Here is a 288,358-nt window from a genome sequence, read left to right on the forward strand (position 1 = left end):
GCTCCTTTGAATTCCTCAAGTAGTTTTCCGCAATCAGCATAATGACCGCAACCCGAAAACTGAGCCAGAATGCTCTCACCCTCCCTCTCACGGTACAGACATGAGAGATTCTTCTGCAGCGGCCAGCGTGTTTCCAAGCACAATATTTGCCGGACGGATACTTCCAAACGTGCTGGGAATTTTCGACAGACCATCATGACACGATGCCTTGCATATTATATGTCGTTGTAAACAGCTATACATCTCGATGAAACCGTTACTTAAGTCTCAGAAAGAAGATTTCTTTCTGCTAATTACCTCTTTGTAACTGTTTCCTGTGCGCTGTCAAATTACGTATGGATTTTAATTTTTGTATCGTAGTCATCTGTAGACAATGAGATTGTTTTTTAATATGTCTATTTTTGTATCGTAGTCATCTGTAGACAATGACATTGTTTTTTAATATGTCTATTTTTTCAGTGAGTGTGTGAGTGATTCGACAGTCTTAATTCTAAAACAGACTGAAAGTCCTTCTAGAGGCATGCAATCATTATGAACACAATTACAAATTGAAAGAATTTAAAGAGGCTGTGTTATGTTTAAAAAGAGTAGCTGGTTTTTTCTGAGTTTGCTAATTAACTGTCATGACGCGTTTCGACTTTAATCCATCATCTGATGACCATTTTAGATACAGATACATGAGACTTGGATGTAGAAGTCAAATAGTCTCAATAATGATGAGTAGAATAACAGGAAGCACCATTAGTTGCACAGTTCGAACCTAACTGGAAATATCGTACAAGCAATGAATGGCCAGCGCCACCGTGTGTGCCTGGGATACCACTTAAGGGAACAGAATGATCATTTAGCTTCCATTGAAAATTGTTCATTAGTATTGCACACTGACAATTAGGGTGATAATTCGGATATGCTCGAAAAAGTGGTAATTTACGTCAATAAAAGGTCGAACCCAAACATTTTGATTAACAAGCAGACGACAAGTAACCGTAACTAGGTTTTTAGCCTTTTCGACGAAATGTCCTTCAGTCGAAATAAAATAAAATAATATCCCATTCCTGTGTATCACGTTATCTGAGCTAATGACGACCTTTCATTTATGAAATTTAAACTTCATCTAATGGTACACCTATTTTGCACTAGGTCGAGTGGGTGATGATCGGTGAGTCTTTGTTCTGTTGTGACTGAAATTGTAAATTCATTTGTGAAATTTTAACTCTCTCTAATGTTGCACGTATTCGCACTTGGTCGGATGAGCAACGGCCAAGAACGTTTCTTTAAAATAAAAATGAAAATCCATTTTTGTGGTAAGTTACATAGCCAATTTTCACTGTGACAGATTTCAGATGATCATTTCTTGACAATTTTATGTATGTATACAAACAAAAAGTCTTGTAAAGATTTTATGAAATATGTCACTTGAATTTTTATAAGTGAGATAGGACTTTTGCCCGCCGGTGGGCAAACAAGTTTTCGATGTTTTAAATACTGACACTCACTTTAGGCAGTTTTGCCTTAAGCATTTAAATGTAATGCTTGCACTGGCCGCGAATCTGTGCGGCGCTCTTTAAAAGAGCACCGCTCCCGTCACACACGGTGGTGCTGGCAATTGCTTGTACGGTGTTTCAGCAGTTACGTTTACTGTGTTTCCAAAACCAGGCACGATCCACTAACGCGACGAAAAAGGGAAATATTCTGTTAACGTGCGTGTTTCCAGGAAATGTTACCCAGTTGTGTTGTATACCACTATCAGTGATGACACCAACGTTTCGCCCACAGTTATATGGCCTCGAAAGTTTTCTGGTTACCCCGTTGTTTCTCTAGCTTCTCTCGCTTCCACTTGCACGACACCCTCTCTTGCTAAACGTTTACAGAACGCTTCGGTTACTTCGGTATTCTATGTTGTCTTACTGTATAAGTTTCACTGGTCTTGTTTAAAGCCGCATCTTTATACTCCGTTTCTTGTCTCACTCACTGTGACTTGCTTAGTTTGTTCACCGATGTTTTAAAAAAAAGCCTTTTAAATATTTAAGCATGGGCATAATAACAAAGGACTTACAGCAGATTCTCTCAAAGCCCCGTAAACTTCTTGTGTGTACACTTTTTTTCTTCTTGTCTTTACGGGAAAAATACGCTTTACTTAAATAGTAACTAATGATTTGGGAAAAAACAGGAAATCGTGCAGGATTTACGTTCTACGTGGTGTTGTGCTGATAGTGTTGATATATCAACGAAGATGACATCACAGCCGCTGATATTTTATGCAGGGAATTCCTGTCGTCATTTGCGTTGTGAAATCTGACAGTATCGCCGGCATTCGCTGTATCAGATAATAATGCACTTAGAAGGAAGACTTTTTCACGTTAAGAAGTAGCCTTTTTAGAAAGCGCTTCAAGTTCCAAAAACTGTTTCGATAATTCGAAATGTGAGAATAAATTTCACCTCATTGTCTTTTGTTTAGTTATTTAGTTCAAATAGGTTGTGGAGAACTCGCTATATAAACATTGTAAGTGGGAACCGATAACATATCCTGGTATGCAGTTGTGTAAGCATTTCAGTTTGTTACACGATGTTTTTATGACTCAGAGTACTGGTAGATAAGCGGAATGAGTTATGTGTCTACATGGCCGACAATTTATCTCCTCGTAGCCACGACCAGAAATCCTAAAAATACTCGTACGTGTGGATTTAGCCTTTTGTTATCAAACAGTTCTGTCATGCGATTGTTTCTCAGAGATTCCTGATAACTATATAAGGATAAAACAAATCTGTTGCCTAAATTTATTACTTATAGAAATGTAATTTTTAATACTGGGATGCTATAAATGAATAATCCTTTTCAAAGTTCTATAGTTTCCAATATCTTTATAAATATCATACAATGGAAACTTCAGGCTGGAATATCAGCAATGTAAGGAAAAGACAATTGCTACCTGCCGTAAAAGTGACCCGTTAAGTTGCAGGCAGGCACAGTTAAAAGACACTTACACATTAGCTTTCAGCCACAGCCTTCGTCAGAAAAAGAAAGAGGAACATGTATACATTCATTCACACAAGCAGTGTGTGTATGTGTTTCTTCTTCCGACGAAGACTGTGGAAGAAAGCTAATGTATAAGTGTCTTTTAATTCTGCCTGCCTGCAACTTAACATGCAGGTAGCAATCTAGCTTTTCCTTAGATTGTACATGTACGTACAAACGTGACTGATGGAAGAATGGATCCGTAAACTCACCGAATTTGCGTTTTGTCTACCAATTGGCGTTTCGAGTACAGAGCCTCGACGAAATGGCCACAAAGGACGACAAGAGTTCTTGTGTGATGTTTATCTGTTACAACAGTGCGGCGAGCATTCAGATGGAACTCTGGGAAAAGAACAGTCATGTAAACGGGGCATTGTGTGTCGCTTTCGTCAATTCGAGGACACATGTTTGTCTCCGCAATTGTGCCAGATGCTACCGTGGAGAGGGTGACGGAAAGTTTGGTACCCAGTCCAAAAAAAATCAGTAATCCTCTCGTGTCGGGAACAGGAATACTGCAGGAAACTGTGCGGAAGCTTTTGCGACGGCGGTTAAATTTCAAACCGTAGCGTCTGCACCTCGTGCAACGATTATAGCCTTCAATTTTAGATCACAGTGCAGGAAGCATTTGAGGATGAACATTTCGCCTCCAGGCTAATATTCAGCGCCGAAACAACCGTCAATTTACCTGGAAATAACAGAGTGTGGGCCACTGAAAATTCTCGTGGAATTGTGGCGCGCGAATGAGATTTGACGAAGCTTAATGTTTTCTGTTCAGTGTCACAGACAAAGCTGTGTGGGTGGCTCTTCTTGTGTGAGAAGACTGCGACGGGTAGCCCTTACCTTGATATATTGCAGCCATCTTCCAAAAAGACGGGGCACCCCCTCATTGGCGCCCCGATGTTGGTCGATACGAATTTCCGCGTCGCTGGCGAAGAGGACTGTTCCCTTGGTCCCCTCCCCCAGGTCGCTTGACCTTATACCTCGTGGCTCTTGCCTCTGGAGCGGCCAGTAAGGACCGTGTTTACATATTTAGACTTGCAGGAGCACTAGAACAGCTCAGAGAACGCATCTATGCTGCTACGATTACCACTGACAGGATGTTGCTACTTAAGTTACGAAACGAACCTGACTACCGCTTGGACGTGTGACCAGAAGGGCACTCGCAAAACAACTGTAGAGGGCAAAATACAAAGTTGGTGAGCTTACGGTTATGGTCGGGCATCAGTCATATTTGTACACGTAATACTTTGGAAAATACAGAGCTGCGAAAACGAATGAATAGTTTATAGTAGCCCAGTTATAGCTTGTGTAAAGTTTTTTTTTAATTTCACGACAATCTCTACGGTTACAGCAACGCATCTTACAGTCACAAACAACTTGTTGAAGTCCGCGGAAGAGGATTTGTCGACTGGCCATATTCTTTATACAGAAGCTACTTGTGCACAAAAATGTCTGCTCACAGTGGGTAGCTGCATGCAGTGAAACAATCAGATGATTTTCTTTCCCGTCGTGATTTGCGGAAGAATCTGTCGTAACAAATACTAACGTGCAGATATTTTGTTTGAAACGGAAAAGCGTAAAGATCATATAGACCATCGCGCGGTGTATGAACTGTAATTAGATGACTGAAAAACTGTAAGGCAGCCGACAAAACAGATTTATCCCCTCTGGAATGTTTGCCGGTAGCGACAAATCCTCTTCCGCGGACTTCAACAAGTTCGTGGTACGCCAGAAAGAATGTACAGGTAGCTCCGATCATTTACACATTACACGTAGATAGCTGCCCCTGGAAGGTTATCGAGCCATATGCAACTGGATGCTGAGTTTCTACTGGAAGCGCTCGTAAGTTCCCTCAGATTGTAGTTACGTTTGTGGAAAACTGATTTTTACAGTCGTTAGTAACAAAGACTACTCGAATCGACGGCAGTGTTGATTGAAGACATAATGAAAAGTTACAATATATATGTAACTGGTTCCCGAAAATGAAAGGATTATGCAGTAGTTCTAGAATTATAAAAGCAGTTATATTAAGAAATTATTTCGAAAATTTCTTATGAAAAGAAAACATGTAACTCGTATTAAAACCTTTTTAAACTAATAAATGGTAAGTAATTTGTCGCAAATTTTGCTCTATTACTTCACTTGCCGATTAATATTTCGAAAATGAATTTTATTTAACTGTGAATTTCTTTCTGAAAACGTAGCAGACGGCACAGGGTCGTATTTTATAATTGACGGGAGATATTATGAAGGACCGTGGTTCTGCAACCACAAGCGACACAGCTTTGAAATCGTCGTGTAGGTCACAGCAGTCGTATATCTGCTATAAGGACAGAATACCTGTGGGCTCTGACTTGAGGAATGAAGACAGCAACTGTGAGCCTGTGTGATGTAAGACTGTAGGCCGTTTTATGTCTGCTAACCAGGCAGGTCTGGAGCTCGCGAATGCAGTACGAGCAGCGTTGGTCGTTTGCAGTAAAGGAAAATCCGGTGTGTCTGCCGCTACACCCGTCATACGAAGACTGACATATGTCGATCTTAGTACACTAACTAACGATATGACTGTGACTTTTGTATAGGATATACTGTTGTTCACTCGTGTGTGACACGAGTAGTGGTATTCTCAACAACGTAACATTGTAGGCATCGAGTACACGACAGCTGAGCGTGAAGGAGAGGCGCTGACAAAAGTAGTTGTTCTCCTTGCGCTGCAAAAGGGACAAGAGAAAGCGGCGAGTAGCACGCCAACAATTAGACGGCGAAACGTGAAGCTGTCGGGCGAGTACGGCGGTAACAGAGAAATACTACAGGGCGCGTCGGTAGACTGGGCAATGCCGTGCAGTCAGCGAGATTCGGGCAGCTGCCGGGTGTAGACCAACAGCACGGCTGGGGGTGTGCGGGAGAGCGGTGGCGCAACTGGAACACACGTTTCATTTGTCCCGGGATCACTCTCATATTCTGTTTCTGATGGCCGAGTATTTGCAAACTAGCGATCAAAACAGTCCAGAGACTGCAGAGAAAGAGCAGATTGACCGAGCTGTCTGACAACCACGGGAACGGTGAATGTATCGTAGCAATAGCACGCGATGACCACGCGTGTGATTGAACTTTTTGGGTGGACAGCCAGTCTCACCAAAGACATTCTTCCCGTACTCGTACAGCCGTTTTTCAGAGCGGGCGATTGGTGGCCAATTGAGAGTAGAGGTGTCACGGTGTAAAGAACAGAGCGCAGAATCGGACAGAAGCGCGATTACGTGGGGGAAATTTGGGTTGTGCTACGTCAGCCTTCTCGGCTAGCATCAGTGGTTTTGGTGACGTCGTAGACAGGGCTGTATAGGGCCCGAGACAGTGGGAAACAGACTACCCGAATAACAGTAAAACCGACGATAAAATTTGTCAAATTAAAAGAATCTGATGCTGCAAACGAGATGTCTCGTCGCGTGTTTAAGATTCTGAACCGACGTCAGGCATCACCGTCGTGCCAAAGTAGCACTCTACACGAAGTCGTTTCCACGGCGGGATCTCGTTACTTGAATCAAAGCAGACACTTCACCGAGCGAGAAAACGAAGGATGGCGGTGGATGGAAGAGCATCTTTTCGGGGAAAAGAATACCGCGTGCGATCGTACGTCCGGTCGTAGCCTCGCTCTCCAGGGTTGGGACCGGTGTCTGGCTGTCACGTACAGAGGAGTGCAGGGACCCTGGGAGCAGAGGCAGAGGACGACGGCGGCGACCGCGGCGGCCCGTCGGGCGACGGCAGGTGCGAGACGCGAGCTGCGCCGGCCGGCCATCAGCTGCCCGGCGGCTGCGCCGTGGGCCCGGGCCCGGGGTCGACGCCGGCGCCCAGGAGGCGCTGCTGGCGCAGCTGGAAGTCGCGGATGGCGGCGAAGACCTCGTCCTCGGCGGCGCGCAGGTCGCGCTTCATGTCCTCGGAGAAGGGGTCGAAAGCGTCGGCGGCGGCGCGCCGGCGGCGCCGGTAGATGCCCTCGCGGCGCACCACGGTACAGGCGAGCTGCTGCGCCGAGACGGCGGCGTCGGCGCGCAGGAAGCGCAGCAGGCGCAGCAGGTGGGCGCGCAGCGCGGGGGCGTCGGCCGCCGCCAGAGCCTCGTAGCGCGCCACCAGCAGCTCGCCCGGGAAGTTGCGCAGCCAGTCCAGGTTCAGCGCCCGCCACTTGGCCACCATCGACCGCACGAACGACTCCCAGTCTGGACACAAAGCGGTGAGGGTCAATGGTGTGCAGTCGGGCGAACGAAATAGCTGCAGCGGACAAGAGAACGAGTTACGAAATTTTACTTATTGTGCGTATACAGTAAATTCGTAGGTGATTTGGGGTATACAGGGTGCGAAATACAGGGCACGAGTTGCCGACCCTGACTGCACCAGTTGATCTTAACACCGCTGGGAACACAATCGTACTGACCCAACAATCACCACCCAACCACAATAGAAACAGACTTTTTGTTGTGATCTTCAGTCCTGAGACTGGTTTGATGCAGCTCTCCATGCTACTCTATCCTGTGCAAGTTTCTTCATCTCCCAGTACCTACTGTAACCTACATCCTTCTGAATCTGCTTGGTGTATTCATCTCTTGGTCTCCCTATACGATTTTTACCCTCCACGCTGCCCTCCAATACTAAATTGGTAATCCGTTGATTCCTCAGAACATGTCCTACCAACCGATCCCTTCTTCTAGTCAAGTTGTGCCACAAACTTCTCTTCTCCCCAATCCTACTCAATACCTCCTCATTTGTTATGTGATCTACCCATCTAATCTTCAGCATTCTTCTGTAGCACCACATTTCGAAAGCTTCTATTCTCTTCTTGTCCAAACTATTTATCGTCCATGTTTCACTTCCATACATGGCTACACTCCATACAAATACTTTCAGAAACGACTTCCTGACACTTAAATCTATACTCGATGTTAACAAATTTCTCTTCTTCAGAAACGCTTTCCTTGCCATTGCCAGTCTACATTTTATATCTTCTCTACTTCGACCATCATCAGTTATTTTGCTCCCGAAATAGCAAAACTCCTTTACTAATTTAAGTATCTCATTTCCTAATCTAATTCCCTCAGCATCACCCGACTTAATTCCACTACATTCCATTATCCTCGTTTTGCTTTTGTCGATGTTCATCTTATACCCTCCTTTCAAGACACTGTCCATTCCGTTCAACTGCTCTTCCAAGTCCTTTGCTGTCTCTGACAGAATTACAATGTCTCGACAAACCTCAAAGTTTTTATTAATTCTCCATCGATTTTAATACCTACTCCGAATTTTTCTGTTGTTTTCTTTACTGCTTGCTCAATATACAGATTGAATAACATCGGGGAGAGGCTACAAACCTGTCTCACTCCCTTCCCAGCCGCTGCTTCCCTTTCATACCCCCCGACTCTAATAACTGCCATCTGGTTTCTGTACAATTTGCAAATAGCGTTTCGCTCCCTGTATTTTACCCCTGTCACCTTCAGAATTTGAAAGAGAGTATTCCACTCAACATTGTCAAAAGCTTTCTCTAAGTCTACAAATGCTAGAAACGTAGGTTTGCCTTTCCTTAATCTTTCTTCTAAGATACGTCGTAGGGTCAATATTGCCTCACGTGTTCCAATACTTCTACGGAATCCAAACTGATCTTCCCCGAGGTCGGCTTCTACTAGTTTTTCCATTCGTCTGTAAAGAATTCGCATTAGTATTTTGCAGCCGTGACTTGTTAAACTGATAGTTCGGTAATTTTCACATCTGTCAACACCTGCTTTCTTTGGGATTGGAATTATTATATTCTTCTTGAAGTCTGAGGGTATTTCGCCTGTTTCATACATCTTGCTCACCAGATGGTAGAGTTTTGTCAGGACTGGCTCTCCCAAGGCCGTCAGTAGTTCTAATGGAATGTTGTCTATTCCTGGGGCCTTGTTTCGACTCAGGTCTTTCAGTGCTCTGTCAAACTCTTCACGCAGTATCGTATATCCCACTTCATCTTCATCCACATCCTCTTTCACTTCCATAATATTGTCCTCAAGTACATCGCCCTTGTATAGACCCTCTATATACTCCTTCCACCTTTCTGCTTTCCCTTCTTTGCTTAGAACTGGGTTTCCGTCTGAGCCCTTTATATTTATACAAGTGGTTCTCTTTTCCCCAAAGGTCTCTTTAATTTTCCTGTAGGCAGTATCTATCTTACCCCTGGTGAGACAAGCCTCTACATCCTTACATTTGTCCTCTAGCCATCCCTGCTTAGCCAGGCTTAATAATACTAAACCCCAGCCACAGCCTATACAGCAAAATGACCACTGAGGGAAACTTCCATATGCAGAAGGCAGTAGCAGAAGGAACATAGGTCTTAAACGAATACACTGCACTCTGCAAGGGCATACTATTTGACACATTAAAGGAACTTTACTAATAAAAACAGCACAAACAGAGAAAGTCTACACACACACACACACACACGCACGCACGGAACACACACACACACACACACACTCACACACACACACACACACACACACACACACACACACACACACACACACACGAAAACTAGATACACTAAAATCTGCAAAGACGCACCATTTACATATAAAAGACAACACACACAGCTAAGAAGCACACAGAAAACACACACACACACACACACACACACACACACACACACACAAAGATAAAATGCAAATAAAATTCAAATTTGCCGCCGAACCCTCTGGTGAACAAATGAACACTAACTGGACTGGGACACATAACAAACGACAATCGCACTGTGTTCTGGCGTAGTGAAAAGTGTTTTTCTACGTTATTTGTGGAAAATACTTGCTATAGTTACGTATGCATTACAGCATCTCAGCATGATGCGGAGAATGGAAGTGCTTGCCACACGAAAACGTAAGTAAATACGAAAATAGGCGCGAAAACATCACGAAATACTAAATTACATTCTAGAAGATAGGTTAACACCCAGCAAAAAATTTTTCTCATCAACATCGTTTGGTTGCAGATGGCAAGCTACCTGAAATAATTAACACAAAAGTGATCCAGAAAATTCATGCTCACCAAATGTAAAGGTATTTACAAAAAGAAACGATCTGTTGTTTGAACTAAAAATGCACATAATTTTATAATCATTTAACAAAAATGTTCACATTACAGACTAAATAAAAACGAAAACCCAATGATGGTGGCACAGTGGTGCCTAAACATGTTTGGGTACTGAGAAAAGCGGTGTTTTGCGTAACTGGCGGACCTCATATCCAAAAATTTTAACTGAAAACACGCCCAACACAAGGAGCTTCAAATCAAAAAGATGGGTACTGAGCTCGATTGACAGATGTCGACGGGTACGTCATTACGCGCTGCTGCGACTCTGTGCCGACTGTCGGTGTTGCAGCCAGTCTCCCACCTCAGCCCGCCAACGCCTGACCCGACGTTTCCAGACATTAGAGAAAACTACTGCCCAGGGCAACAGGCGGGCACTCTCCGTATCGGTCTCGCCTCGTCGTGTTCCGTGGTAAAGCGACGGAGATCTCGAACGTACGTCACAGCCCCCAGCCTTAACACGTCAGAAGCGTAACGGCTGCGGTCCATGCTAGAGGTTACGCTAACCTCAGGTAACCAGTGACGTCGCGTCAGGGGCTGGTCCCTTATGACGATGACGAAAGCAGTCCTTGTACTATGTAATTAATACGTGTTCTGTATCCTTGAAAGTAACATAAAATTAATATGTCAGCATTGTTTTAAGGAGGTATACAATGTATAAATGTATAATATTGCATATACACGAAATCAATCTAAGGACTAGGACATGTGATAAATTATCTTGAAGCAGAAAGAAGAACTTTGCTGTGGTATACAATACAGAGCCAAGTAGTAAGAACTGATGTAATTATTGGAAGAATGTCCTACACTCCTGGAAATGGAAAAAAGAACACATTGACACCGGTGTGTCAGACCCACCATACTTGCTCCGGACACTGCGAGAGGGCTGTACAAGCAATGATCACACGCACGGCACACCGGACACACCAGGAACCGCGGTGTTGGCTGTCGAATGGCGCTAGCTGCGCAGCATTTGTGCACCGCCGCCGTCAGTGTCAGCCAGTTTGCCGTGGCATACGGAGCTCCATCGCAGTCTTTAACACTGGTAGCATGCCGCGACAGCGTGGACGTGAACCGTATGTGCAGTTGACGGACTTTGAGCGAGGGCGTATAGTGGGCATGCGGGAGGCCGGGTGGACGTACCGCCGAATTGCTCAACACGTGGGGCGTGAGGTCTCCACAGTACATCGATGTTGTCGCCAGTGGTCGGCGGAAGGTGCACACGCCCGTCGACCTGGGACCGGACCGCAGCGACGCACGGATGCACGTCAAGACCGTAGGATCCTACGCAGTGCCGTAGGGGACCGCACCGCCACTTCCCAGCAAATTAGGGACACTGTTGCTCCTGGGGTATCGGCGAGGACCATTCGCAACCGTCTCCATGAAGCTGGGCTACGGTCCCGCACACCGTTAGGCCGTCTTCCGCTCACGCCCCAACATCGTGCAGCCCGCCTCCAGTGGTGTCGCGACAGGCGTGAATGGAGGGACGAATGGAGACGTGTCGTCTTCAGCGATGAGAGTCGCTTCTGCCTTGGTGCCAATGATGGTCGTATGCGTGTTTGGCGCCGTGCAGGTGAGCGCCACAATCAGGACTGCATACGACCGAGGCACACAGGGCCAACACCCGGCATCATGGTGTGGGGAGCGATCTCCTACACTGGCCGTACACCACTGGTGATCGTCGAGGGGACACTGAATAATGCACGGTACATCCAAACCGTCATCGAACCCATCGTTCTACCATTCCTAGACCGGCAAGGGGACTAGCTGTTCCAACAGGACAATGCACGTCCGCATGTATCCCGTGCCACCCAACGTGCTCTAGAAGGTGTAAGTCAACTACCTTGGCCAGCAAGATCTCCGGATCTGTCCCCCATTGAGCATGTTTGGGACTGGATGAAGCGTCGTCTCACGCGGTCTGCACGTCCAGCACGAACGCTGGTCCAACTGAGGCGCCAGGTGGAAATGGCATGGCAAGCCGTTCCACAGGACTACATCCAGCATCTCTACGATCGTCTCCATGGGAGAATAGCAGCCTGCATTGCTGCGAAAGGTGGATATACACTGTACTAGTGCCGACATTGTGCATGCTCTGTTGCCTGTGTCTATGTGCCTGTGGTTCTGTCAGTGTGATCATGTGATGTATCTGACCCCAGGAATGTGTCAATAAAGTTTCCCCTTCCTGGGACAATGAATTCACGGTGTTCTTATTTCAGTTTCCAGGAGTGTATATGTGTCCATCAGCAGATACCACCAATGTAAATTCTTTACTAAATGTGTATGTCAACAATATGCTAAAAACATAATAATAGAGCGCAGCACATTTTCAGGGCAGACACATAGTACTATATAAACTTTCCTGCACATCGCATGAACACATGAGTACGATACGCTCACACCTTTCGAGCTATCGTACCTTCTACGGGGAAAGGAAACCCGTTACTTTCTATATTCCTCTACATAACTCTGGATCTCTAACTCTCTCTTTTCCATAACCACTAGATTTCTACCTCGAAATTTCAATCCTCACTTTATATGTAATGAATTTTTGTCTTTACTCTTCTTTGCACAACTCCTATCCATCTATCCTTATATATCTTCCTTCTCCTTCAAAATTTATATTTTTTTTTATTTTTAAAGTAACATCGATTTTAATTGAATATGTTCTTTTTTCTTGTTTTCATACATTTGTTTAAAGTTTATTAACTTCGTAATACTTTTGTAAACTAACACTAAACCACGTATGCAGCATGTGATAAAGAAAATTTGGTCCGCCTCCTCGTGGCTAGCGACGGGAAACGGTGCAGTCACTCGCAAACAAAATATTTGTGAGTGGCTGCAACGGCTAAGAGACCATGACTTGCTGCATATATACTGAATTCAGTAACCTAACAACCCACCTTAGTTGTCAAGGCGATGGGTTTCACATGTGTTTAAATGAAAAAAAAAATGGAGTCCGGCAACGTTCGTTATCCTCGGAGCCTCCAAACGCGGGCACATCCACCGTGACTCTGTAGGGACTCGAGTAAAATGACGAACATTGTCACCGGTTATTAAAGTCAGAACTTAATTTTTTCGCCGTTATAACTTAAACCTTATCACCACCCCTTGCATACTGGCAGCTGGTGGCTAAAGGCACTGCTCTCCTGTGCATAATTCTTCTGACTCTCGCATTCTGACGCCTGTATGTAGAGATCGGTAGTAGATCGTAGGATCACGTTTCGGTGCGAAAATTAACTGACGACAGCCAGTGATGACACGAAAATAGTTCAGACTCCTGTCAGGATATGCAAGGATCAGGATTTCAATAAATTCCGTAAATTCAAATGGCTCTGAGCACTATGGGACTCAACTGCTGTGGTCATCAGTCCCCTAGAACTTAGAACTACTTAAACCTAACTAACCTAAGGACATCACACACACATCCGTGCCCGAGGCAGGATTCGAACCTGCGACCGTAGCAGCAGCGCGGCTCCGGACTGGAGCGCCTAGAACCGCACGGCCACCGCGGCCGGCTCCGTAAATTCCACCAGGCGCTTGTTCGAATGGTTCTTTAAAAGACCGCAGCTGATTTGCTGCATGTACGTTGCGCGTGGCAGTGGGGGGTAAGACTTCTGGTACCGCTCTCTTTACTCTGCCCCAGTTTCCCCCTCCCTCCATCATCCATTTGCAAATGGTCCGCGACGTGACGCCTGTCAATAACAATTCGTACTTCTGTGAGACTTCTTGGAACCTGTACTCTTTGAATTGCAACGGTAAACCTCTCCGTGATGGACAGCTCCTCACCTCTTTTAAACATCTCTCGAGATTTTAACTACGACATGTGAGTACATTTACCAATCAGCTGTACACGCCAAGAAAACGCTGATGGTTACTGCACAAACAGCTCTATCTGTGACCTTGAAACACGACCCAAACTGGACATACATTTACAAACAGAGACTAGATGTACATAAAACTCAAAACATGATTTTTTTACCTAACAATAAAACTACAATAAATTGCGGAAGGATATTACAGAGTTCACAGAAACGAACTTATTTAGAAGGACAAGTTACAAAGTACCTGTTAAGTAGGAGGAGGAGGAGGTTAGTGTTTAACGTCCCGTCGACAACGAGGTCATTACAGACGGAGCAACAGCTCGGATAATGGAATGATGGGAAATGAAATAAGCCGCGCCTTTTGGAAGAAACCATCCCGACATCTGCCTGAAGCTATTTAGAGAAATCACGGGAAACCTAAATCAAGATGGCCGGAAACGGGATTGAACCGTCGTCCTCCCGAATGCGAATCCAGTGTGCTAGCCACTGTGTCACGCCACTCGGCACTTGTTACGTGACACATTCCAACCACTTAAGATTTACTTAGATAACACACAATATTTTTTGCTGAAAAACGTGAAAAGTAAGTGATAATAAAGATAATATTAGTAACATTTCATACAACAGACTAATATTATGTAGTTTTTTCTGCAAAACCTTACCCCAAAAGCTATGTAATGTGCAGTATTGTCCGCGGCTCAGGGTCTTGTGGTTAGCAGCGCCACCCATACATCTCAGTCTCCCGGGTGAGATTCCTGGCCGAGCCCAACATTTTCTTCGCTCGGTGACTAGCTGCCTGTTTTCTCCACCGACACCGTCATTTCCTTTACTGACACCTGACCCTCTGTCACAGCCCAACATCTCACTCACTCTGAAGGGATGCAGACACTGTTTTCCAGGTCACTAAGGCTAAGTTCAGGAGCACAAACTGGAAACCATACATCGTCGCCGTGCTCCTGGTGTACGCCGATACTGTGTGTAATATTACAATATTAAATAATGCGGGTATAATTTGTGTTGTGTGTGTGTGTGTGTGTGTGTGTGTGTGTGTGTGTGTGTGTGTGTGTGTGTGTGTGTGTGTGTAGTGACTGGAAGCGAGAAAAGAATTAAGAATGTAGCACTAGCCTTTTACTTTATTAAATAACTTCTTTCCAAAACAGTATGATACAATACGGATGAACCGAACGATGTGGTACTGTTTTAAACACACTGGCCTTGTATTCGGGAGCGTGGAGGCTCCAGTTTTCATTCACCCACCCTGATTTAGGTTTTACGTCGTTCCCCTAATTTACTACAGGCAAATCCAGGGATGTTTCCTTTTATGACGTCACGAATGAAACCACAAAGCTTCGACTGCTTCTACTTCTACTACTAGGATCAGCCACTACAGTTTGACATGAGAGTTTCAGTTACAAGAGGCACCCCTCTTTGCCTCCCCCCCCCCCCCTCCTACCCCAAGCGTTGCCTTCATTCTTACATTGTCAGCCGTCCCAGACTGACCAGCAGTACTCAAGAATCGGTCGAAAGAGTGTTTTGCAAGCCACTCTTTTCGCGAATGAACTACATTTTGCTGAGGACTTTTGCAATGAAAGTCAACCTGGCATCTGTTATTCTTACATAAAGATTTACAAGGTGGCGCACGAAATGTGTTACCATTTTGTTTTTGAATATAAACTTTATTGTCAATACAATCTGAAAGGAACATATACTACAATGAAGAGCCGTCCATGGAGATTTGTTCTAACTCAGCACATGCTCAATATGTCCACCATTTCGTTTCCTAACTACCTTCAAACGAACACTGAAGTTAGTGATTACCCTACGGCACATGTCTTCCGTAATTTCACTGCAAGCTTGAAGAATAAGTCTTCTGAGCTCCATTAAATCACGTGGACGTTTCGGGGAAATTTTTCCTTTAGGTACCCCCAAAGAAAAAAGTCACATGGACTGAGGTCTGGACTACTGGGGGGCCAATTTTGTCCGTCATTGAAGCGACCTGGAAACCTGAGTGAAATGATCCGCATGTCGAAATGCTCGTGTAAAAACTCCAACACAGTGTTTGCAGTATGTGGTCTTGCTCCAGCTTGCATGAACCACAGCGTGTTGAAGGGCAAGGCAATAGCAAGAAGCTGTGGAATGAAGCTATTGCGAAGCATGCTCAAACAACGCTCGCTGTTCACAGTTTCTTCAAAGAAAGGGTCCAATAAGTCCGTGACTGGAAATTGCTGCCCACGGTGTAATCCTCGGAGCATAATGTTGTCGTTCATGAAGCACTTGTGGGTTTTCAGTGGCGCAAAAGTGTACACTTTGTTTGTTAACCACACCGTCTAAATGAAAATGCGCCTCGTCTGAAAACCAAACGTTGTTGAGAGTTTCTTCCCTATCCTCCGCCCACTGAGCAAACAGTAGTCTCTGCTGCTTGTATTCTTCAGTGAGCTTCTGTCCACAGGTCATCTTGTATGGGTACATATGTAGGTCACTTTTAAGAATGCGTTTAACGGAGTGTCTGGATATTCCCAAAAAAAAAAAAAAAAATATGTGTGTGAAATCTTATGGGGCTTAAGTGCTAAGGTCGTCAGTCCCTAAGCTTACACACTACTTAACCTAAATTAACCTAAGGACAAACACACACACCCATGTCCGACGGAGAACTCGAACCTCCACTGGGACCGGATATTCCCAGTTGCACTGCTACCTTTCTACGTGATTTCCCGGGACTTCTCTGTACAGCAACTCGTATCGCTTCAATATTCTCCGGCGAACAAACAGGCTTAGGCCGAGGTCGTTTCGCTTGCAATACTGTTCCTTCCCGTACAAATTTATCGTACAACCTGTGAATGGTCTTCTTGCAAGGGACCCATCGTGTGTTAAGCTGTCGTCGAAAACGCCTCTGAGTCACAACAAGGCTTTTCGCTTCATGAAAAAGTAACACAATTGCCGATCGTTGCTGTGTCGTCAGTCTGCCATTGTCAGCCATTGCTGCTTACTAGTCTCCTAGCGGCAGTATCGTGAATTACACGTCATTTCGTAACTCATTTGTTTTTGCAAGCTCTGCTGGTACCGCTGTAGAGATCCCAGCGGGATAGCTAATGTGCGTCGTAAATTGTGAAAGAAACAATTGGTAACACATTTCGTGTGCCACCCTGTGTATGATTATTCCATATTTGTCCCACAGGGCGGACTCTCATGGATTTCTTCACTGAGGTGACAAAACTCGAGGGACAGCGATATACCCATACACAAATGGTGGTAGTATCGCGTACACAAGATAGAAAATGGCAGCGCATTGACGAACCTGTCATTCGTAGTCAGGTGATTCACGTGAAAAGATTTCTACTTGATTGCGGCTGCACGACTGGTGTTAACAGACACTTAACGCGGAATGGTAGTTCCACCCAGAGGAATGGGACACTCCATTTCGGAAATCGTTAGGGAATTCAATATTCCGCGATCCACAGTACCAAGAGTGTGCCGAGAAAACCAAATTTTGGGCATTACCTCTCACTACTGACAACTCAGTGGCCAGCGGCCTTCGCTTAACGACGGAGAGCAGCGGCGTTTGCGTAGAGTTGTCAGTGCTAACAGACAAGCAACACTGTGAAAAACCGCAGAAATCAATGTGGGATGTATGAGCAACGTATCCGTTAGGACAGAGCGGCGAAATTTGGCGTCAATGGGTTACAGAAGCAGACGACCGATGCAGGTGCCTTTGCTGACAGCACGACATTGCCTGCAGCGCATCTCCTGCGCTCGCAACCATATCGGTTGGATGCTAGACGACTGGAAAACCGTGGTCCGGTCAGATGAGTCCCAGTTCCAGTTGGTACGAGGTAATGGTAGAGTTCGCGTGTGGTGCAAAAGCCACGGAGCCGTGACCGAAGCTATCAACAAGGCCCTGTGCAAGCTTGTGGTGACTCAGCAACGGTGTGGACTGACTTCACGTGGAATGGACCGGGGCCTCTCGATGTTCGGTTCCTTGGAGACCATTTGCAACCATTCATGGGCTTCATGTTCCCAAACAACGATGGAATTTTTATGGGTGACAACGTGCCATCTCACGAGGCCACAACTGTCCGGGATTAATTTGAAAGCCGGCCGCTGTAACCGAGCGGTTATAGGCGCTTCGTCCGGAACCGCGCTGCTGCTACGGTCGCAGGTTCGAATCCTGCCTCGGGCATGGATGTGTGTGTTCTGTCCTTAGGTTAGTTAGGTTTAAGTAGTTCTAAGTCTAGGGGACTGGTGACCTCAGATGTTAAGTCCAATAGTGCTTAGAGCCATTTGAACTATATTTATTAGTTTGAAGAACATTCTAGACAGTTAGAGCGAATAATTTGGCTACCCAGATCACCCGACGCGGATGAAATTTATGGGACATAATCGAGAGGTCAGTTAGTGCACAAAACATTGCACTGGGAACACTTTCGCAATTATAGACGGCTATAGAGGCAGCATGGGTCAGTATTTCTCCAGGAGACTTCCAACGACTTGTTGAGTCGATGCCTCTTCGAGTCGCTGCACTACACCGTACAGCACGATGTTAGGAGGTATCCCACGACTTTTGACTACTCAGTGTACGATTTTTATTGTTTTTAGCGATTTTCGGCCAGCACTGTAAGCGAGATTCTTCTGGCTTTGCACAGTTCGTATCCGCAAGAGCATCATCTTCACCGCACACTCTCAATAAGGCTGGAAGTTACCACACACGATAATTTTCTGTACGTGGTGAAGAGTAGAGCCCTCATATCACTTCTTCGGCATAACCCAAGGCTATTTTTACATCCTTCGCTTCGCTTCCTTAAGAAGGACGTGTGGATTTTTATGTAGTAAGGACTTCAGAATCCCTAGAATAGCATTTTGTCCATTGAGCGACAGTGCAGGGCTGCATCTAATGCCTTCCGAAAGTCAAAGGAGATGGCATCGACGAGGAAAGCGTCATCTAAGTGCTTCGGCCTCGTCGAGAAACAGAGCACGCCGAATCTTACGAGATCATTGTTGATCGGAATCTACGTTAATTCATATAAAACTGCCTTTTTTTCGCAAAAGCACCCTAATATGTGAGAATATATGACGTTCCATGGAGAAGAAATAAAAACTTTGAGGTTCGCCGATGACATTGTAATTCTGTCAGAGACAGCAAAGGACTTGGAAAAGCAGTTGAACGGAATGGATAGTGTCTTGAAAGGAGGATATAAGATGAACATCAACAAAAGCAAAACGAGGATAATGGAATGTAGTCGAATTAAGTCGGATGATGCTGAGGGTATTAGATTAGGAAATGAGACACTTAAAGTAGTAAAGGAGTTTTCCCATTTGGGGAGCAAAATAGCTGATGATGGTCGAAGTAGAGAGGATATAAAATGTAGACTGGCAATGGGAAACAAAGCGTTTCTGAAGAAGAGAAATTTGTTAACATCGAGAATAGATTTAAGTGTCAGGAAGTCGTTTCTGAAAGCATTTGTATGGAGTGTAGCCATGTATGGAAGTGAAACATGGACGATAAATAGTTTAGACAAGAAGAGAATAGAAACTTTCGAAATGTGGTGCTACAGAAGAATGCTGAAGATTAGATGGGTAGATCACATAACTAATAAGGAGGTGTTGAATAGAATTGGCAAAACTTGACTAGAAGAAGGGATCGGTTGGTAAGACATGTTCTGAGGCATCAAGGGATCACCAATTTAGTATTGGAGGGCAGCGTGGAGGGTAAAAATCGTAGAGGAAGACCAAGAGATGAATACACCAAGCAGATTCAGAAGGATGTAGGTTGCAGTAGGTACTGGGAGATGAAGACGCTTGCACAGGATAGAGTAGCATGGAGAGCTGCATCAAACCAGTCTCAGGACTGAAGACCACAACAACAACAACAACAACAACAACATATGACGTTCCATAATTGTACAAGATATTGGAGCCAGTGATATAACCCTATAGCTATGTGCATCTGTTAGACTACCCATCCTGAAAATTGTAATGACCTGCGACTTTTGCCAGATGCTCGGAAGTCCACAATGCACCAGCGACTTGCAGCAAACTTCTGCTTGAGGGAGAACGATTCCTTTCGCGTAGCTTTTACAGAATGCCACAGACATTTGGTGAGATCCAGTTGGGTTCCACCTGTCGAGCGAGTGTAGTCGCTTTGCTACTCCGCGATGAGGCAGGTTGGTGTCTGCCGGCACGGCGGCAGCGTTTGTGCAGTGGGCGTGACAGAGCAGACTGGCCGAAGCAGTGGCAGCGCCGGGACAAGAGGACGTAGGGGTCGTCGGTTCGGATCCCCCCTCCTGTCATCTAGGGTCAGCTCCCTAGTTGCTTCCCTGAACCAGTTAAGGCATATGTCGGGACGGTTCCTTTCAAAAGGATAATTCCTCACACATCGTTCCCCATTACCAGTTCGTCCCCGGTGACCTGGATATAGACGGTAATCTTCCTGCCTCCTTCCTTCCTTGTAGTGACCGCGCATGCGCGGGACAATGCTGACCTCGGCGCTGCCCTGCATTGTAACACGGTGCCGCCTGTGTGCAGACCCCCGGAGAATCTCGGGCCACGGTCGACTTTCATGGCGGCCGGTCGCAGCCGCCTTTCACCAAAGCTGGACTCGAATGCTGTTGACCTTTTGGTTTGGCTTATATGCGTAGCCTCGTATTTCCATATATTCAAGGCAGTCCGCCTTAATCATTAAGGTAACTTGTGACAATGCAACCATCAAGGCGTTTCGAGATGTGCCCCACTAGTTTGCACACCCACGCCCATACCTTCTTAAACTCCCCATACGGGCGTTAAACCAAACAGTGCGATAGCCTGCTACACATCCCTAACTTCTGCCGCTTGCTTTCTAGCTTGTGTGTAGCACACTGGCGATGTGCTCTGATCTCCCTCCTCTCATCTCTTGTCAAACAGAACTAGCTCTTTATTCTCACGAAGTGATGAGTGCTACCGACATAGCATCTCAAATTAATTTCATATTTCTAGATTTCCAAACGGCTTTCGATACCGGTCTTCACAAGAGGCTTCATATAACAATGCGTGCCTATGGAATATTGTCTCTGTGGTGTGACTGCATTCGGGATTTCCCGTCAGAAAGATTACATTTCGCAGCGACTGACGGCGAGTCATTGAGTAAAACACAAGTGATATTTGTCGTTCCCACAGGGAGTTGTTGGAGGCCCTCTGCTGTTTGTAATCTAGTGCTGAAAGGAATCCGTTGAAATTCAGTTACACGATAAATCACCCTGTTCTCATACTCTTATGACCAGGGCATATTCCAGAAGAATAATGCAAAACCCACACTACAGACGTCTATTGGAATGCTCACCAGGGCCGGCCGGGGTGGCCGAGCGGTTCTAGGCGCTACAGTCGCAGGTTCGAATCCTGCCTCGGGCATGGAAGTGTGTGATGTCCTTAGGTTAGTTAGGGTTAAGTAGTTCTAAGTTCTAGGGGACTGATGACCTCAGAAGTTAAGTCCCATAATGCTCAGAGCCATTTGAACCATTTGAACTGCTCGCCAGTCTGCTGATCTGTCACTAACGGAACACGTCCGGGGTGCGACGAGAAGACGAATGCCACCTCCAGACAGCAGTCTTCATGAAGCGCGTGTAAGATTCTCCAACGTGCTGTTCGGAGGATGTTCCGTGCCATAACTAATACAAGACTTTAATTACATCTGTGAGGAGCCACACTCATACTGATGTTAGTAACGGTCATCTGTTCCGAATGCAATAAAAGTTTAAAAATTCAACACCAGATATTTGGTGAATATCTCGACAACTTTGATAAGTATGGGACTCATGTTTCATTTTGTAACACTTTTCTGTTTCCGTCAGGGTGCACAGTGTCCATAAAATTCTGCTATCATTTCAAAAAATCATTACTTGCAAACTATTAGAGACAGAGCATCGTGGTTTCTTGTAAAGTGCACAACAGCTTACAAACTTTCCTGTTTTCCTGTTGGGCTAGTACACACATCAAAAAGGTTTTGCATCACCTCGGTTCCGATAGTTCCGGAAACTGTACAGGAAATTGGAATAGATACCAACATTTATATCATTTCCGCCCTTTTTATTGCTAGGCCTTATGAAAAACACACACTGCATGTTGTAATACCATATACCAAGACCTTCACAGGTGGTGGTCCAGATTGCTGTACACACCGGTACCTCTAATACCCAGTAGCACGTCCTCTTGCACTGATGCATGCCTGTATTTGTCGTGACATACTATCCGCAAGTTCATCAAGGCACTGTTGGTCCAGATTGTCCCACTCCTAAACGGCGATTCGGCGTAGATCCTCAGAGTGGTTGGTGGGTCAGGTCGTCCATAAACAGGCCTTTTCAATCTATCCCAGGCATGTTCGATAGAGTTCATGTCTGGAGAACATGCTGGGCACTCTAGGCGAGCGATGTCGTTATCCTGAAGGAAGTCATTCACAAGATGTGCGCGATAGGGGCGCGAATTGTCGTCCATGAAGACGAATGCCTCGCCAATATGCTGCCGATATGGTTGCACTATAGGTCGGAGGATGGCATTCACGTACCGTACAGCCGTTACGGCGCCTTCCATGACCACCAGCGGCGTACGTCGGCCCCACATAATGCTACCCAAAACCAGCAGGGAACTCCCACCTTGCTGCACTCACTGGACAGTGTGTCTAAGGCGTTCCACATGACCATGTTACCCCCAATCACGTCTCCGGCGCTTGTCTGGTTGAATGCATGTGCGACACTCATCGGTCAAGACAACGTGATGCCAATCCTGAGCAGTACATTCGGCATGTTATTGGACCCATCTGTATTGCGCTGCATGGTGTCATGGTTGCAAATATGGACTTCGCCATGGACGTCGGGAGTGAAGTTGCGCTCCATGCAGCCTATTGCGCTCAGTTTGAGTCGTAACACGACGTCCTGTGGCTGCACGAAAAGCATTATTCAACATGGTGGCGTTGCTGTCAGGCTTGCTCCTAGTCATAATCCGTAGGTAGCGGTCATCCACTGCAGTAGTTGCGCTTGGGCGGTCAGAGCGAGGCATGTCATCGACAGTTCCTGTGCCTCTGAATCTCCTCCATGCCCCAACAACATCGCTTTGGTTCACTCCGAGAGGCCTGGACTCTTCCCTTGTTGAGAGCCCTACCTGGCACAAAGTAACAATGCGGACACGATCAAACCACCGCGGTATTGACCGTCTAGGCATGATTGAACTACACACAACACGAGCCGTGTACCTCCTTCCTGGTGGAATGACTGGAAGTGATCGGCTGTCGAACCATCTCCGTCTAATATGCGCTGCTCATGCATGGTTGTTTACATCTTTGGGCGGGTTTAGTGACAACTCTGATCAGTCAAAGGGACTGTGTCTGTGAGACAATATCCACAGTCAACGTCTATCTTGAGGAGTTCTGGGAAGCGGGGGGATGCAAAACTTTTTTTGATGTGTGCATTTCAATGAGTCCCCCGCTCGTGACCCCTAGAACATAAAGGCTTTATTCGAGTTCTGCCCGCAGCATACAGGTAACGATACCCAGGAGTTTCAGTGTTAAGATTGAAAGAAATGCCTCTGGCAGATGGGAATATTACAGTCCTAATGGTTATCTGACGAAGCATTTGCAACAAAGTGCCAGAGTTGGAAACGCTCATGAAAACCAGTGAAGCTCACTTAATACTAGCCACAGAAAGCTGGTTGAAACCTGAAATTGATAGCAGTGAGATTTTTGGTCAAACTGTAACTGTATATTGTTAGGATAGGCTAATGGGAAAAGGAGGTGGTGTATTTGTCGCAGCAGACAAAAAACTCAAACCCACCGAAATAGAAATTGAAGCTGCATGTGAAATTGTTTGGGCAAGACTCAATATCAGAGGTGGGCATAAAATTACAATGGGATCGTTCTATTGCCCACTAGACTCCTCAGGTAATCAAAAACTTTAGACAAAATCTTAGTTCCCTTGTACGTATGTTCCCCAATCATAGAGTAATCATCGGTGGAGACTAGCTGGTTAAAAAACTTCAGAAAGTGAAGAATCACATCAGTGGAGAGTTTTATCATCCAACGATTAATTGGGAAAATTACAGTTTTGTTTGCGGTGTGCGTGATAAAGCATCCTATGAAATTTTACTAAATGGCTTCTCTGAGAACTACCTAGAACACATAGTTCGGAACCCCGCTCATAATGGAAATATCATCTAATAACAACAAACAGACCTGACCTCTTTGAGAATGTAGACATTGAAACGGGTATCAGCGACCACGGCAAAAACGATTGCCAATGTACAGATGGCAACTAAAACAAGCAGAAAGATGTATACGTTCAGTAAACTAGATGAAAAAATCAGTAGCGTCATATCTCAATGATGAACTTAAAACTTTCAGCACATTGCAGGAGCGTGTAGAAGATTTCTGGCTCAAATTCAAAAGAGTAGTTGACTATTCGCTGGATAGATACGCAGCCTGTAGAATAGTTCATGATGGGAAGGAACCTCCAGAGTACGCAATCACTGTGAAGAAACTTCTAAAGAAACAGAGACTACTTATCTTGATGGACAGTCACTGTCAGATGCAGAGGTAAATTCTGGTGTGCCCCACGGAAGTGTGCTGGAACTCTTTCTGTTCATGTTGTACATTAATCACCTTTCGGACAATATTAACAGTAACTTCAGATTTTTTGCAGACGATGCAGTTATCTGTAATGAAGTAATGTCTGAAAGCAACTGCATAAATGTTCAGTCAGATCTTGATAAGATTTGAAAGTGTTCCATAGATTGACAACTCGCTTTAAATGTTCAGAAATGCAACATTGTGCATTTCACAAGACCAAAAAGCGTAGTGTTCTATGACTATAACATCAATGAGTCACTGTTGAAATCGACCAACCCATACAAATACCCGCGTGTAGCACTTCGTAGGGATATGAAATGTAACAGTTACATAGGCTCTGTTGTGGGTAATGCAGGTGGTAGACTTTTGGCTCACTGGTAGAATACTGGGGAAGTGGAATCGGTGTACGAAGGAGAATGCTCACAAATCACTCGTGCGATTCGTTCTAGAATATTGCTCACGTATGCGGGATCCATACTAAATAGGCCTAAGGGGGCTGTTGAACGTATACAGAGAAGGGCGACACGAATGGTCATGTTACATTGATGATGAAGAGACTAAATTGGCAGACCCTTGAAGTTAGGTGTAAATTATCCCAAAAAATCTAGTAACAAACTTTCAAGAACCGGTTTTAAATGATGAGTCTACGAATATACTACAACACGCTATGTATCACTCACATAGGAACCGTGAGGACAAGTTTAGAATAATTACAGCGTGCACAGAGGAACTCAAACAATCATTTTTCCAGCTCTACATACGTGAATGAAACGGGAAGAAACCCTAATAACTGGTACAATGAATGGGACGCACCCTCTGCCATGCACTTTGCTGTGGTTTTGCAGAGTATGGATGTAGATGTACCGTTCCAACTGCTTCATCGATTCCTGCATGAAGGGCAGCAGTGTCGCTGAGTAGTGTTGTGTAACGTCGGAAGAGCGCAGAGGCGATGCGGTGCGACCACCACGACTCATCCGCCTCTCAGGAAATGTGTGATTCGGCGCATCCCACACGTAGAAACTCCAATGTGGCGGGGGGTGCACTATCGTGCGGCAGCTATTCGATCTGCGGTGGCAGAGCATATCCAGGTAAACATTTTCCGTAATAGTCCTCTCTACGAAGAAAAATGGTCCTGTCACCCTGCCCTTCCATAAAGGCGTCGGTAATTCCGCTGTAGCATTGTTACAGATCTGGATTCTGGGTACCAGATGACATATTGTGCCTTCTCGTAGAGATGCACAAGGGAAAAAAACTCGGACAGCTTCTAAGCGTTTCACAATGATCCAGGATACTCTATCGATACGGCTTTTTCAAGCGATAGCGGGACTTTATGGACACCCTGTATAATATGACTGAAACAGTTAATTATTGTTGTTATTGTTATTATTGTATTCCGGGCCACGTAGCTACTAGCGAGCTTTCCCCTTACAGTCATTTCCGTGCTGCCTGACACCGGTGCTACGGGTGTTCCTGGGTGCACTTCACTCCAGTTTCCGGACCCACGTGGTAAGAGAGATTAAGATGTTCTGAAAGACATCTTGTACTGATCTCTAGCGTAAATTCCCTATGGTCAATTTACAGTTGCTCAACGTCTTTCCTAACTAGTTTTGTGCACTTTGCGTAAGTCGTTTTCCCTTAAAGTGTGCCCCCAGTCGTCCATCCTTGCTATAGGACTGCAACAGATTAGCGTCCTGTTTCTTATACCTGTTATAATGCACTCTTAATTTTGGTGCAGTTTCTTTAATGTGTCTGATTCTCTGCACCTCCTTCTTCTTTGTTACGGTTGAGGACTTTTCTCAGAATCTTGCTGTCCTTTAGTCGTAGTTTCTTGAGTTGTAACTTTCTGACCACGATCAGTTATTCTGAGATACAGAGCACTAAAATTCTCAGTCCGGTGTTGGAGTGTCGGAGTTCTAGGCTGACGGAAAGGGATTTAGACTTGTAAATGTTCTTACAGAGGCGGCAGGCTGTCTCCAGTTTGGTGCACCTGTTGCTCGTGGCGAGACCCCCCATGCTATAAGAGACGCAGTCTGCTCTTCCAGTCGGCTCGCTGGAGCAAGACTAGGTGTGGAACGTGATCGGCCGGCCGAAGTGGCCGTGCGGTTAAAGGCGCTGCAGTCTGGAACCGCAAGACCGCTGCGGTCGCAGGTTCGAATCCTGCCTCGGGCATGGATGTTTGTGATGTCCTTAGGTTAGTTAGGTTTAACTAGTTCTAAGTTCTAGGGGACTAATGACCTCAGCAGTTGAGTCCCATAGTGCTCAGAGCCATTTGAACCATTTGAACGTGATCGTATTTCTTTGTTGCATAGTTCGCTTCTCTCTTCGCCATCACGTCGGCAACTTCATTCCTCTCACGCCGATAATGGTCACCTTACTATGGCGATTGTGCCACATGTTGTGCCATGTTGTATACTACGTAGTTGTAGATTATGTTGACTACATGGCTCTTCGTCAGAATTATTGCAGAAATGCAAGTCTAGCAGTATAGTAACCGTGTCGTCAGCTGTCGTATTTAAGTGCTTTAGACATCCTCTTCGGTAGCTCTGAATCGTCTGGTTGCATTATAGTACGCAGAAAAAAAAATGGTTCAAATGGCTCTGAGCACTATGGGACTTAACGTCTGAGGTCATCAGTCCCCTAGAACTTAGAACTACTTAAACCTAATTAACCTAAGGGCATCACACACATCCATGCCCGAGGCAGAATTCGAACCTGCGGCCGTAGCGGCTGCGCGGTTCGAGACTGAAGCGCCTAGAACCGCTCGGCCACGCCGGCCGGCAGTACGCAGCAGCGACGCCTTCAGTTGTACGCGACATACCTGCATAGAGGCGCCGTATATTTTCCCACTCTATAGAACACATTCCATCAACAATTTCGTATTTGTGTTAGAATCCGCACCAGGCGCATGTCCGCGTGAGGCTAGAGGAGTCCGGAGCAACCAATACGTTTGTGGACCTCTGGTATTGATTTACTACACTAACTTTCACGAGAGCAACTATTCATGCCTTCATAGTCGACGGACTCGTGACGATCTGCTACAAATCTACTGGAGGTGACTGTATATGTTACTGCGCGCATCATCGTGGCAGCGTTCGGCGCTTAACGGCAACATAGCAGAGGATGACCTACACTTGCTGAAAGAGGTTGTTGCTACTCTATCCTGTGCAAGCTTCTTCATCTCCCAGTACCTACTGCAACCTAAATCCTTCTGAATCTGCTTAGTGTATTCATCTCTTGGTCTTCCTCTAAGATTTTTACCCTCCACGCTGCCCTCCAGTACTAAATTGGTGATTCCTTGATGCCTCAGAATATGCCCTCCAACCGATCCCTTCTTCTGGTCAAGTTGTGCCACACACGTCTCTTCTCCCCAATTCTATTCAATACCGCCTCATCAGTTGTGTGATCTACCCACCTAATCTTCAGCATTCTTCTGTAGCACCACATCTCGAAAGCTTCTATTCTCTTCTTGTCCAAACTATTTATCGTCCAAGTTTCACTTCCATACATGGCTACACTCCATACGAAAACTTTCAGAAACGACTTCCTGACACTTAAATCTATACTCGACGTTAACAATTTACTCTTCAGAAACGCTTTCCTTGCCATTGCCAGTCTATATTTTATACCCTCCCTACTTCGACCATCTTAAATTTTTTTTGCTCCCCAAATAGAAAAACTCATTTAGTACTTTAAGCATCTCATTTCGTAATCTAACTCCTGCAGCATCACCCGATTTAATTCGACCTGAAAGAGTTAGCAGGAGATTAAAGACATCTAATAATAAGGGCAATGCCACGAAAGTTACAGCTGAGCACATTACGTGTCTGGAGAACAGGGTGTGACTGGAACTAGCTGTCGCTAACTGTGTAAACAAAGATTCGTGGTTAAACGGTTTGCTAGAAAACCTGTGGTGCAATAAAACCCTGCGTTGCAGGGTCGCCTCGACTGATACACAGACTGTTTCAGGTTGACATTTCAAACACTTGGGGACAGGTTTCTTAGGCCAAAACAAGAAAAGAAATGTCCAATAAACATGGGCTCTAAAATGGATACGTTACGAGGTATGAGCACTTGTTCAGTAGAAGAGACGTGTTTCACAGTAGCGAAGATGAACAAGTGTTGATAGCTCATAAGGTATGCATTTTATACCCGAACTTTACTGGACATTTTTTGCTGTTTTGATGTAAGGAACTTCTAACCAAATAATAAATATGTTATTCTGAAACACCCGATACGAGTAATGTATTATGTGAGAACTTAATTTTCAAAATAAAGTTTCAACACAGAATAACATTTTTTTTCGTGAAACTTGGAAAGGCCACCAGGCAGGCCTGGACTACGCAGTCAGCCATCACGTATGCAGTCAGCGAGTGTCTGATGGTCTCTGTCCGAAGCGCCCAAGTCCAGCCGCAGCGGACAAGACAGGCGCTGGACTCACATATTGACCAAGCATCGGAACTGAGGAAGCACGGTTCAGGCACGAAACAGATCGCTTGTAACACCCTCGCCTGTCCCATCTCTGAGTAATGTACGAGGGCGTGCTGGAAAGTAATACCTCCGAATTTTGTATGTGAAGACTCTTAAACCGTTTTAAATGAAACAAACTTTATCAACATTCCACTTCCATACTTTTCACGCCTACATATATATTTCTCAGCGTAGTCACCATGGCGACGAAAATATTTCTGCGAACGAGAGACCAGCTTGTTGATGCCATCACTGTAGAATGTTTGACTTTCTTGACCGAGCCACATCCTCACCTCTGTCTACACTGTTTCATAAAAAAAAAATGGTTCAGATGGCTCTGAGCACTATGGGACTTAACTACTGAGGTCATCAGTCACCTAGAACTTAGAACTACTTAAACCTGACTAACCTAAGGACATCACACACATCCATGCCCGAGGCAGGATTCGAACCTGCGACCGTAGCGGTCACGCGGTTCCAAACTGCAGCGCTTAGAATCGCACGGCCACACCGACCGGCTGTTTCATCAAGTGAAGTCCTCGAAGGTGTTCTTTAGGTTCTGGAGCAGATGAAAATCGGATGGGGCGAAGTCGGGACTGTACGGAGGACAATCACTACCTGAATAATTTCTTTTATCTCATCATACATTTCATCAATTTCTTCATCATCTGCAGAGCTAGTGGCATATGAACTTGTACTACTGTAGTAGGTATGGGCTTCGTGTCTATCTTGGTCACAATAATGCGTTCACTACGCTGTTTGTAGTAGCTTATCCGTGCTCCTATTTTTTTTATTCATTATTGAACCTACTCCTGCATTACCCCTATTTGATTTTGTATTTATAACCCTGTATTCACCTGACCAAAAGTCTTGTTCGTCTTGCCACCGAACTTCACTAATTCCCACTATATATAAGTTTAACCTATCCATTTCCCTCTTTAAATTTTCTAACCTACCTGCCCGATTAAGGAATCTGACATTCCACGCTGGTGCCTTAGATTATGAGTATGCGTATGTTTAAAGAAAGTGTTTCATACAGTCTTCGCTGCTGCGTGAACACAAGCAGTCAGCACTGCAACGCAATATCGCGGATTTTTCAGCTGAAGTAACCAAAACAGCTTCATTTTAATAATTCGTTTACATCGTTTAAAATAGTTGTGAGGCACAATTACAGTTAAATAGACACTGTCTCACATCTTGTTTTCGTCGTAGGGCACCACCACCCCAAGGAAATATCGTAATTTGGGAGAACAAAATGTGAAAGCTAATGTAAAATGTATCTTGATGTGAACAAACCGTCTGATGATGAACCTGTCGGTTTGAAACCGCTAACGGCGCTGTTTAAATAAACAAACAGCATTATAAAAAGTTTCTGGTTGCTGTTGTTTTCTCTGTAAAGGTCAGCCTGTATTCCGTACGCAGACACGGACTCAGAATGTCGGTTTTCGACGAAACGACGTTGACGATTCCGTATTCCCACCTCAGTCGTGCGATCCCGACCAACGCGCGCAGCAGCGTCGCGCTACGGTGAACCGCATTCTGGACAGGGCGCGATTCGCTCGATGTCGCACACCGACGCACGCTGCTAGGCATTCCTTAGGCATAACGCGGTCTCCTCACGAACAAACGACATTTTCAGTGATATTTTCATATAAGTATATTGTAGATGGCGTTACTCCTATGTACATCGTGCGGTCACCCTGAAACGCTTCCCATTTGCATATCCGTTGGTGACGTACACTTCGTGTCAGTTTGATGTACGTTGCACGGTGTCTCAACGGTGTAACAGTTTCAGTGGCCATCAGTTCATTAATGCAGAACAACGAGCATAGTAGAATACGGAAATATTACATAAACTGTAGCTCGTGTAGCAAAGCAAGTAAAAATGTATGGTCTAAACTTCTTAACACGCTGTTAAGACCAGTGTTTTCGAGAAACAGTTACGCCGGCACTGCACACGGTAAGTTACGTTTGCCTGTGTGAAGGGCTGTTAGAGAGGCGCGGCGAGCCCAGCCGCCCTGGACGCGACCGTCTTGCGCGACATCCGGTGCTGGGACTGACTGCACGCAGAGCCGGTGCAGGCGCCCCCGTGTGGCCGATGGAGGGCCGCCGTCTGGCCAAAGCCTTCTAGACGCAAGGCCTACCACAGCGGCCATATTGGCACGTGACGTCACAAACTGTTGGCTGCCTTATCTTCAGTCGGCAGTCCTGTTGGCGTGTATGTTGTGTAGAAAGTGTGTGACACGTGAAAGTGATATGTATTTCATACAGTACTCGCCTACAGTTGTTCGAAGTATGGGATACAAGTGCTGCGTTCCCTTTTGCCAGGTAAATTATAAATCCCAAAAAGGCATTAAAGTGCACATGTTTCGATTTCCCAAATGTGTGAAGTTGAGAAATCACTGGATTGCAACTATTCCCGGACAGGAATTTGTGTCTACGCATCATTTGCCAATTGTTTTTAAAAGCAGTTATGTGTCATGTACCAGTATCATTTGATTCTTAATTCTGGACCATTGCTGCGAGGTTACTACGAAGGTGGCTGTGAAATGTCTCTCACATTTGCAACTACTGTCACACAGAATAGTTATATTAATCAGAGTTGCTCGAAAATGTTTAGTGTTCCTCATCAGTCCTACCAGATTATTGACGATCCAGTACTTTTATTTGCAAGAGCTGCAGAATGATTTTGTTCAGTTTTACATATACAGCTATTCGGAAATAATTTCAATTTGAGTAAACTACCTTCGAAAATTGCTTTAATGAATCGTATGTTCGAGAGATTAAGCAGTACATAAAGTAGAATTACGAGGTAAGTGCATTATGATTAAATTAACAGCACTCTGTGACACGAATTTCAATCAAGGATATAGGAGAAACCATCTTTTCATGTTTAAAGTTTTAAAGTTCTGGAGAAACAGGGAAATAAAATATTTCTTTTGGTTTTTTGATTTATTAAACATTAAGTCAGGAGGTGCTCCATTTCGTCGAATGATTTGAGTTTCGTGTGAGGTCAGCAAATTTTGAAGTGGAGACAAAAATTTACGAAAATAGCCAGGGAAACAAATTGTTAAATTCTGTAGGAGTTCCAGCTGCTTTATTTAAAACCGAAAACGTCTGCTTGTTGTTCCATAATGCCGATTTTTTACTGCAAGAAAACGTAGTTCCTGAGGTAAAAGATAGAATTTAAAATTACAGTTTGTATTCAAGCCTAGATACGCGCATTCACGGCAAATCGTCAAAATAATTTTATATATATAAATAAAATAGGGCAGTTTTGTTAAGTTACTTTACGCAATGATATAAATTTCCATACTTTCATTACAAGGCCATGTAGAAGAGGAAAGCACGAGAATACCTATGCAGTCTCAGCTCCAAAACTCGTAAAGTTCGTATAGCTGCAGAGTGCTTAACAGAAGCGTTCCGATACAGACCGAGCCCTCAGTATGTGACGTCACAAGTGTGCGCGCAGGCCTGTAGACTAGGTGGTGTTGGTCTGGCGTCATTTCTGGCCGGGCCTGGCGTAACACGCCGAGGTGGTGCGGCAGGCGTGGCAGAATGCGGGCGAGGCGCCGCAGCCCGGCGCGCGCAATTCCAACCAGCTGCCACTGCCGCCTGCTGCACCGCCATCGGGGTTTACGCGGGTGTACCACAGTGCGCTCTGAGACGCTACACAAGCGGACGAGAAGTTCAGACGAGAACAGCCTTCCCCCTCTGCCTTTGACTGTAACCACACCAGGCACCATGCGGCCAAAATTTCCCCTACGTCCCAAAAGACCCAATAGGAGTGACATCAAGTTCTGTACTGTGTCAGCCTCTGTCGCTGACGATATGTGAACACACGATGTGGCAACACTATAGATAGAGACCTCTCGTAATAAGCAAGATAGTATCTGCATCCGCATGCCCCTGAAATCACGTAGGTCTTATCTGTAGTCGCAGATACTAGAGTTATGTATCAGTATTCACAAAACTACTGACAGATTGCCTGTTGAGTTTTGTCTCGGGTTCTTCGGCCGACGTCTGTTTGATAATTTTCCTGACGTTTCGCCAGCAACAATGGCTGGCATTGTCAAAGCTTCACCCTCCATTGATGGTGGTGGACTGGAGTCCCCCTATCAACCGGCAGATTGTATGTACCTGGCGCGCCAACGTCCGAGGGTTTTTCGGTGGTCATTTCCGGTGCGGTTCTCCTCTTGCTACCTGCAACGGTCGTACTCTCAGCACGGGAATCCGAGATCCGATGCGGTGGCGAATTTCACTATACGGTCGGTCTCACACAGTGCGTCCTCCGCCACTGCCGATTTCTCTGCCTGCCCGAACCTGCAATGCCATTTATGTTCGCTTATCCCGGTGTTGATTGATCATCCAGTGATTCCAACATCCCGTGTACGTGGTATTCGGTATGTTCCCGACATTGCAAGTTGGTCCCTTTTTTTCCTTTGCCGACCTGAGACACTCTTTGATCTCCTTTGTCAGTTTATAAACAGTCTTTAGGCCGTATCTGCGCAATATACGGCCCATTCTTTCCGTCACTCTGGGAATGTATGACAGAAATGCCGTACCCGCATTCCTTTTTCCGACGTCACACCGCGCCGAGTCTTTCACTCTATGACACTTCTTATATAACTGGTGGAATACTCATTGCTCCTCAGAACTCTTTCTGAGTGTTGAATCTCGCGTCTGAGGGGCTGCGGCTAACGTATTCGTCTTGCTCACATTAAGAGCGTGTTAATTATGCTTTTTTTCTGGATAGGGTAATGATTTGATAGTTTGTGCAGGTATCGTTTCGGGTGTGTCGGTTTCCGATACACGCTGTGTCCCACGGTTTTATCATACCTCTTGACCATTGCATCTAGAAAGGATAGCTGTTACTCTTTTTCTACCTCCATGATAAATTTAATGTTGCCTTGGAGACTGCCCAGGTGTCTCAGAAGTCACCGAGCTGTTCTTCAACATGGCTCCATAGAAGGAAAGTGTGGTCTCACCGCCAGACACCACACTTGCTAGGTGCTAGCCTTTAAATCGGCCGCGGTCCGTTAGTATACGACGGACCCGTGTGTCGCCACTATCAGTGATTGCAGACCGAGCGCCGCCACACGGCAGGTCTAGTCTAGAGAGACTCCCTAGCACTCGCCCCAGTTGTACAGCCGACTGTGCTAGCGATGGTTCACTGCCTACATACGCTCTCATTTGCAGAGACGATAGTTTAGCGTAGCCTTCAGCTACGTCATTTGCTACGACCGAGCAAGGCGCCATATTCAGTAATTAGAATGAATTCTGAACAGATAATATTGTGACTCATGTACCGTCAAGAGCGACGTTCATTATTAATGGATTAAAGTTAAGTATCAAACTAATTACGTCCGCTTTCTGAATTCTAATTCCTTGTCATGTTCCAGACCTCACGTCAGTATAGTTCTTCCCTCCTCACGCCAGCCTGCGTGAGCTAAAACGCATGCATTTCGGCCTCCAGTTGTAACACGGTGTTGGCTCTTCTGCCAACACAACAGAAAGTATCCCCTACGTATCTGTACCACATCTTAGGTTCACAAGGTGCTACATCCTGTGCCTGTGCTCCGACATTTTCCACGAAGAAGTTGGGCACCACTACACTAAGTGAACTACCGATGACGACGCCTTCCAGTTGTTCGTAGAAGTTGCGATTCCACATGGAATAGCCCTTGGTGAGGCATGCATGAAAGAGTGTGGTGACGTCTTGCGGATAAATCAAACCGATAAACTCCAGAGAATCAACGAGTGGCAGTTTGGTAAACAAACAAACGACATGAAAGCTGACCAGGATGTCGTTTGGTCCAAGTTTCAATTTCTTCAGCTTCTCAATGAAATGTCCTGAGTCATTTGTGTATGTGTCAGTCTTTTCCACTTGAGGCTAGAGCAGAGAGGCCATATGTTTCGCCATTCTATACGTCGGTGAGCCAAGAACGCTGTCAATCGGTCTTAGAGGAACGTTATTCTTCTGGATCTTTGGTAATCCACATACGCGATGTGGTAGGGCACCTGTGTTGCGCAGGTTCCACTGTATGTTCGCCGAGGGAGAAGACGCCTCGATTAACCAACTCGCACTCGTGTCGTCTGCTGCGTCGGATCTACGCTTAGTTTATGGCCTGAAGACTATTTATAAACCGACAAAGAAGATCAAGTGTCAGGAAGTAGTTTCTGAAAGTATTTGTATGGAGTGTAGCCATGTATGGAAGTGAAACATGGACGATAACTAGTATGGACAAGAAGAGAATAGAAGCTTTCGAAATGTGGTGCTACAGAAGAATGCTGAAGATAAGGTGGGTAGATCACGTAACTAATGAGGAGGTATTGAATAGGATTGGGGAGAAGAGAAGTTTGTGGCACAACTTGACAAGAAGAAGAGACCGGTTGGTAGGACATGTTCTGAGGCATCAAGGGATCACAAATTTAGCATTGGAGGGCAGCGTGGAGGGTAAAAATCGTAGAGGGAGACCAAGAGATGAATACACTAAGCAGATTCAGAAGGATGTAGGTTGCAGTAGGTACTGGGAGATGAAGAAGCTTGCACAGGATAGAGTAGCATGGAGAGCTGCATCAAACCAGTCTCAGGACAACAACAAAGAAGATCAAAGAGTGTCTCAGAGCGGCAGACGAGAAAAAAGACCGATTTGCACCGTCAGGAAGATACAGAATACCATGTACATCTGGAATAGCCGATGTTGGAATGACTAGACGAGAAATTAAACACCAGGATCGCCGAACATAAGGGGCATTGCAGGTTGGGGCAGGTGGAGAAACCGGCCATGGCGAAGCAAGCGCTGTGACACCGACCACGTAGGAAAATTCGCCGACACCGAAGTTCTTGCTGTAGGGAAAAACTATCACACCCGCTTGCTCAGAGAAGTCACAGAAACACACAAACATGAGAATAGCTGCAACACGAAAGAAGGAAGCCTCAATGTGAACGGATCCCCAGTTACCGTGCTGCAGCGAACGACCGTTGCAGGTAGCAAGAGGGAAACCGCAGCGCAAATGATCACGGAAAAGCCTTTGGACGTTGGCGCGTCAGGTACACATAGTCTGCGGCTGCGAGCTTGACTCCAGTCCACCACCAGCACCACCAGTGAAGCTTTGACAATGTCAGCTAATCGCCCGAAGAACCCGAGACAGAAGCCAACAGGCAATTTGCCAACAAGTGGCCACGGAAGCCTTAACAGTTTTGAGCTGCGAACTGGATGGCAGAGGGTGCTTCACATCGTAACAGCTATGAGGCTTCCTTCCTTTCAATTAGCGTATGGAGCGCGAGATGAATGCATCTGTGCACACTCCAGTGTGTTCGCGGTCGCTAGGGAGCCTGACGTGGGAGCTTCACGTATGTTTCCCTACACCGTGCACTTAATACTGGCTTCCGAGACTTTGTAAGCATCCTTCCTTGGGATTGGATTCGCTGTTTTCAGCATCTCACAGCTGCCTTGTCAGGGCTCAAACAAACCTATGACTACTCCTGCGGGTCTTCTTTGTAAATATTCATCACTACCAGCTAGGTCTATGTGGTAGGCGTCCCACACATTTCTGTCAATATATAGGTCGCACGACTGTTTGGTAAGCAGACTGCTTTGTTTGACTGCCTTAATACCAAAACTCAACTACTACTTCAAGTGTCTCGTATCCCATTCTAATTCCCTCAGCATCACCTGATTTAATTCGACTACATTCCATAACCCTTTTTTATCTTCATCTTATACACTCCTGTCAAGACACTGTGCAGTCCGTTCAATTGCTCTTACAGGTCCTTAGTCAGCTCTCACAGAATTAGAATGTTATCGGCACACCTTAAAGTTCAATTCCCATTTCCTGGATTTTATTTACCGCTTCGCCAAAGAATTTTCCCAACATTCTCCCAGTGAAGCGAAATCCCGCCACTTCTGCAGCTATACGTAATCCAGTCATCAGTGAGTGTCTTCAAGTGGATATGACGCACCGGGGGACACTGGAGGACTCCCTTCCTAGCCAAAATACGGAGGATAACAAAGCTAGGGGCACGCTAGCGTGCTGTGTCCTGGAGGTGACGAAGATTGTGTACGCTGTGCTTACGTTGCAACAGCCTTTGTTTTTGCAGATTATGACAGTGATCGTGACGAAGTGATAAACACAAAATGTATCGTAGCGGGAGAATACAGATCGAGGCGTGTCCTGGGACGGGACGCGAGGGGACCAGGGCGACGCGAGTGACGGATGGGCGAGTGGGCAGCAGATCGATCTCTGGCCCTGCGCCGCCCTGACAAGGGCCGACCGACAACCTGTGGCCGCCCAGGGGGGTCAATATTGACGGCGCGGCGCGGCGCCCGACGGCGCACACGTCGCGTCACTCACGTGTCGCCTAATGACATGTATCGCCGCCTAGGGAGTGACGTCACACATTTTCTGGCAGACGCCTCGAGTACCGCCGCCGGGTCCAAAAGGCAACGTCGCCGGTTCGAGATCGCGCCCCATCAGTGAGTATGGGGATAAAAAAAGGTGTTGTAGTTACTGTGTTTCAGTGTTCTTCCATACATGCACTGCACTACAAAACGTAGCGTGATTAAAAATGGTACTCATATCCAAATGTAAATCGAAGCATATACACTACAGGCCAATAAAATTGCTACACCAAGAAGAAATGCAGATGATACACGGGTATTCATTGGACAAATATATTATACTAGAACTGACATGTGATCACATTTTCACGCAATTTGGGTGCATAGATCCTGAGAAATCAGTACCCAGAACAACCACCTCTGGCCGTAATAACGGCCTTGATACGCCTGGGCATTGAGTCAAACAGAGCTTGGATGGCGTGTACAGGTACAGCTGCCCATGCAGCTTTAACACGATACCACAGTTCATCGAGAGTAGTGACTGGCGTATTGTGACGAACCAGTTGCTCGGCCACCACTGACCAGACGTTTTCAATTGGTGAGAGATCTGGAGAATGTGCTGGCCAGGGCAGCAGTCGAAACAGAAAGACCCGTACAGGACCTGCAACATGCGGTCGTGCATTATCCTGCTGAAATGTAGGGTTTCGCAGGGATCGAATGAAGGGTAGAGCCACGGGTCGTAACACATCTGAAATGTAACGTTCACTGTTCAAACTGCCGTCAATGCGAACAAGAGGTGACCGAGACGTGTAACCAGTGGCACACCATACCATCACGCCGGGTGATACGCCAGTATGGCGATGACGAATACACGCTTCCAATGTGCGTTCACCGCGATGTCGCCAAACACAGATGCGACCATCATGATGCTGTAAACAGAACCTGCATTCATCCGAAAAAATTATGTTTTACCATTAGTGCACCCAGGTTCGTCGTTGAGTACACCATCGCAGGCGCTACTATCTGTGATGCAGCGTCAAGGGTAACCGTAGCCATGGTCTCCGAGCTGATAGTCCATGCTGCTGCAAACGTCGGCGAACTGTTCGTACAGATGGTTGTTGTCTTACAAACGCCCCCATCTGTTGATTTAGGGATCGAGAAGTGGCTGCACGATCCGTTACAGCCATGCGGATAAGATGCCTGCCATCTCGACTGCTAGTGATACGAGGCCGTTGGGATCCAGCACGGCCTTCCGTATTACCCTCCTGAACCCACCGATTCCATATTCTGCTAGCAGTCATTGGATCTCGACCAACGCGAGCAGCAATCTCCCGATACGATAAACCGCAATCGCGGTAGGCTACAATCCGACCTTTATCAAATTCGGAAACGTGATGGTACGCATTTCTCCTCCTTACACGAGGCATCACAACAACGTTTCACCAGGCAACTCCGGCAACTGCTGTTTGTGTATGAGAAATCGGTTGGAAACATTCCTCATGTCAGCACGTTGTAGGTGTCGCCACCGGCTCCAATCTTGTGTGAATGCTCTGAAAAGGTAATCATTTGCATATGACAGCATCTTCTTCCTGACGGTTACATTTCGCGTCTGTAGCACGTCATCTTCGTGGTGTAGCAATTTTAATGGCCAGTAGTGTATCTATAATATGAGCAGAAGTTTTTATAAATATTCAAGCCATCTACAACATGTCCGAAACCAGACCGTGACTACAACAGTCCAATTATATGAAAACGAAACCGTAGCAGACAAGGGAGGGAATTGTGGTTGTAGGTCATCCCCAGTTTTATTCATTGGCGAAGCGGTAAATAAAATCAAGAAAAAATTTGGAATGGGAATTGAACGTAAAGGTGTGCCGATAACATTCTAATTCTGTGATAGATGACTAAGGACCTGTAAAAGCTCTTGAACGGACTGGACAATGTCTTGAAAGGAGTATATAAGATGAACATAAAAAAGGGTTATGGAATGTAGTCGAATTAAATCAGGCGATGCTGAAGGAATTAGATTGGGAAACGAGACACTTGAAGTAGTAGATGAGTTTTGCTATTAGGGCATTAATACAACTAATGATGGCCGAAGTAGAGAAGATAAAACACGCTTCTGAGAAAGAGAAATTTCCTAACGTCAAACTTGCATTTATGTGTTAAGGCGTCTTTTCTGGAGGTATTTGCCTGCAGGGGAGTCTCGCAGGAAAGCGAAACGTGGACGATAAACAGTTCAGAGAAGAAGAGAATATCTTTTGAAATGAGGTACTACAGAAGAATGCTCAGCATTAGGTCGCTAGTTCGAATAACTACACTGATTGACAGTTGTTCAGGAACAACTGACACTTGCCAAACAACAACCGACTATTGGTACGGAGGACCCGACCAACGTCAGTGAAAGCGAATGTAGAGGGTGAGACGTGGCAACTGCAACGAAATCTGTGCACGACAGCTCCGTGTGCATTCAGCAGTTCATGCAGCACTGCCGCCCGCTGTGGCCGAGCGGGTCTAGGCGCGTCAATCCGGAACCACGTGGCTGCTACCGTCGCAGGTTCGAATCCTGCTTAGGGCATGGAATTGTGTGCTGTCCTTACGTTAGTCAGGTTTAAGTAGTTCTAAGTCTAGGGGACTGATGACCTCTGATGTTACGTCCCACAGCGCGTAGAGCCATTTGAACCATTTTGAACCACGCAGCACGGTGTTTGACGAAGGTTGTTCTGGAACCGAGTAGTGCGACAGTCCGTGTGGTATGGCAACATATCTGCGACACATCATCTGAGCGCTCACGGCCGTGGACGAGGAATTGGACGCCTCGAAGTCCGTCAAAGTGTTGCAATTGTAGCCAGACACAGTAATGGGTGTGTCCGAAAGTGTCATCTCACAATTAAAAAAGGCCGCTGAAGCTGCAAATGCTATGCGAAAACATGTCTGTGGTACTAGATGGACCACCTCACCGCAAGAGTATCGATACGTAGCCCTTGTGGCGAAAAGGAACATACACCTCCCTCCTAGGTAGATCGCTGCATACCTTGTACAGGTACACGTGTCTCTGCCAGAAACATTTCGTGGCGACCGAATCATGTTGGTTTCTATGCTCGGAAGCCTCTTAAAAGCGTCCCACTTCAACCACGCCATCGTCGAGAAAAAGTTCGTTGGTGTAGGGAGCGTGTTGGTTGGGGTCATCAACAGTGGTTCGGCCGGCCGGGGTGGCCGAGCGGTTCTAGGCGCTACAGTCTGGAACCGCGCGACCGTTGCGGTCGTAGGTTCGAATCCTGCCTCGGGCATGGTTGTGTGTAATGTCCTTAGGTTAGTTAGGTTTAAGTAGTTCTAAGTTCTAGGGGACTGATGACCTCAGCAGTTCAGTCCCGTAGTGCTCAGAGCCATTTGAACCATCAGCAGTGGTTCAGACTGATGTTCCTGACGAATCCCTCTTCACAGTTACAAGTGTTTCTGACCACTAGTTAGTGTGGAGAGAGAGAAAGAAAGAGAGGGGGTAACACGCTACACAGCACAGAATGTTCACGAACATCATCGATGTGACCTAGGCGTTATGGTGTGGGCAGGCATTACGCGCAGTGGCCGAACACCGCTGCATATCTTTGCGCAAGGTGCCTTTACAGCACAGCGATATTGCAGGGAGATTATTCTGCATCATGTCCGTCTGTTTAGCGGTCCACTATGTACCTGTTTTGTGTCTATGGACAACAGTGCCCGCCCACACAGGACCGCTGAGGTATCGGACACACTGGAAAGTGAAGATATTGAACGTATGGAACGGTCTGCACACTCCCCGGACTTAAACGCTGTACAGCAGGCCTGGAATGCTCTTGGCAGATGTGTTCCTCAACGGATGCTCCCTTCGTGAACCGTGCAGGAGCTGAAAACTGCCTTGAGAGAGGAGGGAGACCACGCCTCCCAAGGACCTCTGAACAGTTGCCACCACGAATAGCAGGTGCAAAATGTGCGTTAGTGCCCGAGGAGGGCATGTTCCTTACTGAGAGTCCAATATCGACCTTCTAGTTTGAGTCTGACCTGAGTGAAACTTGAACCTTTCTTCTGTATGTTATCCTGCTTTCCGACGAAGTGAAATCTGTACCATTTTTCGGTACAGATACACCTCTCCACATGTATTATATATGTACTGTGTTTCATGTCGTCTATCATTGCCTGTAGTTATTGCTGTCCAACAATGTCTCTGCTCCCTACCAATAGTCAAGCACTGTATGAGGTGGTGCTGAATCGAACTGGGAAGAAAAGAAATTTGTGGCACAACTTCACTAAAAGAAAGGATCGATTGATAGGACACATTCTGATGCACCAAGGGACCTTCGCAGTTCACTGTGGGAGGGAAGTGTGGGGAGTAGAAATTGTACACGGGGGTCAAGGGCTGCCACAGTATGCAGCTTCAAACGGCTATGGCTCGTAGCATAGTAGTCCAGAGGAGTAGAGGATTGCACAGGATAAACCAGCGTGCACATCTGGATTAAACCATTCATGGGACTAAAGCTCATTAGAGGGAAAACAAGAACGACAACAACAGGGTGAACAAAAAGAACATCGACAGTTACTGCGAATGTTTTATGCGGCGGCAAATTTTTATTTTTTAAGAGTGAAATTATATCTAGAAGTGCTGGTTTCGGCGCAGTGGAGCATCGAATATGAGAAAAGTAGCGTCATACCTTGTCTGGAATATGTCTGGCATTATAATCAGTTAAATGCAACCCATTATCTCTCAAAGCTGAGTTAATACACAAGTTGTGCCTAATAAATAGCGTTTTCGGGGATTTCCGTACTGGATCTAACCTTTGACGATGATGAGTTCACATACTTAGCATTCCGCAGACACACGAGGCAGCATGCCTCAGTCGAGATGACGCAGCCAACAAACGTGTACTGACACGGCAGAGGAGCCTGGGGAGAGGGATCGACATTCTACATCAGCACTGAGCGCGGCATGAAGCGCATGATGAGTAGTACTGCTCTGAACTCGCTCCATCTATACACTGGAAATATCTGACCCAGCACCGGAGAAAAAGCGCCGGGAAAATTAGGAGAAACAGCCTGGGCCTGACCCAAAGTTCTCATTCCAAAACTACGAGGTTGACGAGTGGATCTTGAATGGGGTACTTTAAGATGAGGAAAAAAAATTGGTGGGAATAGTATTTTGCTCACTGACACAATCTACATGAACCATACTGCGGCAAGTTAAGCTCACACTGACTGTTCAAAGCGATTAACGTATGCCTCAGTAGGTAGGCCACTGTGACACATAAAACGTTGCCACACACTTTCACAATTCAGGCAGCAGCCAATTGCTCTTCAATCCCCACTGTGATCTCATACACCAACCATTTCAAGTAACCCCGTAAGAGAAAGTATCCAGCCACCTTGACCATGGGACAGGACCCACTCCAGTGAAAATAGTGTTTGTTTTTCAGGCATCCACAGATATTACTACCAAAATGACGTAGTATATCGTCATGGTGAAACCACATCCTCAGGTAAACAATGTTACACGACCATTTCAACCAAATCGTCCCATAACTTGTGTAAAACCCGTAAGTGATAATCAAATTAAATGGAAATAAATTAATTCCCACTAGACAACTAAATATGAATTACTAGTGATTATTAACACATAACTAAGTGAATTTTGATTTCTTACATTAAACTGTATGTGTAGGTAAACGACGACCGAAGTGGCCGTGCGATTCTAGGCGCTGCAGTCTGGAACCGCGAGGCCGCTACGGTCGCAGGTTCGAATCCTGCCTCGGGCATGGATGTGTGTAATGTCCTTAGGTTAGTTAGGTTTAACTAGTTCTAAGTTCTAGGGGACTAATGACCTCAGAAGTTGAGTCCCATAGTGCTCAGAACCATTTGAACCACTTGAGCCATTTTTGTAGGTAAACGAAAGGGCACTGTGAAAGCAAGGTGAACATCACTGAGGCCGAACTACATGGTGTAGTCCATAAAACGGCAGCGCTATTCACAGAACCGCGCTTCCCCATGACTGAAGGGAAACGTGAGGCACGTGAAATCGACCGGAGCGATGTTTTCTTGAGTGGGAAGAAGAAACAAGCCACACGGGCAGAGTTGCAGAGTTTGGCGCCGTACGACTGCTGCCAGGCGAGTCAGCGTACATCTCAGGAATCTACACTTGACAGGAAAAAATGTGGGCCACTGCTGAATGCAACCAACATACCGTAGCTGTGTCGCAGGTCCTCTAAACTCCGAAACCCTGTGGGGTAAAGTCGTTTCACTGTACACAATGGTTACCACAGGTGACCACTAAAGGACACTGCCCTTTGTGGCAGTCAGTCCAGATGTAAATTAATGCTGCGATACAACCAGTACTAGAAAACACGTTATTAGGGTTGAGGCAGTCCCTAACGCTTGTAAATTTCACTTCATTACAATAAGTAACACTGTAGAAGTTTTATTACACCAATTACATGACATGACGAGTTGTTGTCCATGATCTGAATTTTAACGCACTGTTTGAGCAGGATGAAACTTGTCGAGAAGGCCTGCATTCGCATACATACACGTGTTTTTGATTGCCTCTACAAGTTTTTGTTCAAGTGGCACACGGCACATTACGACGGTTATCGTGAATATGACGTAGGGAAAATGCAACTACTGAACCAACAAATTAACTCTCCTCACGGTATGGGGCAGCCGCCTCACGTATCCTTTAAGGAAAAATCGTACTCGACGGTGGTTTCGTCGAAAAAGCCAACTACGACATAAGATTGCTTCACGGTTCTCTTAGGTTCCCAGGAGTGAATTTGTTGTTGAAAACGCTCCTGACTGGAGTGACAGAAGTCTCGTGTCATCCATTCTGTACAATCCTCCGACCGTCTCTGAATTTTTCCATCAGCGATAGAATTATGCGCTTGACGGCTGCTCTTCAAATGGGTCTGAGCACTATGGGACTTAACATCTGAGGTCATCAGTCCCCTAGACCTTAGAACTACTTAAACCTAACTAGCATGAGGACATCACACACACGCATGGCCGAGGCAGGATTCGACCGTAGCGGTCGCGCGGTTCCAAACTGAAGCGCCTAGAACCGCTCTGCCGCTTCGGCCGGCACGGCTGCCCTCCTTCAAACTGTAATGGCGGTGTTCTCCACACTTCGGTCAACACTAACCTAACCTCGCAATAAATGTCACCATATGGCAATGCTTCAGGGCAGCAAATACGCTTATGTCCACTAAGTTTGTTTACTTGCTGCCACAAAATTTAAACAGAATAATAACTATACAGAATAATAATTATACAGAATAATAATTATACAGAATAATTATACAGAATAATTTCGATGCTAGAAGTACCAGATAGTTATTGGATGTTGTATAATTAAGATCTGCGTGGAACACAACAGAGGCAATAAAGTCATGAGAAATTCAATTGACTCTTTTATTAGAACATGTTACGCGTTTCGGAATTACAGCCATCTTCAGACATCACAAACTTCAACTCCTTCTTAACCAACTAGGTGTACAATATACGCTCTGCTTCAAAACTGCTGGTGTCGCAGTTATGGTCGTGTGTTATTGGACACTTTCTTTGAGTTGCCAAGGCTGTACGCCTGGTTGGTTAGGAAGGAGTTGAAATTTGTGATGTCTGAAGATGTGTGTAATACCGAAACGCGTAACATGTTCTAATAAAAGAGTCAATTGAACATCTCATGACTTTATTGCGATTCTACAGCACTGGTTGCCAATTATTAACATAAAAATGATCGCAGGCCTCAGACGGGATTTTATGTCCTGTATATCTCAACAGAGGGCTGATGGAAGACTTCAGAGGTTGCTGCCGGGTGGAGCTGCCTCAGTCAGCTAGTTGAAATGGTGAGAATACATGTAATTGCAAGCGAGGTTAGTGAGCAGCTTAGGCCATGTTGTAATTGTTTCATTCTGGTTAACACATTTTTGTTTTGTGTGAGGATACGTACACAATGAGCCAACGTAGAGCATTACATTCAGTTTGCGAACGTGCCCGGTTTGTTGTTTTAGAAAAGCGAGGTCCGGCAATGGTCCACCCGGCTCCTGCCTCCAAAACCCTTAATTAACACTGTTCGATCTTAGGTCCTCCGATCGTGATCCATACGTGCCCTACAGTACCGTCTGGTAATGTTTCAGCGCTCTCAGCCAGGTCCCGTAACCTATTCAACTGAACACGCCTAGTGCCTGCCTGGCTAACATTGGGGCGTCCATTGGTTCAAATGGCTCTGAGCACTATGCGACTTAACATCTGAGGTCATCAGTCCCCTAGAACTTAGAACTACTTAAACCTAACTAACATAAGGACATCACACACGTCCATACACGAGGCAGGATTCGAACCTGAGGTCGTAGCGGTCGCGCGGTTCCAGACTGAAGCGCCTAGAACCGCTCGGCCACACCGGGCACACTGTATGCATGGTTTCCTCTTAGAGGGTGGTACTGTTCCTCATACGTCATGCCCTAGCGCTGTCTCCAGCCATAGTAGTTGATAATGTTGTCTCCGATTCACTTCTCTTGCTGACTCTCCTTGTAGTGGGTGTGATACAGAGTTGCACACAATGGTTTCGTATTCAAATCGAGCGCTTGCCGACATGGGGTTTACTTACGGAACGGCGAGTGTCAACGGGCGACGGACAGCAAGGTTGTATCGGGAGGCCTGTCCCCGCCGACAACAACCACAACATTCAATGTTTGCGACAATGTTTCCTCGTTTGTCTGAGACAGGGTCGTTCCAGAACGCAGGAAATCAAGAACGACCTACCAGAAATTTTCGGACACCAGACCTGGAGGAAAATGTGATAATACTGCGGAAGGCTACCGCCGTGTCAGTGCCAGGTAGTTGGGCCGCCACTGAAGATGACCGTGCGGTACATTCTCCACGGCAGTTGTTACTACCATTATCACTTACAGCGTGTGCAGGGCTTACTGGCGACAGACTTTCCACATCGGGGGCCGTTTTGTCACCGGTTTCTTCACCAAGCAACCACGATTCCGAGATCCGTGCCATCCATCTTATTCACATATGAGACCACCTTCATGCGGACTGGAATCTTCAACTTTCATATTAGTCCCTGTGGGATGGTATGCAGAACCCCCATGGTATGGTGACAGCGAGTCATCAGCATCTGTGCAGCCGGAATGTGTGGGGTTGAATAATTGGCGATCGTATATTGGGAACAGTCTTCCTCCAATGTCACCAGACAGGCCGGAACTATCATCATTCCCCTGCTGGAACAAGTGCCGCTAATTATTCGAAGGGTTATGTGACTGAAACTTCCTGGCATATTAAAACTGTGTGTCCGACCGAGACTCGAACTCGGGACCTTTGCCTTTCGCGGGCAAGTGCTCTACCAACTGAGCTACCCAAGCACGACTCACGCCCGGTCCTTACAGCTTCACTTCTGCCGGTATCTCGTCTCCTACCTTCCAAACTTTACAGAAGCGCACACTCCGCTGAAGAGTGAAAATCTCATTCTGTAAACATCCCCCAGGCTGTGGCTAAGCCATGTCTCCGCAATATCCTTTCTTTCAGAAGTGCTAGCTCTGCAAGGTTCGCAGGAGAGCTTCTGTAAAGTTTGGAAGGTAGGAAACGAGATACTGGCAGAAGTGAAGCTGTGAGGACCGGGCGTGTGTCTTGCTTCGGTAGGTCAGATGGTAGAGCACTTGCCCGCCAAAGGCAAATGTCCCGAGTTCGAGTCTCGGTCGGGCACACAGTTTTAATCTGCCACGAAGTTTCACATCAGCGCACGCTCCGCTGCAGAGTGAAAATCTCATTCTGGTTATGTGACTGCCACATGGCGGTGCTCCAGCCCACTTCGCCGTTAACGTCCTGGTCGATGGATCGGACGAGGGGATCCAGTTGCATGGCCTGCTCCTTCACCGGATCTCAACCCGTGCGATTTCTGGTATGGAGGCATCACAAAAGTATGGTATATGCAGAGCCCATTCCAGATGTGGAGACACTGGAGCAGCCTGTACATGCTGACTTTGATACCGTTCGGATGCAGTCTGGCCGATGTGAACGTGCGAGACAGAAGATGTACGCATACGTTGAGGCACAAGGAAACAAACACATGCTGTAACTATTGTAACTATGGCTGCGTGGTACAGCGCGTATTACACAGCAGTCTCTGTAACAGTGTGTCATTGAGTAAATGGCCTGTAGGATGGAAAGCATGTATTTCCGGACGTAAGTTAATTAGACATTTTTTGTTCCGTATCCTCTCATCGATCAATCCCTACAGTTTGTAGACGGCGGAAAAGATCACCCTGTAGAATTTTAGCCTAATAATTATAGCCCAAAACAAGACAAATGACGTCATCTCCAAATTTTATACAGACTGTGGAGGCCAGTCGCAGGAGACTGTTAAGAACAAATTGTGGGGTAGCGCCAGCGATGATCGTTAGAGAGCGTCTCCCTGCGTCATAGCGTGGCCAGCCGTAGCCCACACGACAACACTAAATCTGGTGTTTGACGAGGTAACACTGAACAGTTCGGCGCACTTCCGCAACATCGCCCAAGCCATTCTCTTTCTGTTCTTTGAGTATCAGGGAAAAGTCATCTTCCAGGAATATGACACGCTCTTACATTCGCAAAAAAGGCACAGACACATTTTCAGGGAGGGCTGTCGGTTAGTTGGTTCAGAACAACGCTTTGAAGCAAACAGTGGGAGAAACTGTCATTTTCCACATGCCCCTCCAGAAATGCCGTTGCAGTTACTTTTGCGTTCGTCATCGTAGTGGGCACTTGCTGTCACCTCTTTTTTGAAGTCCTTGTTGCTGGCACTTCCTAGCTGCAATTATATACGCCCTGACAGTGGCTGAGTCCTATCATGAATTTTGCCAGTACCGGCAGTGTCTTGTAAAAACATTTCTATAAACTTTTACCGCTTTTCATTAGAGCATTGTATCGGCATATGCATAACACGAGTGTTAAAAACAAACCTGAAAAATAATGAAGTGCGAGTATTTGCATGCTTGGTGAGTTATAACCACCTGTTTCCCTATCGTTTATTAAATTCAGATTGCCTTTATATGTTTTGCAAAACAATACATTGTGTGTGAATGCGATGTCCGTAAAAACATTTGAAACGAATGGAATCAGGTCATTGTAAATCACGGCACATTTAATTTTTTTTTAATCTAGTTCGGCAGTATTCCACACCAACATCGCTTCTAACTGCAGCGCCACACATCTGCAGGAAGGTTTGTCAGTATCAGATAATTGGTGAATCGTTTTAAAACCTTGCGGTAGGAAATTCAACAGCCGGACGTAGAAAACTCGTGTAAAGGACGTATAAAAACATGCAGCTGTTATTAACACCATTTCCGTGAACACAAGACTACCGATCAGTGTTTATCTATTGGTGTACTTATCCGCTTTTCATAAAAATTTACTCAAAAATTAACTGAATATATGTATGAATAGTGCAGTTTTCAGTAAACCGTGCGTTCCGGGAACTAAGCCAGTAGCCGAAAGTCAAATGGCTTTGTGAAATACTGAACGGCGTCATTATAGGAAGTGTATTCCCTCGATACACTTTTAACATTTTTCAAATGGTTCAAATGGCTCTGAGTACTATGCGACTTAACATCTGAGGTCATCAATCCCCTAGAACTTAGAACTAATTTAACCTAACCAACCTAAGGACAACACACACATCCATGCCCGAGGCAGGATTCGAACCTGCGACCGTAGCGGTGGCGCGGTTCCAGACTGAAGCGCCTAGAACCGCTCTGCCATTGCGGCCGGCTTCCACACTGAGGTTGGTGCCATTCTGCGATACGACGGATGTCCGGAACGACAGTGAGAAACTGCCGAACAGACGGGGTGTGGGCCAAGTCTCGCACGCTGCACGCACACAGACGTACCTCAACCCACAACACACGGCCGCACGGACTTTACTGTGTCAGCCGTGCTGTTGCAGTTCTCATGCCGTGCGTTTGCTGCTCGTTTCTGTCGGCATTGTTATCGGAATGGCACTGATCGCTTTTCCCATTTTCTACAATAATGCAATAGAAACCAATGCAAATTGTACATTTAAAAATTACTTATTGAAGAAGGTTTATTTAAAAACCAAAAATGTTAGCAGTGCTGCTACGACTAATTGATGTTTAAGTTTATTATTCCCTCATTACTAAAAACAAAAAGCACCTTTATAACGCAGACCAAAAAATACCGAAACATACCGGTTATTCAGAACTAGAATAACGGAATTGGTTTTAACGGGTCGGTTTTTCCATCCCCAGAGTGCGGCATCGCTGCTGCTGTAGGTGGACAGTTGCGTGTACTAAATTCCGCTTCTCGTACATCCGCAAATCGCGGACAAATTCAGTCAAGTATTCACCACACTGTACTCTATACACACAATAATTAAAGTCTAGTCACCCGCTATCCTTCCTGATGTTTCAGTTGTAATGGCTCTCAGTCCAGTTCACATCGGCGATTATTGAAATTGCGGTACACGAAGATTAACGGCCAAACGCCTCTGCGTCGGTTCGACTCCGAAAGCCGACACCAAACCTTCGTGGGTTTTCCTGGACTGTGACGAGTGTTTCTGTGACGAGAGCTGTTTCCAGCGTTGCTCTGGCTGATTATCGAAATGAAAGGAAGGGCCAGCCAGTGGGAAATTCGAAGGCAGCAACCAGCCCTTTCCTCTGCAGGAGCAGCAAAGTGTTGCCGCCGCCAGCTCCTCCACACGACAAGCGGCTTGTCGTGCAAGACTACAGGTGGTACCCGTGGAAGGCAGCGTAGGACTGAGCGACGCGGCGGTGTGCATACCTCTCCTGTACTCTGCACAGTACTGCTGCTCTCGTTGTCACTGTTAACTGTGGCGGTCCACGGCAGCGAGGCAGCTTCCCCACGCTAGTCCAGCCTCTGCCGCCTCTCTATTTCCGCACGACTACCGCAACCTCTACCCACTCCGACCTGCTTACTGAACTGCAGCCTTCGTCTCTTTATGCAATTTTTACCACTCTCCCTAACACTACGGCATGTGTCCCCCATTATTAAACCAACTACTCCTCGATGTGTCTCAACAACCGGTCCCTTCTCTTCTTTAGATCAGGTAGTGTTCAAATGTTGAAATATGTGTGAAATCTTAAAGGACTTAACTGCTAAGGTCATCAGTCCCTAAGCTTACACACTACTTAACCTAAACTATCCTAAGGGCAAACACACACACCCATGCCCTAGAGAGGACTCGAACCTCCGTCGGGACCAGCCGCAAAGGATCAGGTAGTGCCATAGAGTCAGTACTCCTTCGTTGGTTACCTGATCTAGCCACATAACGTTCGGCATTCTTCTGCTGCAGAGCATTTCAAAAACTGCTTTACTCTTCTTGTCTATACTCTTAACAGTGCACTTTTAGACTTCCGGTGAGGACTACATTACAGACAGCGTCACGGGAGGATTTGTAACAGTAAAATTTATGACAGATGCTAACAAATTTCTCTTTTTCACAATCATTTTCCTTCCTCTGTCCAGTCTCCATTTGATACCGTCTCTACTTGGGCCATCGGCAATTTCTTTTTGACCGTAAACCAAAACTCATCGACTACTTTTTATGTGGCCTTTCCTAATTTAGTTCCCTCAACATCACCTGATATAATTCGACTTCATTCCGTCACCCTTGTTTCACTTTTGTTCGTATTCATCTTTTATTCTATTGAACTGGGGACCTAGAAACGACAGAGAGGCTTCGTCCCCGCCCTAGGCCTCAGTCGTCCATTCACCCCACCGCCGCGACCCCACACCGAACCCAGGGTTATTTTGCGGTTCGGACCGCAGTGGACTCTCACGGAACGTCTCACACCAGACGAGTGTAACCCCTATGTTTGCGTCGTAGTGTAATTATGGTGTAGGCGTACGTGGAGAAAGTGTTTGCGCAACAACCGCCGACATAGTGTAACTGAGGCGGAATAAGGGGAACCAGCCCGCAATCTGCCGAGGCAGATGGAAAACCGCCTAAAAACCATCCACATACTGGCCGGCACGCCGGACCTCGACCTCGTTCCAGGGACCGGCACGCCTTCCCGCCCGGGGAGCATTGCGTTAGACCGCACGGCTAGCCGGGAGGGCGGCATTCATCCTACAAAGTCTCTGTGAAAACCCGCTCCATTGCATTCAAGTTATTTTCCAGCTCCTTTGCTATGTCTGTCAAAATTATAAAGTCATCAGCAAACGTGTAGGTGTTTATTCCTGATCTCTGACCTTCAATTCTCTTACCAAATTTGTGCTCGGTTTTTCCTTCCGGACTGCACAATATACAGATAGAGTAAGATCGAGAGTAATCTACAAACGTCTCTCACTCCCTTTTCACGTACTTCATGTACTTCTACTCTTATAACTGTCGTCTGCAGTCTTGTTTGTGTGCAAGTTGTAATGTACAAATAAGTCGTAAAGCCAGTATTGTTCCGCGTGTTCCTACACTTGTCTGCAATAAAATCTTTTGAAATGCGGTGCTACAAAAGAATTTTGAAGATTAGATGGTTAGATCGAATAAGTCAATAACCTGATTTCCACTGGACACAAAAGATTTCATCTCCCACCGCATCTCATCAAATTATACCACAATAGTATACTCACGTCAATAGTGGGATACGGCTCGGAAGTCTGGTGGCTGCCATGACAGTGACAGGAGTCCAGAGGAACATGTTAGTGAGATCAGTGCGGGCGTACAGGACAACCCTGTCAGTCATAATGGGGCTCTGTCCCCTCGACATCAAAATTCGGGAACAGACCGCATGGTACTGGGCCAAGAAGGGGAACATAGAGAAAACAGAGGAGAGTTTAGGCAGCAGGGCTGGGAACAGGGTTGAGATCAGATTAAGACGACACCAGTTATGGCAAGAATCCTGGGAAGCTAAAGAAACCGTACGTAGAACTTTTGATCTTCTTCCGGATATTAGGGAACGGATGGGAATGACATACTTCGAACCAACCCGGGGACTATTCCACTTTCTCACTGGTCATGGACCCTACCCGAAATATTTATGTCGATTCGGGGAAAAGGCTACAACCGCGTGTGACTGTGGTGTTCCGGAGGGTACTCCTGACCATGTCGTTTACGAGTGCCCCTTTTCAATGGCGTAGGTTCAATGTTACGTGACCAACTGCCACACCACGACACATACAGCTTACTTAGTCAACACGACAACTTTCAGACCATCAACAAATTGGCAAACGTGGTATCGCAAAAAGTTTTAAAGGAATATCTGAGTGACTTGAATTAGAAAGAATATGAGAAATATTTAAACACGTATAGAGTCTGGTATCCTATTCCCATACCGCCTGAGCGCGGACAGGCCGACTTCTACAGTCTGGAAATCCGCCGCGTTCGGGACTTAGAGGGAGTTGGGTGCAACATTACCGATCATGGACAATGCACCGAACTTGACTTTAGGATAGTTTTAGTTGTAGGACTTAGATTTAGGTACTATTTCTAGGAACCTGCAGCGACTAACATCTTGGCCTGCCCAGTGTGAGGGACACGCTGATTGGGTTTATCTCAATGAGCAAGGCTCTATGACCCACACGTATGTAACACTGTAGGCATTAGTAACTAGTTAATAGATAGCTTAATTAAGTAATTCACATACAATCAAAATCAACGAACTCTGTCCATAGCAATTATCCTATAGCTCACTTTACTAACCAGTTACTTAAATATAACTTAGGATTTAGCTGCGATTGTAACCATTGTATCATCATCTGGACCCACTTATCATATAAGGTAGTGGGTTAAAATTGTATAATTATTAAGATTTGGAAATAAACATTTTTTTTAAAAAAAAAGAAAGTGTTGAGGGCGGTAGGAATGTAAATGGGAATACCGTTTGCTGAGGAGTCGAAGAATTGTCGATTTTGTAACGCAGGGAAGAGCGTGCTTGGACGGGGCAGGGAGCGTGGGGTTCGAACTGCAGACAGACAGCGAGGCTGCCACACAATGAGCGGGTTGAAGTAAAGGTAAGTTGGAGGAGGGATGCGGCCAGCACGGGGTAGCCTAGCGTGAACAGTGCATCAGGTGAGTCTTCGGACTGAAGACCAAAACAAGTGCAAGGAAAGGTATGTGGCGTAAGGAAAAACCGTAGTTTAGTGGAACAAAAGAGCCCAAGATGGCGGTAATTCCTTGCTGCAAAATGTTCTTCCTCGTGTTCGTCTGGTATTGGACCGAGCAAAGTGGAGCAACGGACAGCACGCTGGGCGCGCATTCGGCAGGACGAGGGTTCAAACCCGCATGTGGCCAACCAGATTTTAGCTTTCCGTGATTTCCCTAAAGCACTCCAGGCGAACGCCGGAATGGTTACTTTGAAAGGGCAGGGCCGACTTCCGTCCCCGTCCTTCACACAGTCAGAGCGCGTGCTCCGCCTCTGATGGCCTCGATGACCACGGAAAATTGAACCCTAATCTTCCTTCCTTCCTCCTGTTATTCGAGCAACGTAGACTGTACCGGCAACTCTTTTTTTTTTCTATTCGGAACACCCATCGTAAAATTTTCATTTCTTCCTCTCGTATTGGCTTCATTAAAATGTAAGAACAAAGAGATCAGGTTCCACGGCCGAGTGCTCTAGAAACATAATCTTTTGTCATTAAATGCTAGCGTAATACATACTTCGCAGTCGTATCGGGAGCCACTGGGAATAATATGGAATTGCGGAGGATGGCCAGGGGAGCAGCGAAACGCGTAAAATTGAGCTGCCTCGACGCACTCGGACCGCAGGCGGGGAGGAGGGGAGACGGAACTGCAGTGCGAGGCCCCCACACCACCAGAGGGGTTCGGCCTCCACGAGCCGCGCTCTGCGCTGCGCTGCGGTGCGGTGTGGTGCCGACCTACAGATCGTGGCCAACTGCCGTGGATGGCAACTCACTTGCCTTCGTTCTCCGTGGCACATAATGTCCCTCCAGGAATAGCAGATTTTTAAAATACCATAAACTTGGTGTGTATACCTAAAACAAAGGTGCAGCGATTTATTTATTTCGCTAGTCAATATTATAAAAACACGCAGCGATTTATATCGGTAGTAAATGCTATAAAAACAACGTGCTGCGATTTACTTAGATCGCTAGTAAATACAATATCATTATAACAGACAAATCTAAGGAAAATAAAATACATCATCTGTTCTTGATCCGGTTTTCATACTCTCTCTTCTCTTGTTGTTTTCCACATTGAACATGTTTCTCATATTGGAAAACTTTATCCGGCATTACTTTCGGTTCTGTAACTGCGGCCGAACACTTTTCACTTTCTGGAACACTCTACTTAGAGCTTGCGACCTGGAATGTTTATTATGATAGTTCTTGCATTTCACATTACACAAGCACTGCTCTTCCTTGAACGCGTCTATCAACACACACAATTCATCGCGTGTCCAGGCAGGCGTATTTCTCCTTCTAAAGTTCTCATAGTGCTGAGTGGAGAGACGACATGGCTGTGACGTAGGTGGCGTTCTTCCGTCTCATTGGTCAACGTTCAAACGCAAGTTGAGAATATCTGACATGCTAAACGTTGCTCTGAACGTTCGGAAAGACTACCCAGGGTGCTTTTCCCACGCTGTGACGTCACAAACTCGGCACGCCCAACGATCAACGTTTGAGAGCACGGACCGTGTGCCGACGGCTTAAGCCGTCGGCACACGGACCGTGCATCCGAACGTTGAGCGTTGAGCGTGCCGAGTTTCTGACGTCACAGCGTGGAACAGCACGTTCGGGAGTCTTTCTGAACGTGCAGAGCAATGTCTGCCGTGTCAGATATTCTGAGCGTGCGTCTGAGCGTTGACCAATGAGAAGACACAACGGCATCTACGTCACACGGACGGCATCTCCCTTCAGTACAGAGTTGTCAGGCGCCATATTGGCATTCATTTCAAGCCCATATGTATATATGCCGTTTCTGAGCACCAGCAAATTGAGAATCATTGGAAAACCCGTTGTTAGTTGTGTGATTCGTACCAATAAAATAATGAAAAACATCATATTCGTGGCAAAAGAATTATTATAACTTGCGTATTACGAGAACAGGCTATTTGAAGACAGCGACACACTGAAGATCCACCCAAAATGCATTGTCCGTGGTATAATATGTTATAATTGAATTCCAATTCCTAACATAATTATGAACGATTAACGTTTATAGGAAGGGGTAACACAATACGATTAAATATAAAAAACGGGTTGTTGGTTTAGCTGCCGGCACGGTAGCTCAGCGTGTTCGGTCAGAGAGCTGTTTGGCGTCTGTAATAAAAAAAACTGAGTCCGAGGATCAACAAACGAACTTGACTGGGTGTCATGTGACATCGGCAACAACCAAACACAACGATCAAAAACGAACAAAATGCAAAAAAAAAAAAAAAAATGAGCGTAATGAGTAGCGTCTCTGAACAAATATGAGTTTTTGTTGGGGGCGGTGGTTCTCGTCTTGACCCTTCCAAATTTTTCTTTCCTAACATTCGCGTTTTATTAGGTTCTGATACTTTATTACTAGTTTAATAGAAGAATATCCTATAATATTTGATGTTATGGAAATATAAGCTCACATTTGTTTGAGGGTTGACTTTCTTGCTTTGGCTTAATCTACAGGACAGCTTGCGCTACTTGTATAAAGGTATTTTGCTCCTTTTTCTTTTACGCTTCGTAATTCACATGTTGCAAAGATTCTGCTACTGGGTAGGAACAGTGACCAAGTAAGGCTGACCTTGGTATTTTACTAAAATGTGGGAATGATGAAATGCGTAGAAATATTCCAAATTTGTACCGCACTGTTTGTAATGGAACTTTTATAAGTCTGTGTCCTTATTGATTGGACATGGTACTTTCGTTTTCGTGGACGATGGAGGATACTTGCGTTTTAATACAGCTAACGTGGGAATTTTACGCGCGCCCGTTGAGTAAACAGTGTGATTTACGAACTAGAAACATCCCACAACTGCCGCTGGAGCGCGTTGCGATCGCGTGGACCACGTTGGGACCCACGTACCGTATGCGCAAGTCGCATCGTTCCTGAGCGTTCTCCAGCGCGTTGAACTTGGCACGCTCAGCGTTAACGTTCGACAGCACGGTCCGTGTGCCGACGGCTTTAGTGAGGGCCACGTGCCCTTAGCGCTAGGATTTCACCCGGAACAAGTCCCGCCCATTCACCCCCCTCCATGCCTATCCGTAGTGTAAGGCCCTCCCCTAAACAGCCGCCAGTTCCGCGAACTGGAAGCTACAGCGAAGTTGCTATCGTCTCAGTCCAACACACGTTAGACTGCGATGAAATTCAGTAATGATAAGAAATTGAAGTTTTTCTGGATAGTAATATAGTATGAATGTGTATTAATAAAGAAATAAAAATATTTATAGAGAATTGAAAGCATCGCCAGCAAGAGAAAACAAAAAAATAACGTGATGTTATTTAAGGGCAATAATGACAAATTTTCATTAACTAACTCACTTATTATAATACGTTCATTTGAGGGATACAACAGAGCAAACATACGATGCGAAAACAATGGTCTTCAATCTGTTATGTTGGTAGTAAAACCACGGAAGCAGTCGAATAACTCTACTGTCTAAAATCAACATTATACAGATATAAGTCAAAGTCGTTTTGTTTATGTAGGCCCTCATAGTAGCTCACGAACATTAAAGAATATAAGAATACCGTAAAGTAGATATGCTTAATGAAAGCAGTAAGATATTTGCTTAAATGTCATATTTCGTTAGTATTTGTATGGGTAATGGGTGAATTTTAACTTGTAAATTCTTTCAATGCCATCCCTGCGCATTGTAAACAAGGTTATAAAGAATTATGGCTGTTTCTGTGTGATTAGTGCCCTATATGCAGTTGAAAACGTTTCAGGAAAATAATCTATCGTTATTCTCTGCCCTGTCTGTTTTCAACCAATAGATTTATTAATTTCGTAAATGTCATTCAAACCATTTTTACAAATAATAATGATGATGATATGTTTGTTTGTCACGGAGTAGCTATGGAGGAAATACATGCTGCAGTGTTTCACATATGTAAAACGTCCTTCATGCGGTGCAAAGTAATTTTGATGCCCTTTGGAAGTATAGTGAACATTGGTGCTTGTTTCACATATATTGTCTGAGTTCTGAAACTGAAGTGTCAAGCATACTGTGGTTCCACTTTCTCCAAGCAATTTATTCTTTTAGGGTAGGGTTTTCCAGTTTTAGTTTTGGGTGCTTTTTTTCGCATAGAAGCATGTTTGTTCATAGGCTGTTCATGTGAATACTGAGTTCTCGTATTTAAAGAATTCATTGCTAACTTGTTTTCTCTTATGTTTGCTGTGGAAGTAGCTGGCACAGCTGAGACCATGCCTTCTAACTATCTGGCAAAATTTAACACCTAAAAAGATATTAATTTAACATTCACTCCAAAAAGTCTGAACATTATGTCTGTTTGCATAATCTATTGTAAATCTATTTCACACGCAATACACGATGAAACACTTTTAACAAGCAAAACACTTCACACGCGAAATATGTTAAATAAATCGGCTAAAAGAACAATGCTCTACCGCAACGTGCAGCCGAACGCGGAAACCACATGGGTCAACTGAAACGATGCCCAGTCCACGAACAAAGACTGGGAAAACCGGGGGTGAACCGGTGGCCGGTGGGGGTGAGTGCCGGGGGTGAACCGGTGGCCGGTGGGGGTGAGTGGGCGGGACTTGTTCCGGGTGAAATCCTAGCGCTAACGATTCCTGTGAGGGCCCGCCTGCCGGCAGATGGCAGCACGGCAGCAGCCGCCGCGCCGCCCCCTGCACGCTTCGAGAAGCAGCGGTCGCTAGCTATCCACATCAGCTAAAGTGCGCGTCATTTATGACGGCGGCAGAGTTTAAGTTCGTTCTGCGCATCTGACGTCACAAAACACAGTCAGCCAATGAACAGAGAACGACGTTGCCAGAGCTCGACTGCAGTGCAGAGCACAGACGAATGTCTTCAGTTTTAGAAACGTTCAGTCATAAATAGAGTAATTGAACAAAAGGAATGTCTTGCTAGCGGACTTTCTTTTATAAAAAGTTTGGAAAAAGCTTTCTTTATACCAATTGCTTCATATTCTATTAATTAATTAAACCAAACAAGTAATAAGCCTCCTAATTCAGACGATAGCAAGGAAAGGTGTTTGTATCATTCTCACTAACCACTTTTTCGCAATAAAGAACAGCCGTAATTGTTTATTTCCTATTGTACTTCGACGAAACGTAATTCATAGTCATACCAACAATGTTTGACGGTATTTTGTGTGATATTTTAAAGTCCTCCATGATGTCTATTAAAAGATGAGCTGCATTAGGGTTGGGTTGTTTGGGGGAAGAGACCAAACAGCGAGGTCATCTGTCTCATCGGATTAGGGAAGGACGGGGAAGCAAGTCGGCGGTGCCCTTTCAGAGGAACCATCCTGGCATTTGCCTGGAGCGATTTAGGGAAATCAGGGAAAACCTAAATCAGAATGGCCAGACGCGGGATCGAACCGTCGTCCTCCCGAATGCGAGTCCAGTGTGCTAACCACTGCGCCACCTCGCTCGGTGAGCTGCATTAGCGTAATGGTTAAAGTCATTGGCTGTTGAGCGAAAGATTCTGAGTTCAAACCTTGTTCAGGGCCTAATATTTTCTTTATTTAAAAACGATATCGAAGTGCCTTGCTTCATGAATTTTATTCGTTTGACTGTAATTTTTTGAAATTTCTAGTGGCAACTAAAATCGACCATACGGAAAGTATACACCGTGGACTTTTTACCTCTGCAAACTCTTCAAAATTTCGTGCAATGGTTTACTACATCTAATGCTGGACAATAACTGCGTTGAACATTGAAACAAAATTAGTTCATTTATGGGGGGAAACTATCAGTCAAGAAGATGTGTAAAAATCAAATTTTTGGGCCGAATAGTTTTTGTGAAATCGAATGATGAAGTGTGTGAAAGCAGTCGAAACACCTTGTGTCTGCACAGGCGAGCAGTGCAGTGATAAAATCGCGCACAGCGCGCAATGCGAGGAGCACGTCTCTGCAGCGGCGAAAGGGTTAATGCGGCCGTGGTGGCTTTACTTCATAAACTGCGCGCTCCCCCCTAAACGTAAGTTTGCGAACTATACTGTACTATGGCGCTGCTTCTCTTGGCGCGTGCAACTGTCAACGCAGCAATCTCCCGCGTCTGGGCGGGCATGCGCGAGCCGCCCAGATAAATGAATTGAACTATAGTAACAGTAGCCACACTTCAGACCGGAAGGACCAGGACCTCCGCTGTACTCGTTGTTTTATTGACACATACGGCCTTGCCCAGACTGCACTGAACGACGCCGTGTCGTGAACAGAGCCTCGCCGCTACACGCAAGCTGGCCGGTGCCGTCACGGCCCAGCCTGGAGGCCGCGTCGCGCCCGTCTACGTCGTGTTGCTGCGTTCCTGCCGGAGAGTGACAACGAGCACAGCGGTAGAAGCGGGGCGGCGGTCGTACGCTTTCAACGACGTTCTGCCACGTTCGGTGTCTCCGAAAGAAAGCAGAGCTATGGATAACGGTAATACACTGCCCGTATGGGACACAGGAGGCTAACGTGAGGCTATTACTTCAGCAACCAGAGATAACGTGACGGTGCGACATAATGACTGTCATTGCAGCCCAAATGCACAGAGTAGCTGCGACTAACGCCATTTGCGTTCCGTCTGTGAGCGTAGATCGTGCAGCAGGTTTCTCGTTCAGAAATCCGTCGTTCACGTTACGTCCCGTGACGTGTGGCGACACGTGTCGGTATTCCGCACCAACCGGGTCCTACTCTGCTGACAAGGGCAGTGTCAGGGTTGGGAAATGAAGTTCGGAGTGGGACGGCGCGTGTTTGCAGCGCTACCCCATAGAGTTACAATACCCCAGCCATATGGCCAGATGGCCAGCCATTCACGAGTAAAACGCTCCGAAACTGTCAGTCCTACAATATACAGGGTGTTACAGAAAGGTACGGGCAAACTTTCAGGAAACATTCCTCACACACAAAGAAAGAAAATACGTTATGTGGACATGTCTCTGGAAACGCTTACTTTCCATGTTAGAGCTCATTTTATTACTTCTCTCCAAATCACATTTATCATGGAACGGAAACACACAGAAACAGAACGTACCAGCGTGATTTCAAACACTGTGTTACAGCAAATGTTCAAAATCTCCTCCGTTAGCGAGGATACATGCATCCACCCTCCGTCGCATGGAATACCTGATGCGCTGATGCAGCCCTGGAGAATGGCGTATTGTATCACAGCCGTCCACAATACGATCACGAAGAGTCTCTACATTTGGTACCAGGGTTACGTAGACAAGAGCTTTCAAATGCCACCATAAATGAAAGTCAAGAGGGTTGAGGTCAGGAGAGCGTGGAGCCCATGGAATTGGCCCGCCTCTACCAATCCATTGGTCACCGAATCTGTTATTGAGAAGCGTACGAACACTTCGACTGAAATGTGCAGGAGCTCCATCGTGCATGGACCACATGTTGTGTCATACTTGTAAAGGCACATGTTCTAGCAGCACAGGTAGAGTATCCCGTATGAAATCGTGATAACGTGCTCCATTGAGCGTAGGTGGAAGAACATGGAAAATGATCTCTAACATGGAAATTAAGCGTTTCCGGACACATGTCCAGATAACATCTTTTCTTTCTTTGTGTGTGAGGAATGTTTCCTGAAAGTTTGGCCGTACCTTTTTGTAACAGCCTGTATAATACCCATGCGTCCGCTCACTGAACCGAATGGCGCGGTGGCCGATGCAATATTCGTGCTTCGTATTTTCAAAGTATCTATTTGCTTTTCCTTATTACAAAATACAATGACGTTCAAATTGAAAACTTTTCTTCTTTCAACATTTTCAACTTTTCGAAACAAATTATTTCCTTCAAATATTCGTTCGTATCGTATATTGAAAACTGTGTGCATGGGAGAACAATATTCATATTGTGAAGACTATGATTAATGATAGGTTCATTCGCTGGATTCCGAAATAACACAAGATCCACAATGATATTTGTCATAATAACATTCGAAACAAAAGACGTTTAAACAATTTGGGCGCCGGCCGCAGTGGCCGTGCGGTTCTAGGCGCTACAGTCTGGAACCGCGCGACCGCTACGGTCGCAGGTTCGAATCCTCCCTTGGGCATGGATGTGTGTAACGTCCTTATGTTAGTTAGGTTTAATTAGTTCAAAGTTCTAGGCGACTGATGACCTCAGAAGTTAAGTCGCATAGTGCTCAGAGCCATTTGAACCATTTTTTTGAATAATTTGGGCATCGAATAAATGAAGATTTTTTTACACGATCAGCGAGTTTTGAAGATATTTGTAGAAAAGCAGACCTCGTTAACATTTGTAAAGATGTGTCTTTCTGCGGTTAGTTTCGACGCGAAGCATGCCTATTAAATCATATTGTGAAAAACAGGAGATGATAACTGATGGTGAACGATCGAGTGAATTTTAATACAACCTTCTCGTGAATTAATCTCTCCTTCCTGTTCAATTAACGTGGCGCAATTTTGCAGGCATTTAATGAAATTTTTCACCTGGTTGTAAAAATAAACATCACAGGGCTCCACTAGTGGTGTACACTTCGGTGGAATAACTTTGAGGGTACATGTGGGACATTGTGCGTCATCCTGGAAAACCTCGTCGTACAGTTGTGGTTGCGTTTGCCCTTCCCAGGAGTCGACGATGAAGAGAAACCTTTTGTTCCCAACATAGGGCTTCAAAGATGTTTTACGAAACTCGTAGTACGTGTTTGTAGTGAGACTGCAGTTCGTCGTTCCGCCACACTGCCTCTCGCTTTGGTGTGGCCGCCAAATACCAAGTATTTGTCACGCCAGTGTGAAATCTACGGGTTCAGCAGGGCCACACTCAGAGTCATGCAGTATCCCAGAAGCCCCAGGCGGCTAACTTCCGACACGACACAGATATCGTTTTTTCAGCCAATTTCACACGACAGACTTTCCCGTCAAAATCGATTACTTGAAGTGCGTGCTCATTTCGTGCCGTCGTGTAAATCAGCAACCGACCAGAACGCGGTCTCTCTACGACGTCAGTGATCTATGGACTATGCCAGGCGTCAAGTTCTTAATTTCCGACTATGCTGCAGGTTGCGCATGCCCGCAGACTGGGCACTATGTCAGCGTCTACTAATATCGAAGTTGTAACCTCTTCTGGTCCAATTGGCTTCTATTACAGAAATCGATTTTGTGCTTTAGTGCCTTCCTAATCTGTATTATGCTGTTTGCTTTGTTTCGGTGCCACGCTGAAATGTTACACGAGTTCGTGGTATTTTTAATACTAGTGTTGTCCTACAAGAAACACGAAATACGTGAAAGCAAAACGTATTTATCATGCATAAATAAGAACGGAAATAGATGGAAGTCTTTTAATGAAAATTATTTCAAAAGCGAAAAACACAGAATTGTTGGACGAGAAAAAATTTTCGTTGTTCTTCTAATATTTTTCGGATGTGCAGCCGGATCCCGTGGACATTCTGCCACAATATTTCGGTCCTGAGACGTCCGGCCATCTTCAGGAGAGTAGAGCCGCGCTGGTTGGCCCCACGGTCTGAGGCGTCTTGTCACAGTCCGGGCGGCTCCCCCCGTCGGAGGTTCGAGTCCTCCATCGGGCGTGTGTGTGTGTGTGTTGTCCTTAGCGTAAGTTAGTTTAAGTTAGATTAAGTAGTGTGTAAGCCTAGGGAGCGATGCCCTCAGTAGTTTGGTCCATAAGACCTTACCACAGATTTCCAAAAAATTTCCAGGAGAGTAGACAACTACTGAAGAGCGCAGGTGCATCTGAAGATCGCATGACGTCTCTGGGCCGAAATATCGTGGCAGAATGTCCACGGCATCCCCCTACGCATCCGAAAATTGTTAGAAGAAGAAATGCGCCGGAAAATTTCAGAAGTTACAACTTTCGTTATTGTGTCTTGGCAGGAAAAAGATACAATGGATAAAGGGAAAAATGGTTCAAATGGCTCTGAGCACTGTGGGACTTAACATCGGGGTCATCAGTCCCCTAGAGCTTAGAACTACTTAAACCTAACTAACCTAAGGACGTCATCCATGCCTGAGGTAGGATTCGAACCTGCGACCGTAGCAGTAACGCGCTTCCGTACTAGAACCGCTCGGCCACTGCGGCCGGCGATAAAGGGAAAAGGGCAGTATTTACTGCGTTCTACATATTGCTTGGTGTATTTGCAACAATATATTAGCTCAAGCAAATAAATGTACACGTTTGCAAATGTTTGGATGATGGTTTTCCCATTCTTTCATTTCTCAGGACTGTGAACTTCCACTATGATTTCTGCTTCTTTCATTAATGAACACTAACTCCCATTGGTTGTTTCTACATTTTGGTCCTGTATTTATATTTTACCATAAAAACGACAGCCCTCCGTAACCTCACTTCCAAGTTTCAGATGCCAAACTGAAGAGCAGGTAGCTCTCAGAAGACCGGCACTTGAGGCGGCGACGTGTAAACGGAAACGACCACTCAGGGCAGACGAGACTCAGTACGGGAATGGAACACCAGGGGCCCTGCAGTAGACGCGCTGGTCTCGAGTAACCATCTGAGACGAGGAAGCCGGTCGTGTAGCAGGGCCTTCCGGCCGTGGTGCTCATTGGCACAGCCACGTCACGTGACCTGGGTGAGAAACTGGGGTTGATTGCACCGCGACAAGTGTCAGAGTAGTTATTTATTTACTGTAGTCCACTTTGACCAGCAAATGCACCAGTAGGTGTCGCATATACAGGGTGAGGCAGTGAAACGGCACGATTTTGTAAAACCACCAAAGATTTATTTACAAGTAAAATCATAATAGTTGAACATGGATCTCAAGTACAAGAGTGGAAATTAAAGATTTAACTTAAAAACAATCATTTTTTAAATATGGTGTCAGTGAGGTGTCGTCCTTGGTTTTGCACACATTGTCTAAGCCTGAGATGAAATTGTCCCATGACGTTTCGTAGCATCTGTACTGGAATGTTGTTAATTTCCTGTCGAATTCGCTCCTTCAGGTCTTCTTTTGTTCTTGGTGGATTTTCCTGGAAGACTTTGCACTTGAGGTAGCCCCAAAGAAAAAAGTCTGGTGCCGTCAGATCTGGTGAACGGGCAGGCCAGGGGAAATCGCCATTCCTGCTGATTAGACGTCGTGGAAATGCAAGTCTGAGCAATTCCATTGAGACATTAGCAGTATGGCTTGTTGCACCATCTTGCTGGAAGAGTGTTTCAGCATCTGGATCATGTCGATCAATTCCAGGCAGACCAAAAATGGTCAACATGTCAGCATAACGTCCAGAGTTTACCGTCACTGTGTTGCCATCTTCATCTTCAAAAAAATAGGGCCCCACGATTCCACGAGATGACATTGCGCACCAGACTGTTACTTTTTCAGAATGGAGAGGTTTTTCATGAAGTTCGTGTGGGTTATCTGAGGACCAATATCTGAAGTTTTGCTTATTTACGTACCCACTAAGATGAAAGTGGGCTTCATCACTCATCCATAAGTTATGCACTCTTTCTTCATTTCGTTCAATAACGTTAAGCATTGACTGGCAAAAGCGTATACGGTTATTGTAGTCATTAGGTTTAAGGGCTTGCACTACCTGAATTTTGTATGGATGATAGTGAAGGTCACTCTTCAAAATCCGTCTTACTGATCGATTGCTGAGACCAAGTTCTGCGCTGTGCCGTCTCGCGGATTTTCGCGGACTTCGTCCCAACGCTTCGCGCACACGATTAATGTTCTCGGGTGTCCGGATTGTTTTTGTGCTGCCGCCTCTTTTCTTTGTTGTGCTAGCAGTAGCTGCAAAGGTTTTAACCCAAAGGAGAATGGCTTTCCTTGATGGCACGGGAGCCCGTGGCGGCAGGTTGAATTCACGACGAAAGGCGCGTTGAGCACCAACCACACTATCCGCGTTTTTGTAATATGCCTTTACGGCATATGCACGTTGCGCACTCGACCAACGCTCCACGGCTACTGAAACTTCCACCACTCTAGACGCCCAAGGTCACTTCCCCCACTCTCGCAACCCCCCTCCGCGCCCGACAACCACTATCGAAATCGTGCCGTTTCACTGCCTCACCCTGTATTTATGGGAATATATTACTTTTTCTTTTATTCTGTTCTGAGTGTTGAACTACGCTCACGATGCCTATGGTCCTATTTTTCGTTACCTTTATTTGTTTCTGGCAACGGCGTTGCCGCAGTGGATAGACGTAGTTAAGCGCTGTCGGGCGTGGCCGGCACTTGGATGGGTGACCATCTTGGCCGCCATGCGCTGTTGCCATTTTTCGGGGTGCACTCAGCTTCGCGATGTCAATTGAGGAGCTACTCGACCGAATAGTAGCGGCTCCGGTCAAAGAAAACCATCGTAACGACCGGGAGAGCGGTGTGCTGACCACACGACCCTCGTATCCGCATCCTCAGCTGAGAATGACTCGGCGGTCGGATGATCCCGGTGGGCCACTTGTGGCCTGATGACGGAGTGCTGTGCTTTATTTGTTTGTACTAGCGTCGTTCTAACATGGAGACGGCTACAGGCAAACAGTGCGTCCGCCGTCGCCTCGGCAACACAGAGGGAGTTAGGCTGCGGGACAGCCAGCCACACAGCCACACAGCCACACGGCCGCAGCACTGGACACGTCGTCTCGCCGGCCCTGCGTGGGCATCGCGCAGCCAGAACTGCACGCACAGCACCTGCCGCGAACGCACGGCCCGGCTGCCGCTGGGCACACGGCGAGCTCACCTCTAGTGGTCCGTACAGCCGGTAAGGTCGGCAGCAGCCGCTAGATTTCGGACCTGTTATCCCCGGTGGCTTTGGCCCTTCTGTAGATCTCTCAACAAACCGGTGCAAGACGCGCTGTGCGCACCTGCCTAAATACAGAGGGCGTTCCAGTACCTCACTCCTCAGCATGTCCTCTCATTGAAACATCCGCTCACACTCTCACACGCTACCGCTCACCAGCCTCCACGACTGATGAACTCTGGCACAGAGCTGAATCACCCTGGACTCCAGTCTCGCACCACTTCCACTTGATGTCCAGTCGGGTCAGCGCCAAACGTAGAAACTCTGTGTATTAAATTTCCCGTCATGTCTTTTCTTAGAGCACCTACAAATTTAATTATACAGCGTGTTACAAAAAAGTACGGCTAAACTTTCAGGAAACATTCCTCACACACAAAGAAAGAAAATACGTTATGTGGACATGTGTCTGGAACGCTTACTTTCCATGTTAGAGCTCATTTTATTACTTCTCTTCAAATCACATTAATCATGGAATGGAAACGCACAGCAACAGAATGTACCAGCATGACTTCAAACACTTTGTTACAGGAAATGTTCAAAATGTCCTCCGTTAGCGAGGATACATGCATCCACCCTCCGTCCCATGGAATCCATGATGCGCTGATGCAGCCCTGGAGAATGGCGTATTGTATCACAGCCGTCCACAATACGAGCACGAAGAGTCTCTACATTTGGTACCGGGGTTGCGTAGACAAGAGCTTTCAAATGCCCCCACAAATGAAAGTCAACAGGGTTGAGGTCAGGAGAGCGTGGAGGCCATGGAATTGGTCCGCCTCTACCAATCCGTCGGTCACCGAATCTGTTGTTGAGAAGCGTACGAACACTTTGAGTGAAATGTGCAGGAGCTCCATCGCGCATGAACCACATGTTGTGTCGTACTTGTAAAGGCACATGTTGTAGCAGCACAGGTAGAGTATCCCGTATGAAATCATGATAACGTGCTCCATTGAGCGTAGGTGGATGAAAATGGGGCCCAATCAAGAAGTGCTTGATGCTAGTACTGTAGAGCAATGAGTTGCATGTCAACACAAGCACCGAAGTCAACATTACCTTCCTTCAACTGGGCCAACTGGCGGTGACTCGAGGAAGTACAGTACATACTGACGAAACTAAAATGAGCTCTAACATGGAAATTAAGCGTTTCCGGACACATGTCCACATAACATCTTTGCTTTATTTGTGTGTGAGGAATGTTTCCTGAAAGTTTGGCCGTACCTTTTTGTAACACCCTGTATACTATTGCTACTATACTATACACGCACAAAAGCACAATTTCGTTGTTTGCTATCCTCCCCCCGAGTAGGAAATTTAACGTCCGGCTTTTCAGATAGCGTACAAATTTTTAGATTTCCAGAAGGCTTTCGACACCGTTCCTCACAAGCGTCTTCTAATCAAACTGCATTCCTACGGAGTATCGCTTCAGTTGTGCGACTGGATTCGTGATTTCCTGTCAGAAAGGTCACAGTTCGTACGTAGTAATAGATGGAAAGTTATCCAGTAAAACAGAAGTAATATCCGGCGTTCCCCAAGGAAGTGTTATACGCTCTCTATTCTTCCTGATCTATATTAACGACATAGGAGACAATCTGAGTAGCCGTCTTAGATTGTTTGCAGATGATGCTGTCATTTGCCGTCTTGTAAAGTCATCAGATGATCAAAACGACTTGCAAAATAATTTAGATAAGATATCTGTATGGTGCGAAAAGTGGCAATTGACCCTGAGTAAAGAAAAGTGCGAAGTTATTCACAGGAGTACTAAAAGAAATCAGCTAAATTTCGATTACGCGATAAGCCACACAAATCAACTAAACACTTAGGGATTACAATTACAAATAACCTGAATTGGAATGATCACATAGATAATATTGTGGGTAGAGCAAACCAAAGACTGCGATTCATTGGCAGAACGGTTAGAAGGTGCAACACTGCTTACACTTCGCTTGTCCGCCCTGTTCTGGAGTATTGCTGTGCGGTGTGGGATCCGCATCAGGTGGGACTGATGGATGACACTGAAAAAGTTTAAAGAAGGGCAGCTCCTTTTGTACTATCGCGAAATAGGGGAGATAGTGCCACAGACGTGATACGTCAATTGGAGTGGCAACCATTAAAACAACGGCGTTTTCCGTTGCGACGGTATCTTTTCATGAAATTTCAATCACCAGTTTTCTCCTCCGACTGCGAAAACATCCTGTTGGCACCCACCTACATAGGGAGAAATGACCATCACGATAAAATAAGAGAAATCAGAGCTCGCACAGAAAAATTTAAGTGCTCGTTTTTCCCGCGTGCCGTTCGAGAGGCACTTTATTCTGAATAGCAGAGTAATCACGTAGATGTAGATGTAGATGTAACAATAAAATTGCGTCCAACTGGTTATGTTTAGCAACTGTAGCCATAAGGGAAACTACGTCGGGGTATATCGGACGAATAAAAACGGAGAACGGAGGAAGATCAGGTTTTAACGTTCCGTCGACACCGAGGTCCATAGTTACGAAACACGGACTCGGATTGTTTTGGGAATGTGGAAGAAAATAGGCCGTGCCCTTTCGCAGGATCGGTCCTGGGATTCGCCTGAAGCGATTTAGGGAAATCACGGAAAAGCGGAATGTGGATGGCCGGACGCGGATTTGAGCCGTCTTGGAACGATCAGTCCAGTGTGCAAACCTCTGCGTTACGTCCCTCCGTAGGACGAATATCTGATGAACTTGGTCTCTCTGCGGTGTCAGTAACATAGCGTGTGCTCGAAGAGAAAGCTGTCCGGCACCCTCCTAGGTAAGCCCTTCTGAGAACCCTTTTGACCACACGAGGTCACCACGTCGAGGCACCTGTGTAGGGACGTGAGAGCAGACCTGCACTCTGGCTGTGAGAGGGTGATGCGGTTTGTGTGGACCGCCCTGAAGATGATGGTCTGACATACTCCGATCAGGTTACAATCTTCGCGTTCTCCAGTACACCCTTTTTTACACAAAACATATATACAATACAGCGATGTAGACATGCAGATTTTTCATCCGAGGATAAAGGAAGACATCACCGACTTGCATATAACGACAATACGGGGTGGTGGGACGGGGAAGAGGGTGTGAGGCAAAGTTTCACAGCCGACAGGTGCGGCAACTGTGAGTGTGTCTTGTGCAATGCACAACGGGCTGGAGCGTTGTGGTGGAGGAAAGAACCCGATTCTTCATCGTAACAGCCTCCTATAAAGCCGTCAGGAGACTTCGATAGTGTGCTGCTGTGGCTGTGTGTAATTTGGTAGGACCACACCATGGTAGTCCCACAGTATACCCCGTATCACCTTTACCGATGATGGTTTGGTCTTCACCTTCCTTGCCGGTGTTGAAATCCACGTTTTTCGACTTCACGCATTGCCGCTTTTGTCTTGGTGGCCATAAAGATACATCCAGTACTCGTCCAAGGCGATAAGGCAGAGGGAAAAGCCTCCTTCACTCGCCTGAGACAGTTGAAACTTTTTTACTGCTGCCTCCGTACGGTGGGCCTTTGGAACCTGTGCGAGCAGTCGCGGAATGCAGAGGGCAGCGACCTTCGTCTTGTTGAAAATGTGGTGCAGGCTGCTGAAAGACTTTCACCCCTCTCGCTGTCGCACACGTTGTGAGACGCCAGTGTTTCAGCATCGGGGCCTCAGCTTACCTTCTGCTCTCCGTTTCTCCACTGAGACGTCGCCTACCATTTCGTCGTTCGTCGTTCAGGTTTCCGCAACCGCACCACAGGCGCGTGCGCCAGCTGACCACCCGACCACCTCGCTGGCGTACACTCACTCCCAGCAGCTCAGCGAGGATTCGTGAAGCGCGAATCACTGCAACAGTCTCCGCTTTACCAGTCGGCTGCGCCATTTTGTTTTCGCCGCTGTAGTGGGCTGCTCTGGCAGTGCGGCGAGCTTATTTCAATATCTGCCAGGATTGCAGACGTCTAACTACAAATAAACAAAACTTCGTTTCGTACAGGTGATAATTACCCGTGAGAAAGTTTTAGACAGAATAAGTGACATAGTTGGAGAGGTGTTTCTATATAACGTGTGGGCGATTTAGGAAAGGGTGGAAATCACTTCTCGCGCTGTCGACGTACTGTGGATGAGACTCGGGGTCTACAGTTTCACGTGAGAAACAGTACAGCGATCCAAGCAGAGGTTAGAAGGTGGGGGAGGCTCTCAGCCGAGAGAACAGGAAGACGATTGCATCTGGCGCGAAAGGTTAGGCAGGTATATACGACGTTTTTTAGAACAGAAAACAGGATTCGTTTTACGTATTACTTCATAGAGGCAATCTGCGTCTTATGAAGACACATTCAAATTATTTTTCTTTCACCCATATAAGGTGCATCATTTTATAGGCCTTCTTCAGTGAGCTTCTTTATTAGTCTGAATACTATTTGCTATAGAAATTTGCTCTGTGGCAAGTGCGAGGTAAAGGGAACAACATGAAAGACTCCAAGGTACACACTGATTGGCTGTTTCGCTATAATGACTGCTAAAATAGTGGTTCTAGTGGGGAGATGTAAATGTGTGTGTGTGTGTGTGTGTGTGTGTGTGTGTGTGTGTGTGTGTGTGTGTGTGTGGTGCTTTATACGTTTTCTTGGTTCTAATGGCTCTGAACACTATGGGACTTAACATCTGTGGTCATCAGTCCCCTAGAACTTAGAACTACTTAAACCTAACTAACCTAAGGACATCACACACATCCATGCCCGAGGCAGGATTCGAACCTGCGACCGTAGCAGTCGCGCGATTCTGGACTGAGCGCCTAGAACCGCGACACCATCGCGGCCGGCTACGTTTACTTGTTGACGTTTTTTGAAGGAAATGGCGTTGCTTAAGAAGGAGCCAAGTGCGTTCTGTATTGCAGTACAGCAATCTTTAAGTATTTTGATAAATGTTACAGGCAGTTTTAATTGGTATTTTCTTTGCCACAAAGAACCAATCACAGGCGGGTTTCCGCGATAGATGTGTAGTGTCGCGGAATAGTAAGGAGTTGGAAACGTGGAATGTTGTCAAAGTTTCGTTGCCTATGCCGAGAGCCAGAGGCAGTACGTTAGCCAAGATGTAGGAGGATTGCACATATATCGGAATCTGTCGTCACGCAGGGGCAATGGCCTGGTTACACACAGCATACGAGAGAGAACTGCTTAGCAGGCGGGTTTGTGTTGGACGGAGACTTTCGTAGAGTGCAAGACAGAGGTATAGCGTCAGCTGTACTGCATTTCATAACTTCGCGTAAGTCTGTCGTAACAACACGTAACTCTGTCGCAAGAACACCTAAGGGGCGAGTACGACAGATGAATCAGCGGTATAAGTGGAACAAATGCGTTCGTTACAAACGAGCATGACGTCAGGACATCGCTCGTGCTTCCTTTAAATACGCCAGCTTTGATAGGCACTCGCAGTTAGACTTGCAGTTAGATGTGTACTGGGTCGCTCGGTGATCGACATGTTAATCTTTATTAAGGAGATGTTGCAGTAAGGGCGGCCCATCCAGCAGCAGACGTGAGGGGACAGTACCAGCTCTGGTCCTCTCTGCTGCCGCTGTCAATCATCAACCCAGGATTAGCAGACACCGCGGCAGACTCGCTCGCCGCCAATGCTGACCACATCGGTGAGCCGTCGTCGAGATCGTGCGGGGCCTAGGCCATGTGCATCCGCCGTCACAACCGGGTGAGCCGACGACGCTGGAGGACTGCAGCCCGTTCCGCCCGTCCACCGCGGACGAGCCACCAGGAGGAGCAGGGAAGAAGACGGGGTGGGACAGAGTACACTCCGCACTACGAGAACACTTTTCGTGCCGACAGTGCCGGGACTCCAACCCAGAGCCTCCTACGTGCAGCAGCCTGCTATCCGCCGCTGAGCCGGCCGGCCAACCGGGCGCCGCCAGCCACGCGTGGCCAAAGTAAGGGCATTCCACCGCTACGTCACAGCACGCGGCGCTGCGCTAGCAAGACTGGTGTGGCCCGGAGCTGGTGTCATCGCTCCGAGTCAGCGAGGACTCGGGGAAGGTCGTTGATATCACCCAGCTCAGGCAGCCTGTGTTATGCGGGCCACATTGTACTCGCCAGGATTAAAGGTGTCATGAATTAATAATGTTTCTTTGGCGTTTCTGACGCGTCCACAGTCATTTCCTAGCAACCTGTCAACTGGAGAGGTCACCGCTCGGCCGTCCAGTCCGCCGTAGGCGACCGGGACTACCGGGGCGCCTACAGATGGTACACACAGAACAAGATGGCACCTCTGTGATATATACTGATTGACTGTTTTGTTTTACAAGGTGGTACAATACTGGGCTGTGATTAGAGAAGAGCAGAGGGAGGGGGGGGAGAGGGGGAGGCTGCGAGGCGAAGAGGAGGAGGCGAGGGAGGAGAGGGGTGAGGCGTGATGATGACGCGATAAAGATGTCACTTCGAGGTCACTGACTTGCCCCCGCGCGAAGGAACCTCGATGGAATGGGTGAAGGTCATTATTACGTAATGCGTTCAAGGAGAGTCGTCCAGGGGAACGGCTGATCAGACGCGCTGTCTGTCACACGTGCCTGTGGGCACAGCATTACGCTACGTGGAACATCCAGCGGCACTTTCGAGGGACCAGCGGCAGTAATAGAAGGCGCCATCACAGCTGTGGGCTGCGTAGCCCAGGATGACCGCCCGCACACAAGCCTAGGACCGTGGGACAGGGACTGTGCAACATGAGAGTGGACCTGTGTTGATGTCTTGTCCACCAGACTGGGCTTATCTGAAGGAACAGAACTCACAGTATCGTGCGCCGGCTCCTCCCCGACATACCACTGGCCCCCAATTCGTGGGAATTCCGCCACCTGTGCGTAAACACCTGGCGTGAGAGCCTGCCGAGGAGTTGTCGAATCCCTGCTGCACACAACCACTGCAAAGGTGGACCGGCGCGCAGTTAAGCACGAGGACGTAATCTTTCGGCTCGTCGGTGTATGTTGAAGCGACAAAGGTCAACTGTCCCTGGACGATGAAATACAAAACCGACCGTGCCAGATTTTTTTCATTTGCTTAGCGAGCACAGACATTGTCCGCAGAGGCCCAGAAGCCGTCGGGAATTAAAACTGTAGAGCAACCACAAGCCGTACGTAACTTTATTTTATTTTGACGTGTTTCGCTCGACTAACGCGAGCATCTTCAGAAACGGCTTAGCCGAGGCATCAGACGTTACAAGTATCGGCCTGTGTGTTGCGCCGCCGTCACACATCTTCAGTCGCGGGAACATGTCACTAGACTCACTTCCAACGTTCAAATATTTAAAAATTAGCTTCTGGAGGGACGTAAAACTGAACGTGCTCATGTGCAACAGTTAGACCACAAAGCAGCCACGCCTCATACGTTGTAACCCACGTTTCATATCAACGACAGCCTGAAACAGCTCGACACTGGCAGTCAGCGGTATTTGGTCGTATGGGTAGAGGACCACATAACCTATTCCGTCCAAATTTGCAGAGGGGCGCTGGAGGAGCGGGCAGGGGCATGACTTGTTTTCTGCGATGGCTCCGCAGTCTTCGTACACGAACATTATAAAGGTTAGGGGATGGGAGAGGGGAGGCCGCGTGGTTTCCACAGGAACCATCACAGCATCTGCGTTAAACAGTGCAGGAAATCCGACATGTCGATGGCGGGACGGAGGCTCGGACTGTCGCCCAGACTCACCCCCTCACCCCCCTGGCTCAGCCGCCCCGCCCCCGCCCCGGCAAGCTACTGTCCGCTGCTGGCTGCGCAACAGCACGTCCAGAGCCGGCTGTCCGCATCGTCTGCCTCAGAGAGAGAGTGCACCAGCGCCACGCCCCCGTAGTTGCCTTGCATGTAGGCGTCTCCTCCCCCCCCTCCCTCTCTCCCTCCTCCGTTCTAGTTGCCCATCGCTACACATACACAGATCTATTTCTGTGGATAACTCACACTCTGCCCTTAACGAAGCTCCCTGTGTCCTTGGTCAGAGCAAAAGGCAGGTTAATAACGCGTACACGTGGCTAAAATACCTTTGCTATGCTGCGAGTCACATGACATCACATCAGGGGATTTCTGATCCGGAAGCACGAGCGAACAAAAGTTCAGATGACGTCATTACGTGCAACAGGTGAATCTCGTCAGGAGGAGCTTCCACGTCCGCTGGTCAGGCATCTGCGTCGGGAGGTGGGGAGACGTGCCCGCACGCAGCACACTAATCCCTGCAGTGGGGGCGGCAACGTTAACGGGTCGCCGTCAGCAAGCGCACGTGTAGCCAGTCGGTGCACGGCACACCGAGCAGGGGTGTGAAATCCTACCCCGTCTCGGCCTCAACTACTGAGCAGAACGAGTTGTGATTACGTAGACAGACAGACCCACAGGATTATTGTTACTGTTACGGCGTATAGCCTGTGTCACACCCTCGGAAGAGTTTTCTTTTTTTCGATTACACTGATTATTCTGACGTCGGTACTTGCTGTCTGCTACACAGCTAGGCGTTCCCGCCGTACGCCGCGAGGAATTTGCTGCCAGTCTCAGCCCACAAATCGAGCCAGTAAAGGCGCCGCTCCTGCTGCAGACTCTCACGGAGTCCAGGACGACGCCACCGGCAGAGCGGATGACGTCTCGAGCCGTCGACGTGAAACCAGCCAATATTGGTCACCTGCGCACGTCGCGACACTTTCTACAGTGCATTCACGGTTGTTTTATTCGTGTTCATTGACAGTGGCACACGAGTAGCCACATAATGCAGTCTGCCTTACGCGAATTTCAGTAATTTTATTCAAACCAGTTCTCTGATATACACATTAACTTCTACGTCGTTGCAAGGGGACGTATGTTGTTGTATGTTGGTAACTCTATAGTCACACCAGTCGGTAGTCAGTAGTTTTTGTTCTCATGTTGCGTAAATTATTATCGGTTACAGCAACTGAAACGAACTCATTTACTTTCATCCTATCTGGAGTGAGAGAATACAGATTGTTTTACGCCATTATTGGTGACTTTAAAGTGTGTGACCCACATGGTCGTAAAGGACAACCATACAATGCCGACGGCCTTGCCACCGTGGTGACACCGATTCCCTTCAGATCACTCAAGTTAAGCGCTGTTGCGCTGCCCTAGCACGTGGATGGGTGACCGTCCGGGTCTGCCGACCGCTGTTGGTAAGCGCGGTGCACTCAGCCCTTGTGAGGCCAACTCAGGAGCTGCTTGGCCGACAAGTAGTCGCACAGGTCACGAAAACTTACAACATCCGCGAGAGCGGTGTGCTGACCACATGCGCCTCCGTATCCGCACCCACTTACGCCTCTTATCTGAGGTCGGTACCATTTCGCCACCAGAGGTATATACAGGGTGTTTCAAAAATGACCGGTATATTTGAAACGGCAATAAAAACTAAACGAGCAGCGATAGAAATACACCGTTTGTTGCAATATACTTGGGACAACAGTACATTTTCAGGCGGACAAACTTTCTAAATTACAGTAGTTACAATTTTCAACAACAGATGGCGCTGCAAGTGATGTGAAAGATATAGAAGACAACGCAGTCTGTGGGTGCGCCATTCTGTACGTCGTCTTTCTGCTGTAAGCGTGTGCTGTTCACAACGTGCAAGTGTGCTGTGGACAACATGGTTTATTCCTTAGAACAGAGGATTTTTCTGGTGTTGGAATTCCACCGCCTAGAACACAGTGTTGTTGCAACAAGACGAAGTTTTCAATGGAGGTTTAATGTAACCAAAGGACCGAAAAGCGATACAATAAAGGATCTGTTTGAAAAATTTCAACGGACTGGGAACGTGACGGATGAACGTGCTGGAAAGGTAGGGCGACCGCGTACGGCAACCACAGAGGGCAACCCGCAGCTAGTGCAGCAGGTGATCCAACAGCGGCCTCGGGTTTCCGTTCGCCGTCTTGCAGCTGCAGTCCAAATGACGCCAACGTCCACGTATCATCTCATGCGCCAGAGTTTACACCTCTATCCATACAAAATTCAAACGCGGCAACCCCTCAGCGCCGCTACCATTGCTGCACGAGAGACATTCGCTAACGATATAGTGCACAGGATTGATGACGGCGATGTGCATGTGGGCAGCATTTGGTTTACTGACGAAGCTTATTTTTACCTGGACGGCTTCGTCAATAAAGAGAACTGGCGCATATGGGGAACCGAAAAGCCCCATGTTGCAGTCCCATCGTCCCTGCATCCTCAAAAAGTACTGGTCTGGGCCGCCATTTCTTCCAAAGGAATCATTGGCCCATTTTTCAGATCCGAAACGATTACTGCATCACGCTATCTGGACATTCTTCGTGAATTTGTGGCGGTACAAACTGCCTTGGACGACACTGCGAACACCTCGTGGTTTATGCAAGATGGTGCCCGGCCACATCGCACGGCCGACGTCTTTAATTTCCTGAATGAATATTTCGATGATCGTGTGATTGCTTTGGGCTATCCGAAACATACAGGAGGCGGCGTGGATTGGCCTCCCTATTCGCCAGACATGAACCCCTGTGACTTCTTTCTGTGGGGACACTTGAAAGACCAGGTGTACCGCCAGAATCCAGAAACAATTGAACAGCTGAAGCAGTACATCTCATCTGCATGTGAAGCCATTCCGCCAGACACGTTGTCAAAGGTTTCGGGTAATTTCATTCAGAGACTACGCCATATTATTGCTACGCATGGTGGATATGTGGAAAATACCGTACTATAGAGTTTCCCAGACCGCAGCGCCATCTGTTGTTGAAAATTGTGACTACTGTAATTTCGAAAGTTTGTCTGCCTGAAAATGTACTGTTGTCCCAAGCATATTGCAACACACGGTGTATTTCTATCGCTGCTCGTTTAGTTTTTATTGCCGTTTCAAATATACCGGTGATTTTTGAAACACCCTGTACTTTACAAATACAACTGAAGGATTATCAAATTACAGCATTCTACCAGCACCCGGTATAAACTGCCAATATTCGAGTAAGCATTTCTTGCAGTTTTGGACATGGCTGTCTTTCAGCAACCGTATATAAGTTTTCACAGAGAAATAACAGTTCCAACCGGTTGCAAATAATTATTTAATGCATTGACCTACGTTTCGGCAACGCTAAGGATCTCTTCATCACAATTAAATTTTTGAAAACCGTAAATTTACAATAGGAGAAGGCAATAGTCAAAGTTTGGAGCAGACATGGTCAAGTCAAATCAGTGTGATGCTTTTTCTTGCAAGGTATGCGTATCAAAAGCTGGAACGTTTTTAATTTTTAATTTTTGAATTGAGCACGTCTCAAACTTTGACTGTTGCCTTCTCGCAATGTAATTTTACGACTTTTAATAATTTAATTCTGGTGAAGACATCCTTAGTGTTTCGAAACCTAGGTCAGTGTATTAAATAATTATTTGCAACCTTTTGCTTGTGTAATTTGTCCGGATAAAAGTTCTTTAGCTTGTTTTTCATATACCCCAGGCAAAGAACAAAGGTTTGTACAAACATGGACAGGGACCAACGCCACAATGTCGCAATTGGACGATGGAGTTTGTTAGGGAGGGTGGGTGCTTCGAATGGACTGACGGCTACTCCGACAGTTGAGTACGGGCTCTATCCCCTGATTCACCTGGTCTGCCTCGCGTTTGACATCGTATGAGCTACATAACGAGCTAGGCACTGTAAACATCTCACCTAGGAAATAATATGGGAGCCTTTGTGTGGTGTGCGTACTGTAAGACCTTCAGTACACACACCATCAGATTATTTGACTAGTCGCTCTAACGAAGTAGGCGAGTGTCAGCAATATGTCTCGTGGTCTTATCCTGGAGTGTTTATCTTCTGCCGTTAGGTCAGACGATAGAAATGCCACTTGCACGCTTAGAGTATCTGATTGACGGTGACCAACTTTAAACAGAACTTGACTAATTTTCACACACATTTATTAAAATAATAACAAGAATAAAAATTACTTAACTTGGTTCTGGATGCTATTTACAATTGACAATCTGAAGTTCCTTTGGTATTGGTATGTTAACCTTATTCTCACATATATCTCTGATACTTGACAAAAGTGTCTATGCACAGGAAAGTGGCTATGTGCAGGAATCTGGTAATCTTATTAGGCACAGTCTGAAACTTGACTATAGACTGCTACAGACTGGTGCAGACAAATGCAGACTCACTAATCGGAGGTCTGTACACTCGTTATAATACCTCGCGCGTTCAGGTACCACTGCGCGAGTGTGATCCGCGAGGAGAAAAGGTTCTAAGTTAGCACCAATCTCATTGGCTGTGTTACATGTTAATACGCGGATCGGCGGAAGCAGAATTTGGTCCGTCTCTATGGCAGCGCCATGTTGTAGTGCGGAGACGGACGAGCGCTGCGCCTGCGCTGTTGTGCTTGGCGGGGCGCGCTCTAGTGGGAAAGTTGTGTACGCGCTGACTACGCGGAACTATGTACACAACACTTTGTACTAACGAAAACTGTCGTGCATTCCCACCCTATAGTACTGACGCATGCCACCCAGCTGATGCGAACGAGCACATATCGGTCTATCACTGACAGAGATGGCGGGCAATGTCCAGTTTTATCCCAGACTGCAAAAGACGCGTGATCGTTTCTCCGCTTCTTGCCGCAGTCTGACAACGGAAGCGATGACAGTGGCCTCTCTGGTGTCCGAACACCTGCCGAATTGACTGTAGTAACGCCATCGTGCGTAAACGGCACGTGCCGAGACCAGATGTAGCCGAAGGTCGAAGCTGACTGGTAGAAGGAGAAGGACTTGGTTCAAATGGCTCTGAGCACTATCGGACTTAACAGCTGAGGTCATCAGTCCCCTAGAATTTACAAGTACTTAAACCTAACTAGCCTAAGGACATCACACACATCCATGCCCGAGGCACCATTCGAACCTGCAACCGTAGCGGTCGCGCGGTTCCAGACTGTAGCGCCTAGAACCGCACGGCCACAGCGGCCGGCAAGGAGAAGGACTTCCAGGTGGATTACGGTCAGAAACCGTAAGAGCACGCTAAAAAAAAAGTCAGATGGACCAATGTGTACATGGACCAGTGCGTACAGAAAGCTGCATCATCAAAAGGTACTCCGAACGAAATGCGTGCGACAAACACTCAGGGTAGAGCGGGCGGTCTTCTGAAAAGACGGCTTTACGACTCGAAAGGCCTCGAAACGAGTAGCCCGGCGTGGTGATCTTAGGCAGGTTATTGCCGAGCAGTGGGCGTTTTAGCATTCTGGGAGCTCGAGTCGAATCAAGTGCCTGTGGCCTACTGTGACACGCGACGGGACTCCATGTCGAATCCTGACCTCGGCCCCCTCGTTGTCCCCAGTGGTTGGGTTACAGGGCAGCAGTATGTCAGTACACTGGGCGACGCTTTCCACTCAACGCTTCAGTCTATGTTCATTGTGTACCGAGGCGATAAAAGCCGCATTGACGCCTAGAATTGTGCTGAACTGGTGTAACGAAAACGATGATCAAGTGAAACACCTTGTGTGAACCCTTCAGTACTCTTTATCTGCTGAATCATTGTGAACGCCGTCGGAGGACGAGCTGCAAAGTCACTTTCCGAACAAGCTGTATTTTTGCACGAGGAGTGGTTATGTGGTGGTGGTGGTGGTGGTTAGTGTTTAACGTCCCGTCGACAACGAGGTCATTAGAGACGGAGCGCAAGCTCGGGTTAGGGAAGGATTGGGAAGGAAATCGGCCGTACCCTTTCAAAGGAACCATCCCGGCATTTGCCTGAAACGATTTAGGGAAATCACGGAAAACCTAAATCAGGATGGGCGGAGACGGAATGGAACCGTCGTCCTCCCGAATGCGAGTCCAGTGTGCTAACCACTGCGGAGTGGTTATGTACTCATCCCACCTAGAGCCTACTAATAAAGGTTTTGTACCGTTTCACGTGTGTTCAAAAAAATGGCTCTGAGCACTATGGGACTTAACATCTATGGTCATCAGTCCCCTAGAACTTAGAACTAATTAAACCTAACCAACCTAACGACAGCACCTAGTCATCACGAAGCAGAGAAAATCCCTGACCCCGCCGGGAATCGACACGTGTGTTCATAGTATACTGCTGGGCAGTAAATGTGCAACAGAATTACTGCGTAAGGTACAAATGTCAGATTGGGGTGAAATATACAACACGTTTCTATATGCAGACGGTTACTATTTCAAGGCAATCCCACAAGGTAGGCAAGAGTAAAGATTACGCTGCGAGTTCCTCATTCAGAAATCAAGTTTGAATGTTTGTTTTTTCTGAGACAATGGTATTACACCTCAGGTAACAATGAAAAACGAGTACCAGCATGTGTCGGTATGTGACAGCGCAGCGGTTCAGCGTCCCGCGACGTTGCTGCTCGCGTTGGCCGGGATCGCAAGACTGCGCTCGAGTGCGGAATCGATAGATTCTGAAGATGCATACTCAACGCCGGGCAGGATCTTAACAGTCCCCAGTAATTTCCTCCCAGGAAGGTACACATTTCGTTCGCTCGACCGTGCACGGTATTAGAGACACGTTTCGTATTTCGGGTCGAGAGAACGGCTTGTAGCCTTAAGGCAAATGTCCCGACAGGAACAGGGCGACGGCGTCTGGAACAGCACCGGATGTCGGCAGGGCGATAGATTGGGGGGGGGGGGGGGGCGCTCTGGAGAGAACGAATGTTGCAAGACTGCGTCCGTCGTAGTCATACAGGCTCAGCACCCAGTGTGATGGCGTGGTGTGCCATTTGGTACAGCACAACCTCTTCTTCGGATAGTCGGTAAGTTTGACACTGGGCCCTACCTTTCTGAGGGCGATAGCAGTGCCCTATCTTCGAGATCTCCTCATTTCATGTTTCAACAAGATAGTGTAAAACCAGTGGTTGCGCGTGCTGTCCTGTCCTACTCTCTTGCACTGGAAACATCTGGTGAGGGGTTGGTATGCCACCACACGCCGGCTGCTAGGTCTGGTGATCTCTGGCGCACAGCAGAAACAGCACGGTATGAAGTGCCCCTGTCTGTCAGCGGAGCTGAGTGTTCGACACTCTATTTACAATTTGTGCAGAAACCAGATGGCAGTTATAAGAGTCGAGGGGCATGAAAGGGAAGCAGTGGTTGCGAAGGGAGTGAGACAGGGTTGTAGCCTCTCCACGATTTTATTCAATCTGTACGTTGAGCAAGCAGTAAAGGAAACAAAACAAAAATTCGGAGTAGGTATTAAAATCCATGGAGAAGAAATAAAAACTTCGAGGTTTGCCGATGACATTGTAATTCTGTCAGAGACGGCAAAGGACTTGGAAGAGCAGTTGAATGGAATGGACAGTGTCTTGAAAGGAGGGTATAAGATGAACATCAACAAAAGCGAAACGAGGATAATGGAATGTAGTCGAATCAAGTCGGGTGATGCTGAGGGAATCGGATTAGGAAATGAGACACTTAAAGTAGTAAAGGAGTTTTGCTATTTGGGGAGCAAAATAACTGATGATGGTCGATGTAGAGAGGATATAAAATGTAGACTGGCAATGACAAGGAAAGCGTTTCTGAAGAAGAGAAATTTGTTAACATCGAGTATAGATTTAAGTGTCAGGTAGTCGTTTGTGAAAGTATTTGTATGGAGTGTAGCCATGTATGGAAGTGAAACGCGGACGATAAATAGCTTAGACAAGAAGAGAATAGAAGCTTTCGAAATGTGGTGCCACAGAAGTATGCTGAAGATTAGGTGGGTAGATCACATAACTAATAAGGAGGTATTGAATAGAATTGGGGAGAAGAGGAGTTTGTGGCACAACTCGACTAGAAGAAGGGATCGGTTGGCAGGACATGTTCTGAGGCATCAAGGGATCACAAATTTAGCATTGGAGGGCAGCGTGGAGGGCAAAAATCGCATAAGGAGACCAGGAGATGAATACACTAAGCAGATTCAGAAGGATGTAGGTTGCAGTAGGTACTGGGAGATGAAGAAGCTTGCACAGGATAGGGTTGCATGGAGAGCTGCATCAAACCAGTCTCAGGACTGAAGACCACAACAACAACAATACTACTCGCTCAGCAAGTGTTACTGCGTCACTTGGGCGCCGCGCGGCGGTGCGGCAGATTGTAGCGGCGTACTCACACTTGCCCCTGTTGCGGTGGTAGCGGTCCGGCGAGGCGAAGCCGACGTGTCCGCCGCTCTGGCGGTTGAACTCTGCGAGGATGGCGGGCGCGGGCGCGCGCACCAGCAGCACGGCGCGGCTGAAGGGCGCGCGCGCCTCGGCGCCGCTCTCGTGCGTCTTCACCACCAGCACCGACCCGTTGCACACCGACTCCGCCGGGAAGCCGTTCTTCAGCAGCCCGAAGTCCTTGTACACCGAGCCCGTATACACGCCTGCAACACGCCGGCGCAAACGTCTAGGCGGCGCAGAGCCGAGGGGGCAGGGGACGAGAGACCACAACACAGAGACTGCCCGATGCAGGACTCCGACTATCCGTTACTGGGTACTTTGCGACAGCACTGCGTCACCACTGCACCGTACAGGCAGCCGTCCTCGGCTCGACGTCCGCGAGGCGGTCGACAACTGGGTGCTCGAGCCCGCCCCACTCTGGGAGGGTGTCTCACATGACGTCATCCAGTGTACGACGAGGCCTCCTGCGATGAATCCTAAGGAAATGCAATCCGGAAACAATGAAAGTAGGTTACAGTACGCTCGTTCGCCCACTGCTTGAATATTGCTCAGCAGTGTGGGATCCATAGCAGATAGGATTGATAGAACAGATTGAGAAGATCCAATGGAGAGCAGCGCGCTTCGTTACAGGATCATTTAGTAATTGCGAAAGCGTTACGGAGATGATAGATAAACTCCAATGGAAGACTCTGCAGGAGAGACGCTCAGTAGCTCGGTACGGGCTTTTGTTGAAGTTTCGAGAACATACCTTCATCGAGGAGTCAAGCAGTATATTGCTCCCTTCTACGTATATCTCGCGAAGAGACCATGAGGATAAAATCAGAGAGATTAGAGCCCACGCAGAGCCATGCCGACAATCTTTCTTTCCATGAACAATACGAGACTGGAATACAAGGGAGAACCGATAGAGGTACTCAAGGTACCCTCCGCCACACACCATCAGGTGGCTTGTAGGGTATGGATGTAGATGTAGATGACACTCTGCAGGTTTCACCTGCCTCCTGTGTACGCTCAGTCGGTCCCGAGCGTCAGCAACAACGTCGTCATCTATAAGACGCCGACACTCGCGTGATCGGGTACCCGTATAACGCTGTTTGGGACCGTCTTCGATCCACTGGCTGCAAGACGTTTCGCAGTTACGGCAGCTATCTTCATAAACGTGCGAATGTGAGCCTGTGACAAACTAATTCCTCACGAGATCGCAAGTTCAGTCTTTCGTAAGACTGATTTGAAAGTGTTGTGTTAGTAATTATGACAGGAAAAATATTAGTTGCTAATGACTCACCATGTGCATCAGGAGGGCGACAGAAAATGAGTGGCCGGGAGGTGCAGAGATCAATCTTTACTTCACAAAATGGATATTCAAGTAATGTTCCAAACAAACAATTAACTTGCACCGTAAACATCGAATGAAAAATGGCGAGCCAGAGTGACCACAAAGGTTCACGGCATCAAGATCGAAGGCGAACTCGTCGGGAGTTACAAACCGAGCAAGACGTTCAGGTAGCTATCCACTCTTCAACAATGCAAATTTCCGCTCCTGGTAACTAAGTGATTAGCGCGACGGAATGTCATACTTAACGGCCCGGGTTCGATTCCCGGCTGGGTGGGAAATTTTCTCCGCTCAGGGACTGGGTGTTGTATTGTCCTAATCATCATTATGTCATCCCCATCGACGCGCAAGTCGCCGAAGCGGCGTCAACTCGAAAGCCTTGCACCAGGTCAACGGTCTACCCGACGAGGCCCTAACCACACGGCATTTCCAACAATTCAAATGAAATCATATTGATGTAACGGAGTGATGAGAACTAACAGGATGTGATGGAATGCAACCGAATGCGAAACATTCTGTCGTGGACCTTACCGTGAAACTGGCTATCTTTTAAGGTGTAGTTTCAGATAAAGCGATAATATGTTTTATAGGCACGTAAAAAATTAACCAACCAGAGGCTAAATTCGTTCAGTGGTTCCAAATGGTATGGCTGCGATATCACGCACTCTTCACGAGGGATTGTTTGCTCTAAATGGGTATGATTTTTATACACAGACCATGACCCAAGAAAAAGGCAAGTTATTTTGACCAGCTATTGGCCAAAAGCGGTGCTCATACCGTAGTTGTAGTTCCCTTACGCCCATTTTCCCAGCCTTTCTTGCTGCGACGTAAATATCCCCTACTACCCTTGCAAGATCACGCCTCCACGGAAGAATCGCAGGGGGGGCAAAGCACCCCGTAACTTCTCGCTGCACAATAACTTTTCAGTCAATTTACGATGCAGATTAACGGTTGACATAATTGTGTACGAATGCGTTACGGCATTGTTGTTAGTTGATCTTGATGCAACTCTCTTGGTACCTCTAATTTCCAGGGTTTCTTTGATATGTATTTTCCCTTCAAATCCTGATTGGTCGGAGTTGCAAACAAATACCTTACTGAACGGTGGAATAAGTTTGTTTACCTCTGCTACAAATTTTTGGGGCCGATTCCCCACTTTGCTGTGCATCGCCAACTTGACGCATTGTTTGAAAACTGCGTTAGCTTAGGTCTTCGAATTCTGTAGCACTGTTTGAAGATATGCAACCATCCACTGCTTACCTTGAAATCACTGTAATCTACGTCTCGCGCAATTTGATATGTCTAACATGGTAGGTGACAATCATGCACGTATCGTCATCATTGTAGTGCTGATGTACACTCTTTGACATAAAACTTGACCGGCGGCCGGCCGCTTCAGAGGCTAAGTCCGCGCCGATCGCGACATGGGACAAAAAAACTGGCCAACTCGCTAATTCTCTAAGTCCGGTTATCTGCACAATCTGGCAACACTGTAGACTGCGGCACTTCCTGGAGGAAAACTTGTCCCATGATAGAGAAACTCTAGTCTGATTACGCCTGTGGTCTAGCGGTAGCGTGCGTTGTTTCTGTTCATAATGTCAGTGGATCGAGAGCAGCTGGCATAAAATATTTTTATAGCCTCTTCTGTCTGAATGCTGAAGACGTGAATGTAATGGTAGCGCAGATTCAATCTATTTCGGTTTGTGACACACCGATATCAAAATTTTATCCAGTAACGATTTTGCGGCAGATTTCCTGCAGACTGTCCTCCTCTGGACGCCGTATGCGGCAAAGCTCCGGGATCCATTTGCTGGCTACTGGCAGCGGCCGTGGCGACAGCAGCGGCGCTGCACTCCCCCGTTCTTTATCGAAAGCGCCTGCTACCGCTCATCGCTTTTGATGATTTAAAACGCTTTATTATTAAATGTTGCTCCACAGAAAATTTCTACAATTTCCATTCACGCTCAAAAGCAACGGAGACAGACGCCCTGATTAGTAGGCGGGTATTATATTACATTAATCGGCAAGAGCTGAGTATGGCCCGAAATTAATTTTATAGACTGGGACGAAATTAAACCACCTCACTACATTCGATGAATTTATAAATGCTTCATACCTCGTTTCTTTTCCTTTCAAACTCAATTATTTGTGCAACTTTTGGTCAATGTTTGGATGTTTTCGTCAAGCCAGAGTGAGCGTCTGTGGTGTAAAGTGTATTACAGTTCTTGTTTCATTCCTTATGGTAAGTCTATGCGATAAACTGTGTGAATACCTTGCAATGCATGCTCTGTAGCAGCGCAGGAACACTGCACATTTGGAGTTCCATGTATGGGTTCATGAAGTATTTATTGTTGATCGGGAGTGATAGTTAAGGTCATCAGATTTAAACCAGAAAAATTTGTCGTTTTGAAGGTTTCAGAGAACGGAAAGGAATTGCTAACGCCGGTGTTAGAAAACGTCTACAGTTAAATGCTATTGCAAAAATTTAGAAGAAGGGAACTACATTAATGAACATGTGCACTTCATAAACAACCTTCTGACATGTTAGCCTATATGACGAACAAAGCTCAAATTTATATCGTTGACAGTCGGTTTGAATCTTTTCAGGGTCTATTTTACAGTGAAGCACCTTGGAATTCGCAAAGCAGAAATCCATGATATTAACTTAATTTACTAAGTCGAAATCGGACGAAGATTGTTTAAAGGCATACTTCACATTTCGCATAAGAAATTTTTACTAGCAGTTTGCAACTCCATTAATTAAAATGGAAAATAAAAGGTTGTACTCAGCGGCTTCTACCGTGATTCGAACTGCTATGTCTTATAGTACAAGCACTGCAACGCACAAGGGAACCTCTGAGCTAACGACACACTGGCGGCCAGAGGCGGAATATAGTCACTGCGATGTTGCCTGAGCCTCAAAACGCAACCTTAAACACACGAACAGAGGAGGTGGAGATTACTGTTTTAACGTCCCGTCGACAACGATGTCATTAGAGACGGAGCACAAGCTCGGATTAGGGAAGGATGGGGAAGGAAATCGGCCGTGCCCTTCCTAAGGAACCATCCCGACATTTGCCTGAAGCGATTTAGGGAAATCATTGAAAACCTAAACCAGGATGGCCGGGCGCGGGATTGCACCGTCGTCCTCCCGAATGCACACACAAACAGGTGTTACTTATGTGAAGAACGCCATTCTTGGAGTCCAGAAATTAAATATACTTTCTAATCGTGTCATCTTGCAGTGGATTATATCGTACGAGTCTTCGATGTGGAAAACGAATGTCAAGTGAATTTAGCGGGGTAACGCCGACCTACACCCGGGAGTAAATGCACTATCAGAGTGTTGACAAATACTTGCTACGACGCTGCCATTTCTAGGCTCTCTGACGAGGCAGCTCTTCAGCGAAATGCTTGCCGTGATTCTCCGATACGGTTCTTCAGAGTGGGGACGCGCGCGCACGTTTGGTTTTTATGCGGCGTTCTCCCCTGATGGTTTCTGACGTCGCCTTCTGGGCTATGTATACATATGAGACATTCAATTATCATTAATCCAGAATGATACAAGTTTCAGCTTCCGGCGTGGAAGAAGGCTGTTGACGCCGACATTATATCATTTCAACGTAGGGAAAGCAAAACGGATCATTCAATGTTTCTCATTCAACATAAAGCATGTGAGATAATTTTCCGTAACGTTCATAATCATCTAAAAATACAAAAGAAGTAAAAATACACCGGAAGCTTATTCGAATTGAATATAACGCTTTGCACCTCGATGTCGAATTTGTCCACTTGCAATCTTTTGCAGCATACACATAGAATGTCATGATTACCACGAGAATGAAGAAATATGTTGGTAAGGATGGAAGCAAGAAGAGACGCAGTCAACAAATATTCTATTCCTCATGGCATTCATTTCATTTGACACGTAAGAAGAGGTAAAGCGGGAATTTACTTTCGTTAACACGAAAGATATGCCGCACAAATTGATAACGAGGAAGTCTGCGTCTTCATACGTTTCCTCCTTGAAATCTGTATGCTCTATTATATACTAAGTAGCCCGATCATTGTTTCAGTAATGTTACCCTCTTGTTTGACCCCGTAACGATGAACAGATTCCAAATGCATGTCTCCCTTCCTGAGTTGTTTTTTGTGTTTTATTGCTTGGAATTCCTGAAGCAGACCACTGTGCCTTCCCCCCTCGTGGGTTAGGTCTCAAAACTAAACCGCTTTGTATCCAATGGCATAATTTATTCAGACAGCATCAGCATAAGACTATCAAACAAAGCCTTCCATTTACAGTTGCAGCACTCTAACCAGCACTGACCAAAGTGTAATCCACGGTCATGGTCCTAAATTACCAGCTGTCTGCTACTGTGGCAAAGTCCGTACTACACTGTCGATTCCGCAGCACCATTTTATCTGGTAACACTGTGTAGTTGCAAAGTTGTGCTACCAGGTCTGTCCTCACACTGTCAACTTTATGTATCTCACTTCTCCTGTAGCGTAGATCACGAGGAGCCGAAGTAAATGAGTGTATTCTGCATGACGTAACATTCAGTATTCCCTTCTTTCATAGCCACTCTTCATGTGCATCGATACCAAATAGGAATGCGAAAACTCTTGCGAGTGAGAGAATGACAATAACAATCGTAACAAGAACAAGCAAATAATGAATGATGTTTATTCCAACGCAGAACGAGAATGGCTTTAAATATAAAAATCTGTATCTATATCTATATCCATATCTACTGATCTTTGACTTGGCACAATGCAAATATATTCTTAGCATTTAGTTACTGAATTTAGTTCTGGATGTTTGCAGAGAAAAGGAAAAGTCGGTGCTTCTCGCTAGTGTAATATAATGTGAACCAGCAACTACCCTTTCCTTAGAACACGACTCAAGCAGGTCCTCAAGTAGGTAGCAAGGCACTGCTACATTCTGTTCCCTGACATTGCTCTGATGACGGTTAATGCAGATAGTTCCGATTATGAAATACAAAACGTATTGCAGGTTAGTTCCTAGGATAGTAACATTAAATTTGTGTTGTAGACGGCACATGAACGTGACGACTATCCATATTACTCATCAATATAAAAAGACAATATTTAGGGAATTTAGCAGGATTACTCAAAATGAATTCTGAAATTGGGTGACTGACTGCACAGGTGCTAAACGTCGTCAAGAGTATACGATGTCCTAATCGCATTAGGAATATGAAGATCGTCTTCGACAGCTCGCAACTTTCACATTGCTATCTCCACTCTACTCCAGACAGTCCTCGGTGGAGTTGCACGACGTTGCCGATGTTATGGAAGGCCTTCAAACGACAACAGACCACATATTGAAAAATACAAGCGAATTCTCTTGCAGCGTAAGCTTATTGTAACTAATCTAAAAATTATTGGAGAGGAAAATTGTCCTATTCAAAAAAAGTAAAATGTTACACACTGTTGACGTCAAACGGACATTATCTATGTCCTGTCTTGTGTCCTACTCATCTATAATATCAAGTGTACTATGAAAATGATTATATATGATGGATGATAGGGTAATGCATTGATACCAGATGGTGGGGGCCGGCCGGTGTGGCCGTGCGGTTCTAGGCGCTTCAGTCTGGAACCGCGTGACCGCTACGGTCGCAGGTTCGAATCCTGCCTCGGGCATGGATGTGAGTGATGTCCTTAGGTTAGTTAGGTTTAAGTAGTTCTAAGTTCTAGGGGACTGATGACCTTAGAAGTTAAGTCCCATAGTGCTCAGAGCCATTTGAACCATTTGAACTATTTAAGACAAAATGACATTAAAAATTAAAGTTATTCACGAGCAGCTAGTTGAGAATATGTATGAACATTAAATGACACGACGAACTGAAATAATATGACGAAGAGTTCAGCGCTCACTGGGAATAGAGCCCCACACATATTGTTGTTAACTACACACAAAGAGACGTCAGCTACCGAATTTTTCTCCACCAGCTGCTCAGAATAGCATCTTGAACTTACAGTCATCTCGCAAATAGTTCTTTGTCTCACTGGGAGTTAAAAACGTCAGATATCGTTAGTGTTGACAACGAATGAAAATACATTAAAAATCAAAATTATTATCCACCAGCTGATAGGTGTTCTCATGATAGAGCTTGATAATACATAATTAAATCTTTAGTGCCCGGCCAGGATTCGATCCCATTCACGCGTAATATGTGAAGGTGTTGAGGAATCTGCAGTTTTGAACAAACAACAAATTGTAGCCGAGCTGTATTGCCACGAAGGGATCAAATTCCGCGTTAAGGGCGGTCTGAGTTGCATTCCCAGTTTAGAACCAATTTTATCGACATACAGAAGCTCAAATAAAAGATGGAATAAGTGTCCTGTGACCATACATAGCGTTTGTGTCGTCACTTGAAATAAATAACTAGTATAAGAAAGGTTACTGGTGATAGAGTTTCTACATGTCGCCACTCCAGACTTTATTGTGGTTCAACCTACCGCCTACTTGGTAAAGAAGGAATATCATCTTTAATGTGAATTTTCAGACCACGCAGCCATTATATCTCCTCACTTGGTGTAGCCAGGAGAGAATGGAATCTGTCTCTCCCTATCTAAAATCATTGACGGAAGTGGGAATCGAACCCAGACCATAGGTATAACAACCTACCATCCGTCCAACAGACCACGAAATCCTCTTCTCTGCGAGTCATTTTTCTATCGTAACGCAGTTGCGCCACACTGGATGAGAATTCTGACACACAGGCTCCCTGTAGTAATTTGCAGCATGTTCAGTTAATTCATTTACTTGGTTGACCGAATCACCATGAACTAGCTGCCTCGGCTACCCAGTGCATACATTCGACTATTTTGTAATCACAGAAATAAAATCACGTAACTGCCACCTACACACAACTGCCAACAGTGTAGGATGCAGAAGTTTAAATAGGAAGTGTTCCTTTCCACTTGAGCTATTCTATTGCGCTATCTGTTACTAGAAAACGTCGTTCAGTCCAAAAGAAAAGCTGTAACTGTTTGTCTCTCAGAAATCAAGACCTGGCCATATGCATAATCTCACAGTGCTGTGGAATCCAAAAGTTCTGGAGGAATAGTTACCGAGCTCTGGAGCTGCTGTAGCTACGTGTCAGCTTGTAGCATAGATAAGATGTCGCGAGTTCGAATACATTCAGTGCTACATTTTTTAAAACGCAATTCTGATCTCTGCTGAAGGTATCAATCTAATGGAACTTTGAACATAATTCCCTTCACTTCTCAACCCAAAGTAGTCGCATGTGGAAAAAGGGCTAACTACTGTGACATTTTGTTCTATTCAGGTTTAATAGACAGCAGGCAGCAGATGCATCTCGAAGATGTGCAGAGAGAGCGCATCGTGCCATAATATGTCAGAAAAGTATTTTCTATATTAGCCGTCGTGTGGTAGTGATATTTTATTCTTCTTCAAACTTTGTTTGACAGCTTTAACTCAGAACAAGTTTTCTACATGCATGTAATCAATAAACTGCATGTGCATTGTCAGACTGTCATAGGTAACATCTGAGAATTCGCATATATCGTTGATGATTAATTTCTCTCTCATGTTTACTATTGTTGTAACAACACTAAAGGAGACCTTACGAAAATTGTGCACTGTATTATAAGAAATGAAATAAAACTAACCATGGTAACCTTACGACGAAAGTATCTGTAAACAAGCATGCCTCTATCGACACGAATTAGTAAAATACTACTCACTTAGATTTTGATTGGGTCTGTGTTTAATTGGTATGCTGTGTCATACTCAAGAGGTATGCAAATGTGGCATTTCATAAATATAGTTACGTATTCCTAGAAACCCAAAATTCGCTTGTCAGCAGCGGAAAGAGGCCTTACCTGTTGTGCAGCATTGTAAGTTTTTCAACATTGCACTATGAGCTGAAAGCATTTTCTTGCGATTTCCTTATTGATGTTTGATCTGACTGCTTGTAGCTCTTTCACAGAAGGGATAAAAACGTTACAGTCAGTGAGACTGGAACTGCGAACCGTAACAGACGCTTTTTCACAGCTCAGCACGTTACCACAGAGCTGGCGAGGAGGTATGGGTCTTAGCTTCCTATTACGAGGGCAATAGTAACTAGAACTCGTAAACCGCTATTTGAATGTCGAGATTAGTTGCGGTTTCCACCTGCAACGACTTTCCTGGGCTGGAAACCGTAAATTTTCAATCTTTTGTTACCCTGCAAGCGATAATAACTCGGATTATTCAATGGAAATGACAGGTAAAATCAAGTGAACTTTGAGGCTTAATTCCGTGCACACCAGGAAGTAACTCGTCGATCACAGAGTTGCCAAACATACGTTGCCTTGTTGCCAAATCTCAGTTACAGTACCAGCAGGAAGAAGACGAACCGATGTGATCCTATAGCGGTCTGGGAAGTGACCATAGCTGGTGTCTCCAAGTCACGGCTGCTACGGCCTGGAATACGTAATGCGTCTGATTCGCTTTCTGTAACTAGGTTTAGGGACTGGAGCGTAGTTACTAATAATACTCAGAACTGACTGCAAACTGAGCATCATAAATCAGTAACTCTCATTGTTGTTTTTATATTTCTTTCGTAAGTGTACTCAAAACTAAGAAAGTCATTCACAGGCGTTTTCGTGCCTCGCCGATAGTCGAGCACAACATACAAATAAAAATAAAAAAGAATGTGTGTGTGTGTGTGTTTGTGAGAGAGAGAGAGAGAGAGAGAAATAAAAAGCAATGAGAGAGAGTGTAAAAAATTGTTGTAAAGAAATTGAATCATGGTATTTAAAGAAATCTTTCATTAAAATGACACGTTCCATATCATTACGAAATGTCGTATTCATGATCTATGGAACAAGAGTTAATCTAATGTAATCTAATCTAATCTAATCACATCATATTGATGATTAGCCATGAAGAGTCATGAATTACCGAAATTTTGGCCAGTACCAGTAACCAAATCTAAACTTGAAAATAAAAGACGACAATTTTTGTAATAAACCGTGACTCCTATCAAGACCCTTTCGTCCCTGTTATCGAACCACGAAAGATGTCTGATATACCTCCATTCTGAAGTAACAAAGTGTGCATGCATTTAAAGATGAAGTGCCTGATGTGAAGTTCTGTGACGGAGATACGAACCCAACACGTAATCCGATTGTTAACTAAGAAAAATCAAATGTTACGTATCGGTTTTTCTTACGAGCCGCTAGGTGTCTCAATCTAAAATAAGGATACAAACTTTTGTGACTAAGCGACAATCGAACTGCACACCTACCGTGCATCCACGAATATAGCTTAAGTTTCAGTTGCTTACTCATGAACAGTAAGATGTGTGCGTGTTTGACCAGAAATAACGACACCTGTTGCCATTGTTGGAAACACATGAACAGACATTGAAATTGCGCGTTAATTTTCACTAGGAGGTGGGTGTGCACTTGATAAAGTTAGAAATGAAATTATGAATATTTTCGTACTGGATCAGGTTTCAGACCCACATACTTACCTTTGGAGGAGACCTAGAGAAGATTGCAGTCTTGGGAAAAGGAACGAAATGACTGAACTATACTGTTCCGAGAGATTCAGATCCTCGAAAGAGGAGATACGAATTCGAATCACAGTCCAGCACCAAATTTTTAAACGTCTCTAGTTCAATCAAGTACAAGTAAAATAAGAGCCCTATCCCTTTAAATGGCTATCGGTTCATCAAATAAAATAAAATTTTCTAATGTAAGTAAGCTTACTGGCGACTGTATTTCTGTGTACCATGACTTCCGCTGTGTCATTTCCCAACGTAAACCGGCTCTGCCCAGTTGGTAATGAAGGAACGTGATGTTTAATGCGGATTCTGGATTATAACGTCTTTCTCTTGAGGTTACCAGAGGTAAAATAAATCTGTTTGTGCCTCTTAAAAGTAAATGCCTGAACCCACGCATTGCACCTGTGATAGCTCGTTCCACCATACCATTGTGGCCACATTACCCAGCCCCAAAAGTGTGCTGTAACGGATGATGTGCTTAGCTTACAAAATTAGTCACGGTGGAAAAAATGCGAGTCTATTAAATGGTCGAGTAGAAGCAAGCTTCTGACGCAGAGATTATGCTATTCTCATGTCATCAGGATGTAAAGACTCTTCTAGGCATCATAGGCTGGATGTGAAGCCATTTTGATTTTTCACAAATTCAGCAAATTTCTTAGTTCGAGAAAATCCACTGGGAAGTGTGAAGTTGCCGGATAATTCGATTATTACTGTTATTATTACTATCATTTTATTCAAACCGCTGCTGGAACACGACCGTAGTCTTCAGGTAAAACGCGAGAGCAGCTAATATGACGTCTGGCGACCGAAAGCACATATCGACAAAATATTTATCGCCCCTTTCCTCTCGGTGCTGAAGCTATGAGTGTAATTCAAGCGAATCTACAATATCATATTAGCTGGTCTCGCGTTTTACCTCAAGACTACGGTCGTAGTCAAGAGTAATGTACTAAGACTGGAGTCAAGACTTCCTCTGGGAAGTGCCGCAGTCTACATGTTGCTAGATCGAGCATATTGCCAGACATAGAATTCTGAGAGGAGCACGACTGTATTGTCCACCTTACGTGAACGACTCGGCGGTCAATTTTTTGGTCTGAGACTGTATCTACAACACATATTGCACGCTGAAGACCCAGAAGAATTAAAAAAAAAAGTAGTTTATGAGAGCAACGTTAACCATAGCGTTCGAAGTATTCATAGTATTGTATACGTGTGTGTAAACGCCTTCCAATGACCACTCAAGAAAGACAAGGATACACAGTCTAGCTCCAATATTATAAATGTGCCTCAGTTTGTGGATGAACTCAGACTTAGGTTGATAGTAATTGTGAAAATTTAGCAGCACTGTACCCATTGGTGTTAAACTCGTTTTCAACCAATGATTCCCACAGCTACAAGGATACTACTTGTGATACCTCTTAGACAAAATACTTAAGCAGTGTTATCAGACGAAAAGATCAACCTGACACAAACTGTGGGAAGTTTGTTTTACAACCTTCGTACCTGGATATTCAGCTTTTTCCTATTTGAGATATCTGTGATTGTTGCTGCTTAAGACGATTTAAGCAGAAACTAAATTCCCTCAGCTTCGACAATGTTTAAAGAAATCGTCTTATTGGCACTAAATCGTGGTTTGTGAATTGTTTACCGGCCGTGCTCTGCCGTATTTTGCCGGTTGGAAGGCAAAAGCTTACTGACAAATTTCACACAGAAATTACTGTTACAGTGTACTTATGGAGCCAAATGAGTGAATTGCGTATTTTCCGGTGAGAAAGAGCACTGGCAAACAGTCTTCACTACATTAGGTTATTTAAACTGGTGTCACTCTGAGCTAGAATTTATGGTCAGCGACTAAGTGTAAGGTCAACGTTTCGGATGCGAGTTTTGCGACTGTGAAATACTTTCCTACATTATAGAAGCGAATATTAAATTTGAACTAATATTGCGAAAATTTTGTACTTGGGCAGCTTAGAATGAAAATACTTCTGTTTATTTCAAAGGGAAACAATAGATTTTCTAAAACACTGTCTGTCATACACAACTTGAAACAGGTCATGTCGACCAAATCATGTGGAAGAACTAACAGCAACGTATATCGGAAGCCAGTAAGATCTCTTGCTTTTTGGTTTGTCAGTACTCGATAGCCATTTCTAGGCGAAAGTAAGTGAAGAAAGGCAGTGCGTTTTTGTTACCAAGTAACGTCTTCGTCAGTTACTTTAGTTTTAAAGTAATCTACGAGTAATTGCTGGTGTTTGATATTAACATGAAAAGGATTCCGTAGACAGGGAAAGAACCTGTTCATGGGAAACTACATCTATAGTGACCAAAAGGCATTAAATGATGTTCAAGCACTTGTGTTACAGCAGTGGTATGAATAAAATTATATTAATAATAACAGTAATAATCGAATTATCCGGCAACTTCACACTTCCCAGTGGATTTTCTCGAACTAAGAAATTTGCTGAATTTGTGAAAAATCAAAATGGCTTCACATCCAGCCTATGATGCCTAGAAGAGTCTTTACATCCTGATGACATGAGAATAGCATAATCTCTGCGTCAGAAGCTTGCTTCTACTCGACCATTTAATAGACTCGCATTTTTTCCACCGTGACTAATTTTGTAAGCTAAGCACATCATCCGTTACAGCACACTCTTGGGGCTGGGTAATGTGGCCACAATGGTATGGTGGAACGAGCTATCACAGGTGCAATGCGTGGGTTCAGGCATTTACTTTTAAGAGGCACAAACAGATTTATTTTACCTCTGGTAACCTCAAGAGAAAGACGTTATAATCCAGAATCCGCATTAAACATCACGTTCCTTCATTACCAACTGGGCAGAGCCGGTTTACGTTGGGAAATGACACAGCGGAAGTCATGGTACACAGAAATACAGTCGCCAGTAAGCTTACTTACATTAGAAAATTTTATTTTATTTGATGAACCGATAGCCGTTTAAAGGGACAGGGCTCTTATTTTACTTGTACTTGATTGAACTAGAGACGTTTAAAAATTTGGTGCTGGACTGTGATTCGAATTCGTATCTCCTCTTTCGAGGATCTGAATCTCTCGACACAGTATAGTTCAGTCATTTCGTTCCTTTTCCCAAGACTGCAATCTTCTCTAGGTCTCCTCCAAAGGTAAGTATGTGGGTCTGAAACCTGATCCAGTACAAAAATATTCATAATTTCATTTCTAGCTTTATCAAGTGCACACCCACCTGCTAGTGAAAATTAAGGCGCAATTTCAATGTCTGTTCACGTGTTTCCAACAATGGCAACAGGTGTCGTTATTTCTGGTCAAACACGCACACATCTTACTGTTCATGAGTAAGCAACTGAAACTTAAGCTATATTCGTGGATGCACGGTAGGTGTGCAGTTCGATTGTCGCTTAGTCACAAAAGTTTGTATCCTTATTTTAGATTGAGACACCTAGCGGCTCGTAAGAAAAACCGATACGTAACATTTGATTTTTCTTAGTTAACAATCGGATTACGTGTTGGGTTCGTATCTCCGTCACAGAACTTCACATCAGGCACTTCATCTTTAAATGCATGCACACTTTGTTACTTCAGAATGGAGGTATATCAGACATCTTTCGTGGTTCGATAACAGGGACGAAAGGGTCTTGATAGGAGTCACGGTTTATTACAAAAATTGTCGTCTTTTATTTTCAAGTTTACATTTGGTTACTGGTATTGGCCAAAATTTCGGTAATTCATGACTCTTCATGGCTAATCATCAATATGATGTGATTAGATTAGATTAGATTAGATTACATTAGATTACCTCTTGTTCAATAGATCACGAATACGACATTTCGTAATGATGTGGAACGTGTCATTTTAATGAAAAAGTTCTTTAAATACCATGATTCAATTTCTTTACAACAATTTTTTACACTCTCTCTCATTGCTTTTTATTTCTCTCTCTCTCTCTCTCTCTCACAAACACACACACACACACATTCTTTTTTATTTTTATTTGTATGTTGTGCTCGACTATCGGCGAGGCACGAAAACGCCTGTGAATGACTTTCTTAGTTTTGAGTACACTTACGAAAGAAATATAAAAACAACAATGAGAGTTACTGATTTATGATGCTCAGTTTGCAGTCAGTTCTGAGTATTATTAGTAACTACGCTCCAGTCCCTAAACCTAGTTACAGAAAGCGAATCAGACGCATTACGTATTCCAGGCCGTAGCAGCCGTGACTTGGAGACACCAGCTATGGTCACTTCCCAGACCGCTATAGGATCACATCGGTTCGTCTTCTTCCTGCTGGTACTGTAACTGAGATTTGGCAACAAGGCAACGTATGTTTGGCAACTCTGCGATCGACGAGTTACTTCCTGGTGTGCACGGAATTAAGCCTCAAAGTTCACTTGATTTTACCTGTCATTTCCATTGAATAATCCGAGTTATTATCGCTTGCAGGGTAACAAAAGATTGAAAATTTACGGTTTCCAGCCCAGGAGAGTCGTTGCAGGTGGAAACCGCAACTAATCTCGACATTCAAATAGCGGTTTACGAGTTCTAGTTACTATTGCCCTCGTAATAGGAAGCTAAGACCCATACCTCCTCGCCAGCTCTGTGGTAACGTGCTGAGCTGTGAAAAAGCGTCTGTTACGGTTCGCAGTTCCAGTCTCACTGACTGTAACGTTTTTATCCCTTCTGTGAAAGAGCTACAAGCAGTCAGATCAAACATCAATAAGGAAATCGCAAGAAAATGCTTTCAGCTCATAGTGCAATGTTGAAAAACTTACAATGCTGCACAACAGGTAAGGCCTCTTTCCGCTGCTGACAAGCGAATTTTGGGTTTCTAGGAATACGTAACTATATTTATGAAATGCCACATTTGCATACCTCTTGAGTATGACACAGCATACCAATTAAACACAGACCCAATCAAAATCTAAGTGAGTAGTATTTTACTAATTCGTGTCGATAGAGGCATGCTTGTTTACAGATACTTTCGTCGTAAGGTTACCATGGTTAGTTTTATTTCATTTCTTATAATACAGTGCACAATTTTCGTAAGGTCTCCTTTAGTGTTGTTACAACAATAGTAAACATGAGAGAGAAATTAATCATCAACGATATATGCGAATTCTCAGATGTTACCTATGACAGTCTGACAATGCACATGCAGTTTATTGATTACATGCATGTAGAAAACTTGTTCTGAGTTAAAGCTGTCAAACAAAGTTTGAAGAAGAATAAAATATCACTACCACACGACGGCTAATATAGAAAATACTTTTCTGACATATTATGGCACGATGCGCTCTCCCTGCACATCTTCGAGATGCATCTGCTGCCTGCTGTCTATTAAACCTGAATAGAACAAAATGTCACAGTAGTTAGCCCTTTTTCCACATGCGACTACTTTGGGTTGAGAAGTGAAGGGAATTATGTTCAAAGTTCCATTAGATTGATACCTTCAGCAGAGATCAGAATTGCGTTTTAAAAAATGTAGCACTGAATGTATTCGAACTCGCGACATCTTATCTATGCTACAAGCTGACACGTAGCTACAGCAGCTCCAGAGCTCGGTAACTATTCCTCCAGAACTTTTGGATTCCACAGCACTGTGAGATTATGCATATGGCCAGGTCTTGACTTCTGAGAGACAAACAGTTACAGCTTTTCTTTTGGACTGAACGACGTTTTCTAGTAACAGATAGCGCAATAGAATAGCTCAAGTGGAAAGGAACACTTCCTATTTAAACTTCTGCATCCTACACTGTTGGCAGTTGTGTGTAGGTGGCAGTTACGTGATTTTATTTCTGTGATTACAAAATAGTCGAATGTATGCACTGGGTAGCCGAGGCAGCTAGTTCATGGTGATTCGGTCAACCAAGTAAATGAATTAACTGAACATGCTGCAAATTACTACAGGAAGCCTGTGTGTCAGAATTCTCATCCAGTGTGGCGCAACTGCGTTACGATAGAAAAATGACTCGCAGAGAAGAGGATTTCGTGGTCTGTTGGACGGATGGTAGGTTGTTATACCTATGGTCTGGGTTCGATTCCCACTTCCGTCAATGATTTTAGATAGGGAGAGACAGATTCCATTCTCTCCTGGCTACACCAAGTGAGGAGATATAATGGCTGCGTGGTCTGAAAATTCACATTAAAGATGATATTCCTTCTTTACCAAGTAGGCGGTAGGTTGAACCACAATAAAGTCTGGAGTGGCGACATGTAGAAACTCTATCACCAGTAACCTTTCTTATACTAGTTATTTATTTCAAGTGACGACACAAACGCTATGTATGGTCACAGGACACTTATTCCATCTTTTATTTGAGCTTCTGTATGTCGATAAAATTGGTTCTAAACTGGGAATGCAACTCAGACCGCCCTTAACGCGGAATTTGATCCCTTCGTGGCAATACAGCTCGGCTACAATTTGTTGTTTGTTCAAAACTGCAGATTCCTCAACACCTTCACATATTACGCGTGAATGGGATCGAATCCTGGCCGGGCACTAAAGATTTAATTATGTATTATCAAGCTCTATCATGAGAACACCTATCTGCTGGTGGATAATAATTTTGATTTTTAATGTATTTTCATTCGTTGTCAACACTAACGATATCTGACGTTTTTAACTCCCAGTGAGACAAAGAACTATTTGCGAGATGACTGTAAGTTCAAGATGCTATTCTGAGCAGCTGGTGGAGAAAAATTCGGTAGCTGACGTCTCTTTGTGTGTAGTTAACAACAATATGTGTGGGGCTCTATTCCCAGTGAGCGCTGAACTCTTCGTCATATTATTTCAGTTCGTCGTGTCATTTAATGTTCATACATATTCTCAACTAGCTGCTCGTGAATAACTTTAATTTTTAATGTCATTTTGTCTTAAATAGTTCAAATGGTTCAAATGGCTCTGAGCACTATGGGACTTAACTTCTAAGGTCATCAGTCCCCTAGAACTTAGAACTACTTAAACCTAACTAACCTAAGGACATCACTCACATCCATGCCCGAGGCAGGATTCGAACCTGCGACCGTAGCGGTCACGCGGTTCCAGACTGAAGCGCCTAGAACCGCACGGCCACACCGGCCGGCCCCCACCATCTGGTATCAATGCATTACCCTATCATCCATCATATATAATCATTTTCATAGTACACTTGATATTATAGATGAGTAGGACACAAGACAGGACATAGATAATGTCCGTTTGACGTCAACAGTGTGTAACATTTTACTTTTTTTGAATAGGACAATTTTCCTCTCCAATAATTTTTAGATTAGTTACAATAAGCTTACGCTGCAAGAGAATTCGCTTGTATTTTTCAATATGTGGTCTGTTGTCGTTTGAAGGCCTTCCATAACATCGGCAACGTCGTGCAACTCCACCGAGGGCTGTCTGGAGTAGGGTGGAGATAGCAATGTGAAAGTTGCGAGCTGTCGAAGACGATCTTCATATTCCTAATGCGATTAGGACATCGTATACTCTTGACGACGTTTAGCACCTGTGCAGTCAGTCACCCAATTTCAGAATTCATTTTGAGTAATCCTGCTAAATTCCCTAAATATTGTCTTTTTATATTGATGAGTAATATGGATAGTCGTCACGTTCATGTGCCGTCTACAACACAAATTTAATGTTACTATCCTAGGAACTAACCTGCAATACGTTTTGTATTTCATAATCGGAACTATCTGCATTAACCGTCATCAGAGCAATGTCAGGGAACAGAATGCAACAGTGCCTTGCTACCTACTTGAGGACCTGCTTGAGTCGTGTTCTAAGGAAAGGGTAGTTGCTGGTTCACATTATATTACACTAGCGAGAAGTACCGACTTTTCCTTTTCTCTGCAAACATCCAGAACTAAATTCAGTAACTAAATGCTAAGAATATATTTGCATTGTGCCAAGTCAAAGATCAGTAGATATGGATATAGATATAGATACAGATTTTTATATTTAAAGCCATTCTCGTTCTGCGTTGGAATAAACATCATTCATTATTTGCTTGTTCTTGTTACGATTGTTATTGTCATTCTCTCACTCGCAAGAGTTTTCGCATTCCTATTTGGTATCGATGCACATGAAGAGTGGCTATGAAAGAAGGGAATACTGAATGTTACGTCATGCAGAATACACTCATTTACTTCGGCTCCTCGTGATCTACGCTACAGGAGAAGTGAGATACATAAAGTTGACAGTGTGAGGACAGACCTGGTAGCACAACTGTGCAACTACACAGTGTTACCAGATAAAATGGTGCTGCGGAATCGACAGTGTAGTACGGACTTTGCCACAGTAGCAGACAGCTGGTAATTTAGGACCATGACCGTGGATTACACTTTGGTCAGTGCTGGTTAGAGTGCTGCAACTGTAAATGGAAGGCTTTGTTTGATAGTCTTATGCTGATGCTGTCTGAATAAATTATGCCATTGGATACAAAGCGGTTTAGTTTTGAGACCTAACCCACGAGGGGGGAAGGCACAGTGGTCTGCTTCAGGAATTCCAAGCAATAAAACACAAAAAACAACTCAGGAAGGGAGACATGCATTTGGAATCTGTTCATCGTTACGGGGTCAAACAAGAGGGTAACATTACTGAAACAATGATCGGGCTACTTAGTATATAATAGAGCACACAGATTTCAAGGAGGAAACGTATGAAGACGCAGACTTCCTCGTTATCCATATGTGCGGCATATCTTTCGTGTTAACGAAAGTAAATTCCCGCTTTACCTCTTCTTACGTGTCAAATGAAATGAATGCCATGAGGAATAGAATATTTGTTGACTGCGTCTCTTCTTGCTTCCATCCTTACCAACATATTTCTTCATTCTCGTGGTAATCATGACATTCTATGTGTATGCTGCAAAAGATTGCAAGTGGACAAATTCGACATCGAGGTGCAAAGCGTTATATTCAATTCGAATAAGCTTCCGGTGTATTTTTACTTCTTTTGTATTTTTAGATGATTATGAACGTTACGGAAAATTATCTCACATGCTTTATGTTGAATGAGAAACATTGAATGATCCGTTTTGCTTTCCCTACGTTGAAATGATATAATGTCGGCGTCAACAGCCTTCTTCCACGCCGGAAGCTGAAACTTGTATCATTCTGGATTAATGATAATTGAATGTCTCATATGTATACATAGCCCAGAAGGCGACGTCAGAAACCATCAGGGGAGAACGCCGCATAAAAACCAAACGTGCGCGCGCGTCTCCACTCTGAAGAACCGTATCGGAGAATCACGGCAAGCATTTCGCTGAAGAGCTGCCTCGTCAGAGAGCCTAGAAATGGCAGCGTCGTAGCAAGTATTTGTCAACACTCTGATAGTGCATTTACTCCCGGGTGTAGGTCGGCGTTACCTCGCTAAATTCACTTGACATTCGTTTTCCACATCGAAGACTCGTACGATATAATCCACTGCAAGATGACACAATTAGAAAGTATATTTAATTTCTGGACTCCAAGAACGGCGTTCTTCACATAAGTAACACCTGTTTGTGTGTGCATTCGGGAGGACGACGGTGCAATCCCGCGCCCGGCCATCCTGGTTTAGGTTTTCAATGATTTCCCTAAATCGCTTCAGGCAAATGTCGGGATGGTTCCTTAGGAAGGGCACGGCCGATTTCCTTCCCCATCCTTCCCTAATCCGAGCTTGTGCTCCGTCTCTAATGACATCGTTGTCGACGGGACGTTAAAACAGTAATCTCCACCTCCTCTGTTCGTGTGTTTAAGGTTGCGTTTTGAGGCTCAGGCAACATCGCAGTGACTATATTCCGCCTCTGGCCGCCAGTGTGTCGTTAGCTCAGAGGTTCCCTTGTGCGTTGCAGTGCTTGTACTATAAGACATAGCAGTTCGAATCACGGTAGAAGCCGCTGAGTACAACTTTTTATTTTCCATTTTAATTAATGGAGTTGCAAACTGCTAGTAAAAATTTCTTATGCGAAATCTGAAGAATGCCTTTAAACAATCTTCGTCCGATTTCGACTTAGTAAATTAAGTTAATATCATGGATTTCTGCTTTGCGAATTCCAAGGTGCTTCACTGTAAAATAGACCCTGAAAAGATTCAAACCGACTGTCAACGATATAAATTTGAGCTTTGTTCGTCATATAGGTCTAACATGTCAGAAGGTTGTTTATGAAGTGCACATGTTCATTAATGTAGTTCCCTTCTTCTAAATTTTTGCAATAGCGTTTAACTGTAGACGTTTTCTAACACCGGCGTTAGCAATTCCTTTCCGTTCTCTGAAACCTTCAAAACGACAAATTTTTCTGGTTTAAATCTGATGACCTTAACTATCACTCCCGATCAACAATAAATACTTCATGAACCCATACATGGAACTCCAAATGTGCAGTGTTCCTGCACTGCTACAGAGCATGCATTGCAAGGTATTCACACAGTTTATCGCATAGACTTACCATAAGGAATGAAACAAGAACTGTAATACGCTTTACACCACAGACGCTCACTCTGGCTTGACGAAAACATCCAAACATTGACCAAAAGTTGCACAAATAATTGAGTTTGAAAGGAAAAGAAACGAGGTATGAAGTATTAATAAATTCATCGAATGTAGTGAGGTGGTTTAATTTCGTCCCAGTCTATAAAATTAATTTCGAGCCATACTCAGCTCTTGCCGATTAATGTAATATAATACCCGCCTACTAATCAGGGCGTCTGTCTCCGTTGCTTTTGAGCGTGAATGGAAATTGTAGAAATTTTCTGTGGAGCAACATTTAATAATAAAGCGTTTTAAATCATCAAAAGCGATGAGCGGTAGCAGGCGCTTTCGATAAAGAACGGGGGAGTGCAGCGCCGCTGCTGTCGCCACGGCCGCTGCCAGTAGCCAGCAAATGGATCCCGGAGCTTTGCCGCATACGGCGTCCAGAGGAGGACAGTCTGCAGGAAATCTGCCGCAAAATCGTTACTGGATAAAATTTTGATATCGGTGTGTCACAAACCGAAATAGATTGAATCTGCGCTACCATTACATTCACGTCTTCAGCATTCAGACAGAAGAGGCTATAAAAATATTTTATGCCAGCTGCTCTCGATCCACTGACATTATGAACAGAAACAACGCACGCTACCGCTAGACCACAGGCGTAATCAGACTAGAGTTTCTCTATCATGGGACAAGTTTTCCTCCAGGAAGTGCCGCAGTCTACAGTGTTGCCAGATTGTGCAGATAACCGGACTTAGAGAATTAGCGAGTTGGCCAGTTTTTTTGTCCCATGTCGCGATCGGCGCGGACTTAGCCTCTGAAGCGGCCGGCCGCCGGTCAAGTTTTATGTCAAAGAGTGTACATTGCCCGCACAGCCGAGCGCACACATTCCACTGTCTCACCGTGCACAAACGCTAACATTTCATCTGCCACTTCTTTCCCTCTGCGAAATTCCTTGGGATCGTTTCTGACGAAATCTCAACTTCGGCAGCTGTTTATCGTTGCCATTGCTCTGCTTTGTGTCAACACCATTAGCACTGTAAGCCTGGTGTGAGTCATTCGTCGACTAAGCAGCTCAACTACGCCACGTAGCCTCAGGATGTGCTCACCACTGGATATCTCCACTCGCGCCCTTGGTTGCCATTAGCAGCCAATGTTGTGGTTGCATGGCGGACGACATGTGGGGCGCCGAATGCCGTAAACATCAACGGCATTTAGCGAGCTCGCATTCAAGGGGTTCGTTGTCATTGACGGTGGAGACGTTCGGCCCTTTGTCGTCGATTGGGGACACGTGTCCCCTTCGTTCGAGGGTTTTTCACATGGCGAGTCTGGTACGAGACTAGCTTTGATACTCATATGAACCTTGTAATGGTACTTGAATTACGTAACCATTGCGGCACCTCACCTCAACCTCTCGATACCAGCAATATTCTACTGTGTTTCTGTAAAATAATTAACATATTTCTGTGACAACATTCAGATTTGATATCATTAATGTAGAGGTACTTTGATACATCGATATGTTTATATTGCAATGATATTATTCTTATGTGTATTCTTTCTTTTGTCACTATGATCTTTGACGTACTTGTAAGTCTGATTTTTGGTCGCGTAAGCAGTTGTTAGAGAGTCAAGTCTTGGTCGTCATGTTGAAAGGACGCAAATTGTAGTCAGTTTATGAAATGTGAACTTTAACAGTGAGGAAGATATTTTCAAGTATATTTTATATTGTGAAGTGATGTTGCAACAACAGTAATAAAAAAGAAGTGTAACTTAAATTCGGAGTGCTGATTACTTTTTTACATCACCATTGTCCTAACTTGCAAAAGTTTAATCTTCAAGAATGGTTTATGAAACACATCTATAAAACTTCTGAACATCGCAGAATAACACCTAGGCCTCTTTGCATCCGAGTTAGGAATCATCACTACCTAGATTTTCGACGATTGACCCATGAGTTCACAACGAGACCAGCGTGGGAAATACGAAAAGATGAGTACCTAGTTTGCCGGCCGGTGTGGCCGTGCGGTTAAAGGCGCTTCAGTCTGGAACCGCGTGACCGCTACGGTCGCAGGTTCTAAACCTGCCTCGGGCATGGATGTGTGTGATGTCCTTAGGTTAGTTAGGTTTAAGTAGTTCAAAGTTCTAGGGGACTTATGACCACAGATGTTGAGTCCCATAGTGCTCAGAGCCATTTGAACCATTTTTTGAGTACCTAGTTTATCCATTATTTCATGAAATGACTTTATTAACTGTGCTCTAATGACACCTGCCACATAATATAACTTTGTTGTTGCCCGAAAATGCAATATTTAGCAGCGTGAGCAACACTACAATCATAATTAATTTTTGACCTTTGTTGTGGTAGGGTTGTTAGAACTTCCACTTAACTGTTCTTTCTGTTTTTTTTTATTTATGTGTTGTTCACATACCCTCAGACTGCACTGCAGCCTTTGAGGAAAACAATAATACATTTAAAACAAACTGTGATGCAGCTGTGATAGGAGAGCAACTAATATGCGGGGAAGATAGTGTATTGTGGAGGGTAGGAGACTGTATCACGATGGTAGAGTTGCAGTTATGCGGGGAAGGGAGTGTCTGCAGCCGTTATTTGGAGTGGAAGAGGTAGGGTGGGTAGAACTCTGGAATGATTTGTAGGCCTCGGCAGTCGACATTGCGCAGTGCGTGAAGGTGGCTGCCCTGCGCTCACCTGTGGCCTGCTGCAGCAGGTAACGAAGCCAGGTGTTGCCGCTGCCGGGGAACGACACGAGCGCCACGACGGGCCCCGGGGGGCTGAGGAAGTGCAGGGGGCGGCACCAGTGGAGGCGGCTGCGCGCCCGCCGCCCCGCGCCGCCCACGCCGCCGCCCCCGGCCTGCCCCCTGGCGGCCGCCCCCACTCCCGCCGGCATCTCGATGCTGCCCAGGTGCCGCCCGCCGACGCCTCCTCGCAGGCTGTGTGCGAAGCCCTGCAAAAGACGGCGCGGCTACATGTCGAGCACGGCGTCTGCCGGGGGCGTCGCAGTTGCGTGCGTGCAGTTCACTAGGCGGTACTGCCAGCAGCGCATCCTCCAAACACACACTTGCAATTATGATAGACATCTCATGTGCCTTCGACGACCTCTGGTGGCCGGCCTTGTTCAAGAGGCTCAGACACTTGCAGATACCGAAGTCTCTGTATAATAGTTTCATGGACTATTGCAGAGACAGAACGGTCGTTTGGCAAATGGACATCCAGAAAGTGGCTAAACAAATTACAAAAGGCTGTCCACAAGGGTCGATCTGCGGCCCCATCTTTTGGGACATAGTTATAGAATCGCTGCTTACAGTTACTAGAGGAGCACATCTTGACAGATGGAGTTGTCGCTTATGCTGATGATCTACTCGTCGTAGTTTCAGCAAACAACCGTCCCCAGCTAGAAGAAAGAGCCAATGGAACACTTCGGACAATAACCCAATGGTACGCAGATAATAAATGAAAGATAGCAGGAAACAAAACAACTTATACATTGCTAAAGGGTATCCTGCGCAGGAACCCAATAGTCAAAATCGGGGACACAAACATAAAAAGATTAGCTGTCACACGCGATCTAGGAATATACATTGATGAACGATTGAACTTCCACGAACACATGCGAATATGCACAAACAAAGCAGAAAAGATACTACACAAACTGGCTAGGCTAAATTCGGAACAATTCAGACTACCCCTGTCAGTGACACGAACATACCATTGCGCTCTCTTCGAGTCAGTACTATGCTTTGCTGCCAGTACGTGGGCCCACAGGTTAAATCTCTCAACCAACAGAACCATTGTACGTCGAGGACAAAGAAGTGTTCTACTTCGACTAACAGGGGCATTCAACACAACATCAAATGACGCACTATGTGTCGTCATGGGAATCTTCCCCATAGATATCACCATCAGGTACCGCGCAGCAATGTACTGGCTTAGGATGGGGAGAATAGACCAGGTTCGGCAGATAACTGGTGTACCGATTGAGACAACACGCCAACTCAGAGCATGGCGAGTGGATACTTGGCAGAGCGAATGGGCCAACAGCGATAAGGGCCGCCGTGTGTACAACTTCTTCCCTGCATTCCGGGAAAGACTGAAACTAAAACATATCGACCCCAGCCGCGGTATGGTACATTTCATCACAGGACATGGCCCTTATCCCACGCACCTGTACCGCGTGAGTCTGCAGCAGACTGATAGATGCACATGCGGGGAAGAAGGTTCCCCTGAACATACTGTCTTCTTCTGCGGACAACGCACGAACACAAGACACACAGTACACATAAATCGCCTGAACACACAGAACGAACTACACGCCATAATACGCGACCCGGAAAGGTGGACTGAACTCAACAAACTAACTGACGAAATCTCGAAGATCCAACAAATAGAATACGTGCGCAACAGACCCTACCGAAGGCAAGTCGGTCCAAACAGACATCACGATGCCCAGGGGGACACAGATATGATTAGCACCACGAGTGATGAAGAAGAAACAGATACAGACCAGGGCACCAACACAGATATTGAAGCGTCCAGCGCGGATGATCCACAGTGTCAACCAAGTCCACTTCAAAGAACAGTCTGGAACAGCCGACAAGAGGTGCACATGTCACACACAATCCTAAAAACAGATTCCACCTTATATGTAAATAGTTAACAGCACCCCCATGTCTAATAAGAGCTTAAAGCTAGGTACATCTTCAAGGGACCTACGCCTCCTGGTAAGAGGCGGCACACGGCCTGGATGGAAGGTGGTTCCTCTCTTTTGAGCCCAACCCGACGGATACCTATGGTGGATCGGGGAAAACCACCGTTCAGGTCGTGTTGTCGGCGAGGCCGGGAGGTGCTTGCGCCTGATATACTCTACTAGGAGCCTTGTAGGCTCAACACAAACCGTTAGCGTCATTACCTTTGTTACTATTACCACAAGAACCCTTTCATTAGCGACTTTGGGCCAAGCACAAAATCAGTTACCTCTCTATTGTATATCGTAAATAGTTTAGCACGCTGGACATGGAGGTCTTAGTTTCTAGCTTTAACGTACCCTAATCTCTTCTGGTTAAGTTAGTTTTTAGGATGGTAGATGGTAAAGGCATGGTGAGCGACGGCCAGCGTCTTGAGGGTCATTCCAAGACCCGGGCCGCCGCCCACAACCAGGTGACGGGCAATATTAAACCTATCTCTTCTCTATTCAATTCTCTTCCTTCCTTTTTTCTAAATATTTAATTTAGTTTTGTTTATTAATATCTCACTTGATTTTGTATTAGTTATAAGTTTTTCTAATGCTGCACAAAAAAGATATCAAATGGACGTAAACAAATAGAGCCCGCCTCCACGTGGCGGGACACGGGCAACGGTGTGGGTGGGGACGGGAGCCGGTGTGGTGTCACTCTCAGTCACTCCAGACCCCGGACCCAGTCACAGCGGCTAAGTGGCAACATAGACCCGCCATAAGAGATTAGACGGTGGGTCATAGAAAATAAGCAGCTGGTGAAAAAAAAGTACCGTCACCGCACGTAGTGCTGTACCAGCTAGTGGATCTTCCGTCGAGCGAAAATTCCTACGCGGTACAGCGACATACTTACGGACTTCAGACAGTAACTCACACGTGTCGCCCCACGCTATGACCACTGCGCAACAAGAGGTCCGCATTGCCAAAGGAGACAACATCTTCTGGGTTTCCCGCGGACACAGTTCCGCTGCGGTTCGGATAACAGGGGCGTCACGGAGTGAGAAAGGAACGGCCCGGCAACTGGAGGCGTAAACGTACTCCAGACGTAAAGCAGGCGGTACAGTACGAATGTTGGGGGCGAAACGCCTGGAATGGACACAGATTCTGGCAGTACATGAGCAAATGCCAATGCCGCCTGCAGCTGTAGTTGAATGGCGCCAACAATCTGGACAAGTCCACACAGACGCGGGTGGTGTTAATCGGCCACACAGCAGCTCTCGAGCGACTCCGTGACCAGGAGCTCGATTCCTGTCGTCGAGGAACTGAACGACTGGTAGAACGCACCAGCCGTTGCTCACGGAGACTCGGTGACTATTTTGAAAAATACTGTAATGTATCTGCATTACTTTGAAGTGTAGCGCGGCAATAAGAAAAAAAGTTACTTGGCCTGCCGTAATAACGTGTACCTTCCTCTTTGAAGTCCCCTCGTATGTGCCAAATACCGTAACTAAAGCAGGAAACACCTTTACTGACTTTACAGTATGCTGTAGTATACAGAGAAGTTGCAGCATTAGAAAATTTGTGGCGAAATGCAGGAAGATCTGCAGCGGATAGGCACTTGGTGCATGGAGTAGCAACTGACCCTTAACATAGACAAATGTAATGTATTGCGAATACATAGAAAGAAGGATCCTTTATTGTATGATTATATGATAGCGGAACAAACACTGGTAGCAGTTACTTCTGTAAAATATCTGGGAGTATGCGTACGGAACGATTTGAAGTGGAATGATCATATAAAATTAATTATTGGTAAGGCGGGTGCCAGATTGAGATTCATTGGGAGAGTCCTTAGAAAATGTAGTCCATCAACAAAGGAGGTGGCTTACAAAACACTCGTTCAACCTATACTTGAGTATTGCTCACTAGTGTGGGATCCGCACCAGGTCGGGTTGACAGAAGAGATGGAGAAGATCCAAAGAAGAGCGGCGCGTTTCGTCACCGGGTTATTTGGTAACCGTGATAGCGTTACGGAGATGTTTAATAAACTCAGGTGGCCGACTCTGCAAGAGAGGCGCTCTGCATCGCGGTGTAGCTTGCTGTCCAGGTTTCGAGAGGGTGCGTTTCTGGATGAGGTGTCGAATATATTGCTTCCCCCTACTTATACCTCCCGAGCAGATCACGAATGTAAAATTAGAGAGATTCGAGCGCGCACGGAGGCTTTCAGACAGTCGTTCTTCCCGCGAACCATACGCGACTGGAACAGGAAAGGGAGGTAATGACAGTGGCAGGTAAAGTGCCCTCCGCCACGCACCGTTGGGTGGCTTGCGGAGTATAAATGTAGGTGTAGATGTACCTCTTACGAAGACCAAAGTAAAATTGCTGTTACTGCCTCCGCTACCGTTGCTTGACGCCTACAGAGCCGATATGCCAAGCGAAGAATGGAGTAAGCTGATGCAAAATTCAACGGTGTTGTTTCGGGTTGTAGTTTCCATTTTTCTGCATTTTTCTGCACAATATTTTGACGACTGAGCCAGCTGTCTCCAACAGATGGAGAGAGTTTTGCTGTTACACGTACTCACTGCCAGAACTACAACCACACTGTTGGAGAATCGGAACGAACGACACGGGAGATCACCCGAAACGACGCCATTAATCTTCCATCACGGAAGAAAACCTGAGAGATCATCGGAGAAAAGTTGATGGTTGAAGTTGTCACTGAATGGCTGTAATACTGCAGTATTACAAGGCAGTTGTTTGTAGAATTCATGTACCACCACACTTGATTTCGCTGATGACACGTCTACACAACAATCGCCTTGCACCTGTGAAGACACGTGCTGGAACTATGACTTGCCCAAAGGCATCAGACAGTGTTGTATCCGATCCCCCCAACTGTACGACATCTATACCAAACATTTCATTAGAAAATCTTTCGATGGTTGGACGTAAGGTGTCGCAAACGGTGGAATAAATACCGACAACGTCGACACCAGCAGTGAAGATGAACTAGCTGGGTTGCTAAAAAACCTAAAGAACGTTACTGCATTACACATCAATCTCAGCAAGTCCAAACTCGTGACAACTGATCGAAGAGCACAGGTACAACTCACAGGTACTACTCACAGGTGGATTAAAGGAAGTGAATGTTTGCACTCTTTTATCTATCCCGGTTCAGCCGTCTGCGACTCGGGAGTTTGTGGAGACGAGATATGAACACGGCGACTAGTTATTTAGCAGCTCACCTAGGTCTCACGGGGCAGAGTGGTAACGAACTGCCCAGAGATCGGGCTTCTTTGCGAAATGTGGACCCTCAAGGCCAGCGACAAGCAGCGTATTGACCTATTTGAGGTTTGGTCCTCGCGGAGGGTGTTCCGCATAAAATGGCACGAAAGAAGAACTAACGTGTTACTTACAGAGCAACTCAGTATCTCATTCCTTCTTGCGTCAACTAAAAATTTCTACACTTCCTTGTCCGTGTTGTGAATAGAGAATGAGAAAATCTAGAAAAAATAATCGTGGAGGCAAAGATCGAGTGGATGAGGCCGAGGGGGAAATCAGTGAGCAGGTGGATGGATCAAACAATCGAGAAGATCTCCAGTCTGTCTCTTCAGCACGCCCTAAGAAACGTTGGTAACAGCCGAGGATGGAGACGCTTGCTTCGTGCGGGTCACAACACTCAGCAGTGTGTAACGATGTTTATGACACTCCGTTTACGTTAAGTACGTTTATATTGTGTGTCTCAGGGGGTAAGGGTTAAAGTGCCAGGCTGCAAATCCACAGGTCTCCGGTTTGATCCCTGGCCATTCCTAGGAGTTTTATCTGTCACTTACTTCCCGCGCCCGGGTTCCCGGGTTCGATTCCCGGCGGGGTTAGGGATTTTTCTCTGCCTTGTGATGACTGGGTGTTGTGTGATGTCCTTAGCCTAGTTAGGTTTATGTAGTTCTAACTTCTAGGGGACTGATGACCATAGATGTTAAGTCCCATAGTGCTCAGAGGCATTTGAACCATTTTATATGTCACTTAACATGTCTTTCATCTGTGACAAAGTTCGTTGCTGCGAAAAATGCGGAGCTGATTTGTACTTCCGCTTATAACTGGCTGAGTAAGTCAGTTCAAATTTCGGAGGGAAAAAACGACAAAGGAGTTATGCAAATTGGTCACAAATTTATATTCATACATGTAGTGGCGGAAAATTGAAAATTGTAAGCTTTTGCGCCGATAGATGAATGCATGACGCTGCAGCGCAGTTTCACTGTGTACGCGGAAAGGATAGTAAACATGTTGATACCAGGGCATAGAGTCCTTGTGAATTTGATTTCTTTTGCTCAGCTGAACAGTAATTATGCCTCGCAGACAGGCACGTGAACAATATACAGGGTGAGTCACCTAACGTTACCGCTGGATATATTTCGTAAACCACATCAATTACTGACGAACCGATTCCACAGACCGAACGTGAGGAGAGGAGCTAGTGTAAAAATTGTTTAATACAAACCATACAAAAATGCACGGAAGTATGTTTTTTAACACAAACCTACGTTTTTTTAATGGAACCACGTTAGTTTTGTTAGCACATCTGAACATATAAACAAATACGTAATCAGTGCCGTTTGTTGCACTGTAAAATGTTAATTACATCCGGAGATATTGTAACCTAAAGTTGACGCTTGAAACCTCCGACGTTCAGTTGCGTGTTGTAACAAACACGGGCCACGGTCGGCGAGCAGCATCTGCAGAGACATGTTTACGATGACGACCGTGTTTACGAGTGTGGCTGTAGTGCACTGTTGTGGTTTGGTCTAGCTGTCGCAGTGTCCGCATGTAGCGCTTGCTGCTATTGTTATTCTGCATTCGTCTCCGCACGCAGACCAACTGTAGTACACCGTGTTACCAAACGTCTGTGATAGCGTAGTGTTGTAGGAACTGTGGCCATGGTGTATTCGAAGTCTGAAAAGGCGGAGATGATACTCATCTATGGCGAGTGTCGACGAAATGCAGCTGAAGCCTGCAGGGTGTATGCAGAACGGTACCCGGACAGAGAGCATCCAACGTGCCGCACATTGCAAAACATCTACCGCCAACTGTATGCAACAGGTATGATCGTACCACGGAAACGGGTCCGTAACAGGCCCGTCACAGGAGAAGCGGGTGCAGTTGGTGTGTTAGCTGCTGTTGCCACGAACCCACACATGAGTACACGGAACACTGCGAGAGCCGGTGGACTGAGTCAAAGTAGTGTCATGCGCATACTGCATCGTCACCGCTTTCACCCGTTTCATGTGTCGCTACATCAGCAATTACATGGTGATGACTTTAATCATCGAGTGCAGTTCTGTCAATGGGCATTAACAGAGAATGCGTTGCAGTTCTACCTGTTTACCGATGAATCGGGTTTCACAAACCACGGGGCAGTGAATCTACGGAACATGCATTACTGGTCCGTGTACAATCCTCGCTGGCTCAGACAGGTAGAGCGACAGCGACCGTGGACTGTAAATGTATGGTGCGGAATCATTGGCGACCACCTCATTGGTCCTCACTTCATTGCAGGGGCCCAAACAACTGCAACATACATCGCGTTTCTACAGAATGATCTGCCAACGTTGCTCGAAAATGTTCCACTGGAAACGCGTCGACGTATGTGGTAACAGCATGATGGTGCACCTGCACATTCCGCAATTAACACTAGGCTGATCAAATGGTTCAAATGGCTCTGAGCACTATGGGACTCAACTTCTAAGGTCATTAGTCCCCTAGAACTTAGAACTAGTTAAACCTAACTAACCTAAGGACATCACACACATCCATGCCCGAGGCAGGATTCGAACCTGCGACCGTAGCGGTCTCGCGGTTTCAGACTGCAGCGCCTAGAACCGCACGGCCACTTCGGCCGGCACTAGGCTGATCCTTGACAGGATGTTCGACGGGAGTTTCATAGGAGGTGGAGGACGCATAAATTGGCCAGCCCGTTCTCCTGATCTTACACCTCTGGAATTCTTTCTGTGGGGTACGCTAAAGGGGAATGTGTACCGTGATGTGCCTACAACCCCAGAGGATATGAAACAACGTATTGTGGCAGCCTGCGGCGACATTACACCAGATGTACTGCGGCGTGTACGACATTCATTACGCCAGAGATTTCAATTGTGGGCAGCAAATGATGGCCACCACATTGAACATCTATTGGCCTGACATGTCGGAACACACTATTCCACTCCGTAATTGAAAACGGAAACTACGTGTGTACGTGTACCTCACATGTGTACATGTGCGTCAGTGAAAAAGACCAATAAAAAGGTGTTAGCATGTTGACATAATGTGCTGTTCCAGTCTCTTCTGTACCTAAGGTCCATCACCGTTCCCTTTGGATCCCTACGTAATTCGGTGCTCTCCGATACACACGATCGAACAGCGGAGGAGTGGTACTCAAGCGTCAACTTTAGGTTACAATGCAACAAACGGCACTGATTACGTATTTGTTTATATGTTCACATGTGCTAACAAAACTAACGTGGTTCCATTTAAAAAAACGTAGGTTTGTGTTAAAAAACATACTTGCGTGCATTTTTTTATGGTGTGTATTAAACAATTACACTAGTCCCTCTCCTCACGTTCGGTCTGTGGAATCGATTCTTCAGTATTTTATGCGGTTTACGAAATATATCCAGCGGTAACGTTAGGTGACTCACCCTGTATACAGACGTCAGCATTTAAGGGGGGTGTAGCTGCGCTCAAAGAAGCCGGATGGAGTAGTCGGAGAATCGCTCGACATATGAATAGGAGCGACGCCGCTATCCAACGATGGCGGCAGGAACGGGAGAGTCGAGGCGGAACACAGCGTCAAGAAGGAAGCGACGGACCCAGAGAGGCGGCAGAAGCTGAGGACCGGGCAGTGGTCAGAGACGCGGTCGGAGCCCCGTACTCACCACTGTCATCGATCCGACGGCCAACTGGTGCTTCAGTGGCCCACAGGGAGGGCGCTGAGATCGCGGCGCCCGTTGTGCTTGCTACCACTCACCTCTGCACGCCAACTTGCCAGTGCTCAGTGGTGTGGGCCAGCTTCGGCCTGGAATCTCAGTGAATCACGGAGAACTCAGTCAAGAGCCTTATCCTAGTCACAACATATTCTCAGTGGGCATACCTGCAATTTACTAATTGCAGTATGTCACTTTTCAACGTAAATGTAGCTACGAAGGTCTACAGACAAAAACGAATTGCTAGGAAGGGCACAAACTTTTTATAAATTCAGTTATGCTTAATCACTTTAAATTATTCTCTGGTTTACTTCCAGCTTGCGCCCGTAGTTATACGTTAATTTTGATGTTCGTGTACAACAGAATTTATAGATGCTTAATAAACACAGTAGCAAAGAGCACAAACCTGTTACATTGCTATAGATATTATTCAGTAAAGTGAACTGATGCTTCATTTGCCACGGACTGTAAGTAAAGATTATAATGAAACTGACTTAAAATGTTTCTAGAAATCTAAAAATCTCAAAGGAAGTGGTAGTTATATTCATTGCCCTGATTTTGTTGAAATGGTCCACATACACAGTCAGCCCATTCCTTTATTTGATTAATAAACAATGATTTTGTTTGTGTTGTTAATTATTAACAACCATTTCTGCTCAGTTATTACTTCCATTATACTTTCATACAGATAGGAAAAATTCTGCCTTTAACAATTGAATTTATTTGCGTATACCAAACATTTATTCATGCTAAGAATCTTCAGTATTGTATAATAAGAAGAAAATTATTTAATTATACATGTTTTAATGTGAGAGTTACACTGCTTCTTGACAGCTCATTTGAGTCTAGCTATTTCTATTTACAAATACACACATCAAAAAAAGTTTTGCATCACGTCGATTCCGAGAGTTCCGGAACCTGTACAGAAAATTGCAATACAGATAAACATAAACATCATTTCCGCCCTTTTTATTGCTCATGAAAACTACACATTGCATGCTGTACCAGCATACAGCGAGACCTTCAGAGGTGGTTGTCCAGAATGCTGTACACACCGGTACCTCTAATACCCAGTAGCACGTCCTCTTGCACTGATGCATGTCTGTAGTCGTCGTGGCATCCACAAATTCATGAACCCACTGATTGTCCCACTTCTCAGCGGCGCTTCAGAGTAGTTGCTGGGTCACGTCGTCCATAAACAGCCCTTTTGAACATATCCCAGGCATTTTCGATAGGGTTCATGTCTGCAGAACATGCTGCCCACTCTCGTCGAGCGATGTCGTTATCTTCAAGGAAGTCATTGAGAAGATGTGCACGATTGGGGCGGGAATTATCGTCTATGAAGACGAATGCCTCACTGCTGACATGGTTGCACTGTCGGTCGGAGGATGGCATTCACGTAGCGTACAGCCGTTACGGCGCCTTTCATGACCACCAGCGGCGTACGTCGGCCGCACATAATGCCATCCCAAAACAGCAGGGAACCTCCACCTTGCTGCAATCGCTGGACAGTGTGTCTAAGGCGTTCAGCCTGACCGGGTTGCCACGTCTCCAATGATTGTCTGGTTGAAGACATATGCGACACTTCTCGGTGAAGAATCCTGAGCGGCCTATTCGGCATGTTATTGGACCCATCTGTACCGCGCTGCATGGTGTCGTGGTTGCAAAGATGGACCACGCCATGGACGTCGGCAGTGAAGTTGCGCATCATGCAGCCTATTGTGCACAGTTTGAGTCGTAACACGACATCCTGTGGCTGCACGAAAACCATCATTCAACATGGTGGCGTTGCTGTCAGGCTTCCTCCGACCATAATCCGTAGGTAGCGGTCATCCACTGCAGTAGTAGTCCTTGGGCGGCCTGAGCGGGGCATGTCATTGACAGTTCCTGTCTCTCTGTATCTCCTCCATGTCCGTACAAGATCGCTTTGGTTCACTCCGAGACGCCCGGACACTTCCGTTGTTGAGAGCCCTTCCTGGCGCAAAGTAATAATGAGGATGCGATCGAACCGCAGTTTTGACCGTCTCCGAATGGTTGAACTACAGGGACTGCAACTGCTGTGTTCGGATGCAGGCTGAGTTGGCATCCCTTCGCTCCCAGCTTCAGGCAGTGTTGGCTTCGGTCACACAGCTTGAGGCTGTTGCCAATGGGCATCACTGTGGGGGTCGGGATGGGGGTTTGTCGGGGACGGCCAGCTCGTCCCACGCATCCCCTGATCGGACTACGACTGTGGTTGCCCGGGATACTGCCCGCATTGAGGCTGATCCCTCACCTGTGGTAGAGTGGGAGGTCGTTTCAAGGTGTGGCAGGGGGCGAAAGACATTCCGGAGGGCTGAACGGAAAGCCTCTCCAGTTTGTCTGACGAACCGGTTTCAGGCTCTGTCTCAGGCTGATACTGATCTTCGGCCTGACATGGCTGCTTGTCCTGTTCCAGAGGTTGCCCCTCAGTCTGCAAGATCCGGGCAGTCGCAGAGGGTGGGCTTACTGGTAGTTGGGAGCTCCAACGTCAGGCGCGTAATGGGGCCCCTTAGGGAAATGGCAGCAAGAGAGGGGAAGAAAACCAATGTGCACTCCGTGTGCATACCGGGGGGAGTCATTCCAGATGTGGAAAGGGTCCTTCCGGATGCCATGAAGGGTACAGGGTGCACCCATCTGCAGGTGGTCGCTCATGTCGGCACCAATGATGTGTGTCGCTATGGATCGGAGGAAATCCTCACTGGCTTCCGGCGGCTATCTGATTTGGTGAAGACTGCCAGTCTCGCTAGCGGGATGAAAGCAGAGCTCACCATCTGCAGCATCGTCGACAGGACTGACTGCGGACCTTTGGTACAGAGCCGAGTGGAGGGTCTGAATCAGAGGCTGAGACGGTTCTGCGACCGTGTGGGCTGCAGATTCCTCGACTTGCGCCATAGGGTGGTGGGGTTTCGGGTTCCGCTGGATAGGTCAGGAGTCCACTACACGCAACAAGCGGCTACACGGGTAGCAGGGGTTGTGTGGCGTGGGCTGGGCGGTTTTTTAGGTTAGATGGCCTTGGGCAAGTACAGAAAGGGCAACAGCCTCAACGGGTGTGGGGCAAAGTCAGGACATGCGGGGACCAAGCAGCAATCGGTATTGTAATTGTCAACTGTCGAAGCTGCATTGGTAAAGTACCGGAACTTCAAGCGCTGATAGAAAGCACCGAAGCTGAAATCGTTATAGGTACAGAAAGCTGGCTTAAGCCAGAGATAAATTCTGCCGAAATTTTTACAAAGGTACAGACGGTGTTTAGAAAGGATAGATTGCATGCAACCGGTGGTGGAGTGTTCATCGCTGTTAGTAGTAGTTTATCCTGTAGTGAAGTAGAAGTGGATAGTTCCTGTGAATTATTATGGGTGGAGGTTACACTAAACAACCGAACTAGGTTAATAATTGGCTCCTTTTACCGACCTCCCGACTCAGCAGCATTAGTGGCAGAACAACTGAGAGAAAATTTGGAATACATTTCACATAAATTTTCTCAGCATGTTATAGTCTTAGGTGGAGATTTCAATTTACCAGATATAGACTGGGACACTCAGATGTTTAGGACGGGTGGTAGGGACAGAGCATCGAGTGACATTATACTGAGTGCACTATCCGAAAATTACCTCGAGCAATTAAACAGAGAACCGACTCGTGGAGATAACATATTGGACCTACTGATAACAAACAGACCCGAACTTTTCGAATCTGTATGTACAGAGCAGGGAATCAGTGATCATAAGGCCGTTGCAGCATCCCTGAATATGGAAGTTAATAGGAATATAAAAAAAGGGAGGAAGGTTTATCTGTTTAGCAAGAGTAATAGAAGGCAGATTTCAGACTACCTAACAGATCAAAACGAAAATTTCTGTTCCGACACTGACAATGTTGAGTGTTTATGGAAAAAGTTCAAGGCAATCGTAAAATGCGTTTTAGACAGGTACGTGCCGAGTAAAACTGTGAGGGACGGGAAGAACCCACCGTGGTACAACAACAAAGTTAGGAAACTACTGCGAAAGCAAAGAGAGCTCCACTCCAAGTTTAAACGCAGCCAAAACCTCTCAGACAAACAGAAGCTAAACGATGTCAAAGTTAGCGTAAGGAGGGCTATGCGTGAAGCGTTCATTGAATTCGAAAGTAAAATTCTATGTACCGACTTGACAGAAAATCCTAGGAAGTTCTGGTCTTACGTTAAATCAGTAAGTGGCTCGAAACAGCATATCCAGACACTACGGGATGATGATGGCATTGAAACAGAGGATGACTCGCGTAAAGCTGAAATACTAAACACCTTTTTCCAAAGCTGTTTCACAGAGGAAGACCGCACTGCAGTTCCTTCTCTAAATCCTCGCACAAACGAAAAAATGGCTGACATCGAAATAAGTGTCCAAGGAATAGAAAAGCAACTGGAATCACTCAATAGAGGAAAGTCCACTGGACCTGACGGGATACCAATTCGATTCTACACAGAGTACGCGAAAGAACTTGCCCCCCTTCTAACAGCCGTGTACCGCAAGTCTCTAGAGGAACGGAGGGTTCCAAATGATTGGAAAAGAGCACAGATAGTCCCAGTCTTCAAGAAGGGTCGTCGAGCAGATGCGCAAAACTATAGACCTATATCTCTTACGTCGATCTCTTGTAGAATTTTAGAACATGTTTTTTGCTCGCGTATCATGTCATTTCTGGAAACCCAGAATCTACTATGTAGGAATCAACATGGATTCCGGAAACAGCGATCGTGTGAGACCCAACTCGCCTTATTTGTTCATGAGACCCAGAAAATATTAGATACAGGCTCCCAGGTAGATGCTATTTTTCTTGACTTCCGGAAGGCGTTCGATACAGTTCCGCACTGTCGCTTGATAAACAAAGTAAGAGCCTACGGAATATCAGACCAGCTGTGTGGCTGGATTGAAGAGTTTTTAGCAAACAGAACACAGCATGTTGTTATCAATGGAGAGACGTCTACAGACGTTAAAGTAACCTCTGGCGTGCCACAGGGGAGTGTTATGGGACCATTGCTTTTCACAATATATATAAATGACTTAGTAGATAGTGTCGGAAGTTCCATGCGGCTTTTCGCGGATGATGCTGTAGTATACAGAGAAGTTGCTGCATTAGAAAATTGTAGCGAAATACAGGAAGATCTGCAGCGGATAGGCACTTGGTGCAGGGAGTGGCAACTGACTCTTAACACAGACAAATGTAATGTATTGCGAATACATAGAAAGAAGGATCCTTTATTGTATGATTATATGATAGCGGAACAAACACTGGTAGCAGTTACTTCTGTAAAATATCTGGGAGTATGCGTACGGAACGATTTGAAGTGGAATGATCATATAAAACTAATTGTTGGTAAGGCGGGTACCAGGTTGAGATTCATTGGGAGAGTGCTTAGAAAATGTAGTCCATCAACAAAGGAGGTGGCTTACAAAACACTCGTTCGACCTATACTTGAGTATTGCTCATCAGTGTGGGATCCGTACCAGGTCGGGTTGACGGAGGAGATAGAGAAGATCCAAAGAAGAGCGGCGCGTTTCGTCACTGGGTTATTTGGTAACCGTGATAGCGTTACGGAGATGTTTAATAAACTCAAGTGGCAGACTCTGCAAGAGAGGCGCTCTGCATCGCGGTGTAGCTTGCTCGCCAGGTTTCGAGAGGGTGCGTTTCTGGATGAGGTATCGAATATATTGCTTCCCCCTACTTATACTTCCCGAGGAGATCACGAATGTAAAATTAGAGAGATTAGAGCGCGCACGGAGGCTTTCAGACAGTCGTTCTTCCCGCGAACCATACGCGACTGGAACAGGAAAGGGAGGTAATGACAGTGGCACGTAAAGTGCCCTCCGCCACACACCGTTGGGTGGCTTGCGGAGTATCAATGTAGATGTAGATGTAGAACTTCCTTCCTGGTGGAATGACTGGAACTGGGCGGCTGTTGGACCCTCTCCGTCTAATAGGCGCTCCTCATTCATGGTTGCTTACACCTTTGGGCGGGTTTAGTGTCATCTGTGAACAGTCAAAAGGACTATGTCTGTGATACGATATCGACAGTCAACGTCTGTCTTCAGGAGTTCTGGGAACCGGGGTGATGCAAAACTTTTTTTGCGTGTTTATATGGTTGTGATAGGTACTTTCATTTTGTGTCCTGATCATATATACATTTGTTCTACATGTTTACACGTGCTAAATGCGGCCGGCCGAAGTGGCCGAGCGGTTCTACGCACTTCAGTCTGGAACCGCGCGACCGCTACGGTCCCAGGTTCGAATCCTGCCTCGGGCATGGATGTGTGTGATGTCCTTAGGTTAGTTAGGTTTAAGTAGTTCTAAGTTCTAGGGGACTGATGACCATAGATGTTAAGTCCCATAGTGCTCAGATCCATTGTGAACCATTTGCGTCCGCAGCCCGTGGTCGTGCGGCAGCGTTCTCGCTTCCCACGCCCGGGTTCCCGGGTTCGATTCCCGGCGGGGTCAGTGATTTTCTCTGCCTCGTGACGACTGGGTGTTGTGTGATGTCCTTAGGTTAGTTAGGTTTAAGCAGTTCTAAGTTCTAGGGGACTGATGACCATAGATGTTAAGTCCCATAGTGCTCAGAGCCATTTGAACCATTTTTTTTAACCATTTGCTAAATGCAGATAGTACAGGTTTCTTGCAGTTGGTATGTCACATTTAAACATTGCTTTGCACATAACCTGTAGTACAGCACACTGTACATGTTCTTTGTCAGACGTTTTAGGGCTGAGTGAGGGATCGTGGGGTCTGTAGAGGGTGAGAGTGGAGTGAGGTGTTGGGGTCCAGATGCAGGGAGGGTGACTGGTGGGGCACTGGCTGTGTGTGTCTTTTTCTATGGTAAACTGTGAATTAGTTTAAATATTGTTCTTCTACTACCGCTCTTTTATCGATTGAGCATATTTTTCATTTTTATTTATGTATAGTGTTCTTCCTGTAGTGAGGCGATTCTCTTTCTTTTCTTTTGATATAAGACTGACGTAACTATTTTGCTCCAAGTGCGTGGCGATTTTTTTTTTTTTATTAAACGTTCAGCGTTTATGGAGTTGGTACATTCACATTTCAGTGGACTTCTATGTTCTTTGTACCTGCCGTTAAACATTTCTTGCAGTGATGCCAATATATTTAGCGTTGGTGATAGTAAAAGTTAACTTATATATAACTCAACTGAGGTTCTTATATTCCTCTTCTGTCAAAGTATTTTTGTTTCTTTTGTATTGTGATATTTGTTTTGTGCTGTGTGGATTTAGTACAAAGAGAAAGACAAATGGATGAATGATCACAGCATAAAATGAGTGTAAGTAAAAAACACAAGTGACCTGCTTAGAGACCTCATATCCAAATTTGTATACTTAAATATTTTTCTGTGTGTTATAGACCACTGAAGATGACTAGCATGAACAGGCGAAACATATTTGGCACATACAATTAAAATATTCAGTTGCAAAATAAGCACTGCGTCGTTTCTTTGTGATAAAGCATATTTTAATGAGAATGTTGTTCATTATAGAGATTAGCTCTACTGTTTTCTTGAATCTTTTCTGTCTGTCTTTTTGTGAAGTAGAAAAATTACAGCATCCTTAAGTTCCTCCTGTATTACTTGTCCTGCACCCTGAATAAATACTATAGAATGCAGCATGTCATTCTTAATGGAGAGAAGTCTTCCGAAGACTTCAGGTGTGGTGCAGGGGAGTGTAGTAGGGCCGTTGCTGTTCACAATATACATAAATGACCTTGTGGATGACATCAGAAGTTCACTGAGGCTTTTAGCGGATGATGGTGTGGTGTATAGAGAGGTTGTAACAATGGAAAATTGTACTGAAATGCAGGAGGATCTGCAGCGAATTGACGCATGGTGCAGGGAATGGCAATTGAATCTCAATGTAGACAAATGTAATGTGCTGCGAATACATAGAAAGATACATCCCTTATCATTTAGCTACAAAATAGCAGGTCAGCAACTGGAAGCAGTTAATTGCATAAATTATCTGGGAGTAGGCATTAGGAGTGATTTAAAATGGAATGATCGTATAAAGTTGATTGCTGGTAAAGCAAATGCCAGACTGAGATTCATTGGAAGAATCCTAAGAAAATGCAATCCGAAAACAAAGGAAGTAGGTCACAGTACAATTGTTCGCCCACTGCTTGAATACTGCTCAGTAGTGTGGGATCCGTACCAGATAGGGTTGATAGAAGAGATAGAGAAGATCCAATGGAGAGCAGCGCGCTTCGTTACAGGATCATTTAGTAATCGCGAAAGCGTTACGGAGATGATAGATATACTCCAGTGGAAGACTCTGCAGGAGAGACGCTCAGTAGCTCGGTACGGGCTTTTGTTGAAGTTTCGAGAACATACCTTCACCGAAGAGTCCAGCAGTATATTACTCCCTCCTACGTATATCTCGCGAAGAGACCACGAGGATAAAATCAGAGAGGTTAGAGCCCACACAGAGGCATACCGACAATCCTTCTTTCCACGAACAATACGAGACTGGAATAGAAGGGAGAACCGATAGAGGTACTCAAGGTAGCCTCCGCCACACACCGTCAGGTGGCTTGCGGAGTATGGATGTAGATGTAGTAACACCTTCATTTGTTTAGACATTTGTGTAGTTACAAAACAGCATGTCGTGTAGTGAATATCTTACGTGCAATCTATGGACAACACACTCCTGTACGTTGGGCGAGTAGTTTACCGAATGTAAGACTGTTGCCGCTTAGGGATTAAGATCGTCGTTTTAGAGCTTCTTGAGGGCAGCAACTACTTCGGCATTCGCCTGGAGTGATTCAGGGAATCCAGTAACAATGCAGAACAGAGAGCTCGCCCTCGGAGTTGCTGATAGTCTGAGAGTCTGAGATCCTACACCACGCAGAGTAATGGCGGCGGCGTATACTCACGTTGGAGTAGTAGTGGGGGTCGATGGAGACGGAGGAGAGCAGCAGCACGCCGGCCAGGTAGACGCAGACGAGCGACAGCACGGCGCACAGCCGGCCGCGCCGCAGGCGCAGCTTCTGCAGGGGGCCGCCGCCGCCGTCGCCGCCCCCGCCGCCTCCTCCGCCGCCGCCGCCGCCGCAGGTGCTGCCATACCGGCCGAGCGCCTGCGGGGAGGAGGAGCCAATTAGCAGGCTGCGACACTCACTTGTTACTCACAGACGCGACGGAGGATCTCGCTGGAAAATTAGAGGGTTTACCAATATTCGGCGCGACAATTATAACGAAAATGTTTTTAGGTTTGTTTATAAATAAATCTTGTGCTAGTAGTCACGATTTTTTCTTTATTTCACTTTTCGCACGACGCGTTTTGGGAAATGATTCCCATTTTCAACAGCGGTATTTTTTTTTATTAAGCTATTTCTATTGATGTTATCAACGTATGAGAGTCTGCTTTATTTCGTTGACTTTTACTGCAATATATAAGAAACGCGCGATTTTTTAGTTGGGTATCGATTCTTTTGGTGAAGTTAGTGGCGAAATTTAGAAGAATTTGTACTTACAGTTTTCTAATTGCCACTAGCTTCACCAAAAGAATCGATACTCGACTAAAAATTGCGAGTTTCTAATATATTGCACTAAAAGTCAACGAAATGAAGCAGACCCTCACACATTGGCAACATCAATAGAATGATGACTAACAAACCCTCAGCTGCCGACAGGTTTTGTTGATGTACATCGATGTGGACAGCTGAAAATGTGTGCCCCGACCGGAACTGGAAACCGGGATCTCCTGTTTACATGGCAGACGCTCTATCCATCTGAGCCACCGAGGACACAGATGAATAGCGCGACTGCAGGGACTTATCCCTTGCACGCTTCCCGTGAGACCCACATTCCCAACTGTCCACAATTCTACATATGTAATGTACCTTATAGACATTTGCCCATCCAAGGTACATTACATATGTAGAATTGTGGACAGTTGGGAATGTGGGTCTCACGGGAAGCGTGCAAGGGATAAGTCCCTGCAGTCGCACTATTCATCTGTGTCCTCGGTGGCTCATATGCAGTTTGACTGATACATCTCTCTAAAGGTATCTCCAAAACGTGTGATTTTTAGTACAGTTTATTTTGCTAAAGCCATGAAAAACGTGACGTCTGTAGCTGAAAATGTTGTAGTTCTTCATGTTATTTAGTAGCTGATTATGGAAAGTAAAGGAAATGCAGCGTGTAAATATTTTTAGACAACCTTGGCACCATTGTTCCAATCGGTAAATGTCAAAATCTTTCTCGAAACTTCGATTTGTAGCGCCAGTGGAACATAACCTGAACTATCCATAAGAACAAAAGTAACAAAAACCTATATTAGCCATTCAGTAACGTCAATTATATTTTTTTGCCAGTGTAGTACATGATGCATTTTCTTGTTCTAAATGGCGCTAGGTGAGGTGAAGTATTCATGAAAGTACATCTAAAAAGGTTTCTCGACATCAATAATATAGCGTGAAACAGGCCTAAAACCAAAATGCCAATACGTTTACTTACCTGGTAAATATTATAGACAGTTTAGAGATGGAAATAACATTGTAACATTTGAGGGCGCCTTGTGCCTTATACCAAATGGAGTTCAAATATCGAACATTAGTCGTCACGAAGTTCTGTGACTGGGAGCTGTGAATATGTGTGTGTGCGCGCTGGCTCAGAAGCTGCCTGTCTGGTTAGTCGCGGCACGGCGGTCTGCCTTTGCACAGTGGAGGGGACAGTCGCTGGACACGATGACGTCATCCCGCCGCCACTGCCTCAGCCGCCGCCAAGGCCGGGACTAACCGACGCTTCAGGTTCGAATTTTGGCCAAAATCCCCATTGCAATCCTACTCACAACAATTAGACGTTATGTTTTATGTAAATTGACGGTGGGAGGGGAAGAAATGAAAGGAAAGGGAAGAAGCTATTCGTGTCAGTGGCGTGAGAACTTGATGTGGAATCAGCAACGACGGGGGAAAACGTGTGCCGGACTGAGATTCGAAACCGGGATCTGCTGCTCACTAGGCAGCTGCGTTTACCTCTGCGCCATCCGGACACACACTGTTTATCACAGCTGCACAGACTGTCTCAGCCGACCCACACCCCCGCCTAGCGCCTGGCGCCATCTATAAACAGTCCCCGTCCGTGTCCTCCGTTGGGACTCTCACAGGATGTCGAATGTGATTGCGCCTCCGCACTGAAGATGGTAGAGTCATTCCCCATCGAATTGAATCAGTTATACGAATTCGTGGTACCTCTTATTTCAGACATATCCGAAAAAACAGACACCACGCATTCATATAATCAAACATTGGGCGGCACTTCCTTTTCACAACACTCCTCGCACATTGTCTTTTAGTACATATTTATTCATACGCAATCTTTTAAAAATCCAGGTTTTCGTTGTATACAGGATGTTACAAAAAGGTACGGCCAAACTTTCACGAAACATTCCTCACACACAAAGAAAGAAAATATGTTATGTGGACATGTGTCCGGAAACGCTTACTTTCCATGTTAGAGCTCATTTTATTACTTCTCTTCAAATCACATTAATCATGGTATGGAAACACACAGCAACAGAACGTACCAGCGTGACTTCAAACACTTTGTTACAGGAAATGTTCAAAATGTCCTCCGTTAGCGAGGATACATGCATCCACCCTCCGTCGCATGGAATCCCTGATGCGCTGATGCAGCCCTGGAGAATGGCGTATTGTATCACAGCCGCCCACAAAACGAGCACGAAGAGTCTCTACATTTGGTACCGGGGTTGCGTAGACAAGAGATTTCAAATGACCCCATAAATGAAAGTCAAGAGGGTTGAGGTCAGGAGAGCGTGGAGGCCATGGAATTGGTCCGCCTCTACCAATCCATCGGTCACCGAAGCTGTTGTTGAGAAGCGTACGAACACTTCGACTGAAATGTGCAGGAGCTCCATCGTGCATGAACCACATGTTGTGTCGTACTTGTAAAGGCACATGTTCTAGCAGCACAGGTAGAGTATCCCGTATGAAATCATGATAACGTGCTCCATTGAGCGTAGGTGGAAGAAACTAAAATGAGCTCTAACATGAGAATTAAGCGTTTCCGGACACATGTCCACATAACATCTTTTCTTTCTTTGTGTGGGAGGAATGTTTCCTGAAAGTTTGGCCGTACATTTTTGTAACACCCTGTATAAAACACTGATGGCCTTAATTCGGATTGTTCATTTTTTCCCCTAAAGACGTAATGTCGACCCATTTGCACACGATGGTTCGTCTATTCTGGCGCCACGTGAAATCGAAACACCACAGGCACAACAAATTTTCTCCTGAGTTTCCTTCATCGCTCTGAAGTACGCTTAAGTGTGACGAAAACCGCGAGTATTAGTATTTCCTTTTACTGTTCATGTTATCGCAGAAACTTTGCATAGCATCACATTCATCCATATCGTGAATGTAATACTTACTGTGAGCTCTTACGCTTCTTTTTCTTTCAGGCAAATACTACTCCGCCACTCTGCTCTCCTTCGTGTTCCTCCTTACGTAATTTACTCACCAAAGAATGACTCAACTCTTCCTTTCACTATCACGTTGCGTATGTAGCCTTCCCTGACGGCGCCATCAGTCCCCTCTCCTCCTTGTTGTTGTTGTTGTGGTCTTCAGTCCTGAGACTGGTTTGATGCAGCTCTCCATGCTACTCTATCCTGTGCAAGCTTCTTCATCTCCCAGTACCTACAGCAGCCTACATCCTTCTGAATCTGCTTAGTGTATTTATATCTTGGTCTCCCTCTACGATTTTTACCCTCCACAGTGCCCTCCAATGCTAAATTTGTAATTCCTTGATGCCTCAAAACATGTCCTACCAACCGATCCCTTCTTCTACTCAAGTTGTGCCACAAGCTTCTCTTCTCCCCAATCCTATTCAATACTTCCTCATTAGTTATGTGATCTACCCATCTAATTTTCAGCATTCTTCTGTAGCACCACATTTCGAAAGCTTCTATTCTCTTCTTGTCCAAACTATTTATCGTCCATGTTTCACTTCCATACATGGCTACATTCCATACAAATACTTTCAGAAACGACTTCCTGACACTTAAATCTATACTTGATGTTAACAAATTTCTCTTCTTCAGAAACTCTTTCCTTGCAATTACCAGTCTACATTTTATATCCTCTGAACTTCTACCATCATCAGTTATTTTGCTCCCCAAATAGCAAAACTCCTTTACTACTTTAAGTGCCTCATTTCCTAATCTAATTCCCTCAGCATCACCCGACTTAATTAGACTACATTCCATTATCCTTGTTTTGCTTTTGTTGATGTTCATCTTATATCCTCCTTTCAAGACACTGTCCATTCCATTCAACTGCTCTTCCAAGTCCTTTGCTGTCTCTGACAGGATTACAATGTCATCGGCGAACCTCAAAGTTTTTATTTCTTCTCCATGAATTTTAATACCTACTCCGAATTTTTCTTTTGTTTCCTTTACTGCTTGCTCAATATACAGATTGAACATCATCGGGGAGAGGCTACAACCCTGTCTTACTCCCTTCCCAACCACTGCTTCCCTTTCATGTCCCTCGACTCTTATAACTGCCATCTGGTTTCTGTACAAATTGTAAATAGCCTTTCGCTCCCTGTATTTTACCCCTGCCACCTTTAGAATTTGAAAGAGAGTATTCCAGTCAACATTGTCAAAAGCTTTCTCTAAGTCTACAAATGCTAGAAACGTAGGTTTGCCTTTCCTTAATCTTTCTTCTAAGATAAGTCGTAAGGTCAGTATTGCCTCACGTGTTCCAGTGTTTCTACGGAATCCAAACTGATCTTCCCCGAGGTTGGCTTCTACTAGTTTTTCCATTCGTCTGTAAAGAATTCGTGTTAGTATTTTGCAGCTGTGACTTATTAAGCTGATAGTTCGGTAATTTTCACATCTGTCAACACCTGCTTTCTTTGGGATTGGAATTATTATATTCTTCTTGAAGTCTGAGGGTATTTCGCCTGTTTCATACATCTTGCTCACCAGATGGTAGGGTTTTGTCATGACTGGCTCTCCCAAGGCCGTCAGTATTTCCAATGGAATATTGTCTACTCCGGGGGCCTTGTTTCGACTCAGGTCTTTCAGTGCTCTCCTCCGTATCGCCAGTAGAAGTGACGACGTCAACAGTAAGGTGTCCGTGCGCCTACTGAGCCGCGAGGTACGTACAGTGCGCACACCACTCTGGTCTGCCACTCCGTTCTCCCTGCTGCGTGACTGAGTCAGCAGCTCTGCGTCCGTGTCTAATGTGTGTGTGTGTGTGTGTGTGTGTGTCACAATGGGATAGAGCTATGATAGGCATTCTTGTGAATTTGGCTGAGGTTGAGGGAGTGACTGGCCACTCGTGTACATGTGTACACCGTAGGTCACCTTAAGGGGGGTAGGAGCAGGAGAGACACCACACCACATTTTAAATTCCGCTGTGTATACTTTTACAAATAAATTCAGCATGACCAGGAAGGATTCAGGATTCACACCCATAGAGTGGAAGTTCAAAATCATAACAAAATACTTTTTTTACATGTGAAATTTCATAATTTTTTCACTTACTATTGGCTGCATTTGTTGATATAGGTACACTTTTCTTCATAAGTAAGAGAGATTCTGCGATGTATTTTGCACTGCTTGTTAAGCACAAACTCCTTAATGCAAAACTCTAGAATGTTCCAAATCTATTACAATCTGTGGTAAAAGTTGAGATAAATAATTATAAAATTTGAATTTCTTCTAAACATGAAGTTTAAAATGTAACAGCTCATTCATTTTTCCATAAATTAAATAAGTTCTAGAGTTTCATGCACCTGTAAGTATGGTTTGTATGCTGTGCAAAATTCATAGAAGAATCTCTCGTACTTATGAAGAAAAGTGTACCGATGTTAACAAATGCAACCAATAGTAAGTGAAAAAATTATCTAATTTCGCTTGTAAAAAAAAACTACTGTTTGAGAAGTGTCTAACGTACAAATATGAAAATATAAAACTGACGCCACTTTCCTTGAACACCAAATATAAACTAGAAACCGTACAATTCTTCGCCTGACTTAATTAACACCCAAGGCAAAGACTGAAGTCCGAAACACTGTTGCGAGAAAGAACTGAGTATTAACGCAATCACGAACATAAAGTGACAACTTCTCACGGACTAAGACTTCCTTTGTATCGAATACTTGTGTATTAGAGTTCATGCAACGATATTTTGTGAGTTACAATAAATAACAGTTCTTGAACTGGGAATGAATTATTTGTCTGGCAACTACAGAAGGCCACGCTGCCGTAGTCCGCAGCGGTGACGCCATGTCAACAGTGGTACGCAACACGTCACAGGAGGTCCAGCACAGAGCTCTGACTGCGAGAGAACTGTTAGTGGGCCGCTCTATGCTGTTCTATCATCGACGCCACTGAACTGTTTAAAAAAGCATCAGTTTTTCTTCACTACTGACAGTTGAACGCTACGGGACCTGACCTCTTACTTGAAAACAGTTCAGAACCCATATTGAAGTGTACGGCTTGACTACTTATGATGAAATGCGAACAGTAGATAGCTTTCTTGGAACAATATAAGTTTGGTCCCGATTTTTATCAGTGATGCACACACTAATTCTCAGTTCGCTTCACTTCGGTGATACCAGTAGTAAGGGTAGAGTCAGAAAATTGAGTTGTCCCCTTGTGACCGTCAGTGAACTGCATAAATCAGTCGTGGATGTGTATCCTCCAAGCTGTCCCTCGACCTAAATGTAAATCTTTGCGCGTAAATAAACGAAAGAGTTATTTTTCGATTGGCGATGCATAACTAGAAGCAATAACAACCGCGGATTATTGAAGACTATATGTCAAGACTGACTGAAAGCGGAAGAGTAAAGCGGAACAGTCATATGACTATAGCTGTAGGGAAGGCACAAACCGAGCTGAGTATCACTGCAAGAATCTGAATAAATGCACTTCATCAAACAGAGAAGTGGCTTGCAAAAAACATTGTTTGACCATTCGTTAAGTACATATTAGCCGTCAGTCTCTGACCCTTGGTCAGTACGGTTGTAGCTGAGAGAGAGAAGATGCAAAGAAGAGTGGTGTATTTCATTAGGGGTTTGTTTATTACCAGTGACGTCATAATGGAGATGGCCGTCTAATGTCAGTGGCTGACGTTGAAAGTAAGTCCTAGTGAAGCACTTAGCCGTTTACTGTTGGAATTACGAACTTGCAGCTTGCCGGCTTCCTGCCACATATGAGAGCGAAATGACCGTCACGGGAAAATCACAGATATTACGGCTAATACGAGGGCTTTCGGACTTCAGTCTTTGCCTTGGTTGTTAATTAAGTCTGGCGAAGAATTGTACGGTTTCTACTTTATATTTGGTGTTCAAGGAAAGTGACGTCACTTTTATATTTTCATTGAATGTCTCATCAACAAAGGAGGTGGCTTACAAAACACTCGTTCGACCTATACTTGAGTATTGCTCATCAATGTGGGATCCGTACCAGGTCGGGTTGACGGAGGAGATAGAGAAGATCCAAAGAAGAGCGGCGCGTTTCGTCACCGGGTTATTTGGTAACCGTGATAGCGTTACGGAGATGTTTAATAAACTCAAGTGGCAGACTCTGCAAGAGAGGCGCTCTGCATCGCGGTGTAGCTTGCTCGCCAGGTTGCGAGAGGGTGCGATGAGGTATCGAATATATTGCTTCCCCCTACTTATACCTCCCGAGGAGATCACGAATGTAAAATTAGAGAGATTAGAGCGCGCACGGAGGCTTTCAGACAGTCGTTCTTCCCGCGAACCATACGCGACTGGAACAGGAAAGGGAGGTAATGACAGTGGCACGTAAAGTGCCCTCCGCCACACACCGTTGGGTGGCTTGCGGAGTATCAATGTAGATGTAGATGTAGATGTAGATTCCATATTTGTACGTTACACACTTTTCAAACAGTAGTTTTCGATAGGCGAAATATTACGGCAGGCATGTTCTGAGTTTCTGATAACATTATTGTGACAGTAAGGGTTCTTAGTTAAGCTAATGAGGGATTCGAGTGTTGGCTGCGCTACTGAGAGGATGTAAATGGCTTGCGGAAGACTGTCGATGTAAGAGGTCGCTGCATTACTTGTTTGGGCGTCATTGTCATGTGTTTCAAAAGAATAAAAAATGATTCAAATGGATCTGAGCACTGTAGGGCTTAACATCTGAGGTCATCAGTCCCCTAGAACTTAGAACTACTTAAACCTAACTAACCGAAGGACATCACACACATCCATGCCCGAGGCAGGATTCGAACCTACGACCGTAGCGGTCGCGCGGTTCCAGACTATAGCGCCTAGAATCGCTCGGCCACTCCGGCCGGCTGTGTTTCAAAGACAGAAAGTTTTATTGAAATTTTTCATTATTTTTTTGGGTGATTTAGTTCATTGTTCAGACGAGGATAAGTAAATTACATGACTTGCACTCAGATGTTATAGATTTTTACCACTCCTTTACAATTTCTAGTAATAAATTTAATGGCAGAGAAATATTTCTTACACAATATAATTTTTGTAATGACGACTGCTATGGTCAGACAGTGACTTTCAGTGTTTTAAAGATCAGTCATTGTAAATCATTCAAAATGTCAAATTCCACCATCGTCTGCGCACGAAAGAATTTCAGTTTCTGATCACGTGTGTCGCAACGTTGCACGGAGCGAAAAACAACTGCACAGAGTAAAAGGAAAGCATGATCTGTTTAGGATAGCTGCGCGTCCCGTTGCCCAAGTCTCTCCCTCCTGTTTAGCTACCAGGCTGCTGCTGAGCTGTACATCTTAGGTCAATCATTTCGAGCAGTACCGAGTTTACGTTGCCACACGAAAGGCAGATGAAAAAGTTTTAGGGCCGGTTACATTACAATCAAGAGAATAAGATCATTTACAGGTAGCCTTGTTTCTCAAACTTCATTATCAGGGTCAGTGTTGGTAAAATTTATTTCAGATTCCATTTGATATCTAGGCAGTTTCTCACGGTGCAGCGTTACATTTGCCTCTGTGTTATTCAGAATTGGACTTTTATTCAGTCAGACTGTGTACGTAAATTGTCATGGCATTTTCGCAGAAACATTTTGAGTATTTATTCTTTCAAAACTTTCTCAGTAATTTTATGGAGCATTTTTTGCCGTTAGCTTTGTGTGTTGGAATTGCAAGTCACGTATTGTGACGTCACAGAGTGTAGCACTGTTCACTTTACTGCACGTCACTGTTTCACGGGATAGCTTGTTTAGTTTAGAGTTCCGGTTTTTTAATTACTTTGGCTAAGTTAGTAAGGAATACAGTTATATACGAGGGCAGTTCAATAAGTAATGCAACACATTTTTTTTCTCGGCCAATTTTGGTTGAAAAAACCGGAAATTTCTTGTGGAATATTTTCAAACATTCCCGCTTCGTCTCGTATAGTTTCATTGACTTCCGACAGGTGGCAGCGCTGTACGGAGCTGTTAAAATGGCGTCTGTAACGGATGTGCGTTGCAAACAACGGGCAGTGGTCGAGTTTCTTTTGGCGGAAAACCAGGGCATCTCAGATATTCATAGGCGCTTGCAGAATGTCTACTGTGATCTGGCAGTGGACAAAAGCACGGTAAGTCGTTGGGCAAAGCGTGTGTCATCATCGCCGCAAGGTCAAGCAAGACTGTCTGATCTCCCGCGTGAGGGCCGGCCGTGCACAGCTATGACTCCTGCAATGGCGGAGCGTGCGAACACACTCGTTCGAGATGATCGACGGATCACCATCAAACAACTCAGTGCTCAACTTGACATCTCTGTTGGTAGTGCTGTCACAATTGTTCACCAGTTGGGATATTCAAAGGTTTGTTCCCGCTGGGTCCCTCGTTGTCTAACCGAACACCATCTGTGCGGAATTGCTTGCTCGTCATGTGGCTGAGGGTGACAATTTCTTGTCAAAGATTGTTACAGGCGATGAAACATGGGTTCATCACTTTGAACCTGAAACAAAACGGCAATCAATGGAGTGGCGTCACACTCAATCCCCTACCGAGAAAAAGTTTAAAGCCATACCCTCAGCCGGTAAAGTCATGGTTACAGTCTTCTGAGACGCTGAAGGGGTTATTCTGTTCGATGTCCTTCCCCATGGTCAAACGATCAACTCTGAAGTGTATTGTGCTACTATTCATAAATTGAAGAAACGACTTCAGCGTGTTTGTAGGCACAAAAATCTGAACGAACTTCTCCTTCTTCATGATAACGCAAGACGTCACACAAGTCTTCGCACCCGAGAGGAGCTCACAAAACTTCAGTGGACTGTTCTTCCTCATGCACCCTACAGCCCTGATCTCGTACCGTCGGATTTCCATATGTTTGGCCCAATGAAGGACGCAATCCGTGGGAGGCACTACGCGGATGATGAAGAAGTTATTGATGCAGTACGACGTTGGCTCCGACAGCGACCAGTGGAATGGTACCGTGCAGGCATACAGGCCCTCATTTCAAGGTGGCGTAAGGCCGTAGCATTGAATGGAGATTACGTTGAAAAATAGTGTTGTGTAGCTAAAAGATTGGGGAATAACCTGGTGTATTTCAATGCTGAATAAAACAACCCCTGTTTCAGAAAAAAATTGTGTTGCATTACTTATTGAACTGCCCTCGTAATTTCAGTTTTGACGATTCGTTTATCAGCTAGCGTTTCTGTAATTACACCACTCGTATTATTCACGACAACAAGACACATACTCGACTTAGAAAGGTTCGACAATTTCAGCACGAGAAGAAGGAAAACTTTAGCGAACATCCAGGGAGGGCATCAGGACAAACCAAAACTTGAAATCAGCGGTGAGTTTCTCCACCAACAGAAGTGCCACGTTGGCACGGAGAATACATATAAAATACAGAAACTCCAAAAAATAGCCATAAACCTCTTCGACATAGTTTTCTTGTTATTGCACTTAATAAAGACAACTGCAGTCACTCTTTTTCTGAAAAGAATCATCTCGACCATTTTCAGTCTGCGTTACAAATTAGAACGTATCAACAACGTTCCTGAGTGGCTTGAAAACAAGTCACTTTAAGTGACTCTAATGTTGCACCATACTGCAGTCAGAATACGGCGTCTATGTTCCGCAAAACTATTTATTTTACATATGATCTGTTTCCAATAAAGGGCTGACAAAGAATAACCCATTCAATTATCATTTGACGAAATGACGGTCCGCCCATAACGACTTCTCTAAGTTGTGGGGAGAGCGGCTGCCACGCCCCCCGCTGTCGCGGTGGCCCTCGACACGCTGACATCGACGGCCAGAGGGACGAAGCCCTGCCAGCTTGAGCGACGCGCGGAGTGGCCGCGCGGATAGACGCGCCATGTCACGGATTACGCGGTCCCTCCCCCTTGAGATTCGAGTCCTTCCTCGGGCAGGGGTGTGTGTGAAGTCCTTAGGTTAGTTAGGTTTAAGTAGTTGTAACTTCTAGGCGACTGATGACCTCAGATGTTAAGTCGCATAGTGCTCAGAACCATTTGAACCATTTTTTTGTGATAAAGCAGTGCGGCTCTGGTGGTCCTAATAAGAAGTCTGTTTACTCACACAGCGTGTTCAGGTATGGCGTCTTTCAGTGGCCTACGGGGCTTGCTGGTACCTTCCAACACGATCCAGAATAGAACTCCAAATGGCTGTGCAGTGCTCGGACACCGCGTGGATTGCTACACTGGGCTGCCATTGTCAGAGATGACCCAGTTGGGTCTCCTGGTCGGACGATGTCATCCTAGTGTCTGGTCGGGGTGCGTGGTGGTTGTCGGAATGTAATCTGTGTGGGTGACACTGACACCCAGGCTTGCGCAACTCGCGGCTTCGCCTGTAGGGCATGCAACCCGCAATACAAAGGTGACGGGGGGATCTGTGTCGGGTAGGGGCAGCCGCAGGGGACAAGAGAGTGACTCTACATCTACGTCTATAGCTACACAATTACTGTGCAGTTCACAATTAAATGCGTGAGAGAGGTTTCATCGAACTACCATCTAACTATTTCTGTACGATTCCACTCTCGAATAGTGTGTGGGGAAAACGAATACATTTTTTTCTTACGTAGATCGGCGTCAAGAAAATATTTTCGCAATTGCACATGAGGTCTGAAATTTCATAGGAATATCCTGTCGCAATGGAAAACACTTTTTGTTTGAATGACTCCTGTTCCAGTTCTCGTACCATATGTGTGACACTCTCTCCCCTATTTCACGATCGGACAAAACGAGCTGCCCTTCTTGTAACTTTTTGGATGGCGTCTGTCAGTCCTAACTGATGCAGGTCCCACAGATCGGAGCAATACTCCAGCATACACTAGCGTAGTGTATGCAGTGTCTTTAGCAGGAGCCTTGGATCTTGTAAGTTTTCTGCCAAGAAAACGCAGTAGTCTGTTTGCTTCCCGTCAACGTTGTCTGTGTGATCGTTCCAATTTAAGTTGTTCCTAATTGTAATTCCTAGCCATTTGGCCGAATTCACAGCTTTTAGATTTGTGTGATATATAGTGTAACGGAAATTTAACGGACTAGATTTAGTATACAGTTGCAACTTTTTGCACCATACAGATATCTTGTCTAAATGATTTTGCAGATAGTTTTGGTCATCCGTTGACTTGACGAGACGGTAAACAAGATATCATCGTCTGCAAATGACTCTTCAGATTGTCTCGTAAATGGATTATCTAGAGGGCGTATGACACTTGGTTCGGTGACGCGAGATACCACTACCGTTTCGGTCGATGACTTTTCGTTAGTTACTACGAACTCTCACCTTCCTGACAGGAAATCACGAACGTAGTTGCACCACTGAGACGGTACTTCGCGGGCACGCAGTTTGATTAGAAGCCACCTGTGAGAAATTGCACTGCTGTTGGGGTTTACGGTGTGAACGTTCGACTCGGGTCGGAGTGTGTGCTTTGTCGAAAATCCCTAATACGTTAGTGAACCGTGAATCTATTTTCAAAATCTTTTCTTAAGAAGTTAATTTATTTCCTAGCGATTCATCAAGAACATTAACACATTTAATCACACTAAGTGAGTGTGGAAGTAGTTGCCAGAGGGTAACTGATGAAAACAAATTAAATTTCTTACAACAAATGAAAATTTTATTCCTAAAAACCGTTAAAAAAAAACAGATTTAAAATTATAATCAGAAAGCACCCTCAAAATATGAAGTTACAATTTTATTCAGAGACAGAAAGACAAATATTGACAGTATGAGCTTTCGGGTAGAGAACCTTGCCGCTCCCTTTTGACACGGCCGTAGTTACGACCGCTCACAACAGCCTCTGAAAGACTACACTGGTGCAAATCTGCAACACACCAGATTACTTTAAACTAAAAATTTTAAGTCACACAAGCTCATAAACTACGCACCGCCGTAGGAGGGATGGAAATGGTACAAAACACTAACACAAAAAAAAATTAACTTGCCACCGAAGGTGCAACATCATTTTAAAAAAAACTCTTACGGTGGAAGGATGACAGATTTATATACTAAAATGACCATTTAAATAAAAACCCATGAAATAAAGTCTTACATAAAATATACAAACATGCTCTACATCACACGTATACAGCTTCTCGAGATGACAGGCAAGATAAAAACATATTTCAGGAATTCGGCCGTTACACTCCAAGCAATAAATTCGTTAACACCGAATGCGACAAACATAACAGAGGCAGCTATTAACGTACGGCACACAGACAGACAGACACTAACTGCCTAACAAATGCGGAAGAGAGACAAACTGGCAAGCTGGGGACGAGGGACTGACCGAGAAAACAAGTAGAATTTAACAAGTAAATGAAACAACATATCACGAATCACTTAACTTCTAATAACTGCGATGTCTGGCGAAGACCTGGCGCAGCACCCCCAAAACGCTCTCCCGAACCGTCCGCTGCCAGCCGCTTCAACGGACACAGGAAGGCGCGCCGATCTCCCGTCTCACGGCGTCGCAGCTCGCACCGGCCAGACCGACGTCGTGGGTTGACTCCTGTTGCTCTCGTGTCGGCCGCGAAGCCACTACCCCTCGCTATAAGGCGCGGCCCACTGGACTGACGTGGCGACCTCACATGCGCCGACGCTCAAGAAGGACAAGTCATCTTGTGTCCCAGTGCGCGACAGACCAACCGATCGATTCAACCGCCAATGACCATTGCCTGAGCAAACTAGAGCAGACTGGCGGCCTAACACATACTAGCACTCCGGACGACAAACAGACACTGACGGCCCCACACTGACCCGGCTGACCAACTGACCAGACTCGCCCACTTAGCGAGCTCATAGCGCCCCTTAAATGGACATGAGCCGGTTACCTTTTCCCTTTCCCGCCAGAGGGTGACACCAGAGCTGGAATTTAGAGAGCCTCTATACAGAGAGAGTGGCCATAGGTGAAGTTGCCCGTGAGTGGTTGATTAGCTTTGGCAGAAAAATGGCGCCAAACGTCTCTCGCGCTTCCTATGTTCGCCGTGCTTTTGAGTTGAATTGAAGTTCAGAGGACTTTTGGAAACGGTTAAAAGGTATATGAATTATTTAGAGACTTGTTATGCGTTGTGCATGCATGTTCGATTTATGGTATATTGTGGTGTCACCGCGAGACACCACACTTGCTAGGTGGTAGCCTTTAAATCGGCCGCGGTCCGTTAGTATACGTCGGACCCGCGTGTCGCCACTATCAGTGATTGCAGACTGAGCGCCGCCACACGGCAGGTCTAGTCTAGAGAGATTCCCTAGCACTCGCCCAGTTGTACAGCCGACTTTGCTAGCGATAGTTCACTGCCTACATACGCTCTCATTTGCAGAGACGATAGTTTAACATAGCCTTTAGCTACGTCATTTGCTACGACCTAGCAAGGCGCCATATTCAGTAATTAGAATTAATTCTGAACAGACAATATTGTGAATCATGTACCGTCAAGAGCGACGTTCATCATTAATGGATTAAAGTTAAGTACCAAACTAATTACGTCAGCTTTCTGAATTCTAATTCCTTGTCATGTTCCAGACCTCACGTCAGTATAGTTCTTCCCTCCTCACGCCAGGCTGCGTGAGCTAAAACGCGTGGATTTCGGCCTGCTCCAGTAACACGGTGTTGGCTCTTGTGCCAACACTACATATATCGTTTTTAGTACGTAATTAGCGTTTGCGATCTTAAATACGAGAAGACATAATGAAGCGTTTTGTGATGAAATCGGTAGGCCTACATGTTTGAAATAAACACGTTAGTAATTGTACAGTATTGTTTGTGACACCTGTACTTCGTTCTGCAGACGTTCGTAAACGATGCCAGGTTGTGCTGCATTTGGTTGTTCCAATGCGTGTTAGCATTTCCACGCAATGAAGAGAGACGAAAGCAGTGGGCAGTCGCAGTCAACAGGGCTGACATAAATCAAAGAGGAGCCTCGTGGAAGCCAACCAAGTACTCTTATCTATGCGAAGTAAGTCGTTTTTGCTTTTTACTACATGTAAAACAACTTGCAATATACGTAGTTAAATTCGAAAACAGACCTGTAAATTGACTGTGTGGAAATTATTATAACACATTATTCTTATAAACAAAGGCATTTAACGAATGATTTCGCCATATTGTCTTGTGCTTTTGATTCGGTGAGTGTTGAAAGGTGGCTACACTGAGTCACAACGCCAGAGATTGCGCCAAAGAGTTTTATTCCGCCGCCTTCACTGGCAGTCATAGTTGAGAAGTTGCCGTAGTTAGTGCTTGTTCAAAAGTTGCTGTGGGATGTCGATTGCTGTACTAGTTGAGGCCATGTTGTGTGCAGTTGTTTTGATGGGCTAGACACCAGATGTTGTTGGATTGGGGATGTTGTAATGATCAGAGTGCACTTTTCGTCAATATATATGAAGGTAAAGAAAATTTTTTTATTTCAAATGTCTTAAACAATAATGCCTCTTGGTCACAGGTTCAGTCAACAAAGCATCTGGCTTGTGTTCATGTATTAGAGTGTAATTCTGGTTTCTATGTGCAATTATAGTATTTCTGTTTTTTTTTTTAAATTTCTTCATTGTAAATGGTGTTTTAAAATATCTTGTCTTATTGAGGAGGAACCGTGCCAGATGTGTTAACGTTGAATCACACTTCCACACACAGAACAGTTACACTTGTGCCTTGTCGTTTCGTAGTTTTTGTTTCGTAGCTTTTATAGTTGCTGGGGACTTAATTAATTAATTGTGTTAACGGAAATTTCCTTTCATTCTTTGTTGTTATTCTATGCAGTCAGATTGCGTACTAATACTAGTCAGGGCCAACCGGTTACGAGACTTCGTAACCGGACAGACAGCGACTAAAAAATATTAAAATTATTTGCATTTTATGTTTAATTAAGCCCCCATGCAGTGTGTACTCCACTATTCCACTACTGGTCATTGAAAAGTCCTGCGCGCAGTTAAGCAGAAAAAAGGCCGCCGTGTCGTCCGGTTGGCCACTCTCTCCCTATACAGGCTCTCTACTGGAATTGCCACAGCGGCGCCACCGCGAAAAACGGAGAGCGACTGCTTCACAATACGCGCTGCGGCGGGCTTTTCAAAACAGCAAATTTTACCACGGCTCGGCTCAGTTAGAAACGTCTGCATGACCGGAAGAGGGAGCGGGACCTCGACTTGGGCGCGCACCGAGCCGAGGCGTCCAGCGTTTGGCCCGCCATCACAGCTCCACTTCTGCCAGTTCCCGTCTGCCGCTGTCCAGACTCCACAGAAGCCAGGAACCGTTACCGCCAGGACTTCTCCCGGAACAAGTCCCGCCCACTCACCCCCGGTCTTCCCGGTCTTTGTTCGGCGCCTGGGCATCGTTTCAGTTGACCCATGTGGTTTACCGCGTTCCGCTGCACTCGCTCGGAGTGAATGTTAAACTAATATCTTGCTAGGTCTTAAATTTTGCCACATAGTTAAAAAACACGTTACAAAAAAACGTGCACAATTGGCCTCAGTCGCGCCAGGTACTTCCACAGCAAACATAAGAGAAAACAATTTAGCACTGAATTCTTTAAATACGAGAACTCAGTATTCAGATGAATAGCCTATGAAGAAACATGCTTCTATGTGAGAAAAAGCACCCAAAGCTACAACAGGAAAAAGCTACCCTCAAAGAATAATTTGCTTGGAGAAAGAAGAACCACGGTATAGTCGACACTTAAGTTTCAGAACTCAGACAGTATATATGAAACAAGCACCAATGTTCACTATACTTCCAGATCGTATCAAAATTACTTTGTTCTTGCTAGATCGATCCGAGCTGTTTTTGCGTGTTATTCACTGAATGGTTTTGCTGAAAAGTTTTAGGGGTGGAAGAAGAACTAGCACAGCACGAAGGACGTTTCACAGCCGTGGAATACTGCAGCATTTATTTCCTCCAAAACTGCTCTGTGACAAAAATACATATCATCATTATTATTATTTTTTAAAAAATGGTTTGAATGACATTTACGGAATTAATAAATCTTTTGGTTAAAAACAGACAGGACAAAGAATGACAGAATATTTCCCTGAGACGTTTGCAACAGCATATAGTACATTAATCACACAGAAACAGCCACAGGTCTTTATGACCTCGTTTATAATGCGCAGGTATGGCACTGGAAGAATTTACAAGCTAAAATTCACCCATTACCCATGCAAATACCAACGAAATATGTCATATAAGCAAATATCGTACTGCCTTCATTAGGCATTTCTACTTTACGGCGTTCTTATATTCTTTAATTTTCGTGAGTTACTATGAGGGCCTACATAAACAAAACGACTTTCACTTATTTCTATATAACGTTGATTTTAGACAACAGAGTTAGTCGACTGCATCCGTGGCTTTACTACCGACATAACAGAGTCCAGACCATTGTTTTCGCATTGCATGTTTGCTCTGCTGTTACCCTCAAATAAACGTATTATAATAAGTGAATTAGTTAATGAAAATTTGTCCTTATTGCCCTTGAATAATATAGCGTTATTTTTTTCTTTTCTATTGCTGGCGATGCTATCAATTCTCTATAAATATTTTTATTTCTTTAATAATGAAAATTCATGTTATATTAACATCCAGAAAAACTTAAATTTCTTATCATTACTGACTCTCATCACAGTGTAACATGTGTTGGACTGTGACGATAACAACTTTGATGTAGCTTCCAGTTTGTGGGACCGGCGGCTGGTTAGGGGAGGGCCTTACGCTACGGATAGGCGTGGAGGGGGGTGAATGGGCGGGATTTGTGCCGGGTGAAATCCCAGCGCTAAGGGCACGTCCAGAAGCCCCCCGGCACGGAGCTGCCGGGCCATCACTTACGCGACTGCGCTTATCGCGGGGATCCGTGTTTGTGACGGTCGGTGGGCTGCTCCCAGGATGACTCTCCAGCAGAGCACGCAGTGTCTGCCGCAGGCCCAGACCTGTGCGTGGGCTCCAGGCGGGGCGCACGCCGCGGCCCACGCCGGCTGCTACATACAGCCTGCCACACCTGTGCCTCCGTGGCGGTCGATAGCGGCCCGGTCCACGGCAGACCACGGCGCAGCAGGCCACTGTGCAGGGCCGCAGCCACGGCACGCCGGAACCGCCCACGCCTCCTCCTCCTCACTCCCCCTCCCCCCCCCCTGGCTGACCGCCGCGAGACAGTCGCGCCGTACGTCACACTTACGTTGGACGTCAGCTGCCACTCCCTTCCCTTCTGCACGTACTGGTAGCGCGCAGTCCTCCTCCTGTACTCTGTAGCGAGTCACTGCCGCTGCCGCCTCCCTGTACGGAACAGCCCCATCTGGCCACAGTCACAAAGTTCTATGTCATTTACGTGATCGTGAAAAGAGGTCTCGAAACCTGCAGAAGCTGTTGTATCAATGATTTCTACTACTTTGATTACTTTCCGTCTAAAATCATCGTCACGTCGACCTACAACGAAACAAGTGAATCTGTCGCTATAAGACTGAGAATACGTCCCCACTCACCAATCTTGTTCTAAGTAGGCTGTTTAGGTTTTTATGTTGGTAACGCCACGACTTACCTTAGAAGCTAAATTAAGAAAAGGCAAACCTACGTTTCTAGCATTTGTAGACTTAGAGAAACCTTCTGACAATGTTGACTGGAATACTCTCTTTCAAATTCTGAAGGTGGCAGGGGTAAAATACAGGGAGCGAAAGGCTATTTACAATTTGTACAGAAACCAGATGGCAGTTACAAAAGTCGAGGGACATGAAAGGGAAGCAGTGGTTGGGAACGGAGTGAGACAGGGTTGTAGCCTCTCCCCAATGTTGTTCAATCTGTACATTGAGCAAGCAGTAAAGGAAACAAAAGAAAAATTCGGAGTAGGTATTAAAATCCATGGAGAAGAATTAAAAACTTTGAGGTTCGCCGATGACATTGTAATTCTGTCAGAGACGGCAAAGGACTTGGAAGAGCAGTTGAATGGAATGGATAGCGTCTTGAAAGGAGGGTATAAGATGAACATCAACAAAACTGATAATCATGGAATGTAGTCGAATTAAGTCGGGTGATGCAGCGGGAATTAGATTAGGAAATGAGACACTTAAAGAAGTAAAGGAGTTTTGCTATTTGGGGAGCAAAATAACTGATGATGGTCGAAGTAGAGAGGATATAAAATGTAGACTGGCAATGGTAAGGAAAGCGTTTCTGAAGAAGAGAAATTTGTTAACATCGAGTATAAATTTAAGTGTCAGGAAGTCGTTTCTGAAAGTATTTGTATGGAGTGTAGCCATGTATGGAAGCGAAACATGGACGATAAATAGTTTGGACAAGAAGAGAATAGAAGCTTTCGAAATCTGGTGCTACAGAAGAATGATCAAGATTAGATGGGTAGATCACATAACTAATGAGGAGGTATTGAACAGAATTGGGGAGAAGAGGAGTTTATGGCACAACTTGACTAGAAGAAGGGATCGGTTGGTAGGACATGTTCTGAGGCATTAAGAGATCACCAATTTAGTATTGGAGGGCAGCGTAGAGGGTAAAAATCGTAGAGGGAGACCAAGAGATGAATACACTAAGCAGATTCAGAAGGATGTAGGTTGCAGTACGTACTGGGAGATGAAGCAGCTTGCACAGGATAGAGTAGCATGGAGAGCTGCATCAAAACAGTCTCAGGACTGAAGAACACAACAACAACAACAACAACAACGCCACGTAGCGCTCTATATCAAAATCACTGACTGTGCTGTGTGCAGCCTGTGGCTGGTTGGCATTGTTGGAATATTCGCTATTGTAGTGTTGGGCAGTTGGATGTGAACAGCGCGTAGCGTTGTGCAGTTGCAGGTGAGCCGCCAGCAGTGGTGGATGTTGGGAGAGAGTTGGCAGAATTTTGAGAGCGGACGATCTGGACGTGTGTCCATTAGAAAGAGTAAATTTGTAATAGTGCATATCATGAACTGATATATGATGATGACTTTTGAATATTATTAAGGTAAATACAATGTTTGTTCTCTATCAAAATCTTTCATTTGCTAACTACGCCTATCAGTAGTTAGTGCCTTCAGTAGTTTGAATCTTTTATTTAGCTGGCAGTATTGGCGCTCCCTGTATTGCAGTAGTTCGAGTAACCAAGATTTTTGTGAGGTGAGTGATTCATGAAAGGTATAGGTTATTGTTAGTCAGGTCCATTCTTTTGTAGGGATAATTGAAAGTCAGATTGCGTTGCGCTAAAAATATTGTGTGTCAGTTTAGTGTTCACCACAATAAGTAAAGAGAGAAATGTCTGATTACGGTCAATTTTGCTCAGCTGTTTGAAAATCAGATAACGTAATACGTTTATCAGCACAGAAACTCATAAATTTTTCTAAGGGCATGTTTCATTGTCAACATAACGTGGAAGGTCGGTTCGTTGAATTCGAAACTACAGGCAGAACACGAGAGTCTCCCGCATCTCGGTTTTACCCTGTACTCCAGTTTGTTGACAGCAGACGATCAAGTTACGAACGCCCACTCTGCAGCGCAAAAATAGCTCCAAAATAAAGGACAGTACTAAAGTAAAAGGCAAATCGCAAACAATATAACCATAATGTAGGGCAACCACTGTAACTCGTTACCTGGACAAATGTCGGAAACCCGTAGCGCCCTTAAAAGTCGTAAACTTGTTCACACAGCTAAGCGGAGGCGGAATTTGTTAGTGACTACTTATTACAGGCTTTACCCGCGTCAGTCGTCTACGCTAGCAGACTATAGCACGCCAGACAACCCTCAGACACTGCCGACGGGGCTCTGCTACTGTTTATTCGCCCTCACTTGTGTCAAAAATGGTTGAAATGGCTCTGAGCACTATGGGAGTTAACTTCACTTGTGTCCACACACACACACACACACACACACACACACACACACATACATCACTCCACACATCCACGTCAAACATCCATAAATATAGTTAATCATTGCTATCATCGATATCCTATATCCAGATATTGATAAATAGTAGGGCTTTACAGAAGATGCCAACAGGTCAGTAGACACAGAGCCATTATTTTTACAGTAATCCACCTCTCATCTATGACCGTTACTCAGTACATAGTGCTGTCTATACTTAGCTCAACTGCCACCCGTGGTGGCCGTGCGGTTCTAGGCGTTTCAGTCCGGAACCGCGAGACTGCTACGGTCGCAGGTTCGAATCCTGCCTCGGGCATGGATGTGTGTGATGTCCTTCGGTTAGTTAGGTTTAAGTAGTTCTAAGTTCTACGGGACTGATGTCCTTAGATGTTAAGTCCCATAGTGGTCAGAGCCATTTGAACCATTTGAACTTAGCTCAACTACCTGGAGCTTCCAATGAATTCATGCAAACAGGTTCGGTCTCTATTTAGCTATGCGAAGATTTTTATGTCTAAAGGCTGTACGGTTTTCCGAAATTTGTGAAACTAACTTGGTACAGTTGTTGCTCTGTTTTATCGCTTTGTCTTCAGTGACGATGTAAGCTTTTATTTTGCTATTGTCGGTTATTTTAGACGGGATTTTGCGCTACAGAATGGACACTTGTAAATTGTTCCTCTGCTGTCAACAAATTAAATTATAAAGCAAAATCAGGATCCTTCCTGCAGCGGACTCATCTCTTGTGGCAGTACTTTTGATGCTACCCAACCTTCCTCCCACCTTATGTTGACATTTCTCACTATTTACATATTCTGTGTTACAGGCGTATTCACAGCCTCATGTGGTCATCGTCATGACTGGAACTCACGCACTTCCTCTTTTTTCGTTGTAGGTCGCCATGGCGATGATTTCAGGTCAAAAATAATAGAAATAATAAAAATAATTAAGAACATTTGCCGATTTTTCAGGTGTGTAGCTGCTTTCACTCCAAACAAATATCAGTCGCTCGCCACACCTTTGCCGGCCATTGTGGCCGAGCGGTTCTAGGCGCTTCTTATCGGAACCACGCTGCTGCTACGGTCGCAGGTTCGAATCCTGCCTCGGGCGTGGATGTGTCTGATGTCCTTAGGTTATTTAGGTTTAAGTAGTTCTAAGTCTAGGGAACTGATGACCTCAGATGTTAAGTCCCATAGTACTTAGAGCCATTTGAACGATTCACCACACCTTTAATACGACGCCCGGAGTCGGTTTGTATCCCGTTAGGAACATAATTGTTTCGAAAGCAGAATTTCCCGTCAACATTGGATACACCGGTCCCAAATTACTCTAGGAGGATTTTCTTTTTATCGGTATGCACAGGGTGTTTCAAAAACAATACAAGTGTTACAGAGAATTATGTTGTCAAAACAATCGATCGCTGCGGCTCGGTCGTTTATTCGATGAAGGAACACACTGTCTGATTTATACTCATTGCCGCTAGATATCAGTTTTCTTCTGTTTGCTTGGTTACCGCCACAAGTTGCACAATTGCTGCTCCGCAGCAGAAATTAGTTTTAGTTCTCGAGTTTGCGAAGTGTAATTCCGTGATTACAGTGCAAAGACGTTCCAGCTTGAGGTACCAAACTGGTCCCCCGAACGGATGGAACACTCGCAGATGTTATGGAAAGCGTGCGAACACAAGATGTCTGTGTCAGCGAAAAAGGCCTCGCCACCTTCGTGTGAACGACGAAAATGTCGCACAAATCCAAACCGCTTTCCAGCGCAATCCTAGAAAATCCGATCTTCGGGCCTGTAAGGAGTGACAACTGCCTAGGACAACCATTCGGCGTGTTTTGAGATGTCGGTTGGTTAGAAAGCCGTACAAGTTACAGCTGTTACAGGCTCTAAGCCATGACAACAAACGCAAACGTGTGGCATTTTTTGGCGAGCTTCAGAATGCTATTGAGAATGATACTCATTCGCATAACGTATCGTGTTCAGTGCTGAAGCCATCTTCCACCTTAGCGGGAAACTAAACAAACACAACGTTCGAATTTGGGGCTTACAGAAACCACATGCACACACTGAACACGTACGAGATTCATTCAGAGTCAAGGTGTTTTGGGCGATATCACATTCATCTGTCTACAGGCCGTTCTTCTTTGAAGGAAACATGATTAACGGTTGGCAGTATATTGCCATGTTACAAAACTGGTTGTTTCCGAGGATGAACGAGGACAACCTCATTTTTCAACAAGAGTGGACTCAACAAGTGCGTGAATATCTGGATGAAACTATTCTGCAGAAATCAGCATGGGTTTCGAAAAAGACGATCGTGTGAAACCCAGCTCGCGCTATTCGTCCACGAGACTCAGAGGGCCATAGTCACGGGTTCCCAGGTAGATGCCGTGTTTCTTGACTTCCGCAAGGCGTTCGATACAGTTCCCCACAGTCGTTTAATGAACAAAGTAAGAGCATATGGACAGTCAGACCAATTGTGTGATAGGATTGAAGAGTTCCTGGACAACATAACGTAGCATGTCATTCTCAATGGAGAGAAATCTTCCGAAGTAAGAGTGATTTTAGGTGTGCCGCAGGGGAGTGTCGTTGGACCATTGCTATTCACAATATATATAAATGACCTTGTGGATAAAATCGGAAGTTCACTGAGGCTTTTTGCGGATGATGCTGTAGTATATTGAGAGGTTGTAGCAACGGAAAATTGTACTGAAATGCAGGAGAATCTGCAACGAATTGACGCATGGTGCAGGAAATGGCAATTGAATCTCAATGTAGAAAAGTGTAATGTGCTGCGTATATATAGAAAAAAATGGCTGTGAGCACTATGGGACTTAACTTCTAAGGTCATCAGTCCCCTAGAACTGAGAACTACTTAAACCTAACTAACCTAAGGATGTCACACACATCCATGCCCGAGGCAGGATTCGAACCTGCGACCGTACCGGTATGCGGTTCCAGACTGTAGCGCCTAGAACTGCTCGGCAACCCCGGCCGGCAATACATAGAAAGAAAGATCCTTTATCGTTTAGCTACAATATAGCAGGTCAGCAACTGGAAGCAGTTAATTGCATAAATTATCTGGGAGTAGGCATTGTGAGTGATTTAAAATGGAATGACAATATAAAATTAATAGTCGGTAAAGCAGATGCCAGACTGAGATTCATTGGAAGAATCCTAGGGAAATGCAGTCCGAAAACAAAGGAAGCAGGTTACAGTAGGCTTGTTCGCCCACTGCTTGAATACTGCTCAGCAGTGTGGGATCCGTACCAGATAGGGTTGATAGAAGAGATAGAGAAGATCCAACGGAGAGCAGCGCGCTTCGTTACAGGATCATTTAGTAATCGCGAAAGACTTACGGAGATGACAGATAAACTCCAGTGGAAGACTATGCAGGAGAGACGCTCAGTAGCTCGGTACGGGCTTTTGTTGAAGTTTCGAGAACACACCTTCACCGAGGAGTCAAGCAGTATATTGCTCCCTCCTACGTATATCTCGTGAAGAGACCATGAGGAGAGATTAGAGCCCACTCAGAGGAATACCGACAATATCTGTTTCCACGAACAATACGAGACTTGAATAGAAGGGAGAACTGATAGAGGTACTCAAGGTACCCTCCGCCACACACCGTCAGGTGGCTTGCGGAGTATGGATGTAGATGTAGATGCACTGATCTTCAAACAGGTGGCGACCTACTACTTCTCTGCTGGCTTTCAACGGTGATTTCTTCCTGTGATATTCATTAAGGAGAACGTTTATGCACCTACACTACCTCAGGCCCTTGAAGAACCGTACTGCGATGACATCAGTGACGATGGACATGTTTACACGAGTATGGGCGGAATTGGAGTATCGATATGATACTCGTCGTTTGTGGAGGACATATGGAACATCTGTAATCTATAAATCCGATAAGATTCGTAAATATGTGTCCCAAGTTTCATAGTTGTATGTCCTACAATTTAATAAATGTATGCGTTCCAAATAGATATATTGCTTTTGGAACATCCTGTGTTAAGAAAAATAGTAAAATACGAAGGATAACGAGGATTCCAACAATGTTAGTGCATGGGGGTAGGAGTTGTTGCACAGAAGAACGGTTCAGTTTGGGAAGTCAGAAAATTTCCAAGTTCGCAGCAAGACCAGTGCGTTAAAAGGCGCGGCGTGTGGCGTAAGCGAGTACAGCTGGAGAGCAGGACGGCAGAAGCGAGCGATTCAGCGGCAAGTGTGCGACACCGAAAGAGCCGGCCAAACCTCGGGGCGCCTCCGAAACGTTGTGCAAGAAGTGCGATGCGCTTCATAGCTTCATTCCGTGTGGGTCTGTCAAGAGGGTGAACATAGCAAACGTAGCAGTGGGAGGCAGTGCTGACGGCTGGGAGTAAGGGAGGACGGTTCGGTCACTACGAATGAAATCTAAGCGCTTCCCCAAGGGTTTTGGAGCATATACTGTATTCAAACATTATGAATCACCTCGAAGGGAACGATCTATTGATACGTAATCAGCATGGTTTCAGAAGACATCGTTCTTGTGCAACGCAGTTAGCTCTTTATTCGCACGAAGTAATGGCGGCTATCGACAGGGGATCTCAAGTTGATTCCGTATTTCTAGATTTCCGGAAAGCTTTTGACACCGTTCCTCACAAGCGACTTCTAATCAAGCTGCGGCCCTATGGGGTATCGTCTCAGTTGTGCGACTGGATTCGTGATTTCCTGTCAGGAAGGTCGCAGTTCGTAGTAATAGACGGCAAATCGTCGAGTAAAACTGAAGTGATACCAGGTGTTCCCCAGGGAAGCGTCCTGGGACCTCTGCTGTTCCTGATCCATATAAATGACCTGGGTGACAATCTGAGCAGTTCTCTTAGGTTGTTGGCAGATGATGCTGTAATTTACCGCCTAGTAAGGTCATTTGAAGACCAGTATCAGTTGCAAAGCGATTTAGAACAGATTGTTGTATGGTGTGGCAGGTGGCAGTTGACGCTAAATAGCGAAAAGTGTGAGGTGATCCACACGAGTTCCAAAAGAAATCCGTTGGAATTCGATTACTCGATAAATAGCACAGTTTTCAAGGCTGTCAATTCAACTAAGTACCTGAGTGTTAAAATTACGAACAACTTCAGTTGGAAAGAGCACGTAGACAATATTGTGGGGAAGACGGGCCAAAGGTTGCGTTTCATTGGCAGGACACTTAGAAGATGCAACAAGTCCACTAAAGAGGCAGCTTACACTACACTCGTTCGTCCTCTGTTAGAATATTGCTGCGCGGTGTGGGATCCTTACCAGGTGGGATTGACGGAGGACATCGAAAGGGTGCAAAAAAGGGCAGCTCGTTTTGTATTATCACGTAATAGGGGAGAGAGTGTGGCAGATATGATACGGGAGTTGGGATGGAAGTCATTAAAGCAAAGACGTTTTTCGTCGCGGCGAGATCTATTTACGAAATTTCAGTCACCAACTTTCTCTTCTGAATGCGAAAATATTTTGTTGAGCCCAACCTACATAGGTAGGAATGATCATCAAAATAAAATAAGAGAAATCAGAGCTCGAACAGAAAGGTTTAGGTGTTGGTTTTTCCCGCGCGCTGTTCGGGAGTGGAATGGTAGAGAGGTAGTATGATTGTGATTCGATGAACCCTCTGCCAAGCACTTAAATGTGAATTGCAGAGTAGTCATGTAGTTGTAGATGTAGATCGTAGTAAATACACCAGCCGATAGGCCAATAGGCACTGGATCAGAAGGATCGATGGTGTTCACCTGATTCGCGCTCGATTCTCCGATTAGTGTTAGGTAACACATCGTGCAATATCGCTCCAGTTCTCCGGTACACGGCCGCCACACTGTCGGCGAGGATGGCTGCATCTCCGTGAGTTCCCAGGAGCCACGTTCGAGACCGGAACGACAGGTGCCGCCGATGAGCCACTCAGGGCGGAAGACTGCCGACACGACGCCTAGCTGGGACGCGAACTGTTCCAACGTCGCAGCCTCCGACCCGCCAGCGGCTTGCTGAGGGCGCGTCAGACTCGGCGAAGAGGGCGACAGCGCGGCAACGCAGTCTCCTGGTGGGCCGTCACGGCACCCGACATCTCCAGGACGCAGTGGGGGGGGAGGGACCGAGGACTCCCGCTTCCCCTCAGAGGTCCAGCCAGGGGAATTGCGTGAGGGTCCGCCCCCGGGGCCTTGCAGACGACGGGAGACGTCATCTGGGCGGTAACATTACTGACTGAATGTTGCTGCGTCTGCTGACACGTCCGGGAACCCACCACGGGCCTTCTGGATGGAGTAGGGGCGGGCACCAGCCGGGTCAGTGTAGGTCAGGACGGCGCTGCCGCTGGTGGGCCACTGGTTCGACTTCGTGTTGTACACACCGACAAAACAAATGTCGCACTCGACTGATTTGGGACCGCTCAATCGAGCGGGCGCGTGAAATATCTGTCGTACTCATACATATTCATAACTTTCGTGATGGATAACACTGTTCGATTTACGCACCATACTATGTTTCTTCTTTTATGAGGCTTCATACAGCACTTAAGAAAACTTTAGAGCAATGTATTTATTTCTGGGCGGTCAAAGTTTCGTTGTGTTTTTCAGCTACTGACCACAAATCGAATGCTAGTTGATAGTTGAGGTGAAAGAGCAGGCCGGGCACTGTACCCCCATATGCTTGCTAACTCTGGCCACCTACATTTCTTTTCCATTACTTCCTCTGTAATGTACCAACTAGTATGTAACGCTTTCGTACAAAAGCCTATGTTCACTGAGCCGCGGTAAAAATTGCTGTTTTGAAGAGCGCGCCGCAGCGCGCGGGGTGAAGCAGTCGCCCTCCGTTTCTGGCGGTGGCGCCGCTGTCGCAATCGCAGCTTTGGTGTCTCCCTCTGGTGGGAAAGGGCAAAGGTTGCCTAATCACGTGCATTTAAGGGGCGCTATGAGCTCGCCAGTCCACCGCGCACTAAACGCAACACTGCTCCCGGCCACGACTGCGTTACCTACCGCCACCTCAAACACTGCCCTCCCTCCTTCCTTTCCCTCCTTGCCACCCTCTACAATGTCATCCTTGCCACTGGCTTCTATCCCGACCTGTGGAAAACCTCCCGTATCCTGATGTTCTCCAAACCCAATAAGCCTCCATCTGATGCCTCTTCCTATCGTCCTATCTGTCTCACATCGGTGTTCAGCAAGCTCTTGGAATCCATCCTTTCCCGGCGCATCCATCTCCACCTCCACCAAAACCACCTCCTCCCAAACACCCAATGTGGCTTTCGACCCTCCTTCTCTGCTGATGACCAACTCCTCCGCCTCACTCATCTCCTCTCCCTCCAGCTTAACTCCCGTCGCTTTGCCATTTTTGTCTCACTTGACCTCGAAAAGGCCTACGACCGTGTCTGCCATCCCGGTCTCCTGTTTAAACTCCAAACCTACGCCCTTCCTATCAACTACATCCGTCTGGTGGCCTCCTTCCTCTCCCACCGCCCCTCCTATGTTACCGTCCATCATGCCAATTCCCACACCTTCTACCCCTCTGCCGGTGTGCCCCAGGGCTCTGTCCTCTCCCCTCTCCTCTACCTCCTGTACACGGCAGATATGCCCCAACCCCCCCCTCCAGTACACCTCTTGCAATATGCTGATGACACCGCATTCCTCGCCCTCGCTCCTACCCTCCAACGGTCCCAACGCCTTCTCCAGAATCACCTTGACCTTTTTGCTGCATGGTGTAACCAATGGCTCCTGAAACTCAATCCTTCCAAGACCCAGGCAATCATCGTAGGTCGTACCACTCGCTCCTTCCGGCTCCTGGATTTCTCCCTTACTGTCTGCGCACATCCTGTCCGTCTCACCCCCACCCTCACCTACCTTGGCCTCACCATTGACCGTCACCTCACCTGGATACCTCATCTCCGCTCCATCCAATCCAAAGCCCACAACCGCCTCCGACTCCTGAAACTCCTCTCTGGCCGGACATGGGGGTTGCACCCCTCTACCATCCTCCACACCTACAAATCCTTCATCCGTCCCATCCTCTGTTATGCCAGTCCTGCCTGGATATCTGCCCCCCCCCAAATTCTATCAGTCCCTCCAGATCCTTGAGCGTCATGCACTCCGCCTCGCCTTCCGTATCCGCCTCCCGTCCCCCACACGGATCCTCTATGATCTCATTCCTTTCCCCCCATCTGCTCCTATTCCTCGAACACATCCGCATCCTCTACACCTCCCGCCGTCTTGAACCCCCTCACCCCCTGGTTGCTCCTCTCCTCTCCCATCCTCGCCCCCTGCCACGTCTTCACCGTTGTGTCCCCCCTACCCTCCATCTCTACACCCTCCATCTCCTTTCCCAAGGTGGCTTCCGTCAACTCCCCCTCCCGGATGATGCCCTCTCTCCCTCCATTTATCCTTCCTATCAACTCTGATCCTCAATCCCCCTCCTTTCCTCTGTCCTTTCCCTGGGCTCCCTCTTCCCCCCCCCCTTCCGTCCTGTTTTCTCCCCACTACACCTCTCCCTCCCTCCCTTCTCTCCCCCAGTCCTTTTGTATTCCCCTCCTCTGCCTACCCCACTCCCTGTCGCGTCTGCCCCCCACCCTTCTTATGGGTCCTCATCCTCCTTCAGCCCCTTTCCCGGCTCCCCCCTTCGCTTTTACTCTCCTTTCCCCCCCTTTTTTGTTTTCCCATCTTCTGTCCAGTTTCCCCCCACCTGCTCTCGTCTGTGGTGTCACATTTGCCAACTTTTTAGTGCAGTGTTCCAGTGACTATTCAGTGTTGTTTGTCTTTCTCGTGTTGCGAACAGAAACCATGCTGTCGCTCGGTGTGAATTTTATTTCCTTTGCGAACAGAATCCAGACTGTCGCCGTGTTTTTTTTTTTTAATTGTCTATTGTTTTCCCTGTCTACTTCGTATGTATTTTTATTAGCGTCATCATCCCTGTGTTGTTGTTTTAAGTTCCACGATTTCTTTTCGCCTTGTTACTCTCTAAGTCTCCGATTTTATCGCCTGTTTTTTATTATTTGTTCTCTTGATCTTTGTCACAAAATCTGTCGGCTGAAGAGCGGCGTACTAAGCTGCTGCCAGCCCGCCCCCTTCGGGGGGAATTGAAATTCAATAAATGAAAAAAAAAAAAAAAAAAAGCTCGCCAGTCGGTCAGTCTGGAGCCACTGAGTCAGTCTGGGTCAGTCTCCCGTCCCAGTTTGCTAGTCTGTCTCTTGTCCGAATTTGTGAGGCAGTTAGTGTCTGTCTGTCGTCCGGGGTGCTAGTATGTCTTTCGTTCGGATCAAGGTTTAAAGCCGGCAATATTAGAGTCTTTCCACTCCGCCAGTAAGAGAAGTCAGCGAGTGGTCGCTGGTCAGGGCATAGTTCCTGCATCTGAGTCTGCGCGTTAGGCCGCCAGTCTGCTCGAGTTTGCTCAGGCAATGATCATAGGCTGTTAAATGGCTAGGTTGGTCGGCCGCGCACTGAGACACAAGATGACTTGTCCGCCTTGAGCGTCGGCGCATGTGAGGTCGCCACGTGAGTCCAGTGGGCCGCGGCGTATAGCGAGGGGTAGAGACTTCGCGGTCGACACGAGAGCAACAGGAGTCAACCCACGACATCCGTCTGGCCGGTGCGAGCTGCGACGCCGTGGTGTAACTGGTTCTCCGAGCGGGCCCCTTCAGTTACCATCTTGTGGAGCTTGGCTCGGTCCTTTCCTAATTAGAAGTTGAGTGGTTGGTGACATGTTGTGTGATTTACTCTTGTTAAATTCTACTTGTTTTCTTGCTCAGTCTCTCGTCCTCTGCTTTCTCATCTGTCTCTCGTCCGCATTTGTTAGGCAGTTAGTGTCTCTCTGTCGTTCGGAGCTACGTCTGTCATGTTTGTCGGATTTGTTGGAGTGTAACGGCCCAATACCTGAAATATGTTTTGACCTTGCCTATGATGTTGAGAGGCGGTATCTGTGTGATGTAGAGCATCTTAACTTTTTTGGCCAACCGTATTTTATATGAGATTGCATTTTATGCGCTTTTATTTAAATGACCATTTTAGTATATAAAGTTGCTACCCATTCGCCGTAAGACTTTTCTTAGAAGTTAAAATCAAGTTGTACCTTTGGTGGCAAAGTTAATATTTTAATTTTTAGTCTTTTGTGCCATTTCCATCCCTCCTGCGGGGTTGCATAGTTTGTGTGCTTGTGTAAATTGTTAAAACCTTTAGTTTAAAGTAATCTGGTGTGTTGCCGATTTGCACCAGCGTAGTCCTTCAGAGGCTGTTGTGAGCGGTCGTAACTACGGCCGTGTCAAAAGGCAGTGGCAAAGTTCTCTGCCCAAAAGCTCATACGGTCAAAACTTGTTTCTTTCTGCCTCTGAATAAATTGTAACTTGATATTTAGAGGGTGCTTTCTGATTATAATTTTAAATCTCTTTTTAAGAAAAAAATGCTTTTAGGCGCTATTGAAGTGAATAAAATTCCCATTTGTTTAAAGCACTTTGGTTACGATTTCATCAGTCACTCCCTGGCAACTACTTCCACGCTCACATAGTGTGATTGAATGTGTTAATGTTCTTGATGAATCACTAGTAAATAAAATAAGTTCTTAAGAATATTTTTTGAAAATAAATTCACGGTACACATACGACATCACGGAAGTTGAAAAACGTTCACGCCGGCCCTACTTTCTTCGGTCTTATGTCAAAGCGGTAGGTGCATCAAAACAAAATGTCCAGACACTCTGTGACTAAAATGGTACTGAAACACAGGATGAAAGACTGAAGGCCGAAATACTAAATGTCTTTTTCCAAAGCTGTTTCACAGAGGAAGACTGCACTGTAGTTCCTTCTATAGATTGTCGCACAGATCACAAAATGGTAGATATCGAAATAGACGACAGAGGGATAGAGAAACAATTAAAATCGCACAAAAGAGGAAAGGCCGCTGGACCTGGTGGGATACCAGTTCGATTTTACACAGAGTACGCGAAGGAACTTGCCCCCCTTCTTGCAGCGGTGTACCGTAGGTCTCTAGAAGAGCCTAGGGTTCCAAAGGATTGGAAAAGGGCACAGGTTATCCCCTTTTTCAAGAAGGGTCGTCGAACAGATGTGCAGTACTATAGACCTATATCTCTAACGTCGATCAGTTGTAGAATTTTGGAACACGTATTATGTTCGAGTATAATTACTTTTCTGGAGACTAGAAATCTACTCTGTAGGAATCAGCACGGGTTTCGAAAAAGACGGTCGTGTGAAACCAGCTCGCGCTATTCGTCCACGAGACTCAGAGGGCCGTGTTTCTTGACTTCCGCAAGGCGTTCGATACAGTTCCCCACAGTCGTTTAATGAACAAAGTAAGAGCAAATGGACTATCAGACCAATTGTGTGATTGGATTGAGGAGTTCCTAGATAACACAACGCAGCATATCATTCTCAATGGAGAGAAGTCTTCCGAAGTAAGAGTGATTTCAAGTGTGCCGCAGGGGACTGTCGTAGTACCGTTGCTATTCACAATATACATAAATGACCTTGTGGATGACATTGGAAGTTCACTGAGACTTATTGCAGATGATGCTGTGGTGTATCGAGAGGTTGTAACAATGGAAAATTGTACTGAAATGCAGGAGGATCTGCAGCGAATTGACGCATGGTGCAGGGAATGGCAATTGAATCTCAATGTAGACAACTGTAATGTGCTGCGAATACATAGAAATAAAAATCCCATATGATATAGCTACAAAATAGCAGGTCAGGAAATGGAAGCAGTTAATTCCATAAATTATCTGGGAGTACGCATTAGGAGTGATTTAAAATGGAATGATCATATAAAGTTGATCGTCGGTAAAGCAGATGCCAGACAGATTCATTGGAAGAATCCTAAGGAAATGCAATCCGAAAACAAAGGAAGTAGGTTACAGTACACTTGTTCGCCCACTGCTTGAATACTGCTGAGCAGTGCGGGATCCGTACCAGATAGGGTTGATAGAAGAGATAGAGACGATACAACGGAGAGGATCGCGCTTCGTTACAGGATCATTTAGTAATCTCGGAAGCGTTACGGAGATGATAGATAAACTCCAGTGGAAGACTCTGCAAGAGAGACGGTCAGTAGCTCGGTACGGGCTTTTGTTGAAGTTTCGAGAACGTACCTTCACCGAGGGGTGAAGCAGGATATTGGTCCCTCCTACGTATATCTCGCGAAGAGACCATGGGGATAGAATCAGAGAGAGATTAGAGCCCACACAGAGGCATACCGACAATCCTTCTTTCCACGAACAATACGAGACTGGAATAGAAGGGAGAACCGATAGAGGTACTCAAGGTACCCTCCGCCACACACCGCCAGGTGGCTTGCGGAGTATGGATGTAGATGTAGATGTACTTGAACCCAGTGGTCGGCCGCAGTACGCGCCGCAGGCCCGCCCCGCCGCCTACTGGCGCCAGTCGCGCGTCCGCCGTGGCGCGCGTCCAGATGGCGCCAGTGCGCCCCTCCCCGGCTGGCGCGCTGCCCACCCGGTTTACCGGTTCGCTGGCCGCAGCCGGAGCAGCTCCTCCGCGGCTAATAGCGACGCCAATCGCGGCCGCTATTTTCGGATCGTTCGCGAGGCGCGGCCTTTATGCCGCGACGCAATGAGAACGCCGCCTGCTTCACTCACACCCTTCGTCTCCGCCTACAGTACGGGCACAGTCCACAGGCTGAGCGAAGGGTTCTTTGTGCCGTTAACTGTCGCTCCCTGTCCTCAGTGGCTCCGGACGCGCCGTAACCCAGATCCTGCCAGGAGTGCCGAGCTGCTGCGCTCGGATAATCGACCATCCCAGACTGGGTAATTCCAGATAAGCGCCTAACAAGACTCCCGCTTATTGCGACGGTAAACACCTCACACTGACTCCTCACACTGAGCACCGGCAGTCTCAGTACTTGCATTAACCCTCTAAATACAGCGCGGTGACAGAGGACGTCGCAAACAGAGTGTTCGCCGAAGTACGTGTCAGTCTTCAGTGCGCTCCCTTTCTGTTTACAGGAATCCCCAGGTCCACCCTTCCCCCTTGCAAGCAGTAAAGGAAACAAAAGAAAAGTTCGGAGTAGGTATTAAAATCCATGGTGAAGAAAGAAAAACTTTGAGGTTCGCCGATGACGTTGTAATTCTGTCAGAGACAGCAAAGGACTTGGAAGAGCAGCTGAACGGAATCGACAGTGTCTTGAAAGGAGGGTATAAGATGAACATCAACAAAAGCAAAACGAGGATAATGGAATGTAGCCAAATTAAATCGGGTTATGCTGAGGGAACTGGATTAGGAAATGAGACGCTTAAAGTAGTAAAGGAGTTTTGCTATTTGGGGAGCAAAATAACCGATGATGGTCGAAGTAGAGAGGATATAAAATGTATACTGGCAATGGCAAGGAAAGCGTTTCTGAACAAGAGAAATTTGTTAACATCGAGTATTGATTTAAGTGTCGGGAAGTCGTTTCTGAAAGTATTTGTGTGGAGTGTAGCCATGTATGGAAGTGAAATATGGACGATAAATAGTTTAGACAAGAGGAGAATAGAAGCTTTCGAAATGTGGTGCTACAGAAGAATGCTGAAGATTAGATGGGTAGATCACATAACTAATGAGGAGGTATTGAATAGGATTGGGGAGAAGAGGAGCTTGTGGCGCAACTTGACTAGAAGAAGGGATCGGTTGGTAGGACATGTTCTGAGGCATCAAGAGATCACCAATTTAGTACTGGAGGGGAGCGTGGAGGGTAAAAATCGTAGAGGGAGACCAAGAGATGAATACAGTAAGCAGATTCATAAGGATGTAGGATGCAGTAAGTACTGGGAGATGAAGGAGCTTGCACAGGATAGAGTAGCATGGCGAGCTGCATCAAACCAGTCTCAGTACTGAAGACCATCACAACAATAACAACAACAACAACAACAACAACTCTTCCTCCCGAGTCTTGCACGTCTGCATCTCCTGTTTCCTTGTGCAGACAGTCAGAAACTACAAGTTGAACTGAAAACATCGCACTGGCGACACTCCATACAGCTTGCGGTCGATCATGTACGTATTTACTTTCTCGTCTCTCCCTTTGCTTTTGCCGCTGTTCGTGCTAACCGTCGATGCATACTGCGATAAGTGCCACGCACGTAATTACGTGTTTGCTTTTCTAGGAATAGGGACAACATACACATGATGAGGTTATACTTCAAACACTTAGCGGGCTGTCTGAGGGCGAAGGTGAAGAGGTAGAGCCTCCGTGCGGTATCACCGACTGAAGTGAAAAGGAGGAAGAAAGTGTGAACGTGGATTGCCACAGCAGCGATTCAGAACAGTCCGACAACGAACGTTCTGATCCCTTGGATGATATTCAATGCAATGATTAACGTTTTTACGTCGGAAAAGACGGAAAAACACTTTGGATAAGGAATTGCTTATCTCTTTCGAATAAAACGAAATCAGAAGACATTACAAAAGTATTTCCAGGCCCGACCAGCGCGGGCACAAGTATTTTCTTGGAACTGGACGCGTTTATGAGGTTGTTTCATATCAATATGAGTGACAAAATTATCGCTTACACAAACCTTTTTATTTCAGAACGGACGTGTGCAATTCAATACGCAATGGAAAGAGCTTCTAGGTTTACTTCTTCTTAGGAAATCAAAGCTCTTTGTGGAGTTCTATTCTCGATCGCTCTCAACAAAACTAGCCGCGCTACTGCCCGAATGGCTTGGAAACTTAACGGTACAGGGATGACGGCTTGCCGAGCTGCCTATCCCTATAACAGATTTATGTTCCTACTGAAAGCATCAGGTTTGATGAGAGGGCGTCCAGGGCAAAACGAGAAAAGTATGATAAATTAGCAAGTATTAGGTAGTTGTACAGGGACTTCGAAAGTAACGCTAAAAACAAATTACTGCCTATCACAATTTGCAACCATTGATGAAATGCTGCTTCCCTTTGGAGGTCGGTGTAGTTTTACTCAGTACCCGCCTGCCTAACCGGTAAAGTACAGTCTGAAATTGTGTGCCATGTCCGACAGTACACACCTTTGAGATAATATACTGTGGCAACCAAAGGGAAAGGGCTTTACTTTACATCGAACAAACAGCACGACACAGTCAAGCGACTGGTTTAGCCCATATTAGGTTCTCACAGAAATATGACCACCGAGCCGGCAGCTGTGGCCGAGTGGTTCTAGGCGCTTCAGTCCGGAACCGCACTGCTGCTACGGTCGCAGGTTCGAATCCTGCCTCGGGCATGGATGTGTGTGATGTCCTTAGGTTAGTTAGCTTTAAGTAGTTCTAACTCTACGGAACTGATGACCTCAGATGTTAAGTCACATAGTTCTCAAAGCCATTTTTGAACCTGACTGCCGGCCGGAGTGGCAAGCGGTTCTAGGCGCTACAATCCGGAACCGCGCGACCGCTACGGTCGCGGGTTCGAATCCTGCCTCGGGCATGGATGTGTGTGATGTCCTTAGGTTTGTTAGCTTTAAGTAGTTCTAACTCTACGGAACTGATGACCTCAGAACTTAAGTCCCATAGTGCTCAGAGCCATTCGAACCATCTACACCAGCTATCCATTGGAGCAGTTTCTTCTGGAGAGTGCTATAACATTACTTGGTACACTGAAAAAGAACAAAAACGGAATTCCCTCAGATTTTCTGGATCTGAAATCCCGGGAAAGGGTCTCTTCGCTATTTGAATTTCAGAACGATTGCACCCGCGTATCCTATATGCGAATGACGACAAAATGTGTCCCGCTATTTCCAGTACATGAGTGCGAGGAAACAGACACAGAAACGGGAAAACCTATTGCAGTGACGTACTATAATCATACCAATGGGGGTGCGGATAGAGTTGACCAAAAGTGTTCGCTATAATCGGCTTTATGAAAAACGGAGAGGTGGCCGCTAGCAATAATTTTCAGAGTTTTTGGGTATGGCAGGAACAAATGCACAGAGACTGTGAATGTGCCAGTATACAGACTAACCACGTAGCAGAGAGGACTTCCTGGAAAATGTAGCTTTCGAGCTCCAATAAACTTGAAACTTAAGTATATATATCAGACTACCGAGAACCAACTGATACCGAATCGAGGAGACAATTGAATGACAAAATAGTACGTCCGTGCCAGGAATGTAGCCTACACACGAATAGCAAGCGTACTGTACATTGTTCGACATGCAAACATTTTGTATGTAAGACTCACTTAACACGCCACGTAGTCTGCGATTGCTGTCGTCGAAGAGAAGATGGGGAAATGGAACTGCAGAGCGATTGTCATTTACTGACTTCATATTTATCTGTGTTGTAATTTGTAATACAATTAGTTTCAGTTAATATGAGAAATACCTGTATATGATTTACACTGTAATTATTCAGTATTGTGCATTATTTAAAGCAAAAGTATTGCAGTTATAAAGTATGATTACGTATTCATTTATCATTATCCGCTAAATTGGTACAAATGTTACAATAAATATTGTTTTTCTGTGACGTTTAATGTCGTTATGTTGTAGTGACATTATACAAGTGATAATACTTCCAAAAATGTACGGATGGTAGCGTTTTGCAAAGGCGGCACCCAGGTCCGCGCGCGGTATATCATGAGACCGTGACGCACGCGGTATTTGAAGGGTTAACAACGGCGAACGAAATTTTAACGCACTCTCCGAGACAAGTGCGCCTCCCAAGCTGGAGCATCAGCGTGTCTGGCTGCCGTGCAGAGGACCCGGGTTCGACTCCCGGCACTGCCAGGGAACGGGCCGCTCTGCAGTCTCGTGTGGAGCTACTGTGAGCAGCTACTGGAGACTGAGAGGTAGCGGCTCCGAGGTCCGGAAGCCGGCAACGGCGGGGGGTGGGGGGGGGGGGGGGGAGAGCTGCGTGCTGCGGTGACCGCAAGCCCCCTCCCATCACGTCGCATACGCGAATGAGTTGATTATTTTGTACTCTTGCAGATAGCCTTGCTCTCTGTTGCACAATCAAAGCGGCAGCTTCTACTTCATAGGAACCTGTTCCTTCTGTAGTTCCTACTAGCGTTTCACACGCCAATGAGTTGATTATTTTGTACTCTTGCAGATAGCCTTGCTCTCTGTTGCACAATCAAAGCGGCAGCTTCTACTTCATAGGAACCTGTTCCTTCTGTAGTTCCTACTAGCGTTTCACACGCCAACTACTTCGCACAACTTCAAAGAACTGAACTAGCCACGTGGCGGGGCTTCCGCTCCGAAAGAAGGCAGAACACTGTCGTGCTGAAAGTGATGGCGATAAAATACACAAAGGGTCTCCAATGAATAAAAGGTAAGGTGCATCGTTAAAACGCGGTGGCCACAAATTAGGTCCTGTTAAAGGATTTTCGTTATTCTAACTCACAGACATCTACAGCTATGCTCCACAAGTCACTTTACGGCACGTGGTGGAGGCTGCTGTTTGGTGCCTCGCTCACTCCCCCCCCCCCCCCCCCCGCCCCCCCACCGCCCATCTCTTCCTATCCCATTCGCGAATCGTGCGTGCGATGAAAGACTTCTGATAAACGTCCGTATGAGTTCTAATTTCTCTGATTTTCTCGTAGCGGTCATTTCGTGAGACGTAGGTGGAGAGGGGGGGGGGGGGGGGGCGGAATCAATGTGTTGCCTCTACTCCTTTTGGAACGTAAGCTCTCCGAATTTCAACAGACAAGGCCTCTGCGTGATGCACAACGCCTCTCTTGCTCCGCCTGCCACTGTAGTTTATTCACAATCTCCGTAAAGCTGACTAAACTACCCTGTGACAAAACCCGTCGCTCTTTTTTGAATCTTCTGTCTGTCTTCTTTTATTCCACTCTTCTGACGGACCCAGACTTACGAGCAGAATCTGTCTTACAAACGTTTCGCAAGTGATTTCTTTCTTGAATGGATCAGACTGCCTTATGATGCTTCCTGTAATTCTCACTATGACGTCTGCTTTCCTTGCTACTTGTTGTAAGTTGTTACTCGACTTTGGTTGCCTGTGAACGGTCACTCCTAGCCAGCTACTGTACTCTTTCGAGTGATTTGTCGCCGACAGCGCCTCCTTTCGGGCAGTGTGTTTGTTACAGCGCCACCTGCCACTGGCGGCCTCGCCTGCTGCACTTCACTTCGCCACAGCCTCCCCCCGCCACAGTCCTCCGTCGTCTGCGATCTGCCCCACTGAGCTGTCGACGCTGCACGTCTCACCCCCACCTACAAAAGGCAACGCGCTGACTGGCTGACTGACCCACTCACTCACTCACTCACTGCTGACGCATCATCGCCCAAATCAAACGGCTAGCGGTGAAAGTTGAAATTGGCAGAGGATGTGGGTCTTATACTGCAGGTGTCGTTCAAGAATCAGTTTTCCGATGTTCCATCCCTCAGGGGGTGAAATAGGCGATGAAATATTTCACCACAAAAGCATTTTAAAGCTAAATTTATGAAAATTTGAATTTGGTTTCTCGGTTAGAAGTAAAGGTGTTTCACTGTTTTTGGAGATTCAACACCTAAGGGGGCCACAAAATGGATGAGAAATTATACGGAAATATTTCATTATGCAAGCATTTTTGAAGCTAAATCTATGAAAATTTGTACTTGCCTTCTTTATTACAAATAAAAAATACTCATTTCACTGTTTTTGAAAATTCAACCTCCTAAGGGGGTGAAATATTTGATGAACATATTTCATTTGAAAGCATTTTTAGAGCTACATCTATGAAAACTGGTATTTCACTTCTCGGGTAGATATCAAGAACAATGTGTTGGAGGATGAAAGTTTCTATGGAAATATCACCAGAAGAACGGAACAGGCACGATTAACAAAAATGTTGGGCTCCGCTATCATAATCGCTTTTTGGTCAAAAGTAGATTCGGAAAGGACCATGCTTCTTTGATCTCAAGTACTGTGAAATGTTTGCAAGGTGTTGCAATTTGTGAACAACATAAACATTCGATTAAACCAGAAGAAGAAAACTCTGTGCAGACTATACAGTCCACATGAAAGAACCAACGAGCGCTAAGCTGGTCAAATACATGCTTCCTAAACGGTAATGGTCCCATGACACTCCTTTGCGTTGCAGTCGAAAATACTTATACATCTTTCGAATTCGTCCCGTTAAGAACTAAGCACACAATTTATGTGCAATAATTTTATACTGCTGCAGTCACTTTTTAGTAATTTTTTATTATCACAATGCATTTCGGCAGCATGCTGCCATCATCACGTGGATTATACAATTACTTATACATCAGCTGATAGGTTATGTACATTAGCTGTGTGCGCCAGTGGGGTTAAGAATCGAAAAATAAACCTGTGTGGTAGGATAAATCTGCTGCAGTGTGTACATTTATGTGAATAGCTTGATTAGGTAAAGTATATTAATACGTTTACTTACATTTTTATTGGCGATTTCATTTCCTGGCACTCAGAGCACAATAACAGGTACATCGGCTGATGTATAAGTAACTGCATAATGCACCTGATGGTGGCAATATGCTGCCAAAATGCATTGTGCTAGTAAAATATTAGTAAAAAGTGACTGCAGTAGTATAAAATTATTCAACACAATCTCATAATACAGTCGCAGACCTCAAACAACATCGATATAACATGGATAAATGTAATTTAAGCACAGAGTTCCGCCTGCAAGAAAGTCCTGAACCCAGCGACAAGTCCGGTACGGTACCAGATGAGCTGGAATTCTGTTCAAAATGCGACTGTCGAATACATCCCGAAAGTGAAGGGACACGCCACCGACCTGACCTCCGTCCTTTGGCACTCTGCAGAGCGAGCTGAGATTCGCGACATCTCTGTTTGCCGAATCGACAGAGTATTGTATTGCTGGTCTGAAACGAGAGTCGCGTATTATGCTTTCCCTCACTCCCGATACGGCACACGTGTCCATTTCTCAGACGCACGTCAAGGACCACATATCCGTCTGAAATGTATCGCCATGTAACAGCATTCCGTGTTACAATGTTGCAGTTCGCAGACAGGGCGTTCTCTTACTCATAGAGTCCACCACGCCACGCTTGCTGTCGTATAGCGTGTGTGCTTGTACAGCGGCCAGACCCCAGAGAGTGTTGCAGTTTCTCCACCTGAACGAATGAGCGGTGTTCAATAACTCATGGAAGACGATTTTTTTCTTCTGAAAGCAGGTTGGTTTTATTCAGGATTCCGCTACACGATATTATTCCGCACTCTTGGCTACAAAACCCGATTTTTCAACACAATCTCCTCCCAATGCGACGGCCTTACTCCGCCTTGCTCCGAGACCCTGTATTCCCGAACGGTACCACTGGTCTCTACTGGTCGACGTCGCAGCGAACGTCTTGTTGCGTCAGTAGCCTCGCCAGCGTGCACGTACTGTTTCCCGTCGAGTGCGTCGTTCATTCGGCCAAACAGGTGGAGTGAGATCCAGGCTGTACGGTGGAGACGGAGAACTTTCCAACTAAGTTTCGTGAGCTCCTCCCGGGTGCACACACTTGGGCGAGGCCTCGCGCTGCCGTGGGGATGCAGAAGTCAGTTTGTATTTCTGTGGTGACGAACACGCAAGTTCCAACACTGAGTGAGTCGCAGGGTTGTGCGGCCTTCCGACACGCGGGAGATCGGACAGGCTCGTGCGACCTCGCTGCCATGACGACACACGACTCGCCCGTCGACTCACTACCAGAGGTCCCCACAGACGTCCTGCAGGCACCTGTAAACTTCTCCGATGCTCTGGTTTTCCACCAAAATGAAACTCACTGACAGCTGTCTGCATTAACGCACCTCCGTTACAGACGCCATTTTGAAGTCAATGTATAGCGCCGCCACTAAACGGAAGTTCATGAAACTGTAGGTGCTGAAGCAGGAACGTTCCACGATGTCCCACAACAAATACTGCATTTTTAAACCGAAACTGGCCGAGAAAAACTGTGTCACATTACTTATTGAACTCCCCTCGTAGATCCAGTTGTCTGTGAACATACGACACACGCCGTTACACATTAGTATATGCTTACAACATATTTTCGTTAAAAATTAACTAACCCCGGCATGTATCTTGTTGTTGTTGTTGTTGTTGTGGTCTTCAGTCCTGAGACTGATTTGATGCAGCTCTCCATGCTACTCTATCCTGTGCAAGCTTCTTCATCTCCCAGTACTTACTGCAACCTACATCCTTCTGAATCTGCTTGGTGTATTCATCTCTTGGTCTCCCTCTACGATTCTTACCCTCCACGCTGCCCTCCAATGCTAAATTGGTGATCCCTTGATGCCTCAGAACATGTCCTGCCAACCGATCCCTTCTTCTAGTCAAGTTGTGCCACAAACTTCTCTTCTCCCGAATCCTATTCAATACCTCCTCATTAGTTACGTGATCTAACCACCTAATCTTCAACATTCTTCTGTAGCACCACATTCCGAAAGCTTCTATTCTCTTCTTGTCTATACTATTTATTGTCCATGTTTCACTTCCATACATGGCTACACTCCATACAAATACTTTCAGAAACGACTTCCTGACACTTAAATCTATACTCGATGTTATCAAATTTCTCTTCTTCAGAAACGCTTTCCTTGCCATTGCCAGTCTACATTTTATATCCTCTCTACTTCGACCAGCATCTGTTATTTTGCTCCCCAAATAGCAAAACTCCCTTACTACTTTAAGCGTCTCATTTCCTAATCTAATTCCCTCAGCATCACCCGGCTTAATTCGACTACATTCCATTATCCTCGTTTTGCTTTTGTTGATGTTCATCTAATATCCTCCTTTCAAGACACTGTCCATTCCGTTCAACTGCTCCCCCAAGTCCTTTGCTGTCTCTGAGAGAATTACAATGTCATCGGCGAACCTTAAAGTTTTTATTTCTTCTTCGTGGATTTTGATACCTACTCCGAATTTTTCTTTTGTTTCCTTTACTGCTTGCTCAATATACAGATGGAATATCATCGGGGAGAGGCTACAACCTTCTCTCATTCCCTTCCCAACCACTGCCTCCCTTTGATGCCCCTCGACTCTTATAACTGCCATCTGGTTTCTGCACAAATTATAAATAGCCTTTCGCTCCCTGTATTTTACCCCTTCCACCTTTACTGTACTTTTTCTTTGTTGGTTCTTAAGAAATGCTTAGTAATCATACGATTTTGCCCTCAACCTCTGTTACTGTTTTTTACCGGCAGGTTGCTTAATAATTGTCAGGGGACTGAAATTAGTTGTTGCTAATGAAATAATGTGTTTGTTTCAAACAAATACACAACTAAATGCAGGAGAACTGAATTTGTCGTAATACGTTTATCATCAGTCACAAAGCAAATGATCTGAGAAGAAATCCCTTGAAGCCATGGCATCTCAAAGATCTGTCCTTTGCCTTTCACGCCAAAAGAAAATACTCCATCACCATCCGGATCCATTACGCCAGCGCCGATTAAACAGAGAGAAGTTCTTAATCACTGACTTCCTGTCGGCGCAGACTCGGTGCAGAGACGCTCTGAATCGAAAAGTCTCTAACAAAAGGGAATGTCGAAGGCATCTGCACTCACTCCGACAAATTCTCAGTAAGACTTAGAGACCTACATCAGCACAGCACGTCAACTCATCCGTCATTCACATCTGCAAGTGACGAACTTCAGAATTCCAACATGGGAACACTCTTATCGTCCATTTGTAGAAGCATGTCGGGGTGAAGCAGAACATGATGATGATCATCATCGTTATGATTATTATTAAACATGCCCCATTAATACTACATCTGCTAGTTAACTTAAACGCGGCTTTTGTTCTAGACACGAAAAAGATATTTTAAATATAGAAAAATTTCTATTACGCAGGTTATTGTCATTAAAGTAGTACAGAGTTCGTTTCGGAATTAGTGACTCAGATTCATACATTTTGAAACTCTGTTGAATTACAGAATTTATAGTAGTCTTTGGAAAGAGTTGTACCAGTTCACTCTTGCTATTTTCCGCCTTTCATTATTGCACTCTTTAGTAGTATCTTTCTCTGCATGTCCAAACTGCCACATTCCAGTTACATCTGGTCAACAGACTGGATGTCTCCACTGTGAGGGCAGACGGCGTCGTCGCTCATTCTGAACCGATGGTGGCCGGGCGTTCTGGCCGAGCGGTTCTAGGCGCTTCAGTCTGGAACCGCACGGCCGCTAAGGTCGCAGGTTCGAATCCTGTCTCGGGCAAGGATGTGTGTGATGTCCTTAGGTTGGTTAAGTTTAAGTAGTTCTAATTTCTAGGGGACTGATGGCGTCAGAAGTTAAGTCCCATAGTGCTTAGAGAGTAGCGAGCCTCCAGATTTCGATGCTCCGCTGATATCGCTTTGAAACAGGGAGAGATCGGTAATGCGGTGGCCAGTCTTCGATGAACCGTCGCAAAGCTATTCTTTTGTAATGATTCATTTTGTTGTCTGTTGCCATTCCTTCTCCAATTCCTCCAGATCTGCTTTCCGTCATATTTGTTTGACGAGGGTTTCGGGACGTTTTATACGTCACCCAAATTTTTCTTGTGGCCTGGATCTCTGTCTTGTCAACCGAGTGAGATGGCGCAGTGGTTAGCACACTGGACTCGCATTCGGGAGGACGACGGTTCAGACACGCGTCCCGCCATCCTGATTTTGGTTTCCCGTGATTTCCCTGAATCGCTTAAGCCAAAAGCCGGGACGGTTTTTCCGAAAGGATACGGTCGCTTTCCTTCCATGTCCTTCCCCATCCCAACTTGTGCTCCGTGTCTAATTGACGTCGTTGTCGACGGGACGTGAAACTTTAATCTCCTCCTCATCTTGTGTCAGGTTGCCTGAAAGTTCATTTCCGAGTACGCCTGTTAGAGCTTTCAGTATCGCAGTTCTTACCTTATTGTACGTCCCTGTCGCGTGCCTTGTTACCGCACATCTGAGCAGTAGTGTTTTGCACATGAATGACACTGTTACCGACTGGATCCCTGCGGACAGGAAGATACAGAAGTCTGCCTGGAGGGACAGTGCGGGTTAACTTAATGTGACGGCGCTGCCAACACTTGCCCAAGGAGCCGCTTCAAAGCCGACGTGGCCGCCCAGTTCAGGTTTTCCGTGGTTTTCCTTAATCCATTACGGCTAACGACAGAGTGATGCAAATGATAAGAAGCGCTGTCCACTTCTTCCTGCGCACTTGACCAATTCGAGTTTGTGATTCGTCCAGTCTGTCGTGTGCAATTCCTCCCTCTCAGTATGGCTAAAGCAACTTTCGTCCATCAGTGTGAACCGTATCTGAATGGCATTCAAGACTCGGAATTGACTCCACAATCTGCCTCTCCCCCTTCCCGTCAGTCCCCTCCACTAGCAGTATGGATCGTCCACGGTGGCTCAGGTTGCCTCCAGTCAACTTTCCCTTCTACATATACATATACATCTACAAGGGTACTCTACAAATCACATTTAAGTGCCTGGGTGAGGGTTCTGTGTTATTCCAATCTCGTAGAGCGGGCGGAAAAAACGAACACCTATATCTTCCAGCCAAGCTTTGATTTCCCTTTTTTTTATTATGATGATGATCGCTTCTCCCTATACTGGTCGGCGTCAAAAATTCGATTCCGAGGAGAAAGTTGGTGATTGAAATTTCGTGAGAAGATCCCGCCGCAACGAGAAATACCTTTGTTTTAGTGGTGTCCACCCCAAGTCATGTAATACGAGGTGCGGCTAGAAAAAAACCGGACTGATGCTGGAAAAAACATTTTTTTACAATTATTTACAATTTCATGTTATCTCCTTCAATGTACTCTCCTCCTCGGTCTCTACACCGCTCCATACGAATTTTCCACTGTTCATAGCAATGCTGCAGATCATTTTCGGTAAGTCCATACATTACTTCCGTCGCTTTTTCTTTTACTGCTTCAACAGTCTCAAATCTAGTTCCTTTCAAAGCTGACTTGACTCTAGGGAAAAGAAAAAAGTCACAGGGGGCCAAATCAGGTGAGTAGGGTGGATGATCTAAGATGGGAATGTTGTGTTTTGCCAAAAACGTCTTCACTGACAACGCACTGTGAGCTGGGGCATTGTCTTGGTGAAGGATCCATGACTTTTTTCTCCACAAATCGTTCCGTTTTCTCCGTACTCGCTCACGTAAGGTAGCCAGGACCCTAATGTAGTAATGCTGATTCACTGTTTGTCCCTCTGGTACCCAATCAATGTGCACAATCCCTTTGATGTCAAAAAAAAAACAATCATCATTGCCTTGAATTTCGATTTTGACATTCGTGCTTTTTTTTGTCGAGGAGAACCAGGAGTTTTCCAATGCATCGATTGGCGTTTAGTTTCGGGATCGTAAATAAAAAAACACGATTCATCGCAAGTAATAACATTTTGTAAGAAGGTGGGATCACTTTCAATGTTTTCCAGGATGTCAGAACAAATCATTCTTCGGCGTTCCTTCTGTTCAATTGTGAGACACTTTGGAACCATTTTTGAACACACTTTGTTCATGTTGAAACTTTCATGAAGAATCTGCCTAACACTTTCCTTGTCAACTCCTGTTAACTCAGACACTGCTCTGATTGTTAAACGGCGATCTTGTCGAACAAGTTTACCGATTTTTTCAATGTTTGCATCAGTTTTTGCTGACAATGGTCTGCCAGTGCGAGTGTCATCACTGGTGTCTTCGCGGCCATCTTTAAATCGTTTAAACCACTCAAACACTTGTGTTCGCGATAAACAATCATCGCCGTACACTTGTTGTAACATTACAAACGTTTCACTTGCAGATTTTCCTAGTTTGAAACAAAATTTGATGTTAACACGCTGTTCTTTCTGTACACTCAACATTTTCCGACGCACAGACAAAACGTCAACTACTTAAAACAGACGCCACGGGCAGACTGAGTGCAGGAGGCAGATGAAACTCGAGCAGTAGGCGGAGCGAGAGTCACGTGACAGGCCACGCGACTTTCAGCCTTATTGCATTCGTTTTATTGTTTCACCAGTACTAGTCCGGTTTTTTTCTAGCCACACCTCGTATGCCCACGACACTCTCTCCCTTATTTCTGGATAATACAAAACGTGCTACCGTTCTTTGAACTTTTTCGATGTACTCCGTCAGTCCTATCTGGTAAGGATCGCACACCGCGCAGCAGTATTCTAAAAAGAGGATGGACAAGCGTAGTGTAGGCAGTCTCCATAGTAGATCTGTTACATTTTCTAAGTGTCCTGCCAATAAAAGGTAGTCTTTGGTTAACCGTCCCCACAACATTTTCCATGTATTCCTTCCAATTTATGTTGATCCTAATTGTAGTTCCCAGATATTTAGTTGAATTTACAGCCTTTACATTTGACTGATTTACCCTGTTACCGAAGTTTAACGAATTCCTTTTAGCACTCATGTGGATGACCTCACACTTTTCGTTATTTAGGATCAATTTCCAATTTTTGAACCATACAGAATCTTTTCTAAATCGTTTTGCAATTTGTTTTGATCTTCTGACGGCCTTACTAGTCGATAAGCGACAGCGTCATCTGCAAACGACCTAAGACGCCTGCTCAGATCGTTTTGTAGATAAGGAACAGCAAAGGGTCTATAACATAATCTTGGGGAAAGCCAGAAATCACTTCTGTTTTACTCGATGACTTTCCGTCAGTTACTACGAACTGTGGCCTGTCTGACAGGAAATCACAAATCCAGTCACATAACTGAGACGATATTCCACGAGCACGCAATTTCACTACGAGCCGCTTGTGTGGTACTTCGCTTCAAGTGGACTCCGCCAACATTCCACTGTTTCGATTATCTCAGTAAAATGAATATTCAATAAATTAATAGCTTGTATTTCACTGAGTTTCATTTCGGTACATTCACTGCGGCATACGGCACGCGCAGCTAACGATCATACGGCACTGCGGAGAGACTTTTTGAACATCCCGTATTTTGGAGAACAGGAGGCTCTAGAGACCTGTACGGAACACATTTGGGAAGTGAAGGAACTCGGTAAGAAGCGACGGACGCCTGAAGAGGACATCTGAGAATGACGTTGCGTGGGTCTATCGTTGGTTGGCGCTGCTCGCTGCTACTTGCCGTTTAGGCCGGCGACATTAGAGCTCAAGCGGCCGTCACGCGAAACACGAAATCCGGAGCAAATGTGGGTAAGAGAAGGCGGGTATCGTCTGCATTCCACGTGATGTGCGTTTAAGTCTTCGTAACTTCTTATTTCAAAAGTGTAGCGTATAGAGAGAAATGGCGCCCTTCCTCGAGCTCCAGCACATACACTGGCGTCCAAAATTACAGCAACAAACTGCTATTTCCCCTTCCTGTGTATAATTCACGATATAATCATACCAACTGTCAACAAATTTCGTTACGATCCTATTCTGCACGGAAGACGGCATTCGCATCAACGGATTAACACGCGAGCGATGACGTCAGGGCACCTATCAAGCAGGCTAGTGTTTGCCGAATAGTCCTGTGCCCACAGTCGCTATGTAGACAGTCACAGACGGTGCAGTATGACACAGAAAAGACGCGTACCAGACTCTCTGTAGTGGAGGGCCATAGGAAGAATAAAACCAGGGCAGTCGCAAACTGGTGAGGCCCGATGGCTTAATGTCAATCGTTCTGTTGCTTCTTGGATGTGGTGACAGTTTACAGAGACCGAAAGTGTATCCTGGAGACCAGTACAGGGCCGACCACGTGGTACATCAGAATGAGAGGACCGTTATTTGGCTGTAAGGGCATGACGGTACCGCTTTAGTATTGCACGGCAATTGGCCTCTGATCTCGCAGCATCCCCTGGACGTCTTGTATCGAGCCAAACGGTGTACAGAAGGCTTCGGAAGAGTGGCCTTTACTGTTGGAGACCTGCTGTATGCGTACCTCTCGCGTGTCTTCACTGAAGGGAATCTCTAGAGTGGAGCCGTCATTACGGCACCTGGACCGTCGAACGGTCGGCCAATGTTCTTCTCACAGATGAGTCCCGATTTGGTGTGGAGAGTGATTCTCGGCGGATTCGCGTCTGGAGGGAAAGTGAAACTCGATTTCTGAACGCAAACATTGCGGAAAGGGACCGATATCGAGGAGGATTCGTAATGGTGTGGGCACGGAGTATGTTGACCACTCGGACTCTTCATGAAATTGTACGGGTGAATCAGCAAGATTTAACTGCTGTCAGGTACCGAGAAGAGGTCTTGGGATCTCATGTGATCTTGATGCGAGGTGCGGTGGGCCCAGACTTCGTACTGATGTACGATAATGCTTGACCTCATAGAGCACGCGTGGTTGATGCTTTTAGGAAACAGAAAGTAGTGCACGCATGGCGTGGCCTGCTCGTTCTCCCGATTTGAACCCCACAGAGTATGTCTGCTACTCAGCAGCAAGACGGGTTGTATCGCGTCAGCACCCACCAACCACTGTCCAAGACTGCGAGCAGCTCCGCAGGAAGAATGGGCGTTATTGCCTCAGCATGGCACTGATGACATCATTCACGGCATGCCCCGTCGTTGTCAGAACTGTATTGCTGCCAGAGGTGGTCACACTCCATGCTGAGCACATTAAACAGTCGTCAGAATGTGTGTGCAAATGCATTAAGTTGGAAAAAAACGAAAACGTTTTCGTCTACCATTACGAGCGTTGCAGTTGATTACATTCTGTATTCTTTGCACTGTTTCTACTTTACTATCATCTGTTTACACTGTTTTGTGCCAAAATAAACGCAACCTTGCAAAATTTCCGCTTTGTTGCTTTAATTTTGGGCAGCACGCCCAGCAGGGTTTCCTTCGTCCTTTGCAAGTAAGAAGGCTTCCCGTGGATAATATTGCGAAGTTACGAGGACAAGCCGTAGCGGAAACGAGGTGCAAACTGGGGCGGCTGTTGTCCGCAATACTGACATTTCGAAAGAGCGGGTGGCTGTAAATCAGACTATTTTGTATCAAGAAGACGTCGCGGATAAAAGAATTAAGGAAGTGAGCTGCACTCGCCCTGGACGCTAACGTAATAGCCATTGCTGCAAGCACGCTACGGCAGTGACTGTCTACTTGGGAAGGTAGGATTGCAGTGCTCATACTTTATTCACCCTCAGTGTGGGTTCACGGCAAGTTTAAGTGATACTTCTTAAATAGTGTTGCAGGAACGACGAGTCGAACATAGGAATCCTGGCACGTACCGACACTGAATAAGTGCGGCACAAACTGAACCACTGTACCGTGAGAACGTGCGACACAGCTCCTGTCACTGAATTTCGTCACTCCTCGAGAACTGCGCGTCAGTGACGAAACGGCTCAAAGCTATAACAGGCTTTCCCTCCAGGATCGTCCACAGTCAGGTTCAAAAATGGCTCTGAGCACTATCGGACTTAACACCTGAGGTCGTCAGTCCCCTAGAGGTTAGAACTACTTAAACCTAACTAACCTAAGGACATCAGACACATCCATGCCCGAGGCAGGATTCGAACATGCGACCGTAGCAGTCGCGCGGTTGCGGACTGAAGCGCCTAGAACCGGTCAGGGATAGCAATATCTTTGAGTGGAGCGAGAATATCTTTGAGTGGAGCGAGAAAGCCTAAGACTGTTCGTCCAGTATTAGAGACGAGGCCAAGTCCTGGAAATATTAATTTTTATAACACTGTTGTAAATAACCCTCATCATCTCATCAAAAAACTCACCAGCTAAGCCAGAAGCTCCTGACTAGGTGGACTCCTGCTGAGAAGCGGTACTATTCCAATAACACCTTGGCGACTGCGAGTGAGAGCCAGCAAATACTCTTGGGCAGCCAAGGGCAAGATAATGATATTTGGGATGAGACTCGGTTTGGAAGGGTAAATGGTGTTCTTCCTTATGAAATGTGCCCCTTTCATATTAATAACAACCATGATTTCGAGAACAATTCAGTCCTGTTTATAACACAGACTTCCAAAATAGCGCCGGCATTGCGTGCAGTTACGTTCGTCGTGTTTCCATTTCGGCCTCGGCCGCACAGAACGGTCACGCCTGCCTGAGCAAATTTAACCAAGTTTTGACGCCTTGGGGGGCACTTTGCGTCGCGCCTCAGTCAGTGCCAACAGCTCGCGAGCTGTCAGTGCCCCGGAGCGCGTAGTACCCGAAGTGGTCGCCATCTCAAACGCGAACAGGGAGACGCCGGTGAGGTAGGCAGCCCGTGCCACACGTCAGAGCTTCTAACTGCCTGCCTGCTGTGCTGAACAGGCCGTGCCAAACTTTTAGGGTCTGAATTACAACACTGGCAGGAGGATCTTAAACTGAGTAGTTTTGGATGAGCAGCCAACCATGCCAAGTGGGAGTTTTAGATGTTAGGACACCCTCAGCGTGCAGTGCCTGCCAGGTAGGTGTCTGGACTATGCTTGTACTTCTGCTTCGACATCGATAGCGCTACGTTAAAAAATAACATACACTCGTCGGTGGATCTCTTGCTATAGGGTTACACGAAGTAGTTGGCGTCTGAAACCCCGGTACAAAGATACAAGGAACTGGCTTCCGCCGCTGTAATGCACACACTGAGACCGCCAGTCATCGCTTTCAAAGTGCGACTTACTATCTATCTATATCCGAATCCCGCTCCAGCTACTGCCGGGTCTGGGCGCTGATGAGTCCTCTCCATTTGGCTCGGTCCTCCCTCCACTTTTCTTCCTCCACTTGCTGCCAGGTCACACCTCTCCTTTCAACAGACATTCTCACTCCCATTTTCCACCGTGTTCTTGTGCGCCCTCTAGGTCTTTTCCCATCCATCTTTAGTTCTTCCATAATTTTGGGGAGTTCTTCACATGCATCCTCTTAACATGCCCATACCATCTTAATCTCTTTCTTTCAATTTCTTCTCTCATACTTTTTTGTTTGAGGTCCTTTCTAATCTCTACATTCCTTACTCTGTCCATTCTTGTTTTTCCCTTAACTGCTCTGAGAAATTTCATTTCCCCTGCTTGCAGTCTGCTCCAGTCCCTTTCTATCATTGTCCATGTTTCTCCACCATAGGTGACAATAGGGATGTAATAATTCTCATACATAAGGAGTTTTGCTCTTTCTGAAACTTCATTATTCCAAATCAGATGTTTTATTGTTTGGTAGAAATTGCCTCCCTTCTGTAACCTCCTATTAATTTCGTTAGTTATTCTTCCATCCCTAGATATTTCACTCCCTAAATAAGTGAAACTTTCTACCACTTTGAAGGGTTCTCCATTCAAGGTAATATTTCCGTTGATTCCTTTCTCCCTTCTAAATACCATTACTTCACTCTTATCTTTATTTATTTTTAATCCATACCTTTTCATTATTTCCTTCCACGCATCAAGCTGTAACTGTACATCTACCTCTTTATCACCCCATATTACCATATCATCTGCAAAAATCATCTTTTTGTCTTTTTCTTTTACTATATCTTTAACTGCCCTATTCATTCCCTCCATCACAACATTAAAAAGCGCAGGAGATAGAATACTTCCTTGCTTAAGTCCTTGTCTTATTTCGAAGTATTCAGAGTTCCCCAATGGTGTTCTAATTCTACAATTGTGGCCTCTGTGCATTGTCTTTATAACATTAATGTATCCATCTTCTATATCTATCTTCTTCAGTTCGTCCCAGAGTCTTTCCCTGTTAACTGAGTCATATGCCTTTTCTATGTCTATAAAAACCATTATCACCCTCTTGTTATACTCATCTCGATAAAAAAAGAGAAAACTTTCACTTCAGACAGTTAGGTACTCATCTCTGAGTGATCAGTTTCTGATCATCTACCAGCTCTATATTGCTCATTGCAAAGATTCAGAACGTCCTATACCACTATTATACATATATACCGAAGCGCCAAGAAACTTGTATAGGCATGCGTATTCAAATACAGAGGTATGTAAACAGGAAGAACACGGCGCTAAGGTTGCCAACGCCTGTATAAGACAACGAGTGTGTGGCGCAGTTGTAAGATCACTTACTGCTACTACAATGGCAGGTTATCAAGATTTAAGAGAGTGTAAACGTCGTGTTATAGTCAGCGCACGAGCGACGTGGCGGAGCATCTCGGACGCAGCGATGAAGTGGGGATTTTCCCGTTCGACCATTTCGCGAGTGTACCGTAAATATCAGGAACCCGGTAAAACATCAAGTCTTCGACATGGCTGCAGCCGGAAAAGGATCCTTCAAGGACGGGACCAACGACGACTGAAGATAATCGTTCAACGTGACAAAAGTGCAACCCTTCCGCAAATTGCTGCAGATTTCAATGCTGGGCCATCAACAAGTGTAAGCATGCGAACCATTCCACGAAACATCATCAATATGGGCTTTCGGAGCTGACACAAATGTTTAAGCCTCACCTTGCCCCGCCAAGACCGACATTGGACTGTTGATTAGTGGGAACCTGTTACCTGGTCGGACGAGTCTCATTTCAAATTGTATCGATCAGATGGACGTGTACGGGTATGGAGATAAGCTCACGAATCCATGGACAGTGAATTTCAGCAGGGGACTTTTCGAGCTGGTGGAGGCTCTGCAGTGGTGTGGAGCGCGTGGAGTGATATGGGACCACTGACACGTCTAGATACGAATCTGACAAGTGACACGTACGTACGCATCCTGTCTGATCACCTGCATCCATTCATGTGCATTGTGCATTCCGACAGACTTGGGCAATTCAAGGAGGACAATGCGACACCCCACACGTCCAAAATTGCTACAGAATGGTTCCAGGAACACTCTTTTGAGCTTAAACACTTTCGCGGCTCACCAAACTACCCAGACACGAATATTATTGAGCATATCTGGGATGCCTTGCAACGTGCTGTTCAGAAGAGATGTCCACTCCTCGTACTCTTACGGATTTATGGACAATGATGAAGGATTCATGGTGTCATTTCCCTCCAGCGCTACTTCAGACATTAGTCGAGTCCATGCCACTTCGTGTTGCGGCACTTCTGTGGGGGCTCTCCATGATATTAGGCAGGTGTACCAGTTTCCTTGGCTCTTCAGTGTATATGGTTGTAAAGTTGAAGTAATTCTGACTCAGGGATTTAAAGACAACCCTTTGTTGATCATCACTGTCTTCTGCAAAAGTATTTCCCTTTTCATGCACCTTTAACTTAGGAATCAAGCTGAAGTTAGTTGGTGCCAAGTCCGGAGCGTATGATGAACGCCCCAATACTTGCCACATGAGCGCTCTGACAGTTTCACTTAGACCAATGGCTGCTGTGCAGCTCCCTCGTGACATATTTCTCCGATATTTGATTTCAATAGTCAGGTGAAGTTCTTTAGACGTTTCACAGTACTACACTGACGGATAAAAAACTCGTAAGACCAAGGAGGAACTGTGCGATATAAATGAAAGTTGGTAGGCATCTTTGTACTTCTGGAACATGATGTCTATTCCAATTTCGCGCCAGTCGCTCAAGATTGACTCTAGCAGCAGCACTGTGAGGATGAAAATCAAGTTTGCTTTAAATGGAGGCTGCAACGATCGTGAGCGTTAGTTATGTCTGGAATTGGACGTGGTGAGTTGGTGTTAGTCAAGAACGCCTTTAAGGCAACAAAGACGCCATTAGCAACACCTGACTGAGTTCGAACGAGGTCGTGTAATGGGGCTACGAGAAGTTGGAGGTTGCTTCTGCGATGTCACAGAAAGACTTGGCAGGAATGTAGCCGCTATGCATGAGTGCTGGCAGCGTCCTCGCGAGAAGACCGGGCTGCGGACGGATACGTGGCTCTGCCAAGAGGGAAGACCGTCGTGTTTGGCGTATGAGTGTCGCATCAAGCTGCATCTTCAGGAGCAATCTAAGCAACAGTTTGGACCACAGTGACGCAGCGAACTGTTACATATCGGTTACTTCAAAGACAGCTGCCAGGCGGTCTCCCTGTAGTGCGCATTCCACGGACTGATGGCCACGTGTTGGCTAGAAAGATGCTTTTGGAGATCCTGGGACCAACCTGTCTACAGTGCTACACACACTTTTTCCAAAGCTGTTTCACAGAGGAACACTCCACTGTAGTTCCTTCACTAGATTGTCGCACAGATAACAAAATGGCACATATCGAAATAGATGACAGAGGGATAGCGAAACAATTAAAATCGCTCAAAAGAGGGAAGGCCGTTGGACCTGATGGGATACCAGTCCGATTTTACACAGAGTACGCGAAGGAACTTGCCCCCCTTCTTGCAGCGGTGTACCGTAGGTCTCTAGAAGAGCGTAGCGTTCCAAAGGATTGGAAAAAGGCACAGGTCATCCCAGTTTTCAAGAGGGACGTCGAACAGATTTGCAGAACTGTGGACCTACATCTCTAACGTCTATCAGTTGTAGAATTTTGGAACACGTATTATGTTCGAGTGCAATCACTTTTCTGGAAACTAGAAATCTACTCTGTAGGAATCAGCATGGGTTTCGAAAAAGACGATCGTGTGAAACCCAGCTCGCGCTATTCGTCCACGAGACTCAGAGGGCCATAGACACGGGTTCACAGGTAGATGCCGTGTTTCTTGACTTCCGCAAGGCGTTCGATACAGTTCCCCACAGTCGTTTAATGAACAAAGTAAGAGCAAATGGACTATCAGACCAATTGTGTGATTGGATTGAAGAGTTCCTAGATAACAGAAGGTAGCATGTCGTTCTCAATGGAGAGAAGTCTTCCGAAGTAAGAGTGATTTCAGGTGTGCCGCAGGGGAGTGTCGTAGGACCGTTGCTATTCACAATATACATAAATGACCTTGTGGATGACATCGGAAGTTCACTTAGGCTTTTTGCGGATGATGCTGTGGTATATCGAGAGGTTGTAACATTGGAAAATTGTACTGAAATGCAGGAGGATCTGCAGCGAATTGAAGCATGGTGCAGGGAATGGCAATTGAATCTCAATGTAGACAAGTGTAATGTGCTGCGAATACATAGAAAGAAAGATCCCTTATCATTTAGCTACAAAATAGCAGGTCAGCAACTGGAAGCAGTTAATTCCACAAATTATCTGGGAGCAGGCATTAGGAGTGATTTAAAATGATCATATAAAGTTGATCGTCGGTAAAGCAGATGCCAGACAGATTCATTGGAAGAATCCTAAGGAAATGCAATGCGAAAACAAAGGAAGTAGGTTACAGTACGCTTGTTCGCGCACTGCTTGAATACTGCTCACCGGTGTGGGATCCGTACCAGATAGGGTTGATAGAAGAGATAGAGAAGATCCAACGGAGAGCAGCGCGCTTCGTTACAGGATCATTTAGTAATCGCGAAAGCGTTACGGAGATGATAGATAAACTCCAGTGGAAGACTCTGCAGTAGAGACGCTCAGTAGCTCGGTACGGGCTTTTGTTGAAGTTTCGAGAACATACGTTCACCGAAGATTCAAGCAGTATATTGCTGCCTCCTACGTATACCTCGCGAAGAGACCATTAGGATAAAATCAGAGAGATTAGAACCCACACAGAGGGCTACCGACAATCTTTCATTCCACGAACAATACGAGACTGGAATAGAAGGGAGAACCGATAGAGGTACTGAAGGTACCCTCCGCCACACACCGTGAGGTGGGCTGCAGAGTATGGATGTAGATGTAGACCTACAACAGGAGTTGTGGTCTAAGATGTGATTCTGTATGACTGCAGGAGCACTATCTCTTAGGTATCCCACGCACCATCACTGGAAATTTGTATCACAATCTCGTGATTCGACCTGTTGTGCTGCCATTCATGAACAGCATTCCAAGGTGTGTTTTCCAAAAGGATAATGCTCGCCCACGTACCACTGATGTAACCCAGCATCCTCCATAGAGTGTCTACGTGTTTTCTTTGGTTTGCTCGATCAACAGATCTGTCTCCAATAGAGCACATATGGGGCATCATCAGATGACAACTCCACCGTCATGCACAACCAGCAGAACCACCCCATTATTAACCGTCCAACAGCCATGGAACTGCACCCCACATATTGACATCCGGTACCTAATTTGTAAAACACAATGCATACATGTTTGCATGCTTGCATTCAACATTCTGGCGGTTACACTGGTTATTAATGTACCAGCATTTCACATCTTCAGCGGGGTACCTGGTGCGTACAAAACCTGTGAGAAGCAAAATTAATCATTTACGTGTGTTACCTAGAGAAATGTATTCCTGAAATTTCATCAGTCTACATTAATTATGTTTTGGTGTTGCCTTTCTTTACGACACAGTACATTGCAGTGTCTATCTTTTTACGACGTACATCTACATCCATACTCCGCAAGCCATATGACGATGTGTGGCGGAGGGTACTTTGAGTACCTCTATCGGTTCTCCCTTCTATTTCAGTCTCGTATTGTTCGTGGAAAAAGGATTGGCGGTATGCCTCTGTGTGGGCTCTAATCTCTCTGATTTTATCCTCATGGTCTCTTCGCGAGATATACGTAGGAGGGAGGAATATACTGCTTGACTCCTCGGTGAAGGTATGTTCTCGAAACTTCAACAAAAGCCCGTACCGAGCTACTGAGCGTCTCTACTGCAGAGTCTTCCACTGGAGTTTGTCTATCATCTCCGTAACGCTTTCGCGATTACTAAATGATCCTGTAACGAAGCGCGTTGCTCTCCGTTGGATCTTCTCTGCCTCTTCTATCGACCCTATCTGGTACGGATCCCACACTGGTGAGCAGTATTCAAGCAGTGGGCGAACAAGTCAACTGTAACCTACTACCTTTGTTTTCGGATTGCATTTCCTTAGGATTCTTCCAATGAATCTGTCTGGCATCTGCTTTACCGACGATCAACTTTATATGATCATTTTAAATCACTCCTAATGCGTACTCCCAGATAATTTATGGAATTAACTGCTTCCTGTTGCTGACCTGCTATTTTGTAGCTAAATGATAAGGGATCTATCTTTCTATGTATTCGCAGCACATTACACTTGTCTACATTGAGATTCAATTGCCATTCCCCGCACCATGCTTCAATTCGCTGCAGATCCTCCTGCATTTCAGTACAATTTTCCAATGTTACAACCTCTCGATATACCACAGCATCATCCGCAAAAAGCCTCAGTGAACTTCCGATGTCATCCACAAGGTCATTTATGTATATTGTGAATAGCAACGGTCCTACGACACTCCCCTGCGGCACACGTGAAATCACTCTTACTTCGGAAGACTTCTCTCCATTGAGAACGACATGCTGCCTTCTGTTATCTAGGAACTCTTCTGTCCAATCACACAATTGGTCTGATAGTCCATATGCTCTTACTTTGTTCATTAAACGACTGTGGGGAACTGTATCGAACGCGTTGCGGAAGTCAAGAAACACGGCATCTACATGTGAACCCGTGTCTATGGCCCTCTGAATCTCGTGGACGACCGTCTTTTTAGAAACCCATGGTGATTCCAACAGAGTAGATTTCTAGTCTCCAGAAAAGTCATTATACTCGAACATAATACGTGTTCCAAAATTCGACAACTGATCGACGTTAGAGATATAGGTCTATAGTTCTGCAGATCTGTTCGACGTCCCTTCTTGAAAACGGGGATGGCCTGTGCCGTTTTCCAATCCGTTGGAACGCTACGCTCTTCTAGAGACCTACGGTACACCGCTGCAAGAAGGGGGCCAAGTTCCTTCGCGTACTCTGTGTAAAATCGAACTGGTATCCCATCAGGTCCAACGGCCTTTCCTCTTTTGAGCGATTTTAATTGTTTCTCTATCCCTCTGTCGTCTATTTCGATATGTACCATTTTGTCATCTGTGCGACAGTCTAGAGAAGGAACTGCAGTGCAGTCTTCCTCTATGAAACAGCTTTGGGAAAAGACATTTAGTATTTCGGCCTTTAGTCTGTCATTCTCTGTTTCACCATTTTGGTCACAGAGTGTCTGGACATTTTGTTTTGATACACCTACCGCTTTGACATGAGACCAATCTCCTTCAGACAGACACTCCGCAGTACAGTACTTCACGCCACAAGGCGGCGACAATAATGGTAAGTCTCTCCCTGTATGGGAATCGCAGGGAACCACAGCACGTGTGCGAGCAATGGACGTGGACACACAGCCAAATATGGAAGTGTAGGTCGGTGCCGGAGGCGTGCTGTGACGGCCGGGACCGGTGACCGGCGTTTACATGCGAGTGGTCTGGCGGATGCACCTTTCTGCTGCACCTGTCACTCGGTGGGCGATGACTCCCACTACCTGACCCGCTCCGGTGCTCGTGAAGTCTGGATGGGCGCTGGGTGGCAGATGTTCGACTTTTCCCTGCACGCCCCTCCATCCGTGCTCAAACTGTACACTTTCATTTGCAGGGAGGAGATTTGTTTCCCAGCAGCCACGGCTCGTGCGGTCTCTGGGTCAGAGGACGGACGGTCGCCGATCTTCACAGAGAAGCGGGGTCAGATTGCGGTTCGGTCGTTGGACCGCCTGCATAATGAACGCGCGGTGACTGAAGGACGCCCACGCCACCGCGCCTGTTTCGCCAATTACGTGCTTCCCGGATCGCCCGCACAGCTGGAATGTGCCCTGCGTGGTGGGGCTCGACTGCCGTCCAGCCGCACTGCTGACACCCCCTCACGCTGTCAGTTCGGTGGGCGGTGCTGGGTGGGGTCGCCGTGGCCACGCCTGCCCTCTCCGGCGCCCGCCCTGGCGTCGAGCCGGAGTCGACCTACACGCACGCATATCGCTTCCCCCATCCCTACCTTCTGTCTGATTACATGGAACGGTGAATTTTCCCCACTTCTATTTTGTGAGCTTACCTGCTGATCCGGGGAATTTTTTGAAAATTATGCTTATACTCGTACTTTCCTCTAAAAAGAAGGTATTCACTCTTCAAAAGGAAGACCGTGGTAGCTGTCTGTTCAAATATTTCTCACTCTGTGATTGCCAGACAATCATCGGATCTCCTACCTAAAGCACATGATGCCTGATACTATTTCGAACGAATAATAAAAATAACAGAGTAACAACGCAGTAGGTCGTGCTAATAAAGGACGCAGCACGGACACCTGCCGTCTCGTCAGTAGGGGAATCCCCACAAGCAAGAAATCAAGCTCGGCGGGTGCGCCCCTACTGCACAGTGCCTTCTGTTAATTGTGGATGGCATCGCAAGGTGTAAGTTCTATTTTACTTTTATATTTACAATCTTTGCAGAGCGATATTTACCAAACTTGAGATTAATCCACTCAAAAACTTTTCCTGGAATTAATCGCAGATCGTAGCGTAAGACTTTCGTAATATGTTTAGATGGAAAGTTGAAAATTGGCTCAAATATTGAATACTAAAGAGAACACAAGCTTGTAGTAGTGAATTTACTTTTACGCACAAATACATAAAGTTATTGCAATTATTGTTTAAAATTCATTGAAGATGTCACATTATTTATGAGTTTCAAAGACGCTACGGTAATTTGAAATAGTACAATGTACACGCACTCGTATACTTCTTTAGTGATATGCGAAGACTTATTTATTTATATTTTTGTATAAAAACTGTAAATATAGAGCTTTTTCGTACAAATGGAACAGGTCGGACAAATTTGGCCCATGATCTATTTAAAAAATTGAGCTTTCTGTGAAACTGAAGATGTGGAGTTTGCACTTGTAATGGTACTTGAATTACGTAGCCATTACGGCAGCTCACCTCAACCTCTCGATACCAGCAATATTCTACTGTGTTTCTGTAGAATAGTTAACATATTTATGCGACAACATTCAGATTTGATTTCATTAATGTGGAGGTACTTTGATACATCGTTATGTTTATATTGCATTGATATTATTCTTATCTGAATTCTTTCTTTTGTCACTATGATCTTTGTCGTACTTCTAACTTTGATTTTTGGGCGCGTAAGAGGTTATTAGAAAGTCAGGTCTTGGTCGTCATGTTGAAAAGACGCAAATTGTAGTCAGTTTATGTAATGTGAACTTTAATAGTGAGGAAGATATTTTCAAATATGTTTTATATTGTGAACTGATGTTTTGTGTGTTACGTGATATTGCAACAAAAGTAATAAAAAAGAAATGTAACTTAAATTCGGAGTGCTGATTACTTTTTTACATCACCATTGTCCTAACTTGCAAAAGTTCAATCTTCGAGAATGGTTTCTGAAACACATCTATAAAACTTTTGAATATCGCAGAATTAACACCTAGGCCTCTTTGCATCAGAGCTTGGAATCATCACCACCTAGATTTTCGACGATTGGGCCATGAGTTCACAACGAGACCAGCGTGGGAAACACGAAAAGATGAGTGCCTAGTTTATCCATTATTTCATGAAATTACTTTATTAACTGTGCTCTAATGACGCCTGCCACATAATATAACTTTGTTGTTGCCTGAAAATGCAATATTTAGCAGCGTGAGCAACACCACAATCATAATTAATTTTTGACCTTTGTTGTGGTAGGGTTGTTAGACACTGTACATGGATATCTTCCACACCTACATAAATAAAAATATTATGGGTTGCTAGGTCACAAAACGAGTAAGAAATTCGTGATTTCGTTTAAGGAGTCGAAGACATTTATATATTGGCGAATAGAGCTCGTTCAACTTGGTAAGAGGCAGCGAGAGACAGAGAGAGAGAGAGAGAGAGAAAGAGAGAGAGAGGGGAGACGCGAATGGCCGGCTTCAACTGACAACCTCGATAGTGGAATGGCGTATTACGCGCCGTCCTTGGCGAATATCAAGTAACAGCCCGGGGTGGAGTGGCATATGCATCGACAATTTGGGCTACACTGATTCACAGTTCGAGCTCATAGAAGTGCTGAAGTAATTGATGAACAATAGTGAGACTGCAGGGCGCTATTATGCCTGGTATAATAATGAAACAACATCAGCGAATTTTCTTGTTTCGCTCTAGTACGTAGTCGACCGAATACTTTTCAGTAATTTCCATGCAGCACGGGCGACATTAATTTACAACTAACAACGCTATAGAATCGCAACCCAGAGCCGAATGACGTAAGAGTCCTTTACGGATGGTAGAAACAACCTAAGTAAGGTACTACGTACTGAAACGTAGGTGGTGCCGTTCAGTTCTACTGTGGGGGAAGTTCAGTCGGCTGAGCGTGTCGAAATACAAACAATCAACTACGAACTAAAATCCTCCCCTCCGCAGATCGGGTGCGACGTTAGAAGCAAATCTACTGGCTTGTATCGGAACACAAATAGCCGAGTTACGACACGGGAAGCGAGCCACTTAGCGATCGATTACACAAGAGCTCTGAACAAAGGGAGACGCACCGAGCATTGAAAGGTGCCCTCTTTGTGAAGGTCAGTTGTGTAACAGTAATGATCCCGGCTCAGAGTAAGCTGTGTTGTGAAGACAGCGACCATTCTCGCACGATACGGACCGCGCTGACAGAAACACTGCGTGTCGTACCAGCAACACGAATAGGTACAGTGCGAACACTACAGCCCATTTATGTGGCTGAGAGGAGAGTATGCTGGTGATAATACAAGCTTCAGCAAATTGTGTTACCGAGAGAGTCACACCGAGCCCACTGTGGACGGTACGATATACGACGCACGACGTGTTTTCCACTACAGTACGGAGTGAAAAGAGTTGTAGAAAAGTACCAACCATTTTCGGGCCTACAGGTAGGTGTCTCCACTGGGTAACTGTCACTACACTAGCGGCAGTAGCTCAGCAGCTGCCCTTAGTGTAAGGGCCTACTGATAGACCAAAGCGATAGACGCCACAGTGTGTCAGTGAAACCTTCCGTGCGTGCTTCTCTTATTGTTCTCGTCAGTCAGTTACGCGGGACAGAACACTTCCCGACCTTGCGCTTACTCCATCCTTTGAGAATGACGATGTTAGCTCTACCGCTCCTCGTGACAGTCTCAGGAAGTGTTGCCCATTGTCAGCCAAAGTCTGCTACACTTCTTCGGCGTCCTTTATGGCTACTGTCTGTCACAGTCAACCCCAAAGCGCCGCCTCAGCACTTTCCTTTGTTTCCCTTCTTAGTTTTCCTGAAAGCGTTTTACACTAGACTGCTATAGCCGTATGGAGCCTCCTCCGCAGAAATATAGACTATGCTGGAAAGACAGCAAAATCCAGGACCAGGAAGTGACGATTGTGCTCCTCGGGGACTTTTGAAAAACGAAAAATTTGAATTATAACGGATGAAGGAAGAAATAGAGAAAGGGGTGCTGGAAAAAGGTGACAAGCAAAGGAGGGTCGGGGGAATGTTTTTGTCAGAAAATCAGAATTTCAGTTAAGCAACAGATTTGGTTTGCTACCAAAATTAGAGAAAAAAAGAGCCTGATTTAAATGTAGAGGCACATAGAACGCAGTAGAACGATCGCTGGAAACTTACTGATATGTTGGGTAGCAAACAGAGCAGGAAAACGAAGTGTTCTGCCTGGGGGACGGGTGTAGCCCAGCGGTTGCAGGAAAAATTACGTGCCGTGTACCAGGTCAGGTTTTAAGAAACCAAATGCTAGTCTCAAGTACGTAACAGAAAACATAGCACAGACGTGTATGGATTTCAATAAATATTTGGCGGGGGGGGGGGGGGGAGGGGGATAAACAGTGAAAAATGCAGCATCACCAATCACCTCCTGGACAAAGTGGGAGCAGCAGTAGCTACTAAGCACACAAAGGTGGGTTCTGTGGAGGTTCTGTGTCTCCATGACCAGCCGTGTATCCACTATGCTACAACGCGTGTAAACGAGGAACTGAGGCAGCTCCTTCGTGTGGACGCAAAATCTCCTACTGACGCAGTTCCAGTAATCCCCATAGGAAGGTGGAGATAATTATACCTCTTGGGACCTACGCGTGACTAGTACAGGCAAGGGCAAGTTAGCAGATCTAATAGCACAACACACAATTGCGGCCACCGGCACATAAAATAGTTATTGGAATCAAGTGACCCACCGACTTAAGGTCAAATTTAAAATTCATACAGACAATACTAGATAATATTACACTGACAAATGTTTCCAATTCATTTTATAAAAATAGAGCAAATATGAAATCCACTTGCTTCATCAGAGTGCTAGGGGTGTAAGAAATAAAGTAAATGAATTGTTAGTTTGTTTACAAGATCTTAGCAGCCGATCTCATTTGTCTATTTAAATACGACGCATCCACTGGGACCGAGCGAGGCGGCGCAGTTGTTAGCTCACTGGACTCGCATCCGGGAGGGCGACCGTTCAAACCCGCGTCCGGCCATCGTGATTTAGGTTTTCCGTGATTTCCCTAAATCGCTTGATGTAAATGCCGGTTCATGTGAAAGGGCACGGCCGACTTCCTGCCCCATCCTTCCCTAATCTCATGGGACCAATGACGTAGCAGTTTGGTCCCCTCCTCCAAATCAACCAACCAATCGAATCACAGGGGCCGGACGGAGTGGCCGAGGGGTTCTAGGCGCTACAGTCCGGAACCGCGCTGCAGCTACGGTCGCAGGATCGAATCCTGCCTCGGGCATGGATGTGTGTGATGTCCTTACGTTAGTTAGGTTTAAGTAGTTCTAAGTTCTATGGGACTGATGGCCTCAGATGTTAAGTCCCATAGTGCTCAGAGTCATTTGAACCATTTGAATCACAGGGATAAAAAACCTTAATATGAGTGGTTGTAAATTACCTGCATATTCATGTAGATCCAGTACGGATAAAGGAGTGGTTCTCACATTCACAAAAAAGGAACATAAATTAAAAATGTAAAAGACCTAAATTCTGCACAGGTCAGTATACAGAAGATTGTGGCTGTGAGCTAATGCTGGGAAAAATAATACTTTTTTACACATTTTGTTAAGGCGATTTTCACACTGTAAATACTTTATAAAATGCATGACACACTAATGCTGACTTTATGTATATTTTATTTCGACTGGTTTCGGTCATAAAGCATGTTCACAGTGTCGTACGAAATACAAAATGCAAACAGGAAATGGCCTGCAAGGTCACAAGATTATTTCTACTGTAACAACAAAAAAATGACTTACGTAGAAAAATTAATCTGCAGTCAACATTACGTATCAAAACTAAAAGTATCGCTCATTTTGGACATTACAGGTATGATATCAGTGTAAGGAGCAACTAACTGAAGAGCACCAACACGATACATTCACTGGCATTACAGCGACAGAGCTCACAGTAGACGATTCAAAGATCAATGAGTACGAAGATATTGCATTCCTAGATAACATTGATCACACATCTCGTTATATAATTGTATACCAACCAAATATTTTCAACATGACAAAGTAATAAACATTTAAACTTACAATACAGAAGGTCTTTTACATACTTAATTACTCTACAATAAGCCCGCATCTCGTGGTCGTGCGGTAGCGTTCTCGCTTCCCACGCCCGGGTTCCCGGGTTCGATTCCCGGCGGGGTCAGGGATTTTCTCTGCCTCGTGATGGCTGGGTGTTGTGTGCTGTCCTTAGGTTAGTTAGGTTTAAGTAGTTCTAAGTTCTAGGGGACTGATGACCATCGATGTTAAGTCCCATAGTGCTCAGAGCCATTTGAACCATTTTTTTTACTCTACAATAACAACAACCTTTGTCGTCATGAAGACTAAAGAGTAATATCTTTACAATAAAATATAACAAAATTATCAAAACGGGGTAAATACCATGCCGCAAATATCCAGTTCATGCTAACACATGTAGCTAACTCAATTTACATGCCTTTTTCTTTTTTTTTGTGGGACTTAACTGCTTAGGTCATCAGTCCCTAGGCTTACACACTACTTAGCCTAAATTACCCTAAGGACAAACACACACACCCATGCCCGAGGGAGGACTCGAACCTCCGCCGGGACCAGCCGCACAGTCCACGACTGCAGCGCCCGAGACCGCTCGGCTAATCCCGCGCGGCTTACATGCCTTTTAGCTGTGTATGTTAACATGAACTGGATATTTGCAGTATGGTATTTACCCCATTCTGATAACTTTGTTTTATAGTAAAGATGATAGTCTTTAGTCGTTACGACGACAACGGATGTTTTTATCATAGAGTAATGAAGTGTTTAAAAAAAAAAAAAAGAAAAAAGAAAAAAAAACCTTATGTAATGTAATTTTACATGTTTATATGTTTATTACTTTGTCTCCTAGAAAACGTCTGTTTGAAATACAATTTTCTTACGAGATGTATGTATGATTAGTGTTATCTTTATCCTGGCTGCGAATGTAATATCTTCGTAGTCCTTGATCTCTGAACCATTTACTATGAACTCTGGCTCTGTAATGCCAGTGAGTGTCTCGTGTTGGTACTTTTCAGGTAGTTGTTTTTCACACTGATATCATACCTGTAATGTCCAAAATGAGCGATACTTTTAGTTTTGGTACGTAATTTTGGCTGCAGGTTAATTTTTCGACGTAAGTCATTTTTCTGTTGTTACATTCGAAATAATCAAGTGATCTTGTAGGTCATTTCTTTTCCCGCATTTTGTCTGTCGTACGGGATTGTGAACATGGTTTATGACCGAAAGCGGTCGGATGAAATATAAATAAAGTTATCATTTCTGTGTCACCCATTTTATAAGGTAATACTTGTGAGTGTTACTGTATCCCGATCTTCACTGCGTAATTATGAAATTTTCATGATAAATTTTGATGGTTTATTATGCTGTCTTTCAGACAAAAAGACGGAATTAATTTATGGTGATTCTAATGTAAATATATCGAAGGAGCGTGACATGAAAAGTGAGCTAAAGCTGTGTTACTCACAATTTCATATCAGTCATAACGTTTCCCTGCAGCGTAGCTCAAAATACTCATATCCTCGCAGGCTATGTATGTATTCATTCAACATGCAGAAGTTAGAGAAACTCATTCCTGCCTTGTTGCAAACAGATTGTCAGATCACGACGCACAGTTAGTCGCATTACATAACTGTGCCCTATGTACAGGTCAGAAACACTCAAAGAAAACAGTAGGCCGACTGACGACAAAACAATTCAAGATTTTAAAGAAAGCTCGACAAATGTTCACCGTGGTGAGGTTTACAACGAGCCAGACGCTAGCTGTAAAGTCAACATATTTTCAATGAGTTTGTATACATTTTTCAAAAGAGTTTTCGTAAAAATAGAATCACATGCAAATTTGGATAGTCATTAAAGAAACGTGGATCTCACTACAGGTGTCAAAGTGATTTTACAATGAAATATGGACATGTGCAAAATAGCCAGAACAAATAATTATCCAGAAATACTTTCATACTACAAACACTACTGGAACATATTAAGAAAAAATGTAGGAAAATTCAAGAGCATGAACAGCTTGTCTGAAATTGACAAATCAGATCAGAAAATGAAATCTGTGTGGAATAATTAGTGAATTAGAAAATAATCTCGCATCCTCACCTGAAATAAGGAAGATCACAATGACTGTAAAAGGTAAAACTACATATGGAGCGGGTAACATCACCAATAATACACAAAAAAATTGTGGCCTTGCAATATGTAAAGTTTGGAAGGTAGGAGACGAGGTATTGGCGGAATTAAGGCTGTGAGGACGGGGCGTGAGTCGTGCTTGGCTAGCTCAGTCAGTAGAGCACTTGCCCGCGAAAGGCAAAGGTCCCGAGTTCGAGTCTCGGTCCGGCACACAGTTTTAATCTGCCAGGAAGTTTCAATATGTAATATTCTTTGTCACTTATGTATTGCATAATTCAATCAGGATGGATTTTCCAGACTGTCTGAAATACGCCGCTGTCAGGCCCATCGACATGAAGGGCGATTCGGCAGATGCACAGATGTCAAATAACTACCACCTCATTCCTATTCCTTACCATGAAAGGCGGCCGTTTGATTATGAGCAACTTTCAGTGTGTCGTAGTTTTGCAACACGCACAGTGTTAGTCGCTTGCTGGTAGCAGAAAGTCTATCCACCAACTGACTTGCCGGCTCACTCGATTTAGCTTTGCCAAATGCAGAAACATAGGAATCTCTTACGGCGACGCTTAAGACTTTGTCCAGAGTGGGTCAAAGAGAATTCAAGGATCGTACACGTTCGATCGTTTCCAGCACGCTGTTTGAACCACAAAGTTCTCGGCACAGCACGTCCCGTCTTCTGCATTGAAAGCACACTGGTAACAATGGGTGATTCAAAAATTTGTTTTATGTGTAAGGTGGAAGCTTTTAACCAGAACACTTCAGTGCAGATGGTGAGATCCATACAGCTGCGTGCACTGTTGTCTTCGTACGATTGAGCTCCACAACGCTGTAAGTTTTGACAAAATCGCTATTATTTCGCACTGATATTCACGTGGAAATTTCGCGTGCTTAATATGGGTCTTTGTTCACACTCGCATTTCCATTATAACGCGTTGTGATCGGAATCCATTTCAATGACTGATGTCTGTAACGTAAGGTCGTTTATAGGCAGCTCTTTCACCTATAAATGATATTTTATGTATTGAGTAGCGTCAATTTTGTGGCGTGGTTCTAAGATACCGCACTGAAGGGATTCAAAGGTAGTCCTTTTGAAATGTGTATTTACAGCAGCACCAGGGCTGAACTGTAAATTTAACTTCTTTGTCAGTTACATGGGGCCTGGATTTAATTTGTCTATGGAAATTCATTCCCTTACGTCACTTTTCCTGGTTTACGAATTCCACCACGTCTAATTCCATCCATGTTGGCATTTCTCAAACTTGGTTCCATGGGACAATATATAAATTTAATACACGCTTTACTTTGCTTGCTAGTCACATTTCACATGCGTGTTCCCTTGGAATTTATTTTCTGCAAATGGCCTCCAGCAGTTATGGTAAGTTTGATGCTGACGCAGCACTCCCAGATCATCTCATAGTGGAGACAATAAATTTGTAGTTAATAACTTTCTGGAGCACGAATGATGCTCTCAGTTTGGGTTGGGGTTGGGTTATTTGGGGAAGGAGACCAGACAGCGAGGTCATCCGTCTCATCGGATTAGGGAAGGATGGGGAAGGAAGTCGTCCGTGCCCTTTGAAAGGAACCATCCCGGCATTTGCCTGGAGCGATTTAGGGAAATCACGGAAAACCCAAATCAGGATGGCCGGACGTGGGATTGAACCGTCGTCCTCCCGAATGCGAGTCCAGTGTCTAACCACTGCGCCACCTCGCTCGGTCGCTCTCAGTATATTACACGGCGGTGCACCGATTCTGCAACCTGACGCCACGAGGAGGGATACCTAGGTCCGTGGCGCAAGAGTGCTTCTTCAGTGTGCAAGAACATGTACTCAGCACGCTGAGGATGCAGAAGGCGCCAGTCATCGTCTCTGTGTGACACCTCACAGCTGCGACAGGGCTTCTGGAGGAGATGACCGGACAAGCAATCCACGGCAAATGAAGTCACAGTTTAGCAACGGTTATGTCTGGGAGCGCCAGCCTTTTGTGCTTACAGCCAAGGAGTGCTGCTGTTTGAGAAACGCCGGCCAGCCTAGATAATACACACAAACCACCTAATTCAGACCCTCAGGCGCAGCAGTGTTGAGTTGTGCACGGTATGCTCAGTTACACGGTCGACACCAGCTGCTAGCCACGAGAAGGAGTCCGCTCGCAGTCCGAGCCGGCCACTGCTGTCAGACTTTGCTGCCGGCAGCTGAGTCTCTATGCAGACTGCTCGACACCTCTTCACCGTCGTGCGACCGGCTGGGTGTTGTGATAGATTCTTTTATGTGTTTGTCTCTTTTTTGTTTGTCTGTTGTCGATGTATTATGCTCGCAGTAAAAGGTCGTAACAACGTGATAAAATTGTCTCTGATAGTGCTGTCAAAAGAATTACTGTTTGTTGCGCGTATGAAGAGTCTTGGGAGAGACGGCTGGATATTTTTAGCAACTATTCATACATGAGGTTGCAGGTTCGAGAGCTGTTGTCCACGTATCTTCCCGCATACGTCGCATTCAATCTGAAACAATTCTGCTATTTCAATACTTCCAAAAATACTAATAAAGGTCGTGACGCTCACCTTTGTTCTCATGAAATAATAACGGTTTAATGTGTCTCTTGTACAATTCTCCACATAACATCAAAAGACGTGAACAGAAAACTCTAGTTTCCCTTACTTACGAGTAAACCACAGAGAGAGTAATATTCCAAGTCAACGATATAATTATCACAGTCTTTCAGATAACGTCTTTGCCACATAGCTTTCTCACAGTCGATTCAGTACATTACATATTTATTACACTATAGTGTCCACCGCCACCACGGACGCATCCTTTGGCGGGACTAGCCCCCATTCTACGCACAATGCTTTCCAATCATACCTCCCCATGTTTGGCAAAATTTTTCTGCCTCACTCATGTAGTACTGTCACCGTCAGAGGGGGGTACGGGACTAGAAGTTCCACCGCCACACCTCCAAAGTGAATTGCAGTGACGCAGTCACTGCCCTGAGGAAATTTACTGCCTCACCAACACAGTTAGACCGCAATAGACCGGTGATGCTGTATTGTAACATATCACCAAAACCGCTTCGCCACGCATTGAGGGCATACGAGGTGCCCGTAGCCCAGAGCAAGCACGCATTGTAGTCATCAACCGTACAGGAGGCCGTGGTTCAACTGCAGCTGCACTGGTGTGCTTTCGGCCGAGTTACGAGAGCGGGCAAGAAGTGGAACCTTTCGCCAGTAGCCGGTGCGCTCCGATTCCATCAAGGTATGTGTTACAAGTAAAATATTTTCTCAACGAGGGATATTTACGTCGGGGACCAGCATTCGACACCCGCTGCCGGCACCATTGCCGACACTCCGGGGTGGGGGAACGGCACTGCACCCTGACGCCTCAGCGTTCCAACCCACCCGCCACTGCAGGGGTCACGCTCCTGACGCCCACAGCGGCGACGGCTGGCTGCCAGCGAGGCACACTACTTGAGCAAGCCTAACCTGTCAGGTGCACAGCATCACACTTCGAGTTTCTGCAGCGTCGATTACACAGTTTCCATTACATCTGCAGTGCCTGTAAATTGCACATTATCACGCTTCGAGTTTCTGCGGCGTCGATTTCACAGTTTCCTTTACATCTGCAGTGATTAAGTCATATTTCGAGCGAGCAAATTTCCCCCTTTGTTGCGTGTTACAAGAACCTTAACCAGTTCGCACACTCACGAGCAACTGTTTGGACGTGCTTCGATATCACTCTTCTGTGTGACGCATAGGCTTGCTTGCAATGTGTGAATATTGGCTATACATTTGGTACAGTTGCCTGAGACAGGCTGTAACACTTGACTTTCCCCTCGGAGACGACGAGCCCTGCTATGTATTGCAAAACGTGTGGCGAAGGGAGTGCTGGTTTCGACATCGACAAAAACCGGCCGCGCACAGGCTTCGTCGAGACGCAGTTCCCTTCCTGGCCCCTCCAGTAACTTCTCTGCACAATACAAGAGTGCTGTCAGCCATTCGTTAGCGGTAGTTCAGGGTGAATGTGAAATACTCCCGGAAGAGGAGAAGCAGCTGTCAGAACAGGATTTCTCCAGCTTTTCCAGCACGAGAAACAGATGCCAAATCGAGCTTAGTCCGCAATTATGGAATCCAAAATCCTTCATTGCAGAAGCTAACCAAGTCTCGTCTGCTACCGATGTTTCAGATCAAACTGATCCCCTTGTCACAGCAGTACCCCGTTCCGCTCCCAACCAACAAAATGTTAGCACCACTCCTTCCGGGGAAACTCTAACTATTCAGCGGTCTCCTAACTTCTACAAACGCACGGATAGTGGTCCGAAAGTAGTTTATATGCAAAATTTGGATACAAACATAAGCCGTCTCCACACTATGGCTCTCAGAAAAATCCTGCATCATTGCTTACAAGAATTTAAGAATGCTATAAACAATACATCTTCTATGCAAAAAAACAAAGTGAAAGTCGAATTGAAAATTCGAGACTAAACTACTTAAGAAAGAAGCATTAAAATCTAAAAATTACAAAAACCTACATTCCTTCTTTCGTAGTGCACAAACCGGGAGTAACAAAAAAGGGTTTCCACAGAGCTTGGAGAAGCGTAGATTTTGGAAGTCGTGGAATCTGTCTTCTCCAGTAGATAGGTTAGAAGGTTTACTAGGCGATACGTGCACGATGGTAAAGAACAAACTGTCAAACTGGAGACTTAACTTGAAGCTGTCTCTATTCGTGGCGCCAGATCTCCTGCAGACCTTCACGGCTTCATGTGCCAACTGTCGGGCAGTGCTTTAATTGCCTTCGTTACGGACACATCAGCAGACAATGACGGTCCCAGGTGAGATGGGACAAATGTAGTGTGGGATTCACACCATTGAACCCTGAGCCTCGGCTATTTCTACCTTTGCTCACTGTGGGCGACACACGACACCCACGCACGGGTCGCCCGTGCCCTGAGTATCACACAGGGGGACGAGCCCAGAAACGACGTACATTCCGCACCACTGACTTCAGGAATGTTCTGAACACCACCTGAGTGCCAAATTACGCGGCCGTCACTGGGAAACAACCATACGTCTTGACTGCGCCGATCACTGCTATTTCGATAGACATCCACGCTCTAGATTTCCCAAACACACAACTTTTCCCGCCGTTGCCCGCCACAAGCGTGGAGGGTAAACTGCGTGGTTGTGGGGACGGAACTCAATGTGGGTGACGTGCCTCACCAGACAAACGCCGTTCACAGACCTTACCGGCGGCAGGCGGAAGTAAGAAAACGCAGCAATGTACGTGAGTACTTCGCCAGAAGATGGGTAGTATGACACTTCTCGAAACTTCGCGAGATATCAACGCTACCACCCGGCTGGAGACCCGAGAAACTTTCATCAATAGTTTACGCCGGAAAAGCCTACAGTCACATATGTAAGTGATTAGTCTCCGCACCCCATGCATCATGCATACGCCCCTATAAGCCAAAGTCGCTATCAGCCTGGAGCCCAGTTCCAAACCTCACGAATACCAAATAAACGACGGCCTCCAGTTCATGCTGAACTGAACGAAAGGATGACAAACGTTACTAACAATGTCATTCAGAACATGCAAAAAACTAGTATTGTGAACGATACAGCTATCGGGCACCCAATAACAAGCATACTTCATTCTCTTTCCGCCTACGTTATGAAGCCCATAAGTATTGAGTGAACACGAGATCGGCTAACTCCAACAAAGAAAGCTTGGAAAGAGAACTGCTCACAGCTCAGTCTGATATAGTCCTGTTACGCGAAATATGGTCCACATTTCAGCACATGTTTCGCTTTAAAAATTATTTGGTAGAAAGGGGGGACCGTCGCGATGGGAAAGGTGGTCTGTCTACATTGGTAAAAAGTTCGCTGCAGCGTCAATCATACGCGTTGAAACGAAGAAACAACGACACCAAATTACTTGCTGTGCAGCTGCAACCTGCTCTCAAAATCTTTACAGTCCTCTCGGTGTATAGAGATCTCCACCACAGTATCGTGCGCGATTTCTGCAGACTCTTACTAAGCCAGCTTCGAGCTCCGTTTGTAATAGTTGGAGTCATGAATTCCCATCATGTAGCACGGGGAGAAGACATGACGGAGAGGAAAGCTAATCGAAAACAATAGCCAAGTGATACTAAGAGATGGAGCCCCTACGATGGTGTCTCCCACTTTCAATAGACGTTCAGCATTAGATGTAACACATGCCGTCTTTTGCTAAGCTTTGTAATTGGTAAGTTAAAACACATTCAGTGTGATCCGATTATTTGACAGTCGAGTTCTTCATTAACATCAACGTCGATATACAAATATATTGCGCTAATAGGAGATTCAGTGTGATCCGATTATTTGACAAAAGTGGGAAAGATTCTAATATGATCTCTATCAACGGATCGCGTTATTGTCATGTATAGCAAAACGCTGGACCGAATAAAAAAAGGAGGCCTGGTTTTTACCTCAGGGAGTCACACCTAGTGATACGTGGCTGGCGACCACGGGGCCCCGAGCTGAGTCTTGGCATTGCTTCCACTTACTTATGCCAGGCTCCTCACTCTTATCTTTCCTATCTGGCCACCCTCGGCCAGCTCTTGTTCTTTTCCGACCCTGACGCTATTAGGTTTAGAGGGCTAGGGGTCTTTCATTTTCCAACCTATACTTCTCATGCAGCGTCTGACCCGGAGCGGGCGGCTGCAAAAGGCGTCTGTATCCCATGTTAGGGGCGGCCTCCAGAACTGCGGAAGGCAACGGAATACCACCGCAGATTATCTTCCCTGCATAATGCAGTCTCCATTTTATGCACAAAAATGGCTTCCTCTCATGTTAAATCAGTGTCCGGAGGTAAAATAGTCCCCCATTCGGATCTCCGGGGGGGACAACTTGAAAGGAGGCAAAAAATCAAAACGAGAATTGGTACCTGGAATGTCAGAACTCTGCTACAAGCAGGAAAACTAGAAAACCTTAAAAGAGAGATGGAAAAGAATCATATGGACCTCGTAGGAGTTGCTGAAGTAAGATGGAATGGACATGGAGAGTTGCAGTCAGATGAATATGTATTCTACTACTCAGGAGGAGAAGTAAAAGGAATTAATGGAGTAGGAATGATTATGACAAAGGAATTGGCTAAATGTGTGGAATATGTAGAGTATGCAAATGACCGGGTTATTGGTGTAAGGCTGAAAGGAGCACAAAAAGATTTACTGATTGTCCAGGTGTATATGCCAACTTCAGAACATGATGACCAAATTGTAGAGGAAACGTACAATGTAATAGAGAGAATAATGGACGAAAATAAAAAATGCTGCAAAATAGTAATGGGAGACTGGAACGCCATTGTGAGAGAAGGGAAAGAGGGAAACATAGTAGGCAGTCATGGTCTTGGAAAGAGAAATGACAGAGGTGAATGGTTAATTGACTTCTGCAGGGAAAGGCAGTTGATAGTGGCAAACACATGGTTCAAGAACCATAAGAGGAGGCTCTACACTTGGAAATCACCAGGGGATAAATATAGAAACCAAATCGATTTTATACTGGTAGAAGAAAGATACAGGAATGGAATCAAGAAGGTGCACACATTACCAGGTGCAGATATTAATAGTGACCACAACTTACTTATGGCAGAAATAGAAATAAGAATGAAAAAACTGAAAAAGGCAACAATGGTGAAGAAATGGGATCTAGAGAAGATAAGGTCCAACAAAGAACAAATTACAGAAATGCTGTCTCGGGACTTTCTAAACACATTACGAGACAAAGAAGCACCTGATAATGCCAACGAGTACTGGAATATGCTGAAAGAAGGAATCATTAAAGCAGGACAGCAAAATATAGGATATGTAAAAGGGAAAAGGTCAAAAAAACCATGGGTCACACAAGAAATGATTTCCAAGATGGAGGAGAGAAGAAAATTGAAAAACAAGAACACTGAAGATGCAAGAAAGATATACCGAAGGTTAAATAACGAACTGCGAAGAGAAACAGAGCAGGCTAGGAAAAAATGGCTAAAAGAGGAATGTGATGAAATTGAAGAATTGGACAGGAAAGGAAGATACGACTTACTATACAACAGAGTAAAGACTATGACATGGGAACAAAACAGAGCAGGAAGTGCTACTATGGAAATTTTGAGTAAAGACGAAGAGGTAGTGTATAAAGATCGTGACGATGTCCTCCAGAGATGGGAAGAATATATAAAAGAGCTATATGACACAAATAGCAAACCAGAAACTCTGGAACTTGAATCACACAACAGTGTAAGTGATGAAGAGAAAGGACCGACCATCATAATGGAAGAAGTAAAGTCTGCTATTGCTGCAATGAAAAATGGCAAAGCAGTAGGTACAGATACAATACCGGGAGAAATACTAAAATGCTTGAACCACAATGGAATAAGAGAAATATTGAGGTTATGTAATAAAATATCTGACAGTGGTGAATGGCCTGAGGACTTTTTGACAACAGTAATGATTCCATTGCCGAAAAAACAAGGAACCAAGAAATGCAGCGAGCACAGGACAATCAGCCTCATTTCACATGCAGCCAAAGTGATGTTAAGAATGATTAATAAAAGACTTGAAAAAGTAATAGAGGAGAATCTCGGCGAGGAGCAGTTTGGCTTTAGACGGAATACGGGCACCAGAGATGCAATAGGGCTCCTACGAATCTTAGGAGAAAGGTTTATTGAAAAAGGAAGAGACCTATATATGTGCTTCATCGATTTAGAAAAGGCATTTGACAATGTGGTTTGGGACAAGCTGGCGACTATTATGAGGGAAAAGAGAGTGGACTGGAAAACCAGAAGACTTATAAACTCATTGTACCTTAATCAAAAAGTTTCAGTTAAAGTGAGAGGAGAAAGTACAAACTGGATCAGACTAGGGAAAGGAGTAAGACAAGGATGCTGTTTATCACCTACTCTTTTCAACCTGTACTTGGAAAATATGATTGACCAATGCTCATTAGATGACAAAGGAGTAGAAATTGGAGGAAGAAGAGTAGGGTGCTTGAGATTTGCTGATGACATGGTCCTTCTAGCCACAGGGGAAAAAGAATTACAGGATTTGGTGGACACCATTGCAACTAACGGAAAAAAATATGGAATGAAAATTAACACAAATAAAACAAAAGTATTGGCAATAGGAGGAAATAAGGAACTAAAAATTGTGCTGAATGGAGAAAAACTAGAACAGGTGCAAAATTTTTAGTATCTTGGAAGCAGAATAGACACCGACTGGAAGTGCACCACAGAAATTAAAACAAGGATAGCAATGGCAAAAGAGGCTTTTTATAAGAAAAGGAGAATCTTCTGCAGCGGTATGGACAGAGAACTCAGAAAGAGACTCATAAAATGTCTTGTATGGAGTGTTCTTCTATATGGCGCCGAAACATGGACTATGAGGAAAAAAGACAGAGAAAGGCTGGAGGCTTTTGAGATCTGGACATGGCGGAAGATGGAAGGAATAAGTTGGATGAACAGAGTAAAAAATGAAGAGGTACTGAGAAGAGTGGGAGAGAAAAGGCAGTTACTAGATGTAATAAAGAGAAGAAAAAGAAATTGGATTGGGCATATATTAAGAAAAAATGACGGACTGATAAAAACAGTTTTAGAAGGTTATGTAGAAGGGAAAAGGAAGCGAGGAAGGAAGAGATTCCAGATACTGGATGACATGATGGACGGTACAACATACAGCAGCCTTAAGAAGGAAGCAATGGATCGCAGAAAGTGGAGAGGCAAAGGACCTGCTAATGTAGCAGATAACTGATGATGATGAATGGTGGTTTGAAAATAGTAATTTGATGCCTCGGAGTCAATATGAATGTAGAAAACACATAGGGGCTACGGACAATCTGTATTCGCATGCTATTGATATCGCCTCAGCCTTTCAAAGAAAAAATAGGACGCCGCCTCTTCTCTTGACGTTTAAACAGCTCGTGGTGAAGCTGAGATACCGAATCTTTTGCAAAAGCTGCCGGAACTCGCAATTCCTTCGAGGGTGATTTATGTTATCAGTACCCTGGCCGCTCAAAGAACAATCCAAAGCAAAGATGCTCGGACCTTTCCCAGTCTGCCTAGGGCTTGCCGTATTGCGCAGTTTTAAGCCCGTTTGACAGTCGAGTTCTTCATTAACATCAATGTCAATAAACAAATATATTGCGCTAATAGGAGGGAAAATTGAGGAAGCCAACTGGGGCAGATATATGGACACGATTCCAACTCGACATCATGCGGCATGACTTACTGGAACAAGACGCGTGCTAAGCTTCAATCAAACCTACGGAAATCGCTGCAGATGTCATAGCTCCAAATAAACAAAAGATTTTACTATTATGAAGTAACGTTCCCCCTCTCGATGAAATCCCGAATGCTATAGAGAAGTTGCAGAACGCAGCAATGCTTTGAAAATCTTTCTCCAGAATTCTAACCTGGAGAGCTTCTCGGAAGTGAGAAAACTAAATACACGAGTTAACAAACACCTGAAAAAAATTGTATTAAATTTTCAGCAAAGCAGCCAGTGCGATAAGGATTTGGTATAAAACATAGGCTTTTGGAAACAGCCGATTGCTTTTCGCTCTGCCTGCTACCGCTGTCTCCTTACAGGAATTTTAAGCCCGGCCTTCCCACGAGCCTATTCCTAAATCATCCGTCTCCTGTTGGAGAGGACTATCGCCATGTACTGCTATGTGCTTTGTTTAAAGAAGGATTCAATGACGCTGTTACATAATCGAGCGACAGCTGCTGTGGTATTGATTTCATTCATTATTCCATTGTTGCGAATCTGCCCATAGAAGTGAATGATTTGCTCTTGTTCAGGACGGCTTGGAAACGTGGAAGACGCAACCGGTACAGAAGGACGCCTAACGAACATTTTTTTCTCCGACAAAACTTGTTCCCCGTGACGTGTTCTATTTCCTCAAGACATATCATGCAACAGACGCATCTCCTCTGGTGTTTCTGGAGATATGTGCAATTTCGCTTTTGCAGTGTGCAGCCGGAGTCGGCCCAAGCGTATACTGCTCATCGCGTTTTTCATTCCGTGCCCAGTGTCAGCAGAAAACATCGGTTTGTTCCCAGTTGTAAGCTAAATGATTTTTAAATCGGAATTTTACGTGCCCGTTCTGTGGAGCGGTCTAGTTCGACGTCCATTTTCTCGATGTGTACGAAGACAGGCAGTGAAACGTCAGGAGCAACAAGTACGCCAGCAGCGACCGAGCAGCGGTGCTGCGCGTCGGCAGCGGGGCAGCAGGTGAGGTGTGGCAGGTGGGCACTGCGGGTTGCTCTTCGTGTTTTACGGTCTCTGGTATTACCGGTCGCTAAAACGAATATCTCGCTAGATTACTCTGGGAAAGCACTATCGAATACGCACGAAAAATTTGGCTTCAAGAATCATTTACTTTTTGTAACGCAACACAAACCGACGCCTTCCGTCTATACTGGGCGTCGCACGCCCATCGTCTGAAACTTTAAGGACACACAGAGGGCGGGCTTCCGTGACGTTTTGGAAAGTTCGCTGTTCTCCCCCCCATGTGTTGAGTGCTCTTTGATGTCCAGACTTTGGACACAAGGCTATATACCCCCAAAAAAAATACCTTTTCCAAAAAAATCCTAAGTAAGGAAAAGGTCCTACAGCAAGAAATGTATGAAAAATCTGCCATCTTTGAGTGGAAAAAGAGAACTGAAAAGCTGGCTTTCCGACGCGATTTCAACTAGTGGAGAGAGGGAACGTACCCTCTACGTATCAGTGCTCTCCCCTTACTCTACCTGTTGCTAGCAAACCTCGTAAGGGGTTAAGTGTGCTGCGACGTGTTTGTCAGCATGCCCACATGTTCCACGAGCTGTCTACGGGTCACACTGTCCTTATTACAAGCCTCTGTGCAACAAACAATTGTATTCAGGATATCATGCTACAAGATATTAATAAGCGAAAGTAGGAAAAGTACGTCAATTTTTTGACCTTTTCACTTGCGCCGTGCGAAGTGGCCGCGCTGTTGGAGGCTTCCGCCGGAGGTTCGAATCCTCCCTCAGGCATGGGTGTGAAAGTTGTCCTTAGTGTTAAGTTAGTTTAAGTAGTGTGTGAGTCTAGGGACCGATGACCTCATCAGTTTGGTTCAAAATGATTCAAATGGCTCTGAGCACTATGGGACTTAACATCGATGGCCATCAGTCCCCTAGAACTTAGAACTACTTAAACCTAACTAACCTAAGGACAGCACACAACACCCAGTCATCACGAGGCAGAGAAAATCCCAGACCCCGCCGGGAATTGAACCCGGAAACCCGGGTGCGGGAAGCGAGAACGCTACCGCACGACCACGAGCAGCGGACTCAGTTTGGTCCCTTACGAATTCACATACATTTGAACATTGTTGTTGTTGTTGTGGTCTTCAGTCCTGAGACGGTTTGATGCAGCTCTCCATGCTACTCTATCCTGTGCAAGCTGCTTCATCTCCCAGTACTTACTGCAACCTACATCCTTCTGAATCTGCTTAGTGTATTCATCTCTTGGTCTCCCTCTACGATTTTTACCATCCACGCTGCCCTCGAATGCTAAATTTGTTATCCCTTGATGCCTCAGAATATGTCCTACCAACCGGTCCCTTCTTTTGAACATTTGAACTTGCAAAAAGGTTTGAAAAATCTAACAAGATGGATACCAGTTTTTTGAGTTTCTTGAGATTTTCTGAGTATTTTAGGTATAAGCGCCCTGGGGTCTACAGTGTTTCGTTGCAGAATAATAACGTGAAGAAGATTTATCCGGTTTGTCACCCCATTTATTTTTTCCGTGAAAACATATTCATGACAGTGATAAAGTTCCTAATATGCAATCACTGAAACGCATCACACCACAGAGAGACTAATGTACAGGCGAAGACGTTCTGTGACGTGGTTGCCACGCCCACATCGACACCTCACCACAGCATCGTCGTGTTGCTGTTCGACCGCATTCAGTGAACCCACACACGGAGGCGCGTATCGCGTGTCTCCACCAGTAAAGACGTCCACAGTACTGCCGTGTGTACCAGTGTCAAAGCACAGCTGACGCTGGCGCAAAAGCAAAAGCGAGCAGAGCTTAGTGCAAGCTTGAGGATGAAGAGTACATTGCGGCTTCACTGTTGTCCGTCAACAAGTACCGTGAGGTAGTGGGAAAAAAAAATGGTTAAAATGGCTCTGAGCACTATGGGACTTAACATCTGTGGACATAAGTCCCCTAGAACTTAGAACTACTTAAACCTAACTAACCTAAGGACATCACACACATCCATGCCCGAGGCAGGATGCGAACCTGCGACTGTAGCGGTCGCGCGGTTCCAGACTGAAGCGCCTAGAACCGCTCGGCCACACCGGCCGGCGGTAGTGGAAAAATTTTACTTTACAATAAGACATAAAGCGGACACAATCTACATTTAAATCGTTGTGCAGGTATTCTCACTGAAATACAAACATAAATGTCGGAAAGAAACGAAGCGGAATGGAAGTCCTGTGTAACGCGTCACCGGACAATGAGGTGACTTACATGCTAATACTCAGAAAACATCGCTTAACAACCTCCGGAATTGTGACGCTGGAGTTGGGGTTGATCCGGTATAATGCGTGACTTGCTGTTCAGGTTGATGTCAACGTAAGCACCAGAGGATTGTCTCGTCTGGTGAGGAACGCTCCAGCTGAGACTCGCCTTACAGGGAGTACGTGAAGCTACGGCGGGCGCCGGCAAGCTGTCCGCAGGGAATGCAGCGAGCCGTGGGGCAGCAGCAGCACCACAGGGGCAGGTGGCGTCCCTCCTTCACGGGTTTGATTTTCCTTTCAAACCCGACTTATCCCGAAACACTATTTATTTCTTTTTATTCAACCAGACATGTTTCGATACCTGTATCACACCTTCTGTGGGTCAAATTTATTTCTGTACAGAATAACACAGAGTTTATGGTGGATTATCTATTGTACGCCTAAAAATTATAGCATGTGCATTCTTTTTAGTTTTTTCCTCTTGCTCACCTGAATATAACATTGCTCACAACAATACATTTTTACAAATAGATTTCTTTGTGCACTTTATCGTCGTTTTGAAATCAAAGTAGTCATTAAGAAAATTTGTCAATTTCGAAGTACTACTTCATGGGTAGTGGTTACGTATGCTACTGTACTTCCACTTTCCGATCTGTTGTATATCGCTGGTGGGTATCTCTTCCTACTGCTCTCCTGTACACTGTTTTCACATCGTTCTTCCTATATAATTTCACTCTCACCTTTAGTTTACACGTATTTTTAGCGCGTTTTCAACGGAATGTGGAGATATAATAGTCTGGTCAAATCGCGTTTTGTGGAAAATAGTGGCCGACCGCTGTGGCCGAGCGGTTCTAGGCGCTTCAGTCTGGAACCGCGCGACCGCTACGGTCGCAGGTTCGAATCCTGCCTCGGGCATGGATGTGTGTGCTGCCCTTAGGTTATTTAGGTTTAGGTGGTTCTAAGTTCTAGAGGACTGATGACCTCAAAGGTTAAGTCCCATAGTGCTCAGAGCCATTTGAACCATTTTTTGGAAAATAGTGTAAACTAAAGGAGACAGTGAAATTATAGAGACAAACGATGAGAAAACAGTGTACAGAACAGCAGTAGAAAGAGATATCCACTACCCTCGAAAAAGTGCTTTGAAATGGACCAATTTTCTTAAAGACTTCTTTTCAGATGACATCCTGTCAAAATAGCAATAAAAAGCGCAAAATAAACTATATCCAAAATGCATTGTTGCGAGCAATGTCATTTTCATGTGAGGAAACGGAAAAAAAACAAAGAGGATGCATATTCTATAATTTTTAGGACTGCAATAAATTAGCCACCATAAACTTCGTGTTACACATTCAAAAATGGCTCTGAGCGGTATGGGACTTAACATCTGAGGTCATCAGTCCCCTAGACTTAGAACTACTTAAACCTAACACACACATTCATGCCCGAGGCAGGATTCGAACCTACGACCGTAGCAGCAGCGCGGTTCCGAACTGAAGCGCCTAGAACCGCTCGGCCACAACGGCCGGCTGTTACACTTTACTGAAATACATTTCACTCACAGAAGATGAGACAAACTTGTCGAAACATATCCCAATAAATAAGAAATAAATAAATAGCGTTTTGGCATAAGATGTATTTAAAAAATAAATAATTAAATCGCAAAAATGGAAAAAAAATCAAGAGGAGCTTCCAACCTGAGCAAGGTGACTCCCTTCTCTGAGCACAGCAGGGGGCGCAAAGTGCAGTAACGCCTGCCTCGCGCAGCGGCCGCGGCCAGACTGAGTGTGGAGGGGTGTGGTGGGGAGGGGAGGGGGGGGGGCCACCCCCCACTACCGCTCAGCTGGCAGAGTGTCAGACACAGCGCGGGGAATCCCGCGCGCAGCTGCACGCCTCAAGGACCTGTAGTAGACCGGCCGAAGAGCGGCTGTATCTCAAGCCAACTGATAACTTAGCCACCGCGTTTTGCAACGTCAAGTTGGGAAGTACTAGTCGTCTGCTAGCGCAGTACCGTACGTTTGTTCTTGTTACACAATAGCATTTGCTGCTGCCAGTCACAGAAACCACTCGTTTCGGGAAATACCGGGTGATCAAAAAGTCAGCATAAATTTGAAAAATTAATAAACCACGGAATAATGTAGATAGAGAGGTAAAAATTGACACACGTGCTTGGAATGACATGGGGTTTTATTAGAACAAAAAAAAACACCCCATGTTGCTAGACGAGTGCAAGATCTCCTGCACGCGTCGTTTGCTTATGATCGTGTGGTCAGCCGCCACTTTCGTCATGCTTCGCCTCCCAGGTCCCCAGACCTCAGTCCGTGTGATTATTGGCTTCGGCGTCACCTGAAGTCGCAACTGTATCGTGATCGACTGACATCTCTAGGGATGCTGAAAGACAACATCCGACGCCGATGCCTCACCATAACTCCGGACATGCTTTACAGTGCTGTTCACAACATTATTCCTCGACTACAGCTATTGTTGAGGAATGATGGTGGACGTGTTGAGCATTTCCTGTAAAGAACATCATCTTTGCTTTGTCTTACTTTGTTACGCTAATTATTGTTATTCCGATCAGATGAAGCGCCATCTGTTGGACATTTTTTGAACGTTTGTATTTTTTTGGTTCTAATAAAACCCCATGTCATTCCAAGCATGTGTGTCAATTTATACCTCTCTATCTACATTATTCCGTGGTTTATTCAGTTTTCAAATTTATACTGACTTTTTGATCACCTGGTATATAAACAAGCGTATTTTTGTGATTACCGATGTGTATTTCCGTGTAGATACAGGAGCATTCGTTTATGGCTCTTACATTCGATTATTCTACTTCTGACTCGAATAAGATGCTACGCTTGCTGGCAGGTACACTTTTTTCAGCCGGCCGCGGTGGTCGTGCGGTTCTAGCGCTGCAGTCCGGAACCGCGGGACTGCTACGGTCGCAGGTTCGAATCCTGCCTCGGGCATGGATGTGTGTGATGTCTTTAGGTTAGTTCGGTTTAAGTAGTTCTAAGTTCTAGGGGACTGATGACCTAAGATGTTAAGTCCCATAGTGCTCAGAGCCATTTGAACCATTTGAACACTTTTTTCATATTTATCAGATGTACAATCAACAAGTTGTTGGCACCGGTATTTCTAGTCAAAGCAAATGTGAGTAAACAAACAATGAAAAGTATAGTTCGAATACTTAATTAGCGTTGCTCTTGTGCACCTCGCATATGTTGTCTAGGACATTAATTCCCTAATCATCACTGGTCATGTGAATGCAGGGTTATAAATACGTCAAATAGGGTAACGCAGGAGTTTGTTCAACAATGAAAAAGAAAATAGGAATGCAGGTAACCTACTATAAACAGCATAGTGAATGCATCTTCATAGCCAAGACAGACAATGAGTGGACTCACCACGGTAGTATAAGTTGAAATGCCAACCAGCTCTGCAAATGATGAAGAGACTGAAGAAATGTATGAGGAGGTAGAATAAATTATTCTGATACTTGAGGGAGACGAAAATGTAATTGTGATGGCGGTTGCAATTCGATTGTAGAAAAAGGAAAACAAGGAAAAATTGTAGGTAAATATGGACTGGAGGAAAGGCAGGAAAGAAGAAACTGCTTGGTAGAATTTTGCACAGAGCATAGTTTAATCATCGCTTACACTGGCTTTAAGAATCATGAAATAAGTTTGTATACATGGGAGAGACGTAGAGACACTGGAAAGGTTTCACATTGATAATGATAAGACAGGAATTCTTGACCCAGGTTTTAAATTTTAATGGCTCTGATAACTCTGACCACAACTATAGATTAAAACTAAAGAAATTACGCAAACGTAGGAAAATAAGGGGGAGGGACCTGGATGAGTTGAAAGAAGTTGTTCTGAATTTCAGAGAGATCACTAGGCAACAATAGACTATAACGGTGGAAAGGAATACAGTAGAAGACGAATGGGTAGCGTTGAGAGATGAAATAGTGAAGCCAGCAGAAGATCAAATTAGCAAGAAAGAAAAAGCCCCTTACATATCCTTGGGAGATGAGAACGAAGTCTTCTGCGATATCACTATTGTACAAAACATTCTCGCACTTCTTGCCACGTCACCTCAGGGCAAAACATCGACCTTTCGGCGAATATATCCATCGTCTTCGTTAGGGGAAACTGACAGTCAAAAGATATAAGAGCAGTGTACACTGAAACATCCAGTTCACTATCGAGAAAGAGAAAGAAGGAAGGCTGCAATTTTTAGATACCTTGGTACAGTGAAAGTCGGCTGACGTCTCGTACAATCAGTGCATTGCAACCCAACCCATTAAATCATACTGCCCTAAGTTTTCACCATCCATTTCAAATACACTAATACACTGAACAAAAACTGTTTCTGGCGTTGCCCACTTGTATTCCGAAATTAGTCATCTGAAGTACTTGTTACGAAAGAACAGCTATGGGTTATGTGATATGAAGTCAGAGTTCTCCAAGAACAGGAAACGTGACAATGTTGAGCATTCACCTTACGAGCCACCAATTGCATTCCTTCCTTTCTGTGGTGCTACATCCAGCAAAATAGGCAGAGTCCTGGGAGGACGAGGTGTAAGATCTATTATCCGACCTCCTAAGGAGGTAAAGCGGATGCTACACCCCCTCAAGGACAGTCTCGGGCTCAGGATGCCCAGTATTTATAACGTCCCTGGTGAATGCAGAAGAAATAATATCGGTCAATCTATCTGTACTGTATCCGAACACTGTGCAGAATATCAACGACAAAATAGAGTTTTACAAAACAAAAGTTTTGTCCCAGGCTCCTACGTACTAGGATTCTGTGGTTGAAGAGGCTGCGCAAATAAGAATGTGCAAGAGGAATTTCAATAATGACAGCAGGTATAATCTTAGCGGTGCATGGAAGCGAGCTCTCGACGCAGAGAAGAGTCAGAGATATTCTTTGCAATGTTTACACTATGACAGGAACAGTGGCACCACCAGCGCAAACGTGACAACATCTGCGACAGCATGACGTAACTACCAACCAATCACAAGCCGTCTACAATTTGTATAAGGCCACCAGAGAAGCACTTTTGATAGTCAGTTGCTGTTGATGAAGACGATGGAAGTAATCGTCGAAAGCTCGAGGTTTTACCCTGAATTGACAGGCAAGAAATCCGAGAATAAAACACCAGAGATATTGAATTTAAATGATGAAAAGGGAAAAATATAAAAATGTAGCAATAATAGCAGGCGAGAAAAATGAGTTGACAGGAAGTGCAAAATGGCAAAGCAGGAATGACTAGATGACAAATGTAAGAATTTAGAAGAATATTTTCGAAGGGGAAAGATAGATAGCATTTACAAGGAAAATTAAAGAGGTCTTTGGAGAAAAGAAAAGCAGTAGTATAAATATCAAGAGCTCAAGTGGAAAACCAGTCCTAAGTAAAGAAGGGGTAGCTGAAAGGTGAAAGTAGTATATATGGAGGGTCTATAGAAGGGAGATGAACTAATATCAAGAGCTCAAGTGGAAAACCAGTCCTAAGTAAAGAAGGGGTAGCTGAAAGGTGAAAGTAGTATATATGGAGGGTCTATAGAAGGGAGATGAACTTGAGGGCAATATTAAGGAACTCAGAGGAAGTAGATGAATATGAGATGGATCATACGATACTGCAACAAGAATATGACAGACTAATCAAAGACGTAAGTTGAAACAAGACACCGCGATAATACGACATTCCGTCGGAACTACTGATAGCCTTGGGAGAGCCAACCATGCGAAAACTCTGGAATGTGGTGTGCAAGATGTATGAGACAGGCGAAGTACCCTCAGACCTCAAGTAGAATGTAATAATTCCAATTCCAAAGAGAGCAGGTGCTGACAGATGTGAACATTAACGGGCTATCAGTTTAATAAGTCAATACCAACACAAATTCTTTACAGAAGAAACGTAAAACTGGTAGAAGCAAACCCTGAAGAGATCATTTTGGATTATGAAGAAAGTAGGAAAACGTGAGGCAGTACTGACTCTATGACTTATCTTCGAAGACAGGCAAACCAACATTTACAGCATTTGTAGAATTAGAGAAAGCTTTTGACAATGTTGACTGGAATACCCTCTTTCACATTCCGAAGGTCGAGGAGCAAAATACAGGGAGTGACAGGCAATTTCTAATTTGTACAGAAACCATATGGGAGTAACAAGAGTCAAATGGGCACGAAAGGGAAGCAGTGGTTGGGAAGGGAGTGAGACAGTGTTGCAGTCTACCCCTGATGTTATTCAATCTGTATGTTGAGTAAGGAGCAAAGGAAACAAAAGAAAAATCTGGAGTACGAATCAAAATCCAGGGAGAAGAAATAAAAAGCTTGAGATTTGCTGATGACATTGTAATTCTGTCATAGACAGTAAAGAACTTGGAAGAGCAGTTGAAACGAATGGACAGATTCTTGAAAGGTGGATGTTCGATGAAAATCATCAAAATCAAAACGAGGATTATGGCATGTAATCGAATTAAATGAGGTGCTGATGATAGAATTAGATAAGGACACGAGACACTTAACGTAGTAAATGAGTTTTGCTATTCGGGGAGCAAAATAAATGATGGTGGTCTAACTAGAGAGGATATTAAATGTAGACTGGCTCTGACAAGGAAAGCATTTCTGAAGAAGAAAAATTTGTTGACATTCAGTATAGATTTTGCTGTCAGGAAGCCCTTTCTGAGAGTATTTTTATGGAGTGTAGCCATGTATGGAAGTGAAACACGGACGGTAAACAGTTTAGACAGGAAGAGAACAGAAGCTTTTGAAATGTGGTGCTACAGAAGAATGCTGAAGATCAGATGGGTCGATCAGGTAACTAATGAGGAGGTACTGAATAGAGTTGGGGAGAAGAGGAGTTTGTGGCAGAACTTGACTAGAAAAAGGGATCAGTTGGTAGGACACATTCTGAGCCATCAAGGGATCACCAATTTAGTACTGGAGAGCAGGGTGGAGGGTAAAAATCGTAGAGGGAGACCAAGAGATGAATACAGTAAGCAGATTCAGAAGGATGTAGGTTGCAGTAGGTACTGGGAGATGAAGAAGCTTGCACAGGATAGAGTAGCATGGAGAGCTGCATCAAACCAGTCTCTGGACTGAACACCACAATGACAGTGGGGACTTCTGAATAAACCGCAACAGCGGCGGGCAGCCTCGCAGAGAAGTCCACTGATTGGCAAACGGACCGTCAGGTTCCACCAGAGGACAGACAGCGAGGTGCTGCTGTGTGGTGAAGGGAGCAGCACCTTGCGGACTTAGCACATAATGCCACAGATTAAAATGCACTGTCTGTTTGGTTAAAATCGCTTAAACTACGAGCTGTGTAAGTTATTTAGATCCTGATAAAGATACTTTCTGACCTGAATATCTAGAACGAATACGTCTAGTTTTCATCTTGATACGCACTGCTACAATGGCTTGCCGGTGGGATCCTTGCCAATTGCAGCCAATATTGAAAAACGTAAAATTCGTACTCTTATCTGTTGCGTACTCTTTATCGGACTCCCGTAACATAAAAAAGGAGATTGTAGGTGTAGGCGGAATCAAGAACTGGAACACTAGAATGGAAAGCTAGGAAGGGTGGTAGACGTTAAAAAGAAAAGTAAGAATTAGGGGGACAGGGCAAGTTAAACAATGCCAAAAGCAACGGTAGCGATGGAGGTATACCGGGAAAAAGCACAAGGAAAAGGAAAATGGCAAGGCCGACAAAACGATGATGCTGTAGTATACAGAGAAGTTGCAGCATTAGAAAATTGCAGCGAAATGCAGGAAGATCTGCAGCGAATAGGCACTTGGTGCAGGGAGTGGCAACTGACCCTTAACATAGACAAATGTAATGTACTGCGAATACATAGAAAGAAGGATCCTTTATTGTATGATTATATGATAGCGGAACAAACACTGGTAGCAGTTACTTATGTAAAATATCTTGGAGTATGCGTGCGGAACGATTTGAAGTAGAATGATCATATAAAATTAATTGTTGGTAAGGCAGGTGCCAGGTTGAGGTACATTGGGAGATCCTTAGAAAATGTAGTCCATCAACAAAGGAGGTGGCTTACAAAACACTCGTTCGACCTATACTTGAGTATTGCTCATGAGTGTGGGATCCGTGCCAGATCGGGTTGACAGAGGAGATAGAGAAGATCCAAAGAAGAGCGGCGCGTTTCGTCACAGGGTTATTTGGTAGGCGTGATAGCGTTACGGAGATGTTTAACAAACTCGAGTGGCAGACTCTGAAAATAAGGGGCTCTGCATCGCGGTGTAGCTTGTTGTCCAGGTTTCGAGAGGGTGCGTTTCTGGATGAGGTATCGAATATATTGCTTCCCCCTACTTATACCTCCCGAGGAGATCACGAATGTAAAATTAGAGAGATTCGAGCGCGCATGGAGGCTTTCCGGCAGTCGTTCTTCCCGCGAACCATAGGCGAGTGGAAGAGGAAAGGGAGATAATGACAGTGGCACGTAAAGTGAATGGAGATGAGAAGACCAGGACTGGTGGCTGGGACTGGAGGAAGCTGGAGGCGAGGAACTGGAACCTGGAGACCGGAACCCCTGAAAGGCTGCAGCGGGAGGTAACAGCCTGCTGCGCGTGCGTGAATCCACTTCGATCGTCTGAGCTATCGCCTCCCATTGCCGCTGTGGTGAAGACGTCGCCGCGGCTCACCTTCTTGCTCCTGCGTGTCTGCATTTCCTGTCGCTGGATTCGCGAACGCCTTGCCGGCTCTTCTCATCCATCCGACACGCCTTGACCAGGAAGCTGATACGGTGAACGCGATAACAACGTCGCGAGCCTTAGTCGTAATCCCCGTCATATCAGACGGATACCTGCAGCGCTGATAACTTCGCAAGCTGGCGAAATATTTTCCGCTCTGAATCGCAATGTCAGAGTAACTGAATGATCAGACGAAAATCCTCTTCGATAGTATCCTGTCAATCAGCATCCGTAGACAGAAAACAGACGTTGTCTTCCAAGTACCCGTAAACTGCTGCCTTCTCCAGAATTGCTACATCGCTACAACGGTTTGAGAAACGTTCCACTAGTCAACATCAGGGATGAGTATTTAGCTGTTGATACGCGTCTGTATCCAGATGAGGACCTCTTCTACTACCGGTTGGAGCAGAAATAACTACTCTTTCTATTTCGGTAGCCCCTACCCATACACGAAGGAATAAATTATCGACAATGTTTTACCAGTGCAAAGCATACGAACATTTGCATACATACAGCTCGTAACTTGAGTGTTTGAACTACACTCTCCTTGCGAGACCCTTCTCCGGAATCAATACGGCTGATCCCGGCGGAGGTTCGAGTCCTCCCTCGGGCATGGGTGTGTGTGTTCGTCCTTAGGATGATTTAGGTTAAGTAGTGTGTAAACTTAGGGAATGATGACCTTAGCAGCTAAGTCGCATAAGATTTCCCACACATTTGAACATTTTGAAATCAATACTGTCACCAGATAATACTTGTACTCTTAGACTCAACTGCTTGATAACAGCAGTACAGAGCACGATCTCCGGTCTGTGTCTGAAACAAGTGAAGAACAGGAGCTACGACGACGTGCACCATCTGATCAGATGTGCCAGGACGCCCACCAGTGGGCATCAACGTCAGGTGTGCCCATGCTCCACCTCTATGAGCGATCTAACACTACTGGGTTTACTTTCAGTGAAGTGCCTGGACCTCTGTACAGGAATGGCAGCCCGTTCCCCCTCAAGAACCCCAAATCACAGAAGACAGTGCAGTTGGACTCTGGGGTCTGGGGCGAAGCAGATGTCCTGACTCACCCCAAAGGTGATGCACTCGGGGCAGGCCGGCACTCGGGGCAGCCCGGTCCACTTGAGGAACGTTACCGTCCGCACACCATTGCCTCAAAATGTTCAAATGTGTGTGAAATCTTATGGGACTTAACTGCTAAGGCCATCAGTCCCTAACCTTACACACTACTTATCCTAAACTATCCTAAAGACAAACACACACCCCTATGCCGGAGGGAGGACTCGAACCTCCGCCGCGACCAGCCGTACAGTCCATGACTGCAGCGCCCCAGACCGCTCGGCTGATCCCGCGCGGCACCACTGCCTCACAGACGCTACTTTGCGACACGGTAAACTGTCATGTCGACACAACCATCGTCTCTGAACGCTTCCGCTACTGTACGTAGTATAGAAGGCTGTAAAATGTGTTCATTTCCTTTCGCATTTACTGTTTTCTTAACGGAAACAGGACCACACCACAACCACGAAAAACACCCCCGACACCGTAACACCACCCCCACCACACTACACTGTCGGCAGTACACGCGGTGGCAGGCGGCGTCCTCCAGACATTCGCCAAACCCACACCCTTCCATCGGGCTGCCACAGGGTGCAGCGCCATTCATCTCTCAAAGTCACTCGTTTCCAGACATCCACTGCCCAGTGGCGTCATTTTGTACTGACTACGGAAATGTCTGGCTTATGAGGAGCTACTCAGCCTTCCTGCTGTGTTCTTTTAAACTCCCTGCGCTCGCTGGAACATCTGGTACCACTTTGGAACTCACGAGCTGATTTCGCGCTATTTTTTCGACCACCTTGTGCCATTCCCAGGGGTCCTTGTCAATCGGTCCACGAAACGTGCCTGGTCTCGGTTCAACTACGGTCGTTCATTCGCGTTGCTGTTTCACAGTCACACTAATGGTCGAGGTGGGCAGCTTCACAAGGGTTGTAATGAGTCTGATGGATTTGTTACTCAGGTGCCGTCTAATGACCAGTCCACGGTGGAAGTCACTGATTTCTCCTGGCCGACCCATTCTGCTGTCGCTGCTCCTCTACAGACACTCCTGGTCTCCTTTTATACTGGCGGGCCAACTTCTCGTAAAATCTTGTGCTCAATTCCATATTACTCAGGGGTTCCGGACACTTTAGACGAGAGAGTGCATTTCAAGCCAGGGGTGGTTCTGTGCTGTTCTGCGGTGTTTTCCGTACCACGATCTGGGCGCACTCATTCACGTTGAACCACGGTGTTCATTTACATATTCTTGCTGACCAAGCGTTGTCCTCTCTCCTATACCAACTCGATAAACATGCAGTTAACATTCCCCTCTTCCGAGCTGACAACAGGTGCAATCGTAGCGAGCATGCGCACGCTTATGGTTTGACAAACGCTAAGGCACTCTACAGCGATTCCAGTGGCCCGCTTAATCACCTGTTCTTAAACCCATAGAAAATGTCTGTTACTGTTTGGAAGAGCTATCAACATCCCTGAAATCTGGTGCGGCTACGAGATCTGGTCATCGATCGTCGAATTGCGGACATTACTCGGAATTAGCGTCACATCTACTGGAGGTGGATATTTTTTTCTCTATGTTTATCGTAACGTGGGGCGCAAAGCTTTGTCTGTGGGTCGAAATGTCACCATGTCGTGATAACTTCTGAAACGATCTTGCGAACAGACACTCTTGGCGAAACGAAGAGAATGCACAAGTAACGAGACAGAACACACCTATTAGAAGAACCGATTCCAGTAAACGAGGTAGCCCAGGCGAAAGGTTACAAAAAGAGTGTATTACACCAAAACCATCTCCAAATAGGCCATCAATTGTGGCGTCTGCAGTGGCGAAGAAGGAATTTAAAAGTAACTAGGTAGACAGGAGACAGCAGAAACGATGTCGTATCACAGTCGACGAAACGAGACTATGCACGATAGGGAAAACAACTCGACAATGAGATCTGGGAAGTGCAGGGGTGTCGAAGCGAGCAAAACGTTTCAATCATAGCCTGGAGAAATGCACCGTTTTGGATCTACTACTTCTACACGACAGCAACTACACACAAATTTACAGTAAATTAGTCTCGGCGCTTGTGGCAGTGCGGCTTTGTGTGACAAGTACTTAGTTCACATTTCTACAGGGTGCTTCAGTAAGTCACTACTCAAACGCTTATTTACCATATCCTTCGTCAATGTCATTTAATACTTGTATATTCCCTTGTAAAAGATGCTGAAATTGTCCTCCATTTCCCAGTAGACATATATCGATTCGACGTCCCGTGTTTGAACGTGCTGTACTTCCGCTACAGTAGCCATAATCCTTCACTGTCCAAGATAGCAATCCAATAACATTACAATCCACTAGATGCAAGCAATTACGGATCGCGTGTCTCCAGTTTGGACACGTCAAGTAGTAACGGTAATTCAGAGTACACAATGAGAATCAGGCACCCAACATCTACACCTACGTCTACATCCGTAATCTCCAAATCACACTTATGTGCATGGCAGAGGGTTCATCAAACCTCCTTCACAATAATTCTCTATTATTCCAATCTCGAACAGCGCGCGCAGAAAACAAACACCTGTATCTTTCCCTAGGAGCTCTGATTTCCCTCATTTTATTATGATGATCGTTTACCCCTATGTAGATTGGCGTCAATAAAATATTTTCGCAGTCGGAGGACAAAGTTGGTGATTGAAATTTCATGAGAAGATTCCGCCGCAACGAGAAACGCCTTTGTTTTAATGATGTCCATCCCAAATCCTGTATCATTTCAGTGACTCTCTCTCCCCTATTTCGAGATAATACAAAAAGTGCTGACCTTTTTGAACTTTTTCGATGTACTCCGTCAGTCCTATCTGGTAAGGATCCCACACCGCGCTGCAGTACTCCAAAAGAGGACGGACAAGTTTAATGTAGACAGGCTCTTTAGTAGATCTCTTAGATTTTCTAAGTGTCCTGCCAATAAAACGCAATCTTTGGTTAGCCTTCCCCCACATTTTCTATGTGTCCTCCCAATTTCAGTTGCTCGTAATTGTAATTCCTAGGTGTTTACTTGAATTTACGGCCTTTAGATCTGACTGATTTATCGCGTAATCGAAGTTTAACAGATTCCTTTTAGCACTCACGTGGATGACCTCACACTTTTCGTTATTTAGGGTCGATTGCCAATTTTCGCACCATTCAGATATCTTTTCTAAATCGTTTTGCACATTTGTTTTCATCTTCTGATGACTATATTAGTTGATAAGCGACAGCATCATCTGCAAACAACCTAAGACGGCTGCTCAGATTGTCTCCCAAATCGTTTATATAGATAAGGAGCAGCAAAGGGCCTATAACACTACCTTGGGGAACGCCAGAAATCACTTCTGTTTTATTCGATGACTTTCCGTCGATTAGTACGAACTGTGGCCTCTCTGACAGGAAATCACAGATGCAGTCGCGTAACTGAGACGATATTCCATAAGCACACAATTTCATTACAAGCCGCTTGTGTGGTACGGGCCGGCCGCTGTGACCGAGCGGTTCTAGGCGCTTCAGTCCGGAACCGCGCTGCTGCTACGGTCGCAGGTTCGAATCCTGCCTCGGGCATGGATGTTTGTGATGTCCTTAGGTTAGTTAGGTTTAAGTAGTTCTAAGTGTAGGGGACTGATGACCTCAGATGTTAAGTCCCATAGTGCTTAGAGCCATTTTTTGTGTGGTACGGTGTAAAAAGCCTTCTGGAAATCTAGAAATGAAGCAATGTAAAATCCCTTTTCCATAGGACTTAACTGTTCGTGCGAGTAAAGAGGTAGTTGGGTTACGCAAGAACGGTGTTTTCTAAATCCATGTTGACTGTGTGTCAACAGAATGTTCCCTTCGAGACAATACATAATGTTCGAATACATTATATGTTCCAAAATCTTGCTCCATATCGACGTTAATGATATGGGCTTGCAATCCAGTGGATTACTCACATTGCCTTTCTTGAATATTGGTGTGCACTATGCAGCTTTCCAGTCTTTGGGTACGGATCTTTCATTGAGTGAGCGGTTGTGTGTGATTGTTAAGTATGGAGCTGTTGCATCAGCTTACTCTGAAAGGAACCTAACTGGTATAAAATCTGGACCGAAATACTTGCTTTTATTACGTGATTTTAGTTGCTTCACTTCTCCGAGGATATATACTTCTAAGTTATTGATATTACCAGCTGTCGAATTCTCTGGTGAAGGAATTTCGGAAGGCTATGTTTAGTAATTCTGCGTTAACAGCACTGTCATAGATACTGTTTCCATTGCTATCGCACAGAGAAGGCATTGATTGTATCTTGCAGGTAGCATACTTCACATAAGAGCCGGCCGAAGTGGCCGTGCGGTTAAAGGCGCTGCAGTCTGAAACCGCAAGACCGCTCCGGTCGCAGGTTCGAATCCTGCCTCGGGCATGGATGTTTGTGATGTCCTTAGGTTAGTTAGGTTTAACTAGTTCTAAGTTCTAGGGGACTAATGACCTCAGCAGTTGAGTCCCATAGTGCTCAGAGCCATTTTGAACTTCACATAAGACGAAAGTCTCTTTTGTTATTCTGCCAGGTTTCGGGACAAAGTTTCGTTGTGAAACTATAATCTAGCATAAGCAACTATTATACTCAAAATATAAATCAAAACCAGGTCACAAATACACCAGCTTGTAACCCATAAATTTACATACCAGTTATACCCAACTCATGATGACCGGTCGTAATGGCACCACTTGACATTAATTGACAACAGACAGTTAAACTGCGATTGCTGCTTACATTTCCCTGCAACTAACCTCGGAAAGTGAAGTCAATGGTAACTAGCGGCCGCTTTACCGCTGTCGTTTGTGTTCTACTTTTTTTTTAAATTATTTAAAGAAGAAAAGGTAACAGAGTTACATAAAATTACAATGTCATCGTTAAATACTAAAATGCGTTCAGTAATTATGTTATACAGAGAAGGAAGTGTCCACACTTAGATGGGGAAAATTGAAATACTTATAACATTAGCCGGCCGCTGTGGCCGAGCGGTCCTAGGCGCTCCAGTCCGGAACCACGCTGCTGCTACGGTCGCATGTTCGAATCCTGCCTGGGGCATGGCTGTGTGTGATGTTCTTAGGTTAAGTCAGGTTTAAGTAACTTCCTGGCAGATTAAAACTGTGCGCCGGACCGAGACTCGAACTCGGGACCTTTGCCTTTCGCGGGCAAGTGCTCTACCAACTGAGCTACCCAAGCACCACTCACGCCCGGTACTCACAGCTTTACTTCCGCCAGTACCTCGTCTCCTACCTTCCAAACTTTACAGAAGCTCTCCTGCGAACCCAGCAGAACTAGCACTCCTGAAAGAAAGGATATTGCCTTGGAGATGTTTCCAGAATGAGATTTTCACTCTGCAGCGGACTGTGCGCTGATATGAAACTTCCTGGCAGATTAAAACTGTGTGTCGGACCGAGACTCGAACTCGGGACCTTTGCCTTTCGCGGGCAAGTGCTCTACCAACTGAGCTACCCAAGCACGACTCACTGGCAGAAGTAAAGCTGTGAGGACGAAGCATGAGTCGTGCTTGGGTAGTTCAGTTGGTAGAGCACTTGCCCGCGAAAGGCAAAGGTCCCGAGTTCGAGTCTCGGTCCGGCACACAGATTTAATCTGCCAGGAAGTTTCATGTCAGCGCACACTCCGCTGCAGGTGAAAATCTCATTCTAGGTTTGAGTAGTTCCAAGTCTAGGGGGCTGGTGACCTCAGATGTGAAGTGTCATACTCCTGTGAACCACTAATAACGTCTGTTTTACTATAAAAACTAAAATCAGTATCAACATTTAAAAAAAAAAAAACTAGTTGTACGTTACGGATAGATTCGAGCGTTGAGAGCATAATTATCTCTTCCACCTTGGCTTACGTTATGAAATGCAACTTACGTGGTTGTCGAGTATGAACCATTGTTACGATCTCAAGGAAGTGAAACATAATTACTGAACGTATTTTAGTATCTAAAGGTGGCATCACAATTTTATGTAAGGCTATTACATTTCATTTTTTAAATACTTTCCGAAAAAAATGTAGTATACAAACGAGAGTACACTAATGAAGAGGGCGCTAGTTACTATTGACTTCACATACCGAGATTAGCTGCACGGGAATGTAAGCAGGAAGCTCAGTTTAACTGTTTGTTGACGGTAGTGTCATGCGGCACAATGTGCGAGTTCATTTACTACGAGTCATCGCAACATAAATGTAATTGGTGCGTAAATTTATGGTTTAGAAACTGACCTATTAGTGACATGATTTAATTTGTATTTTGATACCCGGTTTTCATTATGTTGTTTTGTTCGTGTAGCAATGAAGATAGCTAAGCAGCAGCTGAAATCGATCTGCAATAAACAGATCAAAAATTTGCGACTGGTACCGCTCTTCGTCCTATCTTGGATTTCATTTAAGCCGTCGTGGAGCACGCTGCTCCTGGTGGAAAAAAAACACTGATGTTATTCTTCAAATGATCCAGCGTTCTCGGATTAGTACAGTGCATCTTCTCCTTAAGATTGTCCCACAAAAAGAAATGTGGGGAAGTCGTGAGTAACGAACGCGGAGGCGGCAGATGTTTAGAGATTAGTCGATCATCGCAGAACTCACTAAGCGACTTCTTCGTTTCACTGGAGTTGACACGTAGCATAGATAACTGAAATAACAGTTGTATTAAAAATATTGGTCCAGCAACTCGCTGCTTAGATATGGAGCAGAAACCTCGAATATTTTGAGGGCGACGTGGCGTAACGTGCAATGTGTGAGGATTATTGGCAGCCCAGATGCGAATGTTCCGGTTGTTCGGAGATGAACTTGACTGGAACCGTGCTTCAGCAACGAAAAGCGTACGGTTCAGCTTACTATTCACATCGCTAGCAGTGATGCTCTTAAACCACTGGCAACAGTAGACCCGTTTTTCTGAATCCAAAGGACGCAGTTCTTGAACTACTCGATCTGGATATGGCTGCAACTTCAGACGGTTAGTGGCTGCGTGGCAGGTCGAATAAGAGTTGCTCAGAGCCGTTCAGAAAGCCGACGGAGTGACCTGCAGAGACATCGCAGCAGAGGCTGCTGAACAGACACGCTTCATCGATTCCGGTGTTAACACAACACGCGAATCGCTTCGAGATCTCTGAGTAATGCTCTCACTCCACGGAAACGTCTCATAGTGTCACAAACTGCTGTTTTCCCTTAAATAAGGACGTAAGGGAACTCTGCGCAATGCTTGTAAGATTTCACAACGAAGTGAGCTTCCAGTAATGCGAACCTCTACTCTCAAGTCAAGTGAGCATCGTGGAGCGGCAAGTAGTCGCCGCCGTGATTGTTTGTGCTGTGTGTGTGTGTGTGTGTGTGTGTGTGTGTGTGTGTGTGTGTGTGTGTGTGTGTGTGTGTGTGTGTGTGTGTGTGGTGTCACCGCCAGACACCACACTTGCTAGGTGGTAGCTTAAATCGGCCGCGGTCCATGTAGTACATGTCGGACCCGCGTGTCGCCACTGTGTAATCGCAGACCTAGCGCCACCACCAAGGCAGGTCTCGTGATACGAGAGAGCACTCGCCCAGTTGTACGAGAACCTAGCTACCGACCAGATGTACGAAGCCTTTCTCTCTCATTAGCCGAGAGACAGAATAGCCATCAGCTAAGTTAATGGCTACGAACTAGCAAGGCGCCATTAGCCATACAGTGATTGTACTTAAAGTCTTCTGTGTATCGTCAAGATCGATGTACCACAAGGAATGAGTAAAGTTAAGTATTAAACCTGCTCCGTACTTTTCTTCCTAACATTAATTACGTATCCTGTTCCAGTACTTCACGCCCGTCTGCGTTAGTCTAGCTTGCCTTTTCAGCCATCTCAACTTCACGGTGTCGGCCCAGCTACCGACACAACAGTGTGTGTGTGTGTGTGTGTGTGTGTGTGTGGGTGTGTGAGTGTGTGTCAGCGTCTCCCAGCGTTAACGCTGTGAGCAATGATTTAACAATCACAATCAACAACACAGAGAAGTCATTATTACTCTTAAAACTAACTGCATAAATATTAAGGTTCTGACTTATCTGAATCGCACTTTGCGTCTACATCTATATTCCGCAAGTTACCTGACAGTATTTCGTGAAGGGTGCTTCTCCGATCAGTAACTGATTCCTTCTTCCCTGTTCCACTTGCGAATGGCGCGTGGGAAGAATAATGATTGCCGCTAAACCTCTGCATCAGCTCCAGTTTCCCAAATTTCCTCGATCTGGCCATTTCGCGAGCCGTATGTAGGTGGAAGTCATACGTTCTTCGACTCTAACAGGAAAGTACTCTCTCTACAAAGCCTCTCCTGTCACGCATGCCAATGCAGTTTGTTGAGCACCTATATAACGCCCTCTCGTCGACCAAACCATCCCGTGACGAAACGCGCCGCTCTCTCTCTATCTCTCTCTCTCTCTCTCTCTCTCTCTCTCTCTCTCTCCCATCACTCCTACCTGGTAATGGTTCCAAAGATATGAGCAACACTCGAGAACGCACCGAACTTCCTCATCTGCTCTGCTTATTAGAATAAAGGTTTGAATATGATTCTCTGTACACTAGCACAGATGAAACATGTGTCTTTTAGATTTCATTATTATTAACGCTCCTCCTTAGTGTACCACGTACATTACTATTTGTTCCATAGATCATGAATATGACATTTCGTAATGATGTGGAACGTGTCAGTTTAACCTAAGTTTTGATTACTTTTTTTTCAGTACTACTACTTCATATCTAAAGATTCATCTATTGAATAGAAGGAATTTTCATTCATAAATTATTTTAATTTGTTTTTAAATGTTGGGTGGTTATCTGCCAGACCTGTAATGCTATTCGGCAAATTCCTAAAGATTTTTGTGGCAGCGTGATTCACCCCTTTCAGTGCCAAAGTCAGATTTAACTCAGAAAAGGAAGATTGTCCTTTCTTCCAATCTTATAGCTATGTAGTTCGCTATTTTAGAATTGCGATCGATTATTAATAACAAATTTCATAAGTGAATATGTATGTTCTGACGGTACTGTGAATATCCCCAATTCCTTAAATAAGTCTTTGCAAGGTGATCTTCTACATCTACATCTACGTGATTACTCTCCAATTCACATTTAAGTGCTTGGCAGAGGGTTCATCGAACCACAATCATACTACCTCTCTACCATTCCACTCCCGAACACCGCGCGGGAAATACCAACACCTAAACCTTTCTGTTCGAGCTCTGATTTCTCTTATTTTATTTTGATGATCATTCCTACCTATGTAGGTTGGGCTCAACAAAATATTTTCGCATTCAGAAGAAAAAGTTGGTGACTGAAATTTCGTAAATAGATCTCGCCGCGACGAAAAACGTCTTTGCTTTAATGACTTCCATCCCAACTCGCGTATCATATCTGCCACACTTTCTCCCCTATTACGTGATAATACAAAACGAGCTGGCCTTTTTTGCACCCTTTCGATGTCCTCCGTCAATCCCAGCTGGTAAGGATCCCACACCGCGCAGCAATATTCTAACAGAGGACGAACGAGTGTAGTGTAAGCTGTCTCTTTAGTGGACTTGTTGCATCTTCTAAGTGTCCTGCCAATGAAACGCAACCTTTGGCTCGCCTTCCCCACAATATTATCTATGTGGTCTTTCCAACTGAAGTTGTTCGTAATTTTAACACCCAGTTACTTAGTTGAATTGACAGCCTTGAGAATTGTACTATTTATGGAGTAATCGAATTCCAACGGATTTCTTTTGGAACTCATGTGGATCACCTCACACTTTTCGTTATTTAGCGTCAACTGCCACCTGCCACATCATACAGCAATCTTTTCTAAATCGCTTTGCAACTGATACTGGTCTTCGGATGACCTTACTAGACGGTAAATTACAGCATCATCTGCGAACAATCTAAGAGAACTGCTCAGATTGTCACCCAGGTCATTTATATAGATCAGGAACAGCAGAGGTCCCAGGACGCTTCCCTGGGGAACACCTGATATCACTTCAGTTTTACTCGACGATTTGCTGTCTATTACTATGAACTGCGACCTTCCTGACAGGAAATCACGAATCCAGTCGCACAACTGAGACGATACCCCATAGGCCCGCATCTTGATTAGAAGTCGCATGTGAGGAATGGTGTCAAAAGCTTTCCGGAAATCTAGAAATGCGGAATCAACTTGAGATCCCCTGTCGATAGCGGCCATTACTTCGTGCGAATAAAGAGCTAGCTGCGCTGCACAAGAACGATGTTTCCTGAAACCATGCTGATTACGTATCAATAGATCGTTCCCCTCGAGGTGATTCATAATGTTTGAATACAAAATATGCTCCAAAACCCTACGGCAAACAGACATCAATGATATAGGTCTGTCAGGCGCTCAGTCCGGAACCGCGGGACTGCTACGGTCGCAGGTTCGAATCCTGCCTCGGGCATGGATGTGTGTGATGTCCTTAGGTTAGTTAGGTTTAAGTAGTTCTAAGTTCTAGGGGACTGATGACAACAGATGTTAAGTCCCATAGTGCTCAGAGCCATTTGAACCATTTGATATAGGTCTGTAGTTCGATGGATTACTCCTACTACCCCTCTTAAACACTGGTGCGACCTGCGCAATTTTCCAATCTGTAGGTACAGATCTATCGGTGAGCGAGCGGTTGTATATGATTGCTAAGTAGGGAGCTATTGTATCAGCGTAATCTGAAAGGAACCTAATCGGTATACAATCCGGACCTGAAGACTTGCCCGTATCAAGCGATTTGATTTGCTTGGCAACCCCTAAGGTATCTACTTCTAAGAAACTCATGCTAGCAGCTGTTCATGTTTCAAATTCTGGAATATTCCATTCGTCTTCCCTGGTGAAGGAATTTCGGAAAACTGCGTTCAATAACTCCGCTTCAGCGGCACAGTCGTCGGTAACAGTACCATCGGCACTGCGCAGCGAAGGTATTGACTGCGTCTTGCCGCTTGTGTACTTTACGTACGACCAGAATTTCTTCGGATTTTCTACCAAATTTCGAGACAATGTTTCGTTGTGGAACCTATTAAAGGCATCTCGGATTGAAGTCCGTGCCAAATTTCGCGTGTCTGTAAATTTTAGCTAATCTTTAGCCAATCTTGGGTGGGCTCCAATTATTATTCTGATTACACGCTTTTGTGCAATGACTAGTTTTTCTCTTAATGATGAATTGCCCCAAAATATGATGGCATATGAAAGCAGTGAATGAAAATATGCATAGTAGGCTAATTTACTGATATGTTTATTACCAAAATTTGCAATAACGCTAATAGCATGAGTAGATGAACCTATCAATTTCAGCATATCATCAACATTTTTCTTCCAGTTCAATTTCTCATCAGAGCACACAACCAGAAATTTTGAATATTCTGTCTTAGCAACAGACTTCTGGTCAAAGTCGTTATTATGAATGGTGTTATACGATTTACTGTACATTGTTGCATATACAATGTGTTTTCTCAAAATTTAGTGAGTCCATTTGCAGAGAACCGCTTAATTTTCTGAAAGACATTATTTACAATTTCCTCACCTAATTCTTGTTTATTGGGTGTCATTACTATACGTGTATCATCAGAAAAAAGAACTAGCTTTACATCCTCATGAATATAGACTGGCAAGTCATTAATATAAATGAAGAACACTACGGGACCCAAGACTGAATCCTGTGGGACACCATTCTTGATACCTCCACAGTTAGAGGACTTTGCTGAGCTTTGCATACTATCTGCACTGTTAATTTCAAACTTCTGCATTCTTCCAGTTAAATATAAATTAAACCGTTTTCACACTGTCCCACTCATTCCACAATACTTAAGCTTATCTAGAAGAATTTCATGATTCTCACAGTTAGAATCCTCTGAAGGGATCATAAAATATTTCAGTGTGTGACGTTCGGTTATTCAATGCATTTAATATTTGTTCAGTAGCATTTTCTGTTGAAAAGCCTTTCTGAAAACAAAATTGACATTTTGTTAGTACTTCATTTTTACAAATATATGAAGCTACTCTTGAATACATTATTTTTTCGAGAATTTTGGATAAAACTGACAGAAGTGAGATTGGGCAGTAGTTGTTAGCAACAGACCTAACCCCTTTTTTATGAAATGCTTTAACTATAGCATATTTTAGCCTACCTGGAAAAATTCCCAGTGTCAGTGAGCTACTACATATGTGGGTGAGAATCCTACTGATCTGTTGGGACCAACCTTTTGTACTCTGTTGGAAATGCCATCAATTCCATGCAAACTTTTACTTTTGAGTGAATTTATTGTTTTCCTAATTTCAGAAGCGCAGCGGGGTTGAATTTCAATTTTATCAAATTACATAGGTAATGCCTCTTCCATTTACTGCCTTGCATTTTCTAAAGAATAGCTGTATCCTATTTTCTCCCCAAGACTTAAACAATATTATTAAAATTATTTTCTACTTCTGACTTTTTGTTAAAAAATTTTTCATTGATTTCGATAGAAATACAGTCTTCCTGGGCTTTTGGTTGCCCTGTTTCCGTTTTAACAATATTATAAATAGTTTTTGTTGTGGGTTGGCAGGAGAGCCAACACCGGGTTACAAGAGGAAGCCGAAAGGCACGCGTTTTAGCTCACGCAGGCTGGCGTGAGGTCTGGAACAGGACAGGGAAATTAGACTTTAGAAAAAACGGACGTAGCTGGTGCAATACTTAACTTTAATCCATAAATGCTGAACGTCTCTCTTGACGATACATTATGCACAGTATCAATAGTAACTGGTAATGGCGCCTTGCTAGGTCGTAGCAAATGACGTAGCTGAAGGCTATGCTAACTACCGTCTCGGCAAATGAGAGCGTATTTTGTCAGTGAACCATCGCTAGCAAAGTCGGTTGTACAACTGGGGCGAGTGCTAGGAAGTCTCTCTAGACCTGCCGTGTGGCGGCGCTCGGTCTGCAATCACTGATAGTGGCGACACGCGGGTCCGACGTATACTAACGGACTGCGGCCGATTTATTTAAAGGCTACCACCTAGCAAGTGTGGTGTCTGGCGGTGACACCACAGTTTTCATTTTATTAGTGTTGCTAATCTCAGACATAATGCACATACTTCTGGACTTTTTAGTAACTTTTCTTAATGCAGTGCAGTGGTTTTTGTAATTTTTCTCTGTTTCTGGACCATTGCTCCATCTAGCCACAAGATAGATTTCCCTTTTTGTTTACAAGAAATTTTTATTCCTTCGGCTCTCAGATGGTTTCTCAGAATTATCTTTCACTGTTTTCTAAGGAAAACTGTTTTAAATTAGCACCAGATTCCCTGTAAACCTCACCCCCGTCTAACCGTTGCAAACTTTCCCTAAAATGTGAGAGTTGTTAAATCGTTACTTGAACGCACTATTTTGGAGGACTGTTTTGTTGAGTATGGAGCTATGTCATATACTGTAATTAGCTGTGCATCATGATCACAGAGACCATTCTTAACAGGAAAGGTTTTTATTTGATTAAATTTATCTTCGTCTATAAAAACATTATCTACCAGTGTACTGCTTTCCAGTACACCCAAGTAGAAAAATCAATAACTGACGTCAAATTGAAAGAACCAAGTAATACTTGAAGGTCAGGCTTTCTATCGGGCTCTTTCAGAAAAACTACATTGAAATCCCATTTGCATCCCTCTGTCTGACAGACAGCACAACAAAGAATCCAAGTTTTTCAAAAATAGCTGGAAACTTATCAATGGGGACCTAAGCACAGCTACTATACAGTTATAAAAGTATCATTGAAACTTCGTGGCAGATTAAAAGTGTGTGCCGAACTGAGGCTCGAACTCGGGACATTTGCCTTTCTCTGGCAAGTGCTCTATCAACTGAGCTATCCAGCACGACTCACAACCCGCCCTCACAGCTTTACTTCCCCCAGTTCCTCGTCTCCTACCTTCCAAACTTCAAAGAAGCTCTCCAGCGAAACTTGAAGAAAGGATATCGCGGAGACACGGCGGAAGTAAAGCTATGATGACGGGTCGTGAGTCGTGTACCAGAATTCAGTGAAATATTGTTTTCGAAAGTAAAGTCCGTTCAACTAATGTTGACAAAAGATAATGTTTTATACGTACAACTGCATCCCAAATACATCTGCCGAATTAATATCAATTAAATATTAATCGCAAAATTAAATGCTGAATAACTTTGGGAATATACCTGTCTCAAAAAATCTAAGACCAGATTTTTAATTCGCTCACAATTGCTTTAAGAGAAGACACTTTAGACTTTATTCCACAGTCATTCCAAAGTCTACTAAGACGGCAGAACGAGTCGTAGAAGGAATAACTGATTCAGATATGGTTCCTACGGCGTTTACAAACATTATAACTAATTTAACATGCAAACTGACTATCTCCATTATGTTAAAAGTGTTATGAATTATAATATGGCTTGCCGCTGGATCTAGAAACGTGCGGGGGCGTTCTGAAAAGTAACGCGTCCGAATTTTTGGTGAATGCTCGTAAAGTTTTTTTAAATAAAACAAACGTTATTAATATACTCCATATTTATTTTTCATGTCTGCATATTTGCAACACTCTGCCGTTAGAGGGCGCCGAATTGTGTGGTGTAACATGGCGACGTGTAACGCAACTATGTCGGTGCCTGAGACACAGCGTGCTGTAATCAATTTTCGAATTCCAAGAGTTCCTCCACACATGATGCACCCTCTGCTTGAGCATTACAATGCCAGACCACACACGAGCGCTGCGACATACGCTGCAATGCACTGCCTTGGGTTCACCGCCATCGATCATCCTCCATACACTCCCGACTTGGCCCCTATCCGACTTTCATCTGTTTTCAAAATGTAAACAAAACCTTCGAGAACTTCGTTTTGACGGTGACGAAGCGGTGCAAGCACAGGTGATGTTGTGCCTCCGTCAACAAACATTCTACAGTGACGGTACCAACAAAGCGGTCTGTCGTTGGCAGAAATACGCTTCTCGCCAGGATGATTGTTTCGAGAAATAGACAGGTATACACGAAAAATAAAGCTGTAGAATGTTAATAAAATTTATTTTACTGAAAAATCTGTAAGAGTTTTCGCAAAAAGTATTCCGACACTTTACTTTTCAGCACATCCTCCTACGTATTCATACTTCTGTTTTGTGACGTCATTTGCGTTAATCTGGTGGGGATGGGCAGGGTTATACAGGATGGTCAGGAACAATTTGAAAAGCTTGTGAGGATGTTCTACATCTACGTCTACGCTTATACTGCGCAAGACACACAATGGTATGTGGCAGAGGGTACTTTACGTGCCACTGTCATTACCTCCGTTTCCTGTTCCAGTCGCGTATGGTTCGCGGGAAGAAAGACTGCGGGAAAGCCTCCGTGCGCGCAAGAATCTCTCTAATTTTACATTCGTGATCTCCTCGAGAGGTATAAGTAGAGGGAAGCAATATACTCGATACCTCATCCAGAAACGCACCCTCTCGAAACCTGGACAGCAAGGTACACCGCGATGCAGAGCGCCTCTCTTCCAGCGTCTGTCTCTTGAGTTTGCTAAACATCTCCGTAACGCTATCACGCTTACCGAATAACCCTGTGACGAAACGCGCCGCTCTTCTTTGGATCTTCTCTATCTCCTCTGTCAACCCGACCTGGTACGGATCCCACACTGATGAGCAATACTCAAGTATAGGTCGAACGAGTGTTTTGTAAGCCACCTCCTTTGTTGATGGACTACATTTTCCAAGGACTCTCCCAATAAATCTCAACCTGGCACCCGCCTTACCAACAATTAATTTTATATGGTCATTCCACTTCAAATCGTTCCGTACGCGTACTCCCAGATATATTACAGAAGTAACTGCTACCAGTGTTTGTTCCGCTATCATATAATCATACAATAAAGGATCCTTCTTTCTATGTATTCGCAATACATTGCATTTGTCTATGTTAAGGGTCAGTTGCCACTCCCTGCACTGAATGCCTATCCGCTGCAGATCTTCCTGCATTTCGCTGCAATTTTCTAATGCTGCAACTTCTCTGTATACTACAGCATCATCCGCGAAAAGCCGCATGGAACTTCCGACACTATCTACTAGGTCATTTATATATATTGTGAAAAGCAATGGTCCCATAGCACTCCCCTGTGGCACGCCAGAGGTTACTTTAACGTCTGTAGACGTCTCTCCATTGAGAACAACATGCTGTGTTCTGTTTGCTAAAAACTCTTCAATCCAGCCACACAGCTGGTCTGATATTCCGTAGGCTCTTACTTTCTTTATCAGGCGCCAGTGCAGGGGAGGTTGTGCTGAGAAATTATTATTAAAAAAAGTTTGAAACGTTGCGCCGTTTTCGAGTTATGTAGCATTCGGGTTATCCACTCAGGTCATCGCGTGAACAAATTCAAGCACTTGCAAGCGCTAAAATTCGGTAGTGCACATACACCTGTATGTCCGCGAGTTACCACTTGCTCAAATGCTCAGCAGCAGTTAAGATTTGCCTTTTTCATAAGTGATAAATTTAAGTTAAAGTGAGCAAATGTTACGTTTGTTCGGTCTGAGGAATCCAAGCGAAGAACACGTTTGCGTTACACTGCGTGCCTGGCAGTCTGGTTGAATATGGGCGAGCGCCGACGTGATTAATGATTCGTAAACGGCCCAACGTAAAGTATTTCTTTCGTAAGAATTATTTCTTAGCATGACTTCCCCTGCAACGCCCTTACAAGCTTTTCAGATTTTTAAGGGCTGCTAACTGAGTTGATACTGAGGCAGGTCAGTACGAACGTCCAGCACTTTATTTTGGTCAGGGTCTGCCTAAATTTAGTTGGCAACAGTGGAAAACATAACACGACCGATTGCTCTTATTGTGATCTCTGTTAGTTGTGTTCACTACTGAACTACGTCCTTTGAATAAGGCGGTCGGTGTGGCCGAGCGGTTCTAGGTGCTTCAGTCTGCAACCGCGCTACCGCTACCGTCGCAGGTTCGAATCCTGCCTCGGGCATGGATGTGTGTGATGTCCTTAGGTTAGTTAGTTTTAAGCAGTTCTAAGTTCTAGGGGACTGATGTTAAGTTCTATAGTGCTCAAATGAGTTCTGGGGCCAATCTCCTGGAACTGACTGCAGCCTGTATAATTTATCATTGTTACCAATGAATCCGTAGTATGGACTTGAGGTGTAGTCAGAATCTGACTCATCATAGACTCCTGGTGACAGGTAACGCAACAGCGTGCAGTCTACTGCCTGTGACAGTGCAGCCAGCGTGACGCTGGCAGCGCCTGCAAACTGCGCGGCAGGCCGCCCGCGCGACACCTAAGTTTGTTTGGTTGCGGGCTGTGTCGGGCGCGCCGCGCCGCAGCATCCGAGAGGCGAAATGGGCCCAACTGGGTCACGCCGGCCGGCCGCGGCCGACTGCCTCCGGCTGCAGCCGAAGGGCCTCCCCAGCCCAGCCCAGCCCTGCAGTCCGCCCTACAGCCCTCCGCAGCCGGCCAGCCGCCGCCCGCCAGCCCACAGCGGCGGTCGATGCCGGCGCCCGCGGCCCCGACGGTCGTTCCCTCCAGCCGTGGCCGATACGGCTGCGATCGCCAAGAGCGAGCAGCACATCGCGTCAAGGCACAGCAGAAGTCAGCTCACTGCGTTACACAACTCACAGAAAAAAAGTCGTCTTACACACGGCAGAACCTGTTGCGGCCCTTCCTATTCGTGATCAACTAGATGATATAAATAATAGCTTCTGACTTTCTGCAGTCCACCTATCTCTAATGAAGTAGTGTCTGCAATAAGTTGCCCAAATACCCAGTGAGGCTTTGATAAGATTTCAAAATTGTGCAAGGATTCGCAGATTGCTTTAAATGACCAGACATATGAAACTGTGCACTGCACAAAAGGCAGAAAACTAGTATCCTGTGACAATATCAGTGAATGACAGTTGGAATTGCTCGATTCATAGAAACACGTGAACGTAAGAGTTTCAGGGTTATGAAATGGAATCTCCGCCTACGCTCAGTATATGTCAGACGGGTCACAAATAACTTCTGCGACCCACCCTTGAATATTGCTCAAGTGTGTGAGACCGATTCCGAATAGGGTAACAGCACATATTATACGAATGCTAAGAACGTCAGCACTAACGATGATTGACTTTACTGAGCCACGGCAGTGTGTCACGAAGATGCTGACAAGAAGGAATTGGTAGACGCTTAAAGGTAGACGCGTACTATCCCGCGGAAACCCGCTTACAATGTTTCTGGAGTCAGAGGTAAGTGCTGAATCTAGGGATATTCTTGAGCCCCCTACGTATGGCTGCCATAGCCAGCGCGAGGACGAGATGGAACTAACTAGATCCCACACAGATGCGTCCAAGCAGTGACTCATCCCTCGCTCCATACGTGACTGGAATGGGGGAGACGCTCTGACATGACGTACCACACACAGTAGCTTCTCCCCGGCACTTCGCAGTGGTTTGAAGAGAATGCATGTACATGCAGAGCCAGAAAATGTTAGTGAACTCCCAATAAATTTAGTTGTATGTTCACATAACGAAGGCAAAAACTGTCACTACCTCTATGAAGCTATAGGGCTTAACACAGCTACATCTGAAACTATTTTCTCGTTTCACAATATCGGCGCACCACGAGGGAAAACAAGGCGAGGCCACGTCAACTATTGCTGATACTGTCTCAAAGATAACACAATTGCCACGTGACTGTTTTTTACCTCCTTTTTGACACCGTCGTAGATTCGGCACCATAGGTACTTCCAAGTGTTTCATTATTACCTTGAGGTAGTTAGCGGCACTCCACATCACAGCACATGTCAAGAAAACGAAACATATTTACAGCTGCGCCATGTCTCACGCAGTGAATTAGGCTCGTGATAAATTGGCTGGCAAATGCCCGTTTGACGTACCATACCATATAAGTGGCGCTGACGTGGAAATAGTTGTATGGAGAGATGCTGCCTGTTACGTTCTTGACATGTGCTGTGAACTGCAATACGACTAGTTAACATAGAGGAAGCCGGCCGGAGTGGCCGAGCGGTTCTAGGCGCTACAGTCTGGAACCGCGCGACTGCTACGGTCGCAAGTTCGAATCCTGCCTCGGGGATGGATGTGTGTGCTGTCCCTAGGTTAGTTAGGTATAAGTAGTTCTAAGTTCTAGGGGACTGATGACCTCAGCAGTTAAGTCCCATAGTGCTCAGAGCCAAGCCACCATAGAGTAATAATAAAAGCGCTTGCTTTTTACCAACTGATGTTCTTTGAAGATTTATTCTTGGTGTGCGTGAGGTTTGAGGGTAAAACAAGGGCAATGTTTAGTGTCGGAACTCCAAAAGTGAATCTGAACAAACTACGAAATCCTTAGAACCCGTGTTAGGTGGAATATTTCCATACGGGTTTTGCTGTCTACATTATTGGCCGTGGTATTGCTTTCAGGGTAGATCACACATTTCGATTTGGGTGGTCGTTCCTGAAGTTATGGTAGTCTCCATTAAGCCTTGCTACCTTTCTCGTAGTCATCGATCGGGGGACTCTACACTTGTTGCACGGTTGTGGACTGACATACGCTACATGGCGGAGTTGGCCGACAGTGCTGCGATGGAGGTCCGTGTTACTGAATAGCATAGAAGCGAGGTGCAGTCAAGTTGTAACACCTACGATTTGTTTTCTCGCTACAGGAAACAAATAACCACATGCGGCCTGTTTTAAAATACGCGCGCACTCCTTGTGGACGCGCGACGTTGGCGGCGGTAGAGTACGGGCACACAGGAGTCTATCGGCAGTGGCGAGAACGAGGGCTGTTTCCCATACTTAAAACTTTTTCATGCCTGGCCATGTTGATGCATCAGACGGCATGAACGGGACTTTCTTTTTATTGATTCTGGCGATGGATGAGACGTAAATGCCCTTATCAATCCTAAAGCGAAGCGCGAGTCCGGTCAGTTAAAGCTAGCCACGCCACGATTGCACCAGAGATTTTCCAGTCATCAAACGAGACTCCTAAAAAAGTGTTATCATCGGCAATGGAATCTTGGCGTCGACGTTGTGAATAATCTGCATAGCTAAAGGGTGGTTACGTCCAGAAGTGACACAGATCTCATATTTTGATGTGATTAGTCTGTGAGAAAAATATCAGAGGCGTTATAAGTTAAATACACCTCATATATTTCTCGTCAGACCATCAAGTGCAAGGCGTATTCTACATGCAGATCTCTATCTACATACATACTACGCAAGTCACCGTACGGTGCGTGGCGGAAGGTACCCTATACCGCTACAACTTATTTCCTTTCCTGTTCCACTCGCAAACAGAGCGAGGGGAAAGGGTCCTTCTGTATGTCTCCGTGTCAGCCCTAATTTGTTAGCTTATCTACGTGGTCCTTAGGCGAAATGTAAGTTGGAGGCAGTAGAACCGCTGTGCAGTCACCTTCAGATGCTGGTTCTCTAAAGTTTCTCAGTAGCGTTCCCCGAAAAGAATGATGCCTCCCCTGCAGGCATTCCCATTTGAGTTCCCGAAGCATTTCCGTAATAGTTGCGTGTTGTTCGAACTTACCAGTAACAAATCTAGCAGCCCGCTTCTGAATTGCTTGGATGACTTTCTTTAATCCGACTTGGTGTGCATCCCAAACGGTCCAGTAATACTCAGGAATAGTTCGCACCAGCGTCCTGTATGCGGCCTACTTAACAGATAAGCCACACTTTCCAAAAATTCTCCGAATAAACCAAAGCAGACTATTCGTCTTCCCTACCACAGTACCCACTCGCTCGTTCAACTTCGTATCGCTTTGCACTGTTACGCCCACATATTTAAACGGTGTGGCTATGCCAAGTAAGACACCTCTAATGCTGTATTGGAACATTAGGATTTGTTTTTCCTAGTCATCCGTATTAACTTACATTTGTCTACATTTAGTGCTAGCTGCCATCCATCACAACAACTAGACATTTTGTCTGAGTCATCTTGTACCCCCCTACAGTCACTGAACGACGACACCTCACCGTTCACCACAGCATCATCAGCAGACAACCGCAGATTGCTGCCACCCTGTCCGTCATCTCACTTATGTATACAGAGAGTGACAGCCGTCCTACCACACTTCTCTCGGACACTGCTGATGAGCAGAGACATTGTTGTTGTTGGGTGAAGGCACTGGTGTTTTTGTGCAGCAGCATGAGATGCAGGCAACGTATTACTACAGGGTGGTCCAGTGATCGTGACCGGGCCAAATATCTCACGAAATTAGCATCAAACGAAAAAACTAAAAAGAAGGATACTTGTCTAACTTGAAGGGGGAAACCAGATGGCGCTATGCTTGGCCCGCTAGATGGCGCCAACTGCATGTTTTAAAATAGGAACCCCCATTTTTTATTACATATTCGTGTAGTACGTAAAGAAATATCAATGTTTTAGTTGTACCACTTTTTTCCCTTTGTGATAGATGGCGCTGTAATACTCGCAAACACATGGCTCACAATTTTAGACGAACAGTTGGTAATAAAAAAATGGTTCAAATGGCTCTGAGCACTATGGGACTTAACTTCTGAGGTCATCAGTCCCCTAGAACTTAGAGCTACTTAAACATAACTAACCTAAGGACATCACACACACCCATGCCCGAGGCAGGATTCGAACCTGCGGCCGTAACGGTCGCGCGAGTTGGTAACAGGTAGGTTTTTTAAAATTAAAATACAGAACGTAGGTACGTTAGAACATTTTATTTCGGTTGTTCCAATGTGATGCATGTACCTTTGTGAACTTATCACTTCTGAGAACGCATGCTGTTACAGCGTGATTACCTCTAAATACCACATTAATGCAATAAATTCTCAAAATTATGTCCGTCAACCTCAATTCATTGACAATACGTGTAACGACATTCCTCTCAACAGCGAGTAGTTCGCCTTCCGTAATGTTCGCACATGCACTGACGATGCGCTGACGCATGTTGTCAGCCGTTGTCGGTGGATCACGATAGCAAATATCCTTCAACTTTCCCCGCAGAAAGAAATCCGGGGGTGCCAGATCCGGTGAACGTGCAGGCCATGGTATGGTGCTACGACGACCAATCCACCTGTCATGAAATATGCTATTCAATATCGCTTCAACCACACGCGAGCATGTTGGAAGTACATCGCCATTCTGTCATGCAGTGAAACATCTTGTAGTGACATCGCTAGAACATTACGTAGGAAATCAGCATACATTCCAACATTTAGATTGCCATCGATTAAATGGGGGCCAATTATCCTTACTCCCATAATGCCGCACCATACATTAACCCGCCAAGGTCGCTGATGTTCCACTTGTCGCAGCCATCGTGGATTTTCCGTTGCCCAATAGTGCATATTACGCCGGTTTACGTTACCGCTGTTGGTGAATAACGCTTCGTCGCTAAATAGAACACGTGCAAAAAATCTGTCATCATCCCGTAATTTCTCTTGTGCCCAGTCGCAGAACTGTACACGACGTTCAAAGTCGTCGCCATGCAATTCCTGGTGCACAGAAATATGGTACGGGCGCAATCGATGTTGATGTAGCATTCTCAACACCGACGTTTTTGAGATTCCCGATTCTCGCGCAATTTGTCTGCTACTGATGTGCCGATTAGCCGCGACAGCAGCTGAAAAACCTTCTTGGGCATCATCATTTGTTGCAGGTCGTGGTTGACGTTTCACATGTGGCTGGACACTTCCTGTTTCCTTAAATATCGTAACCATCCGGCGAACTGTCCGGACGCTTGGATGATGTCGTCGAGGATACCGAGCAGTATACATAGCACACGCCCGTTGGGCATTTTGATCACAATAGCCATACATCAACACGGTATCGATCTTTTCCGCATTTGGTAAATGGTCCATTTTAACACGGGAAATCTATCACGAAGCGAACACCGTCCACACTGACGGAATGTTACGTGATACCACGTACTTATACGTTTGTGACTATTACAGCGCCATCTATCACAAAGCGAAAAAAGTGGTCCAACTAAAACATTCATATTTCTTTACGTACTACACGAATATGTAATAAAAAGTGGGGGTTCCTATTTTAAAAAACGCAGTTGCTATCAGTTTGACCTATAGCAGCGCCATCTAGCGGGCCAATCATAGCGCAATCTGATTTCCCCCTTCAAGCTAGATGAGTTTCGTTCCTTGTAGTTTTTTTGTTTGATGCTTATTTCGTGAGATATTTAGCCCGGTCACTATCAATGGACCACCCTGTAAACTTAATGTTCTTTACTATCCAGATTACGGCTTTTATGCCATTATCGGATACAATGGTAAACGTTGTTAGACCATTATTAAGTCATAACTGTTAGGGCAGTCCAATGCAGGTAAATAAGACTAACACATTTCTTTAAGATGTAGCTGCCAAACAAGTCCCAGTGCTAGTGTTAGCGCTAGAACTAGTGGAGCAGTATTTGTGTTGGATTCTGACGCTGAAAATCGCAACATATAAAACATACTCCTCATTACCGAGCCACAGCAGCACTACAACGCTGACTCGGTGTTCCACAAAAGAGGAGGGTTTACGGCGGTCGAAATGTGAAAACTTCTACTTTCCTCTAGGGATTAGGTGATGAACCGCTTTTAACCGTGGAGAGCTTCCTCTTATGGACTTCCCGACGCAGTTCATTGTACGGGGGCATCACAGAAAAAATATTACAATCTAAAAATAACTGGAAAAAACAGCGGCTGTTTCTGTCTCCCTACCTCTCTGTATTTCAGCATCTACTGCTGAAAAATGGGTTCTTTCTCAGCAACGTTAGGAAACAATGACGTGTGAATGTTGGTAAATAGCTGCTAGTGTAACAGTAATTGCTTTCACTTCACCCTCAGAAGCTCGTCAGCTGATTTGCGTCCTACAACTATTCAGTTACATGACTGATAAAAAAGACAGAAAAATGCTGTCGCCAAATAGTTAAACTTCGTACTCGCAGAAGATGGATTTGTTAAGATAACCAATGCTTGTCACTGTCTACTACGTGCCTTACTGAAGTAACCTTTTCATTTCCTTCTTTTTATTTTATCCCCCTCGCCCCATATGGGGGGGGGGGCTGTCAGTGGTGTAATATTCCACTCTTCAAAGAAACGAATTAAAAAATTATAGTGTTAACTGGAAACAAAATATGGGGCTGGTTTTTCTATTTTAAATTAAAAATCAAAGAGGAACAGTTAGAGAAACGAAAATGTATACATTCTAAAATCACATCGCAGGAAGGTGAAAGTCTTCTGATAAAAATATTGAAGCATTTCACTGTCAAATAAAAACGGAAGGACCTACACGGGGTGAGATGTATAGTCAGAGAAGAGAGTATGTTTCATAAGGTTATGGAATGTGAGTAGAAAGATAAGGGTCTGTTAGGTAGGAAAACTGTGGAGATGATCCCTAGGAGTTAAGGTGGATAGTGGAAAATGCAGTCGGTGAAAAGACAGAGAATGGGGAATTCTGTATTGTGTGCGTAGGGCAGTGTTCACAAGTAGAAAAGGATGGGGATGAGTGTAGAGGAAAAAGGAGAGAGGAGCCCTGATGTGATGTAAAGTGGGATAGGTGAGGAAGAGTTATAGTCGGTAGGAGGGATAAGTGTCGGGGCGGATCTCACGTCTGGGAGAGGGAGTTGGTCGAAGTTGCGTTGGGATAGCAGATCGAGTGTGTGTAGGTGTAGGGACGGAGAGATGAGTTTGCGAAGGCGCGGCAGCATACCAGGGTTGGTGACCAGGAGATACTGAGGTGTTCGCTATGAGTGAGAAGGGGTGGGAATCAGACGAGATAGTAGAGGATCCATGTGGGCGAAAGTAAACGAATGTGGAAAGCGAAATGGAGTGCATGGCGTTCGAGGATTTGGAGGTACTTAAAGAACTTTGGTGGGGCGGAGGTCCATGCAACATTAGCGTAGCAGAGGATGGGTCAGATCAGGGTTTTGTAGGTGTGAGGAATAGTGAAGAGGTTCTCTCAGTAGTTTTGGTGTGCTGTAAGCTTTCTGTTGGATGGTTAGTAGGTGAGGTGTACACGTTATTTGTCGGTCAAGGTTTAGTCCAAGATATTGTAGGGTGTTAGTTAACTGGATAGAACGGAAATCATGGAAGCAGAAAATGCGGGTTTCGTCCTATAATTATTGCCCAGGTTTTGGAGGAATTGATCTTGAGGAGCCATTGGTTACAGCAGGAAATAAACTGACAGAGGTTATTTGAAGGGATGGTTGGGATTTCTGAAGTATAGGTTAGAGGCCGAGGAAAGCGGTGTTATGGGAATACTGAAGGAGGTGGACTGGTGTGGGTGGCTTGGGCGTATCAGCAGCGTAGAGGAGATAAAGGAGAGAGGGCAGAGCATTGAGACACTCCTGCAGTGGGATAGTAGGTACAGGAATTTGTATTGTTAATAGAAGAATGAGCAATTACACAGGAAGAATGCAATGAGTTGGATATAGTTAATTGGAAGTGCGTAAGTCTGGTGTTTGAAAAGAAGACCAGAATACTACACACTGTCGGAGTCTGTTTGTAGGTCGAGGGAGACAAAAATAGCATACCTACAGAAGTTGAGTAGGTGGGATAGGAGGTGGATGAGATGCAAGAGCTGTTCATCGGAGGAAAATCTGGGACGGAAGTGACGATGGTTAATGGGAAAAAGTGTTGATAGATTCGTCGGGAGAGGATGGATTCGCAGGCCTTGCTAAACACTGAGGTGAGGCATATGCGGGATTAGGAGCAGTTATCAGTAGGAGATTTGTGTGGTTTGGGAAAAAGTAGAGTTCTGGATGTTTTCTATTGTTGATGATAGTAATCTGTGGAGAGAACAATGGTGCAAAGGATTCCAAGAGTGGTGAGTAGGCATTCTTTGAGGTGTCGATAAGTAATGCACTCGTGACTGGGGAAATGTTGGTTTTTTTGTAGAGTACTTTTTTGTCGCTTGCCGTAACTGCTGTATTTTATTCTCTTGGTGATACGTTACCCAAGTACTGGAAGTTGAACGCCTGGGACGGGACGGCAGTGTTAGTACGTTCGTACATGGTAAGGAAAACTGAGTAATCAAAATGTGGGTCATCATGGAGGGAGAAGATGTCAGAGGGATAGGACTGAAAACGGTTAGCTTTGGTCAGGTTGTCAGGTATGGGATGATTATCGAGGAGAAAGAGTAGTGAGGTGTGGAGTTAGTACTAGTGAGTCGATGGAATGCTTTCCTGTACTTGGAAGAGTTAATGAGGAGTGTAGCGTTGAGTCTGGTGCACGTCTGGCGCCAGAACCGGCGTTTCCTTGCGTTTAATAAATTCCTAATATCACTCCGATCTTTTGCCAATGGCGTATGAGTGTATCCCGACCACGAGCCAGCAAGAAGGAGCGGTACATACGGTGGGATTCTCGGGGGTGTGGTAAGGATTGTGGGGACAGCGTGAGGCGGTGGTGATACATGGTCTGGGTAGGAATGAAGGTGGCTATAGCGCCTGAAGCAAACTTGGCAATCGCTAATTTACGGACACGCTACACGTAAAGGGTGATGACTGATATTATTGTTCCGTGAGGCAAGGATGGATCTCTCTAGGCAAGGATAGATCTCTCTCTCTCTCTCTCTCTCTCTCTCTCTCTCTCTCTCTCTCTCTCTCTCTCTCTCTTCAGAGTTTCGTATCGATTATTTCGGCGTACAGAGTCCACTGGTTTTCATTATTGGGTAATTTAGTTTAATTTTAATTTTATGGGTCTCACGGGCAATTTGGTGCACCATCGGTCTGTGAATCGAGTTAAGTTTCTTGTATGTGTTGCCGTATTTTAACAGTGTGCGAATAGTACACTACTGGCCATTAAAATTGCTACACCACGAAGATGACGTGCTACAGACGCGAAATTTAAGCGACAGGAAGAAGATGCTGTCATATGCAAATAATTAGCTTTTCAGAGCATTCACACAAGGTTGGCGCCGGTGGCGACACCTACAACGGGCTGACATAAGTTTCCAACCAATTTCTCATACACAAACAGCAGTTGACCGGCGTTGCCTGGTGAAACGTTATTCTGATGCCTCGTGTAAGGAGGAGAAATGCGTACCGTCAGATTTCCGACTTTGATAAAGGTCGGAATGTAGCCTGTCACGATAACGGTTTATCGTATCGCGACATTGCTGCTCGCGTTGGTCGAGATCCAATGACTGTTAGCAGAACATGGAATCGGTGGGTTCAGGAGGGTAATACGGAACGCCGTGCTGGATCCTAACGGCCTCGTATCACTAGCAGTCGAGATGACAGGCATCTTATCCGCATGCCTGTAACGGATCGTGCAGCCACGTCTCGATACCTGAGTCAACAGATGGGGACGTTTGCAAGACAACAACCATCTGCACGAACAGTTCGACGACGTTTGCAGCAGCATGGACTCAGCTCGGAGACCATGGCTGCTGTTACCCTTGACGCCGCATCACAGACAGGAGCGCCTGCGATGGTGTACTCAACGACGAACCTGGGTGCACGAATGGCAAAACGTCATTTTTTCGGATGAATCCAGGTTCTGTTTACAGCATTATGATGGTCGCATCCGTGTTTGGCGACATCGCAGTGAACGCACATTGGAAGGCTGTTTTCGTCATCGCCATACTGGCGTATGACCCGGCGTAATGGTATGGGGTTCCATCGGTTACACGTCTCGGTCTACTCTTGTTCGCATTGACGGCACTTTGAACAGTGGACGTTACATTTCAGATGTGTTACGACCCGTGGCTCTACCCTTCATTCGATCCCTGCGAAACCCTACATTTCAGCAGGATAATGCACGACCGCATGTTGCAGGTCGTATACGGGCCTTTATGGATACAGAAAATGTTCGACTGCTGCCCTGGGCAGCACATTCTTCAGATCTCTCACCAATTGAAAACGTCTGATCAATGGTGGCCGAGCAACTGGTTCAGCACAATACGCCAGTCACTACTCTCGATGAACTGTGGTATAGTGTTGAAGCTGCATGGGCAGCTGTACCTGTACACGCCATCCAAGCTACGTTTGACTCATTGCTCAGGCGTATCAAGGCCGTTATTACGGCCAGAGGTGTTTGTTCTGGGTACTGTTTTCTCAGGATCTATGCACCCAAATTTGTGAAAATGTAATCACATGTCAATTCCAGTATAATATATTTGTCCAATGAATACCCGTTTATCATCTGCATTTCTTCTTGGTGTAGCAATTTTAATGGCCAGTAGTATATTTCCAGAGGCAGAGAATGAGGACGAGCTCAGCATTCCCATGAACGAGCGTGGAAAACCGCCTAAATGGACACTCATGCTAGCCTGTATACCAAACTAATAGCCGTGAAACTTGTTGCCAAATCGAAACTGTGTGTAGGCGAAGGCGGCACCCGGACCCGGTACGCCTGCCTTCGCAGGGAATCCCCTGAGCGGCGGAGCTGGATGGCTTCCGTCTGCTGCTGCTCGTCCTCACGGCTGGACTCCCGACAGCACCTTCTCTCCCAGTTGCCGAGATTTGCAGAGGTCGTCCTGCGTACCTTGCGGGAATAGTCCTCCTGGAAGGGAGGATACTGCGAAGGGACGAACGGCTCAGTTACAGCCTAGGGGCACGAATTTCCGCTCACCAGACCGGGCGTGGACCACCTGCCTGCCTCGCAAGCCAGCACTTCGAGGCTCGAGCTGTGCGAACAGGCTAGCGAAGCAACGGGCCGTGGTGGGATGAGATCAGTGTCTATTTTGGCATACGTCTGGAGAGTTATCGCGTTACTCGAGTTTTTTTGGCGTATCGTGCTTCCAGTAACGAACTGCAATGAGGGTACTCGCTGTGTGGCGTAACCCGATCGCAGCGGCAGGCGCGCGGCTATCGCGGCGAGGCGAGTAATCGATCCGCGCCGGGATGAGCGACTGCGGCGCCCGCCGTAACGAGATACGCACTCGACCGGACGTGTGATGTGATCGATCGCCGGCCGGCGGACCGTGAAACGCGCCGCTAAACGCTCTCCAAAACGTTAAGCGAGGACTCCACGCCTGCCGGCATCCGTCCGGTAGCTCAGACAAGGGCCCTCCGAAAACTCAGTTCTTCTTAGTTTTACGATCTCTGAGCTGGACCTCGTGATGCTGTTGCACATGGCAGACAGAGAAAACTCTGCCTAGGGAGTCACAGCTTGCAGCTTACCGATTTTTCAGAGATACTGTGCCAGTGCACTGATATAAGGAAAGTACACAACTCACAGTCCAAGTTGTACGCTACGAGTATTACTTTTGAGGCTAGAAAAGCGTTCACCAACGAAACAAATAAGAACAAGCGATATTTAACGCAATTATCAAAATAACACCGTCACTGTCGTACCCATTCAACTCGTCCGGATAGCCGAGTGCTTTAAACCGCCCAATTCCGGGCCATGGGGAGACGCTTTGGCTCCGGATCGAATTGAGGACGAGGGTCGGTGTGCCGGCCAGCCTGGCTCTGGATTTTAGGCGGTTTTGCACATCCCACTAGGTGAATACCGGGCTGGTACCGAACTCCTGCCTCTGTTACACGTTTCCCAAACGATTAGAAAACGTTTAGCTTTACGTTGTTTAGAGCTGGCTGGGTTTGTCCGAGAAAAGTCAGAAAAACTCTGGCGAAAATGTTTGTGAGACACGTTTATGACGCCTCCAAAGGAACCTTGTTCTCAAGTTGCCCCGATGTGCATCGTTCTGGTTGAGGGGATGCGAGTGTTTGAAGCGGTCGCCATCACACCTTGGGGGTCACCAGGACGCTCGTCGAGATTTATTTATAAAGTCCTCGAGCTTCATCGAGTGTCAACGAATTTCTCGACTGTTCTAAAATATTTCGAACGTTCTACTTTACTCTAGAGTGTTCAAGATCATCCCGGAGTATTCTTTAACGCTTTCAAATCTTCTTGAACGTTTTACAATGCTCTAGCGTTTTTTTAAAGTTCTCGAGATTTGATTAAAGTTCCACAAAATACAACATTTCAGAAAAGTCTGGAGCACTCTGCAAGGTAGATTTACAGCACACCTCTACAAGAACTCAAGTTGAAGGCATCCTTCCCGGAAAACACCTCCTGTTCTGTGATGTACTACTAAGACAATTTACGAGTCTGCAATTTACTGTTCGTATGTGAATACTACGAGAGAACATAACTGGTAAACTACGGGCGGAGAAGAGTATAAGATAGATGTTCCGATACTGCAGAAGCTACGACATGTTGCAAAGACAACCTACGCGAAGAACCTCCTACAGAGAACCGATAAATTGAGACATTACACGCCTATAATCACACATGCAGCAGAGAGGACGGTCTTTGGCAAGACAGTCTGGAACTCCAGGAGACGAGCTGGTTGGGGTCTGGCTGCACCGATCAAGACAGGAGCGGCGCGGCACTGTACAACACATCTTCAGGTATGACACGGAGATATGCTGGGTACTTTGTGACGTCAACATCTTTGCCAGGAAACAACTGGAAAATAACTTGAAATAAAGGAAAAATCAAAAGAGACCAGTGCAGTTAAGGGTCAGCTATAGACACACTATGGAAGGCCATAAGCAGACTGATAACAGGATAGAAAGTAAGATCACACAAGCAGAGAGATCGAGGGCAGCGAAAGAGCGAAGAGCTATTTGGAAGAAAGAAGACGTTCTGAGGACGTCACTCGTTATCGTAAAGGATCTGAACGAATGAAATAAAATAAACAAACATTAAAATATGTTATGGCAACTGTACCTCACTGCGGTGAGTTTTAAGTTCGTTATAATTGTTCATACAGCGATAATTCGGATTTTCCGTACCTCATTTACCCATGGCAATAAAGTTTTTCCTTAGCTGAATGCCTGCAAGGACCCTCTTAATAGTGCACGACCGACAGAGTCCTGAGGACAGCTAGTATCGTAGATCTCAAGGAGACGAATTCAAAAGCGTTTCTCTCTCTGAAATACGACAAGAGAAAGTAGAATTTATCTGCTCTGAACATTAAACTGATTGCTGTCTTAACGTGGAAGTTCACAATCTTTCCGGCGTGTGACACTAACATACCAGCCTCGCACATTGTAGACGAGTAGGATGACATAATGATAGAGAAGAAAACGGCAACATTGGGTATTCCGTAGGCAGATATTACGATGTGGTTTGCCAGTCCTGATAGTTTCTGCACTCTGAAGGTCCAAATAAAACATGTCGACCTGGATAGAGGCGAGACCACCTCATGAATGGACTCCGTGTGACTGTTTGTGGCGCTACGGTCGCAGGTTCGAATACTGCCTCGGGCATGGATGTGTGTGATGTCCTTAGGTTAGTTAGGTTTAATTAGTTCTAAGTTATAGCGGACATAGTGCACCTCAGCAGTTAAGTCCCATAGTGCTCAGAGCCATTTGAACCATTTTGAACTGTTTCTGGACACGTGGTCCCTGCCACCCATCACCGCTTGCAGGTACGAACTGTGTCCCAGTACCTGCACTGTGTGGGATCCACGCAAGGCTAGCCCAAACACACTGGACGGGGCCACTTTTTGGTCTAATACAATATAATCTGACACAGTAAGATAATCATGTTTATATATAGGGTATGGTTCAAAAATGGTTCAAATGGTTCTGAGCACTATGGGACTTAACTTCTAAGGTCATTAGTCCCCTAGAACGTAGAACTAATTAAACCTAACTAACCTAAGGATAGCACACACGTCCATGCCCTAGGCAGGATTCGAACCTGCGACCGTAGCAGCAGCGCGGTTCCAGACTGAAGCGCCTAGAACCGCTCGGCCACACCGGCCGGCTACAGGGTGTAATGGACATAAGTGCACATATATTTATACGTGGTACGGTAATATGCACACATATCAGTGTTTTGGTTGTTTTCTCTCTGTAACGAACAGTCTTTCGACAAACATGTCACAAGCATTATGACCAGATGGTTTCTGCATGGCTTTAAGTGCACCACTGTGTGGACTTCGCCTGTCAGTATTGTTGTTGTTGTTGTGGTCTTCAGTCCTGAGACTGGTTTGATGCAGCTCTCCATGCTACTCTATCCTGTGCAAGCTTCTTCATCTCCCAGTACCTACTGCAACCTACATCCTTCTGAATCTGCTTAGTGTATTCATCTCTTGGTCTCCCCCTATGATTTTTACCCTCCACGCTGCCCTCAAATACTAAATTGGTGATCCCTTGATGCCTCAGAACACGTCCTACCAACCGATCCCTTCTTCTGGTCAAGTTGTGCCACAAACTTCTCTTCTCCCCAATCCTATTCAATACTTCCTCATTAGTTATGTGATCTACCCATCTAATCTTCAGCATTCTTCTGTAGCACCACATTTCAAAAGCTTCTATTCTCTTCTTGTCCAAACTATTTACCGTCCATGTTTCACTTCCATACATGGCTACACTCCATACAAATACTTTCAGAAATAACTTCCTGACACTTAAATCAATACTGGATGTTAACAAATTTCTCTTCTTCAGAAATGCTTTCCTTGCCATTGCCAGTCTACATTTTATATCCTCTCTACTTCGTCCATCATCAGTAATTTTGCTCCCCAAATAGCAAAACTCCTTTACTACTTTAAGTGTCTCATTTCCTAATCTAATACCCTCAGCATCACCCGACTTAACTCGACTACATTCCATTATCCTCGTTTTGCTTTTGTTGATGTTCATCTTATATCCTCCCTTCAAGACACCATCCATTCCGTTCAACTGCTCTTCCAAGTCCTTTGCTGTCTCAGACAGAATTACAATGTCATCGGCGAACCTCAAAGTTTTTATTTCTTCTCCATGGATTTTAATACCTACTCCGAATTTTTCTTTCGTTTCCTTTACTGCTTCCTCAATATACAGATTGAATAACATCGGGGAGAGGCTACAACCCTGTCTTACTCCCTTCCCAACCACTGCTTCCCTTTCATGTCCCTCAACTCTTATAACTGCCATCTGGTTTCTGTACAAGTTGTAAATAGCCTTTCGCTCCGTGTATTTTACCCCTGCCACCTTTAGAATTTGAAAGAGAGTATTCCAGTCAACATTGTCAAAAGCTTTCTCTAAGTCTACAAATGCTAGAAACGTAGGTTTGCCTTTCCTTAATCTTTCTTCTAAGATAAGTCGTAAGGTCAGTATTGCCTCACGTGTTCCAGTATTTCTACGGAATCCAAACTGATCTTCCCCGAGGTCAGCTTCTACTAGTTTTTCCATTCGTCTGTAAAGAATTCGTGTTAGTACTTTGCAGCTGTGGCTTATTAAACTGATTGTTCGGTAATTTTCACATCTGTCAACACCTGCTTTCTCTGGGATTGGAATTATTATATTCTTCTTGAAGTCTGAGGGTATTTCGCCTGTTTCATACATCTTGCTCACCAGATGGTAGAGTTTTGTCAGGACTGGCTCTCCTAAGGCCGTCAGTAGTTCCAATGGAATGTTGTCTACTCCGGGGGCCTTGTTTCGACTCCGTCTTGATGGAGTTGTTGTTTTAATATCCACCAGTGCGCAACATTCTTGAAATTTGTGGTAAGATCCTATGGGACCAAACCGCTGAGGTCATCGGTCCCTAGGCTTGCAGTCTACTACTTAATCTTACACAAAGTAACTTACGCTAACGACAACACACACCCGTGCCCGAGGGAGGACTCGAACCTCAGATGGGGGCAGCCGCGCGAACCTTGCAGGACGCCATAGACCGTGCGGCTACCCAGCGTGGCTCGTAACACTCTGTTGCAGTATTTATGGCACGACGAGGGAGCAAGTAAGTGCTTCTATATGTACTGAGACTACGACTCCTCCAATTTTGACATCATCACCCTCCTTGCCATGTATATTCTGCAAACTTGTAAGCTGACAGAAGTGCGTCTGTTGCACCGCAGCCTTAACATGAATTACGATGGGATACGATTCAACTGTTAATTATTACGGGATGCAACCCAGTTAACCACATTACAAAGAAACTGTGTGATTAAATCCTCCGTAATAACGCAAGGAGTTTTGTATCAGAAAACTGAGCCTTAGAATATGCTATCGCAGCAAAACAGCTATTTTGTGTGCGACACGTCATATCGCGCACTTTTGAGTGCGCAGTCAAAAAATCATAAAATAACATCAACCAGAAGCCATTCCAGTTCACAACGACCTTGTGGTTTAAGGGGGGGTAGGACGTCAAACGGGCCGACTTGGAGCAGGAGAGGCACCACAGGACATTTTAATTTCTACTGTGTATACTTTTACAACTTTGTCAGCACGACCAGGAAGTATTCAGAATTCACACTCGTAGCAGCGGAAGTTCAAAAACATAACAGAATAATTTTTTTACATGTGAAATTTCATCATTTTTTCACTTACTATTCGCTGCATTTGTTGCTATAGGCACACTTTTCTTCATAAGTAAGAGAGACTGTTCGATGAATTTTGCACAGCATTCAAACCATACTTACAGGTGTCTGAAACTCTAGAATCCATTTAGTTTATGAAAAAATGAATGAGCTGTTACGTTTTAAATTTTATGTTTAGAAAAAAATCAAATTTTGTAGTTAATTATCTTAATTTTTACCACAGTTTTTAATAGATTTGAAAAATTCTAGAGTTTCATACACCTGTAAGTATGGTTTGTATGCTGTACAAAATTCATCAAAGAATCTCTCTTACTTGTGAAGAAAAATGTACCTATAGCAACAAATGCAGTCAGCAGTAAGTGAAAAAATGATGAAATTTCGTATCTAAAAAAAAATTATTTTGTTATGTTTTTGCACTTCCACTGCTATGAGTGTGAATCCTGAATCCTTCCTGCTCATGCTGACAAAGTTTTATGAGTTTATTTGTAAAAGTATAGACAGCAGAAAATAAAATGTCCTGTGGTGCCTGTCCTGCTCCAAGTCGGCCCGTTTGACGTCCTACCCCCGTTAACATCCTCGAGATAAGTGCAGAGCGCATCCCAGAACCTGGCGAAAGTAGTAACGACGACGGCCATACCCGTAAGCCTCTTGTTTCCGAGTGCCACTGCGTCGCGTTAGCCGCGCCTCGCCTGTCGCGCTCACTCTCGGTACGAGTACAGTGATGATCCAAAACATTATGACCACCTGCTTAACACTCTGCCTTCCGCACGTCTCGTAGAAATTTATTCGCTTGGCGCCGTCAGCGCTAAGTCCGATTACTTGACTTGTCGCCGGCCGCTTGTCACCTTCCCGTTGATGACAAGCTTCAAACACATTGACTTATGCGCGCTTTAATTTTAAGGAAATCCTCTGTTTTGCTGTATCGTTCCACAAACTCGTATTTTCTTTTCAAGTAACTTCTCTGCAAGTTCTATACTGTTATAATAATTATCCGTCCAGAGGTGGTTGCAGTTTCCATCAGAAGGTGTCAATGGTTCCGTCACTGTTTTTGCTAAAGGCTGTCCAGCGCCGGAATATATCTTGAATGAGGAAATGTATCCCGTACTCCAATCACACAGCATCCGAATGAGTATGCCGTATTTCGTAATTTTCTACGGATTGTAAACTTTAAAATTTAAACGTCCACGCCACGGTATCATTCCTTCATTAAGCGAGATGTTTTGATTTAGATTAAACGTTTCTTTAAACTTTTTTGAAAAATAATCAGTCACTAATTGCACTTTGACAAGCCGGTCGGCGCTATCCAGTTTATTATTGCTGTCGGAAAAATGTGAAAATCATAATATTTGTCTGAATCGGTTGTGGGACATGGTTTTGCGACATATCGGTGTGTCTATCAACGGATTCGTTGACTACTAATCATCGATCCATGCTTTTTTTACAATTCCCGCAAGTCCAAACCTTTTTCTAAGTTCGGGTCCCATAACGTAGACGAACTTGGCATATTTTTAACCCAGTTTCCATCTATTGCAATTTTGACTGTAGTACTTGTTAGTTTCGTTGCTAATAAATTCAAATATATCATTCCCAATATAAAAGTCTACGATATCCTCGACGCTCTTTGTATCTTTGTGAAATATGTTTGGACCCGGGGATCCTTCAAATTTATTGTTGGTCCTCGGTAAATCAAAGTCTGACCACTGTGCACTGTCTTCTTCGTCTGATTCAGCCGAATCAGTTGGCAACCGTGGCGTTCGCCGAATTCTTCTTTGACGTATTTCACTATCTTCCTACGATTCTACTTCACTTTCATTTTTTTTATATCCAGTGTCTTCTTCCCAATCGACCAACTCGTCCGGAACGTCAGACAAGACGTCGGCGCATTCATCCTAAATAATCCTATTGTCTCTTTCGTCGGCCATGATGAAAGGACACAAAAACAAAACACTTGTTGACGTGCGTAACTTATTAGTAATTAAATCACTAAAGACCAAGAACTCTCATAGATATGACGGGGTATCTAGCAGAATACTGAAGTATTGCTCTATGTATGTTAGCCCAAGCCATATCTGTAACTTTTCCTTTAGGAGTCGTCGGTTTCCTGACCGACTAAAGTACTCGGTAGTGAAGCCACTTTATAAAAAAGGGAGACAGTGATAATTTTGACAATTATAGACCTACTTCTATGCCATCGGTGTTTGCTAAAGTTATCGAGAAGGTTGTATATACAAGGTTACTAGAGCATTTAAATTCACATAATTTGCTGTCAAATGTACAGTTTGGTTTTAGAAATGGTTTAACAACTGAAAATGCTATATTCTCTTTTCTCTGTGAGGTTTTGGACGGATTAAATAAAAGGATGCGAACGCTAGGTGTTTTCTATGATTTAACGAAGGCTTTTGACTGTGTTGACCACAAAATATTATTGCAGAAATTGGACCATTATGGAGTAAGGGAAGTAGCTTACAATTGGTTCGCCTCTTACTTTAAGAACAGAAAGCAAAAGGTAATTCTCCACAATATTGAGAGTGGTAGTGATGTTCAGTCCCAATGGGGCGCTGTTAAGTGGGGTGTTCCCCAAGGGTCAGTGCTGGGGCCACTGCTGTTTCTTATTTATATAAATGATATGCCTTCTAGTATTACAGGTGATTCAAAGATATTTCTGTTTGCTGATGACACCAGCTTGGCAGTGAAGGATCTTGTGTGTAATACTGAAACATTATCAAATAATGTAGTTCATTAAATAAGTCCGTGGCTTGTGGAAAATAATTTGATGCTAAATCACAGTAAGATTCAGTTTTTACAGTTTCTAATTCAACAAGAACCGATATTTTGATCAGACAGAATGGGCATATTATAAGAGAGACGGAACAGTTCAAGTTCCTAGGCGTTCGGATAGATAGTAAGCTGTTGTGGAAAGCCCATGTTCAGGATCTTGTTCAGAAACTAAATGCTGCTTTAATTACCATTAGAACAGTATCTGAAATAAGTGACAGTTCAACACGAAAAGTAGTCTACTTCGCATATTTTCATACGCTTGTATCATATGCTATTATTTTTTGGGGCAATTCTTCTGATCCAGAAAGGGTATTTTTGGCTCAAAAACGGGCTGTTCGAGCTATATGTGGTGTAAGTTCGAGAACCTCTTGTCGACCCCTATTCAATAGTCTGAGAATTCTGACATTGCCCTCACAGCATATATTTTCTTTAATGTCGTTTGTTGTTAGCAATATTAGCTTATTCCGAAGAGTAAGCTGCTTTCACTCAGTTAATACTAGGCAGAAATCAAATCTGCATGTGGAATGCACTTCCTTGACTCTTGTGCAGAAAGGAGTGCAGTATTCTGCTGCATCCATTTTCAATAAGCTACCACAAGAACTCAAAAATCTTAGCAGTAGCCCAAACTCTTTAGTCTAAACTGAAGAGTTTCGTCATGGCTCACTCCTATTCTGTCGAGGAACTCCTGGAAGAGCTGAAAAATTAAGCAAATTCCAGTGTTACATTGTTGATTTTCTTTATTTAAACTTACGAATTGTCGCCTGAATACGTTTCTTATATTTCATTTTATCTGTTTCTACTATCGTGTTATAATTTCATGTATTGACTCGTTCCATGACCATGGAGACTTCTCCTTAATTTGGTCGCACGGAACAATAAATAAACAAATAAATAAATTGTTACCTAAACAAAACACCAACAGAATGCAAAAGATACTAACGTGCTGTCGCCGGCCACTGCGCGATACTATGCAGACGACACCACTGTGGTGTCGCCGGGGCCGGCCTCTGTGGCCGAGCGGTTCTAGGCGCTTCGGTCTGGAACCGCGCCACCGCTACTGTCGCAGGTTCGAATCCTGCCTCGAGCATAGATGTGTGTGATGTAATTAGGTTAGTTAGGTTTAAGTAGTTCTATGTTCTACGGGACCGATGACCTCAGATGTTAAGTCCCATAGTGCTCAGAGCAATTTGAACCATTTGGTGTCGCCGGCTGTTGACCGCTATTTCGCGGACGACACCACTGTGGTGTCGCCGAACGGCATACTGTTAATAGCTCGCTTGTTGTCCTTTGGAACGAAATACCACACTGATTCTGCGTATCAAGGATCCGACAGTTTGTTGGTAGGTTTATGGAGGTGCGTAGCATTAGATGTCTACGTACAGGTCACGTAATTCACGGAAACAACTGGCCGCTGAGCTGCGTACGCGCTGATGGAGCCTGATAGATACCCAGATGCGTTCCACAGGATTTGCATCAGTCGAATTTGGTCGCCGAGACATCAACGTGAGTTCACTGCAGCGCTACTCAAACCAATGTAGCGCGGATCTGGCTCCGAGACACGGACGACCCTGCGGCTGAAAGATGACATCGCCGTCCGGGAAGACATCGAGGATGATGAGGTGCAGATGGTCCACAGCTGTGAGCATGTCTCTGATTCCTACCACAGGTCCTACGCAGAGTGTCTCCCATAGCATAATACTGCTGCCATCAGCCTGCGTCCGTAGCTAGCTGCGCGTTTCGAGCCGCCGTTCACCTCGACGACGCGTTTGTGGGGTCGGCCGTGAACCCAGTGTAGGAAAAATGTGCTTCATCCGAAGAGGCTACACGTTTTCATTAATCGACGGTAGAATCCCGATGGTCCTGTGCTCACTGCAGTCGTAACTGACGACTTCGTTGAGTTAAGATGTGAACACGTAGGGGTGGTCTGCTCCGAAGCTCCGTGTTCAGCGATGAACGATGAGGTCCGAAACACCTGTGCGTGCACCAGCGTTGTGCAGAGATGCCAAAGATCACCGTCTATCGTACTTTACAGATCAGACCAGCCTCCGAAGCCCGCGTTCTGTGTAGAGTCGTGGACGTCCAAACATTTAGCACCTACTGCTAGTCTCACTCTCCTACCTTTTTCCCGCAAATGCTCACGACGGTAGCACGTCTTTAAAAACAAAGCATTCTAGTGGTTACGATGAAATATCCACAAAGTTAATTAAGGTATGTCCTTGTGAGTTTAATACAATTCTAAGTTACTTGTGTAACCAGTCAATTATAACTGGTGCATTTCCTGACTGGCTAAAATATGCAGATGTCAAGCCTCTATTCAAGAAAGGGAATAATGAGACACCATTAAAATACAGACAGATTTCACTTTTTCCAGCATTCTCAAAAATTTTAGAAAAAGTCATGTACAGGCAGCTTCTCAACCATCTGACCACAAATAACATATTATCAAGAACACAGTTTGGATTTCTGAAGGGTTCTGATATCGAGAAGGCTATTTACACCTACAGTGAAAATGTACTTAATTCATTAAATGACAAGTTACCAGCAGCAGGTATTTTCTGTCATTTGTCAAAGGCATTCGATTGTGTGAACCACAACATCCTTTTAAATAAATTAGAATTCTATGGGGTCACGGGCAGTGCTGCAAAATGGTTCAAGTCATACCTCGCTAACAGGAAACAAAGGGTGTCAGTGCAAGGGACTAGTGAATTAAGTCATCAGTCATCATCAGAATGGGAAGAAATTACATGTGGTGTCCCACAAGGATTCATCTTAGGGCCATTGCTTTTTCTTGTGTACATTAATGATCTCTCATCAGTTACACTGCCAGAAGCAGAGTTCGTTTTGTTTGCAGATGACACAAGTATTGCAATAAATAGTACGTCGAGTGCAGTTCTAGAAAGATCTGCTAATGATATTTTCATGGATAATAATAAATGGTTTAAAGCCAACTCACTGATGTTAAACTTCGAAAAGACTCACTATTTGCAATTCTGAACCTGTAAGAGGTTTCCACCCAGCATATGCATAAAGTATGAAGAAGAGCAGATAGAAGAGGTTGACAGTCTTAAATTCGTGGGATTACAACTTGATAATAAATTCTGTTGGGAGGAGCACACCACAGAACTGCAGAAACGCCTTAACAAATCTGTTTTTGCAATTCGAGTGTTAGCAGACATAGGCGACATAAAAATGAAAAAGCTTGCATACTTTGCCTACTTTCATTCCATAATGCCATATGGTATAATATTTTGGGGTAACTCTTCAAGTCAAACAAAAGTTTTCAGAGTCCAAAAGCGTGTAATACGTATTATTTGTGGAGTAAATTCACGGACGTCCTGTAGAAACCTCTTCAAAGAACTACTAACTACTGCCTCTCAGTGTATTTATTCCTTAATGAAATTTTCTCGTAAGTAATATACTTCTTTTTCCAACAAATAGCTCAGTTCATACATACAATACCAGGAACAAAAATGATCTGCACAAGGACTTAAAAGCACTGACATTAGTTCAAAAAGGAGTCCACTACTCAGGAAGACTCATCTTCAATAATTTGCCAGCAAACATAAAAAATTTAGTTGCAAATAAAGATCAGTTTAAAAGAGCCTGAAAGACTTACTAGTGGCCAACTCCTTCTACACCATTGAAGAATTTTTTAACAGAAACAAATGATGTATTGTATATATTCATGCTATTAGTAATGTTATTTCAGATTTTAAAAAAAATATTGACATGTTCCACATCCACGAGGATCTCCTCAGCACGGATCTATGGAACGAAAAACTAATCTAATCTAATCTAACGTGAAGATTCGACCACTTTCGTCGTTTTCGAGATATTCGTTCAGAGGCTCTGCGTAATAATAATCTGGCCTTTGTCAAACTGGCTTATCTCAATGGAGCTCCCCATTTGGAGCCCGTATCTTCGCTAGGGTGGTCTAGCGTGAGTGTCTGATCCGCTTACGTTCTTTTGTCACCGCGTCACGTGCCCGAAACGTCACCGGGCGGCATCAAACGTCGCGCTGGCCCGTGGTCACAATGTTTCGGCTTGTCAGCTTACACTCCGAAGCCGTTAGGCGCGAGGCGTCACCGGCGTTCGCTTTAGCACGCTGCCAGTGAACGCGCGCTAATAATTCGCCGCAGCGGCAGTCGTGACGCGGTCGGAGAGGCTAAGCGCTAACAGCCAGGTTCTGACGCAGCAGAGCCGACAGGTGGGGTGTGGGCGTGGGTGTGTGTGTTCCCGCCGCTGCGAGCACGGCGCGGGCCCAGCGCACAGAAGGGCCGCCCTCATACCGCGGACCCCCTGCCGCTTAAGCCGTCGCCACACGGACCGTGCTGTCGAACGTTAACGTTGAGCGTGACAAGTTCAACGTGCTGCTGAACGCCCAGGAACTATGCGACTTGTCCACACGGTACGTGGGCCCCAACGTGGTATACGCGAGCGCAACGCACTCCAGCGGCAGTTGAGGGATGTTTCTAGTTGGTAAATCACACTATTTACTCAACGGGCGCGCGTAAAATTCCCACGTTAGCTCCATTAAAATGCACATTTCCTCCATCGTCCACGAAAAGGGAAGTACCACGTCCAATCAATAAGGACACAGGCGTATAAAACTTCCAATACAAACAGTGCGGTACAAATTTGGAATACTTCTCCGCATAAGATAAACGTTATTTCATCATTCCCACATTTTAGTAAAATCCCAAGGTCAGTCTTACTTGATCACTGTTCCTACCCAGTAGCAGAATCTTTGCAAGATGTGAATTACGAACCGTAAAAGAAAAAGGAGCAAGAGATAGATCCCTTATCATTTAGCTACAAAATAGCAGGTCAGCAACTGGAAGCCGTTAATTCCATAAATTATCTGGGAGTACGCATTAGGAGTGATTTAAAATGGAATGATCATATAAAGTTCATCGTCGGTAAAGCAGATGCCAGACTGAGATTCATTGGAAGAATCCTAAGGAAATGCAATCCGAAAACAAAGGAAGTAGGTTACAGTACGCTTGTTCGCCCACTGCTTGAATACTGCTCACCGGTGTTGGATCTGTACCAGGTACGGTTGATAGAAGAGATATAGAAGATCCAATGGAGAGCAGCGCGCTTCGTTACAGGATCATTTAGTAATCGCGAAAGCGTTACGGAGATGATAGATAAACTCCAGTGGAAGACTCTGCAGGAGAGACGCTCAGTAGCTCGGTATGCTCTTTTTTTGAAGTTTCGAGAACATACCTTCACCGAAGAGTCAAGCAGTGTATTGCTTCCTCCTACGTATATCTCGCGAAGAGACCATGAGGATAAAATCAGAGAGATTAGAGCCCACACAGAGGCATACCGACAATCCTTCTTTCCACGAACAATACGAGACTGGAATAGAAGGGAGAACCGATAGAGGTACTCAAGGTACCCTCCGCCACACACCGTCAGGTGGGTTGCAGAGTATGGATGTAGATGTAGATGTAGACCTACAACAGGAGTTGTGGTCTAAGATGTGATTCTGTATGACTGCAGGAGCACTATCTCTTAGGTATCCCACGCACCATCACTGGAAATTTGTATGAGAATCTCGTGATTCGACCTGTTGTGCTGCCATTCATGAACAGCATTCCAAGGTGTGTTTTCCAAAAAGATAATGCTCGCCCACATAGCACTGATGTAACCCAGCATCCTCCATAGAGTGTCTACGTGTTTTCTTTGGTTTGCTCGATCAACAGATCTGTCTCCAATAGAGCACATATGGGGCATCATCAGATGACAACTCCACCGTCATGCACTACCAGCAGTATCACCCCAGAACCGATAGAGGTACTCAAGGTATCCTTCGCCACACACCGTCAGCTGGCTTGCGGAGTATGAACGTAGATGTAGATCTTTATACAAGCAGCGAAAGCTGTCCTGTAGATTAAGCCAATCGAACAAAGTCACCCCTCAAAAAAGATGAATTTATATTTACATTTTATCAAATGTTATAGTATATACTTATATTAAACTAATAATAAGTCATCAGAACGTAATAAAAACACGAATGTTAGGAAAAAAGAATTTGGAAGTGTCAAGACGCGAACCACCGCCCCAATTAACAATTCTTCTCTCGACAGTGACGCTACTTTGTTTTTCGTTTTGTTCGTTGTTGATCGTTGTATTTGGTCGTTGTGGACGTCACTCAACATCCGTTCAAGTTCGTTGTTGATCCTTTCACTTAGTTTTTTATTACAGAGGCCACCCAGCTGTCTGACCGAACACGCTGAGCTATCGTGCCGGCAGGACAATACTCAATACCCTAAACCAACAACACAGCGTACCGAAGTAATCAAAGTACGTTACCCGTTGCAGAAAACCTTATCATAGATATGTTACTAATTGAAATTTAATTATAACAAATTGTACCAAGAACAATGCGTTTTGGGTGGATCTTCAGTGTGTCGCTGACTTCAAATAGCCTACTCTCATAATACGCAAGTTACAATAATTCTTTTGCTACGAATACGATGTTTCTCATTATTTTATTGGAACAAATCACACAGTTAACAACGGGTTTTCCAGTGATGCTCAATTTGCTGGTGCTCAGAAACGGCATATATACATACAAGCTTGAAATGAATGCCAATATGGCGCCTCACAACTCTGTTCTGAAGGGAAACGGCGTGCGTGTGACGTAGGTGGCGTTGTGCCATCTCATTGGTCAACGCTCAGACGCACGTTCAGAACATCTGACACGCCAGATATTGCTCTGCACGTTCGGAAAGACTCCCGAACGTGCTGTTCCACGCTATGACGTCAGAAACTCGGCACGCTCAGCGCTCAACGTTCGGATGCACGGTCCGTGTGCCGACGGCTTTAGGTTCACGCCGCCCTGTGACTCGTCTACGCGCTCGGTGTGCGGACATTTGCCACGCCTGACATTTGCCACGATTCTACCTGCTCCGAAGGGTTGGGTCCCTTGTCTCCCCCTCCTCCTCCTCATCGCTGCCGAACAGTAAAGGGACTTAGTGAGCCTTTCCTCTAGTTCACTTAACATAGGACCAGAATCTCTTTCGATTCTCCGCCACATTTCTAGAGAGACTTTCGTTGTGGAAACTATTAAATGCATCTCGCATTGAAATCCACGCCAAATTTCGAGCCTCAATAAAACTTCGCCAATCTTGGAGATTTTGCGTTCGTCTAAACTATACGTGCCTTTTTCGGTGCTCCTGCAGCATCTTTTTGTGTAGTATGGGGGATCACTTCCGTCTCTTATTAATTTATTTGGTACGAATCTCTGGAGTGCTGTTGATACTATTTCTTTGAACTTAAGCCACATATGGTCGTCACTTACATAGTTTGGAAGGATTGGAGACTGTCTCTTAGAAAGATGTCAACCGAATTTTTAGCTGCCTTTATAAATAGATATATTTCGCGTTTAGTTTTGGTGAATTTCTTTGTTATGGAATTGAGCCTCGCTCGACTGTATGTTCAGTAATCCCTGTATCCGTCGTGATGCTCGGGATTATTTGTAGCTAAGAGGTCAAGTGTGTTTTCATAACCATTTACAATTTGAACGGCCTCGTGAACTAATGGTTCAAAATAATTTAAGACAAGCATTTAGAACAGTTACGGAAGTTGTTTTTTATCTACAATAGGATCTGAAAATGTATTTTTGTCAACATACGGAAGGTATTTTGAAGTCACTGCCAACTATAATTGTATGAGCAGCGTACCTATTTGTGATGAGACTCAAGTTTTCTTTGAAATGTTCAGCAACTGGTTCATCTGAGACCCGGGGTCGGTAAAAGGAGCAAGTTATTAATTTATTCCGGTTGTCGAATATAACCACTGCCCATATTAAGTCACAGGAACAGTCTGATTCAATGTCATTTGTGAGATGGAACACGCATTACATTATTTCTCCTTAAGTTGTGCTTCTTGTTTCTGTTGTAGTGCAGATCATTACAATTACGGCTTTTCCCTCCAAAACCTAGGATACTTTCTCTATGACCCTGTGAATACCAGAGCTAAGCAATGTAGAACAGCAACGTACGTTACAAGTATAGCATTTTGTATTACTTCATTTCCTTATTTCTAACATATTAAAATTGTACGTCGTCTTTAGATGACATGTCAATCATAGATGTTCTTATCTCTATTTAGTGAACGTATTTTCAGTCATGTTTTGAGCATTGTCCCGGTACACTTTATTAACTAATGTTTCGCCGAAAAGGGTTTCGGATTTTAGAGAGTAAATTAATATGGAGTATGTCGTTCTTCTTTTCAAACATTCACATTCCCATTCCTTCTTTCCTTGTTGTCTTTTGGGCATGCAGTTGTACTAATTAAAGTAGGCACAAATGCAGTGATCAAAAAGAAATGATTAGCGTACATTCGCACTCTCTTTACATCGTTCCTTTCTTGTTGCTCCCCTGCCGATGGGCTGTTTCTGTCGCAATCAGTAAGCGTGAAAGCTACCGTACAGACAGAGGGATCTATATTTATACATGGCAAAACTAATTACATACTCACATAATCGTCGGTATTGCTTTCGTTTCCAAAAAGTTATAAATATTTCGATTTCGGAAAAGAAGTTCTGTATTTCGCCAAGATGTCGAAGAAGAAGGTCCCTTACGTACTGCTTGTGTCGACTAAGATGTGGAGACGACGGTTTGAAAGCGGACAGAAAAAGTACGAGGGACTGCTACTCAATCTACCTGGCGAAGGGGCAAGTGTGGCAAATGTCCGGCGTGGCAAATGTCCGGCGTGGCAAATGTCCAGCATTCTGCGCGCTCACAGATCAGGTACGACCCTGCTACAAGTCTGGTGCGTGGTCCGCGGACGGACGCTGAAGCTGAAGTAAGGAGAGTCATCCACGTCGTAAAGGGTTGTCAGTTCGACGTCTTCCTGAAATCGTCAAGAACATTCAGCTTATTCGACAACGTAGGAAACCGACGGCACTGGAAACACGCTCCATTCGTAAGAGTTGCTATGGCTATTCAGTGGTTATATTTGACAATTCCGAAGAAGGGACAAAGCGATCAAATACAGATTTCTTAAAACACAAAAAAAATTCTGACATTTTTATAACTATCTCAAACACGTACATTATTAAAGTTTTATAATGTACTCGATCTCGAAAATTATAAAAAGATTAAAAAATAACAATAATTGTTATTATTTGTACTTTAAGACACCTATTCGTAACTGGGCTACTGAAACATATCGAGAACGCAATGGAAATGCCGTCACTGCGACCATACTTAAAGCTGAGGTGCCTCAGTGGAAAGTACTTCAGCATCCATCTAACCAATGTCAATTAAAACAGAAAAAGTATAAACTAGCTTGTGGTATCCAAACTCTTACACTGTCGAACGATGAAAAAAGTCCTTTAATGGAGTACTTCTTGTGGTGTCTTGCACACAGATTGCTAATATCATACGAAAAAAAGCGCTCTCACCCATCATTTTTATAATTATCACTGGATACACTTTAAAAACCTTTTTTAGCGATTTTACTTATATAGGGTGATTCAGCTGCCCTTACCGATGCCGTTTTATGAGACGCGAAATATCATATCTGGCCTTCAAATACCGCGCACGGCATTTTCGTATTCTCTCGGTCACTACGCGCAAACTATCAGCCCTAGATGAAAAGTGAACAAGATCTTTTTGTTGGAAATTTAATGTCTTTCAATTTTTTTATTGGGATACGTTTTCGCTGGAGGCCACGGTTTTCGAGTTATTCAAGAAAGACGTAGGAAAGTGACGTTCAAGGGTACCTCCACCTCCGTGCTCACTGTTCAGGATTTCTGCTATGTTGTCCGTGGCACTCTCTCCTAGCCGGCCGCTGTGGCCGAGCGGTTCTAGGCTCTACAGTCTGGAACCGAGTGACCGTTACGGTCGCACGTTCGAATCCTGCCTCGGGCATGGAGGTGTGTGATATCGTTAGGTTAGTTAGGTTTAAGTAGTTCTAAGTTCTAGGTAACTGACGACCACAGATGTTAAGTCCGATAGTGCTCAGAGCCATTTGAACCATTTTTGAACTCTCTCCTACTACCGTACAAAAAATTCCGACCACACGGACTGTTCCCGATGTTCTACCTTTCGTGGTCTCTATTGATTGGGCTACTACGCCATCAGCATGGTCGGCTATTTCGTTACGATAATTAATTTAAACGAGCGTGTGAGAGTGACGAAAGAGAAACGGCTCTTGTAAACGTTACGCTAAAACTAATTACGTTGATAGTTCGATCCAAATTTAACCCTTATAAGCGTAATAGTTTGATAATCAGAAGGCTTGACGAGTACAACGATGAAGTTGCTCATATTAAGTTGTTAAAATGCACAAGATGGTTAGGTACAATTTATACAAACGTCACTCTTGTAATTTTTAATTGTCCGACTAAACTGGTGGCGTAATAAGGCACATCAGTGAAGACCAAAAAATTTCTAATACGAGAAATAATTCGTGCAGTCATATTTCTCTACCGTGGTAGGAAGGAGTGCTATGAGAAAGTACTACACATTCTGACAGGTATAGGCTGAGATTCGGAGTGGGTGTCCGTTTGAAAGTCACTTTCCTACGTTTTTCTCTCGAAAATTACGATCTCTGACGAAAACGTGTCCAGTAAAAATTTTAACTACATTAAATTTCCGTCAAAAAGACGGATTTTTTTTGCAGCGGTAACAGTTTGCGCGTAGCGAGAAAGAGAATATGTCAGTCTCACGCGTGGTTTCTGAAGAGCACTTACAGAATTGAGGGTTGTACAAAGCGGCATCCGCAGGGGCAGCTGAACCACCCCGTGCGCACGGTATGACGTAAGAGATTGGAGCGCCCATAACGGGAGGAGGAAACGAAATGAAACTTCGCGGTTTGGGTGGATACGTGATGTTATTTCCGTGATTACAATATCGAGTCACATTTACAAAGAACTTGGCAGCAGGAACGCACTTGTCAGTGTGGCGTTGCTTCCCCTTCTCTCCAGGGTGCATCCGCTGATTGGCTCGGGAAGGTTGTCATAAAACTGTCGGACCTTCTTCCGAGGCACGCTGGCCCACAACTGTTGTAGCCGGTCCTCCATATCCTGGATAACGGTAGTGGGACAGGGTTGACGCAGTAGGAGCTCCCTCACATAACTTGTCTGGTGATCGTGCTGTAACGGGTAAGGCGAACTCTAGATTGCGGTTTATTGGTAGAATACTGAAGCGATGCAGTCCTTCAACAAAGGAAATTGCTTATAATACTTAAGTTCGTCCAGTCTTAGAGTACTGTTCGTCTGTATGGGACCCTCACCAGTTGGGTCTGATTCAAGAGATTGAGAAGGTCCAAAGAAGAGCGGTAAGATCCTTGACTGGTACATTTAGCCATCGCGAGAGCGTTACAAATGCCACAGAAAGTTTGAAGTGGGACACACTTGCAGATAGACGACGCGCTAAACAGAAGGGGCTGCTCTCTAAATTCCGAAATCCAATCTCCACAGAGAATGTAGAGCATATATTATTACCACCAACTTTCAAATCGGGTAATGATCACCATTCAAAGATAAGAGAAATAAGAGCTCCTACTGAGGCCTTCAGACAGTCGTTTTTCCCTCGCGCGATCCGTGAGTGGAACAGAGGGGGGAAAATATGACTTTGGCGCGAATTGTGCCCTCCGCCACACACCGCTCGGTGGCTAGCGGAGTATACATACAGATGTAGATGCTCGCCACGTGGCAGACGGTTCACAGAGAAACGTGTGGAAGGGCATTGTCCTGTTGAAAAAATGCACCTCTACAGGGTGAAAAGTATTTAAACCGACAAACTGTGGGAGGTTGCAGGGGACATCAAAACAAATATTTTTCCTTCATGTCATTTTTTCCTATGAGGAGTATTTAAACCGGTAGAGAAAGATTTCTCTGGCGGCAAATTAATTAAACCAACAAACACTTTTCAATTCTTTGTATGACCAGGAGGCAACACATTAACACAACCCAATTTCAATTACAGTAGATTTTCAAAAATGCCTCCATTGACACGTAAACAACAGTTACACCGTCGAATCATGTTCTGTTTGACACGGGTAAAATTCGCAGGTGTATCCTGAATTGTTCCTGCTGCTGCTACTGTCCGGGCAAGCAGATCCTCTTCTTTGCAACAGGAGTTGTGTAAACAAGGTTGCGCATCTCTCCCCACACAAAAAGGTCAGGAGGGGACATATCTGGGGATCTAACAGGCCATGGTACAGGACCACCTCTGCCAATCCACTGTTTTGGGAACCGTCGGTCAAGGAATCGACGCACACGACGACTGAAATGTGCCGGCGCCCCGTCATGTTGGAACCAGGTGCGTTGTGTTGTAGGGAGCGGGACGTCTTTCAGCAATTCTGGCAATGCTCTGGCGAGAAAATTGTAACAGTGCCTGCCATTCAATGGCCTAGGTAGCAGATACGGCCCAATTAAATAGTCTCAACAACACCGACCCACACATGAACGAAGAACCGCACTTGACGAGCGCTAGTAACTGTGGCCTGTGGGTTATCCTCACTCCAAACATGCGAACTGTGCATGTTGAAGACTCCATCACGCCCGAACGTTGCTTCATCGGTAAACAACACAGAGGATGCAAATGTAGGATGCATTTCACACTGTTCCAGGTACCGCTGTGGAAACTGTGCTCTGGGTGGATAATCAACTGGTTCCAGATTGTGGACACGCTGTAAGTGAAATGGACGTAACAATTGCTCTCGAACGAGTGTTCTTACATTCGTCTGATTTGTCCCCATGTTACGTGCAATTGCACGAGTGCTGATTGAAGGATCCCACTCCACATGCTGCAAGACAGCTTCCTCGAATTGCAGCGTTCTTACCGTGCGACGGCGTCCCTGTCCACGTAATCTGCTAAATGATCTGGTCTCACGCAGACGTTGGTACACAGCAGCAAAGGTAGTATGATGCGGTATATGGCGATTAGGATATTGTTATTGATAAACCAGCTGTGCAGCTCGTCCATTGTGGTGCGCTACGTAGTACGCACCAACCATATCAGTGTACTCACTCCAGGTGTATCGCCCCATTAGTAAACAGAGACAAGGCACTACTACATTGGTGGACAGCAGTTGCCCACAACTGAAGAACGTAATACGGCCTCTAAAAACTGAAGAACGTAATACGGCCTCTAAAAACTGAAGTGTAATACGGCCTCTAAAAACTGAAGAACGTAATACGGCCTCTAAAAACTGAAGAACGTAATACGGCCTCTAAAAACTGAAGTGTAATACGGCCTCTAAAAACTGAAATGTAATACGGCCTCTAAAAACTGAAGTGTAATACGGCCTCCACCGGTTTAAGTAATCCTCATAGGAAAAAATGACATTAGGGAAAAGTATTTGTTTCGCTGTCCCCTACAACCTCCCAGAGTTTGTCGGTTTAAATACTTTCCACCCTGTATACTGTCACGTGGATGGGAACACACGACTGCTCCTCCCTCAGTCACTGCTTGTAGTGAGTCGGCGTTACACCTGACGTTTTCCCACACCATACCCCACTGCTGTGACTCTCCAACATGTTGGGAGGCTGGGACCTCTGGCCAGGTGGCAGTGGAGAGCCGCGGGTCGTCGCCGGACACAGCGCGACGCCACTAACCGGCAGTCCGTGGCACCACTGTGTTGTGGTTTAGACGGCAGCCTACACGCGGCACGCCATCTCCCCGGCCCGGCTGCTGCCGCTCTCCCACCAGTGGTACATGACGACACAGAATGTCGCAGGGAGTCCACTACCTGCTCTCGGACGGCAAGCGCAATTGTAAAGGAGTGACGACGTGCTCGATGTACAGAGTACTGCAGTCCGTCCCCGTAGTATTGAGATGTTGCCGACAGGAGCCTGGACGACAAGCATGCCTGCCCTCACATCACCACGCAGTTCAACAGCGGGCCACTGTCACATGAGAAAGCCCCATAAATCTCGATATTGCACAATTCGACCAGCCGACCAAACGGATGTAAGGTGTCAGGCAAATCCAATACCTTCCATGAAAACCCTGACATGATAGCAAATCCGCCAGTATGTCACATAGCTGCGAATAAATCCTGACATTAAATTAACCAAAGTAATACGATCAACGAGTGAGCAAATGGAATACCACAGACTAACACAAGAACGCCTAAATGCATGTCATACCTTCCCACCATAAGCCGAGAGCAGAGCTGTGTAGGCTAGGAGGCCCTACGATAAGGGACGGACACCCACGTCGCCAGCCGACCGCCGAGACCACCCCCAGCCCATGTTAAAAGCTAGAGCCCTCCAGAAGAACAGTATAGATCTTACGATAACACTAAAACGGCCACACCAGCTGCAAGTTTTAGTGTGAGACTATATGCATCTCTGTTACGTAGCAAACATTAAAAACATTGCCCCACCACGAAAAGCATAACGTTTCTCATTGGATAGACAGAATTTTTGTAGGCGGAGCTTAAGGTTAACATTGAGACCCTGATTGGTCAGTTGAAAACACAGCCAGATAGCTTTTTTTAAACGCGCTTCAGTAAATTGTAGTAAAGAGAAGTTAGGAGAGAGTTGCTTCCGAGACGGCGAGGTGTGTGGAGGTGCGACGCCCGCCGCCCCCTGACGCTGCCTAAACACCGTCAAGGTAATGAACACACGCGATTCCCCATAAGAGCGCATAAGGCTTCATTCAGAACTGCAGAAGTCCCATCTGTTACATCCCCTTTTTATGTAATACTAGTGTCGATCGTCAATAAAACTTTGTGGTATTCACATTTGCTACTTGAAGTAAAAATCTGAAATGCGATGATTTTTGTGTTACATAATTACTGAGAACTCACATCAGCCACTGTAATTTATGACAAGTTTAATAAGTAATTAAAGATAATTGAGGGTCACTGTAGACCATTTTGATAGTTTTCTTTTTTGTGAAACTTAATTTAAACCTAGATTATAGATGTGATATGACATAGGTCATCCTTTGATCCATTGTAGAACTTGGAAACCCATTCAGGGAATATTCGTTCGCATTTTTGTTGAACGCAGTTGGTTTTTATCACCCTGTATTAAAACATTTCCTTTTATCAATAGTGCAATTTATAAACAATGTTTTGTCAGTAGAATAAAATTTCCAATGGTAAACTTAACTGCTTTTTCGACGTTATTTTACCAGCTAACTAAAAATAGGAAAGCCTTGAACCCCTTCCACTAAATTTAGTTAGTATTAAGATTCTTTTACAGGCAGTGCAGTGGAATTGACGCTGAAATCATTAAGTATTTGATTATATCATCGCTAGTCTCACTGAACTCTTCTGAATTCTACACGTCATGTGAGGTCTGGTGTCTCCTTACCGGCAACAGGTCCCAGGTTCAAACTAGTCAATTCCCTAAAAAACGCGCTCAGAGCGTCGTTGCGCGAAAGTGGTAGGGAGACACGACTCAGAACAAACAGACACAACGCAGAATGCTAGACGGAGACGCAGAATGGGGCCCCTTTCAAGATGTGTCAGGTGCTCAGAACGATACGCTCACTCAACATCTCAAGGTCTTCGCGCGTCTTCTGACAAAAACCGAACATCACTAACTTACTCTGCTGATCCCTCCACCTGTCATAGAAGATTGCAGCATTAATCACTCGTATTGTCGCTGATGTTCGGTATGTGTAAAAAAGCAGACTGACATCCGACCGTGTCCACTCGCTGTTACAGTTTCCTTGTGAGGCAGTGTATATCTCATACACTATTTCAATTAATACACTTCTAGCCATTAAAACTGCTACACCAAGAAGAAATGCAGATAATAAAGGGGTATTCATTGGACAAATATATTACACTAGAACTGACATGTGATTATATTTTCAGGCAATTTGGGTGCATAGATCCTGAGAAATCAGTACCCAGAACAACCACCTCTGGCCGTAATAACGGCCTTGATACGCCTGGGCATTGGGTCCAACAGAGCTTGGATGGCGTGTACAGGTACAGCTGCCCATGCAGCTTCAACACGATACCAAAGTTCATCAAGAGTAGTGACTGGCGTATTGTGACGAGGCAGTTGCTCGGCCACCATTGACCAGACGTTTTCAATTGGTGAGAGATCTGGAGAATGTGCTGGCCAGGGCAGCAGTCGACCGTTTTCTGTATCCAGAAAGGTCCGTACAGGACCTGCAACATGCAGTCGTGCATTATCCTGTTGAAATGTAGGGTTTCGCAGGGATCGAATGAAGGGTAGAGCCACGGGTCGTAACACATCTGAAATGTAACGTCCAGTGTTCAAAGTGCCGTCAATGCGAACAAGAGGTGACCGAGACGTGTAACCAGTGGCACCCCATACCATCACGCCAGGTGATACACCAGTATGGCGATGACGAATACACGCTTCCAATGTGCGTTCACCGCGATGTCGCCAAACACGGATGCGACCATCATGATGCTGTAAACAGAACCTCGATTCATCCGAAAAAATGACCTTTTGCCATTCGTGCACCCAGATTAGTCGTTGAGTACACCATCGCAGGCGCTCCTGACTGTGATGCAGCGTCAAGGGTAACCACAGCCATGGTCTCCGAGCTGATAGTCCATGCTGCTGCAAACGTCGTCAAACTGTTCGTGCAGATGGTTGTTGTCTTGCAAACGTCCCCATCTGTTGACTCAGGGATCGAGACGTGAATGCACGATCCGTTACTGCCATGCGGATAAGATGCCTGTCGTCTCGGCTGCTAGTGATACGAGGCCGTTGGGATCCAGCACGGCGTTCCGTATTACCCTCCTGAACCCACCGATTCCATATTCTGCCAACAGTCATTGGATCTCGACCAACGCGAGCAGCACGTTGTAGGTGTCGCCACCGGCGCCAATCTTGTGTGAATGCTCTGAAAAGCTAATCATTTTCATATCACAGCATCATCTTCCTGTCGGTTAAATTTCGCGTCTGTAACACGTCATCTTCGTGGTGTAGCAATTTTAATGGCCAGTGGTGTAATAACATGAAGCGGTAATTTTGGTGACTGCGGTTACACTTGTAGCTACTATGACAACCGTTTAGGCTTTTCTTCTTTAGAATTTGGTCAGTTCGAGGAAAAATCCATCAGCACCGGTTCTCTACATATTAAATTAGACCTAATACAACGGTCTGTCAAGGCTTTACTCAAAGGTGGAGACTGTTTCGTGAACCTCCGCGAGAAGTTTCGTTTTCTGTCTGTATTCATTTCAAAGAAGACCCATTTGCAGGACCCGGCACTCTAAAAACGATGTTCCATTCTAGCTTTGGATCAGAAACGAATGAGCGAGGGCGAAGCCAGTGTGTCATTAAAAAAGGCTTTTACTAAGCTGTTTAGCGATATAAAGGACCCACATTAAATTTATGTTGTAGTGGACAACACGCTGGAAAATTTCAAAAAGCTAGGCTGTTTGAGATTAACTTTTTGAACAGCCACTTACATTACACAGAATAGGGGTTCGATAAGAAATGCACCACAAGAAAATAGTAAAAATGAAACATCTCTATCACTTCACACAACACCTTCGCAATGTAATGTTGTTCTTTCCGTTTTCTTCTTTGGAAAACCTCACTGCCAGTGGTCGGCAATGTATAGTAATAACTTATACTCTTCCTGAGGTCAATACCTCATTCACTATGCTGAGATGACGCCTCAATTTTTCTGGAAAGAAAATGGGAAATTGTGGTATACAAAATGGAAAGCAAGCGGCGTCGTTGTGGTCCTGATCTGTCTATTGTCACAGTGTAAAGTAATTTGTGTAACGTCTGTGTAGCGTCAGCAGTGGATAATCAGTCGACGTTGCAGTACTTGCCTTTTTACACTATTAAGTAACTTCTTTACAAAAGAGCGTTGTACAGTAGAGACAGACCGAAGCGCGTGGCACTGTTTTAAACAGGCCTATCCGGGACGATAGCTGCTCCGGTCTTCGTCCGGTCACCCTGGTTTAGGTTTTCCAAGGCTTTCCACAATTACTGCAGGCAAACGCCGGGATGGTGCCTAATACAAAGCCAAGGCCGGCTACCTGTCCCATCTTTGTCAATCTGGACCTGTATGTATGTAAACGCATATTACACTTGAGCGACGTTACTGCTGTTGTTCTTAAATTGTAACCATGGCATGTCAACTAACCTTGTAAAAGTGACCCACGGATGAATACGACGACTAATCCTACGAACTACCACCTTGACTTTATGTGTGATATCAGCAAGTAACAAATTTAGTTCTTTCTTCAACTGGCCAAAGTGACGGAAAGACAACACGAAGACCGTAAGGAGACTACTACCGATCACTTCACGGTGACGTAAAACAGAGAATTCACGGAGAAAAAGCGACGAGGGTCTTGACCGAGCGGCTTCCACCTTGTCGCGGTGTCTGGCCGTCAAACGGAACATATGACGGTGGTCGGCGCTGCAAAGGTTCGCGTCAATTGACGAAGACGATACCGCGTTGTCAGGATCTCCTAAACTCCACACGGAACAGAAAAGGAACCACATTTCTGTGGATATACTGAAGCAGAGCTAGTGAAAATGCGTGGAAATATCATATCATAAATTTTACCTGACGTCGCTAAGGCGGGGCAGACAGCAGTTCTGCCGCCAGCGTTTCTAACGCTAATATAGACGTGTCCTTCCGCCAGTGGAGATAATTTTCAAGAGGAACAAGGGTACTGGATGTGCAAAAATTGTTTTGTTTTGTTCTAAGAGCCAACTGATACAAATTTTTAGACGAACTTACAATCTTCTAACTGTTCAAAATTCAGGACCAAGGCATCTGACTGAGCTTCAATAAATCGTATTTGCCTAGTAATACACGCCAGACTTTGCTTGTCTACTAACGAATATCGTATTTTTACACTCATCTACATCTACATCTACATGACTAGTCTGCAAATCACAGTTAAGTGCTTGGCAGAGGGTTCATCGAACCACAATCATACTATCTCCCTGCCATTCCACTCCCGAACAACGCGCGGGAAAAACGAACACCTAAACCTTTCTGTTCGAGCTCTGATTTCTCTTATTTTATTTTGATGATCATTCGTACCTATGTAGGTTGGGCTCAACAAAATATTTTCGCATTCGGAAGAGAAAGTTGGTGACTGAAATTTCGTAAATAGATCTCGCCTCGACGAAAAACGTCTTTACTTTAATGACATCCATCCCAACTCGCGTATCATATCTGCCACACTCTCTCCCCTATTACGTGATAATACAAAACGAGCTGCCCTTTTTTTGCACCCTTTCGATGTCCTCCGTCAATCCCACCTGGTAAGGATCCCACACCGCGCAGCAATATTCTAACAGAGGACGATCGAGTGTAGTGTAAGCTGTCTCTTTAGTGGACTTGTTGCATCTCCTAAGTGTCCTGCCAATGAAACGCAACCTTTGGCTCGCCTGCCACACCATACAGCAATCTTTTCTAAATCCCTTTGCAACTGATACTGGTCTTCGGATGACCTTACTAGACGGTAAATTACAGCATCATCTGCGAACAAGCTAAGAGAACTGCTCAGATTGTCACCCAGGTCATTTATATAGATCAGGAACAGCAGAGGTCCCAGGACGCTTCCCTGGGGAACATCTGATATCACTTCAGTTTTACTCGATGATTTGCCGTCTGTTACTACGAACTGCGACCTTCCTGACAGGAAATCACCAGTCCAGTCGCACAACTGAGACGATACCCCATAGGCGCGCAACTTGATTAGAAGTCGCTTGTGAGGAGCGGTGTCAAAAGCTTTCCGGAAATCTAGAAATACGGTATCAACTTGAGATCCCCTGTCGATAGCGGCCATTATTTCGTGCGAATAAAGAGCTAGCTGCGTTGCACAAGAACGATGTTTTCTGAAACCGTGCTGATTACGTTTCAATAGATCGTTCCCTTCGAAGTGATTCATAATGTTTGAATACAGTATATGCTCCAAAACCCTACTGCAAACCGACGTCCATGATATAGGTCTGTAGTTCGGTGGATTACTCCTACTACCCCTCTTAAACACTGGTGCGAGCTGCGCAATTTTCTAATCTGTAGGTACAGATCTATCGGTGAGGGAGCGGTTGTATATGATTACTAAGTAGGGAGCTATTGTATCAGCGTAATCTGAAAGGAACCTAATCGGTATACAATCTGGACCTGAAGACTTGCCCGTATCAAGCGATTCGAGTTGCTTCGCAACCCCTAAGGTATCTACTTCTAAGAAACTCATGCTAGCAGGTGTTCGTGTTTCAAATTCTGGAATATTCCATTCGTCTTCCCTGGTGAAGGAATTTCGGTAAACTGCGTTCAATAACTCCGCTTTAGCGGCACAGTCGTCGATAACAGTACCATCGGCACTGCGCAGCGAAGGTATTGACTGCGTCTTGCCGCTTGTGTACCAGAATTTCTTCGGATTTTCTACCAAATTTCGAGACAATGTTTCGTTGTGGAACCTATTAAAGGCATCTCGCATTGAAGTCCGTGCCAAATTTCGCCACTCTGTAAATTTTAGCCAATCTTCGGGAGTTCGCGTTCTTCTGAACTTTGCGTGCTTTTTCCGTTGCCTCTGCATCAGCGTTCGGACCTGTTTTGTGTACCATGGGGGATCAGTTCCATCTCTTACCAATTTATGAGGTATGAATCTCTCAATTGCTGTTACTACCATATCTTTGAATTTGAGCCACATCTCGTCTACATTTGCATATTTGGTTCGGAAGGAATGGAGATTGTCTCTTAGGAAGGCTTCTAGTGACACTTTATCCGCTTTTTTGAATAAAATTATTTTGCCAAAGAAACTGGTATAGGCATGCGTATTCAAATACAGAGGTATGTAAACAGGCAGAACACGGCGCTGCTGTCAGCAATGCATATATAACACAACAAGGCTGTGGCGCAGTTCTTGGATCGGTTACTGCTGCTACTGTGGCAGGTTGTCAAGACTTAAGTGAGTTTGAACGTGGTGCTACAGTAGGCGCACAATCGATGGGACACAGCATCTCCGAAAGAGCGATGAAGTGGGCATTTTCCCGTAGACGATTTCACGAGTGTACCGTGAATATCAGGAATCCGGTAAAACATCAAATTTCCGATATCGCTGCGGCCGGAAAATGATCCTGCAAGAATGGGACCAACGATGACTGAAGAGAATCGTTCGACGTGACAGAAGTGCAGCCCTTCCGAAAATTGCTGCAGATTTCAATGCAGAACTATCAACAAGTATCAGCGTGCGAACCATTCGACGAGTCATCATCGATATATGCTTTAGGAGCCGAAGGCCCACTCGTGTTCCCTCGATGACTGCACGACACGAAGCTTTACGCTCCGCCTGCGCCCGTCAACACAGACATTGGACTCTTGATGACTGGAAACATCTTGCCTGGTCGGACGAGCCTCCTTTCAAATTGTATCGCGCGAATGGACATGTACGGGTATGGAGACAACCTCATGAATCCGTGGACCCTGCATGTCAGCAGGGGACTGTTCAAGCTGGTGGAGGGTCTGTAATGGTGTGGAGCTTATGTAGCTGGAGTGATATGGGACCCCTGATACGTCTAGATACGACTCTGACTGGTCACAAGTACGTAAGCATCCTGTCTGATCACCTGCATCCATTCACATCTATTGTGCACTCTGACGGACTTGGGACAAAATTCAACGGTACAATCCGACACCATACACGACTAGAATTGCTACAGAGTTCCTCCAGGAACACTCTTCCGAGTTTAAACATTTCCGCTGGTCACCAACTCCCCAGACATGAATATTATTAAACATATCTATGATGCCTTGCAACGTACTGTTCAGAAGAGATCACCGCCGGCCAGGATGGCCGAGCGGTTCTAGGCGCTTGAGTCTGGAACCGCGCGACCGTTACGTTCGCAGGTTCGAATCCTGCCTCGGGCATGGATGTTAGTGATGTCCTTAGGTTAGTTAGGTTTAAGTAGTTCTAAGTTATAGGGGACTGATGACCTCAGACGATAAGTCCCATAGTGCTCAGAGCCATTTGAACCATTTGAAGATCTCCACCCTATCGTACTCTTACGGATTTATGGACAGCCCTACAGGATTCATGGTGTCAGCTCCCTGCAGCACTACTTCAGACATTATTCGAGTCCATGCCACGTCGTGTTGCGGCACTTCTGCGTGCTCGCTGGTGCCCTACACGGTATAATCCGAAAAAAAAGGGAAGTAGGTTACAGTACGCTTGTTCGTCCACTGCTTGAATACTGCTCAGCAGTGTGGGGTCCGTACCAGATAGGGTTGATAGAAGAGATAGAGAAGATCCAATGGAGAGCAGCGCGCATCGTTACAGGATCATTTAGTAATCGCGAAAGCGTTACGAAGATGATAGATAAACTCCAGTGGAAGACTCTGCAGGAGAGACGCTCAGTAGCTCGGCACGGGCTTTTGTTAAAGTTTCGAGAACATACCTTCACCGAAGAGTCAAGCAGTATATTCCTCCCTCCTACGTATATCTCGCCAAGAGACCATAAAGATAAAATCAGAGAGATTAGAGCCCACACAGAAGCATACCGACAATCCTCCTTTCCACAAGCAATACGAGACTGGAATAGAAGGGAGAACCGATAGAGGTACTCAAGGTACACTCCGCCACTAACCGTCAGGTTGCGGAGTATGGATGTAGATGTAGGTGTAGAAGGCAGGTGTACCAGTTTCTTTGGTTCTTCTGTGTATTTTGAAGAGCTCGTGAATGCAACTTACAGAATGACATAATAACGTTTAAAAAAAAGCTGTGCCTCATTATAATGACTAAGCTTGAAACACATGTACTATGATGTGTGATTGTTGTTGTTGTGGTCTCCAATCCTGAGACTGATTTGATGCAGCTCTCCCTGCCACTCTATCCTGTGAAAGCCTCTTCATCTCCCAGTACCTACTGCGGCCTCCGTTCTTCTGAATCTGCTTAGTGTATTCATCTCTTGGTCTCCCTCTACGATTTTTACCCTCCACGCTGCCCTCCAATACTAAATTGGTGCTCCTTTGATGCCTCAGAACATGATCTACCAAGCAATCCCCTCTTCTAGTCAAGTTGTGCCACAAACTTCTCTTCTCCCCAATTTTGTTCAATACCTCCTCATTAGTAATGTGATCTACCCATCTAATCTTCAGTATTCGTCTGTAGCACCACATTTCGAAAGCTTCTATTCTCTTCTTGTCCAAACTATTTATCGTCCATGTTTCACTTTCATACATGGCTACACTCCATACAAATGCATTCAGAATCGACTTCCTGACACTTAAATCTATACTCGATGTTAACAAATTTCTCTTTTTCAGAAACGCTTTCCTTGCCATTGCCAGTCTACATTTTATATCCTCTCTACTTCGACCATCATCAGTTATATTGCTCCACAAATAGCAAAACTTCTTTACTACTTTAAGTGTCTCATTTCGTAATCTAATTCCTTCAGCATATCACCCGACTTAATTCGACTACATTCCATTATCCTCGTTTTGCTTTTGTTTATGTTCATCTTATACCCTCCTTTCAAGACACTGTCCATTCCGTTCAATTGCTCTTCCAAGTCCTTTGCTGTCTCTGACAGAATTTCAATGTCATCGGCGAACCTCAAAGTTTTTATTTCTTCTCCATGGATTTTAATACCTTCTCCGAATTTTTCTATTGTTTCCTTTACTGCTTGCTCAATATACAGATTGAATCACATCGGGGAGAGGCTACAATCCTGTCTAACTCCCTTCCCAACCACTGCTTCCCTTTCATGTCCCTCGACTCTTATAACTGCCATCTGGTTTCTGTACAAATTGTAAATAGCCTTTTGCTCCCTGTATTTTGCCCCTGCCACCTTCAGAATTTGAAAGAGAGTATTCCAGTCAACATTGTCAAAAGCTTTCTCTAAGTCTACAAATGCTAGAAATGTAGATTTGCATTTTCTTAATCTAGCTTCTAAAATAAGTCGTAGATGTGTGATTAGCATTCAAAAATATACCTGGAACGGATTACAAGTATTAGCTGTATACTCTCGGTGGCTCTGAACTGTACGTTCCATCCTCGTTACAGGGTGCTGATGATGTCAAAGCCGCTGTACAGCATTACCGGGAGAGGAGAGGAGAGGAACATAGCCGGCGCCCACACAGGCGGCAGTCCTCCCCGGTCGTGGCCACGCTTCCGGTGACCCCTGACATAAAGCAAACCGCCCATACCTCTCACCTTCCCCCTCACCCCTCACTCCCGACTCGGAGCCAAGAACGACAAAGGGGCTGAAAACGCTGACAGATACGGATTTCTGCGCTTAAGCCACTCCCCCACCGCCCCGCCCCCCCCCCCCCCACCCCTCTCTCTCTCTCTCTCTCTCTCTCTCTCTCTCTCTCTCTCGTCTTCCTTCTGGCGCAGCAGAGTTTCGCTAGTCTTGGCTTGCACCTCCTCCTCTCACCTAATAGTGTCAACCAAACTTTTGCAAATGTTAGTTGTGGAATCGGCTACCAGTATTAAAGCGGGACGTAGCAGGTGAAAATAGAACTCGAGTAAAAAAAGGAGTGAAAGTCATTTTCTTTTTCTCAGTTGGTGACATTACGAGCGTAAGTCCCCTATTTCGGCGCTGTTATCATCGGAAAGTCAGTCGAAAATTATCATGTGGACTGCAAATCCCAACAAGTGCGATATTAGTGTTAGTTTCCAAGTATTGAAAATTTTATGAAGAGGCGAGACGTTGCAGGTTATTGTGAAGAGGGAACAACTGTTGCTCATCGCTAAAGGAAGAGTGGAAGGCAGCCTGTAGTCAGAGGTGAAATTGGCGGAAGTGTTGAAGGAATACCGCGAGCCCATTTTGTGCGTCCAGATGAGGAGACACTGACGTGCACTGTGGAGGCGCCGAGTCAGATAGGGAGGGAAGCATAACTGTACACGTCTATCCGCTCGATACAAACGAGACTCGTCCGACCAGGCAAAACGTTTCCAGTCATCAACAGTTCAATGTTGGTGTTGAAGGGCCTAGACGAGGCGTAAAGCTTTGTGTGGCGCAGTCATCAAGGATACATATCGATGATATTTCGTTGAATGGTTCGCGACGCTGACACTTGTTGATGACGCAGCATTGAAAAAATGGTTCAAATGGCCAGATTACGTGAGGTACGCGGTCTCAAATGTGAACTCCACAAATTTGAGGTCTATCGTCTTGATGGCTTCCATTGTTACTTCGTTTACATTGTGCAACCAGTGACTCTACTCCCATTTTTCCTCCTATAGGGCACTTACGCGTCTGAGTTCTCCAACAGGTTTAGGTATAGACCACACAGATATTTGCATCGCCAGGCTGTTTTAGTTTATTCTGAGTCTCAGTTTTTAAGTCGCATAGCAGAAGTCAGCTCGTCAGTTCTGTGAGAACTTTCTAACAACCTTCTTAGCCTGGGAAACAATTCCTCTGTTTTAATTTGCCATCCCAGCCTCCCATGTTCTGTCAACTGGTCCTTTTATTTACTCAAGCTATGCCACAAACTTTTTTTTCACATTTCGATTCACTAACTCCTCGTTGCTTGTCTACTCTGGCCTTCCAGCTTCAGCCTTCTCCTGTGGCATCATACACTAAAGCGCCAAGCAAACTGGCACAGGCATGGGTATTCAAATACAGAGATATGTAAACAGGCAGAATGCAGAGCTGCGGTCGGCAACGCCTATACAACGCAACTAGTGTCTGGCGCAGTTGTTAGATCGGTTACTGCTGCTACAATGGTAAGTTATCAAGATTTACGTGAGTTTCAACGTGATGTTATATTCGGCACACGAGCGATGGGACACAGCATCTCCGAGGTTCGATGAAGTGGGGATTTTCCCTTACGATCATTTCACGAGTGTACGTTGAATATCAGGAATCCGGCAAAACATCAAATCTCTCCAGAAAAAGATCCTGCAAGAACGGGACCAACAACGACTGAAGAGAATCGTTCAACGTGACAGAAGTGCAGCCCTTACGCAAAGTAAGATTTCAATGCTGCGCCGGCCGCGGTGGCCGTGCGGTTCTGGCGCTGCAGTCCGGAACTGCAGGATTGCTACGGTCGCAGGTTCGAATCCTGCCTCGGGCATGGGTGTGTGTGATGTCCTTAGGTTAGTTAGGTTTAAGTAGTTTTAAGTTCTAGGGGACTTATGACCTAAGATGTTGAGCCCCATAGTGCTCAGAGCCATTTGAACCATTTTTTCAATGCTGCGTCATCAACAAGTGTCAGCGTCGCGAACCATTCAACGAAATATCATCGATATGTACCCTTGATGACTGCGCCACACAAAGCTTTACGCCTCGTCTAGGCCCTTCAACACCAACATTGAACTGTTGATGACTGGAAACGTTTTGCCTGGTCGGACGAGTCTCGTTTGTATCGAGCGGATAGACGTGTACAGTTATGCTTCCCTCCCTATCTGACTCGGCGCCTCCACAGTGCACGTCAGTGTCTCCTCATCTGGACGCACAAAATGGGCTCGCGGTATTCCTTCAACACTTCCGCCAATTTCACCTCTGACTACAGGCTGCCTTCCACTCTTCCTTTAGCGATGAGCAACAGTTGTTCCCTCTTCACAATAACCTGCAACGTCTCGCCTCTTCATAAAATTTTCAATACTTGGAAACTAACACTAATATCGCACTTGTTGGGATTTGCAGTCCACATGATAATTTTCGACTGACTTTCCGATGATAACAGCGCCGAAATAGGGGACTTACGCTCGTAATGTCACCAACTGAGAAAAAGAAAATGACTTTCACTCCTTTTTTTACTCGAGTTCTATTTTCACCTGCTACGTCCCGCTTTAATACTGGTAGCCGATCCCACAACGAACATTTGCAAAAGTTTGGTTGACACTATTAGGCGAGAGGAGGAGGTGCAAGCCAAGACTAGCGAAAACTCTGCTGCGCCAGAAGGAAGACGAGAGAGAGAGAGAGAGAGAGAGAGAGAGAGAGAGAGAGAGAGAGAGAGAGGGGTGGGGGGGGGGCGGGGCGGTGGGGGAGTGGCTTAAGCGCAGAAATCCGTATCTGTCAGCGTTTTCAGCCCCTTTGTCGTTCTTGGCTCCGAGTCGGGAGTGAGGGGTGAGGGGGAAGGTGAGAGGTATGGGCGGTTTGCTTTATGTCAGGGGTCACCGGAAGCGTGGCCACGACCGGGGAGGACTGCCGCCTGTGTGGGCGCCGGCTATGTTCCTCTCCTCTCCTCTCCCGGTAATGCTGTACAGCGGCTTTGACATCATCAGCACCCTGTAACGAGGATGGAACGTACAGTTCAGAGCCACCGAGAGTATACAGCTAATACTTGTAATCCGTTCCAGGTATATTTTTGAATGCTAATCACACATCTACGACTTATTTTAGAAGCTAGATTAAGAAAATGCAAATCTACATTTCTAGCATTTGTAGACTTAGAGAAAGCTTTTGACAATGTTGACTGGAATACTCTCTTTCAAACAATGAATGCCTTTACCGGCAAAAATGTAGGGCTCTAGGAGTAGCAGATCCCTACGACAAATGGTAACGACCACACACTTGAAGCGGTCACCCTGGCTGGGCGTAAACCTATACTGCACTGTTAACAAATACGTATGTACCAACCAAACTGTAGCACAGGTAACAAGCCAGGCATTGTTGTACTCCAAATATACAAAATATCGAGCTCCGTTACCCACGTCCCAGTCCTGTGATGGAAATATTAATGATAAGACTGCTATGAAATAATTTCAATATAAGGATCTGAGCGTCGAGGTTAGTTGAGCGTTAATGTTGAAACTGATGCCATCATTTGCGTCCTGGGAAAAAGACCTGATGACATGAAAGAGCCCTATCTAGAACGTCAGGATGTAGTTTGACTGTGAAATACGAGATACATTCTATCGTAAAATATTGCAGAGCCACATAAGTCACCAGGACTACTGTTCAGGAAGGTGGTAGTAACCTGAACTACACAAAAATGTGAGAAATAAAAATAATTATAATAGACTTATGAACTTGTATCGCAGTTACGCCACCTGTTTCAATGTTTTCGCAATCTCTTGAACATCATTTATAGCGGCACACTTTATTTCGTTCGTATTTAAAATCAACGAAAATTACGATTCGGTCTGCACCCGTTTCCTCTGTCAACACTGCGATCACACAATACCTTAAAAACCCTCCGCGATATTGCACTTCGTATTAAAAAGCGTGCATCAAGAGGAATTTGCGATACTAAACGTAGATTTTGACCAGTGTTGCAGTAATAATAGCTGCTGCCACCTCACGTTTGCACATTTTTAATTGCATTTCTGTATAGTGCTCTTTATCATCTTTCGATGGTTTCGAGAGACATTTTTAATCTCTGTTGTATATGAGAAACAAAATACTCTCTTCTGTTTCGGAAATGTTTACAATATTTAGTCCGTATATCAATCTTTTTTTTTCTACGATAAATATTTCAAACTCTTACTGTGTACCGAGGCATCCACTTTCACTGTAAAACTTCTTTCTGTGGCACCCAGTTCGTGTTCTTTCCGACAAACAGTTAAAGTTATTGTGACATAATACTTTCGCTTTACTACTGGTACATTCGTAACCACGTAATGCAGTTCCCATTTGAATTACAAGCTAAAATGTGTTTCCAATACTAGCTTCACTTTCTTTTCGATACTATTTTTTTTAAGTTCGTACTATGTTTCGCAGTCTCCGCTGCAGCTTGCAGAGCTGTTTTTACACACTCGATTTGGTTTCTCTTTGAGAAATAGTTAAAGTTCTTGTCAAACACTCGTGTGTCGTGTGCTCACTTGGTCTCTCATCAAAGTCCACTGCTAGTATCGCCATTTCCTCTCCACCTCCGAGCATAAATGAAATAGTATATCGATTCTAAATTAGCTCCTAAAGTTCGCAGTTCACTAACCTGCTTTCGTACGAAAAGCCACCCGATTATTCTACGCAGTCCATGTTCCCGTGATAAGTGTAACTTTGTGAAAACAGAAAACAGCTGAAGTCCGTGGATGGAGTAAACAAACACGAGCAAAGAGGTTTCTTGTGGCAGACAGCGCAGTTCGCGTGCAGTGAGGACTCTGGCGTGTTCTCTCGTACAGTATCTACGGTGTAGCACTCTGTCAGCAGCGCAACAATGTAACAAGAGCCCCTCTGACGGACGCCGAAACTCGGCGTTAATTACGAGGCGCGATCATTACCCGGAACGGAGCGTGACGGGTTAATTAATGACTCGCTTCAGGTTGCTAAACGTTGCCCGAAAACTCTGCCGAGGTAGCGTTTTAGGCATTCTACGCTTCCCTCACCTGGTTTCTTGTGCGCCTGAGAGAAACCGGCAAGATATGCGGAGTGTTTTGCGAGAAGAAAGGGGAAAGGCACCTCAAATAACATTGCAGGACAAAATTACTTCGTGACCTTTTCTTAAATGTGTCTGGTGACTGGATGCTAATCTTTAATGCTTAAACTTCATTCACGAGTCATTTAACTTTGCCCGCTTCCATTTGGGAAGTGAAAAATGTGAAAGTTTCTCCAGAGAGAACAAAATCAGTATTACTGTTGAGAAACATTTCAGATTGCGCAGTGTTATTTATTTCTCTTCGGGGTTTAGTATCAGGAGGACGTGTTGACACTTGTAGCAATATTTTGATTCTGCAGGAAGGAAGAGTAGGTCTTAACGTGCCGTCGGTATCGAGGTTATCACAGACATTATTTTGTTCTGTGTCATTTGTTTCGGTTACGTCTAAACATTATGTCCCTTTACCAGAAGGTAAAAATTAGTTAGCTAAAACTTGCTTTGCTACATGTCAGATATTTTATGTAATTGAACAAATGATAAAAAATGTTTGGTGCTACAAACTCAACTCCTTTCTGAACGACTGAAAGCTTTAATAATGGGCAGAAAAGGTCATTTTTCCCTCTAGTGTTGTCGGTATGGACGTCACCGTGCTTTTTAAATTGTGATGGACTATTTATGACGAATTTCATTGGCGAATATATGTATCGTGGCGATGCAGTTAAGACGCCAAAATCCTTGAACAGTTCCTACATGACATCCGTGGGGGAACACCACAATTTTTACTTGTCGCTTCCGTGCAGTCAACACTTTTTTCTAAGTGATGCGTAACCCCAGAAAATTATTCCATAAGACATAATTGACTGGTATTATACAGAATATGTTAGGGGACTGATCCTTTTGTTTCCAAAATTAGCAGTTATACGAAGAGTAAAAGTAGCTGAACTTAAGCGTTTGCGAGGCTCAGTAATGTGTTTCTTCCAGTTCAAGTTTTTATCAATATCTACGTCGAAAAATCTGGAGCATTGTACCCCACTTACCGACTTTTGCTCATGTGGTACATCAACTGTTGGTGTGATGTATTTGTTGTACGGAAATGAATACATTGCGTTTTTCAAAATTTGAAAAAGAGTCCGTGTTGTGATAACTACTTTATAATTTTTGGAAAATATTATTGACCGTCTCTTTGTTGCTTTTTCTCTAAGGGGTTCGTTATAACATCAGTACCAGGTGCAAAAATGTACCAATTCTTCTTATTAAATGTTAAGTGGAAGATCATTCACATATATAAGGAACAGGAGTGGACCCACAATTGGACCCTGTGGCACTCTGAGATTTCCCAGTCACTAAAATTTTCTACATTTTCGACGTTGTAAGAATTATTCAGCACAATCTTTTGAATTATGTTTGTTAAGTATGATTCAAATCATCTCTGTGTGTAACGCCATTAGTTCCATAAAACTTGAGTTTTTCTAAGCGAATAACATGATCTACGCTATCAAATGTCTTGGGAGGATCACAAAAAATACCATCTGGCTATGTATTATTATTTAAGGCTTGTACTGTTTGATGAATGAATGAACAAATAGCATTCTCAGTCGAGGAATCCTTCTAGAACCAAACTGTAATACATTAAGTAAATTGTTTCCACTTAAATGTCAGACCACTCTCGAGTACATTACTTTTTCGAATATTTTTAAAAAAGATGACAGTGAAGTAACTGGACAATATGTGTTTAAGTCTGTCTTGTCACCAGCCTATAAGGAGGTTTAACAAATATATATTTTAACCTGTCTGGAAAAATTCCCTGTGCCAATGATGCATTGCATTAAGGGAGAAAGGGATAATGTAGATAATTTTAGACCTATTTCAATGCCATCACTGTTTGCTAAAGCTACTGAATAGGCTGTGTATGTAAGGATAATTGATCATTTTATATCACACGATTTGCTGTCGAATGTACAATTCGGCTTTAGAAGTCGTTTAACAACTGAAGATGCTATATTCTCCTTTCTCTGTGAGGTACTGGATGGGTCAAACAAAAGGTTTCGAACGCTAAGCATATTTTTTGATTAACTAAGGCATTTGATTGTATTGATCACAAAATATTGGCCGGCCGGTGTGGCCGAGCGGTTCTAGGTGCTTCAGTCTGGAACCGCGCGACCGCTACGATCGCAGGTTCGAATCCTGCCTCGAGCATGGATGTGTGTGATATCCTTAGGTTTGTTACGCTTAAGTAGTTCTAAGTTCTAGGGGACTGATGACCTCAAATGTTAAGTCCCATAGTGCTCAGAGCCATTTGAACCATTTTTGAAGAAAATATTGCTCCCGAAGTTGAACCACTATGGAATACGAGGAGTAGCTCACAATTGGTACACCTCTTACTTTAGCAACAGACAGCAAAAGGTCATTATTCACAATGTTGAGAATGGCTGTGATCTGGGGTCTGAGTGGGGTACGGTCAAGTGTGTGTGTGTGTGTGGGGGGGGGGGGGAGGGGGGGGGGTGCTCCAGGGATCAGTATTGGGGCCACTCCTGTTCTTTATTTATATAAATGATGATATGCCCTCTAGTATTACGAGTAGCTCTAAAATGTTTCTGTTTGCTGATGACACTAGCTTGGTAGTAAAGGATGTAGGGTGCAACATTGGCTCGGTTTCAAATAATGCAGTTCATGACTTAAGTTCATGGCTTGAAGAAAATAAACCAACGCTAAATCACAGTAACACTCAGTTTTTATAGTTTCTAACACACAACAAAACTTTACGTTTTAATTTCACAGAGTGGGCATATGATTAGTGAAACTGAGATTTCTAGGAGTTCAGATAGATAGTAAACTGTCGTGGAAAGCCCACGCTCAGGATCTTGTTCAAAGACTTAATGCTGCCATTTTTACTATTCGAACTGTATCTTCAGTGAGTGATCGTTCGACACGAAAATTAGTCTACTTTGCTTATTTTCATTCGCTTTTGTCGTATGGTATTACATTTTGCGGTAACTCTTCCCATTCTAAAAGGATATACTCTTGACTCAGAAACGGGCAATTTGGGCAATAAGTGATGTAAGTTCGCGAACCTCTTGTCGACCCCTGTTCACGAGTCTGGGTATTTTGACATTGGCCTCTCAATATATATATTCCTGTCATTTCTTGTTAACAATATTAGCTTATTCCCAAGAATAAGCAACTTTCACTCAGTTAATACTCGGCGGAAATCAAACCTGCATTTGAATTGAACTTTCTTAACTCTTGTGCAGAAAGGTGTGCAGTATACTGCTGCATTCATTTTCAATAAGCTACCACTCGAATTCAAAACTCTTAGCCGTAATCCACTCGCTTTCAAATCGAAATTGAAGAGTTTCCTCACGGATCAACCCTTCTATTCTGTCGAGGAGTTCCTTGAAAAATTGAGCTGATTCTTGTTGTATTGTTGACTGCGTTTACCTGAACTTATGGATCGACTTGTTTCAGGTTCACAAACATTTTATTTTTATCTGTTATTACTTTTATGTTGTAATTTCATGTAACGACACGTTCCATGACCTTGGAGATTTGCTCCTCAATTTGGTACTATGGAACTTGACGTGTAAATAAATAAATAAACAAACTACGGACAGTGCTTACTGATGGAAGAACTTTTCAGAATTCTGTCTGAATTTCCAGCAACGGCACATGAGTTTTTGTTCTTTGGACTTTTTACAATTCTATCAATTTCAGTGAAGTCTGCAAGCAAGTTCGGATCTTGAATTACTCTGACTTTTATATGAATTTCCGTCTATCTCTTAGTTATGCACAACTTACTTTTTTTTAATGCGTCTTCTGAATAATTTCTTACGAAAGCAGCTGTGAAATATTGACGCAAATTTGCTATGGATTTGCTATGGAATAAACTGAAACTGACATTAGCATCTCTTTGTACATGTACCTCATCCCATACCACCCGTTTTAGCTTATTCTTAAAACATTGTATCCTGTTCTCATTAACGAGCCTCAATGTTTGGTACGAACCTGCCTCTGGGTGGTAAGATGCTAGACTGTTTATTTCCATCAATTGTGCGTCACGATCAGGTAGTCCATTTACAACTGAATACACATTACTTGTTTCAGCCTGAGCACTGTCTATAAAAATGTTATGGTCGATGTCCTACTACGTTATAGTCCGGCCCCGGTAGCTGAGTGGTCAGCGTGACAGACTGTCAATCCTAAGGTCCCGGGTTCGATTCCCGGCTGGGTCGGAGATTTTCTCCGCTCAGGGACTGGGTGTTGTGTTGTCCTAATCATCATCATTTCATCCCCATCGACGCGCAGGTCGCCGAAGTGGCGTCAAATCGAAAGACCTGCACCAGGCGAACGGTCTACCCGACGGGAGGCCCTAGCCACACGACATTTCATTTATTACAGCACATAAATTGGAAAACTGACTACTGAAATTATGTTAAAACACCCAAATAATGATTCCAGTTAAGTTTTTCAATCTGTATCTTTTAAGAAATCTACATTTAAATCTTCACAAACTATTGATTCTTCTTGTGTGACAGAGTTCTCATAAATAGCTGATTGTCCCCTAGAGGTGATCTGTAGACTGTCACAGTTATCAGGAAGTCTCCTACAGTAACGTCTTACACGCACATGCTTCTAGATTCTGATCAACACAAAAAGCATTTGCTTCAATATTTTTGACCGTGTAACCAGCTTTCTCATATTTTCCAACCCCTCCTTTTTTCTTGTTAATCCTGCATGAAAGTGACCTATAATGCCTAATATTTAACTTTTCCTTCCCTGTGAACTATGCCGTTTAGCCCTACTCCAGCACGCCCTCTACCGATTAATCAAATGAAATATTCCTGCTTAAAATAACAGTAACTGTCGACAATGCAGATTATTTTATTTGTCCTTCTGATATATGTTTGGAGACAATGGCAAATAAATACGTAGGGACTTCAGTTTGTCATGGAATGAAAGTCACATGAAATGTGTCATTACTGTCGTCATCAGAAATGGTAACAAGACGTGGTTCAAAGCCTCTTTTAGGAGCAGATCAGCCACCTCCTACAACAGATCAGTTAGCCCCATCAACGGTTGAATCTTCTGAGAGTCGCGGTAACAGACTCATCCAGAGATGGTGCAGAGACAGTCCTTCAAGAGCTTTCTCCAAATCCTTCCTCCTCAAATGCGGCCACAAGAGCTGTGGTGCTGGCAAGGTAGCAAGTGGCTTACTGCAGCACCAAAATCTGCAAGCACTGAAGGGAAAAGGAAGTGAGGAACTGAGAAAATCCAGGCGAGCAGCTGCGAAGCGATGTTTTGTCATGATGACAGGATGGAGAAGTAGGAGCAGAAGTAAACACTCTTACTGTTGATGATGAGGATGCAGCTTGTTTTTACTGCAGCGAATTATTCAGCCAATGAAAAGGAAGATCAGTATGGCTGAAACGCATGATCTGTTCAAAGTGGAGCCATACAGGTTGTGCTGGAGTTTATAAGCAAACAGGAAAGTGACTTGTGTCCATAAGACAATAACTGCCTCACTATCCAAACTGAAAATACTGTCGAAGACTTTAACACTACTGAAATTTTAAATGCGAGTCGTCAGTTTTTAATTTTCTAATGCTATTTTTGTTAATGTATATTGTATGACAATCCTAACCTTTAATGCAGGTAGCTTTATGTTTATGATCTATGATTAACAAACGAATTTCTCTGATAGGAGAAAAGGTGTGTCATTTTGTCCTAGCGGGTAAGGCAAAATGAAACGGTGAAGGTATTTCGGAAGCTGCGAATTCATGAAAAATTGGTTATGTTAAATAATTTAAGCATATAGTACTACACGAACATTAGTGTTTGGTAAAACTGCACTTAAAAATTTTTCTTTGCCTATATTAGCTCTGAAATGCAAACAAAATTTTATTACGTCGGTTTGCGTCACCTTCCCCTATGTTAAGAGCCGATGACACAGATTATTTTGGTGGAAACACATCACAAAAACATATTAGGCGCTGTTCTCACCGATTTCCCGTGCACACATGTATGAGACTTGCAGCAACGATACTGTACATTAACTTTAGCGGATCCTTCACTCTGTAGCAGAATGTATGTCGGCACGAATCTCTCCTGCGGATGAAAACTGTTCGCCGGACCGGGACATGAACTCAGCACATGTGCCTTTAGTGTACATCTGCTCTTACCAAGTGAACTATCTGGGCATAACACAGCGCACTGCTCAAGAACCACCATGAAGAAACTCTCTCCTGCTTTACCTAACATACGGAAAGGTCTGGTTGCAAGTATATATCAGTATCTATATACTTCAGATACACTGAGACAACAAAAGTCATGTGATAGTTCGTAATGTCCTGCCGGACTTCCTTTTGCTCGGCATAGTGCGACAGCTCTCGCTGGAAGTCCCCTGCACAAATATTGAGACATTCTGCCTCTACAGCCGTCCACAATTGCGGAAGTGTTTCCGGTGCACGAATTATTATATCTTGATTATATCTTATAAATGTTCGATGAGATTCATGTCGGCGATCTCGGTGGGGAAATCACTCGCTCGAGCTGTCCACAATATTCTTCAAACCAGTCGTGAACAGTCGTGGCCATTCGCGAATTGTCATCCATACAAGTTCCATAGCAGAATGGGAAGAAATTACATGTGGTGTCCCACAAGGATCCATCTTAGGGCCATTGCTTTTTCTTGTGTACATTAATGATCTCTCATCAGTTACACTGCCACAAGCAGAGTTCGTTTTGTTTGCAGATGACACAAGTATTGCAGTAAATAGTGTGTTGAGTGTAGTTCTAGAAAGATCTGCTAATGATATTTTCATGGATATGAATAAATGGTTTAAAGCCAACTCACTGACATTAAACTTCGAAAAGACTCACTATATGCAATTCAGAACCTGTAAGAGGTTTCCACCCAGCATACGTATAAAGTATGAAGAAGAGCAGATAGAAGAGGTTGACAGTCTTCAATTCGTGGGATTACAACTTGATAATAAATTCAGTTGGGAGGAGCACACAACAGAACTGCAGAAACGCCTTAACAAATCTGTATTTGCAATTCGAATGTTAGCAGAGATAGGCGACATAAAAATTTAAAAGCTTGCATACTTTGCCTACTTTCATTCCATAATATCATATGGTATAATATTTTGGGGTAACTCTTCAAGTCAAATAAAAGTTTTCAGAGTCCAAAAGCGTGTAATACGTATTATTTGTGGAGTAAATTCACGGGCGTCATGTAGAAACCTCTTCAAAGAACTGGGTATACTAACTAC

At 45.0% G+C, this 288,358-nt stretch overlaps 1 protein-coding gene and 1 non-coding gene across 2 annotated transcripts; both read right to left on the bottom strand.

Annotated features, from left to right (window-relative positions):
• Positions 1-6,805: 6,805 nt before the first annotated feature.
• On the bottom strand, positions 6,806-146,553 carry LOC126418818 (WSCD family member AAEL009094-like). Its single transcript, XM_050085762.1, has 7 exons — positions 146,541-146,553; positions 142,860-142,976; positions 142,514-142,743; positions 124,151-124,264; positions 106,283-106,481; positions 82,203-82,454; positions 6,806-7,221 (listed from the first exon to the last, which is right to left on the bottom strand). The coding sequence occupies exons 1-7, from the start codon at positions 146,551-146,553 to the stop codon at positions 6,806-6,808; spliced, it is 1,341 nt and encodes a 446-aa protein (XP_049941719.1).
• Positions 146,554-220,081: 73,528 nt separating this feature from the next.
• Positions 220,082-220,156, bottom strand: Trnas-cga (transfer RNA serine (anticodon CGA)). The gene has a single exon. It is a non-coding gene; the product is annotated as a tRNA-Ser (tRNA).
• Between the last annotated feature and the right edge of the window lie 68,202 nt (positions 220,157-288,358).

Source organism: Schistocerca serialis, chromosome 9 (genome assembly GCF_023864345.2).
Source record: "Schistocerca serialis cubense isolate TAMUIC-IGC-003099 chromosome 9, iqSchSeri2.2, whole genome shotgun sequence".
Taxonomy (NCBI): Eukaryota; Metazoa; Arthropoda; class Insecta; order Orthoptera; family Acrididae; genus Schistocerca; species Schistocerca serialis.

Coding starts and splice junctions, on each gene's coding strand:
- LOC126418818 (XM_050085762.1), bottom strand. Junction 142,744..142,859: donor AGTGGCAGCTGACGTCCAAC/GTAAGTGTGACG, acceptor GGCCCTGCACAG/TGGCCTGCTGCGCCGTGGTC. Junction 82,455..106,282: donor CCTGCTGCAGCAGGCCACAG/GTGAGCGCAGGG, acceptor GGCGTGTTGCAG/GCGTGTATACGGGCTCGGTG.